At 42.1% G+C, this 244,282-nt stretch overlaps 8 protein-coding genes and 1 long non-coding RNA gene across 19 annotated transcripts in view; 5 read left to right on the forward strand and 4 right to left on the reverse strand.

Annotated features, from left to right (window-relative positions):
• Positions 1-1,654, forward strand: part of LOC138853352 (uncharacterized) — a 7,928-nt gene extending 6,274 nt beyond the window's left edge. Inside the window, exon 6 of the mRNA XM_070089552.1 lies at positions 1,435-1,654. Coding sequence (XP_069945653.1) covers positions 1,435-1,525 — 91 coding nt within the window. The 3' untranslated portion in view covers positions 1,526-1,654. The remainder of the gene's footprint in view (positions 1-1,434) is intronic.
• Positions 1,655-9,839: 8,185 nt separating this feature from the next.
• Positions 9,840-14,281, forward strand: LOC128693146 (uncharacterized). Its single transcript, XM_053782618.2, has 4 exons — positions 9,840-10,056; positions 11,978-12,433; positions 13,176-13,303; positions 14,063-14,281. Exons 1-4 carry the CDS (start codon positions 9,988-9,990, stop codon positions 14,151-14,153), a joined length of 744 nt encoding a protein of 247 aa, XP_053638593.2. The 5' UTR covers positions 9,840-9,987; the 3' UTR covers positions 14,154-14,281.
• Positions 14,282-17,919: 3,638 nt separating this feature from the next.
• Positions 17,920-33,382, forward strand: rept (RuvB-like helicase 2 rept). The gene is made up of 11 exons (XM_053782734.2): positions 17,920-18,030; positions 19,482-19,616; positions 22,321-22,496; positions 22,851-23,079; positions 23,311-23,420; positions 23,907-24,025; positions 28,332-28,444; positions 30,285-30,505; positions 31,469-31,607; positions 32,295-32,397; positions 33,223-33,382. The coding sequence occupies exons 1-11, from the start codon at positions 18,022-18,024 to the stop codon at positions 33,249-33,251; spliced, it is 1,383 nt and encodes a 460-aa protein (XP_053638709.2). The 5' UTR covers positions 17,920-18,021; the 3' UTR covers positions 33,252-33,382.
• A 269-nt stretch (positions 33,383-33,651) lies between these two features.
• Positions 33,652-35,057, reverse strand: LOC138853312 (uncharacterized). Its single transcript, XR_011392518.1, has 2 exons — positions 34,796-35,057; positions 33,652-34,759 (listed from the first exon to the last, which is right to left on the reverse strand). It is a non-coding gene; the product is annotated as an uncharacterized lncRNA (long non-coding RNA).
• A 1,835-nt stretch (positions 35,058-36,892) lies between these two features.
• Positions 36,893-50,849, reverse strand: Snup (snurportin-1). Of its 3 annotated transcripts, none has more exons than XM_053782736.2 (9): positions 50,658-50,755; positions 48,610-48,768; positions 46,396-46,489; positions 44,298-44,444; positions 43,893-44,081; positions 41,419-41,504; positions 38,898-39,079; positions 38,186-38,301; positions 36,893-37,634 (listed from the first exon to the last, which is right to left on the reverse strand). In XM_053782736.2, the coding sequence occupies exons 2-9, from the start codon at positions 48,762-48,764 to the stop codon at positions 37,542-37,544; spliced, it is 1,062 nt and encodes a 353-aa protein (XP_053638711.1). In that variant the 5' UTR covers positions 48,765-48,768; positions 50,658-50,755; the 3' UTR covers positions 36,893-37,541. The 3 variants fall into 3 exon arrangements, with proteins under 3 accessions (XP_053638711.1, XP_053638713.1, XP_053638712.1); XM_053782738.2 differs by having other exon boundaries at positions 37,394-37,634; positions 50,711-50,849; XM_053782737.2 differs by having other exon boundaries at positions 37,394-37,634; positions 50,544-50,675.
• Positions 50,850-51,443: 594 nt separating this feature from the next.
• LOC128693228 (sesquipedalian-2) lies at positions 51,444-83,887 on the forward strand. 3 transcript variants are annotated; one of them, XM_053782740.2, is made up of 9 exons: positions 51,444-51,651; positions 54,834-54,936; positions 55,674-55,822; positions 60,491-60,576; positions 64,337-64,423; positions 64,779-64,861; positions 65,610-65,673; positions 72,143-72,459; positions 72,908-83,887. In XM_053782740.2, the coding sequence occupies exons 3-9, from the start codon at positions 55,720-55,722 to the stop codon at positions 73,017-73,019; spliced, it is 852 nt and encodes a 283-aa protein (XP_053638715.2). In that variant the 5' UTR covers positions 51,444-51,651; positions 54,834-54,936; positions 55,674-55,719; the 3' UTR covers positions 73,020-83,887. The 3 variants fall into 3 exon arrangements, with proteins under 3 accessions (XP_053638715.2, XP_053638716.2, XP_053638714.2); XM_053782741.2 differs by having other exon boundaries at positions 54,834-54,931; XM_053782739.2 differs by lacking the exon at positions 54,834-54,936 and having other exon boundaries at positions 51,445-51,651.
• Positions 83,888-84,252: 365 nt separating this feature from the next.
• Positions 84,253-145,036, reverse strand: LOC128693147 (uncharacterized). 4 transcript variants are annotated; one of them, XM_070089324.1, is made up of 24 exons: positions 144,883-145,036; positions 119,750-119,884; positions 116,474-116,631; positions 116,170-116,302; positions 115,108-115,272; positions 113,227-113,346; positions 112,492-112,653; positions 111,926-112,031; positions 110,350-110,430; positions 110,034-110,097; positions 109,090-109,222; positions 107,031-107,253; positions 103,452-103,558; positions 103,115-103,228; positions 94,020-94,090; positions 92,887-93,115; positions 91,723-91,872; positions 90,286-90,454; positions 89,016-89,145; positions 88,658-88,767; positions 87,490-87,587; positions 85,840-85,984; positions 85,382-85,459; positions 84,253-84,636 (listed from the first exon to the last, which is right to left on the reverse strand). In XM_070089324.1, exons 2-24 carry the CDS (start codon positions 119,852-119,854, stop codon positions 84,542-84,544), a joined length of 2,946 nt encoding a protein of 981 aa, XP_069945425.1. In that variant the 5' UTR covers positions 119,855-119,884; positions 144,883-145,036; the 3' UTR covers positions 84,253-84,541. The 4 variants fall into 4 exon arrangements, with proteins under 4 accessions (XP_069945425.1, XP_069945423.1, XP_069945424.1 ...); XM_070089322.1 differs by lacking the exon at positions 144,883-145,036 and adding an exon at positions 121,773-121,917; XM_070089323.1 differs by lacking the exon at positions 144,883-145,036 and adding an exon at positions 121,642-121,663.
• Coa8 (Cytochrome c oxidase assembly factor 8) lies at positions 124,707-131,477 on the forward strand. Of its 4 annotated transcripts, none has more exons than XM_053782747.2 (4): positions 124,707-124,966; positions 126,598-126,739; positions 127,447-127,620; positions 129,517-131,477. In XM_053782747.2, the coding sequence occupies exons 2-4, from the start codon at positions 126,602-126,604 to the stop codon at positions 129,742-129,744; spliced, it is 540 nt and encodes a 179-aa protein (XP_053638722.1). In that variant the 5' UTR covers positions 124,707-124,966; positions 126,598-126,601; the 3' UTR covers positions 129,745-131,477. The 4 variants fall into 4 exon arrangements, with proteins under 4 accessions (XP_053638722.1, XP_053638720.1, XP_053638718.1 ...); XM_053782745.2 differs by having other exon boundaries at positions 124,709-124,887; positions 127,405-127,620; XM_053782743.2 differs by having other exon boundaries at positions 124,710-124,966; positions 127,405-127,620.
• A 6,206-nt stretch (positions 145,037-151,242) lies between the features above and the next one.
• On the reverse strand, positions 151,243-242,702 carry LOC128693148 (neural-cadherin). The gene is made up of 28 exons (XM_070089561.1): positions 242,662-242,702; positions 240,280-241,963; positions 237,906-240,245; positions 231,047-231,248; positions 226,682-226,797; positions 224,765-224,929; positions 224,057-224,194; positions 221,530-223,051; positions 205,929-206,162; positions 199,095-199,270; positions 195,215-195,361; positions 192,922-193,098; positions 183,721-184,120; positions 182,739-182,941; positions 175,885-176,048; positions 175,487-175,655; positions 174,594-174,872; positions 174,267-174,455; positions 162,170-162,309; positions 160,868-161,213; positions 158,577-158,825; positions 158,136-158,474; positions 157,723-158,038; positions 156,834-157,023; positions 154,948-155,180; positions 153,975-154,268; positions 153,060-153,296; positions 151,243-152,558 (listed from the first exon to the last, which is right to left on the reverse strand). The coding sequence occupies exons 1-28, from the start codon at positions 242,700-242,702 to the stop codon at positions 152,257-152,259; spliced, it is 10,992 nt and encodes a 3,663-aa protein (XP_069945662.1). The 3' UTR covers positions 151,243-152,256.
• Positions 242,703-244,282: the final 1,580 nt, after the last annotated feature.

Genomic DNA, 244,282 nt, shown 5'->3' on the forward strand with positions numbered 1-244,282 from the left:
TATAAAACTTGACTCAGTGTACATAAAACTTGTACTCAGTGTATATAAAACTTGCACTCAGTGTATATAAAACTTGCACTAGGTGTATATAACACTTGACTCAGTGTACATAAAACTTGTACTCAGTGTATATAAAACTTGCACTCAGTGCATATAAAACTTGCACTCAGTGTATATAAAACTTGCACCCAGTGTATATAAAACTTGCACTCAGTGTATATAAAACTTGACTCAGTGTATATAAAACTTGACTCAGTGTATATAAAACTTGCACTCAGTGTATATAAAACTTGACTCAGTGTATATAAAACTTGCACTCAGTGTATATAAAACTTGACTCAGTGTATATAAAACTTGCACTCAGTGTATATAAAACTTGACTCAGTGTATATAAAACTTGCACTAGGTGTATATAAAACTTGACTCAGTGTATATAAAACTTGCACTCAGTGTATATAAAACTTTCACTCAGTGTATATAAAACTTTCACTCAGTGTATATAAAACTTGACTCAGTGTATATAAAACTTGCACTCAGTGTATATAAAACTTGCACTCAGTGTATATAAAACTTGCACTCAGTGTATATAAAACTTGCATTCACTGTATATAAAACTTGCACTCACTGTATATAAAACTTGCACTCACTGTATATAAAACTTGCACTCAGTGTATAAAAAACTTGCACTCATTGTATATAAAACTTGCACTCACTGTATATAAAACTTGCACTCACTGTATATAGAACTTGCACTCACTGTATATAAAACTTGCACTCACTGTATATAAAACTTGCACTCACTGTATATAAAACTTGCACTCAGTGCATATAAAACTTGCACTCATTGTATATAAAACTTGCACTCAGTGTATATAAAACTTGCACTAGGTGTATATAAAACTTGCACTCACTGTATATAAAACTTGCACTCAGTGTATATAAAACTTGCACTCAGTATATATAAAACTTGCACTCAGTGTATATAAAACTTGCACTCATTGTATATAAAACTTGCACTCATTGTGTATAAAACTTGCACTCAGTGTGTATAAAACTTGCACTCAGTGTATATAAAACTTGCACTCAGTGTATATAAAACTTGCACTCAGTGCATATAAAACTTGCACTCATTGTATATAAAACTTGCACTCAGTGTATATAAAACTTGCACTCAGTATATATAAAACTTGCACTCAGTGTACATAAAACTTGCACTCAGTGTATATAAAACTTGCACTCAGTGTATATAAAACTTGCACTCAGTGTGTATAAAACTTGCACTCAGTGTATATAAAACTTGCTCTCGATGAACATAAAACTTGCACTCAGTGTATGTAAAACTTGCACTCAGTGTATATAAAACTTGCACTCAGTATATATAAAACTTTCACTCGGGAAGTATACTTTAAGCTTTCTAATTATACATTTTTTTAGGTACAAGAAAAAGTTCGAGAATGAGAAAATTCCGGAAGAGTGTCCAAAGAGATGCCGACCACCAGAGCATCCTGAGTGGCACTACTGTTGAGCACAAGAGCATCCTGAGTGGCTCTACTGTTGAGCACCAGAGCATCCTGAGTGGCTCTACTGTTGAGCACCAGAGCATCCTGAGCGGCTCTACTGTTGAGCACCAGAGCATCCTGAGTGACTCTACTACCGACCATCAGAGCCTTCTGAGTGGCTGTACTGTTGAGCAACAGAGCATCCTGAGTGGCACTACTGTTGAGCACCAGAGCATCCTGAGTGGCTCTACTGTTGAGCACCAGAGCATCCTGAGTGGCTCTACTGTTGAGCACCAGAGCATCCTGAGTGGCTCTACTGTTGAGCACCAGAGCATCCTGAGTGGCTCTACTGTTGAGCACCAGAGCATCCTGAGTGGCTCTACTGTTGAGCACCAGAGCATCCTGAGTGACTCTACTACCGACCATCAGAGCCTTCTGAGTGACTGTACTGTTGAGCAACAGAGCATCCTGAGTGGCACTACTGTTGAGCACCAGAGCATCCTGAGTGGCTCTACTGTTGAGCACCAGAGCATCCTGAGTGGCTCTACTGTTGAGCACCAGAGCATCCTGAGTGGCTCTACTGTTGAACACCAGAGCATCCTGAGTGACTCTACTACCGACCATCAGAGCCTTCTGAGTGGCTGTACTGTTGAGCACCAGAGCATTCTGAGTGGCTCTACTGTTGAGCACCACAGCATCCTGAGTGGCTCTACTGCCGACCATCAGAGCATCCTGAGTGGCTGTACTGTTGACCAACAGAGCTATCTGATTGGCTTTACCGCTGAGAAGTAGAGCTCCAAGACTGGCAGTTACAAGCAACTTACAACCAGTGTAACCTGCCTTACCAACACTTAATTGTACATGTTGCCTAATGTTCTCGTGGCTGTTGTCACCGTTTGTTTACATCACTCATTGCTGTAATATCAAGGACAGTCTGCAGACTGCTGGGACCCAGAATAAAAATATTATGCATTTAGTTGCCCTTCGTTAATTCATCAGCACTTTACAATTACAGAAAATAAATCACCACTACCAGGGGCAGACGTACATTTTTGGGGCCCTGAAGCCTGAACCGTTATGGGGGCCCCTTCGCAACCCCTTCTCGTTCAGTGAATCCAAAATTTTTAAGCAATGTGGGCTAAAGTCGCTTCTGGACCCCTCGGGTATTAGGGTCCTAAAGATTAAGCTTTATTAATTTCATAGTTTATCCGCCCCTGTCCACTAGTGTAGCCTGTTTATCTTACTGAAGGTTGGGTCCCTCTCCCTTGATTCATTATGACTTTCTGTATTTTTTTATGGATGTAGTGAACACATGAATGATGTGTGTGTGTATATCTGAGCCATGAACTTAAAATTATTGTAGGGTTTTCAGAATTAAATTTTAGATGTTTTTCGTTTTTGTGTGATGGAGTATGACAGGAAATTTAACATGTGATGATATTCCATCAAATGTGACGGAATATGACAATAGAAACCATCCTGCGTTGGTTAATTAAATTTATTAACAATATGAGGATCATTAAGGCTGCATGTCACCTGTTCACCACCAGTCAAGAATACTTTATTCTCTGAAATATGGTTTAAAGTAGGTTGTCTGTATATACAATGAGAAAGACACATCTCGGGGTGTGTATATCCTTTTGCCCTCTTAATATTAGGTAAAAAACAAAAGAATATTTGAAATTTTTCATCATTAGAAATTGAGGCAAACAGTGCTTACTGAAGGGCAAACAGTGCTTACTGGAGTGCAAACAGTGCTTACTGGAGTGCAAACAGTACTTACTGCAGGCCTAACAGTGCTTACTGGAAGGCAAACAGTGCTTACTGCAGAACAAGCAATGCTTACTGGAGGGCAAACAGTGCTTACTGGAGGGCAAACAGTGCTTACTGAAGAGCAAACAGTGCTTACTGAAGAGCAAATAGTGCTTACTGGGGACCAAACAGTGCTTACTGGAGGCCAAACAGTGCTTACTGGAGGCCAAACAGTGCTTACCGGAGGCCAAACAGTGCTTACTGGAGGGCAAACAGCTCTTACTGGAGGCCAGTGTTTACTGGATGCCAAACAATGCTTACTGGAGGCCAAATAGTGCTTACTGGAGGGCAAACAGTGCTTACTGGAGGCCAAACAGTGCTTACCGGAGGCCAAACAGTGCTTACTGGAGGGCAAACAGCTCTTACTGGAGGCCAGTGTTTGCCGGAGGCCTAACAGTGCTTACTGGATGCCAAACAGCGCTTACTAGAGGCCAAACAGCGCTTACTGGAGGCCAAACAGTGCTTACTGGAGGCTAAACAGCGCTTACTGGAGGCCAAACAGTGCTCACTGGAAGCGAAACAGTGCTTACTGGAGGGAAAACAGCGCTTACTGGAGGCCAGTGTTTACCGGAGGCCTAACAGTGCTTACTGGAGGGCAAACAGTGCTTACTGGAGGCCAAACAGTGTTTACCGGAGGCCTAACAGTGCTTACTGGAGGGCAAATTGCCTCTCAGCTTTGAAAAAACACAGCTCTACTATCTAAATCAAAACATAATTTGGAAACCCAGCCCCTACCTTACTACCTATCCCCTACGTAATGACGCAGCACCTATCTTACTACCTAGCCCCTACGTAACGACCAAGCCCCTACCTAACTACCTAGCCCCTACGTAATGACCCAGCCCTTACCTAACTACCTAGCCCCTACATAACGACCCAGTCACTACCTGGTGGTCACCCAGTCACTACCTGGTGGTCACCCAGTCACTACCTAGTGGTCACCCAGTCAATACCTGGTGGTCACCCAGTCACTACCTAGTGGTCACCCAGTCAATACCTAGTGGTCACCCAGTCAATACCTGGTAGTCACCCAGTCACTACCTGGTGGTCACCCAGTCACTACCTGGTGGTCACGCAGTCACTACCTGGTGGTCACCCAGTCACTACCTGGTGGTCACCCAGTCACTACCTGGTGGTCACCCAGTCACTACCTGGTGGTCACCCAGTCAATACTTGGTGGTCACCCAGTCACTACCTGGTGGTCAGCCAGTTACTACCTGGTGGTCACCCAGTCACTACCTAGTGGTCACCCAGTCACTACCTAGTGGACACCCAGTCACTACCTGGTGGTCACCCAGTCACTACCTAGTGGTCACCCAGTCACTACCTAGTGGACACCCAGTCACTACCTGGTTGTCAGTCAGTCACTACCTAGTGGTCAGCCAGTCACTACCTGGTTGTCAGTCAGTCACTACCTAGTGGTCAGCCAGTCACTACCTGGTGGTCAGCCAGTCACTACCTAGTGGTCAGCCAGTCACTACCTGGTGGTCAGCCAGTCACTACCTGGTTGTCAGTCAGTCACTACCTAGTGGTCAGCCAGTCACTACCTGGTGGTCAGCCAGTCACTACCTGGTGGTCAGCCAGTCACTACCTAGTGGTCAGCCAGTCACTACCTGGTGGTCAGCCAGTCACTACCTGGTTGTCAGTCAGTCACTACCTGGTGGTCACCCAGTCACTACCTGGTTGTCAGTCAGTCACTACCTAGTGGTCAGCCAGTCACTACCTAGTTGTCAGTCAGTCACTACCTAGTGGTCAGCCAGTCACTACCTGGTTGTCAGTCAGTCACTACCTAGTGGTCACCCAGTCACTACCTGGTGGTCAGCCAGTCACTACCTGGTGGTCAGCCAGTCACTACCTGGTGGTCACCCAGTCACTACCTGGTGGTCACCCAGTCACTACCTGGTGGTCAGCCAGTCACTACCTGGTGGTCACTCGTGGTCTATGGGCAGGAATCTCTACAGGTCAACAAACTGGAACAATTTCAACATTTCTTAACCATGGCAGCCAACACATCACATTACACTGCTCTTCTTGTCTTACTGGAAGTTATTATGCCTACTTCTTACTTTTTCTTTAAGACGATTGTGTCTGACTTGTTGGGTTTTGCTTTTAGGGTTATTTCTTAATTTTGTTTTATTATGTTTTTTTTTTTTTTGCTGTTTTATTGTCCGGCTGCTTTTTCTAAAGTCTTCACATTATTTTTTTTTTACTGTTTCGATGATGTTATAGTCCTTTTCTTTAATTGCATCGTTGGCTATTTTACCCCTTTTTTTCTCGTCGGTCTGTTGACTAGCACAAAAAAAAATCTGGTTGATATATTGGGTTTTCACCGTCTTTTATGGGTTTAAATTATTCACTGGTTTACATGAATGTCTCCCCCCCTTTATTTGTCTGATATAACCACAGGTTGGCAGCACGTTTTCAACATTGTCAAATGTTGCATGCGTTGCAACATTCATTTTCATTCAGCAGGGAACTCACCAGTCACTAAGCAGAACGCTCACCACTCGAGCAGGAAGCTCATTACTCAATCAGGGAGCTCACCACTCAAGCAGGGAGCTCACCACTCAAGCAGGGAGCTCATTACTCAAGCAGGGAGCTCACCACTCAAGCAGGGAGCTCATTACTCAGTCAGGGAGCTCATCACTCAAGCAGGGAGCTCACCACTCAAGCAGGGAGCTCATTACTCAATAAGGGAGCTCACCACTCAGGCAGGGAGCTCAGAATTCATGCAGGGGGCTCATTACTCAAGCAGGGAGCTCATTACTCAATCAGGGAGCTCACCACTCAAGCAGGGAGCTCACCACTCAAGCAGGGAGCTCATTACTCAGTCAGGGAGCTCACCACTCAAGCAGGGAGCTCACCACTCAAGCAGGGAGCTCATTACTCAGTCAGGGAGCTCATCACTCAAGCAGGGAGCTCACCACTCAAGCAGGGAGCTCATTACTCAATCAGGGAGCTCACCACTCAGGCAGGGAGCTCAGAATTCATGCAGGGGGCTCATTACTCAAGCAGGGAGCTCATTACTCAATCAGGGAGCTCACCACTCAAGCAGGGAGCTCACCACTCAAGCAGGGAGCTCATTACTCAGTCAGGGAGCTCACCACTCAAGCAGGGAGCTCACCACTCAAGCAGGGAGCTCAGAATTCATGCAGGGGGCTCATTACTCAAGCAGGGAGCTCATCACTCAATCACGGAGCTCACCACTCAAGCATGAAGCTCAACAGTCAATAAACAGGACTCACGGGTCACATGCAGTACGTCATCCTGCTAACTGATCTTTGGGCATCCCACTCACGAATTATATTATTTAAAATAAATAACTAATATATTCTTTTTAATCTTGTTCTTCTGAAAATGTGTGTGAAGTAAATTATTTAATGTGCTATTATTTGGTACAGTTACATCTGTATTATAAATTATTTAGACTTCAAATTTACCTCACTACTCGGCACGGTTTTTGCGTGAGTGTTCAGTACGTGTTTTTATTCCTTATTATAATGTTCAGAACTTCCTTGATAAGGGCTCAGTCACTGTATAAAAGATCCAGATATTGTTGCAGGCTATGCCTGCCCACGTGGGTCACGGTAAAGGCAGGAAAAGTGTATCGAAATTACATACCAGTGGTGTAGGTGGAGGTACCACACAGTGTTTTCTGGGTATTCAGCGGTCTTCAAGTGGAAACTGGATGGATAGGTACCTCAAGTCAGTGCCTGGTCAGCCGGGTTGTGGTTAGTACGTTGGATTGTGTGCAGCCAGCAGTAACAGCCTGAAGAATTGCAGAGGTCTGAGCAAATAAATCACGTATCTTTTAATTCAGTCTTCATATCCTTCTTGATGTAATGATACTCTGGAACCATTACATCAACTCTGGAACCATTACATCAACTCTGGAACCATTACATCAACTCTGGAACCATTACATCAACTCTGGAACCATTACAACAACTCTGGAACCATTACATCAACTCTGGAACCATTACAACAACTCTGGTACCATTACATCAACTCTTGTACCATTACATCAACTCTGGTACCGTTACATGGTACTGTGGTGGATGAAACGGGAGAGGATGAAGAAAATGGAAAGGTGAAAAACGAGGCAGGAAAGAAAAATAAGCGTGAAAATTAAGAGACGTATAGGAGGAAGCGGAGAGATGAGGAAACGAAAAAAATAATCTCCATTTTATGAAATAACTTTTCCTTGACTGGCGGACGGGGTCATTAAAGGCTCGTCTCTCATCTGCCAGGTTACCACACACTCCTCTGGGACCTGCCTGGGCGCTTCTCTGAAGGTTCAACACTAAAGCAACTATGAGGTGAATGATCTAGAGGCTATAACGTCAATATATATATATATATATATATATATATATATATATATATATATATATATATATATATATATATATATATATATATATATATATATATACTGTCTCAGTTCAGCATAAAATAAATTACCTTTTTTTTCTACCATTTTAAACTTCAAGTTGTCTGTATTTCATAGAGTATAGACAACGAGACTTAATTTTAATCCTTGCTTCAAGGATTAAATCATTCTTGAAGTTAGTGTACAGTTAAACTGCGGACTTAATGATCTACTCACTGTTAATGAGACTTAATCTTAATGAATTAACTTTCTTTTGGGACATGTTTTAAGCAAATCATGTTTCCGATAAGAAGTGGTGGTTGTCGTGATCAAGACATGGCCGTCTAGGTAAATCAAAGATCTTTGGTTTATTGCAGGAGCTTCAACTCATATTTCATCTGCTGGAGGAGTTGCAGATTGGCTACAATGCCGCTCTATTGTTGTGTTTGTGTTGCCTTATGTTATTCTCTTATGGTGCAGACAACCAATACTCTCAAAACATGGCGCATCACAAACCAAATCCTCAACACGTATCTCGCTACCTTCACCCAGAACACAAGAGGAGACACAGTGTTAGACCAAACACAGCCCAAAGCCTCCAGGACCATCGCAGCCCAGAGCGTGGATGAAGAGGTAAGACTCGCTGCTCACATCTAACCCACAACTTGGAAATGAAAGCTAAAGGACGTTTTAAGTTCGTCCGTGAAGAATAATGGTTCAAGATGGACCAAGACGTCTAGTTTTCTTTCCAAATTTGCTGGTTAGTTGTAAATGATTCCAACAACGACACTGGGATTCTTAGTCTCATAAGCGTTACTTTTTCATCTGTTTTCTTTGTGTAAATTATTCCATCCAAGGGTCTGGTAATAACACCGTCTTATAAGATAGGAGCATCAAGAACACAAACGCCTCTTTCAATTGAAATGAAGTATTCTCGAAAACATTAGCATGAATGTACCTAGTTTCAAGCATTCACACTATACATTTCTTTTCATAAATTTTGTATATTCACCCGTCCATGCCCCGCTTGAATGCTTGGTGCGACATGGGTCTATGAGACAGGAAACTAGTTAAACAAGTCGTATTTAAGTGAGGGGCGGCCCTAGGAGCCGAAATTCGACCCTCTTCCCCACCCGCATCCTCATTTAAGGGTGCACTATACAAACTCATTCAACCATTGATATCACCCTTCACTTGCTCTTTGTCGCAATCATCCTCCATTAATTTGTGCTCTGATCACATGTTTTTTGTTTTCTGCTTAACCCATGCGTAGTATTTTCTTCACTGTTTTATTCCTGTTATGTGAGTGTTGCATCTGCATTTGTCTCAATTCCCTCACATCCTGGCAATGTTATTGATAATTCCATAAGCTTTTTCCTCAATTACTGTTATCCTGTTATCCTTACATGAAAGACATTCAATCTCCGTAAGTCTCCCTCGTCCTACATTTATTTTCTTTCAGCTTTTTATAAATATTTGTCGTCTTTCTTAAAGGTCGTGACTAACAGAACTGTGTTTACACTTGTGTGCAGGAATCTCTTCCCTGGTGGGAGAGTGGTGAGTGTGACTGTGTCGACGATGACTGTGTTCCTGGACCTTTTTCCCGTAAAGCATTTCCTCCCGTCACCTCAAGTATCTCCGTGGTGGGCGGCACTTGTGGGCGGCGGTCATGGGCGGCGGGGGATGGCCAGAGGGTGGTGTCTCTCGCACTCTACGGTCACAACCCCGAGTACTGGAGAGGACTCAACGACATTATTTCCCAGGTACCACACGTCTGCATACACTTCATGGTACCAGGAACCCATGTACAATCTTGTTAATGAGACGAGAACCGGGTACTTAATACCCAACACCGGGTATTAAAGACTCAGCAGTGAATTACACTAAGCTCTCTTATAGAGCTCCTGAAAATAGTGCGGTTTTTGTAACTGAAATTGACATATTGCATCCTAAAGTAAATAAGACGTGAAAAGACCTTCGTAGTATTATGCTAAGCACTATTGCAATTCAATTTACAAAAAAAAAAAATAAAAGTTGGGTAAGACAACTTTCTGTATACCCATTGCTTCAGACATTCAGTACTAGAGATTGTTACTAATTTACAGTGAAGAATATTGTGAGGTAAGAGTTGAACTCCTCCAGGTGGGTCGTGTATATCCAGGGTGGAGAGTACGCCTGTATACTGACCCCCGTGGGCGTGGCCGTGTGCTGTGTCCCCTACTACACGCTCACGCCCACTTCGATGTGTGTGACGTCACCAGTATACCCCCGCCTCTAGGCAACCTGTCAAAGGTGTGGCCACCTATGTGGCGCCTGGCTCCCATGGGGGACGCCCAGGTGACCGTCCTCCTGCCCAGAGACACTGACTCAATGGTACGTAGGTGATGAAAGAGAAAAATAAGCCCCAAGGATACGCAGGTGATGATTAGGTAATCCCCGTGGTACATATTTAATGTCTGATGTAGATGATTCCTAAGTGGACCATCAGGATATATAATTACCACCTATTGCTTGTTCTCTATAGGATGGAATATTGCTGTACATTAATAACTTCTTTCAAGGTGGTCCACTAGGTGGACCACTTACTCTATTGTGTTGTTTGAATTTGTTTTATACTCCGATTCAGTTTTAATTTCCTCGAGTTTTCCATATCGGGGTAATTGAAATATCTCTTCATTGAACTTCATATTGTTTTCTGCGGCTCATTTGAAGATTTGGTTGATGTCTGCATGGAGTCTTGCATTGTCTTCGATGGATGATAATGTCATGCAAATTCGGGTATCATCGGCAAAGGAAGACACGGTGCTGTGGCTTACATCTCTGTCTGTGTCCAATATGAGGATGAGGAACGGGATGGGAGCGAGTACTGTGAGTTGTGGAACAAAGCTTTTCATTGTAGCTGCCTCTGTCTTTACTCTGTTTCCTATTACTCTTTGTGTTCTATTTGTTAGGAAGTTATAGATCCATATACCAACTTTTCCTGTTATTCCTTTATCATGCATTTTGTGTGCTATTACACCATGATCGCACTTGTCGAAGGCTTTCACAGAGTCTGTGTATACTATATCCGCATTGTGTTTGTCCTCCATAACATCCAAGACTGTCACAGTAGTCCAGTAGTTGGGACAGGCAGGAGCGACCTGCTCTAACCCCATGCTGCCCTGGGTTGTGTAACTGATGGGTATCTAAGTGGACTGAGATCTTGTTTCTTATAACCCTTTCAAAGATTTTTATAATGTGGGACGTTAGTGCTATCGGTCTGTAATTCTTTGCAATTGCTTTGCTGCCACCTTTGTGGAGTGGGACTGTCTTATTTTTAGTGACTGTGGGATTTTCCCTGAGTCCATGCTCCCTCTCCACAGAATGCGCTAAAGGCACGTGAAAGGGGCTTCTTGCAGTTCTTGATGAACACGGAGATCCACGAGTCTGGACCTGGCGCAGAGTGCATAGGCATGTCATTTATTGCCTTTTCAAGGTCTTGTGGTGTTATGATGATATCAGAGATTTTTTAATTAACCAAATTGTGAGTCTCGGTCTTGTTTACGGCTCACTAAACGTTGAGTCATATTGGGACTTCAGTATCTCACTCATCTCTTTGCTATCATCAGTGAAAGTCCCAAATCGTCTGAGCAAGAGCCCAATACTGGATGTTCTTTTTGCTCTATATTTTGTATAAGAAAATAAACATTTTGGGTTTCTTTCAGTTACATTTATGGCTTTAAGTTCTTCCTGAGATTCTTGTCTCCTGTATGATTCCTTGAGCTTAGGTTCGATATTTTCTGTTTCTCCGATCAGTGCCTCCTTTCCTATTTCAGATATATTGGCCCCTCTCAGCAGCTCTGTGATTCTTCGCCATCGTCTGTATTTGGAGCGTCTCTCTTTCTAGTTTGCATCTTCTCTTCCTTTTTCTTAAAGGAATGTGCCTTGAACATACCCTAAGTGTCACAGAGTTAATCTTTCTAGGCAAAGATTCAGATCCGTGTTGATTAGCATATCGCCCCAGCTTGTTTCATTTAGGACATGGTTGATTTGATCCCACTGTATGTTTTTGTTATTTAAGTTGAATTTCGTTAAGGCACCCTTATAACTGATCCCCTTATGTGGTCAGGAGCCCTGCGCATGTACGTCTGTATCTCTATTATGTTGTGATATGAGTGTATTGTCTTTGATACTGTTATATTTCGCATCAAATCATTATTATTAGTGAAGATGAGGTCCAGTGTGTTTTCCAATCTTGTTGGCTCCTCTATTTGCAGATTAAAGGTGAATTTAAAGCCTACATTCTACTTTACAGATAATTCAGCGTGAAGTGGATGCTGTGAGGGAGTGGCTGTCGTCAGGCAAACAGTTCCACATCATGCGAGATCATCCCAAACATGACTCTCTTCTCTTGGCTGGTTTGTGGGGCGTCCGCTGGGGTCCTGATCTCACCGGACCTGCTGCCCGAAACCAGGACATGGGCAACACCGGATTTCCTGCTTATCACAAGGATTCGGATACAGTCGAACTTGCTGTCCAAAGATTGAATTCCAATCCAACCAGACCCGCTGCCCGAAAAGATAATCTCAGCACCACTGCATTCGCCGCCCGAAACCAGGACTCTTGGTCAGCCGGATTCACTTCAGGAAACCATGATTTGGACTATACACAATACCACGGCTATTTCCTGACAGTCCTCAGGGACGACATGATGACGCTAGCTAAGAGGAAAAAGGCCCAGAATTATGGAGGCGATCAGCGCATACTAGACGTGAGTGGATGTCACTATCTAGAACACTTGGCTTCCTCAGGTAGCAAGTCCATGCTCAGACTCCATTCACCCTTACACAAGTCAGCGTTTCACTCACGAGCTGTTATTTGCTTTATCCATACATGAATCCCCTAGCACCAACAGCATCTCAGTGGTATCCCCATCACTCATAGTATCCCAGAGATTTTGAAATATTCCATCCAAATAATACATCGATTCTTCTTAAATCGGCCCTTTGTACAAGCTTCCTCCCAGCACTTTCACCCACCTTCTCATCTGCCATCCCCAATGTCCTTTAATCTGCCCTTTCACCTGCCTTCTGAAATATCCTTTGACCTGCCCTCTCGCTTGTAAATTATAAAATACAGTATTTAGGAAAAGTAAACTATAAAGAATTGAGCAGGAACCTGCATTATTTACAAACTCATCCAATACCATACTGACTGGGGTATATTCGCCGAGATTTGTATATCTCTCACTGTATATGCACCAAGGTCTGTATTTCTTCGTGTATATGCTCCGAGAGCCGTGTATTTTTCACTGTACATACACCGGGGTCTGAGTATTTCTCACTGCATATACTCCGAGACCTGTGCATCTCACATTACGTACACCAAGACATTATTTTATATCCAATTTCAAGTACTGAAATATTGTTGAGAATAGTGTACATTGGACATTTCGACCATAATGACACAGGTGCAGTAGATAAGAGTTAAACTTAAAGTTCTCCCTTCCACAGAAGATCATGTGGCCAGTCATAAAAGGTCACGCGTTGACCCATGACAGCTACAGGTGTGGGCAGTATGAGAAGGACTCCATACCCTGGCCTACTCAGAGGGTGGACGGTCTTTTTGTTGGCTGCCGCAGGTGAGTTGATCAGGTGATTTCTGCCTTTGTGGATGAAGTGTTTGGCTGATATTGGGGGAGAGAATGCATTTGATCAACCAGTTTTCTTCTAAGAGAATGAAGATACTAATAAAAATAACACAGAAGCTGATCTACAGACTTACCAGCTTGTAAATCATTGCAAATAATTCCAGTTTCGTATTGAAAACGGGAGCCTAACGTAGTCAGATTCTGGAAATTGTCATTAAACTCGATGGTGTGGGTAAATAGGTAGAGAGAGAGAGAGAGAGAGAAGATAAGAGAGTAAAATGTGGGCCAATAAAATGTGAGAATAATCTCAGGAGCCAAAAAGAGAAGTGTGTGTGTACTCACCTAATTGTAGTTGCAGGGGTCGAGGCTCAGCTCCTGGCCCCCTCCTCTTCACTGAACGCTACTAGGTCCTCTCTCTCCCTGCTCCACGAGCTTTATCGTACCTAGTCTTAAAGCTATGTATGGTTCTTGCCTCCACTACATCACTTCCTAGACTATTCCACTTCCTGACTACTCTATGACTGAAGAAATACTTCCTAACGTCCCTTTGACTCATCCATAAGTCTATTTAAAGGCTGCTGGAAATGCTTTCCAGAGAGCTTTCTGTAAGTGATGTCCATAATATCTATTTCTGAATCAATTGCAATCCGTTCGTTGTAGATATAAAGTTTATTTTGATATATGTTAACTTAGTCAAGAATATATTCCAGACTTTTCTTATTTACTTATATAATGTTTTTTTTCTTTCAGATTTAAGAAAAATTTTGAGAACGAGAATATTATGGAGGAATGTCCAGAGAAGTGTCGACCACCAGAGCATCCTGACTGGCTGTACTGTTGAGCACCAGAGATCCCTGATTGGCTGTACCGTTGAGCACCAGAGATCCCTGATTGGCTGTACTGTTGAGCACCAGAGATCCCTGATTGGCTGTACCGTTGAGCACCAGAGATCCCTGATTGGCTGTACTGTTGAGCACCAGAGATCCCTGATTGGCTGTACTGTTGAGCACCAGAGATCCCTGATTGGCTGTACTGTTGAGCACCAGAGATCCCTGATTGGCTGTACTGTTGAGCACCAGAGATCCCTGATTGGCTGTACTGTTGAGTACCAGAGCTTCCTGATTGGTTGTACTGTTGAGCACCAGAGACCCCTGATTGGCTGTACTGTTGAGCACCAGAGATCCCTGATTGGCTGTACTGTTGAGCACCAGAGATCCCTGATTGTCTGTACTGTTGAGCACCAGACATCCCTGATTGGCTGTACTGTTGAGCACCAGAGATCCCTGATTGGCTGTACTGGTGGGCACCAGACATCCCTGATTGTCTGTACTGTTGAGCACCAGAGATCCCTGATTGTCTGTACTGTTGAGCACCAGACATCCCTGATTGGCTGTACTGTTGAGCACCAGAGATCCCTGATTGGCTGTACTGGTGGGCACCAGACATCCCTGATTGTCTGTACTGTTGAGCACCAGACATCCCTGATTGGCTGTACTGTTGAGCACCAGAGATCCCTGATTGGCTGTACTGTTGGGCACCAGACATCCCTGATTGGCTGTACTGTTGAGCACCAGAGATCCCTGATTGACTGTACTGTTGAGCACCAGAGATCCCTGATTGGCTGTACTGTTGGGCACCAGACATCCCTGATTGGCTGTACTGTTGAGCACCAGAGATCCTTGATTGGCTGTACTGTTGAGCACCAGAGATCCCTGATTGGCTGTACTGTTGAGCACTAGAGCTCCCTGATTGGCAGTACTGTTGAGCACCAGAGCTCCCTCATTGGCAGTACTGTTGAGCACCAGAGCCCCCTCATTGGCAGTACTGTTGAGTACCAGAGATCCCTGATTGCTTGAGGTACTGAGTCCCGGACATCCTTATTGGTAATATTAACTACATTCATGGAAGCTGCAACAGTGACATATTACACCAGTTACAAATTATGTTATCGTTGTAAATTCTGCGTTTTATCGTAATACGCAACGAACTTCAATTACCAACGTAATTAGATTTTCCCTATTTATTAGCGAAAGTAATATATATATATATATATATATATATATATATATATATATATATATATATATATATATATATATATATATATATATATATATATATATGAACCTACGTGGAGTTTACCTGGAGAGGGTTTTGGGGGGTCAACGCCCCCGAGGTCCGGTCTGAAACCAGGCCTCGTGGTGGATCAGGGTCTGAACAACTAGGCTGTTACTGCTGGAAGTTTGCACCACCAGCTGATGTAGATCTAGGCAATTGTAAATATTTTTAATTTTTTCATGTTCATAGGATAGGCTGTCCTCGATGATGACGGTTTCCAGGTGACAGTAACTCCAGCTCTGAGACACTTGTGCAATAATTTTGGAATCTTTATTGAGGACACGTTTCGCCACAGCTTCATCAGTCCAATACCGAAAAGAAAGGTGGAAATAGAGGAGGAGTTTGGGGTAATCAGTCCCTCAGCCTGGAATCGATGAGTTCAGTCTATCAATTTTGTGGGTAGTGAACTGTACATACGTAGTTATAGACCCATAAGTACACCTGTTAACTCTTTTGGGGCCTTGTTCCTAGGCCTTTTGTGTATCCATATGCTCTTGCCCTACCGTCAACAGGATGGATATGACCTGCACAATAAACTAGCCACTTCGGTGGCAAAATCTAAAATCTAAAAATTTTGAAGGTTCACTAAACTATTTATCACTACTCCAGCTCTGCTGGAACGAAACCTTTGAAGCTGCCGTAGTTGATGAATGCATATTGGAAGCTTTGACGATATCCTCGTTCTTCTAATGAAGTCTCCCAGATCTGTCTGACAGATTTCAACACCCTGTATGAGTCCCATCCTGTGTGATGGATTATGACAGCTGGAACATACAGTAACAACGAGCTTTTGTTCCCACAGTGTAACTATCATATAGAATAAGGCAGTAGAACGTTGTTGACGCATACAGTGGTAAATAGAAGAATTATCAATAAAATTATTCCCATACCCAGAGTGCTTATGCTTGAATGAGAGATCCTTCAAGAATTCAGAGATACAACCTATGCTCAAGAGAGATAGGCACATAAGAATGGAGGAACAATGTAGAAGGCCTACTGGCCCATACAAGATGTAATTGTTGATGCTTCAAGAGTCTCCAGTGGAAATAAGTCATGTTGTTTGATTTCAGTGGGTTATCCTAGATTAAATTGGGCGTAATTTATTAATTTGTTTACGTAAGAACACGATGTTATAAGAAAGAATGAGCACTGTTGCAGGCCTACTGGCCCATGCTAGGCATGTTCAACTCATATCCACCCAAACCCCCTCATGTACTTGTCTAACTTATTTAGCTAAAATTACGCTACTTGAGAGTTTATTCCACTCATCCACAACTCTATTGCCAAACCAGTGCTTTCCTATATACTTTCTAAATCTAAATTTCTCCAACTAGGATGGTTTTTTAATGAGAAATCACTACCAACGTGGAGACCAAAACCAGTGAGAGATGCTCTGTAAATTTCGATAGATTATTCATTTGATAGATTGTTTATTTCAATCTCTTGCCTACAGTGTGACTCTTGTTTTCGTCCCCATGTGCGTAATGACTGGTCAGTGGTCGAAATGATGTTGTCCAGTGGTCGAAATGTTTCATACATGATCACATATGTGAAGGAGTATAAAAAAAACCATTATTATTATTATTATTATTATTATTATTATTGTTGTTGTTGTTGTTGTTGTTGTTGTTGTTGTGATATTCGTGGGTAAGCGTTAATCCCGTAGGGGTCGTACAGCTTCTGATGAACGGAGCATAGGTTTTATCCATGGAAGAAGAGGGTAGCTCCAGTTCCTTGAATCAAAAGCCCATCACCATTATCAAAGTACCCCCCCCCCCTTCTGAAGGGTACGTTATTTGCCTTGCATAATTAAGGGCTTATTCATGTAAATCATCATGGTTAAACATTGTAATCCACATTGTAATTCATGGAAAATAAAGATTTAGTCATTTATTTTCATTTTATTTAAATACACCAAAGCAATCATAGTACTAGGGGGAGAGAGCACAACTTTGTAGTACCCACAGTCATTGGCCAGGCTTCAAACACCTTTTATTGTACAGCAATAAAGGAATGGAACAGACTACCCGCACATGTCAAAGCCAGTCATAGCATGAACCAGTTCAAGAAGACTGCCAAAAAGTGTCTGATGAATGAAGCTACAGAAAGGGAGGGGAATGATTTTCTATTTTTTAGCTAAAATACGTGTAAATTTTACCTTATTCCTAGTAATGACCCTCGTATTGTAGATAGTCTTAATGACCCTCGTGTAGTAGATAGTCTTTTTAGTATGATAATAAGATGTTACCTTCATTGTAGAATAATAAGAAAATATTATATCCTTTATATTATAATAATAAGGTAAAAGGACCCAATGGAAATAAGTCACTCTGTCTGACTTTTTTGGTTATCCTAGGTTCTCTACACATATGCTGCTATGTATGATAATTCTATGTAACTGTATTTGTGTATACCTGAATAAATTTACTTACTTACTTACTTACCTGAAGTGCGTCAACTTGGGTTACCATGGCAACCCATCCAAGATGGCGTCGTGTGTGTGAACCAATCAGAGACGTCCTGGACCTGGTTCTCAGCCAATCAGGTGAGAGTTGTGTTCTGTCATCACAACAAGTTTGTCATCAAACACCATGGCGGCCGTGAGTACCTTGGTTTTTACCCTTTTACAGAATAAATACGCTGAGATGTGTGCACCTTTGTGTATGCACACTGAGTTGACTGTAATCTCTAACTATGTTATAGGTAATAATGTACCTGATAGCTATTTAATAAAGATTGGAGCCTTGGTGATCCCGACAGCCAACGGATGGTAAATTTTACGAGTTTTATTATCGGTAAAATAAAAACAGTAGCTACTGGTCTGTAAGTTGTCATTCTAATAACTACATTGCTTATGTAAATACATATAAGGGGAATTCCAGGGCTTAATAAGGTTTAAAAGGACGAAGTTTACCCCACGTGGGTTACCACCGTCCAGGTGCTGGCCAGACTCAACACTTCTTAACCTCACTGATTTAGTTTGTCTGTTACCAGATTTGTTAGGTAGGATTGATGTTATTTGTGAAGCAGTAGAAGCAGTCAGTGACTTATTTCCATTGTTGCTACTGATGTGGAATGTTCGGCTCATAACTGGAGGTTCCGGGCACAATCCTGGGGGAGGTGAGACGTGTAGGCTAGTGTAACATATGTCCCTGTCCATTTAGCAATAAATAAATACCTGGGAGTTAATTAGCCTTGTGAGTTTCTTCCTAACAGAAATAAGCACTCTGGGTTACCCTGGGTTAGTAACCCATGTAAACCCTCAAGGGTTAAATATTCAAAGAAAGTAACAACATTATTTAACAGTGTGTTTGATGCCTTATAGCACTGGACTTGCGTATTTGTCAAGAGAAACTACATAGACTTCCGTAATTGAAACGATTATTAAGGTACATTATTATTATTATAATCAAGGGGAAGCGCTAAACCCGGAGGATTATACAGCGCCTAGGGGGGGGGATTTGGAAGGCATTCAGGCTTAATTCGGGGAACTGGAGCATAGATCCAGTTCCCTAAATCAAGAGTCCCTCACCAACATCAAGGAACCTTCCTTGAGGGGTAATAAGGTACAAGTACAACAGTGGAAATAAGTCAGTTTGACTTTTGAAGGTTATTCTAAGATGAGATTTTGTTCGGATTTTTAACCCTAGAGGGTTAGCCACCCAGGATAACCCAAGAAAGGCAGTGCATCATCGAGGGACTGTCTGTCTTATTTCCATTGGAGTCCTCAATCTTGTCCCCCAGGATGCGACCCACACCAATTGAGTAACATCCAGGTACCTGCTTTCTAGGTGAGCAGGACAACAGGTGTGAGGAAACGCATTGAAATGTTTCCACCCCACCTGGAATTAAACCCAGGCCCTCAGCGTGTGAAGCGAAGCTTTTGCCAGTCAGGCCACGGGGCCCCTGGGTAATTTTTCACATATGTTACTATGTGATATGTGTACCTGTACAAAAATAAACTTACACTTGTAACCAAACTGACTATTGTCAGAATTAATTTGATAGTAAATAAGTGATATGCAGTAGCTAATAGTGTTTTATTTTCCAGGTTGGTCTAACAGCGGAAGAGCATGAGGTGACAAGGATTGAGCGCATTGGCGCTCACTCTCACATCCGTGGCTTAGGACTGACGGATGACCTAACTCCCAAACAATCGGCCCAGGGAATGGTTGGACAAGTTAAGGTATGGGCATAAAAGTAATTTATAGGAGTAGTGATAGACTTAGTGCATGGAGACCACAACTGTCAAAAGGAAGATCAGTACCAGTGTAAAAAAACATTCTGTAATGTAATTGACATTTTACAATAACTTATTGCACAGTCTTGTCAGATTGAAAAGAGAATATTCATACACTATTCTATACTATGAATATTCCCTTTTCAGTTTGACAGATTCTGAGGGTGCAATAAGTTATTGTGTTGTGACTGTTGCAATGAGGGAAAATGCTGGAGGCAGTGGAAATGTCACATCTGAGGGCAATGTTTGGTTTAAATATTATGTAGAGAATTCATATTTTGGATATTAGGAGGAGGTGTGCCGGATTACTGAAAGCATTACCCTTCTGGATGATACTTTTAGTAATCCGGCTATGGAGGGATTGTTGAAGTGGTTGGACATTTAGAGAGGGTGAAGTAAATTAGGATGACTTGGAGAATATAAATCTGTAGTGGAGGGAAGGTGGGTTAAGGGTCATCTTAGGAAGGGTTGGAGGCAAGTGGTTTTCTTAACTTGATATGCTGTTTGAGTGTGAGCAAAGTAATATTTATATACTTCCTGCCTCCAGGGACTTGAGTCCTGAAGGTGGAAAGCACAGTGCCTGCACTCTGAAAAAAGGATGGGAATATTTGCAGTTTGGAGGGGCATCTAAACTGTAGTATTGGTGTGTCCCTGGTAAGACAGTGATAAGTGAGTGATGGTGAAAATGTTTTCTTTTTTTGGGTCACTGTACCTCAGTGGGAGATGGCCAGTGTATTAAAAAACAAAAAAATAAATCCAATTTGTAGCTTAGTCTTCTGCTTCTTTGTAGCCAAATATAACAATATAAATATAATAAATATATAATAAATATAATAAAGGTTGGAGGGAGGGGGTAAAGGAGGTTTTATGGATGAGGGGCTTGGACTTCCAGTAAGCGTGCATGAGCGTGTTAGGAGTGAATGGAGACGAATGGTATTTGGGATCTGACGAGCTGTTGGAGTGTGAGCAGGGTAATGTTTAGTGAAGGGATTCAGGGAAACCGGTTATTTTTATATAGCCGGACTTGAGTCCTGGAAATGGGAAGTACAATGCCTGCACTTTAAAGGAGGGTTTTGGGATATTGGCAGTTTGGAGGGATATGTTGTGTATCTTTATATGTACATGCTTCTAAACTGTTGTATTCTGAGTGCCTCTGCAAAAACGGTGATTATGTGTGAGTGTGGTGAAAGTGTTGAATGATGATGAAAGTATTTTCTTTTTGGAGATTTTCTTTTGTTTTGGGTCACCCTGCCTCGGTGGGAGACGGCTGACTTGTAAAAAAAAAAAAATGTCTATATACTGAGGTAAAGCCTTTAGGGCAGACTGAAACTAATACTTTTTTTTTTTTAAACATGTTGGCCATTTTCCATCGAGGCAGGGTGACCCAAAAAGAAAGAAAAACCCCAAAAGAAAATCTTTCATCATCATTCAACACTTTCACCATCATTCATACATAGTCACTGTCTTTGCAGAGGCACTCAGATGTGACAGGTTAGATGTCCCTTCAAACAGCCAATATCCCAAACTCCTTTAAAATGCAGGTATTGTACTTCCCAATGCCAGGACTCAAGTCTGCCTAACCAGTTTTCCTGAATCCCTTCATAAAACATTACCCTACTTACACTCCAACAGCTCATCAGATCCCAAAAAACATTCATCTCACTATGACTACTAAATACTAGTACAGGTGTGGAGATAATGACTACTAAATGGAATAGTAATTTTAAAGAGACACTCCAGCATATACAGTTTCTGTATTTAACCCTTAAACTGTCCAAATGTAGATCTATGTTCACATGCGTAGCGCTCCGACCTTAATTTTCCCCATTTGAAAGCATGTAAAAAAAACCTAGATCTACGTTCGGAGCCCCCTGCACGTGAACGTAGATCTATGTTTGGAAGTTTAAAGGTTAAGTTAATTGCGGTTGTTGTGATTAAAGCAGTGAGGAAGCAATTTACTAAGCTACTGGTAGCTAAAAGATATGTTAGATACAATACATATTTACAATTATAACATATGTGATCTGTTGCTGCTCACCAGGTTAATGTTTATATCAAGGACAGTAATATGTGTGGATATTTTGTACATTAAATAGGTTCAAATCTTTAAGGTGTGTGTTGTCTGGAATCGCATTGATTATTCAAGCCACAGAATTTTGTTAGATTATAATATGTTTTGAATGATTTGCTGTTGTGGATTCCCATACATTAGATTTTGAATATAGTACGTATTTAGGTTTGTCGTTCCTATATTTTTTCTACAAGGGTTTTATAAATGGGGGAGTCAGTAATGTTATTGCTGCATACCTTGTAAATCTATGATTATTATATATTTCTTGATACTATAGATGTACAGTGGACCCCCGGTTAATGAACTTTTTTCATTCCAGTAGTATGTTCAGGTGCCAGTACTGACCGAATTTTTTCCCATAAGGAAGTATTGTGAAGTAGATTAGTCCATTTCAGACCCCCAAACATACACGTACAAACGCACTTACATAAATACACTTACATAATTGGTCGCATTTGGAGGTGATCGTTAAGCGGGGGTCCACTGTATATCAAAGGAAAGTTTGTCTTATCTTGTACATATTTGCAGTACAGGGACAGTATATATTTTTAATATTCATATATATTTGTTTCATGACAGGCGAGGAGGGCAGCAGGTGTAGTGCAGAACATGATAAAGGAAGGCAAGCTGGCAGGCCAAGCAGTCCTTATTGCAGGCCAACCTGGAACAGGCAAGACTGCCATTGCCCTTGGCTTGGCACAGTCCCTCGGACCAGACACACCTTTCACAGCTATATCTGCTTCAGAGATATACAGGTAATTAATATGTCTTTACATGAATAATTATATAACTTGCAATATTTGTATATATTGAAATAATAAACATTATTATCACCCATGGAGTTAAGAGTCTTGTGCTGCATTCACTCATGAGTGTTTGTATATCCAGCCCTGTAACTGGTGAAGGCCTCTTGATCTGAGGGTTTGGAGCTATCCTCATTATTTGCTCAAATCTGATTTTCTCCCATTTTTCCTGGTGCTGTTACCACAAATCATATTTTTCTCTACCTAGGCACACACTGGTTTTTACTTTTCAAGCAAACCAGGTTGATATTGATTGGTGACTTGATAAGAATCCGCTTATTGTTTACTAAAATCATTTCTTCACAGCCTGGGTATGTCCAAGACAGAAGTTCTGACTCAGGCTTTCCGCCGATCAATTGGTGTGCGTATCAAAGAGGAAACAGAGATTATTGAAGGAGAGGTTGTTGAAGTGCAAATAGACCGCCCAGCAACAGGAACAGGAGCCAAAGTGGGCAAACTGACTCTTAAAACACTAGAGATGGAAACTATATATGACCTCGGGAACAAGCTAATTGAAGCCCTTACTAAGGAAAAGGTAAATTAAAATATGTTTACAAATAATGGAAGTTTTTATTTAGGTTTTACTTATCAATAATTTTGTTCGTGTGGGTAGATGATTTAAGGCGTACACCATTCATGAAATGCTTCTCTTTGTCAGTTTAAGAACTTTTATCTGCTGTTGCTTTATTAGGACCGTGTTACTAAAAAAGCTACATTCATTTTTTTTCGTTGCAATGTTTGTCCATATAATTGTTAATTTTTCCAGGTACAAGCTGGTGATGTTATAACAATTGATAAAGCCACTGGGAAGATAACCAAGCTGGGGCGCTCCTTCACACGTGCTCGAGATTATGATGCCACTGGCCCTCAAACAAGGTAATCAGTCAGTGATTATTCATTATTTATTGGTCATCTTATTTTATTTCATGAATTGGAAAGATGGGGTTTATCCATTCCAAATTTAATAAACAATGACTTTTTGCAAATATTCCATGGAGGAAGTGGAGAAGAATCCTTCCTCTGTAAGCTACACAGGAGGAAGGATGCTGGGAGCAAGAGGCTAGTAACCCCTTCTCATGTATAAATTACTGAATGTAAAATGAAGAAAAACTTTATGAAAGTTTTTCTTCTTTTTTGGGTCACTCTGCCTCTAAGGGAGACAACTGGTGTGTTAAAAAAAAATTATTATGCAAGGTTTACACCCTTCTAGAATGGTTGGTGAAGTTTACATCCTGCCTTTTAAAATGCTCCATAACGTGCTTAGTTTTGTGTTAAATTTGTATTTTAAACAAAAGTATAATGAGACTTAAGGGATACATTCTTGGCTGTAGCTAAACTTTTGTTTTGTTGTATTTGTTTCAGGTTTGTTCAGTGCCCAGAGGGTGAGCTTCAAAAAAGGAAGGAGGTGGTTCACACTGTTACACTACATGAAATTGATGTCATTAATAATCGCACACAGGGCTTTCTGGCATTGTTTTCTGGTATGTATATACTCTGTGTGTCATAATACTGCATAGGTTTGTATACTTCATAATTTGTTACCTTGTAGTAGTGTATAAGATACTGAGAATAATTGGATATTTATATTGATTTATTGTGTAAATCTAGAAGGTATTATAATAGATCATTATTTATCCTGTGTTCTAAGAATTGGAAGAACACTATCTTCAACTATAGTAGAAAACATCTTTATATGGTACCTTCACATTATCTGTTTAGGTGCTGGATCTAGCAAGACTGCTGAGTAACTAATCTTTGACTAATTGATGAACTACTGCACTGTATTTTACAAAAAAAAAAAAAATACTGGATCACCCTGGCTTTATTAATTTCTTTGCAGTCAGCCATATTGCATGCGACTCTGCATAAACTTGTATTGATTAGCTATATGATAAACACATGATTTAAATCGTTACTTGGTGAATAATGTCTCTGTACACTGGAAAGGATGTGAAAGCCTTTAGTAGCCTTGATGCATACCAGTGATTTTGGGTTGGGTAAAAAGGCATGATCAGTGACAAGTATCTTGAGCTTGTAGGGTAAAAAATATATAAGAAATGTTGGCATTTTCCTAAATACAACATTTCATCTATATGAGACTTTGTCAAGTACTTAATCAAGCCTCTTGTAAGTGAAACATCATAGGCATATAATAAAATGCCTGTTTTTGGTATACAGTATACAGCCAACCACCATGCCCTCTCCTCAGTGTAAACAGTTACAAATTCAGGTATCCACCAATGAATGCCCTATAAATAATTATCTATCCAACTGTCAGCTGAGGTGAAGATTTAACTCTCTGTACGTATGTTTACAGCCAACTCGTGATGCTGTGAATACGCATAATCATAGAATTACTAAATAGAACATCACCTTTTTAGCATACTAAATGGAACATCACCTTTTTAGCATACTAAGTGGAACATCACCTTTTTAACAGAGTTTTTTACACAATTCGGTGTTCTTATGCCTGATTATTATTATTACCTAACCTGCTTATACAGCAGGTTAGGTTCCAGGCTACTGCAGTAAAGCAAAAATAGCTGTAATGTGAATCATAGCTTTTTTCACTTTCAAATGAATATTAAAGCTTGATAACATGTTCATGCTGTCATATATTAGGTGAGCAATATACCTAGGCCTAGAAAAAATTCATATACAGTACACACATTACTTACCTTGAAATATTTTTATCCTTAGCTTATAGTGAGTGGTCCCCTCAAGGAAGGTTCCTTGATGCTGGTGAGGGGATCTTGATCTTGGGAATTGGATCTGTGCTCCAATTCCCTGAATTAAGCCTGAATACCTTCCACATCACCCCACCCCCCCACAGGCGCTGTATAATCCTATGGGTTTAGCGCTTCCCCCTTGATTATAATAATAATAATAAAATTATAATGAGTGGTGAATATATTTATTGTAGGAAGTCTGAATAAATGAAGAATGAGTATAACTGAAAACCGCTGTATTAGCGAAATACCATAAAACAAAGTGCTGTAAAGCAGGACATGTCTGTATTAATATTATTGTTGTTAGTTTTATTATTATGTATGGTATGGGGATTTTCTTTCTTTTTTGGGTCACCCTGCCTCGGTGGGAGATGGCCGACTTGTTGAAAAAAAAAAAATGTATACATGGTTGTCAATACGAATTTAAGTCCAGTACGACTGATAAGATGAGAGTCATGACTCGTAACCCATGACTTTGCATGTATAGCCTCAATAGCTATGCTGTCTTCCAATCTGGCTGGTCAGTAAATATCAGGGAAACCTTATTCCAAGCTGAAGGTGGGAAGTAATAGGGGAATCTAAAACAATTCTGAGTGCTAATTAGTTACTACAACTGCTGGAATCCCAGATTCATTAATATATTTTATTCACAAAAAATACTTAACCTTTATGGGTCTTTCAGTGCAGTTGGCTCAAATAGGTTTAATGCATTTTATGTGAATACTGTACCTGTATAATTTGAGGAACTTTTAAATGTTGAGGATGAAAGGGAGGCGGTAATTTCATGCACTGGCCAGGGAGGTATACCATCTTTTAGGAGTGAAGAAGAGCAGAATATAAGTATGAGGGAGGTACGTGAGGCATTACGTAGAATGAAAGGGGGTAAAGCAGCTGGAACTGATGGGATCATGACAGAAATGTTAAAAGCAGGGGGGGGGATATAGTGTTGGAGTGGTTGGTACTTTTGTTTAAGAAATGTATGAAAGAGGGGAAGGTACCTAGGGATTGGCAGAGAGCATGTATAGTCCCTTTATATAAAGGGAAGGGGGACAAAAGAGATTGTAAAAAATTATAGAGGAATAAGTTTACTGAGTGTACAAGGAAAAGTGTACGGTAGGGTCATAATTGAAAGAATTAGAGGCAAGACAGAATGTAGGATTGCGGATGAGCAAGGAGGTTTCAGAGTGGGTAAGGGATGTGTAGATCAAGTGTTTACATTGAAGCATATATGTGAACAGTATTTAGATAAAGGTAGGGAAGTTTTATTGCATTTATGGATTTAGAAAGGGCATATGATAGTGGATAGGGGAGCAATGTGGCAGATGTTGCAAGTATATGGAATAGGTGGTAAGTTACTAAATGCTGTAAAGAGTTTTTATGAGGATAGTGTGGCTCAGGTTAGGGTGTGTAGAAGAGAGGGAGACTACTTCACAGTAAAAGTAGGTCTTAGACAGGGATGTGTAATGTCACCATGGTTGTTTAATATATTTATAGATGGGGTTGTAAAAGAAGTAAATGCTAGGGTGTTCGGGAGAGGGGTGGGATTAAATTATGGGGAATCAAATACAAACTGGGAATTGACAGTTACTGTTTGCTGATGATACTGTGATTATGGGAGATTCTAAGGAAAAATTGCAAAGGTTAGTGGATGAGTTTGGGAGTGTGTGTAAAGGTAGAAAGTTGAAAGTGAACATAGAAAAGAGTAAGGTGATGAGGGTATCAAATGATTTAGATAAAGAAAAATTGGATATCAAATTGGGGAGGAGGAGTATGGAAGAAGTGAATGTTTTCAGATACTTGGAAGTTGACGTGTCGGCGGATGGTTTTATGAAGGATGAGGTTAATCATAGAATTGATGAGGGAAAAAAAGCGAGTGGTGCGTTGAGGTATATGTGGAGTCAAAAAACGTTATCTATGGAGGCAAAGAAGGGAATGTATGAAAGTATAGTAGTACCAACACTCTTATATGGGTGTGAAGCTTGGGTTGTGAATGCAGCAGCAAGGAGGTGGTTGGAGGCAGTGGAGATGTCCTGTCTAAGGGCAATGTGCGGTGTAAATATTATGCAGAAAATTCGGAGTGTGGAAATTAGGAGAAGGTGTGGAGTTAATAAAAGTATTAGTCAGAGGGCTGAAGAGGGGTTGTTAAGGTGGTTTGGTCATTTAGAGAGAATGGATCAAAGTAGAATGACATGGAGAGCATTTAAATCTGTAGGAGAAGGAAGGTGGGGTAGGGGTCGTCCTCAAAAAGGTTGGAAGGAAGGAAGGGGTAAGGGAGGTTTTGTGGGCGAGGGGCTTGGACTTCCAGCAGGCGTGCATGAGCGTGTTCGATAGGAGTGAATGGAGATGAATGGTATTTGGGACCTGACGATCTGTTGGAGTGTGAGCAGGGTAATATTTAGTGAAGGGATTCAGGGAAACTGGTTATTTTTATATAGCTGGACTTGAGTCCTGGAATTGGGAAGTACATTGCCTGCACTCTAAAAGAGGGGTTTCGGGATATTAACAGTTTGGAGGGATATGTTGTGTATCTTTATACGTATATGCTTCCAAACTGTTGTGTTCTGAGCACCTTTGCAAAAACAGTGATTATGTGTGAGTGAGGTGAAAGTGTTGAATGATGATGAAAGTATTTTCTTTTTGGGGATTTTCTTTCTTTTTTGGGTCACCCTACTTCGGTGGGAGACGGCCGACTTTTTTTTAATATTTTTATTAACACACTGGCCGATTCCCACCAAGGCAGTACGGCCGACTTGTTGAAAAAAAAAAAAAATTCTCCATGGGGAAATGGAGAAGAATCCTTCCTCAGTAAGCCATACATGTCATAAGAGGCAACTAAACTGCTGGGAGCAAGGAGCTAGTAACTCCTCCTGTATAAATTACTAAACGTTTAAGGAAGAAAACATTTCTTCCTTTTTGGGTCACCCTGTCTTGGTGGGAGATGGCCTGTGTGTTAAAAAGAATAATAATAATAATAGTAGTAATTGTAAGTGGTTGGAGTGAGTTCGTTTTTGCCTTGATTATAAGTAGCATTATTATATAATGTTTTAATCTCCTGCAGGTGACACTGGTGAGATTAAAAGTGAAGTAAGACAACAGATTAATGCGAAGGTGGCTGAATGGCGGGAGGAAGGCAAAGCTGAGTTAGTTCCTGGAGTCCTCTTTGTGGATGAGGTACTGTATATATTTTAAGTTTAAAGCATAATGAATAAGCAGTTACAGAGCATTGGAACAGAAACAGTTTTGGTAGGATATCAAATCTCATGCTGCTAAGAACATTACAAGGGCCTTGGTACTGTAAAAATGAAGTAAAGTAGGACCCCCGTATCTGCGGGAATATGCTCCAAGAACCTGCCATGGATAGTAGCGAACCCTATATATAAATCTTCATTTACATGCATACCTATTATAAGTTTAATTGATAAATTACACACAATAAGTTGAGAATTATCACTTTTTCACTGATGGGAAGCACTTCATGACTTCTCTTAAGGTATGAAGAACTTCCACCATTACTACTATTGCACTTTGAGACCATTATTAACCCTTAAATGGTCCAAACGTATATATACGTTTTTTCAACATCTGAAAGTATGTTAGGTAAGACACATATGCAACAGTTAGGTATCTTTATTATGAAACGTTTCGCCTACACAGTAGGCTTCTTCAGTCAAGTACAGAAAAGTTGATAGAAGCAGAAGATACTTGAAGACGATGTAATCAGTCCATCACCCTTAAAGTTTTGAGGTGGTCAGTCCCTCAGTCTGGAGAAGAGCATTGTTGCATATGTGTCTTACCTAACAACCTGTCGGTATTTTATACCATTTTAATGTTCAATCTGAAAGTATGTAAAAAAATGTAGATCTTCTTTTTTGTTTTACATTTGAAAACATGTAAAAAAAAACTTTTATCTACATTTTTTTGTTGTTACATTTGAAAATATGTTAAAAAAAAGTAGATCTACTTTTGTAGCACTACGAATTTGAACGTCGATTTGTTTGGACCGTTTAAGGGTTGTTTTCGGGCCACAGTTAGCACCAGATAACTGAAACTGTGGATACTGGACCTGTGGATACTGGGGCCCTACTGTACAGTACAAGAAAGAGAGTAAATATGAAATACAAAGCTGATTTTGAGGTCACCTCTACCTTGATGTTAAAGAGCATGCAATGTTTTCATCAAAACTATCTGACCTTCCAAGTAAGTTATATATATGTGCAGGATTTTTAGTGTTTGTGGGAAGTAATTGATCCAACAAACAGTTCCATCTTGCCTGTTTCCCATTTTTTTTTTTGAAGAAAAAGATTTTTTGCACCCCAAAAATCACAGGACTATGGCTCAGCATTTTTAACCATTTCTGGTGGAATTTCAAAATTTCTTAAAATCACATACCATTTTTATGTAGATTAAGAATATGTATTAAATAGGTAAAAACAGGTCATTTTAGTATGATTTGAGGCCCTGGTTTTGAACTGTTTCATCGTGTGAAGCCCTGATAGAGGATGCCAAAACTACTGTACTGTATATATGTTAGATATCAGTAAATGTCAGTAGGCTGAGAATGGTTTTTCTTTCACATATTTTGGCTTACACCCATATAATAATAATGATAATGTCTAACTAAACAAAAGGTGTAAACCTAAACTAAAGCTTGGTATGTTGCACCAGTCCAGTTTTCCATGTCTTGTCTTTTTAAAACAGTGTCTTAAGTATGCATTGGCTGTCCTTACAAAATCATATTTCCTTAAATGCTGCTGCTTTGAGGACCTTTAACCCTTAAACTGTCCAAACGTAGATCTACGTTTGATTCTACTTGCTTTTTAATGTGAAAAAATGTAGATCTACATTCGGAGCACTACGCGAGTGAATGTAGATCTATGTTTGAACAGTTTAAGGGCTAATCATGAATATCTAGAAATTTTGTGACTAATCTTTCACCAGTGTCTTGGAACTAGTAAGTAAAATTTTTTTATTGAAGTTAAAGCTTTACTTTTAATGTGCATCTCCCCTACAGGTTCACATGTTGGATATTGAATGTTTCTCATTCCTTAACCGAGCCTTGGAAGACGACATGGCACCAGTAGTGATAGTCGCAACCAACCGTGGTATAACTCGGATCAGAGGCACTCAGAATCTCTCACCTCATGGAATTCCAATTGATTTGCTCGACCGAATGATCATCATAAAAACCTTGCCATATCAAGAGAAAGAAATTAAGGAAATTTTGAAAATTAGGTTCGTAAATTATTTTAAAATAGAGCTGTTAAAGTTTGTTTTTTGTGTACATTTATGTTATAGGTTTTTTATCAGTTATTCAGTAATGTCACTGAATATTTTATTACAGTTTTGAGCACAGTTTATTCTTATTAACTAGGTTACACTGAAGAACCTGCATGCAATATTCAGTATATATTATTATTACTGTATAGGGGAGTGCTAAGCCTGTAGGATTATACAGTGCATGTGGGGGGGGGGGGGAATGGAAGGTATTCAGGCTCGATTCAGGGAACTGGAGCACGATCCAATTCCCTAGATCAAGAGCCCCTCACCAGCATCAAGGAACCTCCCTTGAGGGGATTCAGTATATAATACTTACAAATTGAGGAAATGACATGTGACAAACACTTAAAACATTTATTAGGAAATGTTTCTGTCTTGGGACTTTGTTCACACCAAAGAACTTAGGAGTGAACCAGGTCCCATGACCAAAACATTTCCAGATACAGCCTCTCTCCACTTAATGACGGAGTTGCATTCCTAAGACCATGTCGGTAAACAAATTCATCACTAAGTGAGGAGCATATTATAATGGTAGTGGGTTTGTGTCAACCATCTTTGATGTTGTTTTAATGCCACCTTTGCACCATTTATAACATTTCTGGTATATTTTTAAATGTTTATACAGTAGTGTACTGTATATTGTAATTAACTGAATAGAGGAAATCAGCTCTAATATATACTATTTAGGTATGCACTCTGGTCAGAGAGCCCATTGTAAGTCCGAGTCATCGGTAAATGAGTATGTCGCTAAGTGAGGAGAGGCTGTATTGCAAGTGTTTTACACGTGTCATTTCCTCAGTAAAGGTGTTGAGATCCTGTATGTGATCATCTCCTCAAGACTAGGAACCGTAGAGAGGAAACAAGGCATGCAACTTAAATGGCCATGTGAATGCTACCAATATTTTCCTTTGCTTTCAGGTGTGAAGAAGAAGATTGTGAAATTCAAGATGATGCCTTGGTAGTACTTACAAAAATAGGGTTGGAAACTTCTCTCCGTTATGCTATTCAGTTAATTACGTTGGCCAATCTTGTTGCCATCAAGAGGAAAGAGAAACAGGTGTGTAAATTGCAGTATATTAATCCTTTTGAGGCCTGTGCTGTAGTACTACGGCTTTGTGCTCTGGGTCAATGCTGTAGAACTATGATGAGCTCAGTTCACTCAGATAAGCTGTGAGTGGTAAATTTGGGCCTAGATTTGAGAGAAAGTGTGCACTGTATAAAAAAAATTCTGCCCTTCCCCCCCCCACAGGGCATAATGGATTATTATTATTATAATCAATAGAAGCAATAAACCGCAAGGGTTATACAGCACATAATGGAGAAATGCAGCTATTTTTGGTTTAAAATGGTGAATTTGCAGAGTATTTTCAGATGGTTTTTAAGATCGTATTCTCGGTTTCTTGGTATCATTCGATAGAATTGGAAGATGTATTACAGAAATAGAGATGATTTTGATTAGTTTCAGGACCGAAAGTATCTCGAAATTGAACTCAACGGAAATGTTCAATTTTTGCCGATATTCCATAGTACACGAATTATGTCACTCATCCAATATGTGTCTAACTGGTCAGCCTAGTACATGTTCAGGAATGCACTGACATTATTCATACAATAATGCAGTAGTCTGCATAACAGTAAGTCCCCATGAACTGTATGACCCCAGTGGGTTTAGTGCTTTTCTCCTGATTATAGTAATAATTGAAAAAACTGAATTTATTAAATTATTATTCATTATTTTCTTCAGATAACAATTCCAGATGTTAAGAAGGTGTACCAGCTATTTATTGATGAGCAGCGATCCCAGAAATTTCTCAAGGAATACGAGGATGAATTTATGTTTGATGAAGGTGAGGTGTGAAATAGGTTATAGAGTTTGAGCATTGTTATTTAAGTAATTCTTTTTTATTTAGAGTGAGTGGTTTTAAACTTTTATCAAGTATGTAAACCTGGCAATATGCCAGTTTTCCCATTTATTTTAATTGCAAAAAAAAAAAAAAAAAATCAATGTTTCTTATTTAGTAGTTTCTCAGTCTTTGAAGATAAATGTAAATGTGCATGAATTATTGGTTCACTGTACAAGCATAATTTTCTCTGCACAATCACATCACAATAAAAGCTTACTTTTTACCTTTATGTATCATAAAGGTTCTATAATTAACTATGTAGAAGTCAGTACAAAAGATATAAGCATGTTCTTTTTATGTATATACATACAGTATATGTTGTGTATCTTTATACGTATATGCTTCTAAACTGTTGTATTCTGAGCACCTCTGCAAAAACAGTGATAATTTGTGAGTGTGGTGAAAGTGTTGAATGATGATGAAAGTATTTACTTTTTGGGGATTTTCTTTCTTTTTTGGGTCACCCTGCCTTGGTGGGAGACGGCCGACTTGTTGAAAAAAAAAAAACATACAGTATAGGCAGTCTTGTATTTTGTATTGATATGAATTATTATAATCAAAAAGTGCTAATATCAATATGATAAAAGCTTTATGTTGAGTAGAACATTACAATTAAACCTTGCTTTGCACCTGTCTTCTTTTCTTTTGGCAGTAAGCTGCTGTAACTTTTTTTTTAAGCAGAATAAATTTTGTTAAATATTGTACAGCAGGTAATTCAACAATGTGTCACAAATTGTCTCAGTAACATGTATTTGTAATACATTTCAGGTACTGGCACTGCGATGGAAACAAGTTAATTGATGAAATAAACTTCGGAAATGTTAAGGCTATTTACAGTGAAAACATAAATGTCCCAATTTTAGTCATTTAATTACATTTGAGGATTTCAATTTTTTGTATTCCGTTAAAATAAAACTGACAAGCTCTGTTTCCTCCTGTTACTCTCATTGTAGGGGTAGGATAAAAGTCTTTATAAAAACTTTTTATATTGTACCTATTACATAAATCTGGTAAATATCAGTCAGATAATGAAAATACAATAGGTTTAAACAGCACTTCTGTATGACCCACATGGGTTCAGTACTTGCTTTGGTTAATTTTATTATTAAACTAAACAGCGTCTTATATGACACAGCTCTAAATATTTTGGGACCAACTGTGAACTAAAATTCTGTGAATAATTTAAAGCATTTCTCAGGTTCGTTGAAAAAGTAACACTGAATTAATTTTTTTTTTTTTTTATATCTAAATGCTTTAGAGTTGAGAGCTGTATAGCCCTTGTGGCTTAGTGCTTCTTTTTGATTATAATAATAATTTAGAGTTGAGAAAGGCTGATTAAAGTTATTTTCTGTACTGACTTTAATTCACAAGATAATAAAGATCCATAAATCACTATCAAAAGTGGTGTTGCTCATTGGGTTACATAATTAAATTTATGGAGAAAAAGCTAAACCTATAGGGTCATACAGTACCTAGAGAACAAGAAGTAATCAAGTTAGGTTGAAGGAAGGAAAGGGTAGCTGCAATTCCTCGGACAACAATGCACCTTGGACCAAGGCGCCTCTGCCAGCCCCTTTCCCTCCTAGAAGGGCATGAGGAATAGTGCTAAATTATGTTGTACAGTATTCACTAGGAAAACACGCAAAACCTGCACTGGTCATTCATCACTTTATGGTGTCTAGATAATTTTTAAGACAAAGACCTAGAAGGCTTGAAAGCTACTCTCTAAAATATTAGTCAAATTAAAATGGTTAACTGCATTTTCCATCTGAAGTATATTCATTAAGGTACTGTTGGGATATTAAAACTTAACTGGTTTAACCAAGAAAAAATACAGATTCATGTAGGCTTTGTAAAAGCAACATATCTGGATACAAAACTACAAATTCTTCATCACTTTCTACGAGAGGCATAATGAATGGAGTTAATAAGAAAAGAACCAATACAGGTGCACATCCCTTTATCCAAAACCCTTGGGACCTGTACTGTTTTGAATTTCAGAACGATTCTCAAGGCCGCCACGTGGCGGCGTGACCCAGCACGGAGATGACCGATGCTCCACACTCCACAAAAACAACTTCAGTTTTTCGAATTTCAGATCAAGGGATATGGACCTGTATTTATAAAATGTACACACTGGCCATTCCGAAGAAGTGCCAAAATAAAAATTTAGTTAATGAAATACATAGCAGAACACATTTTTTTTTTACACTTGAATTTACAGGCTAAAAGCTGTTATCCTACCTCAGTTCACTGCAAAGCCAAGCCCTGTCTAAGGTACATTAACACCCCCCTTGGATGCAACCTAAAATAGTCATTAACACCCCCCTTTGGATGCAACCTAAAATAGTCATTAACACCCAGGTACCTACTTATTAACCATGGTATGGGCAGGGGATTGAACTCGTGGCTAGGGATTCGTAAAACTTCAAAACGACATGTAAGCCACTGGGCCAGCTGGCTACAATGAGACTCGTCCAACTGGGTATATTTATACACCATAGGCCCCTCAAGGAAGGTTCCTTGATGCTGGTGAGGGGATCCTGATGTAGGGAATTGAAGCTGTGTTCCAGTTCCCTGAATTAAGCCTGAATACCTTCCACATCCCCCCCACAGGTGCTGTATAATCCTACAGGTTTTGCATTTCCTCCTCGATTATAATAATAATACACACCATAGGAAGGTTAGCATAGGCACCAATGTGACCACAAATGCAAGTTTTTACAGATGGTGCCTATGCTGTATAAATATACCTAATTGGATGAATCTTACTGTAGCCAACTAGCCCAGTGGTTAACGCATTAGTCTGGAGTTTTATGACTCGCTAGTCAAGAGTTCAGTCCTCGCCCGTACCATGGTTTGTTTGCAATTGTGTCATTATGATTTCATAAGTTACCTACTTACTGTTGGGGCAACATGTATAATGTAACATGTTAACATCTAAAGACAAAAAATAAAATGAATACAAAAGTGTGAAGCCTGAAAGGAGATTACACTGAATAAAAAACTGACAAATTCCTGACAATTTGGATAAAATAAAGACACTTGGCAAGATGAGCATTTATCAAAGAAAGTTTCACTGAGGTTTAAGTTGTATAGTGTTACAGAGGAGCACAATTACAATTTTTATATTCCATTGCAGTAGGTGAGACTTGGTGTTGGAAGATGTGTTGTCAATAGACGGACAGGCTTTTATGTCATTAGGTCACATGTCTAAACGTGGTCTTAGAAAATAAGTAGCAATAAAAAGGCTGCACAATGCCAAGAACTCCCAATTCTTTTCAACAGTGTCATGTGTATAACTGCAGCTTCTGGGCAACATGCATTGCTTGTGTTACAGGTTCTGCAAGCATGTGCATATTTGATTTCCAGTGTGGATATATCAAGTGTCACATGGAATTGTGTAGATGTTGCTGTCAGCCTCATCCTTGCCATGTATCACTGAATGACCAACAGGTTTATACATTAATAGGTTTATACATTCCCTGACTGAACAGCAATAACAACAACAACCCTGACCTGTTTATTCACTAACATTTATAAGTACTAGGTATTACCCATGTGAAAAAATAATAATGTTAAGCAGGACTTGAGACCTGGTGGTGGGAAGTGCAGTGCCTACACTGAAGCAGGGAGGGAGGGTGGGTATGTTGCTGTTTGGAAAGATATCCGAGCTGTGACTGAATGAAAGACAGTGAGGGTATTTCTTTTGTAAGGTCATAAACTTCTCGGGAAATGGCCATGTTAAAAAAAGTGTACATAAAGTATTAAGGGCTTTAAGCGAGTACTTAAGTTTACAGTGAGTTTGTGATGACTTCCATGAAGGTGGGCTTTTAGTTTTGCACTGCTTATAGCTTAACTATCAAAATGGGTAAAAAACCCTAATCTAATTATTTAGTCTCATCTCACTTGTCACTACTAAACCTTTTCTCACACTCTCGGGGAATATATAAATTATAGTTACACGTGTTTCTTTAAAACTTGGTTTATAAAACTCAGTGAAATACTGGCCAGGAAAAGCTTGCCTTGCTCTCTCTATTTTATCTTAAAGCACATGAAATTGGATGTGCAAGCAGAGAAATAAACACTACTAAAATGACCTCTGACCTTTATATATCTGTGATCTTGGTTTTAAGCTCAGTGATGCCCTAGAAAAAATACACATTTTTTTTATTTATAATGCCTCAAGCTGTAAACCAATTTAACCCTTAAACTGTGCAAACATAGATCTATGTTTGCAAGCGTAGTGCTCCAACCTTGATTTTCTCCATAAGAAAGCATGTAAAAAAACGTAGATCTACATTTGGAGCGCTACGGGAACAAATGTAGATCTACGTTTGGACAGTTTAAGGGTTAATAAAAATTCCAAACAGGTTACGGACAAGATTAAGATACATAAACACAGACCAGTTTAAACTTTGGCTTCATTGTGACCGACTTTTTTTTTTTTTTTTTTTTTTTTTTTTAATTTTTTGTAACACGTCGGCTGTTCCAACCAAAGCAGGGGGACTCAAGAAGAAAGAAAAAACTTTCATCATTGTTCAACACTTTCACCATCATTCATACATAATCACTGTCAAAATAATTACAACTATCTAGACTTGCTTGAAATGTAGACCAGCCAGACAAGACGTACTCGTCTAGCCAGACTAGCTTTTATTTCCCCAAGAGCAATTTTTTTTTTAATCATGTCTCTCAAGTTTGAAGACAACTCCTTCAAAATTTAAACACAAATTATTTAAAAAATGGATTAAACTATATTTACATGGAGGGACAGGGAGATTCTCAGCCAGTTATAACAACATGTACCACTTGTTATAACTGGCCAGATGACAAAAATTCTAGGTAACCAAGAAGTTGTAAATTAATGTTTCCTCTAGCTTATTGAATGCAGACGTACAAAACATGCATGGACAAATGATACCTGTAAAAGTCCATAAGAAAAATTTTCACGGTATGATATATTTTCTCAGGTTAAGACGGGTAACTATGAAAACTTACCACACAACATTTCAATTAATCTACTATATATATTGCCAATACCATATGCTGTAGTCACAGATGCTGACCACAGCTTCCCCCACAAGCTAAGTAGCTGATGATTCCATCTGAGTCTCTATAGTGTCAGTTATTAATGACTCTTTGTTTTTCCTATTGTTCTCTGCGCACATAACTTCCATCTGTCAAAAAACAAGCGCATAAATAAGATAATAAATATAAGTTTTTATGTTAAATGCCTTATTTTGTCCTACATCCCACTTATAATCTTAAAATAATATAGTCCAAGAGTATGATAGAAAATTTATCATCATTGTATACTTCTCCAGCTGTACTAGAAGGCAAATAAACAGGGCATTAATGTCTTGCAGCTGTATTATTATTATTATTTTTACATTTATGGGGAGACAAGCAATAAACCTACCATAAAGGACCTTACTGTCTGGGAGGCAACTAGGTTCAATCCAAGGAAGAGAAAGTAAAGTCCAATTCCTGGAATCAAAAACCTTTCACTAGCATCAAGGAACATTCCCTAAAGAGGTCACAGTTGTAGAGAGACTAATGGCAGTGTGACCCAGTGAGAGACCTTTTCAGAATAGGATTAGGTGGGTGGATGGAAAAATGATAGATATACTGTGGGGGACTGACCAGAGAAAAGAAAGAGTGGCACTGCTCTGCAGAGAGAAAGCATAACAATTATATCATAAAATGACATTTGGATTAAATATCATACCTTTTCACTTCTTGGCTTTCCTTTTTCTTTTTTATCTTTTCCATACTGGATATGTGCAGGAAGGTTGATATACTTTGCAGGTCTCTCTGACAACAAATGCTCTGGTACTGCAATACCTAATGAAATAAATAATACAAAGGTAAATAACATACAGAGAAAGAATTTAGTGAATATTAATTAATTATTTACTTCTACTCATACTTCTGGCAATTTTACTGCCAATAAATTCTCCTTGAAGTTGTCATGAATGAAAAATAAGCCACTAGGTCTGCTAAATTTCAAAGACCTCTCATGGTGCTTTTCCTTAATATACCCCTTATCTTTTCATTTGTGTCCCAGTCTCTACAGGCACTGTATATTTCATTGTCACCCTATTGTCTAATATCCCCTCTGTATGCTTAAAGCACAGAACAGTGTTTCTCCTAATCCACTCTGGCCTACACCATTTCTTAATTCTTTCTCTATATCTATGATAATATAGTAACAAACCAATTGATATAACACACAAACTGACGTGGAGACAAAATGAAACACAGGTTGAAACAATAGCTACATAATTTAGCCTCTAACTCAAAACAGCCTCTGTTGAAGGCTGAAACAGCTTTATGTTGGTTTGTGTGTTATATCAATGATAATGTTAACATTTACATTACATGATTTTGTACTAATGCCTTATTAACTCCTATACCACCATATTACGGTAATCACTTACCTAAAATTTCTGGAAACATGTATGCTTTTAGCCAGCCAATTAAAGGAGTGGGACCATGAGTATAATGACTTTCTTTGTGATAAAATAGAATTCCATCAAGCGGTACCGTAAATGGCAGTGGTTCGCTAATCATTCTGGCCAACGTTTCAGGTGTGCAATCATAGAATGGTATGCATTCAAATCTGAAAATATAAACAAATATAAAAACTAAGAAATGTTTATGGAGGATAATGTGCATACTGTACACAAATAACCCGCACATAGAAGAGAGGAGCTTACGACAACGTTTCAGTCCGACTTGGATCATTTACAAAGTCACACTGACGAGAAGTAGAGCAGGATGGGTATATATAGGCAGGAAGAGGCGGCGGCAGCAGCAGCAGCAGCAGAAGAAGAAGAAAAAGAAGAAGAAAAAGAAAAAGAAGAAAAAGAAAAAGAAGAAAAAGAAAAAGAAGAAAAAGAAGAAGAAAAAGAAGAAGAAAAAGAAGAAGAAGAAAAAGAAGAAGAAGAAGAAGAAGAAGAAGAAGAAGAAGAAGAAGAAGAAGAAGAAATGCAGAAGTAAGGAGGAGGAGCCAGTCAAATACAAAGAAAGGGGAGCACTGCAAGGGAGCTAGGTGCCCACAGAGGGAGAGCAAGAACACAGAGGTGGGGGAAGGGAAATAATGAAATAAATAATGAAGGAACAAAACACAAGACAGAAGAAAGAAAGACAACCCTGAAGAGAAAAAAGGAAAGAGGAAAGGGAAAGAGGGAGAAGAAGAAAAAAGGAGGAATCAGGTTAAGTCACGGGTGTTCTGAAGTTTGGAGCATTTTACAATGTAGTGGGAGAGGAAGGCATCTACAGAGATGAAGCCAGGACTAAGATTCATACAAGGAAAGTTGTGTATTAGGGAGGATTCAACCAGACGGCAACTGTTAAAGTTGGAAGTAGGGAAGACAGTTTTAGCAGAAGATCAGTCAATAGGATGGCTGTGATCTCTGATGTGACAGAAAAGAGCCTTGTTAGTGTCGTTAAGCTTACTTTCCGCCAGACTAACACTCTTCGCACTAATCTCGTTCATACCTCTCCTCCCTCTACAGATGTTCCTGGTGTCTATTTCTTGCTCCTCCTGTCCTCTTCAATACTTTGGAGAAACTGGCCAATCTCTTTCTGAGACTTAGGGAGCACAAAAATAGTGTCAGGCTTGCCAACACTAACAATGCTCTTTTCTGTCACATCAGAGATCACGGCCATCTTATTGACTGGTCTTCTGCTAAAACTGTGTCAAGTAAAAGGACACAACTGCAACTAATGTGACATTTTATTGTGGCAACGTTTCATTCTCCAGGAGCTTTATCAAGCTCCTGGAGAGTGAAACGTTGCCACAATAAAATGTCACATTAGTTGCACTTGTGTCCTTTTACTTAACATATTGTCGGTAATTCTACCAACTTTGTTGTTAAAACTGTCTTCCCTATTTCCAACTTTAACAGTCGCCGTCTGGTTGAATCCTCCCTAATACACAACTTTCCTTGTATGAATCTTAGTCCTGACTTCGTCTCTGTAGATGCCTTCCTCTCCCACTACATTGTAAAATGCTCCAAACTTCAGTACACCCGTGACTTAGCCCGATTCCTCCTTTTTTCTTCTTCTCCCTCTTTCCCTTTCCTCTTTCCTTTTTTCTCTTCTGGGTTGTCTTTCTTTCTTCTGTCTTGTGTTTCTGTTCCTTCATTATTTATTTCATTATTTCCCCCTCCCCCACCTCTGTGTTCTTGCTCTCCCTCTGTGGGCACCTAGCTCCCTTGCAATGCTCCCCTTTCTTTGTATTTGACTGGCTCCTCCTCCTTACTTCCCCATTTCTACTTCCATTTCTGCCACTACTACTACCACTACTACTACCTCTTCCTGCCTATATAAACCCGTCCTGCTCTACTTCTCGTCAGTGTGACTTTGTAAATGGTCCAAGTCGGACCGAAACGTCATCGTAAGCTCCTCTCTTCTATGTGCGGGTTATTTGTGTATCATTCCAGTCACGGTATTGTGCCTTTTTTGTTATTTAGTTAGTTATGCATACTGTATTTTATAAACAATGCAAAAGCTGCAGAAGTAGTACAGTATTTTATTAAAGTCATCTATGGATGCAGCAAAAACATCAATGCACAAGTCAATAATTATTACCACTCATAGAAAGGTGCTAAACCCTTAAAGGTTACACAATGCCTGGAGAAGAGGAGGTAACCAGATGAGATTTGATCAACAAGGCACCCCTTTTGAAGGGTGCATATATTAAATGTGTATACTGGTACTTTTTGTAATAAGAGATGAGTAGCATGTACAAAAGGCAGTATAGTAAGATAATGAGAATCAAGGAAATATTGTCAACAATCCAAATGATTATTAAAATTAATACAGTGATATAACCGAGGCTTTTCTTTTTAATTTATACACAGTTAACCCACTCAAAAATATTTATGCATATTTTTGAAAATTATTATATAGAAAAATCATAAAGAATTAAAAACAAATCCTCGCACTACCTACCTATATGGATTAAGTCTTGATACTTCTAATACTTCAGGTGTTTCTTCCAATATTCTCGATTTCAGCCACTCAAATCTAAACAAAGTCTGAAAAACATTCAAACACATGCTTTAAATACGTGTTTGTATTTTTTTCAATGAATTGGCTGTATCCCACCAAGGCAAGGTGACCCAACAAGAAAAACGAAAGTTTCCTTTTTAAATTTAGTAATGTATACAGGAGAAGGGGTTACTAGTCCCTTGCTCCTGGCATTTAGTCACCTGTTATGATATGCATTGCTTACAGATGAAGAATTCTGTTCCACTTCCCCATGGAGATAAGAGGAAATAAACAAGTACAAGAACTAGTAAGAAAGAAAAAAAAAAACAGAGGGGAGTATATATAAATGCTTGTATTTACATGTGTAGTGTGACCTAAGTGTAAGTAGAAGTAGCCATCCTACTGTATCATGTAAAACAATTACAGGTTTAATATATTTAGTAATATTTAGTGAAGGGATTCAGGGAAACCAGTTATTTTTATATAGCCGGACTTGAGTCCTGGAAATGGGAAGTACAATGCCTGCACTCTAAAGGAGGGGTTTTGGGATATTAGCAGTTTGGAGGGATATGTTGTGTATCTTTATACGTATATGCTTCCAAACTCTTATGTTCTGAGCACCTCTACAAAAACAGTGATTATGTGTGAGTGAGGTGAAAGTGCTGAATGATGATGAAAGTATTTTCTTTTTGGGGATTTTCTTTCTTTTTTGGGTCGCCCTGCCTCGGTGGGAGACAGCCGACTTGTTGAAAAAAAAAAAATACAGGTTTCTATTTCACATCCACTTGGCAGGACGGTTACCTCCCTAGGTGGTAGCTGTCTACCAATCTCCTACCTAGGATGCACAAAATAGTCATATACAAAACAGAACCAAATTTGGTTGAAAAAACTGAGAAAAGAAAATTCAAACTTCAATCAAAATTCTATATAATACAAAACTGGGGAAAAAATTTACATTTATTTTTTAACACTGGTCATCTCCCACTGAGGTAGGGTGACCCAAAAAAGAAAAAACATTTTCATCATTCATTCCATCACTGTCTTGCCAGAGGCATATAGATACTACACCTCAAAACAGCAAATATCCCCACCCCTCCTGTAGAGTGCAGGCACAGTACTAATTCCCTCCAGGACTCAAGTTCAGCTAACTGGTGCCCCTTACAAAATGCTACCTTGTTCACACTCCAACAGAACATCAGGTCCCAAAAACCATTTGCCTCCACTCCTATCTATATGCTCACACATGCCTGCTGGATATCCAAGCCCTTTGCACATGAAACTGCCTTTACCACCTCCAACCTTCCCTAGGGGACCCCTACTCTGCCTTCCCTCCACTACAGATTTATACACCCTCCAAGTCATCTTTTTTTGCTTCATCCTCTCTTAATATCCAAACCACCAAAAAACATCACAGTAGTAATTTGTTTTTTAACACACCAGCGATCTCCAACTGAGGTAGGGTGACCCAAAAAAAGAAAAATCACTTTCACCATCATTCAGTCCATCACTGTCTTGCCAGAGGTGAGCCACTACTACAGATAAAAACAGCAAATATCCCAACTCTTTCAGAGTGCAGGCACTGTACTTTCCACCTACAGGACTCGAGTCCGGCTAACTGGTTTCCTTGCATCCCTTCATAAATGCAACTGAAAAAGGTCATTCAAAAATGAAAAGAGTACTATGAAGGCCTTTCCACATTCTATTAAATTTCGGGTGTACTAGACAGCGCTTTCTCACTAGCATATAGAGGAGTTTTAAAAGTGAACTAACTATATCAATATTTTTAATTCAGCAAATATTTAGGTTGCCTTGCATTCATGTTACTATACATACCTGAGGGCAGAAGAGGGGTTGTTGAGGTAGTTTGGTCATTTAGAGAGAATGGATCAAAGTAGAATGACATTGGAGAGCGTATAAATCTGTAGAGGAAGGAAGGCGAGGTAGGGGTCGTCCTCGAAAAGGTTGGAGGGAGGGGGTAAAGGAGGTTTTGTGGGCGAAGGGCTTGGCCTGCCAGCAAGCGTGCGCGAGCGTGTTAAATAGGAGTGAATGGAGACAAATGGTATTTGGGATCTGACGAGCTGTTGAAGTGTGAGCAGGGTAATATTATTGAAGGGATTCAAGGAAACCGGTTATTTTTATATAGCCGGACTTGAGTCCTGGAAATGGGAAGTACAATGCCTGCACTTTAAAGGAGGGGTTTGGGATATTGGCAGTTTGGAGGCATATGTTGTGTACCTTTATATGTATATGCTTCTAAACTGTTGTATTCTGAGCACCTCTGAAAAAACAGTGATTATATGTGAGTGAGGTGAAAGTGTTGAATGATGATGAAAGTATTTTCTTTTTGGGGATTTTCTTTCTTTTTGGGTCACCCTGCCTCGGTGGGAGACGGCCAACTTGTTAGGGAGATAAGAAAAAAAAAAAAAAACACATACCTCACACTCCATGATGGACTGGTTGACCCAAACTATAAGGTCTAAAACATAGTACGTCTTGTTGACTTCAGACCATATGCAGTCTAGCAAGGCATACCCTTTAGAACATGTGTGGCGGTTGCCACCAGGCAGCAACGAAGGGAACTGGCTTACCATGACGCCAGATTTTGAATATGCACGCGTTCTTCCCTGGTGGTGATAAATACATTATACTCTATCGTAAAAATTATGTTACATGTCACAGTAATGAATAATTTTGATTCAGGTACTCTAACACAACATATACAGTAATTCATAAATATGTATGCATTGTAATCACCAATATAAAAGGTAATTATGCATGTCAGTAAAGATACAAATTACAAAAATGTAATAAATCTGCATAAAAGATTCTTGACAACTCACCCTGGCAGAGACAATAAGAGATCGTTTTCCAACTGGACATGGTAAAGCAAAGTAAGTTGTAGCAAAATCATCTGGCACATCCACCAGCCATTCACTTAACATGAGAAAGTTACGATATTTTCTAGGCCGTGAGTAACACTTTCGAATCTGTTATCGAAGAAAAAATTGTGGAGTCTGGAATATCACATCTATAGCATATAAAAATAGTATTAATTTTTCATTGTACAGGACTGCAGTGCTGTTTATAGAAATAATCTTCACTTAACAAGGCACTGATAGTATGTATGTCTATTCACTCTGCCCCAAGTGCAGATTCAAATTATTACCTATTCACCAAGAGTTGCAAAAACTGACATCACATGTCTTAAGTATCCTGTGGAGATGGGCGTCTGGACAAAGGATTCACCATAAAGTCATTATAAAATACTATTGATATACCCCCCACTTCACAAAGGTGGCAGTCAGACAACTGCACAAAACTATAGACTGATGTCCCACATTATAAAAATCTTTGAAAGAGCTTTAAGAAGCAACACTGTTAAACACAGATTCACAACTGCACATACCAGGGTAACATGAGTTTAGAATAGATTGCTCCTGCCTCTCGCAATTACTGGATCATTACAACATGGTTTAGAAGCAATTTCAAGACAAGCAAACTGCAAGTGTAGTATACAAAGACTTGCAAAACCCTTCAACAAGTGTAATCATGGTGTAGTAGCACACGAAATGCATGCAAAATAAATAACTGAAAAAGTGAGCAGATGAATTTTTAACTATAACAAATCAAACTCAAGAGTAATAGCCAGTAAAATAAATTCAGAGGCTGCCAAAATGAAAAGCTCTATTCCTCAAGGCACAGCGCTTGCTCCCGTCTTTTTCTCATCCCAGTATCCGACAGATAAATCATAGCAGATAACAGTAGAATCCAGTGAGGACACAGCAACAAATCTCCAAACTGATATAAACCAGGTCTTTTAAAACAGACCACAGGAAATATGATATTCACTGAGGACAAATTTCAGCTACCCATTCAAGAAAGAATGAGAAAAAAGGGTGGAACAGAGTATAAAACAAACTCAAATCACTCAATACAGAAAAAAATTAATGCAAAGTACTCAGGAGCGATAATGTCAGAGGATCCTGCATTTGAGGTTCACAAGGTTAATAATACAACTGCAAGAAAAAATGTCAGGATAACTACAACCATCAAAACAAGAGATGCCAAGGTAATGACAATCCTCTTAGGTCACTTATTCTCTAAACTACAGTACTGCTGTACACTAACAGCCTCTTTAAGGCAGGCAAAATAGCAGATGAAGAGAATATACTGTGAGCTTTCACTGCCTGTATAAATTCAATCAATAACCTAAATTATTGGCAATGCCTAAAGACCCTAGAACTGTGCTCCCTGAACCATAGACAAGAAAGATACAGCATAATTTGCACCTGCAAAATTCTGGAGGGAATGAATTTAAATCTGCACACCAAAATCACTTTTTACAAAAGCATGAAACTTACTATGTACAGGACTTAAAATATCCCCTATGAGAAGTAGGGGTGCAATGCATTGTGAAAAGGGACCAAGTTATTTTAACACCCTTTATTCATAAGGGAAATTACTGTGCAAACAAACCTTTAGTTGTTTTAAAGTGGGAAATTGAGAAGTTCCTCAAATCAGTTCCTCGTCTGCCGCGCTGACAACAATGACTGTATGCTGCGAGTATCAACAGCCTGATGGATCAGGCTGCAACTGGGGCCTGTGCTGGGTCTACTCTACCGGGGCAGTGACTCCCAGAACGGTTTACAGTTAAATTATGGGCACAGTGCAAATTCTCCACCAACATTTTTGCAATATGTAGCTACTCAAACTGCAGTAGATATACTTCAATTTGGTTACTCCTAAGGCTAATTTATTGTTTAAATCATGTGCATTAGTGTTCCAATGCTGTAATGACTATTAAGTTTAAATGTCAATTTCTGTATAAAATTTGACTATTAATTTGAAACATGAAACATTTTTTTTTATTATTAGCACTAACCCTGCATGGTAATGCATTATATTAATTGTTACATATCATACTGTTGCAACTTTTACCTGTTCACATTCCATGTTATCAACTGAGGAGTCAGATGATTCTGCCGACTCCTCTTCTATACTTCGCAGATGCATCAGCAAATCATAACGAGCCCTGAAATTTAATATTGTAAGCCAATTAACAGTACATGAATTGCCATTAGACAACAGTTGATTATAAGCAGCTTTTTACCTGAAAAGAGAAACAGTAGTGTATTGTAATTGGAGAAACACAGTACAGAGTTACCATTAAGTTTTTGTCACCTCTTAAAAGAACTAGTGTACTGGAATGGCAGGAGTGCCTACAAGTATGGTAATAGGACATTATTTGGCCCACACAGGGGCATTATTAAATCAGTGACTGACTTTATAAAACCACCTGTGTGGTCAAAACATTGTCTTTACAATAAAGGTTTTGTCTGCAAATATTTTCCAGTTACCAGGACTACTGTAATATGTATTGCAATCTGTAGATGTATTCTGCTAAAAGCTAATGAATAATAAATTTACTGAGTCTATCCTATCATTTCTTGAACTGAACCTATTTTGCCTCTCATTTCCCCAGTTGCTGTATGATCCATATGGGTTTAGCACTCCTCCCATGAATAATAATAATAATAATAATATAATTAATGATATAAGATTTTATTAGTACAAACATCAGAACATATATATGCATGTAGTAGTGGAATATGGAACACCGATGTCTGTTGCTAAACACACATCTACATTCATACATACAAACATTTCTCCTCTAAGCCAAGACATGCAGCTTTCTACAATGCTGGAAAAAGTTTAAGATAACTACACACCACATCAAGCATTCAGTATTGCTGAAGGTTCTTTTACTTTTACATACACTATATGAAAAATATAGGAAGAAGTGTACCTATTAGTGATCATAGGCATCAGAACTCATTTTCACACTTACATTTCTTCTCGAGGCAAGGACATGCATTCTTCTAAATTACTACTGGAAATAGTTAAAGATAGGGGTTACACACTGCAACAAAATTTCAATGTAGATTAAATACGTTTTTCTTCTTCTCTTTTTTAGTATATGTTTACAGGAGAAGGGGTTACTAGCCCATTGCTCCCGGCATTTTAGTCGCCTCATACGACACGCATGGCTTACGGAGGAAAGATTCTTTTCCACTTCCCTATGGGCAATAGAAGAAATAAAGAAGAACAAGAACTATTTAGAAAAAGGGGAAAAACCTAGATGTATGTATGTATATATATATGCATGTGCATGTCTGTGAAGTGTGACCAAAGTGTAAGTAGGAGTAGCAAGATATCCCTGTTATCTAGCGTGTTTATGAGACAGAAAAAGACACCAGCAATCCTACCATCATGTAAAACAGTTACAGGTTTCTGTTTCACAGTCATCTGGCAGGATGGTAGTACTTCCCTGGGTGGCTGCTGTCTACCAGCCTCCTACTAAGGAGGGGTGTTAATGTTGCAGTTTAAAAACTGTAGTATAAAACACCCTTCTGGCAAGACAGTGATGGAGTGAATGATGGTGAAAGTTTTTCTTTTTCAGGCCACCCTGCCTTGGTGGGAATCGGCCAGTGTGTTAATAATAAAATAAAATTAAATGGGATCCTTTCTTTCAAACTGGAAGAGATAATTTACTTTTGTAGTGTAAAATAGCTCCTATTCAGATAGACACTAGTATATAAATGCCAAAATTTAAAATTAATATTAAAACTTCTTTCAAATTTTTGTTTCATACTGGAGATAATTTAAAACCTTGTGTATTCCAAATTTTGAGTTAATAACAAGCATCAACTTTCTAGAAAAATATATATATCAGCTTCTAAATAAAATTCATTTGAGCAAAAGAATAGTATGGATGTAGGCATCAATATTCACATTCAGTTTGAGCATGAAAGTAACTGTCATGAAATCAAAGTCATCTAGCCAACTCAAATTCTTAATTTTGCTTTGAAAACACAGTTCTTTGAAAAGATCTTATACAAGTATAGTCAAAGCTTATTTTTTTTTTTTTTTGACTTGGCAATGTCACTGCAGAATTTTCTGATCAAGTCTGCCAAAGAACTAAATAATAATATACACTATACTTTCAACAAGAATAAAAAGGCACAATACTGGGACTGGAACAATACACAAACACTCACACACACAGTTTCATTCTCCCATGTGTGGGTATTTGTGTAGCATATGCTATTTTTGTTATAAACCAAGTTTTAGGCCATACCCATTAATACTTACTCTTTCCTTGCCTCCAGTACTCTTTTTCTACGCTCATGTTGTGATGAGCCAGTGTTCTTAGCCTTGTACAGGGAGAAGTGAGGATGCTCAGCATGTGGGTTATTTGGGTGGTTTGTTACTTCCACCGCATTAAAGCTGAACAACAAATCTTCCATTATTCTGCAGGAAAAATATTAATTTCATTGGATGCCCTCTGATCTTTGCTGAACAAATTGCTGTACTCTAGTGATTAGGTACATTTCTTTTTGTACTTGCCTCATTTTCCCTTTTCCATATATTAAATTTACCTACCAGTAAAAATGATAAATCATGTGCAGCATTGCACAATTGGGATAAGTTTATTTAGGTACAGGTCCACATAAGTAAAATTATCATACATAGTCACACATGTGTAAATAACCTAGGATAACCCAAAAAAGTCAGACACACATGTGTATTTGTCTAATAAGATCACAGTAAACAGATGATGTCACAATATGAAAAAAAAAAAAAATAAAAAAAAAAAAAAAGTGGAAAAATAGTGAGCTTCCAAATGCTTTCATGATTTCTCACATTATCAAGAAATCACAAAAGTGCTTGGAATTTCAATATTTTGCATAGTGTATTTGTATATATAAATAAAAAACTGCCAGGAGTGAATATAATACATGTATAAGAGAGAGATAAGTTTTTTAGCTTGGAAGTTTAGCCATCCAGGACAACCCAAGAAATGCAGTGCATCATCGAGGGACTGTCTGTCTTATTTTTATTGGTAGGTAAGACACATAGGCAACAGTTAGGCAACTTTATTCTGAAACTAGTTCCATAGTCAGGAACTAGTTCCTGACTATGGAACTGAACTTCTCCAGGCTGAGAGACTGACAACCTCAAATTCTACGACTTCAAGGGTGATGGACTGATTACATCGTCTTCACATCTCTACTGTTCCTGCCTACTTTCTGTATTCGACTGAAGAAGCCTACTGTGTAGGCGAAACGTTTCGGAATAAAGTTGCCTAACTGTTGCCTATGTGTCTTACCTACCAACCTGTCGGTATTGTATACCATTTTGATGTTCATCTTATTTTTATTGCAGTCCTCAATCTTGTCCCCAAAGGAGTGATGCACGCCAGTCAACAAAGACCCAGGTACCTACTTGCTTGATAGGTGAACAAGATAACAGGTGCAAGGAAACACACCCTTGCCGGGGACTGAACCTCGGACACTCAGCGTGTGAAGTGTGTGTGCTGTCTACCAGGCCACGGGCCCGAGTCCCCAGCGACATACTGACTTTCTTGGATTATACTGGGTGTATAACCCTCCTTACCCTGGGTTAAAAAAACCAACAAATCTTATCTTTTGATTTCTATTTGATTTGACTCAAGTGGAATGAGCAAGTTAGCTAAGTGGTAGGGACCCGTGGCCTGGTAGGCAAAGCTCTCGCTTCACACACACTGAGTGTCTGTGGTTCAATTCCCAGCAAGGGTGGAAACACTGGGTGCATTTCCTTACACCTACTGTCCCGTTCACCTAGCAAGCAAGTAGGTACCTGGGTGTTAGTCAACTGGTGTGGGGTTGCATCCTGGGGGTCAAGACTGAGGACCCCAGTGCTAATAAGACAGACAGTCCCTCGATGACACACTGCCTTTCATGGGTTATCGTGGGTGGCTAACCCTCAGGGGCTAAAAATCCGAACAAAATCTCATCTTAACCTAGAGTCGAAAAGAGGAGAGGCGGGACCAGAAGCTGAGACTCAACTCTTGCAATCACAAATTGGTGAATTATTAATAATAATCAAAACTAAGCACTAAACCACCAGGGGTCGCAGGGGTCAACAACAACAACAGTCTCTCTGAAGTGAAGCAGGAACTGCTAAGTAAGTAGGTTTATTCAGATACAGGTACACATAAATAGGTACACAAAATCATCATATATAACAACACGTGTGTAAATTACCTAATATAACCCCCCAAAATAATTCAGATAGTGACTTATTTCCACACACAACTCAACCAGCAGCTGCACCGTATGAGGGCAAAACGTCCCAGGGCAAGAAAAATCAATACTGACTCTCAAAATAGAAGAAAGTGCGAAACGTTGACACCACAGCAGCAGCAACACACCTGAAGGACTCCACTGTTGTCCTTGTTGTAATTAAGGGCCACTCCACCCACCAAGCTGTATTTAGGCCTAAATAAATGCTTATATTTAGGTTTCGCAGACAAAATTAAACTTTTTGACTGACTTAATATGTAATGTAGAATTTAACCTGGGATAACTCAATAAAGTTCAGCACTGTAACTTAAGAAGAAAAAATTACATATGAATATTTGTTCCACAACCTCCCTCTCCAGTCCCGAATTAAATTACTATTAAATGTTGAGGAGAAATCTTTAGTAAATAAGTAAGTTTATTCAGGTACAGGTACACATAAATACATTCACATAAATTATCATACATAGCAACACATGGGTAGATTACACAGGATAACCCCCGCCCCCATAAAATGTCAAAAGTGACTTATTTCCATTGCTGTGCTTGTATTTCCATTTCCAGTGTATTATTGGCAATAATATAATAGAAAATAACCATTAATAATGAGTTAATGGTGGACCCCAAGAACCCAAATGGGAATAAATCACTTTGACATTTTTGGGATTATCCTAAGTAATTTACATATATGTTACTATTGATGACAATTGTAATCACCTGAATCTGCGTAACTACACTTATGTATATACTGTACCCAAATAAATTTACTTTCTTGCTTATCTTATCTCTCTTCTCCAAGAACTCTAAACCTTAAAAAAAAAAATGACGCGAGCATCTGGAGGGAAGTTAATGACCGGCTTCCAAAGCAAGCCGTACAATATTCCTGCACTTCTACAAAATAAACAAAAAAAAAAGAAACACATAATTATTAACTTAAATCACAAGAACTGGTTACACTGTCCTAGTCAGGAATAACAGCCACCAAACCCTCCCAATATGAACATTTTTACCAGTGATGGCGAGGTGTGAGGTGGTCCACCACACTACAAGGTCGTCACACCTTACTCTGCAGGTTGTAATATTTTCTTTTTCGTTAGTACTCATGAGGTACACACACAAAAAAAATAATTTAGGATTTATTAAGCTCTCTTGTGGTCTCCTCCTGTAGTCGCAACTGTTAACTCCAGTGGTGGGGTGACTTAAGATTATAATGGAAGTGGTTAAGACTGACATTTATCATCACTTAACTAACTAACTAACTAACTGCCAGGGTTATCCCTGGTGATTAACACTTGTTACCTTCTTGTGATAACTATAATCGTCTAAAATTGTGTAGTTGTGCCCACATGAACTTAACATTGTCAGTAGTTAACTTCTCCATTTATGTTCGTGTTAACAAGGACCCCAATGGAAATAATTCACCATGATTTTTTGGGGGGCTTACCCGAGGTAATTTACGTATGTTAGTATGTATAGTAATTGTATTTATGTGTACCTGTACCTGAATAAAGGTACAAGAATGTGTGCTCAACTATAGGTGGTTGTAGGAGTTGAGTCTCAGCTCCTGGCCCTGCCTCATCCTGGTCAGTACTAGGGTCACTCTCTCTTGATTTTGAGAGCCTTGCATAAATATAAATATAAATTTCTATTTCAAAAAAAACTATAAAATATACAATAATCTGAAAGCCCGGTGGCCTGGTGGCTAAAGCTCTCGCTTCACACACGGAGGGCCCGGGTTCGATTCCCGGCGGGTGGAAACATTTCAACGCATTTCCTTACACCTGTTGTCCTGTTCATCTAGCAGCAAATAGGTACCTGGGTGTTAGTCGATTGGTGTGGGTCGCGTCCTGGGGGACAAGATTGAGGACTCCAATGGAAATAAGTTAGACAGTCCTTGATGACGCACTGACTTTCTTGGGTTATCCTGGGTGGCTAACCCTCCGGGGTTAAAAATCCGAATGAAATCTTATCTTATGGTATTTCGGGTAAAACTTGACCTATACTGTATTTAAAATTTGCATAGTTTTTTTTTATATTTAAAGGTCACTGTATGACTTATGGGATTAGTGCTTAGTTATGATTATAATAATAATATATAATAATAATAATAATAATAATATTTAAAGGTCTAATACTGTACATGGTATTAATGGGAGCATAAAAACAGATACAAGTTAATTCATCATACCTCCTCATAAAGCTAAGCATGGATCCTTCTTCAACCACTCCAATCTCCAGGTCATTCCATTTCTTGACTACTCAAAGATTGAAGAAATATTTCCTAACATCCCTGTGACTCATCTGTGTTTCCAACAACTTCCAGCTGTACCCTTGTATTCCTGTTTTCTGACTCGCAACAATTTGTCCCTGTCCACCATATTAATTCCTCTCAGTATTTTGTACATTGTTATCCCATTACCCGTCTTTCCTTACACATTGAGTGTTTGTGGTTCATTCCTCAGCCGAGTAGAAACATTGGGCATGTTTCTTTACATCTGCTTTGTCTGTTCGCTTAATTGAAAGTAGGTACCAGGGTGTTAGTCACCTTACACCTACTGTCCCACTTACTGTCCCTATACACCTAGCAGTACCTGAGTGTTAGTTGACTGGTGTGGGTGGCATCCTGTAGGACAAGATTGAAGGACCACAATGGAAAGAAGACACAGTCCTTGATGACGTATTGACTTCGTTTATTTATTTATTTTTGTCTTTGCAAATAGTACATTGAGATTATTATTATTATTTTTATTATTAACACACTGGCCGATTCCCACCAAGGCAGGGTGGCACGAAAAAAGAAAAACTTTCATCATTCACTCCATCACTGTCTTGCCAGAAGGGTGCTTTACACTACAGTTTTTAAACTGCAACATTAACACCCCTCCTTCAGAGTGCAGGCACTGTACTTCCCATCTCCAGGACTCAAGTCCGGCCTGCCGGTTTCCCTGAATCCCTTCATAAATGTTACTTTGCTCACACTCCAACAGCACATCAAGTATTAAAAACCATTTGTCTCCATTCACTCCTATCAAACACGCTCCTGCATGCCCGCTGGAAGTCCAAGCCCCTCACACACAAAACCTCCTTCACCCCCTCCCTCCAACCTTTCCTAGGCCGACCCCTACCCCACCTTCCTTCCACTACAGACTGATTAGTGGAAGGAAGGCAGGGTAGGGGTCAGCCTAGGAAAGGTTGGATTTACAGTAATGTATTTACAATAATGGGTTGCAATGCAAAGAGAGCCTCTATTATGCCTAGGCATTATGGGTCGACTTAACATTTTTGGCTTACTGACTACTTAACACTAAGAATTATATCATAGTTGTACAGTAGAATATTAATTATATCATAGTTGTACAGTAGATTATTAATTATAAGTGAATCTAATTTATATAAGACGAAAGATATACACGTATTCATATATTCAAAAATGCTATTTGTGAAAACAATGATTCAATTATATTCTTGGGTTTTTTAGGTGGCAAACCTGTGTTAAAAATCCAAGCAAATCTCATCTTATCTTGTCCTTCATTCCTCTAGTGTCATCATATCCCCTAGTGCCAGGACTAGTCTTATTACAAACATCAGCACCTCTGATTTCTTGACATGCGTGACCAGGTGTAGGTTCCATACTGGTGCTACATACTCCAATGTGGGGCTAATGCACACTATATACAGTGTGTACTCACCTAATTGTGGTTGCAGGGTTCAAGACTCAGCTCCTGGCCCCACCTTTTCACTGATCGCTACTAGGTCCTCTCTCTCTGCTTCCTGAGCTTTGTCATACCTCGTCTTAAAGCTATGTATGGTTCCTGCCTCCACTACATCACTTGATAGGCTATTCCACTTCCTGACAACTCTGTGACTGAAGAAGTACATCCTAACATCCCTGTGACTCAATTGAGTCTTCAGCTTCCAATTGTGACCCCTTGTTTTTGTGTCCTCTCTCTGGAACATCCTGTCTCTGTCCACCTTGTCTATTCCATGCATTATTTTGTATGTTATCATGTCTCCCCTGACCCTCCTGTCCTCCAGTGTCGTCAGTCTGATTTCCTTCAACCTTTCTTCGTAGGACATTCCCCTGAGCTCCGGAACTAGCCTTGTTGCAAACCTTTGTACTTTCTCTAATTTCTTGATGCACTTCACCAGATGTGGGTTCCAAACTGGTGCTGCATACTCCAGTATGGGCCTGACGTACACAGTGTACAGTGTCTTAAGCGACTCCTTACTAAGGTATTGGAACACTATTCTCAGGTTTGCCAGGCGCCCATATGCTGCAGCAGTTATCTGGCTGATGTGTGCCTCCGGAGATGTGCTCGGTGTTATGGTCACCCCAAGATCTTTCTCCTTGAGTGAGGTTTGCAGCCTTTGTTAGTATGAGTGTGTGTGTGTGAGAGAAAGAATGTAACACCAGCTGCCACATGCATAATAAATTAAATGCAAGTTGAGTGAGAATATCAGGGGCACCTGTTGTGTAGAAACTGCCACCTGAGGCCCTTCAGGTGGCAGTTGGTGCTGTTGAAGGTATCTTGATGCCAGGAATTGGAGCAAAACTCCATTTTCCTTGGACTGGACCTGATTGCCTCATATTTCCCTGAGGTGCTATGTGACCCCTGTGGATTTAAGGTTTCCCCAGAGAAATAATAGGTTGTCCCCTGGTGACCTTATGTGCCACATCATGCCTTCACCTCCTTGCCTCTTCCTCCAAACCTTCACCTCCATGCCGCCTCCTCCACACCTCGCTTCCTCCTCATACTTATCAGTAAATACCCAGGTGTTAGCTGATGGTGATGGGTTGCATCCTGGGGAAGAGGATCAAAAGATCCCAATGGAAATAAGCCATGTTTATTGGCTTCCTTCAGTTTTCCTGGGTTACCACCCCTCCTAGTAAACAATCCAAATAAAGTCTGCAATTTATTTGAGAATCAGGTCATTATTCTTTTTGGTTATTTGTATGATCCATGCTGGTTGAATTTTTCATTTGTTAATCTCTTATACAGTTGCTGGACATTTATTCACATATTACTGTACTGAGTTTACTACTGTAATGAACCCTTATTTAGTTTTAAACTCTATCATTACAATATTTTACAGACTAGTCTTGTAGTGAGCCATTACTAAGAACACAGATCACAAGAGCATGAGATTCAATAGTGAGGACCTGGCAGAGTTTGCTGCCCAAGCTGGTGACCATGAAGGAAGACTCACACACAAACCTCCATCAAGGACACTCTATGATACAGGTATGCTGAGGGGAATTTCATGCTTTCCAGATACAGTGGAACCTCTCATGAACGCTTCCAAACACGAACAAATTAGTTCACGACCAAAAAATTTGCCAAATTTTTGCATCTGGTTACTAACACATAATCGGGTGCCGAACAAACACAGCCACGCCAATTTTCACATTCTGCGTCATTTGATAATGTCGTCTCTCATTTCCGTAATGTCTTAATGTGAAGGAAAAGACCAGTCACATTAGATCGATTTATGGTGAAGTGTGCTTCACCAGCTAAATGAGAGAAAACACCTGAAGAAGAAAGTCCCTCCATCGTGGAGGTGGACTCTTCCTCAAAACAGTAACCACCTCCCCACTTACCTTCCTCCTCACTTCCTTAACGCCAGAAGTCAACTCATGCAAGGTTAGTTTTCTTGGTTGTTTACGGTATGTTTTTTCTCTGTTATTTAAGGGTTTTTCTCTATTAAACTGTGCATTATTTTGTATAATTAAGGATTTTTCAAACTTTGGTTTTGTCTGTGCTTAAAACTCTCTCTAAAAAAAAAAAACAGTTTACAGCAGACAGTTCATAAGGGTCTAGAACGGACTTATGCAGTGTTAGTTTTATCTGTTGTTCAAGGTTTTTTCAGTGTTATTCAAGATTTTTACATTTAGTTTACTATTACACTGCATTCTGTGGTATAATTAACCCTTTGACTGTTTCGGTCGTATATACACGTATACGTCTTACGAGGTACTGTGTTTGACATATATACAGTGGACCCCCGCATAACGATTACCTCTGAATGCGACCAATTATGTAAGTGTATTTATGTAAGTGCGTTTGTACGTGTATGTTTGGGGGTCTGAAATGGACTAATCTACTTCACAATATTCCTTATGGGAATAAATTCGGTCAGTACTGGCACCTGAACATACTTATGGAGTGAAAAAATATCGTTAACCGGGGGTCCACTGTATACTCATAAATTCTAGCGGCTTCAAATCAAGCAGGAGAAAGCTGGTAGGCCCACATGTGAGAGAATGGGTCTGTGTGGTCAGTGTGCACCATATAAAAAAAATCCTGGAGCACGCAGTGCACAATGAGAAAAAAAAACTCTGATTTTTTTTTTAATTAAAATGCCGACTTTGTGGTTTATTTTCGTATAGTATTTATGGTTGTATTCTCGTTTTCTTGGTCTCATTTGATAGAATGGAAACATTATAGAAATAGAGGTGATTTTAATTAGTTTTACTATAAAAAGAACCTAGAAATGGAGCTCAAAGTAGGGGAAATGTTTGATTTTTGCCAATGTTCAAAAGTAAACAAATGATGTCATTTTCCAATAAATGTCCAACTAGCCATTCTAATATGCAGCCATGAATGGGTTGACATTATATGTACAATTATTTCAGTATTACAGTAGCCTGCATAACAGTAAATCTTCTATTTTTTGTTTGAATAAAAATTCAAAATAGAAAGCAAGAGTAATATCAGAGGGGCCTGGAGACATGACTGATGAACAAAGAAAATGTTATTTTAGAGCCTGGAATGTCTGCATTGTTCATTCCGGACCTTATTTTGAAATTGTCATATTTTTTAATTTTCGTGAAATTGGCCAAATTGCAAATTTCTGACCACGTTATTGGGTAGTTGAAATCGGTAAATGGGCAGTTTCTTGTACTCAATAGAAAAACCGGAGTTCTAAAGAAATAGCTATCAGTTTGGTCAACTGGATAAATGGAATTAGCCGAAAATAGGGCTCAAAGTGGGCGAAATCGCCGAGGTCGCTAACTTCGCGAGAGCGTAATTCCATCAGTTTTCCATCAGATTTCGTTTTTTTTTTGGTGTCATTACAATTGGGAAAAGATTCCCTATCATTTCATAAGATTTTTTTTTTAAATTTTGTGGCACTAGGAGACACCTCAGGATTGGGGGTTGTGACAGTTAAGGGGTCAAGTATGTATTTTTGTGCATAAAAATCTTAAAAAAAAAAAATGTTTACATACAGTTTGTAAGGGACAAGGAATGGTTTAATCATATTTACATACAATCCAATGGGGAAATTAGGTTCGGGTCGCGACCAGGAATGAATTACGGTCGTGACCAGAGGTTCCACTGTATGTCTGTGCATATTCCATACATCTTGGTGCATTAAGTATGCTAAGTTGTGTTGTTAATACACAGTTTTTTTTTTTTTTTTTTTTTCTTTTTTTCTCTCAACAAGTTGGCCGTCTCCCACCGAGGCAGGGTGACCCAAAAAAGAAAGAAAATCCCCAAAAAGAAAATGCTTTCATCATCATTCAACACTTTCACCACACTCACACATAATCACTGTTTTTGCAGAGGTGCTCAGAAAACAACAGTTTAGAAGCATATACATGTACGTATAAAGATACACAACATATCCCTCCAAACTGACGATCTGTTGGAGTGTGAGCAGGGTAATATTTAGTGAAGGGGTTCAGGGAAACCGGTTATTTTCATAAAGTCAGACTTGAGTCCTGGAAATGGGAAGTACAATGCCTGCACTTTAAAATACACAGTTATCTTACTTAATAAGCACAGTATTAAGATTTAGCTTTCATTGTTGTAATTACAGAATCTCGATGTAAACTTGCAAGGAAATAAAAGTTATATTGTATTGTTTCTTGCTATATTAAAACTCTTATTTTTGTCTTTATATAATTAAGTCTTTTCCTCCTCTTTACATTCTGAGATGGAATACAATATGTATGACTACAAAAAATTTTCCTAGAAATTAGTGGGTCATTTAATATAAAAGGCTAAGAGCTATGGGCTTGATAATCCCTGACAACTAACCTACAAATTTAAGATGAATCCTGACTGTATTTTGGTTCATCCCAGACAATTATCATGTTGAATCAAAATGTTTAATTGTGAATTGTCCCGGTCATAGTATTGTGACTTATTATTTTTCTGATAACCCTTCAAATTTGGCTTGATAGGGCTGATTTTGCCCTTTTGACCCAGAATATTCAAGCTTGCTAAAAAAAATTTTCTATAAAAACCACACCTGGCTTATTATTGACTTTCCATTGTTGATACATGTGAGAACCTGTTCCTTCATAACAGACCCACCCATGGCTGTCTCTGGGAGGGGTAGCCTACACCACCTTGAGAGATTTCATTGGTTTTACTGACAGTCAAACATCTTTTGATGGCTGCCTTGGTTGTCAGAGAGCTCTATCTCTTTCCAACATCATCATTGCCCTAACCTGATTATTTTGCCCTCTCTGAAAGTGTGAAATTTGACCTGTCCACAGCCAACTTACTGTACTAACTTTTATGATTCTTCGATTTCCCTTTGCACACACACACACACACACACACACACACACACACACACACACACACACACACACACACACACACACACACACACACACACACACACACACACACACACACACACACTCACACACACACACACTCACACACACACACACTCACACACACACACACACACACACACACACACACACACACACACTCACACACACACACACACACACACACACACACACACCACACACACACACACACACACACACACACACACACACACACACACACACACACACACACACACACACACACACACACACACACACACACACTCACACACACACACACTCACACACACACACACTCACACACACACACACACACACACACACACACACACACACACACACACACACACACACACACACACACACACACACACACACACACTCACACTCACACTCACACTCACACTCTCACTCTCACTCTCACTCTCACTCTCACTCTCACTCTCACTCGCACACACTCTCACACGCACTCACACACTGTTGATATCAACCATCTTTCCCTATAACATAAAGCACTGAATAACCCACATTAGTTTAGCATTCATAAATTTAATAATAATCCTATGCTTGTATTTGATTTTATTCATTATTTATGTCATTGTATCTTTTCCTCTTTCTACCCTAATGAATTTTCACTTGCATAGGTAACCCCTCAGTCTTTCTAAACACATACTGGTATTCCTCTTGCTCAGTGCCAATAAGATTGAGCTCTTCACTTATTAACAGACCAGTTTTATGGAAATCTTTCATTATTATGGATACAAATTATGTTTACTAAGAGAAAGTTATTAAAATCAATCACATTACTATTTTCCTTATTTTTTCACCATCATATCCTCTCCTCTGCTCCTTCACCTTGGTAGTCATTCTTTTCATTCATCCTTCAATGCTCCTTCACCTTAGTAGTCATCCTTCTTGTTCATCATTCTCTGCTCCTTCTCCTTAGTAGCCATCCTTTTTGTTCATCATTCTCTGCTCCTTCACCTGGGTAGTCATCCTTCTTGTTCATCATTCTCTGCACCTTCACCTGGGTAGTCATCCTTCTTGTTCATCATTCTCTGCTCCTTCACCTGGGTAGTCATCCTTCTTGCTCATCATTCTCTGCTCCTTCACATTGGTAGTCATCCTTCTTGTTCATCATTCTCTGCTCCTTCACCTTAGTAATCATCCTTCTTGTTCATCATTCTCTGCTCCTTCACCTTAGTAGTCATCCTTCTTGTTCATCATTCTCTGTTCCTTCTTGTCATATTTTGTACATTACTTCTGTTAAGCTTTCTTTTTCCTAGATTCTAATAATGAATTTCATTGGTTTCAGCTTACAAGGAAAGATGGTTTAAATTGAAAGCTAATTTTCTTTTCTACTACCGCTTGAATGAATTTGGTGGAGTCAATAAGAATGAGGTGAGTGTAAAGATTTTCCAATTGTTATCTAAAGTACAGTACTGACTGTTTTTTTTAAATCAACATTTATCTTACTGTAGTCTCAAGAGACTGGAGTGCTCAGGACCAAATCATTTGCAGAATTAAGAATTTTCTGAGTTTTAGAATGACCATTTAAATGTATGTTTTGCACTACACAGTGGCATGTATACTATTTACTTAACATGATATGCTTTAATAATATGGTAGAAATTATTTACTGAAGCTGGAATTGAAGTTTTATTCCACGGATGCCAGTGAAGGATTCTTGATTCAAGGAATTTCAGCTGCACTCAAATAGACCCATTGTTAGGCTGAACTTCTTGTAATTATGGGATTAACTATAGTGCAAATTGTTTCGGAAAAAAAAAAAGTAAAGTGGGCCAGAAAGCTGCCTACAGTACCTCACTCACACCTGAACATTGATGTACCAGACTCTTGCACATGACCTTTGAACTATTTAAGCTGTTTATATCTTATGCAGTGGACCCTCAGTTAATGATATTAATCCGTTCCAGAGAGCTCATCCTTAACTGATTTTATTGTTATCCGATTTAATTTTCCCCATAAGAAATAATGGAAATCCAATTAATCCGTTCCTGCTATCAGGAGGCATGACAGAATAGTACTTCAATATGACTCTGTTATCAACTCTGTGGCTTATTTATCTATCACAGTTCATCTAATATGACTTAATAAACAATATTAATAACATAGAAACATGATATATACTCTAAAATTAATAAAATATGTCATAATGTATGTAAGGATAAGTGGTGGAAGGGTTGTTGTTGGGTTTATAATGGCCACTGAGAGAAGCTGTACATATTAGTGGTAGAGGAGGCTTCTGCCACCACCACTATCCACAAACAATATATGTATGTAATTTATAAATAAGAAATATTTACATTTTAATTTATAAATAAGTAAGTTTATTCAGGTATACACAAATACAGTTATGTACATAGATTATCATACATAGCAGCATATGTGTAAAGTACCTAGGACAACCCAAAAAAGTCAGAGTGACTTATTTCCATTGGGGTCCTTTTATATTTACACTTATATTTACTTTTATACTTACACTTTTATATTTACACTTACCTTGGAGGAGATTTTAGTTTAATTAGTTTGATGGATGAGATGCTGGCAGAGGTTTAGGGTGGTGGAAGATACGTAGTAGGCCAGCGTATGTTCATTGGCCCGATATACATCCAACAACATTGGAGAGTTACTTTCGTGTTGTTTTTCTATCGCCTACTCGCTTAACTTACTTGCTACACTGTTAATTCTACACTTTATCATTGGCTGGCACTATAGCTGTTATCGATACCTGCTGCTTTAGTATCGTACATATCGTTGAATCACTGTAGGAGGCACATTATCCCCTCTTTTCCTCCTCCACTTTGGTACTTTGCTACGAGGTTTTTCTTGAATTTTATTGTGTTACTTTCCTTCTTTATCACAGGGCTGGCACTAGAAACTTTCTTTGAGCCCATGGTGGCTTATTTAGCAGTTACAAGCACTAAAAACAATGGAATAATACGAAATATATCGCATGTACAGTGGACCCTCTGCTAACGATGGCATCAGCTAACGTTAAATCCAGCTAACGATGCATTTTAACACAAAAATTTTGCCTCAGCTAACGCTAAAAAACTCACCCAATGCGATTCGTTCGAGACACGTCCACGTGTGGCCTGAGCGTGCCTCAGTTGTCCCATGGGTGCCAGTGTTTACAAGCCAGCAAGTGCGGTCGCATCCAAGCATACAATTGGAACATTTCATATTATCACAGTGTTTTTAGTGATTGTACCTCCAAATAAGTCACCATGGGCCCCAAGAAAGCTTCTAGTGCCAACCCTGCAGGATATGAAGAAAGAGATAATTGTTAAATACGAAAGTGGAGTGCGTGTCTCGGAGCTGACCAGGTTGTATACCAAACCCTGATCAACCATCGTTACTATTGTGGCCAAGAAAACGACAATCAAGGAAGCTGTTCTTGCAAAGGGTGCAACTTTGTTTTCGAATAAGAGATCGCAATTGATAGAAGATGTTGAGACTGTTATTGGTGTGGATAAATGAAAAACAGATAGGAGGAGATAGCATCTCTCAAGCGATCATATGTGAAAAGGCTAGGAAGTTGCATGAGGATTTAATTAGAAAAATGCCTGCAACTAGTGGTGATGTGAGTGAATTTAAGGCCAGCAAAGGTTGGTTTGAGAGATTTAAGAATCGTAGTGGCATACATAGTGTGATAAGGCATGGTGAGGCTGCCAGTTTGGACCAAAAAGCGGCTGAAAAATATGTGAAGGAATTCAAGGAGGTTTTTTGTACATAAAAGCAGGCAAGTTGTTTATGTCTCCTGCCTTGTTTTTAAGAGTGTTGATGATGAGCGAGACTTCTAGTGGGTTGGTTGGAGCTAGGAATAGCGTATTAGGGTAGGTACCTATGAGGTAGTCGGATGGACAGGTGTTTGAGCTTGGTATTTTGTTCGCTAGATTTTTCCCTATGGTGGAGAAGAAAACATTGAGTCTGTTTGCTGTTTCAGTTGGTGTGAGTAGGGGTTCATCTGATTTTGTTGGTTTGATTGTTTTGTTTTTGGATAACTTTTTAGTTCCAAGAATTTCAAATAGAGTTTTCCAGGTTTTTTTCATATCACCTTTGATGTTATATAATCTATTTTCATAATACAATTTTTTAGATCTTCTTATCAGGCTGGTAAGAGCTGATAAGTAATGTTTAGACTGTTCTCTAGTTATTTGATCCATTCTGTACTGTTTTTCATATTTGTGCTTTGCGTTAATGGATTTGAGGATGCTGGGTGTTAGCCAGGGACTATTTAGTCTCCTTGCTGTGATCTGTTTAGTTTTTTTGGGGCAATGTTGTTGTAGAGGCTTTGGGCTTTTTTTAGAAAATTATTTATACATTCATATCTGTATATGTTTCGAGCTCATTTTGCCAATTGATGTTATTCATAGTTGCTATAAAGTTATTAACAGCTATCTCGTTATGTAGCCTGAAGGTTACTTTAGTAATGTCTTGTGGCAATTTACCCAGATTAGTTATGAGAAAGGTTGGGTAGTGGTCTGTAGTGCTGTCTGTGATTATGCCTGATTTTAAAGGGGATATGGTGTTTGTCCAGATGTGGTCTATTAAGTAGATACTTGTCTCGGTGATTCTTGTAGGCTTAGATATTGTTGGTAGCAACAGGCAGTTGCTCGTAGTGTTTGTGAATTCGGTTACTTGTGGATCCTGGTCATGTATGTTTGTTGAAATCTCCTGTTAGTAGCAGGTGGTCTTTATTCATGTGTGCATCAGTAATCATGTTTCCTAGTTTTTCACTAAAGTGGTAAGTGTTTGATTGTGGTACTCTGTAGATGTTTATAACTGTGAGGGGTTTTTGCAGGTCTTTTGATTTAAATTTGGCTATGATTTATTCTCCACGTTCATTCCTTGTGCAAGATTTATTGATACATTCGAGTTGATTTGAGTAGTATAAAGCTGTTCCTCTCCCTTGCTGGTCTGTTCTACAGTTGTGTATAGCCATGCATTTCTGAGAAATTTTATTCCAAGATTTTGGTTTTCCACTGTAGGCAGTTACAAATAGTCAATAAATCTGGTTTTGAATCAAGTTAATGAACTTGTTGCTTGGGTTCATGCAGGTGGTAGTGAACAAACAGTAAATAATTAAGTGATGTAACACACTGTTTAATACGTACATAAATTATTTCTCTTTCAGCCAAGTGGTGTTTTTGTTCTAGAAAACATTGAAGTACTGCGGGATGAAGATGTTGATACACCATTTGGATTTATAATTAAGTGGAAGGTAAGGTATAACTTAATTGCTTTGTTACTGTGTAATAATGCATTTTTAATCCTGGAAGTGCTACACTAAAAAAGAAACCAATAAACTTTAATTTTTCTCTTCGCAGTCTAAAAATTCGTGTCCATGTTGACTTGGATCAGTTGTGAAATTTCTCATAATAGTTTTTTATGCTGAAGCAGATTCTTCTTCATTTAATTTTAATTCTTTGCTTATAGTAATCCCTCTTAAATCTTTAATTTTTTCATATTGGTCAGACACTGTTATCATCACTTTGTTATATACATGTTGGGAAATAAATAAATGCAAAAATGAATAGTCTGATTTTTTTTTTTAACTTTTAATGTTTCTTTGTCAGGATGACCCAGAGCGCAAACATTTATTTTTTGCAAAGACAGAAGCAAGTGTTCATGCTTGGATAAATAAAATATTACATGCAAGGTTAGTGCTGATTTTTATTGGGTTTAAGTGCTTGATACAGTAGTGCACCATTTTCCCGGGGTTATTTGTACTGAAGTTTTCCTATTAGTGGAACTCCAAGTGAAGTGTTACAGCACCACACCTCTAGCATCGATTAAATTATTTATACGGTTTCCTTGACTGCTACTGTCAGTAACTGAATCAGGAAATTTTGTGAACAAATGTAGTAAACCATTTTCTGGTAAGTGTGGTTTGTAATTTTAATGTATTACTGTAAATTTTTTATTTGCATTTTTATACTCTTACAAAAGAAGACTCTATTTGAATTATTAATGCTAGAGGGGTAATAACCTAGGATAACCCAAGAAAACCAGTAGCAGCTTATTTCCATTGGGGTCATTTTCAAGTCATTCCCAGATAATGGGCAGCAGGTTTTTCAGAGACTTTCCCAATCATCACACCTTGTAATGGGGCTTAACTCCATGTTCTCTCAGATGTGAGCTAAGCACACTAACCATTGTGCTATTAAGTACATATTGCACTGCAATATTATCGGATTTTCAACATACCAGAGTGCTGTGGGTCTTGTTAAGTCCTGGGAAATGGTTCACTATTTTATAAAGTAACCAGATAATCATCAATACTGAATACCCTTGAGACAGTATTAAATAATTTGAATATATTTATATTTTCTATTTTTGGTATACTTTGATTTCTATATTTTAATTTCGTTTCATAACCATAATGCTTTGAAAATTTGTCATTTCAGTTACGAGCATATGAGAGCTCAGCTGATCATGTTAAGGGTTCATATCAGAAGAAAGACTGGTAAAGTAAGTTTGATAGAAAAAAATTATGTTTACATATAAAGGAAAGTTCATTGACTTGTACAAGAGAACATCTTGTGTCCTAAAAATTCTTAACTGAAACACACTTGATCAGTGGAAAAAAAGTACAGGCATTCCTCGTTAATAAGGTAGTCGTTTTAGAGCACTTCACTAATACGGTGCTTTTCCGCTATATTCATGTTTATTATTTTCATTGCTTACCTTGGTCTTAACTCTTTAAGAATCCAGACACCTGGATCTGAAACATGTCCAATGGGTCCAAGAATTTTCCAAAAAAAAAAAAAAAAAAAAAAAATTCTTATGAAATGATAGATAATTTTTTTCCGAAGGAAATGAACCAAAAGTGTGAAATTTGATAAAAAAAAAACTTAGGGAATTTTGCTTTTGAAAAGTTAGCAGCCTTGGCGATATTTACAAATTGGTGATATTGCTGATTTTGCCAATACAGTGGCACCTTGACTTACGAGTTAATTCGTTCCATGACTGAGCTCGTAAGTTAATTTGCTTGTACAGTGGAACCTCAAATTTCGAACGTATCACTTATCAAACTTTTCAAAAATCGAACACTTTTTCAAACCAACTTTGTCCCTATTATCGAACTCGCCCCTTATTTTTGAACCGCCGGGTACCGGACCTTTCCGCCAGCCCGCTCTATCCACGTCCCCTCGCAGGCGCCGTGAGCCAGTCTGGTTTTGTTGATGCTTGAGTGAACACTAACCTGCACTCTCATTCAAACATTTTACGATTATTTCATTGTGTTTAGTGCTTGTGGGACTATGAAATAAGCTACCATGGGCCCAAAGAAACTTGCTAGTGGTACCCCTGTGGTAAAGAAAGTGAGAAACACCCCTAGATGTGAAGAAGGAAATAATACAGAAGTATGAGTGGTGTGAGACTTGTTGGGCTTGCCAGGATGTACAAAGGACTGTGGAGAGTTATTTTGTGAAACAGAAACAGATGACTGTGGACAGTTATTTTGTGAGACAGAAACAGATGACTGTGGACAGTTATTTTGTGAGACAGAAACAGAGGACTGTCAACCAGTGCTTAATTGTATTTCCATTATTTCTGGACCAACACCATATCCCCCTTAAAATCAGGCATAATCACAGATAATACCACAGACCACTACCCTACTTTCCTCATAACAACTCTTGGTAAATTACCCCAAGACACTACTAAAGTCACCTTCAGACTTCACAATGAGGCAGCCATTAATAACTTCACAACAGCAGTAACAAACATTGACTGGCACACTGAGCTAGAAATCTATACAGACATTGACGAATGTATTAATAATTTTCTAAAAAAGACCCAATACCTCTATAACAAGCACTGCCCTAAAAAACTAAACAGATGACAGCTAAGAGACTGAACAGTCCCTGGCTAACACCCAGCATTCTCAAATCCATAAATACAAAACACCGATATGAAAAACAGTACAGAATGGGTCACATAACCAGAGACCAAACAAAACGTTACTCGTCAATCCTAACCAGCCTGATAAGAAGGGCAAAAAAATTGTATTATGAGAACAGATTATCCAACTTACGAGGTGACATAAAAAAGACCTGGAAAACCCTATCAGAAATTCTAGGAACAAAAAAGATAACACGAAATAGCGAAATTAAATTAAAAGCAGATGAACCCCAACTCCCACCAACAGAAACAGCAAACAGACTCAATGATTTCTTCTCCACTATAGGAAAAAACCTTGCCAATAAAATCCCAAGCACAGATACCCCACCAAATGACTACCTCACTGGCAACTACCCGAACACACTGTTCCTAGCTCCGACTAACCCATATGAAGTCTCCCTTATTATCAACACACTAAAAAACAAGACAGGAGATCTAAATACCTTACCACCCTTTATATACAACAAAGTGTCACAAGTGCTATCACCAATCATTGCAACACTCTTTAACAAATCCATTGAATCCTCTACCTTCCCTACAGTTCTCAAAATAGCAAGGGTCACCCCGATCCATAAAGGAGGAGACCAAACCCAGTTGAATAATTATAGGCCAATATCTAACTTACACCCTCTCTCAAAAATCTTCGAAAAATTAATTCATAAACGAATCTACACCTATCTCATCTCCCAAAACATACTCAACCCCTGCCAATTTGGTTTCAGGCCTAATAAAAATACAAATGATGCTATTATACACATGCTAGAACATATATATACTGCAATAGAGAAAAAAGAAATCCCACTGGGGATCTTCATTGACTTACGAAAAGCTTTTGATACAGTTGACCATGACTTGCTCCACATAAAATTGTCTCACTATGGTATAAGAGGGCACTCCCTCAACTACCTCAAGTCATACCTCAGCAACAGAAGCCAATATGTGTACACAAATGGGGCAAACTCTTCCACACAACCAATTACAGTTGGTGTCCCACAGGGAAGCATCCTTGGCCCTCTTCTCTTTCTCCTATACATAAATGACCTACCAAATGCTTCGCAGTTACTCAAACCCACACTATTTGCAGATGACACTACATACGTCTTCTCTCACCCGAGCCCAGTCATGCTAGCCAATACTGTAAATGCCGAATTACAGAAAATATCAACCTGGATGAGGACTAACAAACTTACACTAAACATTGACAAAACCTACTTCATTCAGTTTGGAAACAGAGCTGCAGATGTCCCTCTTAACATAATGATAAACGGATCACCTATCACAAAGCTAACAGAGGGAAAATTCTTAGGAATCCACCTTGATAATAGACTCAAATTTCATACACATATACAACAAATTTCTAAGAAAATTTCCAAGACCGTAGGCATACTATCGAAGATACGTTACTATGTTCCACAGCCAGCACTCCTGGCCCTGTATCACTCTCTTATTTACCCCTATCTCACCTATGGAATTTGTGCATGCGGCTCAACAACAATTAACCACCTCAGACCACTAATTATCCAACAAAAGGCTGCAGTCAGAATGATAACAAATTCCCACTACGGGCAGCACACTCCACCAATATTCAAAACACTTAACCTACTCACCATACAAAACATCCATACTTATTACTGCACCTATTACATACGTAGAACACTTAACTCTGATATTAACCCTCCCCTCAAACATCTGCTTGCCAACCTCAACAGAGCTCATGACCATAACACAAGACACAGATCACTCTTTGATGTTCCTCGTGTCCATCTTACGCTATGCAAAAACTCAATGCACATAAAAGGCCCTAAAATCTGGAACTCATTACCTGTAAATATAAAAGAAACACTACCTGTTTATAAATTCAAGTCTCTTCTCAAAGATCACTTACTCACCCAAAACCAAATAAATACTGAATAACTGAACCTTATAAATTGTATATCCTAAATGTTTCTCACAATTATATCACATAAATGTTAAACCTAAGACCTAATCTAACTTTGTTATTTTTTAAATACACTACCTAACAGAATACTCCATTCTACTGAATGTACAGCAATGCATGCAACCATATGACCTGTCTCTGTAATACTCATTTGTGCTTTATTGTTATCTGTTTACAATAATGTTTTATCACTGATTACATCTTTGCTTAGTTAATCTAAAGTTAATTTTAAGCCAGCCCGTAATGCTATGCATATAAGTGGCTTTGGCATGCTACTCTTACCTGTATTTTTTTGTACCTCTGTATGTATGCTACAAATTATAAAAAAGAAAAAATAAAATGGGAAATATTACTTTGCTTTTCAGACTTTTTGAATTTAGAATTAGCTCCTGGAATGGATTAAGTTCGATATTTGAGGTTCCACTGTATATCAAATAAATTTTTCTCATTGAAATGCCATTAATCCAATCCAGCCCCCCCCCCCCAAAAAAAAAAAAAAAAATTGTTACAGGTTTTTAAATAAGAAAAATGTATTTATAAATAAGAAATATTGTATATTCCACCTCCACCACTCCACCCACCACCATCTCTACTACACCCACCATTATCACTACTCCATCCACCACCCTCACTACTCTATCCACCACCCTCACTACTCCCCCCCACCTTCACTACTCCACCCACCACCATCTCTACTACACCCACCACCCTCACTACTCTACCCACTGCCATATCTGCTCCACTCACCATTATCACTACTCCATCCACCACCATTATCACTACTCCATCCACCTCCGTCACTTCTCCACCCACCACTATCACTACTCCACCGACCACCATGACTACTCCATCCACCACTATCAGTACTCCACCCACCTTAATTAATGTTTCTGGAAAAACTCTTGAGTGTTGAAATGGAGGTACCTCTTCTCCGGATTTATATGAGAACCAAACAAGGGACGAGGTGCCTCACTACAGTCTGGGATTAGTGTGGGAGTTTTATCCTTCCAGTTATGTCTTGGAAGAGCATGTGGGATGGGACAAAGTACCTGACATTCCTCTGGGTACAGAGTTGGATTTGACTTCAGATATGCCGCCAATTAGTGGCAGCATATCTGAAGGTCGCTCGTAACTCAGATTTTGGCTTGCAACTCAAAGCAAAAAATCAATTGAGCGACGGCTCAAAACTCGTAAGTCAGGGCACTGGTAAGTCAAGGTATGTACCACTGTATCATTGTTCTGCCACAAATTTCAAAATTATCAATTTAAAAATAGGGTCCTGAGTAAACAATGTAGAGATTCCTGGCACTAAAACCACATTTCCTCTGTTCATTAGTTACATCCCCAGGCCTCTCCCATGCGACACATTGCTTTCCAATTTGAATTTTTATTCACACAAAAAACAGACAATTTACTGTTATGCAGATTATTGCATTATTGTAGTAATTGTATAAATAATGTCATCACATTTGTGAACACGCATTAGACCAACCATTTGCATGCATATTGGACAAGTCATAATTTATGTCCTCTGGAATATCGACAAAAATCGAACATTTCCGCTGCTTTGAGCTCAATTTCAGGCAATGTCCAATCCTGAAACTAATCAAAATCATCTCTATTTCTGTAATATAGCTTCCATTCTATCAAATAATACCAAGAAATCAAGAATACAAAAATAAAAACAATCCAAAAATACATTGTAAGCTTGCTATTTTAAACCAAATACACAGTCACAGTTTTATGTTTCCCATCATGCACTGTGTGGGGGCAGGATTTTTTTTTTTATATGGTCACACTCATCGCATAGACCCATTCTCTCATATCTAGGCTGAAACTTACCACTCACAACTTATCTGAATGAGCTGAGCTGATCAAGTAGTCCTATAGCACAGACCCTGAGCTCATAACCGTACTGCTACGGCATGGACCTCTAAAGGGTTAATATGGTTTTTGGTAATTTTCAAAAATACGAATTGTTACTTTTGCATCTTTTTTTACATCTAGTGCTATTGCTCACTTAAGAAATGAATGACAGTGTAAACATGTTTCTAGGCTTTTAAATGAACTGGTAAGTGAAAAAAAAGACTGTGATTCACTTTAAGGCAATATTTGTTTTACGGAGGTGGTCTGGAGCCCAACCTTCCTTATTAGTGAGGTATGCCTCTACAGTCTTCTGACCATAACCCATCTGTTAACCAAATGTGCCTGTTCACCCCACTTCACCTGGATCTTATTTACAAGCCACTAGTGTATTAGATATTCTTGTTTTTACTTTTATACAGCACCGGCTTGTAAGAAATATTCTGCATTTCAATGGCATCCATTATCTGTAAAATTCCCCTATGCAAAACATAAATATTCATAATTGCAAAAAGAATTTTAAGGTTCGGTGAAGTGAACTATGAATCGACTGTGAGTATACATATATTCACTTGTTTCTTAAGACATTTTAGTAGGATATCATTATTTTTTTATTTTTTAGAGCTTTATCAAAACTTGTCCAAATAAAAGTTAGTTCTGCAACATGTGTCTTTTCTTTATGCTTTCCAGAGAGTTAGAAATTTAATTAAATGATAGTATATTTGATAGAGTATTTTAAATAACCCATACTGTATCTTACAAAGGATGTAGCTAAATCTCTTGAAATGACATGATAAGCTAAGTTCTGATGGTTATGTTGGTCTGTGAACTGCCAGTGGTAGGCATAATCAGGTTACATTCTGGGTAGTTTGGCACCTAACCATGCTGTGGGCGGTACGGGTCATTAGTATGTGGTGGAGGTTGTACCTATTTTGTCAGGAAACATGTAAGCATCTCCAGATGTAGGTCTATCAGACAATGAGCTATTTAGTGAATGAGTAACTATTGACATACCAGTAATAGATATCGATGATTTTAATAGCCGCTTTTTTAATGATGCTGTATACCCATGGCTGAGCATCCACTGGATTAGAGAAAGTTAATTTTTCAACCCTAGGATATATTACTATGTTATAACCCTTGATTATCTAGCAGTTCCTAAACAGGTTCTTTTAATTGTTTCAGAAGTTGTGTATCAGATACTGTGTATAATAAAACTTAATTGCTTTGCAGGATCCCCTAGAACATTTTGGCACCCCTTTACCTCAACGCACCTCATGGGCAATGTCTCCTACAGCTCAGTTTCACATTGATCTTGAGGGACTTGGTGGGTCTCATATACCAACCAGCCATACATCTTCATTACCGCCTAGCCCTAGTACCTACCATTCTCAAAAAAAGCCACCTGGCAGCCCTTCTGGATATAGTCTTCCATCAAAAAGTCCAAGTCTGATGTTGAAAATTCCAAAGAGTCCATCCTTCAGACATGCAACATGCAGTGCACCTATACCCCCACCTAGAAAAGGAAGGAAACATGGTTATGAGAATGGGTGAGTTTTCTTTTCCTCTCTTTCCACATTGTTCATATCATGCAGTGATTTTCTAGATTGATTGACCCTTTCTCAGCCATTGTCATTTGCTTTGCTCAGACTTGCTTGCCTTGATGCTAGTGAAGGGCTCGTGATACGTGGAATTGAGATATTGTTCCCTTCCTTAGATCAAACCTGATTATCTCCCATTTTGTAGATGTTGTATGATTATTACAGATTTAGAGCTTCTCCATGAATGTTACAACAATAATATAGTTGCTTATGTGGGGTGAGGATGTTGCAGTTTAGAGGGCCATCTGAGCTGTGAAGTTAATATGCTTCTGCTCAGAGAGATTGAACGATGGCTGTGAATCCAGTTTTTCCTTTTTTAGGTTACTCTACCTTGATGGGATGGTAGATAAGTAAAAAAAAAGTTGTCATTACACTGACAGTCTTTCAACTTTTTCAGGCATGTTGTAGTAGAAGAATTGTTACCAGGAGTTGGGTGTAATAAAGCTTCATTTAAGTGTCACATAAAGGAAGGATGTTCGCCAAACCAGGAACCCAGTTTACTCGACTGATTGGGCGTCTGCCACTGAGGAGTATCCCCTAAATTTAGTAGGTGCTCCACGAATCTCTCCTGCTGTTAGTTTGTAGCAATATTTCTAATCAGTATTTGCTTAGCCACATTAGACAGACAATGAGTTTAGCATTGTGTGTTGTGGGACATTTTAATTGTACTGAATGAAGTGCATTTTTTCTTCTTTTATACTTGAAAGACATCTGTCGTGAATGGCCATACATGTTACGAGGAATGTTTCTGTGATGCTTAGTATAATTGGTTGTTAAACAGGGAAAAAATGTTTTGTTTTATCTTGTTATTTAATGACTAATCATTTGGCAGCCAAATAAAGATAATTGTTTGTTTTCATTATTTAATTATATTGTTTCTTAACAGTCCACCATGGATTTTAATGTTTTTTTTTATATTATTCTTGCACTGATTTAATTTTTTTTACATGTTACTTAGCAAATATGAGCAATTCTGTATGTTTATTCGTGGCAGCCCTTTTTTTTTTTTTTTTTTTTAATTTTGATAGTTTCCTCAGTATCTTGTAATACAGTGGACCCCCGGTTAACGATATTTTGTCATTCCAGAAGTATGTTCAGGTGCCAGTACTGACCGAATTTGTTCGCATAAGGAATATTGCAAAGTAGATTAGTCCATTTCAGACCCCCAAACATACACGTACAAACGCATTTACATAAATACACTTACATAATTGGTCGCATTGGGAGGTGATCATTAAGTGGGGGTCCACTGTACTGTACTTCACATTCACCTCTTTTTAGTGTCCACTTTGACTTAATCTTTCTATGAATATAATATGAATTGTCATATCAACCTCTTATTTTTGCTGCTGTTTTAACCGTTTCATCTTTTTCCACCTTGACTGGGCGATCCAAAGAAGAAAATGTAAATACATTTATTTCCCTCTTTGTCAGTTAATAATTGCTGGGAAAGGGACAACCAGCCCCTGGCATTTTATAACTGCCTTCTGTGACATGCATAACTTAAATGGGAAAAAATTCTAACCCGATTTCCCACATATCTATGGTAGATAAATAATAATAGTTTACTGCAGTGTATATATATATATATATTCTTTCTTTTAATGCACCGGCTGTATCCCACCGAGGCAGGGTGGCCAAAAAGAAAAACGAAAGTTTCTCTTTTTGACTTTAGTAATGTATACAGGAGAAGGGGTTACTAGCCCCTTGCTCCCATATACAGTGGACCCTCGACATTCGATACTAATCCATTCCTGAGAGCTATCGAATGTCGAAAATATCAAAAGTCGAATTAATTTTCCACATAAGAAATAATGGAAATCAAATTAATCCGTGCAAGACACCCAAAAGTATGAAAAAAAAAAAATTTACCACATGAAATATTAAGTTTAATGCAATAGAATAATTACAGTAACAACAATAACAATAGATTAATAACAATAGAATAATTGACACTTACCTTTAATGAAGATCTGGTGATGATTGATGGGATGGGAAGAGGGGAGAGTGTGGATGGTGTTAGTGTATAGAAGGGGAATCCCCTTCCATTAGGACTTGAACTGGCAGCCTCACCATGCCTTACCACACTGTGTATGCCACTACGATTCTTAAATCTTTCAAACCAACCTTTGCTGGCCTTAACTTCACTCACATCACCACTAGTTGCAGGCAATTTCTTTACCAAATCATCATGCACTCCAACACATGCACTCCACTTTCGTACTTTGCAATTATCTCTTTCTTCATTTCAATAGTCATTAGCACCTTTTTTCTCGAAGGGTTGACACTAGAAGCGTTCTTGGGGCCCATGGTTGCTTATTTTGCAGAAACAAGCACCAAAAGCAGTGATAATATGGATAATATGGAATGTACCGAATGTATCCTTAGATGCGTGCACACTGGCTGGCTTGTAAACACTGGCACACACGGGGCAGTTCAGGCCACACGTGGACACGTCTCGTACGAATCGTATCGAATGTCGGGTTTTCCATCGAATGTCGAAGCGAAATTTTTGCGTTAAAATGCATCGAATGTCGGATTTATCGAATGTCGATGCCTTCGAATGTTGGGGTCCACTGTATATACATATTTTTTTTTCTTAACTAAAATACTGGGAGCAAGAGGCTAGTAACCGCTTCTCCTATATCCTGCCTTGGTGAGATACAGCCGGTTTGTTGAAAGATGATGATGTATGTATATTCACTGATTTACTTTTTCATTGGCCTCACAGTAGTTTTATTTTTTTTTGTTTTACAAACAAGAAATAACAAAAATATTTTTTTCACATTTTTCTGTAAACAGATGTTTGTTTTCTTTTTTTCAACAAGTCAGCCATCTCACACCAAGGCAGGGTGCTCAGATATGACAATTCAGAAGTCCCTCCAATATCCCAAACCCCTCCTGTAAAGTGGAGGCATTGTACTTCTCATTTCCAGGACTCAAGTCCGGCTAACTGGTTTCCCTGAATCCCTTCACAAAATATTACCCTGCTCACACTCCAACAGCTCATCAGATCCCAAAAACCATTCGTCTCCATTCACTCCTATCTAACACGCTCACACATGCTTGCTGGAAGTCCAAGCCCCTCACCCACAAAACCTCCTTTACCCCCTCCCTCCAACCTTTTTGAGGACAATTCCTACCCCACCTTCCTTTCCCTACAGATTTATATACTCTCCAAGTCATTGTACTTTGATCCATTCTCTGTAAATAACCAAACCACCTCAACAACCCCTCTTCAGCCCTCTGACTAATACTTTTAGTAACTCACACCTCCTCCTAATTTCCACACTCCGAATTCTCTGCATAATATTTACACCACACATTGCCCTTAGACAGGAAATCTCTACTGCCTCCAGCCGCCTCCTTGCTGCAGCATTTGCAACTCAAGCTTCACACCCATATAAAAGTGTTGGTACCACTATACTTTTGTACATTCCCTTCTTTGCCTCCACGGATGACGTTTTTTTTTTTTTTTTGTCTCCACAGATACCTTAATGCACCACTCACCTTTTTTCCTTCATCAATTCTATGGGTAACCTCATCCTTCATAAACCCATCCACTGACAAGTCAACTCCCAAATCTCTGAAAACATTTACTTCTTCCATACTCTCTCTCTCTCTCCAATGTGATATCCAATTTTTCTTTATCTAAATCATTTGATACCTTCATCACCTTACTCTTGTCTATGTTTACTTTCAACCTTCTACCTTACACACCCTCCCATACCTTTTTTAGTCCTTCTAATGGTATAATTTCTAAGAAATATATAGTAATAACTGTTAATTTTATTTTTAAGATCTTATCAAATCCAGTGTTTATTCTCATATCTGTTTTATAATGGCAAGTAAATCATTATCCAGTGATCCTTTTATTCCGGTTTTATTACTTGATTTGTTTTGCAATCATTGTTATCCTAAATCTTTTATTGTTACTTTCTAATTTAGACTGGAAATGTTATCTAGTCATAGAATATTAAGGAAAGCTGGAGTAATATCAAATGTTGGTTTTATTTTCATCAGTTTTCATTTTTTATAACAAGTTTTTCTTAGTACTGTAAGCAAGCTTGCAATTATACAAGGGTACGTCCCTTAAAAGACATTTCTGTAGCTGATACAGTAGGTCCTAGGCTTATGATCATCTGACTTATAATCCTCTGACTCATGATCATCCACACTTACAGTTGGGGTAATTTGGATTTAATTAATGACTTATAATCACTGCTCTGCATATAAAATCATTGCAAATATTCAAACAAAATTTTATTGTAACCAGCTAACTCCCACCAAAGTAGAGTGACCCAGAAAATGGGAAACATATTCACCATCCACCACAGATATGATTTTTAATTAATTGATTTTTTACTGACTCTCTTTCACCAAATACATTGTAGGTTCGTGTATGTTCACTTCATGCATGTGCAAAAAGATCATATTTGTTTGGTAGAGAATAATTATTTGCATTGTCCTGTTTGTTGTCACAGCTATCTACGTATGTCTAATATCTGTCAGGGATTGACATGTGAGGGCAGCTGAGGGGATGGCTCGGATGCCAAGGTGGTGGTTGTATTGCCACAAGCACTAAGGGAGAAGGCACCAGCCCTGGGCTGGTGGCACTTTAGATGACAAGGTAGGCATAGAAGAGGGAAACTGTCCTGGAGTGGTGGGAGTAGGCCTACTGGCCTGTACTTGGCATAGCCTCCTTAAATCCAGTCTGTCTCGCTCAAATATTTGTCCAACCCATTCTTAAAGCTACCCAAGGTTAATAATAATAATAATATAAAATTCACTGCTGAATGTGAGAGGCTCATACTGTGCTGCTACCCTGTGTTAAACTTCAGTAACCCTGCTATCCCATGCCTTGCAAGTCCCATTTAGATCCGTCCCTTCTTGCTTGTGTATTTGTCTTATCTTATTTTTAAAGCTACCTAATGATTTAGCTTCAATGACTCTACGATTGCTCAATTGCCGAACCATCTTTAACAAATCTAAAATCCAACTAAGCTCTTTCTTGGTTGGATATCTAAGAATGATGAAGCAAAGCACTACTGATTCAGAAATAGTGATTGATGAATGAAATAATCTGGAGTAAGTGACCATAGGGCAAAACCCCATTGAGACAACTCCCTCTATGACAACCCCTGTACAACCCAAGGACAACTTCCTAAGGACAAAACCCCTCAGAAAAAACAAAGAATTCTTTTAGCTGTACCCTATCCAACAAGATACCCACATCTAAGACTCCAAAACATAGAAATGCTGGTATACTGCCCTAGCCTAATACCCTTACTATTTATCAGTGAGACAGTGAAGAACACATGTAAAATGTGTGGTGAGATGCAATGAGAAGAAGAGCAGGAGGAAGGGAATGTCAGAAAGTGGGAAATAAGGAAATAGAGAGTGAGAGGCTCCTCTGAGTACTAAGCAGTGTTTAAGTGTCATTGTTAGAAAATAAAAGATGAAATTAGATGCAGAATATTACGGTTTAAGAGTGTATCTCCAATTACAACATGGATATCTGTGGGAAAATTGGACCAGAGTTCTGGGCACTCGAGTAACGAACCATTTTCTGGAACACATTTGGGTCATATGTGAAGGACCTACTGTATAGGCATATACTATATATATATTTATATATATATATTTTTATAAAATTTGTAGATGTATTTCTTATGCATTTAAAATTAGAGAATTTTAAGAGGTAATGAAGATTTTTAGGAGTGGATTTATTTATAGCATGTATCTAAAGACACTTTAATATCTTCAAGAATGGTTGATAGTTTGCTAAATTTACTGGAGAAATGTTCATCCGAAGAGCAAAATACAAAGTTTCTTTTTAGTACAATTAATAGAAAAATAAACAAAATTTGGCCATTGTGATAAAGGTAACATGTGAATGAATCTACTCATTGATAATGTATGCAATAGTAACTAAAGTGCCATTAATAACTACTGTACTATGTTTATAATATTTTCTTACATGTTTATGCAAGTTTTTACCACTCAAAAATTTTCTAGTACATGTATATCTCTTTGATTACAGCCCTCTGCACCATTTTTCATACTAAATATTGGCACAGGGAAATAACATACAGCTGTTCGTGAGGATTGAATTGTAATGATTTACTGCAACATCCTCACAACCCACTTGTACCCATAGAATATTGACTCCTGCTGGAGCCGCTTCATAACACAAGAAATTTTTCTTAAGTAACTGCTGTGACTGGAATAAGTCACAACTAACCTCCAGTTGGAAGAGGAAACTTTAGATAATGTTTTGGTCTGTCGTAGACCATTAAGGAGTCACAGAATTGTGACCTGACAATGGGTCAGGATGGAAAAAAACCCTTGTCAAAAATTTCCTCTCCAAATTGTGGGTTATTTGTGACTCCTCGTAACACAAGAAGTGATAGTTTGAAATGGAATAGATTTCCGAGTCTTGATTCTCCATTTCATTGTTCCATTTCTTCTACTTTTTGTTTACATTAAAACTAATATGTACAAAAGGAAATTTTATAGATTGAAAATATTCCACTCCAGAAGAAGTTGGGGATATTAGTCTATGTTAGAGAATTTAGAAATAAGGAGTATGTTTTAATATGTAACTCTCGTATGTAATCCCCATAGGCCAGTGGCTTCATAATGCCAGTAATATACTGTAGTTTAGTTTATTGAGATTTCATATAAAATGGGATTTTATATTTAATAATAAAAATATAAACATGATATAATCTTGTCTTGTGGTAATGAAGCAGTATTTATATTTAGGTCATAAGGGCTAAATATCAAAATTCCATTGTACACATGAGCATTTGATTTTAGTGGTGGTTCATATAGAACATATATATTGATATGCATTTATAATACCATATGTTCTTAAATGTATATATTTTATTAATTTTTTGTACTGGAAGTGTAGAGACAAGAAAGAAATCTCCTGGTATGAGTTTAGTTTCTAAAAATTTTGTGAATATGATTGATTTCAGATTTTGTTTTTAAAAATACATTTATTTTCAGTATTTCATGTCTGAGAAATTAGTGCCTTGAGACAAGTGTTTTTATTAGACTAATACTGTATAAGCAGTCAAAAACAAAAAATGTGTGAACTGTCATGCATAGGTAATATGATGTAATATTGTATATCCTTTTAATTTTAATGTACTGTACAAATTGTACCTCAGATTTAAACAACGAAATTTAGTTAGTTGTATTCACAACATTCTGTAAGGTGTCTGCAAACATTCAGTAGTTTTTCTTGATCTCCATAACAAATTTACATTTTAAGGGTATAGTTGATTTTTTTTATTGAGTCCATTGTGTTTTCTGGTCCCTTTACATATTGAAGAATGTTTGCTGCTTTGTCCATAAATGGTCATGTGGTGCCAATGATAAAAGTGTATGCCTTAAAAAATTTTATAGTCTTTTGCTCTGAAGAGTGTATTTATATTTGGTGCTCATGTTGTTTGAAAACACTTTAAATGAATTCTAGTTAAATGCCATTCATTATTTCCTTAATAATCTCTATTAATATTTGGTGAAATTTTTTCATGTACATTAAAAATAAGGAATTAGCCAACTCAGGTACAATACAGTTTATCTCTTCAGAAACATCAATGACACTTCAAACTAACTCCTGTAGTCATAATTGCTCTTGATTTTATAAGTTATGCTAGATGGGATTAGCAAGTTTGAATATAATAAATTAACATCTAATCATCAAATTCTCATCTAACCTACACAAATGTAGTGACAGTAGATAATAGTGTTGATGTTGCTAACTCAGATATGAAGGGTAACCCAGTATTTCTCCAGCCTTGTAAAAATATAAAGAAATCAAAATGCCTATACATTCATGCCAGAAGCTTAGTAAATAGATGTCATGCATTATATGCATATGCAGATGCAGACATTACTGTAAGTGAAACATGAGGCAAGAAAATGCATGGAACAGTAACTTGTCCATCTAGAATAACACCCACAATATAAAAAAAAAATTAAGAGCAGTAGTGTAATACTGTACATTAAAGAAAACTTTACTTTAATCTGCACTGTGGTTTAGCACTTAATTTTATTATTATTAACCTACAGTGAAGAGTTATATAACACAGACCATTCATAAATATTTCAGTGTAATACAGTGGTAGGTTATTATTACAGTACAACCTTTTGTGTGTTCAAAATGTTTTAATGTATAAATACTTCAGTTATTGTGCATTGAAGGTGCTCCTCTTTCTGAGTAGATTTTTATCAAAGTTTTTTCATGGAGAAATGAACATTGAAGGGCCTTGTGAATAGTCCCATGATTAGCTGGATGAGAAATGCCATGATATCAGTTAAGGTGAAGCATGCTAACAAAGGGCTTTTTCCAATCATTGTAAGCCAGTGAGCACTGCTACCAAACTTTCTCATGTGTGTCCTTGGGCACTTAGTTCCAGGCCATGATGAGGCCTCAGTGTCAGTGTTATACTGTATCACCTTTGACCTGTATATTGTGTACGCATTTGTTCTGTCTGAAATAGTTGTTACATCACCTTTCATTTCCTGCTACCTAGTTCAGCCTTACAATGGCCACTGATGGCAGTAGATGTCTTACATCTACCACTCTTCTCTTCTAATGTTTTTTTCAGGACGGGTGCTTTAATGATGGACTCTTGATCCAAAGAGTAGGTTCTACCCTCCATTTCCTCAAATCAAACCTGAGAATCTCCCATTCACTAGGTGGTGTATGATCTCTACAGTGCATCATCCGTGTCATGCTGCACTGAATTACCTTCACAGATTTAAAACTTCTTGAATTTTATACTTATTGAGTAAGCTGTACACCAAGTCTCCAACAAAATAGGCTTTACTGTGTTCTTAACTAATCTCAAATGTTTATTTAGACTCATATGTAGTTTGAAAGAAAAACCCATAGAATCTCAGCTGTAAGGTAAATCTTCATAATTCACAACTAACCCACAGTTTGGAGAAGAAATTTTATTTTGAGGGCGCTTTGCGAATTGTTACAGCTACGGTATTGTGACTGACTGGTATTTTTCAGCAAAGTCATTTGTTTCCAAGTGTTAGTGAATTTCTTCCAAAACTACAACTCTGGCTGTACTTCAACAGCCCATTCTTATTGACAAATATTTCTCTCGTAAGGTAAGAATAATACTTCAAACCTTTACCAATACAGTCATACCCCACTTTACATTATTTCGGCGTACATCAAATTTGCCTTTACACCACTTTTCTAGAGTAAATTTCAGTTCAGTGAACAACATTATGTCCGACTTTGCATCAGTCAGCAGTGTCACCTACTTCGTAACTTTTTAACTGTGTTCATTATTCTTTAAAAAATATGACTAAAACGTGTTATTAGTGTTCTTTAAGGTTTAGCAATAGTTTAATTCTTTTGCGAGTTATTTATGCTAGTTTTACAGTTTATCATTTGAAGGCATTATGTCCAGTTTACGTCAAAAACCGGGTTACATCATTTAATGACGTAGGGTGGGGTATGACTGTATATATATGCTTTACAGTATGGTACATCTTTCTAAAGAAATAAATTCATCAGATAATTTATATTATGCATTAAATAATAATAAAACATGAGCACCATGGGTAATCTTTTACATATAACAATACACTATTTGTATTTGATCAGAAGTAGGTGGAATTTGCTTCTTCAGACATAGACATAGAAAACTACTGTAATGTCTGTCATTCTAACTTTTAAGTTCATTATCTGGCATCTTTTAAAAACATGTTGCAGGGGGTCATGTGGACAAAAAAAGTACAAACCTAAAGACATTTATTTAAAATGTAAAAAGTTAATGGATCTTGCTTTGTAATCTGAGAGACATGAAGGAATGGCCAAGTCCTCTTGCTTCTTGTCTACATGTTTCACTTGGCTAGAAATTACCATAAAATAATGATTGTAAAAGTCACATATTTGCACAGGCCAAAATTAAATTTCCCTTGAAACACTGTTTTAAAAGTATCCTCATGTAAAGTATCCTAAACTTAAGCAGTGTAAAGAAACTTCCCTCTGTAACTTCTTAAATGCAAGTAATATTTTGTTTGATATATTGATAGTTTCCCCACCAAGTTAAGGTGACCTAAAATCAACAGATTTATTATTCATAGAGCACGTTTCCAGACACTTAAGGTTCAGTTACTCATGAGATAAAGACAATAGTGCATTTTTCAGGTTTTATAAAGATAATTTTGTGTGTTGGGTGATAAACTGAAATGTTTCACTCAGTTTATCATTCACTTAATAAAAGTGATGCTGACTATTTGTTATTAAAAATATTGGAAGGTTTTCCTGAGAGCTAATGTTAGCCTTCTCCATGCTGAGTGTAAGGTATTTAAATACAGTGGTACCTCAGGATACCAACTAAATTCGTTCCAGAAGGCTGTTCGAGTGCCGATACCGAACGAATTTGTTTCCATAAGGAATAATGTAAATTAGATTAATCCATTTCAGATCCTCAAAAATACACTTGCAAAAGTACTTACATAAATACACTTACATAATTGTTAGAGTTTTGAGCTGTTCATATCCTGAGGTACCACTGTAATTGTAGCTTCAGAATTATTGAGTCAGTTTAAATGTGACTTTATGTTAATGTGTATGGTTGCAGTCTGCCATCATTAATGTTACAAGTGAGAATTTTAGACTAATGTACAGTGACCCTTTCCATATTTTATTAATAGTGTTACATTCTTAGTAAAATAATAACTGTAATATCTTCTTGGGAGTTAATGTCCCATTGAAGCAAGCTCTTATATTTTTTAAGGAAAAAAATGCATTCTGCTCCAAAGGCAGATGATGGTAATTACAATGGTACATTATTTGTCAGGTACCATAATTTACTGTACTAAAAATCAATAGAATACTTGTGTCTTTCTGTAATGGACATACAGCATTGCTATATTTTGTTAAAATGCTAAAAATATACTTTTTATAGTTTAACATTAGTTATTTCCCATTTTTCAGTCCAAAAAAAATTCACAGATGGATGTTAGTCAAAAGTGTTGATGGCAGAATGTATTGACATGTCAGAATACAGAATCTGCTAGCTTTTCATGGACAGTGATAGGCTTTCACTCTTTCCACAAAAGCTGAGCAAATTTTTCCATAGTGTAAGAGGCTTGAGCTGATGCATTGATCCATCTGACAATGCTGATGATTGTCCTTGAGTAGGAATGGTAGGAGACACCTCCCTTGCTGCTTTAATTTTTCATGAAAGCAAATATTTTCTTCCAAAGATTGAAATGAATTCACAAAAATGATAATACATTACCTCAGGGATAGTAAAGCTTAAATTAAAAAAAAAAAACGATTAATTATTTGTTTTAAAATGCTTATATAAGATACAACGCTCTAGTACAGGCATATTCAGAATTCTCCCCAATTCAGAAAATTTAATATTGAATCTCGAGTGATCACTAGAATTCTGAATTTTCTGAATTAAAAACTTGACTGAATTGGAGAATAATTTTGAAATTAATTTAGGGTTTTCTAAATAATAAATAGCTCTCAGAAACTGGGAATGTAATATTCTTAGACATTATGACATGTTAATAGGAAAGCAGAATTCTGAATTTTGAAGAAAATGTCTAATTCAGATTTGCTCAGAGTAGAGAGAATATTTAAAGATAAAAATATTATTTAAAAAAAAAAAAAAACTGAATTTTTCCAGTAAGAGCAAAAAATTTTAAATTTTATTTCAGGAATTTTTTTTTTCTATAAAATAAAGAAATCACTGTATACATGAATAATATGGAAATAACTGCTGATACTATAAATGATAAAATATGAAATTTTTATTTTTTCCTGCACCTTACTTTTTACTTATGGTCTCTTGTTCTTTATGATTATAGTAACAAGAGATTAATTATTTTCTTGGGTCTTTTTCCAAACTTCATAATCATATATATACAATGTGTATGTGTGCTTTCACATGAATAATGCTAACAAAGTTATGCATGTATTACAAATTTGTACAAATATACCCAAGGTGAAGTTGTGTCGAGCAGACTCCTACTGCTTGTAGTGCTTGTTGTAAGCGTAGACCCCAGCAAAAGTGAGGGCGATTGAGATGACTAGCATAGAGCATGCCAGGCCTGCCATGTCACCTGGAGATGAGAAGAATATGTGATTTTACTAATGGTACCTTGCTATCATCTTACTCATGTCATTTTCACTGCCTTTATCAGGCTACCTCACTAGTCATCTCACTCATATTACCTCATTAATGGCACCTTAGTCTTCCCATCTCATTCCTGTCACTTCACTCATGTCATCCCACCTTTAGTACCTTGCTTATGAAACATCTCATGTTAACCTGTTCATGCAATTTCACAAATTGGGATAGAAAACACCTGTTACATTGCTGTACATATACATTTCAAACATTTTATATTATACTTATATTAAAAAGGAGTGCAAATATAAATGAAGCCAAATAAATACAGAATTGCACATATAAAATCCACACAAGCATTCATACCGTGTGTGCACACAAATATGCAGAAATGCAAGTGTCTGTCTTTGTACATCCACTATAGTACACTTGCTTAGTGCTATTTTTAACTATTTTTCTTATTAGACTAGTCTAACTTATGGACAACAGTGGCTAATAGACTGGCCTGTCCTGTGGCTAAAGAATAATCAGATTAACAGATTGACTAAATCCTTAATAATGATTGATCTGACCTTTGACTAATTACATGACATGACCTGTGAATATTGGTATTGATGGACTTTACTTACCGCTAACAAAATGACCTGTCTGTGGCTATCAGACTAATCCGACCTATGGATACTGACTGATTAGATCTATAACCAACGGATTGATTTAATCTGTAACTGCTGACCAACCTGGACCATAGATGTACTTGCTGGGATCCTTTTTTCTGTTGGCGTGTGAATCTCTGTCATCACCCTCGTAATATTCCCCTGCACAAGAAACATTTGTCAACTCAAAGTAAAATTTCTCACAAAACCAAAAGTTTGTGGTTAATAATGGCAAAAGGCAGTAAATTGAAAATTGTTTTCAGAAAATATGTTTTTAGCCTGGATGTATTGCCTTCATATGAATATAATAATTTACTCCAAGTCAGTAACAATGGAAAAATGAAATGTGCACAGATAGGGTTAATACTTAATCAAAGTGGAGTTAGAGGCAACTTTCTCTTCCTTGAATCACACATGCTGTGCTTCCCATTCCCTGGGCACTGTATAAACCATAGGTTTGAAATTTCCCTTGAATGTAATAACAGTAATAAAAATATGCGAATAATAAACAGCCAGGTTTGTTGAGTAGTGCTAGTACTCACTGGAGTAGTGGTCGCAAGTGGGGGAGTTAGTGATGACAATGCCAGCATCAGAGTAGTGAGCCGAGGTGAGGAAGCAGGTAATAGACCCAGGCTCAGTGCAGTAGTCAAACCCATTGCACCCGAAGTCTGGCTCATCCTCACACACCTGCACCAACACAAGATGGTTACTACATATCCCTTTTAAGGAGAAGGGGTGTCTTTATACTACATTGATCCTTTATCCCTTCCTTGGATCAAACCTGATTACCTCCTAATCCCCAGTCATTATGGTTTAGTGTTTCCTCATGAATTCAGTATAACAACACTGACCTGATGTTGGAGTCTGGGCAAGATAAAATTTATGAAGGGATTTAGGGAAACCAGTTGGACCAACTTGAGTCCTTGAGGTCTAAAGTACAGTGCTTGCACTCTTAACCCTTTGAGGGTTTCGGACGTACTTGTACGGCTTACGACCCAGGGTTTTTGACGTACTAGTACGCCTAAATTCTAGCGCCCTCAAATCTAGTGGGAGAAAGCTGGTATGCCTTCATATGAAAGAATGGGTCTATGTGGTCAGTGTGCACAGTCTAAAAAAAATCCTGCAGCACACAGTGCATAATGAGAAAAAAAAAACTTTGACCATTTTTTTGGAATAAAACAGCGACTTTGCACTGTATTTTCGTATGGTATTTATTGTTGTATTCTAGTTTTCTTGGTCTCATTTTATAGAATGGAAGACATATTACAGAAATTGAGATGATTTTGACTGGTTTTACAATGAAAGGTACCTTGAAATTGAGCTCAAAGTAGCAGAAATGTTCGATTTTTACCAAATTTCAAAAGTAAACAAATCGTGCCAAGCGTGCAATACACGTCAACTGGTGAGTCTAATATTCTTTCACAAGTGCACCAATAATATTTATACCATTTTTTACACTAATGCAGCAGTCTGCATAACAGTAAATCTTATATTTTTTGTGAGAATAAAAATTCAAAGTGGAAAGCAAAAGAATATAAGAGGGGCCTTGAGACGTGACTAATGACCAGAGGAAATGTCATTTTAGTGCCAGGAATGTCTTTCTTGTTTATTCTGGACCCTATTCGGAAATTGGCATCTTTTGAAATTTGTGTGAAATTGGGAAAATTGCTAAATTCTGACCACTGTACTGGATAGTTGAATTTCATAAATGGGTGGTTTCTTGCACCCATTCGATAGAAAAAATGGAGTTTTGGCGAAATATTCATGTTTTTTGTCGACCAGTACAGTGGAATTGGCCGAAAATGGGGCTCAAAGTGGGCAAAATCGCCGATGCGTAAACATCACAGAGACCGCTAACTTTGCGAGAGCATAATTCCGTAAGTTTTCCATCAAATTTCAAACTTTTGGTGTCCTTATGATCGGGAAAAGATTCTCTATCTTTTCATAAGAGAAAATAATTTTTTTTTTTTTTAAATTTGGCCGACCCTGAGAACGAGTTTCGGAGAGGGCCTGTCGACCCTCAAAGGGTTAAGGAGAGGTGGGGATGATGCAGTTCGGAGGGTCATCTGAACTGTGATGCCAGCACCCTTCTAGCAAGAGTGATTGAACGACAGAGCAAAAGTGTTTTCTTCTCTGTTGGGTCACCTTACCTCATTGGGAAATGGCAGGTTAAAAAAAAAAAAAACACTGACCTGGGCACACTGGGTAACAGAGATATCCTTAACATAGCGGTCACGGTTACCAGCCAGGACCTGCTTCTCATGCTTCTTGAAGTCCACCAAGGCATTACCTTCAGTCAAAGACATTAATACACTAACATTTAATTAAATATATTGTAATATAATAATTTAGAATTTTTATTCTTGAGCTCATGTTCTTTCAAGTGCTTGCACACCAAGTCATAAATGCAACAGCAATGAAGAAGAAATAATAAGTTTATACTCAAGTGACAGTACGATCACCAGGACCAGAAGCTCTAGGAAAGATGTGCTGTCTACTGAGACTTGAAAGCATGAACAATTTTCTGATTGTAAAATAGACTGACAACCTGTGGAACACTATAAGCTACAAAAGAAAAGGCTTTGCAAATTATTTCTCCAACAGCGCAATGCTTAATCAGTCTGAGAGGGTCTACTGCAGGCAGTAGAAACATTCCCAAGTCTCGTGTAAAAGGTAAAAGCATTGTAGCAAGATGCTTGGGTTCATTAACTGTAATAGCTGTAAATGTTAATAAACATTTTAAATTTAAGTAACTAACACTTCTGGCAGAAACAGCAGCTGAATGAATGATGGTGAAAACATTTCCTCTTATCAACCCTGAATGCCAACAATTCCCAAGGAGATACAGGTTTAGCCTCTTCAAGGAGGGGCTCCTTGGTACTGTGAAGAGGCTCTTGATTTGAGGAATTAGACCTTTTGGTCTTCTTCCTCAGACCTAACCTAATTACCTCCCAATCCCCTATTCCCTATCCCATCCCCCCCTTTCCTTTTCCTCCCCCCCTCCCATCCCTCCCTTTTCCCCATTTCATTTGTAGCCTCAGGTCCTCCCCTCTGGCATTAAGGTTTCTAGGTAGGGGGAAGTGTGCCAGAGTTCATCCCGCTCTGTGGGGTTCCTCGGGAGTGGTGTAGTTTGCCATGGAATCTGGATCACCTGGAGGTGCCTTGCTCCCTTTCTGGTTTTCCAAGAGGTGGGGCATGGTGTCCTGCAGGTGACGGGTATCTCCAGAGGCTGCCTGTCGGTTTGGTGAGTAAGATGTGCAACACCTGGGTATCTTTATAGGCTGAGGGACTGATCACCTCAAAATTATTGCTTCTAATATCTCCAGTGTTATATTTGACTGAAGACAGAAGATTACTTACGTGCATAATGGACACAGTCAGCGTAAGAGTGGTTGAGCTTGTCTGGGACATCAATGGAGTGCTCCTCGAAGAGATTGCAAGTGTTGTCTTGACTACAGAAGTCAAAAGACCTGTTAGATTAGACCAATGTTACTCTTAGTACCACACCTGTACCTCACCACCACACCTGTACCCTTCAGTCCCTTCGAGGTGGGTGCCTTATGCAGGTTTAAGGCTTTTGATCCAACTATAACTCACCCTCTTAATTAAACCTGATTACCTCTCAATCCCCAGATGCTATATGACCCCCCCCCCCAAAAAAAAAAAAAATGTTAGGAGTTTCCCAATAACAATAAATATAATGATAATAATAAACAACCTGCAGGTGAAGGCAGTAGAGTTGTCACAGTAGAAAGCACACTTCTCTGGCCCTGTGGTGTGTGTGCTGGCCTTCGGGGTTCCTAGGAAGACTGTGCCATCCATCTTGTCGTAGTCATTGGTATGGCTGCCTGTGGGCACAACACACTTGTATTGGCACATCACACATAAGTTTAGTGTTTTATTATGAATTTGAGCACACATACAGAGGTACAAAAAAAATACAGATAAGAGCAGCATGCCAAAGCCACTTATACTATGCATAGCATTACGGGCTGGCTTAAAATTAACTTAAGATTAACTAAGCAATGATGAAATCAGTGATAAAACATTAATGTAAACAGATTACTATAAAGCACAAGTGAGTATTACAAAGACAGGTCATATGGTTGCATGCATTGTTGTACATTCAGTCGTATGAAGTATTCTGTTAGGTAGTGTATTTAAAAAATAATAAAGTTAGATTCGGTTTTAGGTTTAACATTTATGTGATATAATTGTGAGAAACATTTAAGATATACAATTTATAAGGTTCAGTTATTCAGTATTTATTTGGTTTTGGGTGAGTAAGTGATCTTTGAGAAGAGACTTGAATTTATAAACAGGTAGTGTTTCTTTTATATTTACAGGTAATGAATTCCAGATTTTAGGGCCTTTTATGTGCATTGAGTTTTTGCATAGTGTGAGATGGACACGAGGAACATCAAAGAGTGATAATATCTAACTCAAAGAGGATAAAGCAGAATAGGATGACCAGAAGGGTATATAAATCTGGGGTGGAAGGGAGGAGGGGGTTGTCTAAGGAGAGTTCTAGGGAATAAGGGAGGTTTTGAGTGCTAGGGGTTTTAGCATACAACAGGCTTGTGTGAGCACGTTAATTCAGAGTTCCTACAAGTTGTTTTAGCATCTGACGTGCTGTTGGCATGTGAGCAAAGTGACAATTTATGAAGGGATACAAGTAAGCCAGTTAGCTGGACTCCAGTCCTAGAGGCACAAAGTACAGTACCTGAACTCTGAAATAGGGAAGATGGATGATCCAGTTCAGAGAATTACTTAAATCGTGATTCCTGTGCACTTCTGGCAAGGGGGCAGTTGAATGAGTGATGCTGAATGTTTTTCATTTTTTGAGTAACCCTACCCTGGCAGTAGACGAGGTAAAATAATGATGATAATAATTAAAATAATAACAGTTTCAGTACTAATAACAAGTAGCAGGTAAATGTTGCAAAGCAAGTTAATTAACACAATAAGGAGGGATGTGGGGGACTTACGACTGATGATGACACAGTTAGTCTTCCTGACGACTTCGCTGTTAGGCACAGGAGAGTCAACTACAAAGGATGATAGGGAACAGGTACTGTCATCATAGCAGTAGGAGAAAGTCTCACAGTCGAAGGCTCTCTCTTGAAGGCAGCTCGCCAGGCACAAGTCATAGCTCACCTGCAGTAATTTTGTATTAAAGTTGGTAGAATTACCAACATTGTTAGGTAAAATGACAAGTGCAACTAATGTGACGTTTTACTGTGGTAACGTTTTGCTCTCCAAGAGCTTTATCAAGTTCCTGGAGAGCGAAACATTGACACAATAAAATGTCACATTTTATTGTCAATTTGTGTCCTTTTACATAACTAATTTTGTAATTACTTGGCACGCATGTAATAAGTTTTTACAGTGATCCTGGGGGCAGAGGTGTTATGTGCATGCATATATTATATATATACAGATGTTATATGCACAGGTGTTATGGTCAGACATTGACCCTTGTGGGCTTAGCACGTATGATGATGATGATAATCATACGGGCAGACTCATTCATAGTACACATGTATGTTTATACGGATTGTAACTAGGTTAACCCAGTAAAGTTAATATATTTTTTCTATTGGTTCTGTGCTTTACTGTTGGGAACTATTAATTGAAGTCCCACCATAGAGCATCTGCATGCTGATGAAGGGCTCCTTATCTGAGGAACTGGAGTTACACTCCATTTTTCTCACATCAAACACTATTACATCCCATTCTCAAAAATGCTGTATGCATGAATCCTGAATTTTATTACTTCCCTGTTGGATATAATAATACAGTAATAATATAGAATGTGAGTACAGGTGGTGTACTGAAAGAGAAAGACTGAGACAATATACAGTGGACCCCCGGTTAACGATATTTTTTCACTCCAGAAGTATGTTCAGGTGCCAGTACTGACCGAATTTGTTCCCATAAGAAATATTGTGAAGTAGATAAGTCCATTTCAGACCCCCAAACATACACGTACAAACGCACTTACATAAATACACTTACATAATTGGTCACATTCGGAGGTAATCGTTATGCGGGGGTCCACTGTAGTAAGAGTGTTGGATTACTGCTGGAAAAATACAGGTGATATTTTCTAAAAACAAATTGGAAATGAAACCCAAATGTCTTGGTCCTTCCTGGACTGTTACTTGCTACTTAACAATGGTTGAGAATGGACCGAAATATAGTTCATTTTGTGAGGTTTTGAAGAGTGACCCGTCAAGAAAGGTTTCTCAATGCAGTTGAAGTTCTCTTGATCCAATGAATTGAACCTCACCTTCCCCTTCCTTGGCTCTAACCTGACAGCTTCCTGCCTGATAGCCTCCCATTACCCAGGAGCTGTGTGACTCCTACTGGCTTGATAGTGGCACTGGATGAAACATAACGTGAACAGTGATAGAAGCAATGACCTTGTTTAGCTGCAGGTCGGTGTACTGGGCCTGCAGCTTGCCATGGATGAAGGCCATCTGAAAGTCTTCTCTAATTAGGTCCACCAGGATGGGGTCGTCAGGCATCAAGATTTCCTCCACAAAAGTGGCATTGTATATTCCAGTCTTTGTCTGTATATAAATAATTTTTTTATTTAGCAAATTGTTAGATAGTTTAATAATAATAAGTTGTACAAGTACAAGGTATAAAAGGCCTAGCTGACATCAATGACATACTATTATATGTATAGAAATCCCCTTGTTATGCAGAACACTCTAGGCAAATTAGGTCAATTTTGTCCCCAGGATGCGACTCGCATCAGTCAACTAACACTCAGGTGAACAGGGACAGCAGGTGTCTTAAGGAAACATGTCCTAACGTTTCCACCCATACCAGGGATTGAACCGTGGACTTCAATGTGTGAGCTGAGCGTGCTAGCAATCGAGCTATGGGTTCATTATGCTCTCCTTACCTATCCAGTGAGCAGTAGTTCGAAACTTTGAGGGCTGGGTAGCAATGTTGTGATGGCTAAGCAAGTTACAGTGTTCATTAATGATCTGATAATTGTAATGATTTTTTTATACAGACATAAGTTCGGTCACGAAGAGTAGCACAACGTAATTTATTTTATTTTGTTATGACGGGTATAGCATAGACTTTGCACAATGGTACACTATGTGTATTATGTCCACATTGTTCTTTTACTTATGTCTGTTGTAACATTTTGCAGATAAATACCTTGGATTTTGAATACAGTATTTCATCACACAGGATGGGTTTCATATATGGTGTTAAAATATTTCAGCCTAGGTGGGGAGTTTCAATGAAAATACTTGATTGAACACTTTTATTTCCTCCAAGAGTAGAAGGATGCTGGTAAATGGCTTTTGATCTGAGGAATCTGTGCTACATTCCCGTTCCTCGAGTCAAAACCTGATTATATACCTCCCATTCACTAAATGCTCACTACCCTCATGGTTTTCACTGCATGTCCATGAATATAATACATGTACTGTTACTACTACAGTGGGTTTAGCACTTATATTTGATTGTACTACCACCACTAATATTACTAATAAAATAAATTTTACTAATGGTAGTTCAAACTACAACAGAACAGTAGTGAAAGCAATCAGCAGACTTACTTGTCCGCCAATATCTTGATATTTGATCCTGAGAACGAAGATCCCCATGGACACCTGGCCGTCAAGCCATAGGAGAACTTCATCATTGGTCTTTTGTATCTTGGTGTTCTTGATCAGAGCCTTTTTGTAGTGGGAGCAGTTCTTGGGGATGTCCACGAAGTTCCCAGGAGAGTCCTTGTAGTTGCTCACGAAGCAGTTCTTATTCAAATCCTGACACTCGTAGAAGGACCTATCGAGGAATGCGATCAATGGTGCGAAATGCATTGCATATTAATGGCTTTTCTTCGTTCCTGTGTTTTATTACATGTAAACTACGGTATTTGTGCTGCATAAAGAACTGAAAATTGTATTGCATTGTATGTATTTTCAAGCTTGAATATATTTGAGTAGGAAATTCAAAGATGGTATAAGCAGGGAAGAAAAAGCCCACACTGGGCTTTACTGCCCACAGTGGAGATTTATCACCCACGCAAATAACCCGCACATAGAAGAGAGGAGCTTATAACAGCATTTCAGTCCGACTTGGTCCAAGTTGGACCGAAACGTCGTCGTAAGCTCCTCTCTTCTATGTGCGGGTTATTTGTGTATCGTTCCAGTCACAGTATTGTGCTTTTTTTGTTATCACCCACTATGGGGCCTTATCAAGTAGAAAACAAGGATTTTTCTGCCTAAAATGGAGTAAGTAAATTAAAGACGTGAGAAGTTTCTTGATGCATGGAACTGATACTTGGATATTTGATATACAAGCCCTTCAACAGATGGTGCCATGATGCTAGTGAATGGTTCTTGATCGAACGAATGGGTTATATACAATTATCCCTTAGAATGAGCCTGGTTACCTGTCATTTCCCAGGCAAAGAGCGAGACTTACAGGTTCAGCGCTTCCATTTATGCTCCATTCAAATCTCACCTGACCTGACCTAACATTTGCTGAGAAATCACAAGAACAAATTATGACATGAGACAAGTGTTTTATCAAGATGTTATAGGTACATACATATGTGACTTATGGCTAATGGCCACACTAGCATGCTGCACTGTGGCTTGTACAATGATGGGATCCAATTTATGTAAATAAACAGAGTAGTCAACATGCTGATGATAGGGAAAGGTTGAATATTAATATAACTTACACACACTGGAACCTGACATAACGTAGACACTGCAGGGCACACTCGTCAACGTCTTCTATGGACATTTCCAGCTGTGTGAAGACCACTCGCACATTATTATTATTATTCACTCAGGCATAATTAATATTCACACAGGCATTATTATTCACTCAATTGTATAAATTTTATTTATCATAGGCATTCATGGGGGTGTTTTAATATTGGTAAAGGGGCTCATGATCCTAGTATCTGGAACTCTCCTTCCATCCCTTGCATCAAACCTAATGATTTCCAATTTACCAGGCTTTGTGTTTTTCTGATCCACATAATTTGTTATATTGCATTTATGTTGTGCCTAACATGAGCTGAAATTTGCATACCTAATAATATTTACCTTGCACTGTTAGGTTGTGTTTGCTGGTGTGACAAAGTCTGTTGTGAAGCTAATGAAACAGAAAAATATCACACCAATGCCATCAACATGGCATTGTGAATGGAGATGAATGGTATTTGGGACCTGACGAGCTGTTGGAGTGTGAACAGGGTAATATTTAGTGAAGGCATTCAGGGAAACCGGTTATTTTTATATAGCTGGACTTGAGTCCTGGAAATGGGAAGTACAATGCCTGCGCTTTAAAGGAGGGGTTTGGGATATTAGCAGCTGGGAGGGATATGTTGTGTAATTTTATAACTATATGCTTCTAAACTGTTGTATTCTGAGCACCTCTGCAAAAACAGTGATTATGTGTGAGGTGAGTGTTGAATGATGATGTAAGTATTATCTTTTTGGGGATTTTCTTTCTTTTTTGGGTCACCCTGCCTCGGTGGGAGACAGTCGACTTGTCGAAGAAAATTATATATATATATATATATATATATATATACATACATGCAATAAGATCACAGTAAACAGGTGATTTCAAAATATGCAAAACAACCACTCTGAAAGAATAGAGAAATTCCAAGCGCTTTCGTGACCACTCAATGTGAGTAGTCACGAAAGCGCTTGGAATTTCTCTCATTTTTTCACAGTGGTTGTTTTGCATATATATATATATATATATATATATATATATATATATATATATATATATATATATATATATATATATATATATATATATATATATATATATATATATATATATTCTTTTCTTTCAACACACCGGCTGTATCCCACCGAGGCGGGGTGGCCCAAAAGGAAAAACGAAAGTTTCTCCTTTTGCATTTAGTAATATATACAGGAGAAGAGGTTACTAGCCCCTTGCTCCTGGCATTTTAGTCGCCTCTTACAACACGCATGGCTTACGGAGGAAGAATTCTGTTCCACTTCCCCATGGAGAATATATATATATATATATATATATACAATATATATATAATATATATATATATATATATATACAATATATATATATATATATAGTGTATATATATATATATATATATATATATATATATATATATATAAAATTTTCGACAAGTCGACTGTCTCCCACCAAGGCAGGGTGGCCCAAAAAGAAAAATTAAAGTTTCTCTTTTTAAATTTAGTAATTTATACAGGAGAAGAGGTTACTAGCCCCATGCTCCGGGCATTTTAGTCGCCTCTTACAACACGCATGGCTTACGGAGGAAGAATTCTGTTCCACTTCCCCATGGAGATAAAAGGAAATAAACAAGAACAAGAACTAGAAAGTAAATAGAAGAAAACCCAGAGGGGTGTGTATATATATGCTTGTACATGTATGTGTAGTGTGATCTAAGTGTAAGTAGAAGTAGCAAGATGTACCCAAAATTGTGCATGTTTATTAGACAGAAAAGAGACACCAGCAATCCTACCATCATGTAAAACAAATAAAGGTTTCCATTTTACACTCACTTGGCAGGACGGTGGTACCTCCCTGGGCGGTTGCTGTTTACCAACCTACTACCTAATTATATATATCTTTCTTCTTTTTTCAACGTACCAGCCGTATCCCACTGAGGTGGGGTGGCCCAAAAGAAAAAACTGAAGTTTCTCCTTTTAAATTTAGTAATATATTCAGGAGAAGGGGTTACTAGCCCCTTGCTCCCGGCATTTTAGTCGCCTCTTACGACACGCATGGCTTACAGAGGAAGAATTCTGTTCCACTTCCCCATGGAGATAAGAGGAAATAAACAAGAACAAGAATTAGAAAGAAAATAGAAGAGAACCCAGAGGGGTGTGTATATATATGCTTGTACATGTATGTGTAGTGTGACCTAAGTGTAAGTAGAAGTAGCAAGACTAACCTGTAATCTTGCATATTTATGAGACAGACAAAAGACACCAGCAATCCTACCATCATGTAAAACGATTACAGGCTTTCGTTTTACACTCACTTGGCAGGATGGTAGTACCTCCCTGGGCGGTTGCTGTCTACCAACCTACTACCTACAATTATATATATATATATATATATATATATATATATATATATATATATATATATATATATATATATATATATATATATATATATATATATATATATATATATATTTATTCTCATATAGTTTGACTTGAGTCCTAGAAATGGGAAGTACAATGCCTGCACTTTAAAGGAGGGGTTTTGGGATATTGGCAGTTTGGAGGGATATGTTGTATATCTTTATACGTATATGCTTCTAAACTGTTGTATTCTGAGCACCTCTGCAAAAACAGTGATAATGTGTGAGTGTGGTGAAAGTGTTGAATGATGATGAAAGTATTTTCTTTTTGGGGATTTTCTTTCTTTTTTGGGTCACCCTGCCTCGGTGGGAGACGGCCGACTTGTTGAAAAAAAAAAAAAATATATATATATAATATTTATATATATATAAATATTTATATAATATACATATATATATTATATTATATATATATATATATATATATTTTTTTTTTTTTTATTATCACACCGGCCGATTCCCACCAAGGCAGGGTGGCCCGAAAAAGAAAAACTTTCACCATCATTCACTCCATCACTGTCTTGCCAGAAGGGTGCTTTACACTACAGTTTTTAAACTGCAACATTAACACCCCTCCTTCAGAGTGCAGGCACTGTACTTCCCATCTCCAGGACTCAAGTCCGGCCTGCCGGTTTCCCTGAATCCCTTCATAAATGTTACTTTGCTCACACTCCAACAGCACGTCAAGTATTAAAAACCATTTGTCTCCATTCACTCCTATCAAACACGCTCACGCATGCCTGCTGGAAGTCCAAGCCCCTCGCACACAAAACCTCCTTTACCCCCTCCCTCCAACCCTTCCTAGGCCGACCCCTACCCCGCCTTCCTTCCACTACAGACTGATACACTCTTGAAGTCATTCTGTTTCGCTCCATTCTCTCTACATGTCCGAACCACCTCAACAACCCTTCCTCAGCCCTCTGGACAACAGTTTTGGTAATCCCGCACCTCCTCCTAACTTCCAAACTACGAATTCTCTGCATTATATTCACACCACACATTGCCCTCAGACATGACATCTCCACTGCCTCCAGCCTTCTCCTCGCTGCAACATTCATCACCCACGCTTCACACCCATATAAGAGCATTGGTAAAACTATACTCTCATACATTCCCCTCTTTGCCTCCAAGGACAAAGTTCTTTGTCTCCACAGACTCCTAAGTGCACCACTCACTCTTTTTCCCTCATCAATTCTATGATTCACCTCATCTTTCATAGACCCATCCGCTGACACGTCCACTCCCAAATATCTGAATACGTTCACCTCCTCCATACTCTCTCCCTCCAATCTGATATTCAATCTTTCATCACCTAATCTTTTTGTTATCCTCATAACCTTACTCTTTCCTGTATTCACCTTTAATTTTCTTCTTTTGCACACCCTACCAAATTCATCCACCAATCTCTGCAACTTCTCTTCAGAATCTCCCAAGAGCACAGTGTCATCAGCAAAGAGCAGCTGTGACAACTCCCACTTTGTGTGTGATTCTTTATCTTTTAACTCCACGCCTCTTGCCAAGACCCTCGCATTTACTTCTCTTACAACCCCATCTATAAATATATTAAACAACCACGGTGACATCACACATCCTTGTCTAAGGCCTACTTTTACTGGGAAAAAATTTCCCTCTTTCCTACATACTCTAACTTGAGCCTCACTATCCTCGTAAAAACTCTTCACTGCTTTCAGTAACCTACCTCCTACACCATACACTTGCAACATCTGCCACATTGCCCCCCTATCCACCCTGTCATACGCCTTTTCCAAATCCATAAATGCCACAAAGACCTCTTTAGCCTTATCTAAATACTGTTCACTTATATGTTTCACTGTAAACACCTGGTCCACACACCCCCTACCTTTCCTAAAGCCTCCTTGTTCATCTGCTATCCTATTCTCCGTCTTACTCTTAATTCTTTCAATTATAACTCTACCATACACTTTACCAGGTACACTCAACAGACTTATCCCCCTATAATTTTTGCACTCTCTTTTATCCCCTTCTTCTTTCAACAAACCGGCCGTATCCCACCGAGGCGGTGTGGCCCAAATGGAAAAACGAAAGTTTCTCCTTTTACATTTAGTAATATATACAGGAGAAGAGGTTACTAGCCCCTTGCTCCCAGCATTTTAGTTGCCTCCTACAACACGCATGGCTTACGGAGGAAGAATTCTGTTCCACTTCCCCATGGAGGTAAGAGAAAATAAACATCAAGAATAAGAACTAGTAAGAAAATATTAGAAAACCCAGAGGGGTGTGTATATATATGCTTGTACATGTATGTGTAGTGTGACCTAAGTGTAAGTAGAAGTAGCAAGACATACCTGAAATCTTGCATGTTTATGAGACAGAAAAATGGACACCAGCAATCCTACAATCATGTAAAACAATTACAGGCTTCCGGTTTACACTCACTTGGCAGGACGGTAGTACCTCCCTGGGTGGTTGCTGTTTACCAACCTACTAAGAGTGGTGGAGGTATGTGAGGCATTACGTAGAATGAAAGGGGGTAAAGCAGCTGGAACTGATGGGATCATGACAGAAATGTTAAAAGCAGGGGGGGATATAGTGTTGGAGTGGTTGGTACTTTTGTTTAATAAGTGTATGAAAGAGGGGAAGGTACCTAGGGATTGGCAGAGAGCATGTATAGTTCCTTTATATAAAGGGAAGGGGGACAAAAGAGATTGTAAAAATTATAGAGGAATAAGTTTACCGAGTATACCAGGAAAAGTATACGGTAGGGTTATAATTGAAAGAATTAGAGGTAGGACAGAATGTAGGATTGCGGATGAGCAAGGAGGCTTCAGAGTGGGTAGGGGATGTGTAGATCAGGTGTTTACATTGAAGCATATATGTGAACAGTATTTAGATAAAGGTAGGGAAGTTTTTATTGCATTTATGGATTTAGAAAAGGCATATGATAGAGTGGATAGAGGAGCAATGTGGCAGATGTTGAAAGTATATGGAATAGGTGGTAAGTTACTAAATGCTGTTAAGAGTTTTTATGAGGATAGTGAGGCTCAGGTTAGGGTGTGTAGAAGAGAGGGAGACTACTTCCCGGTAAAAGTACGTCTTAGACAGGGATGTGTAATGTCACCATGGTTGTTTAATATATTTATAGATGGGGTTGTAAAAGAAGTAAATGCTAGGGTGTTCGGGAGAGGGGTGGGATTAAATTATGGGGAATCAAATTCAAAATGGGAATTGACACAGTTACTTTTTGCTGATGATACTGTGCTTATGGGAGATTCTAAAGAAAAATTGCAAAGGTTAGTGGATGAGTTTGAGAATGTGTGTAAAGGTAGAAAGTTGAAAGTGAACATAGAAAAGAGTAAGGTGATGAGGGTATCAAATGATTTAGATAAAGAAAAATTGGATATCAAATTGGGGAGGAGGAGTATGGAAGAAGTGAATGCTTTCAGATACTTGGGAGTTGACGTGTCGGCGGATGGATTTATGAAGGATGAGGTTAATCATAGAATTGATGAGGGAAAAAAGGTGAGTGGTGCATTGAGGTATATGTGGAGTCAAAAAACGTTATCTATGGAGGCAAAGAAGGGAATGTATGAAAGTATAGTAGTACCAACACTCTTATATGGATGTGAAGCTTGGGTGGTAAATGCAGCAGCTAGGAGACGGTTGGAGGCAGTGGAGAAGTCCTGTCTAAGGGCAATGTGTGGTGTAAATATGCAGAAAATTCGGAGTGTGGAAATTAGGAGAAGGTGTGGAGTTAATAAAAGCATTAGTCAGAGGGCAGAAGAGGGGTTGTTGAGGTGGTTTGGTCATTTAGAGAGAATGGATCAAAGTAGAATGACATGGAAAGCATATAAATCTATAGGGGAAGGAAAGAGGGGTAGGGGTCATCCTCGAAAGGGTTGGAAAGAGGGGGTAAAGGAGGTTTTGTGGGCGAGGGGCTTGGACTTCCAGCAAGCGTGCATGAGCGTGTTAGATAGGAGTGAATGGAGACGAATGATACTTGAGACCTGACGATCTGTTGGAGTGTGAGCAGGGTAATTTTTAGTGAAGGGATTCAGGGAAACTGGTTATTTTCATAAAGTCGGACTTGAGTCCTGGAAATGGGAAGTACAATGCCTGCACTTTAAAGGAGGGGTTTTGGATATTGGCAGTTTGGAGGGATATGTTGTGTATCTTTATACGTATATGCTTCTAAACTGTTGTATTCTGAGCACCTCTGCAAAAACAGTGATAATATGTGAGTGAGGTGAAAGTGTTGAATGATGAAAGTATTTTCTTTTTGGGGATTTTCTTTCTTTTTTGGGTCACCCTGCCTCAGTGGGAGTCGGCCGACTTGTTGAAATATATATATATATATATATATATATATATATATATATATATATATATATATATATATATATATATATATATATATATATATATATATATATATATATATATATATATATATATAATGTGCAACAGTTAGGTATCTTTATTACGAAACGTTTCGCCTACACAGTAGGCTTCTTCAATCGAGTACAGAAAAGTTGATAGAAGCAGAAGAGACTTGAAGACGATGTAATCAGTCCATCAGACTTCGGAACAATGCTCTTCTCCGGACTGAGGGACTGACCACCTCAAAACTTTAAGGGTGATGGACTGATTACATCGTCTTCAAGTCTCTTCTGCTTCTATCAACTTTTCTGTACTCGATTGAAGAAGCCTACTGTGTAGGCGAAACGTTTCGTAATAAAGATACCTAACTGTTGCATATGTGTCTTACCTAACAACCTGTAGGTATTTTATACCAATTTAATGTTCATATATATATATATATATATATATATATATATATATATATATATATATATATATATATATATATATATATATATATATATATATATATATATATATATATATATATATATATATATATATATATATATATATATATATATATATATATATATATATATATATATATACACTGATCTCTGGCTGAAGGAGACTCGAACCTACGAACCTTAGGACAAGGTACGCAGTGCTTTACCAATCTACCCACACTGGACAATACCTTGGCGTGTAGCTTGCGCTACACGTTTTGATCCAAGGCAGCCAGCTTTCAGGGAGAAGGCTTACAGCTTTTCATCTCATCCCCTGCATGCATCAGCCTTACTAGAGATTTTTTAACAATGCAAGGAATTCGCGAGAGCATGCGAAATATACACAAAGGCTGATGCATGAAGGGGATGAGATGAAAAGCTGTAAGCCTTCTCCCTGAAAGCTGGCTGCCTTCGATCAAAACGTGTAGCGCAAGCTACACGCCAAGGTATTGTCCAGTGTGGGTAGATTGGTAAAGCACTGCGTACCTTGTCCTAAGGTTCGTAGGTTCGAGTCTGCTTCAGCCAGAGATCAGTGTTTGTGTATATTTCGCCTGCTCTCGCGAATTCCTTGCACACATATATATATATATATATATATATATATATATATATATATATATATATATATATATATGTCGTGCCGAATAGGCAGAACTTGCGATCTTGGCTTAAATAGCAACGCTCATCTTGCCATATAGGACAAGTGAAAATTTGTGTATGCAATAATTTCGCCAAAATCATTTTGAACCTAGCGAAAAAAATATATTTCACTGTGTTTGTTTAGTATTAAATTATTGTAAACAAATCTAAAATATATTTAGTTGGGTTAGGCTAAAATGAATTGCGCTTGTTATAATAAGGTTAGGTAAGTTTTCTAAGTTCCTTTTGGTGCAAAATTATAAATTTTTACATTAACATTAATGAAAAAAATATATCTTTAAACGTATAATAGAAAATTTTAGAAAGGACTTAATTTTAAATGAGTTATTGCTAATTGACCAGTTTTACATATTCGGCACGACATTATATATATATATATATATATATATATATATATATATATATATATATATATATATATATATATATATATATATATATATATATATATATATATATATATATATATAAAGAACAAGCCACATGGGAATGGAAATCTTGAGCTCAAGTTTTCAGTAGCAGACCATATGGGCTGCTACAGACATGTTCTGCCTCCCCACCAGAAAAATTCTGTCAGTAACACTGAATAAAGGAAAAAAAACACGAGATAAAAGTAGCTGCCACCACTCTGGATAAAGTTAAGAAGACAGATATATTTGACAAACAAAATATATAAAAGTACATAGGAAAATAACAAAACAACAAGAAGAAAGACTGAAACACACTCTTCGAATAACAGTGCTCATGTACAAGTGACAGGTAATGCTGACTCTGCCCTCTTCTCTGGTACTATATTCTCTACAATAGTTTATATAAAGTTTATAATCTAATCTACTATACAAACATCCAATATTTTCATTCGAATATTACTGGTTTGCAATTATCACGTTTATATAGAAAGAAATATAGTATACATATATTCATGTCTTCGCACTCAGATTTTTCCCTACATAAGAAAATATACACACTACGTATTACACAATCTAATTTACACACTTAGGAAGAGGACATAACTAAGGGGAGGCAGACACAAACTGCTACCCACAAGATGGCTGTGGGGTGCATAATAAAGATGTTAAACTAACTGACAACTGGCACTGTTCATCTGTCTTTGAAGGAAGGTACCACCAGGTCTACCTGGGTGTCGCTGTCCGTGGGTTTAGTATCTTCAAGACGCTCGAACTGGAAGTGGTAAGGAGCAGGTTCGAGGAGCAGCAGTGTGGCATACACAAAGTTTGTGTCGTGGTCCAGCTGCAGGAGGAAAGGTCATGTCAGGTCAAATTAGCCCGAGCTAGATTAGGGCGTCAACTCCTCCATCATTACGTAGATTTCGGTGGCAGACTATCCAAACAATTTGAGCAGATTATCTCCCATTCCCAAGGCATTTATAACCTTTAGGGCTACAGGACTTCCCTATAAATGAGATACATAATATAATTGCATTTAAAAATCACCAGATGGAGAGCGTTCTTACACGTATTTCAGGTAACCTGACGAAGGAAGTGCCGCTGGTTGAGATCTTGGAAAGGAGCGCTCTCTGGAAGGCATCTGGCTCCTGCGACGCCCCCTGGAACCAGTCACCTGTTGGAAAGCAACAGTGATACCTCCTTACTGCTCAGGATAGGTATGGGGTCCTATCCTTATTGCCGAGCTTTCCTCATTCCCTTCAAGGGGGGGGAGGGTGAATTGATGCTAATGAAGACATCATAAAAGGAATTGCAGTGACTGCTACCTTCCTTGGATCAAATCTAATACAAATATATGACTTAACAGTTTAATGCCTCCCAGTGAACATTATAATTAATAATAACAGTAATGGGTTAAGAAAAGCCAATTAAAGTATTTCGAGATGAAATTGAAAGCCATATATGGATTAGCAACCTTTCTGTTTAGAGACATAAGGAGGAGGGAGACACAAGAGAATAGTGGAGTGGAACAGCACATGGTGGAGTGGATAAGATAAGATAAGATTTCGTTCGGATTTTTAACCCCGGAGGGTTAGCCACCCAGGATAACCCAAGAAAGTCAGTGCGTCATCGAGGACTGTCTAACTTATTTCCATTGGGGTCCTTAATCTTGTCCCCCAGGATGCGACCCACACCAGTCGACTAACACCCAGGTACCTATTTGCTGCTAGGTGAACAGGACAGTAGGTGTAAGGAAACGTGTCGGAATTTCCACCCGCCGGGAATCGAACCCGGGCCCTCCGTGTGTGAAGCGGGAGCTTTAGCCACCAGACCACCGGGCCAGCACATGATGGAGTGAAACAAGACATGGTGGAGTGGAACAGCACATGGAGGAGTGGAACAGCACATGGTTGAGTGGAACAGCACATGGACCATAACATTGTATCAATCGCATCTGCTAGAAAAATGACAGGATGGATAATGAGAACCTTCAAAACGAGGGATGCCAAGCCCATGATGACACTCTTCAGGTCACTTGTTCTATCTAGGCTGGAATATTGCTGCACACTAACAGCACCTTTCAAGGCAGGTGAAATTGCTGACCTAGAAAATGTACAGAGAACTTTCACGGCGCGCATAACGGAGATAAAACACCTCAATTACTGGGAGCGCTTGAGGTTCCTGAACCTGTATTCCCTGGAACGCAGGCGGGAGAGATACATGATTATATACACCTGGAAAATCCTAGAGGGACTAGTACCGAACTTGCACACGAAAATCACTCACTACGAAAGCAAAAGACTTGGCAGACGATGCAACATCCCCCCAATGAAAAGCAGGGGTGTCACTAGCACGTTAAGAGACCATACAATAAGTGTCAGGGGCCCGAGACTGTTCAACTGCCTCCCAGCATACATAAGGGGGATTACCAACAGACCCCTGGCAGTCTTCAAGCTGGCACTGGACAAGCACCTAAAGTCGGTTCCTGATCAGCCAGGCTGTGGCTCGTACGTTGGTTTGCGTGCAGCCAGCAGCAACAGCCTGGTTGATCAGGCTCTGATCCACCAGGAGGCCTGGTCACAGACCGGGCCGCGGGGGCGTTGACCCCCGGAACTCTCTCCAGGTAAACTCCAGGTAATGAAGTGGAACAGGACATGGTGGAATGGAACAGGACATGGTGGAGTGGAACAGGACATGGAGTGGAACAGCACATGGTGGAGTGGAACAGCACATGGAGTGGAACAGCACATGGTTGAGTGAAACAGCACATGGTGGAGTGGAACAGCACATGGTGGAGTGGAACAGCACATGGTTGAGTGGAACAGCACATGGTTGAGTGAAACAGGACATGGTGGAGTGGAACAGCACATGGTTGAGTGGAACAGCACATGGTGGAGTGGAACAGCACATGGTGGAGTGGAACAGGACATGGTGGAGTGGAACAGCACATGGTGGAGTGGAACAGCACATGGTGGAGTGGAACAGGACATGGTGGAGTGGAACAGCACATGGTTGAGTGAAACAGGACATGGTGGAGTGGAACAGCACATGGTGGAGTGGAACAGCACATGGAGTGGAACAGCACATGGTTGAGTGGAACAGCACATGGTGGAGTGGAACAGCACATGGTGGAGTGGAACAGCACATGGTGGAGTGGAACAGCACATGGAGTGGAACAGCACATGGTTGAGTGGAACAGCACATGGTGGAGTGGAACAGCACATGGTGGAGTGGAACAGCACATGGAGTGGAACAGCACATGGTTGAGTGGAACAGCACATGGTGGAGTGGAACAGCACATGGTGGAGTGGAACAGCACATGGTGGAGTGGAACAGGACATGGAGTGGAACAGCACATGGTTGAGTGAAACAGCACATGGTGGAGTGGAACAGCACATGGTGGAGTGGAACAGCACATGGAGTGGAACAGCACATGGTTGAGTGGAACAGCACATGGTGGAGTGGAACAGCACATGGAGTGGAACAGCACATGGTTGAGTGGAACAGCACATGGAGTGGAACAGCACATGGAGTGGAACAGCACATGGTTGAGTGGAACAGCACATGGTTGAGTGGAACAGCACATGGTGGAGTGGAACAGCACATGGTGGAGTGGAACAGGACATGGTGGAGTGGAACAGCACATGGTGGAGTGGAACAGCACATGGTGGAGTGGAACAGGACATGGTGGAGTGGAACAGCACATGGTTGAGTGAAACAGGACATGGTGGAGTGGAACAGCACATGGTGGAGTGGAACAGCACATGGTGGAGTGGAACAGGACATGGTGGAGTGGAACAGCACATGGTTGAGTGAAACAGGACATGGTGGAGTGGAACAGCACATGGTGGAGTGGAACAGCACATGGAGTGGAACAGCACATGGTTGAGTGGAACAGCACATGGTGGAGTGGAACAGCACATGGTGGAGTGGAACAGCACATGGAGTGGAACAGCACATGGTTGAGTGGAACAGCACATGGTGGAGTGGAACAGCACATGGTGGAGTGGAACAGCACATGGTGGAGTGGAACAGGACATGGAGTGGAACAGCACATGGTTGAGTGAAACAGCACATGGTGGAGTGGAACAGCACATGGTGGAGTGGAACAGCACATGGAGTGGAACAGCACATGGTTGAGTGGAACAGCACATGGTGGAGTGGAACAGCACATGGAGTGGAACAGCACATGGTTGAGTGGAACAGCACATGGAGTGGAACAGCACATGGAGTGGAACAGCACATGGTTGAGTGGAACAGCACATGGTTGAGTGGAACAGCACATGGTGGAGTGGAACAGCACATGGTGGAGTGGAACAGCACATGGTTGAGTGGAACAGCACATGGTGGAGTGGAACAGCACATGGTTGAGTGGAACAGCACATGGTTGAGTGGAACAGCACATGGTGGAGTGGAACAGCACATGGTTGAGTGGAACAGTACATGGAGTGGAACAGCACATGGTGGAGTGGAACAGCACATGGTGGAGTGGAACAGCACATGGTGGAGTGGAACAGTACATGGAGTGGAACAGCACATGGTGGAGTGGAACAGCACATGGAGTGGAACAAAACATGGTGGAGTGGAACAGCACATGGTGGAGTGGAACAGCACATGGTGGAGTGGAATAGGATAAGGAAACATACCTTTAAAGGTAAACTTGATCCAGGTCCGCTGTGGGGGAGTGTCCATGCACTCCCTAACGTCGAAGGGGTTGATCTCGAACGTCTCGAAGGACGTCTTGAAGTGGAGGAGGTTGACAATGTGGCGGTAGAGGATGGAGTCGGGGTCACTGTCATTGTACACAGTCACGTCAATGCTTGCAGGCAGTGACGTACCTATTGTCTCCCCGTCGATTTCTGTCCCCTCCTGTGAAAATTATTGTACCGATGATCGATATATTATATTCAGAAATAAACCGCTAAAATTGTTAGGAGTAGTAATGGTATACGAGCCCTACCAGTCAAAAGATCACTTTATAGAAAATAGTAAAGCCAAATCATATTTTTTTCTAGTAGCATAAATGCACATTTTAACCTAAAAATTGAGGTTTGTCAGAAAATACTTGAAACTGCATTGAATCATCGAAATATTTAATAAAATAACGTCAAGGGTCAATGTACCCCGGAAGACCCTCCAGGTATAGAAAAATGTGCTAAAACGTTATTATATTTTTAAATATTTGACTTTTTTTTTTTAATTTGTACGAGTCATACAGTGCTGACCTGCATCAATAAATAGACCCATTCTTAATACAAGGAGTTAGGCAACAGCCATACTGATAGACAACTTTCTTCCACACAATATCTCATTCCCGACTTACGAGGAACTTCTTGCATCATCGCTCACTGCACCGAGAAAATGGTATGTGCAGTTCACGATATTTATTAGAGGAAGCTTTTTCTCACTCCGCCACATCAAGATGGAAGCCCACAATTCATCCCGTTTTGTAGGGACTCTCGCTACTTTCCCCAAAATACAAAGATTTCCCGGAAAACTAGGCTCCCCATCACTCCAAAACCCCGAAATTACTTTTCTCTCCTCACCATTCGCTCTTTCGAAGCCAAAATTCCCTTCTTCTTTCAATTACTCAGATATGGTAAACACGAGGAAATTAAATCTTCATCAGAGTACAAAACAAATTCTGGCCACAAAATAGAGCGAAACACCAACGTCAAAGACCTGGGAGTGATCATGTCGGAGGATCTCACCTTCAAGGACCATAACATTGTATCGATCGCATCTGCTAGAAAAATGACAGGATGGATAATGAGAACCTTCAAAACGAGGGATGCCAAGCCCATGATGACACTCTTCAGGTCACTTGTTCTATCTAGGCTGGAATATTGCTGCATGCTAACAGCACCTTTCAAGGCAGATGAAATTGCTGACCTAGAAAATGTACAGAGAACCTTCATGGCGCGCATAACGGAGATAAAACACCTCAATTACTGGGAGCGCTTGAGGTTCCTGAACCTGTATTCCCTGGAACGCAGGCGGGAGAGATACATGATTATATACACCTGGAAAATCCTAGAGGGACTAGTACCGAACTTGCACACGAAAATCACTCACTACGAAAGCAAAAGACTTGGCAGACGATGCAACATCCCCCCAATGAAAAGCAGGGGTGTCACTAGCACGTTAAGAGACCATACAATAAGTGTCAGGGGCCCGAGACTGTTCAACTGCCTCCCAGCATACATAAGGGGGATTACCAACAGACCCCTGGCAGTCTTAAAGCTGGCACTTGACAAGCACCTAAAGTCGGTTCCTGATCAGCCGGGCTGTGGCTCGTACGTTGGTTTGCGTGCAGCCAGCAGTAACAGCCTGGTTGATCAGGCTCTGATCCACCAGGAGGCCTGGTCACAGACCGGGCCGCGGGGGCGTTGACCCCCGGAACTCTCTCCAGGTAAACTCCAGGTATCAACCCTCCCCCACCATACAAGGACCCTGTCATCACTCCCCCTCTTCCCCCCCCCCCACACACATCACCCAAACTCACGGAAATATGACAGAAATATTTCTAGTTTTTGTTCCTGCTGTGAAATTTTTAAACAATAGTGCAGCCACACACTACGGGTGTTCCCATCAACTAAGACTGATGGTGTATGTAATATTCTTGAACTTAAAAATATACGAAAAATGGAAGGGGAACTATTGTCGTTTTTCACTATTACTAAATCAACAAACAGTATCACCTACATAAATAAACTGGTAATCTACGACAGCTTTCATGTAGTTTTCTCCGGTATCGGGATTCTTAATGTCATTCCTAGTGGAGGTCCAGCGGTCTGTTCTAATGCCTCTCGTCTCCCCATATCCGTTGAAGAAATACCTGTAAAGTACACGTAGTCACCATCACTAACATCTTTTTGTTTTATATCACTATTATCCGTCATTTCCCATTAAGCAGGGCACCAAACTTTAGTTTTTCTTCCTACGTCTCTTCATTTGTTATGTCCTCGCTCAGTCCTCTTTTCTCCTCTTCTCATTTTTCATCACATTTATCCAACATCATCTCCTCTTTAATTTTTAAGTTTATCTGTTCCTGTCACCTTCCCTCCATTACACAGGACAACAAAATTTAAGTAGTGATGAAGACTCCAGAAAACATTCTCAAAATTCTTGTAAACTTTGTATACCTCTCATACAAAATGTTCTTACGTTTCCTTAAGTCTTTTTTTTTATTACCACTTGTAAACTCAATTTCACAATGAAAATTTTAAGTTTTATGAATATACATGCACCATATGATGCCTATGTGACCTTCATCTGTGACTCCCAAGAATAACAAATCTGTAAAAAGGAAAACACATTGAACTACAAGCAATTTTAGGCTCACCAGTACACTGACATGGAAGCTACTGGACTAGAAATAAATGTTATTTGATGAAATTGTAGCCTGATAAATGGCCAATGTTTTCAGTGGTAATAATATACTTGCATTTTCTCCGGGTAGTAGATGAACTGAGAGTAAATAGTAATATAATAAACTGAATAACACATTTAAAGCTTCAATTATAAGCCTATTGGAATCTGAAAAAGACCCACTGTGACCTCTGTAATCTCTTTCTTTAGCTTACAGAAGGAGTAGGGACTACACAAACTTAACAGCTCTGGCGGCACAAGTACGTGTTGGTTCTTACGAGTCGTCGAGATGAAAGAGGTTGTCAGGGTCAGCCATGATGACTCCAGCGATAACACCACTTCCTGCGAGTGCCAAGAGTGAGAAACGTTAGGAAATGGAACGCATCATCTGATCCCATTCGTAAATCTGGTACTACACTTGCCACAGATTATCTTACTGTATATCACTGCACATTATCCAGAGGGAAGGGCTGTGAGAGAGAGAGAAGGGTAGGAGAGGGAGAGGAGAGTGCTGTGGAATAGGAAGAGAAGAATAAGGGAGGGGCCTTGAGGGAAGAGAAGAATAAGGGAGACGCCTTGAGGAATAAAACTCACCAATCACGTTGCCCAGCTGGTCGGGGTCAAGGGGCTGCATGTCGCATGCTCCAGTCTCCATGTAGATGCGGTACTCGATACCTGGTGGTGGTAGTAATGGTGGTAGTAGTCAAGGGTGATTGGGGTAGTGATGGGTGATGGTAGTAGTAGTAGTGAGATAAGTGATGGTGGTAGTAGTGATAAGTGATGGCGGTAGTAGTGATGGTGGTAGTAGTCAAGGGTGATTGTGGTAGTGATGGGTGATGGTGGTAGTAGTGATAAGTGATGGTGGTAGTAGTGATGGTGGTAGTAGTGAGATAATTGATGGTGGTAGTAGTGATAAGTGATGGCGGTAGTAGTGATGGGTGAGAGTAGTAGTCATGGGTGAGGGTAGTGGTCATGGGTGAGGGTAGTAGTCATGGGTGAGAGTAGTAGTCATGGGTGAGGGTAGTGGTTATGGGTGAGGGTAGTAGTCCTGGGTAAGGGTAGTAGTCTTGGGTGAGGATAGTAGTCTTGGGTGAGAGTAGTAGTCTTGGGTGAGAGTAGTAGTCTTGGGTGAGAGTAGTAGTCATGGGTGAGAGTAGTAGTCATGGGTGAGAGTAATAGTGATGGGTGACGATAGTAGTGACGGGTGTTGATGATAGTGGTGGTGGTAATGATAGTGGTTTGGTGTAGTTTGGTTGGTAGTTTGACTGTGGCCGTAAAAGTGAAAATGATTCGGGTGGTCATGAAATGACAGTGGTAATAATGGTAATAATGGTGCCATGGTTGTAATAATGATGGCATTGTTGAGGCGATAATGTAATTACTGGAGTATACATGGTAATACATGGTATACATGGTAATAAAAAGTAATAGTGCCAACACTGACAGTGGTATGGGTAATGGTACAAACTTGTGATAATGGTGGCATGGCAACGATGTTAATATATCCCAACATTGATAATAATGATAACTGCACCAAAATTAATGTCAAAAATTAAAAAAAAACATCAGATACCTATACATAAAAAGTCAAATATTTACTGAAACTAAATATTCATCTATAATTCAAAATTTCATTTTGGTCAATCTTTTCAAAATTCACAATCATACTAAACAAGATACAAATTAAAGAGGATTTACGTAGGAGAGACAGGAGTCATTTCAGGAAACAGGATTCTCTGTAGGAGGAGGTAAACTCCAGGTACAGAAATCCTTGTAGTAATCTCATGGAGTCGTAGCAGAGACTAAGAACACTGGTCCGCTACAGGAAGATAGGATAATGTAATAGGGTTCAGGAACAGCCACAGGAGCCACGGTAGGATTTATGACCAATCGCAGGAACCACGGTGGGATTTATGACCAGACATAGGAACCACGATAGTTTTTATGGCTAGACATAGGAACCACGGTATTATTTATGACCAGACATAGAAACCACTGTAATATTTATGACCAGACGCAGGAACCACGGTGGGATTTATGACCAGACATAGGAACCATGGTAGGATTTATGACCAGACACAGGAATCGAGGCAGAATTCAAGACGAGGCAGGAAGCACGCCAGGATGCCGCTGGCCACACATTCCACATCGAACCCTGAACGAGCCTCACCGGTGTTGAAGTCGTGAATGCTCTTGTAAGCCTGGGTTTGTTCAACAGCATCCATATCTGGGTTAATGTCGAGACGCAGCAGCTGTTTATAGTTGTCGTAGTACATCTGTGAGGAGAACGTACATCAAACAAACAAACAACGAAAGAATGGCATGTAAAACAGGAAGAATATTGGAATAGAGACAAAATACAGACAGTAGGCCATTTTATTGCAAAAGTTTCGGCCCTTCGTTATAGTAAACGTTCTCTGTTTGCATTTCTTTTCCAGTAACAATGAAAGAGAAACATACATAACAAAACCACAAAGAAACAATAAGAGCAAAGCTGAAGTTAGTTTAATATGTTTATTATGCACCCCATACCCATCCTGTGGGCGGTAGTCAAAAGATTACAGAGGTACATAATGGGTCCAGGGACTGGGCCCCAAAGATTTGATAGCTGAACAAGTTACAAAGGTAATGAACTCCAGGTAGATCTGGTCAAAATTATGACCAGATCTACCTGGCCTTCCCAGACTGTAATTCTGGTCATAATTGTGATAACATACTCAGGCCCTGATAACATACCCAGGCCCTGAAGATGGTGGTTTTAACTTGGTGCTGGATGGAATCATACGATGGTACGAGCGTCTCAATGAACACTTGGAAGTTATCGGAAGGAATTTTAGGTGGGTCGATCTTGCTAGGATCCATCGTCTCTCTCCCTTTGCATTCCAGACCGTCTTGTACCTGTGATCCCAGGCCAACATTAACATAGGGCAAGTAATAGTAAGGGATATTCTAGCTAAAACGAGCCAAATCTGCCCACAACCCTCTAGTCAAGGTTAGGTATTGTTAGATTAGAGAATCCTAGGATCGGTTTGATTAGGTTAGGATATTGCAGGTTATGTTAGGATATCCTTAAATTGGTTTGGTTATGTAAAACTACGTTTAATTTGATTGGGTTAACGTTGAGGTACATTATAGTATAAACTAGTGACAGAATTTAGCCTTGTATCACAGAAAAAAAAATTACACGATCACACCCATTAATCATTAATAGAAATTATGGAAAATAAGAAAGGCTAATGAACTTCATACAACCTATTAGTAATAAAAATCTAATGGTTATAATCATAATTAAAATTTTTAAAGGTGTGGAGGGGTAAGCCAGTAGAAGGCCTCTGTCATTTAACCAAAAGCTCCAGCTGCGGTTCATTTAACTAAGACCCACGTCAAGAAACACCGTCCGTCCTGATTATTTTCTCAACTAAACATCGCAAGCCAGGTACCCGACTGACCGCCTCTTGGGTAATGGCTTACCAGAAACTCGAATTTTCTGTTGTTGGCGACGTAAGGTTTGAAGTCCGTGTACTCATAGAAAACTTCTTGGTCGATTTCTCCCTCAGCGGGATTCCAGGGATTTCCTTGCTTGCCGTTCACCTGACGGGAAGAAAATACCATCAGTATTTGTTAACCTCAAGGTCTGCGCTCACTCGTACGACAATGTGATTTGAACAGTGTGACCTGATGAGATTTAGTAAATTGTTAACCTTCTTCTCTGTGAATATTGTTACTTGGTAGAGACGTTACCAATCTTCACACGAGATATGCATCACCTGGTCTCCAGGTACTGTACCTGGAACCTGGCGACAGGTCTCGAGTCCTCCTTTATATACATGACATATAGTAAACAAACCCTCATACATTGTACTCGGTGAAAAGAAGAAAACATATTTAGCATGACTCGCACCTTGGCTGTTTTAGGACCAAACAGCAATGGTCCAGTGAAGACTCGCTGTCCATAGTTTTGTAAAGTGTAGTTACTGTAATATTTAACTTCCAAAAACTCAAACCTAGATAACCGTTTTTCCTTTTCTGAATACACCTTCATCAATATTTCTAACCTCAACCTCCAACAGTACATCAGGACATATTAACCACTCGCCTCTGCTAACACCGATCTAAAACACTCTTATGTATGCTGAATGTTTAAACACCAGTTAATGAATATCTTTCTCACACCCTCGTTCCAACTTTCTCCTGTTATTCCCTTCATTTTTTTCCAGCCACCGTTATTATTATTATTATTATTACTATTATTATTATTATGATTATTATTATCAAAGAGAAGCGCTAAACCGCTTCCAGCCACTAGATTTATATACCCTAATCAACCAATATTCGTCAGTCTTTCTACATCGTAATCAATTCATCAGTCTTCTTCTTTGACTTACATCATTCATACAACTATATCATCTTGTAATTTCTTGGTTAGTCCCTAAATAGTATTCTAACCGCACAATGATTCCAGGCGAGTCCACAGCCATCAGTATTTTCAGTGTTGCAACATTTAAAGGCCATTGTGTGTTACTCGTACAAGAGCGTCAGCATCAGTACCTGACCGCTGGATTGCATGCGGCCAGCAGTAGCAGCCTGGTTGATCAGACCATGATTCACCAGGAGGCTTGATCAGGGACAGGGCTGCGTGATCCACCAGAATACCCTTCAGGTATTCTATTTTTGCCTTTGTTTACCATCTTCATGCCTTTCATCTTTCATGCCTTTCATCTAAATTGTGATTTATATCTATCATAGACTCCTCTATTTACATATTCTTTCTCAAACAGTGTAATGTTTATTGTACAAACAGCGTTCCTCGCTGCCTAGGATGACCCGTAGCTACCTGGAGGTTACCTGGAAGTTATTCCGGGGATCAACGCCCCCGCGGCCCGGTCCATGACCAGGCCTCCCTAGGTGATTGAAAATACTAGGTTCAACTCTGCGAAATTTATGGTCAAGTTTCTCAACTTCGCTGTTGTCCCTCTTCACATAGCAGTTAAAATAGGTACTGGGAGTTGACCTGAACAGCCGGGTTGTGGTTCGTACGTTGGATTGCGTGCAGTCAGCAGTAACAGGCTGGTTGATCAGGCCCTGATCCACCATGAGGCCTGGTCACAGACCGGGCCGCGGGGGCGCTGACCCCCGGAACTCTCTCCTGGTAAACTCCAGGTATTGTGGGTCGCATCCTGGGGAAAATATGCTATGGTGTGATATTTCTGTGGCATCTGTTCGAGAATTGCCAGCCCTCTTGAAAGGATTCAAATGTTGCGTAAAAGTTTATTTATACGCAATGTGGTGCGTATAATAATAATAATAATAATAATAATAATAATAATAATAATAATAATAATAATAATTCACCTTGACTAGGAGCGGCGCCGCCAGTTTCACTCCCTCCAGTTCGTGTCCATAAGGCATCAGCCAATCATCAATGGCGAAGTGAAAATCCAGGGTGTGGTTGTCATCGTGTTTGATGACCCAGTGGTCAGCCATAATTCCGCGGACTAGAGTTTGTCCTATGTAATCCTGCGCAGGAGAGGGAAACGGCATTACTCGAGGTGGTGAACGAGATCAATTTGTTAGTTTTGAGTTCCAGTTGGACGAAACAGCGTTCTGAGGACAGGTATGAAAATAAAGACAGAAACTGCAGAACAAAATATTTTGGGGGACAAAGTTCAGCTCTGTGCAGAGCATTTAGCTCGTTTTGAAAATTTTGCTCATGATTTCGTTGAGTACAAGCTCTTGGTCACACCTTTGTTGGCTGCTGCATTAAAACTTTTAAACCCACGAATGACTTTATTAATCATTGACGTAAAAAGTGTAAGAGTCTTTGGAAATACACAGTTCTGCCAACTAGAGATATAGAACCATCAACAAAGTAGTTTATTACAAAAATAAAATTATCTTAGCAAAGCTATTGTTATAAAAACATTTAAAGGAAAAGGTAATATACAGAAATTATGCAAAAAGTATTAAGCTTCGAAAGAGTCTTACGAAATACTTATATTAAAAGAATTAGCCAAGTGAAAGGGCTCTGTACGAAAATAATTTAAGATGGTCGTCTGTGGAAGGGTAGTCGTGTCTGTGAGAGAGGGTAATTGTAAGTGATGTCTGTGAAGGAGAGTAGTATTGTCTGTGTGGGAAAGTGGTGGTGGTAGTGATAGTAGTAGTAGTAGTAGTAGTAGTATAGTAGTAGTAGTAGTATAGTAGTACTAGTATAGTAGCAGTAGTAGTAGTACTAGTATAGTAGCAGTAGTACTAGTATAGTAGCAGTAGTAGTAGTACTAGTATAGTAGCAGTAGTAGTAGTACTAGTATAGTAGCAGTAGTAGTAGTATATTAGTAATAGTAGTAGTAATAGTAGTAGTAGTATAGTAGTAGTAGCAGTAGTAGTAGTAGTGATTGGTTCTGTCTGGCTACTTGCCGCCTGATCCTTGTAGTCCCTGGCGATCCTGAGGAGAGCAGAGGGGCCGAAGAGGAAGTTCTGTTTGCCCTCGGAGGAGTGAGAATCATCGTAGAGCCATCCCCAGATGCGGTAGCCCACATGCTCTATGATCCTAAGACACAAAACTCCTTTTGCACGTTCAAATACGCATTGATATCAGGGCAATATATTAAATATTTTAGCTTATACATCCGACAGAAACCGAGGAGAGAAATAAACCGTAACAATATTCACGTTTTTCCTAAAGGAAAGCAAGAATGATTAAACAAGAATTAAAACTCACGATCCCACAGAGCACTTTCGGTCCTGGACCACATAAGTCTGCTGGGTCAGGGTGTAGTAGTTGGTCTTAGAGTAGTGGCCGTGGTCTACTATCCTCAATACTCCTTTCTCCTCCCCGATGTCATACAGCTCATCCACGTTCATAGTAACTCCGGGTTCCTGAAGATCAATAAAGAATGCAAGCGAAAAATGTTTGTGTCTAATGGCGTAATGTTGACAACAAGGAAGAGAAAGACGCGCTTTTAATGTTAATGTGACGACCTTTCCCTTGTAAAGCTTTATCTACGACGTCTCACTCTAGAGTTTAAGTCACGTCTCGATAAAGTTCAACACGGAGCGAAACGATGTCCAGATACTGGCTCGTTCTACAATGTGTTTTCTTCTTGTTAAATTTGTCATGGGCAAATGCTGAGAGTAATGGCTTTCGCAGGTTAATACGAGACAGAGTTTTGCTGTATTTCATGAAACACTAAATTCATGAGAGTCATTCAGCGCAGGGAATGAATACTCGATCCTCCATAACAGCATATTGACCAGCGTCAGTATGTTCTTGATCGCAAACAAGAGAAAGACAGATGAACTGAAATATGGATGGGCAAAAAAAAAGTAGTGTGTGATTTCCAACAATTCAGCATCGTATTCATCTCTTAAAGTGTACGGGGGATCGAACCCGTGTGCTGGATTTCCCCCACTCTGATTTTGGTACAGTGTCTTTAATAATTATTTGAAACATGAAATCTTTCACATTAAAGCGAAGAATGTAGCAATCGTTTTGTTAGTGAAAATCGGTCAGGGATATGGAGACATTTAAATGGCCTTGTGCTAAGAGACATCCTGCAGCCTTTTTTTTCTGTACATTCTGTACATTCTGTACATCGCGGGAAGAACTAAAAGCCATAAATGAAATCGAAAGAAACCCAAAGTATTTCTTCTCCTATGCCAAATCAAAATCGAGAACAACGTCCAGTATTGGGCCCCTACTTAAACAAGATGGGTCCTACACAGATGACAGCAAGGAAATGAGTGAGCTACTCAAGTCCCAATATGACTCAGTTTTTAGCAAGCCGCTAACCAGACTGAGAGTCGAAGATCAAAATGAATTTTTTATGAGAGAGCCACAAAATTTGATTAACACAAGCCTATCCGATGTTATCCTGACGCCAAATGACTTCGAACAGGCGATAAATGACATGCCCATGCACTCTGCCCCAGGGCCAGACTCATGGAACTCTGTGTTCATCAAGAACTGCAAGAAGCCCCTATCACGAGCCTTTTCCATCCTATGGAGAGGGAGCATGGACACGGGGGTCGTCCCACAGTTACTAAAAACAACAGACATAGCCCCACTCCACAAAGGGGGCAGTAAAGCAACAGCAAAGAACTACAGACCAATAGCACTAACATCCCATATCATAAAAATCTTTGAAAGGGTCCTAAGAAGCAAGATCACCACGCATCTAGAAACCCATCAGTTACACAACCCAGGGCAACATGGGTTTAGAACAGGTCGCTCCTGTCTGTCTCAACTATTGGACCACTACGACAAGGTCCTAAATGCACTAGAAGACAAAAAGAATGCAGATGTAATATATACAGACTTTGCAAAAGCCTTCGACAAGTGTGACCATGGCGTAATAGCGCACAAAATGCGTGCTAAAGGAATAACAGGAAAAGTCGGTCGATGGATCTATAATTTCCTCACTAACAGAACACAGAGAGTAGTCGTCAACAGAGTAAAGTCCGAGGCAGCTACGGTGAAAAGCTCTGTTCCACAAGGCACAGTACTCGCTCCCATCTTGTTCCTCATCCTTATATCCGACATAGACAAGGATGTCAGCCACAGCACCGTGTCTTCCTTTGCAGATGACACCCGAATCTGCATGACAGTGTCTTCCATTGCAGACACTGCAAAGCTCCAGGCAGACATCAACCAAATCTTTCAGTGGGCTGCAGAAAACAATATGAAGTTCAACGATGAGAAATTTCAATTACTCAGATATGGTAAACATGAGGAAATTAAATCGTCATCAGAGTACAAAACAAATTCTGGCCACAAAATAGAGCGAAACACCAACGTCAAAGACCTGGGAGTGATCATGTCGGAGGATCTCACCTTCAAGGACCATAACATTGTATCAATCGCATCTGCTAGAAAAATGACAGGATGGATAATGAGAACCTTCAAAACTAGGGAGGCCAAGCCCATGATGACACTCTTCAGGTCACTTGTTCTATCTAGGCTGGAATATTGCTGCACACTAACAGCACCTTTCAAGGCAGGTGAAATTGCCGACCTAGAAAATGTACAGAGAACTTTCACGGCACGCATAACGGAGATAAAACACCTCAATTATTGGGAGCGCTTGAGGTTCCTAAACCTGTATTCCCTGGAACGCAGGAGGGAGAGATACATGATTATATACACCTGGAAAATCCTAGAGGGACTAGTACCGAACTTGCACACGAAAATCACTCATTACGAAAGCAAAAGACTTGGCAGACGATGCACCATCCCCCCAATGAAAAGCAGGGGTGTCACTAGCACGTTAAGAGACCATACAATAAGTGTCAGGGGCCCGAGACTGTTCAACTGCCTCCCAGCACACATAAGGGGGATTACCAACAGACCCCTGGCAGTCTTCAAGCTGGCACTGGACAAGCACCTAAAGTCAGTTCCGGATCAGCCGGGCTGTAGCTCGTATGTTGGTTTGCGTGCAGCCAGCAGCAACAGCCTGGTTGATCAGGCTGTGATCCACCAGGAGGCCTGGTCTCAGACCGGGCCGCGGGGGCGTTGACCCCCGGAACTCTCTCCAGGTAAACTCCAGGTATAAAGTGGTATGATTCAGTAAAAGAAATATAGATTGGGTTAATAAGTGTAAACGTGCATTTATAACAGAATTGAAAAGACCATTGAAAAATAACGTCGGCTCTTTACCAAGTTACTTAGTTTTCCGACGTTTGTGTCTTTTGAGAACACACTGAAAAAGGCGTTAGTTTAATATGTTCATGATGCACCCCAGACCCATCCTGTGGGTGGTAGTCAAAAGATTACAGAGGTATATAATGGGTCCAGGGACTGGGCCCCAAAGCTTTGATAGCCGAGCAAGTTACATGTCTATATCTGGTCAGAATCGTGATCAAGTTGCAAAGGTAGTGAACCATGAGAGAGTGGGGACCTCCTCTGTTGGTGAGGGGACCCACCAGGGAAGCGGGGACCTACCAGGGAAGCGGGCACCCACCAGGGAAGCGGGGACCCACTAAGGAAGTGGGAACCCACCAGGGAAGCGAAGGTGACGGTAACATCAGAATCGTAAGAATCTTCCACCACCGTCCAGATGTCTGGCAGTTCTGGTTTCTGGCCCACGGCCGCCGCCACCAGCATCGCCGCCGCCGCCGCCAACTGTACTGCTCTCTGTAGACACGAAATCTGTATCAGCACTATCTACTGATTCCCTATAAGCTCTTGAGAACATCCCTGCCAATACCGTCTCCTGGTTCACTATAGCTCTGGGGACGTCACTGCTTGTACTGTTTCTGGTTCACTATAGCTCTAGGGACGTCACTGCCTGTACTGTTTCCTGGTTCACTATAGCTCTGGGGACGTCACTGCTTGTACTGTTTCTGGTTCACTATAGCTCTAGGGACGTCACTGCCTGTACTGTTTCCTGGTTCACTATAGCTCTGGGGGACATCACTGTCTCTACTGTCTCCTGGTTCACTATAGCTCTGTGGGGACGTCACTGTCTGTACTGTTCCCTGGTTCACTATAGGTCTGTGGACATCAATTAGATCTCAGGGCACCATCACCGACTATTGATGTAGTTCTGGTCTCCATATTTCATAATTAATATAAATGCTCTGGAAAATTGATTAAGGGCTACAGGTACCTCTGGGAGTTTGTACAGCCAGTTGATGTAACCTTAACTAAATGTAAACTTTGCCAGAAAAGGTACCCTCACAGCCTGCGTCATTATGTGCTGAAATGCGAGAAAATAATGAATTTAGAGAACTTCACAAATATTCAAGAAATATTAATATTTTATCCACAGGGCTACAATACCAGCTATTACGGACAAATATCCTTACCTGGCATCTTGTAAATAACTCATTCACACTAACTTACCCAAATCCAACAATGCCTTAATATATGATAATGTAAAGGATTAACGTCACAAATGACAAATTTCCCTACTGTCTAGATTAAGCTGCCCAAGCGTTGGTGGCACCAGTTATTACCTGTAAACACATTTTTTTCATCTAATAACTTCTCCCAAAGAGTCGTTTTTTAACTTTCTGAACACGTTATGTGATCAGCTTCAAATTTTCAACTATAACTGGGGGTGAAGTTCATGGAACAATTGGCATGTGTTCAGTTTTCCAGGGGATGTTCCAGATTTTGGCTTCCAGGCGATTACCTCTAAAGCTGAACAGAAGAGAATTATTCCATTAAAAACTCAAGTATCCTACTTGGAAGAATGTTATTGTCAGTGGAGAGTGCAGGTGCCATTTTTCCCCAGTGTTAATTTCGAAATGGTACATCGGAATTTTTCACTAAACATCTAGAATGTCCTGTTTTTGAATGGTTTCAAACTTTAATGGCTGACTTTATGTTATGGAATGGATGAAACGTTTGGGGGTTTAAGCTTTGTAAAGGCATATTTCTCGTCCTTGAAAATGCATTTTTTTTACATTAGCGTCCATTTTTATTCCCCGAAAACCTTTAGTGTAGTGAGCGATGAACAAAGTTATTTGAGCAAGACACCCAGGCAATGAAAAATCTTCAAGGTTTCTGGAATGAAAGTGTACAAGAAGACTGGTAATGAATGTAGTACGACGGATATCAGGGTGAGGATAGACACATCGGACGTATTTCCTTACACCGGGTACCTGGGTGTTAGTGGACTGGTGCGGGTCGCATCCTGGGACAAAACTGACCTAATTTGCCCGAAATGCTCTGCATAACACGGCAGCTTTCTATATAGTAGTATGTCATCATTATCATATCAAGCTTGCAAAAGAAAACTGCGTTTGCAACATTTTTTAAAATTCGTACAGTTCCATTTTTTTCATATATAATGAATAAAAGTAACCAAATGTATGGTGTGTATAGCGTCAACTAGCCGCCTAGTTTGATTATTCCTGAAATTGTGCTGAAAAAATGGCACTAACCATAGAGAATTTTAACCATACGTGTTGGGAGAGAACCAAAAACGGATCTAGAATCAACGAGTAAAACTAGTCCTGGAGGGAAAAAATGGATTGTGTTGGCCAGTCAGTGTGTTGGGAAGGAGCGGACCTACCATGATGGCAGCAGCACGGAATCAGGGGTAAAACTGGGCTGTGTGGTGGGCGTTTCTCCCCACATTGAATGTGTGAACCTTCAGTAAGGTTATCTGGAGGCAGGCGAAGGGTCTAGACACACCCCCGATCCCCCACAACTCGGTTTTCATATCACAGGAGGCAGGTGAGGGGACTAGTCCCTCACCTGCTACCCTTACTAGGCAAGAAGCATGTGAGGGAACAGCTAGTCCCTCATCTCCTATTCTACTAGGCAGGAAGCAAGTAAGGAGCCCCTAAACCTTTACCTTCCGTCTACACCTGACGTCATGGACGATTATATGACATAACATTAGTAGCTCGTGAGTTCAGTGACATCCATTAGTGCCTCCTGACTCCAATTTTACACACACACACACACACACACACACACACACACACACACACACACACACACACACGGGCGGGGCCAGGAGCTGAGTATCGACCCCTACAACCACAAATAGGCGAGTACATACACTTGCACGTTTAAGCGAGAGAGAGAGAGAGAGAGAGAGAGAGAGAGAGAGAGAGACAGACAGACAGACAGAGCCCCTGCAAACACGAGCAGCATCTGTTTATCAGAAAGCAACGCCCCCATCGCTGATAAAAGTTATATCCCGCATGTGGGTTACGTCAGATAACTTGATAAAAAAACATTATGACACAATCTGTTAAACCAAGTGTCATCCTGTAATCATTAACAGGTATCTCTGATGTGGTACCTTGTTGTGGTTACCCGATTTTTTCTTCCTCCAAAGTTTTCGTTTTAAACTGCAAAATGTCTGATCCAGTCAGCTTCAAATTTTCCAATTATTATTATAATCAAGGGGGAAGCGCTAAACCCGGAGGATTATACAGCGCCTGGGGGGGGGGGATGTGGAAGGCATTCAGGCTTAATTCGGGGAACTGGAGCACAGATCCAATTCCCTAAATCAAGAGCCCCTCACCAACATCAAGGAACCTTCCTTGAGGGGCAAATTTTCCAAGCCTGGTGATATTGTAGTTTGGGAACAGTTAACGCAACTACTGGCGTGCACAGGTACAGGTTCAGTGTTGCCTGGAGTTTACCTGGAGTTTACCTGGAGAGAGTTCCGGGGGTCAACGCCCCCGCGGCCCGGTCTGTGACTAGACCTCATGGTGGATCAGAGCCTGATCAACCAGGCTGTTACTGCTGGCTGCACGCAATCCAACGTACGAGCCACAGCCCGACTGGTCAGGTACCGACTTTAGGTGCTTGTCCTGTGCCAGCTTGAATACAGCCAGGGGTCTATTGGTAATCCCCCCTTATGTATGCTGGGAGGCAGTTGAAGTCTCGGGCCCCTGACACTTATTGTATTGTCTCTTAACGTGCTAGTGACACCCCTGCTTTTCATTGGGAGGATGTTGCATCGTCTGCCGAATCTTTTGCTTTCGTTGTGAGTGATTTTCGTGAGCAAGTTCGGTAATAGTCCCTCTAGGATTTTCCAGGTGTATATAATCATGTATCTCTCCCGCCTGCGTTCCAGGGAGTACAGGTTCAGGAACTTCAAGCGCTCCCAGTAATTGAGGTGTTTTATCTCCGTTATGCGCGCCGTGAAGGTTCTCTGTACATTTTCTAGGTCAGCAATTTCACCTGCCTTGGAAGGTGCTGTTAGTGTGCAGCAATATTCCAGCCTAGATAGAACAAGCGACCTGAAGAGTGTCATCATGGGCTTGGCATCCCTAGTTTTGAAGGTTCTCCTGTCATTTTTCTAGTAGATGCGATTGATTCAATATTATGGTATTTGAAGGTGAGATCCTCCGACATGATCACTCCCAGGTCTTTGACTTTGGTTTTTCGATCTATTTTGTGGCAGGAATTTTTGTACTCTGAAGTTTTTATTTCCTCATGTTTACCATATCGGAGTAATTGAAATTTCTCATCGTTGAACTTCATATTGTTTTCTGCAGCCCATTGAAAGATTTGATTGATGTCCGCCTGAAGCCTTGCAGTGTCTGTAATGGAAGACACTGTCATGCAGATTCGGGTGTCATTTGCAAAGGAAGACACGGTGCTGTGGCTGACATCCTTGTCTATGTCAGATATGAGGATGAGAAACAAGATGGGAGCGAGTACTGTGCCTTGTGGAACAGAGCTTTTCACCGTAGCTGCCTCGGACTTTACTCTGTTGACTACTACTCTATGTGTTCTGTTAGTGAGGAAATTATAGATCCATCCACCAACTTTTCCTGTTATTCCTTTAGCACGCATTTTGTGCGCTATTATGCCATGGTCACACTTGTCTAAGGCTTTTGAAAAGTCTCTATATATTACATCTGCATTCTTTTTGTCTTCTAGCGCATCTAGGACCTTGCCGTAGTGATCCAGTAGTTGGGACAGACAGGAGCGACCTGCTCTAAACCCATGTTGCCCTGGGTTGTGTAACTGATGGGTATCTAGATGGGTGGCGATCTTGCTTCTTAGGACTAACACCCAAGTACCTATTTGCAGGCAGCAAATAGGTACTTGGGTGTTAGTCGACTGGTGTGGGTCGCATCCTGAGGGACAAGATTGAGGACCCCAGTGGAAATAAGTTACAGTAGTAACAAAAAAAGGCACAATACCGTGACTGGAACGATACACAAATAACCCGCACATAGAAGTTAGACAGTCCTCCATGACGCACTGACATTCTTTGGTAATCCTGAGTGGCTAACCCTCCGGGGTTAAAAATCCGAACGAAATCTTATCTTAATTTGCGAGAAATTCTCAGCATAACAAGGGGATTTCTGTATAGTAGTATATCATTAATGTCAGCTAGGCCTGTATACCTTGTACATGTACTTGCAGAAATAAAGATATTTTATATTATTATTATTATTATTAAGAGGTAGGTCTGCGGCCAGTGCAAGCTGTCAGTGGCCCCTAACACCAACAACAACAAAGACACTACCTTGGTGGCCCTTAACAACCCCAACACTAACGAAAACAACAACAATGACAAAGATTATTGGGACACTTGGCAGGCAGCAAGGAGGAGGAAGTAGAGCACTGATCTAGTTAACTCTAGGCATGAACCTAGCTATTTCAAGGCGCCTCACCTCGATAAATCTAGTGTAGTCACCAGGAACCTTCAAGTAAGGTGTACGTCTCTTTAAAATACTAACTCACGTTATCAGGGTTTATCAAGTACATTGCTGATCCAGGGAAAAATAGGTAAATACATGCTGATTATAGTAAAATAATAAATATAAATGTAATTTATTCTAGGAAATTTACACTATGTATAATGATTGTTGTACTTACGTGTACCTGTGCCTAAACTTGCTTGGTCATAATACGAGGTTTGTGAGAATATTATTCACAATATATTTATGTCTCACACCTACGAGTAATGTTTTTATAAATATTTTTTATTTGGGAACCTCATTCTCCCATGGGGGAACCTCATTCTCTCATGAGACATGCATGATGAATAGCAATAAATGTTACTGTATATACTGTAGTTTTGTTGGGTTATCCACGGTTGGATAATTTATCACCATTATACATCTTTTAAAGACTGTTTAGCGTAATTATAAAAATCTGTTATTATTATAATCATGGGGAGCGCTAAACCCGCAGGATTATACAGCGCATGTGAGGGGGGATGGAAGGTATTCAGACTCAATTCAGGGAACCGAAGCACAGATACAATTCCCTAGTTCAAGAGCCCCTCACCAGCATCAAGGAACCTCCCTTGAGGGGAAAAAATCTGTTATACAAAAGTAGTCATGAAATTATACTAACCCAAATAAACACAAGTCAGTTGGTTGGCATGATCTTAGCTTCAAGAGCTTTGATGGGTAAAAAGTACCATAGTTTTTTTTTCCTCACTGGAAAAAAGTATATCTTGTTACAGGTCCTACAATGTAATTTGACATTGTAAAGTTTTTGTCAATTGTTCCATGTGATGCACTGAATTATCCATCTTCAGTAAAACATGCATTTGATCCCTAATATGAAAAATTTTTAGTCACTTAAATTACTGGGAACGGCTGAAGATCCTTGATCTGTATTCCCTCGAACGCAGGCGAGATAGATACATGACTCACTAAATCGTAATGACACGATTGTTCAATCCCGGCCGGGGTATGGTTTGAGATAGATACATGATAATATACACTTGGAACGTCCTGGAGGGATTGGTACCAAGCCTGCACACGAAAATCACTCCTTATGAAAGCAAAAGACTCGGCAGGAGATGCAACATTCCCCTGATGAAAAGCAGGGGCGCCACGAGTACACTGAGAGACAACACAATAAGTGTCCGGGACCCAAGACTGTTCAACTGCCTCCCAGCATACGTAAGGGGGATTACCAATAGACCCCTGGCTGTCTTTAAGAAAGCGCTGGACAGGCACCTAAAGTCAGTACCTGACCAACCTGGCTGTGGTTCGTACGTCAGCTTGCTTGCAGCCAGCAGTAACAGCTTGGTTGATCAGACCCTGATCCACCATGAAGCCTGGTCTCAGACCGAGCCATGGGGGCGTTGACCCCTGAAACCCTCTCCAGGTAAACTCCAGGTACAATGTATGGAGGCCTAGCTGACATCAGTGACATACTATATTAAAAGCCCCTTGTTATGCAGAGCATTTTGGGCAAATTAGGTCAGTTTTGTCCCCAGGATGCAACCCACACCAGATACCTAGCTTACTGCTAGGTGAATAGGGACAGCAGGTGTCTAAAGGAAATACATCCTAATGTTCCCACCCATACCGGGATCAAACCAAGGACCTCAATGTGTGAGCTGAGTGCACTGGCAATTGAGCTACAAGACACTTTGTAATAAACTTTAACTTTTGCAGGAAAATGCTTGGACTGCATGCTCGGAATTGTTCACTGATGTTAGAAAGACACAGTGTGGAAATTTTGCCAATTTGTGGCTTTGCATCTGAATCAACAAGCAGTGCATCGGTGATCAGAGATAGAAAGAGTAAAAAATCCAAGGTAAGGAAAACACACTATTGCTTGAATATGTAATTACTGTAAATTGGCCCAGAGAGGATTGCTCTGCACAGAAGGGTTGATGGAAAAATTCAAATTTTTTGTATTCTCTCTTAAATAAACCCATCAAATAGAAAAAAAAAAAGAGATCAGTGAAGATGTTTGGCTCGTATAACATATGTATAGTACTTGCATACATAATATGTACAGTAATCTCTCTATACTCATTGGAGATGCATTCCTTGAGATCTTAGGAAATCCAGAGAGTTTAAATGCTACTAATATTTTTATAATATGCTTCACTCCTGACCTTTGCAGTTTTTATTCTGTATGCTTAGGCATCCGGAAAATGTGTCTAATATTTTTTCTTATAAAATTTTGTTCAACACATTTGTATATGAAACAGAGAGCAGGGAACTCATCTTCTAGATGAAGCTAACTTTTAATTGAATTTTATCAGCTTTCAAAAGGAATTCATCAAGAGATTTTGGCTAACTGGATTTGATATTTAAGTATATATACAATCTATTCCTTATTTTATTGGCAGGTTTATAATTAAAATTACTGTTGGCACAGTAATTGCAATTTATCTATTACTAAGTTTCAAAAGGACATTTTTTTTATTTATAGGAATGATATTTGTTATATTTTGATAATTTTTTTTGCAGGAGAAAGAGATTAATCATACTGCAGTACCGATTGATCCACAGGAAGTAAAGTGTGACTGCATTGGCCCACCTGACCCAGAATCTAACTTGAGGATTACCAAGTTTTACATCCCACCAAACGAGACTCCTCTTGAACGCCAGTATCGAGATGCACGCTTTGAAACACAAGAATGGAATCAGACGTTTTGGAAAGATCATAATACAAAATTTAAAAAGGTAGCAAATATTTAGTCTGAAGTTTCTGATCTGAAATAAATACAGCCTCTCCTCACTTAACGACAGAGTTCCATTCCTGACACCACGTCGGTAAACAAATTCATTGCTAAACAAGGAGCATACTATAATGGTAGTGGGATTATGTTAACTGTCTTTGATATTGCTTCAATGTCACCCTTGCACCATTTTAACATATTTAGTATATTTTTAAATGTTTGTACAGTAGTGCACTGTATATTGTAATAAACAGAATAGAGGAAATCAGCTCTAATATACATTATTTAGGTATGCATAATGGCTAGAGAGCCTGTCATAAGTCTGACTTGTTGGTTAACGAGTTCATTGCTAAGTGGGGAGAGGCTGTACAGTATTGTCAATATGCCATGAAGGAAGAAAGTTGAAAGTGAACATAAATAAGAGTAAGGTGACGAGAGTATCAAACAAGTTAGGTAAACAAAAATTGTTTATCTCATTAGAGGAATGAAGTATGGAAGAAGTGAAAGTGTTCAGATATTTGGGAGCAGACTTTTTCAGCGTATGGGTTTATGAAGGACGAGGTAAACCATAGAATTGATGAAGGAAGAAAGGTGGATGGTGCATTTAGGTATTTGTGGAGACAGAAAATGTTATTCATGAGGCAAAGAAGGGATTGTATGAGAGTATAGTGGTACCAACACTCTTATGTGGGTGTGAAGCATGGGTTGTGAATGTTGCAGTGAGAAAGAGGCTGAAGGCAGTTGAAATGTCATGTCTAAGGGCAATGTGTGGAATAAATATTATGCAGAGAATTCGTAATGTGGAAATTAGGTATGGAGTTACTAAAATTATTATTCAGATGGTTAAGGAGGGGTTGTTGAGGTGGTTTGGTCATTTAGAGAGGATGGAGCAGAATAGGGTGATTTGGAGGGTGTATAAATCTGTATTGGAGGGAAGGAGGGACTAGGGTTTTTTTCTAGGAAAGGATGGAGGTATGGGGTAAGAGAGATTGTGTGTGCAAGGGGCTTGAAGATACATCAGGCATGTGTGAGCATGTTAGATAGGAGTGGAGACGAATGATTTTTGGGACTTTATGAGCTGTTGGAGATTGAGCAGTGTAATATTTTGTAAAAGGATTCAGGGAAACCAGTTATCTATACTAGAGTCCTGAAGGTGGGAAGTACAATGCCTATACTTTAAAGGAGGGGTTTGGGATATTGGCAGTTTGGAGGGAGTTCTAAACTGTCATATCTGAGTGCCTCTGCAAAGATAGTGATTATGTGTGAGTGATGTGAAAGTGTTGAATGATGAAAGTTTTTTTCTTCTTTTTTGGGTTTTTCTTTCTTTTTACATCACCCTTGGTGGGATACAGTCAGTTTGTTGAAAAAAATAATTTTAACACACTTGACACCTCCCACCAAGGCAGATTTTATTTGCTTTAATTTAGAAACATTTTCTTGTAACTACTGTAGTCATCAATATTTTGTTAACCCCTCAAAAGTGGTTCCTTGATGATGGTGAGGTGTTGGACCAAATCTTTCTTTCCATGGAGCGAACTTGATTGCTTTCCATGTCCTCAGATGCTGTACTATGCCAACAGGTTTAGCGTTCATCTCCACAAACGTAATATGTTACTTTGAATTTTTAATCATTTTTTTTTCATTCATCATCAATATAAAAACATAAAAAAAGCATGCAACTGTAAAGTATACTATGTATCCTGTAGATCTTTTTGGAATACAGTACATTATATAGCACTAACTTGCCCCGAGTTATATGTATGAGTAAAACTCGCCTAGGATGGGCCAGTAGGCCCATTAATAATGGAGTAATCATAAACTGGGAAGTATTCACCATTTATTCATGCAATGTAATCTTACTAATTGTAGTTGTTATTCATGACTACATATTTATTTTCAGTTGAAGGAAGAGTTCATTAGAGTTCGTTTAAGGGAAAAGTACGGAAATGACACAAAGGATCGCAAAAGCCTATCAGCAGATGAAATGTCAGAGTTTTATAAGAAATTTCTGGATGACCATCAGGAGGTGCATAAGGAATATAACAGAGAGTGGTACAAAAAGAATGCTAATAATCTTCTCTTGGCAACTAGAGTATATTTTCAACAGAGGGGAAACAAGCAAAGATGAACATGCAGTAGTGGAAAATAATAATACTGTATGTACAAATTTATGCAGAAAATATGCAATGCTTATTTTAAATCAGAGCATAGTGGTACCTCAAGTTTCAGCCATAATTTGTTCCAAAAGGCTGAGTGCCGTTACCGAACAAATTTGTTCCCTTAAGGAATTACGTAAATTAGATTAGTCCGTTTCAGACCCCAATAATACACTTACAAAAGCACGTACAAAAATACACTTACATTATTGTTCGAGTTGGGAACTGTTCGAAACTCAGGATACCACTGTATTTTAAAATCAAGTACATGACCTATTGGTTCATTCATGACCCTTTCAACTTTCTCTTTTGTCCATATTTATGGTTTGTCTTTAGTCTGTTTTGATTTTGAGAAATAAATATTTGATAGTTGTGTGAACATATATTCAAATAATTTAAATTATTTAACTATTTAGATTACCATGTTATTTTAGAGAAAACAGATTTGGTTATTATTTGGTTTTAATATGCTTGAGTGACCAGCTCTGAGGCACATTATCTTAGTAACTGTTATTTTTTAATGTATGTTATCGTGAAGTCTTCAGTCATTTTCTCTCTTTTAACATGTCTACCATTTCCTACCAAGGTACAGCAGCTTGAGGAAGGAAAACAACATTCATCATTTGTGCTTGAGTTGCCCTCTATAATAGCAAGGGAATAATGGTGAATGTGCTTTTTTTTCTTTAGGTCATTCTGCCTTGGATATAAAACTGCTGGTAGAGAAAAGATGGTATAAAAAAAATAGACAGTAGTACTGAGGAATAAGGCTTGTGTGGGTGGCAGTTCACGACTAATCTGCATATTGGAAATAACTACACAACATCACAGAATAAATCATTCGACCTTCATTCCCTACATGTGGGTTGTAAATTATTGAACTAACAGCGAGACTTATGCAGATGTTACCAAGTTGAACGTGCATAGGTTTTATCAAGCGTGTGGGAATTTTAGAGGCTTGGACATACAACAGATGTGTGTGAGCATGTTAGATAGTGAGAAGCAACTTATGATTTGATGTGTGAGCAAAGTAACACTTAGGGATTCAGCAAAACTGATTAGTCAGACTAGAGTCCTGGAGGTGAGAAAGGCAGTGCATGCACCCTGAAGGAAGGGTGGGAATGTCGCACTTGGAGGCATAATCTGGTTATGGCTGCACATTTCTGGAAAGATGAAGATTTGAATGTTGGTGAAAGTTTTCACCAACCTTCACCCCTGTCTTGGCAGGAGATGAATGTCGAGTTAAAAAAAATGATTAATTAAATATACATATATTTATTATCTTATCTATTTTATATAGACCCTTGTGGGTTAGCACTTAGTTGTGATTATTGTAATACATATATACTTTTTATCTAGTATACTTTCCTGTTTAACTTAGTCATATTAAAATATTCCTTTATTATTGTTCAAAGTTTTACCCAACTAAACCAGTCCTAGCAACTTCTCTTGCTTTAGTAATATGAATTTTGTCTATGGATGTTCATGTCATATTCAAACTTATTTATTTGAGTACTGTTACTATTTTAAACTTACAAATGACAAGTATTATTGATAAATAATTTAACCTCACTGCTCTGGAAAGCGAGTGTGCAGCGATGTACATGTGGATTTGAGGCCCATTGCAGCGAGGTTGAATATTTTGAAGTTACTGTACAGTGTATTAAATTTGTTTTATAAATTATAATAAATTTAAATCAGAGATTAACATTGTTATTTTATTTTAGTATTTATTACATTTATTATGCATTATCTCTGCATTATTTTTGTATGACAAACACAAACCACGGTTTTTGGATTGAGTTTTCCGAGTGCCATAATGCATTTTATTTTTCTCTCGCTATATTTATCTAGCTTCGGTATATAGTATAAGTTATTAGGGTTACAGGAGCTTTGAGAATTGGTGTATTAATTTTTTTTAACAATGCATTAACAAGGTACATACAGATGGTTTAACTTTCCCCATAAATTTCTTTGAAATGTAATCAGTTGGTCTGAGGGACTCATCAGTGCTTTAGTCTAATCAGGTGGTTTTGCCAAGTCTAGCTTAGCCAAATCTGGAGGCGTCATCCTCATAAATGGAGTAGGGCAAGAGGAAGTCTCCGGGACGTGCTAACGCTGAATGCTGCACTAAGATTGATTGTGGTTCAGGGAGGGTATATGATTTCATTTAACCTTCGTCTCACAGATTATGTTCCTACTTTTCATCTGTTACCTTCACTATCCCACATCTTCCATATCCTTTGGCAGCTGCCCTGCGACTCTTGCATCTCACCCCCAAGGAATTCAAAAACCTGGCACTGCAAGACCAAACAAAAGCACTACTATTTCTTCATAAATTACTATTAACCAACCACAGATAGACAACTGTTATGTCTACCATTGAAATACATGTGTCCCCACACTCCCACTGCCTTGCTTAAGTCACAGCAAGCCTGTCCTACCTTCACAAACTCCTTCACCACTTGCTCTGACTAGCCACTTACAACCCCCTCCCCCATCCTCTTTCCACAACACCCTTCAATGTATCTATACCACTTCCTTCTCTTATCTTACACATTACACTCAGACCTCTGCCTCTTGTGACAATCTAAGCCATAACTGCATATCTCAAGGAGAGATGAATGCTTCTACAAGCGAAAGAACTTGACAGGGCTCTCTAAATTCAAGAGATGTTCCTTAATGCCAGTGAAGACTCTTAAGCCAAGGAAGTGGATCCTACCTCGTTCCTTTGATCAAAACTGATTGCCTCCCCATTTTCCCCCATCCTAGTCCAACATTACCCACCCATGTGGGTGGATTATACAGTCGAGGATGAGAACATAATTCCCATCCTCAACACTGAGCACTTCAAGTCCATGGCTACCACTACTAAGAGAGTGAAGCTCATCACAACACAGCTTAACAATAATCAATACACCGATACGGCTGGATTCACCACAAATAACCACAACAAAGACATTAAACCAACACAAAGATCAATACAACACTCGCTGTATGACCCTTGTGGGTTTAGCGCTTAGTTTTGATTATAATAATAATAATAATAGTAGTAATAATACAACAAAGATCAATATAAGAACAAAAATCAATACATCAAAGAAATATAACATCAACACAGCAACAGAGATCAGTACAACAAGATGAATGCAACAGAGGAATACAATAAGATAAACACAGCAACAGATCAATACAACAGATAATACAACAAAGAACAATACACCACCAACTTCCCATAAGCTGCCGGACTGACAAGCTAAGCAGAGAAGTGATCCTGGATTGCCTTGATGAGACAGCCTCGGGAAAAGTTGGCGGAGGCAGCAAAGGTGAAGACGTTAACCACAGCGGAAGGTAGTAACGACTCACGAACTAACTGCCAATTCGGTCAGTTGCTTGGAGCACAAAGTGGCAAAGCGCCAAGTGACAAGGGGGAACCAAGTGGCAAGGGGCTGCCATGTTGTGTGTTTGGGAATCTTCGAAACAAGAAGTGGTGGAATAGGGATAAAAGTTTTATCAGTGTATTGTAAGGAACTCTTCATTCATAAACTTCTAGTTTCCCGCCCTGAAAAACACTGTTAAAAATTACACTTTTACGTGTGAAAGTTGAGCTTGCATGGGAGGGCCTGCAAACCCAGAGCTGCTCCTGCATGAAGGAAGGAGAGAAGGAAGAAGGAAGGAGAGGGGGAAAGGAAGGAAGGAGAGGGGGAAAGGAAGGAGAGGGGTTAAGGGAAGGAAGGAGAGGGGGAAGGAAGGAAGGAGAGGGGGAAGGAAGGAAGGAAGGAGGGAAGGAAGGAAGGAAGCAGAGGAGGAAGGAAGGAGGGAAGGAAGGAAGGAAGCAGAGGAGGAAGGAAGGAGGGAAGGAAGGAAGGAAGCAGAGGAGGAAGGAAGGAGGGAAGGAAGGAAGGAAGGAGAGGAGGAAGGAAGGAAGGAAGGAGAGGAGGAAGGAAGGAAGGAAGGAGAGGAGGAAGGAAGGAAGGAAGGAGAGAAGGAAGGAAGGAAGGAGAGGAGGAAGGAAGGAAGGAAGGAAGGAGAGGAGGAAGGAAGGAGAGGAGGAAAGAAGGAAGGAGAGGAGGAAGGAAGAAGAGGCGAAAGGAAGGAGGAAGGAAGGAGAGGAGGAAGGAAGGAGAGGTGGAAGGAAGGAAGGAAGGAGAGGGGAAGGAAGGAAGGAAGGAAGGAGAGGGGAAGGAAGGAAGGAAGGAAGGAGAGGGGGAAGGAAGGAAGGAAGGTGAGGGGAAGGAATGAAGGAAGGAAGGAGAGGGGTTAAGGGAAGGAAGGAGAGGGGTTAAGGGAAGGAAGGAGAGGGGTTAAGGGAAGGAAGGAGAGGGGTTAAGGGAAGGAAGGAGAGGGGTTAAGGGAAGGAAGGAGAGGGGTTAAGGGAAGGAAGGAGAGGGGTTAAGGGAAGGAAGAAAGGAGAGGGGAAGGAAGGAAGGAAGGAGTGTGGGAAGGAAGGAAGGAAGGAGAGGGGGAAGGAAGGAAGGAAGGAGAGGGGGGAGGAAGGAAGGAGAAAGGGTAAGGAAGGAAGGAGAAGGGGTAAGGAATGAAGGAGAAGGGCTAAGGAAGGAAGGAGAGGAGGGAAAGGAAGGAAGGAGAGGGGGGAAGAAAGGAAGGAGAGGGGGGAAGGAAGGAAAGAAGGAGAGGGGGGAAGGAAGGAAAGAAGGAGAGGGGGAAGGAAGGAAGGAGAGGGGGGAAGGAAGGAAGGAGAGGGGGGACGAAGGAAGCAGAGGGGGGAAGAAGGAAGCAGAGGGGGGGAAAGAAGAAAGGCAGTCTCTAAATCGTATGGGAAAATGTGAATTCCTGTATGTTTATGAGACAAGATGCGGTGTATGGAAGGATATAGGAAAGTACTGGTTTGGTAATAGAGTTGTGGATGAGTGGAACAAACTCCCAAGTACCGTTATAGAGGCCAGAACGTTGTGTAGCTTTAAAAATAGGTTGGATAAATACATGAGTAGATGTGGGTGGGTGTGAGTTAGACCTGATAGCTTGTGCTAACAGGTCGGTTGCCGTGTTCCTCCCTTAAGTCAATGTGACCTGACCTGACTAGGTTGGGTGCATTGGCTTAAGCCGGTAGGAGACTTGGACCTGCCTCGCATGGGCCAGTAGGCCTTCTGCAGTGTTCCTTCGTTCTTATGTTCTTATGTTCTTATGTTTTGCTCACCGGGTCCTTTGTCAATTCTTATCAATTGTATAATGGCATTGATACTCCCTGTACCGAGAGTATGTATGAGAGGAGCAGCTGCTCTAAGCTACGTCAATCGCCAGCTAAGAGCTATAGCAGCTTGGGGAAACATATGGTAAGTAACATTTGCACCTGAGAAAACAAATGGTGATGATCTCTAGGCACCATGATGGTAATGCCGGTGCAGTAGTTAGTATGAATGGCAGAGTGTTGGTTCCTGGGGAAGAAGTTGATATCCTTGGGGGGAAATCTGACTCCAAACTGACCATGAAGAACCACGTTGTAAATCTTGCAAATAAGGCAGCCAGGAAGCTTACAGCACTTCGCCGTATCTCGCATCTGCTTGACAGTAGGGTTGAAAGATTCTGTGTGAGACACAAGTATGCTCACACCTTGAGTATGCTCTAATTTCTTGGTTTGCCTGCCCCCCCTCTCATCTGCGACTGCTTGACAGAGTAGAGAACAGAGCAAGATGTCTCATCTCTCGCCTGGACCCATCCTGGATAGATCTGTTATTTCAGCAGAGCCTTCAACACAGGAGGGATGTGGGTGGCCTTACTGTTATGTACAAGGCCAATATTGTCAAAGTACCACACTTGGATCCACTTCGAGGACAGCGTGAAACAAGCTTTTATGCCACAAGACGGACAGAAAGCAGCAACTTCACTCTGGCTGTACCCTTCTCCAGAACATCACTCCATCTGAGGTCATATATACCCAGGATGACTCGAGTATGGAACACATTCGTACAGCATAATGATGTCAACGAGATAAAGTCAGTTGATCAAATGAAAATGCTGGCCCACAGATGGCTCCAACTTCATCCTGTTCCCTACTTGTAAGTCTCATAACAATAAAAATGCTTTCAAATGAGCTGATGTAGGCAACAGCTCTTAGCTTGCAAATGAAGTTAGGAATCCTTAACCCGTAAATAGCTTGCCAATAAAGTTAGGAATCCTTAACCTGTAAATAGCTTGTCAATAAAGCTAGGGATCCTTAACCTAACCTTGTCAAACCCTGTGTATATAAAAAAAAAAAAACAGTCTCGTATGATCAATAAAGCTCTGAGCGTTTATTCTCGCCCCTCCAAGCTAATCCGATGGGTCATTATTTCCTCGCGGGACTCTTCTCCAGGCTGAGCGACTGACCACCTCAAAACTACGTCTACGATTATTATTATTATAATCAAAAAGAAGCGCTAAGCCACAAGGACTATACAGCGCTGCAGGGCAGGAAGGGAGCGAGGGCATCAGGTAGCAAAAGGGAGATGGACGAGTAATAGGTTACGGATAACAGCGGGGTAGTGGATGGTGAAAGGGTAAAGGGCAGCAAGAGACTGAACTAGAAAGGGCTGAGGGGAGTGCGAAAAGTATCATCAGAGTTTGTGGAGTAAATCAGTCGTTGTCAAGAAGTCAATGAGAGAGTCAGGATTAAAGGAGGGTCCATCAGCAAGAAGGGAAGGTAAAGAGAGAGTAGTAGAACGAAGACGACGTTGGAGGTAAATTCTGCGTGCTCGTTGATAGAGAGGGCAGTCTAACAGAATGTGGCTAATCGATACTGGAACTTGACACTGCTCACAGAGAGGAACAGGGTGCCTCTCCATGAGATACCCATGAGTAAGACGAGTGTGGCCAATGCGAAGGCGGGAGAGAGTGGTCTCCCAACCTCGGCACTGATGACAAGAAGACGGCCAGTAACCTATGCTCGGTTTAATAGAATGAAGTTTGTTACCGAGCAGAGTTGACCAACGTTGTTGCCAACGGGTGCGAAGGTGGGTAGCTATTGCAGCAAAATAGTCCAGAAATGGAACACCTCGATAGGAAATTGGTAGGTCATATACTGCTGACCGCGCAGCAGTGTCTGCCTGTTCATTGCCCTGTACGTCGACATGACCAGGGACCCAACAAAAAACAATATCTTTATGTTTGGTAGAGATACGGCGTAGCCAAAGTTGGATACGGAGAACTAGGGGATGAGATGTATCAAATTTTCGTATAGCCTGTAGAGCACTAAGGGAGTCTGAGACTACTACAAATGATGACACAGGCATAGATGCGATACGAATAAGTGCTGCAAGAATGGCATACAGTTCAGCAGTAAAAATGCTAGCTGAAGATAGTAAATGCCCTCGTACGACGCTGTCCGGAAACACTGCTGCGAATCCGACGCCGTCTGAAGACTTAGAGCCATCTGTGTACACAGCGGTGGCATGAGAATGGGAGTGGAAGTGATCAAGAAAAAGAGAGCGGGAAGCCACCGTAGGCAGTTGAGCTTTCGAGCAAGGGAGTGAGAAAGAACAGACCCGAACAGCTGGAACTTCCCAGGGGGGTAGGGAAAAGTGAGATGCTACATGAACATATAAAGGTGGTAACTGAAGGGAAGACAAGAGTGAATGTAGGCGAAGAGAAAAGGGACGGAGCAAACAGGGGCGGCGAACGAATAAAGAATGTCTACTAATATCGGTGACCATTCTATAAATGGAAGGATTGTGTAGATCGTGAGAGCGTACATAGTAACGAAGGCAATGGGCATCACGGCGATCAGACAAGGATGGAACATTTGCTTCTGTATAGAGGCTCTCAACAGGGGAAGAGCGAAAAGCACCAAGGCACAAACATAAGCCTTGGTGATGGATAGAGTTAAGGCTAGAGAGAGTAGCAGGAGAGGCCGCGGAATAAATCTGGTCACCATAATCGAGTTTCGATAAAACGAGGGCTGACTGTAGGCGAAGCAGAGTTCGACGATCAGCTCCCCAGGAAAGATGAGCAAGGGTTTTAAGAAGGTTTAGCCGGCTGTGACAAGTTGCCTTCAGAGAGGTAATGTGAGGTTTCCAGGTTAACCGACGGTCAAAGAGAAGGCCTAGAAACCTGACTGTATCACGTTCGGGGATACGGGAGCCATAGAGATACAAAGGATGATCGGAGATAACAGAGCGTCTAGTGAAAGTAATTTGGTGAGTTTTGGTACTTGAAAATTTAAACCCATGTGTGGTGGCCCAAGTGGAAACACGGTCGACCGCATGCTGGAGAGAAACTGCAATAAGGTGACAGTCAGCGCCTGCACAAGCAATAGCGAAGTCATTAACATAGAGTGATGACCAAATATTGGGTGGAAGAACAGAGGCCAAATCATTTATAGCAAGGAGAAAAAGTGTTGTGCTTAGAACACATCCCTGAGGGACACCTTCAGCTTGGACGAAGTCCGGGGAAAGAACATTATTGACTCGAACACGGAAATGTCTGTCAGTTAAAAAGTTCTTAAGGAAGGATGGTAGATTGCCTCGGAGGCCTAAGGAATGGGCCTGGGCCAAAATATTATACCTCCAAGTTGTGTCATATGCCTTCTCAAGGTCAAAAAATATGGCAATAACTGAGTGATTATTCGCAAAGGCATTACGAACATACGTATCCAAGCGTAGTAAGGGGTCTATGGTAGAACGACCCTTACGAAAGCCATATTGACTAGCGGAGAGACTGTTGTGAGTCTCTAAATACCACATTAAACGTCGATTTACGAGGCGTTCCATCACTTTGCAAACTGCACTTGTAAGAGCGATGGGGCGATAGTGGGAGGCATCATGTCCTGTAGTACCCGGTTTGCGGAAAGGGAGAACAATGGCAGATTTCCACAGCTGGGGAAGAACTCCTTGTGCCCAAATAAGATTGAAGAGGTGTAAGAGGACTACAAGGGCTGACCGATGTAAATGTTGTAACATACTAATATGAATGTCATCAGGCCCAGCTGCCGATGATCGGCAAGCTGAGAGCGTTGCCTCCAGTTCTTGAAGTGTAAAAGGCACATTATACTGTTCTTCTCCGAGAGAAGAAAAGTCCAAGGGTACTAACTCTCTGGCAGACTTTGAGGAACGAAACGAGGGGCATAGATGGAGCCCTCGGGAAATACGGACCAGATGTGTGCCAAGTTCAATGGCAACGTCGAGAGGGTTTGCTATATCAACACCAGTGACCCGTAGAACAGGAGCCGGGTCAGGAGAGTATTTACCACTCAATTTCCTCACTTTTTTCCAGACTGCACTCATAGAAGAAGCAGAGGTGATGGTGGAAACATAGTCTCGCCAACAAGTGCGTTTAGCTTCACGGATGACACGGCGAGTGATCGCACGCTTCTGCTTAAAATCAACAAGTCTCTCAGTGGTTCTATTGTACCGGTACCTGCCCCATGCAGCACGTTTCAAACGTACTGCACGAGCACAAGCAGGAGACCACCAAGGCACGCACTTCTGAGAATGCCTGCCTGAGGTTTGGGGTATAGAATGAGAAGCTGCGGTATAAACTGATGTCGAGAAGATGTGTAGGAGCTCATCAATGGAGGATGAAGAAGGAACCTCACTAAAAGCAGTGAGGTGTGAGTAAAGATCCCAATTTGCCCGATCAAATTGCCAGCGAGGGCTACGGAAAGGTGGTGAATAGGAAGGAGAAGTAAGAATGATCGGAAAATGATCGCTGTCATGTAAGTCTGGTAGAACAGACCAGGTGAAGTCTAGTGCAGTGGAGGAAGAGCAGACTGATAGATCGATGCAAGAGAGAGTATGAGTACGAGGATCAAAATGGGTGGGAGTACCCGTATTTAAAACATGGAGGGGGTGAGAGGCAAGAAAAGCCTCCAACTGAATGCCACGTGAGTCACAATGAGACCCCCCCCAGAGGAAATGGTGGGCATTAAAATCACCAAGTAACAGAAGTGGTGGTGGTAAGGATGAAACAAGAAAGGCAAAGTCTGGGATAGAAAATGCTCGAGAAGGAGAGAGATATAAAGAACATATTGTAAACCACTTATTCAAGTGGATACGGGCTGCAGTGTAATGCAGCGAGGTATGGACAAATAGTTGACAGTACGGAATATCATTGCGTAGAAGAAGGGCACTTTCATTAAAGGTCCCATCTGAGAAAGGATCCGAAGAATACAATAAATTATAGCCTGAGATAGGTTGGAAAACAGCCGAGTGTAATTTTGGTTCTTGTAAGCAAGCACCAACAGGGGAAAACCTGGAAAGCAACATCTGAAGCTCACCCCGATTACCCCTGAGGCCGCGGATATTCCACTGTAAATAGGCCATGATTGGCGATGAAGAAAATATCAGGAATCTGTAGGTAAAGGCACCTACGGACTAGAGGGGTTAGAAAAGTCAACGTGTGGTGGCATTGGAAGATGTTCAAGTAGCGAAGGAACGGAGCGTTGCGAAGAATGGGGTTGTGAAGATGGAGGAGAGGGAAGAGAAGGAACAGGAAGTGAATCAGTGTCCATTGAAGGTTTAGTCTCTGCAATATATTCTGAAATGGCTTCAAGTGTTTCTGAATTCAAAGATGTATGGGAAACCATATTGGAGATAGGAGGAGGAGGGTGAGTAAAGATTGGGACAGTAATGGACTGTACCAAAGTAGAGGGGGAGGGAAAAGTGTAAGGGACTGGAGATGAAGTGTGGGGGGGGACAGAAGAGGTAGAAACCTGGGAGGTGACAGAAGAGGGAGAAACTTGGGAGGGGACGGGGGTGGAAGGCATAGTACGAGGAGGAGGGTGAATCTCCACACTTGTAATAGAGCCAGAGAGAGGGGAAGAACTAGGTACAGAGACTGGAAAGGTAAAGTGTGGAGGTGGAAGAAGGGAAGGAAGGGGCAAAGAAGATTTGAGCAATGTGGATTTTTTGGACTTCTGAGTAGAGGGGCGATTGGTATTAGGTGTCGTACGAGGTCTTGTCGATACTGGGGCTTGTGAGGAAGGACGCGAAGATGTGAGAACAGACTGAGTTGTAGTCGGGACGTCAGAGCCAAGGACAGCAAAAGGATTAGATGCCGTAGTGGCTATGGGAGGGGTAACAACAGAGGAGGCTGCAGAAGATGGGACCCCAGAAGTGGGGGGACGTTTGGAAACACGAGAATAAGAAACACGGGGTAGTCTCCCTTGGAGGCGGAGATGAGTAACTGCCATAGCATAAGGGAGACCTTCTGCCTCTTTGAGGCAACGGATTTCACGTTCATTTAAGTAGACCTGGCAACGGCGGGAGTACGAAGGGTGAGCTTCATTACAATTAAGGCAAGATGGAGGTTGACTGCAAGATGTATTAGAATGGTCGTCGGCACCACAGACTGGGCATTCGGCCATAGATCTGCAATATTTCGCTGGGTGACCAAAACGCCAGCAATTTCTACATTGTTGCGGTGTAGGTATCACCTTTCGAACTTGTAACCGATGTCCCGCGACATATACAGAGGACGGGAGTTCTCGGCTGTCAAAAGTTAAACGAGCCACATTGCAAGGGTAACGTCTCCGCCCCCGGGCAGGAAGGACATAAGTGTCTACTTTGAGGATTGGGAGATCCTGGAGTTCCAGCTGTTCAAAAATGTCATTGCCACATGACTGGAAATTCTGTTGGACTATGGTATGGGGCAGAATGACAGTACCACTACAAGAATTGAGAGAAAGATGTTTTTCAATAGTGATAGGAGTAGTATCGATATTCGAAAGGAGAGAAAGATCATGAGCTTGGGTAGCATTCTGGACAGTGACGATGCGCGTACCGCTCTTGAGAGCGTGAAATGAAATATCTCTGCCAACATGACGCAGGAGCGCTTTGGCAATACTATGGTCAGAAAGGTAGGCAGAAGAAGAAGTTGGTCTTAAAGTAAAGAATTTAGTCCATTGTGTGGTCCGAAACCGAGCGTGGAGAGGGAGTGCTTGACGTGTCGGTCGTTTCCGAGTAGAATGGGAAGGTAACGACGGAGCATCATCAGGAGATTGACATTGGCGTTTAGGAGTAGGACCGGAGTTGGTCCGGCATGAAATGGGTGGGCGATTCGAAAATTGCCGTACCGTAGAGGGAGAAGCCGGAAGCATAGTCAAAGGAGAGCAGAGTTCAGACAAATCGAAGGAGTCAGTCGAAGCCCCGGTACCTGAAGCGGGTGAGGAAACAGCACCAGCAAGAGGTACAGGGGCATCAGGAGTGTCCGAAGAGTGGTCTAAACACAAGGCAGGGTCAGAATGGGGTGCGGTATCAAGAAGGGGCCCGGGGGTAGTGGTTTCATGGACTAGGGCTGCCATGGTTAGGTTACTCCTTTGCTTTTTGTTTTTAAGAAAAAAAAAGAAAGAAGAAAAGAAAATAAAAATAAAAAAAAGAATAAAAAAAGGGGGGAGCGGGGAGGAATAGTTCCCAGGAGGAATGAAAGGGCCGGAAATCCCCCTCCGCGCCCAAGAGGACTCGACACCGCTAGTAGCGCAGATGCAGCATGGAACCCGTGCCATACCCTACCCTTCATGCCAGTAAACCAGCAATCTGGGATAGCAACCTCACATCTGCCGAGCTACCTCGGTGGACAAAAGAGAGGGCGGCCGGATATCCGCCACAAAGCATACCTCCTTCAGCCACCACCCCCGGAATCCGAAAGGTGGCTTCCAGAGATACACCCGTCGCCCAAAAGACACCCAAAGCTACTCCGGGATACCGGAGAGGGATCGGGACATCCCTAGGCAATCCAGATTCCACGGCAAACTACGCCACCGCCAAGAAACCTCAACGGAATGGGATGGACCCCGGTGTCCTTTCCCCTACCTAGGAACTAGCGCGCCTGTGGGAGAAATCACGAAGGCTAAAAAGAGGAAGGGCAAAAGGGAGGGGTGAGGAGGAGGAGGAGGAATGGAAAAAGGGGAGGATGGGGAGGATGGGATAGGGGAGGGGAGAATGGGGGGTAATTAGGTTCGGTCTGAGGAAGAAGACCGACAGGGCTAATTCCTCAGACCAAGAGCCTCTTCACCACGCCAAGGAGCCCCCCTTGAAGAGGACTACGTCTACGAGAATGATGGACTGATTACATCGTCTTCACATCTCTACTGCTTCTACTGCTGTATGACCCTTGTGGGTTTAGCTCTTAGTTTTGATTGTAATAATACTGCCTCTTCTGTATTCTGGGTATACTCCGGGTATTCGACTGAAGAAGCCTACCGTGTAGGCGAAACGTTTGGGTATATAGCCAGCGTACAAAATGGGGATTACCAATAGACCTCTGCCTGTCTTCAAGAAGGTGCTGGACAGGCACCCAAAGTCAGTACCTGATCAGCCGTGCTGTGGTTCGTACATTGAACTACGTGCGACCAGCAGTAACACCCTGGTTGATCAGGCCCTGATCCACCACGAGGCCTGGTCTCAGACCAGGCCGCGGAGGCGTTGACCCCCAAAATCCTCTCAAAATATTGCCCTTGCTGGAAGCCCCTGGGAGGTATGGATGAATCTGACTCGTTCCACTTGCTAGTTCCAGATAATACAAATACATTTCAAAATTCCTGTAATACACATAACAATCTGAGAACCCTTGATCAATATTTACCACTTGATCGCTTCTCTTCATAATTAATCCGGATTTTTTTTTTTTATTCCTGACGCCAGTGTTGCTAATGGTAACAAGCATTCATCTCCCAACAATTCTCCAAAATTATTGAAGTCACAAAATCGTTTTAATGATAATAATCTATTTCGGAGTGATTGGCGGATGGAGTACACTAGATGGGAAGATGGCAGAGGTTATTTATAAAATAGAATAAGTTAGCTTATTCAGGTATACACAAATACGGTTACACTGATTATCATATGATGAATGGTTTTGAAAACCGACAAGTTGAAGAAGTCGAGACACTTATGGAACATATGGGAATCTTTGAAGAAACATTTCTTCAATAGAGATTCCCATATGTTGCGTAAGTGTCTCACTTCTTCAACTGATTATCATACATAGCAGTATGTATGTAGAGAAAGAACCTAAGATAATCCAAAAAAGTCAAACAGAAATCAGTGAAGGCAATCGAATTCCCAGCTTCTAGCTAGACCTGGAGCTGGGACTCGACCCTCTGCCAACAACCACGTAAATACGCGAATTAGTCTTATTTTTAGTTAGGTACTTCTTACTCCCTCAGAATAAAAGCTTGTATTAATACAAGAACTATTAAGATTAACTAATTCCTATAAATTACCGAAGACAAACATTTACTTCAGTATTTGGGGCATACATATGATGACGTTCTTTAAAATAGAGTTATAAAAACATATAAAGAATGATAACATCCTGTCAGCTTCGCCTGTATCCTGGGGCAATATTGTTGCTAAGGATTTATGGAAACAAATGTGGTCGTTCGGAAGACATCGGTCATGTGTTCGTTTACAACATATTTGTCTCACTCTCTTTACAACATATTTGTCTCACTCTCTTCGTTTACAACATATTTGTCTTACTCTCTTCGTTTGCAGCATATTTGTCTCACTGTTCATTTTCAACGTATAATTTTAATATCGAAAGGAATATAATAGCGACAAAGTGAGAAGGAATAAGATATGTGCAGCACCTGGGTATCTTGAATGAGACACATTGCGCCCACTAGAGAGCTTTATGAACTGATACTGAGACAAGACAATGGAAAATGGAGCAGTGAAAGTGATCACTGCAGAGCTGGGATCGTGTCTCCTCCTGAGGGTGCCATCCAAAATTTGCACTTGCGTGACTGCCTCTACTGATGACTTTGTGGACGCCCATCTGGTGTCACAAAATTTCTTTCGATTCAATATGCCGAATCATTAATTAAAATTATTTGTTAAAGGTAATAGACAACAGTAATTTCTCCAAATGGTTAATGGGGTTCAAAGCCTTTAAGTTTATTTAGGCACAAGTACACGTATGTACACGTATGTACGTAGTGTAAATTACCTAGAATAACACTCTCAAAAAGTCGGACTAAGTGACTACACTAGGGTCATTAATTAAGACTACACTGCTAACCTTTTCACCACCAGATACGTATGCTTTTATCCCTAGTTTAGGGATTAAGGTAGACTGCATATATACGCTGAGGGATACATATTCCTCAGGGTATACATCCTCTCTCCTCCAAAACAATAAAATAATTTATAATTAATAATAAAACTAGCAGATCCTACCTGTTTTAGCGACTAACATTGTAATGGCTGAAACAACGAAATGTATAAACCATATAATAAGCGTAAATCAACTAGGCGGCAGGTGTTCACACAGCGATCTCACAGTCATCTGGGTTCATACTGACTGTCAGCAAGCCATCTCACTGTCGCTTTGGTTCATACTGACTGTCAGCCACAGCTCTCACAGTCGCCTGAGTTCATATTAACTGTCATCCTCCGCTAACAGTCAAGGGAGAACCAAGTCGTACATTTCCCTTCCTTCCCTCTGTTCAGGGGTTATATTCAACATTAAATTCGATCAAAACCATCACGTGTAGACTAACTAGTACAATATATACAATACATTCGTGTATGGTTATTCACTTTAATTCATATTGGAGTTCACCGATGAAAACAATGAATATTGGAAATAAGGCAACAACCATAGACCTGATTACACTTACACACACACCCACACACACACACACACACCTACACCCACACACACACACACACACACACCTACACCCACACACACACACACACAGAGGCCAGGAGCTGTAACTCGACCCCTGCACTCACAGAGAACACACTTCACAATATTATGTACACTGAGAGGTGTATATCTCTCGGTGTATATATGCTCAAAGTATTAAAATATTCTTGACTGGTATCGTTTAAGTGTCTTTAAGAACATAAGAACATGAGAAAGAAGGAACACTGCAGCAGGCCTACTGGCCCACGCGAGGCAGGTCCAATTCTCCAATTCTCTTAACCTAGTCAGGTCAGGTCACGTTCACTTAAAGAAGGAGCACGGCATCTGACCTAGTAGCACAGGGTCAGAGGACAGACAGTAAGCACTCGTAGACTTCGACAAAAGATACTGAATCAAATTATCATTCTTTCACGGGAAGCAGTAAATCCTTAGCGATCATACAGCCATTGTAGGAATGTGATTCCATTAAATCTGGTCCATAGGAGGGTAGGAATATGTTATCCAGGAGTAGACAATTTACGTGGGTACTGTAGGAAACATGCAACTGTTTTGCATGATTGATTATAAATAATGTTGTTGCGAGCGTTGTGGAGCTTAATCAAATACTTGACAAGTCCTACAGTGGGCGAAACGTTGCTAAATAAAAGGCTTACTCTTTTGTATGTGTCTCTGACAGTTCATCGGCTGTTGATAATAACAGCCAGGTACGTAGTAGATAACAACTTGTCATCTAAGATCTATCTACCTATCCAAGAAAAAAGTAGGATCCGCAAACATTAATGGAAGCTGCAATTATCGGATTAACTAACAGGGAACGAGGTTAGACTCAAGATGCTGTGGAATTCGCCAGCAGCTTCAGCAAACCACCGGCATCTTACGAAGTTACCCAGAGAAAGTAAGGCCGTCGAAAAAAAAAGGAAAAAAAAAAAAGTCGGAATTTGCAAGTTGGGCAAAAAAGCGCGTACCTCTGAAGAAGTAACAGGGATTTGTTCTAATTTTGGGATGCTGCTGGCATCTGCTAAACTGCGTCTGGAGGAGATAACGAGAGCAGAATGCCTAGCTGAAGACTTTTGTGGAGGATATAAATTGACTTTCAGTCTGGTGGGTTGTGAAGACTGGAAACGGGAAAAGGCTGCAATAAACGGTGCGGCACCAGCCTCTGCAGGATGGTGGAAGCTAACCCTGCTGCAGCAGCAGCAGGATCAGCAGCAGCAGGAGCAGCAGCAGCAGGTCTCATTCAGCCAGAATCAGATTTCAAAAGAATTTACGTCGAGCACAACATGGGTAAAAAGTAAACGTGTGTGTGTGTGTGTGTGTGTGTGTGTGTGTGTGTGTGTGTGTGTGTGTGTGTGTGTACTCACCTATTTGTGGTTGCAGGGGTCGAGTCATAGCTCCTGTGTGTGTGTGTGTGTGTGTGTGTGTACTCACCTAGTTGTACTCACCTAATTGTAGTTGCAGGGGTCGAGACTCAGCTCCTGGCTCCGCCTCTTCACTGATTGCTACTAGGTCCTCTCTCTCCCTGCTCCATGAGCTTTATCATACCTCGTCTTAAAACTATGTATGATTCCTGCCTCCACTACTTCGCTCGCCAGACTGTTCTACTTCCTGACCACTCTGTGACTGAAGAAATACTTCCTAACATCTCTGTGGCTCATCTGAGTCTTCAACTTCCGAGAGTTACCCCTTGTTTCTGTGTCCCCTCTCTGGAACATCTTGTCTTTGTCCACCCTGTCTATTCCACGCAGTATTTTGTATGTCGTTATCATGTCTCCCCTATCCTTCCTGTCCTCCAGTGTCGTCAGGCTGATTTCCCTCAACCTTTTTTCATAGGACATTCCCCTTAGCTCTCTGTGTGTGTAACGGAGAAAAAGAGAGAGGGGAGAAAGAGATAGATAGATACAGAGAGAGAGAGAGAGAGAGAGAGAGAGAGAGAGAGAGAGAGAGAGAGAGAGAGAGAGAGAGAGAGAGAGAGAGAGAGAGAGAAGAGAGGTTAAATAAAAAGCAACCAATACTTCCCTCCAAAAACAAGCGACTGCGTTCAACCCGCTGAGATGATAGAGAGTTCTCTTATATTCTTTCCTCAATAACAATGATTCACCCAGCAGCTGATGGAAGACCAGCGTGCTCTGATAACTGAGATGGATGTAGAGGCGGCGACCGCCTACCAGCACAGCCATGCCTTACAATTAAGACAATGTTATTGCCAGCCATAGCTCACCAAACTCCCTCAAGTTCTCGATACAATGGTATGTTGCGTCCCTGAATGGATAATGGGTGTTCTAGTGGAGGTGTATTTGCCAGGCCGTGTTTCCTATGTGCACCAAACGCCTGTTGTGTGGTGCATTTAATGTTATCTAGATTAAACACGGCTTTGCTGGCTGGCTTGCCACACACGTTCCAGGTCCGGCTCCTGGAACAAGTAGAAGGCAGTTAGAAGGCGACTCATCTCTTGTTTCGACCTGGCTGGAGCAGATCTCTCATTTCAGGACGGAGGATCAAGCCACATGGAGTTTACCTGGAGAGAGTTCCGGGGGTCAACGCCCCCGCGGCCCGGTCTGTGACCAGGCCTCCTGGTGGATCAGAGCCTGATCAACCAGGCTGTTACTGCTGGCTGCACGCAAACCAACGTACGAGCCACAGCCCGGCTGATCAGGAACCGACTTTAGGTGCTTGTCCAGTGCCAGCTTGAAGACTGCCAGGGGTCTGTTGGTAATCCCCCTTATGTATGCTGGGAGGCAGTTGAACAGTCTCGGGCCCCTGACACTTATTGTATGGTCTCTTAACGTGCTAGTGACACCCCTGCTTTTCATTGGGAGGATGTTGCATCGTCTGCCAAGTCTTTTGCTTTCGTAGTGAGTGATTTTCGTGTGCAAGTTCGGTACTAGTCCCTCTAGGATTTTCCAGGTGTATATAATCATGTATCTCTCCCGCCTGCGTTCCAGGGAATATAGGTTCAGGAACCTCAAGCGCTCCCAGTAATTGAGGTGTTTTATCTCCGTTATGCGCGCCGTGAAGGTTCTCTGTACATTTTCTAGGTCAGCAATTTCACCTGCCTTGAAAGGTGCTGTTAGTGTGCAGCAATATTCCAGCCTAGATAGAACAAGTGACCTGAAGAGTGTCATCATGGGCTTGGCATCCCTCGTTTTGAAGGTTCTCATTATCCATCCTGTCATTTTTCTAGCAGATGCGATCGATACAATGTTATGGTCCTTGAAGGTGAGATCCTCCGACATGATCACTCCCAGGTCTTTGACGTTGGTGTTTCGCTCTATTTTGTGGCCAGAATTTGTTTTGTACCACCACTTAACCATAAACCACTTGACCACCAATGTCACAGGTGCATCAGGTGTCCAGTAGCACTAGATACGTCACTCCTGATGCGGACACGTACGTGGCTTTGGCAAGCTAATGGCTGATTTCATACGCTTCTCGGCCAATGCAGTTTGTTATTTGCTAAGAACCATTTGAAACGAGAGGAGAATGAAATTAGTTGTTAACTTGCCACAACCACGTACGTGTCCGCAACAGGAGTGACATGTCCAGTGCTACCGGGCACCTGATGTAATACTGATGGTTAAGTGGTTTAGGGTATCTCGAAATTTTGACGGGCTACGAGGGTGGCGTGTTACAGTACCAATGTATTGAGGCTGTGGCTGACTAGTGTTAATTTAGACAACCTCTGGCTGTCAACAACACCTCACACATGATTAACATATTACTACAGCGCACTGCGTAAAGTGGTGATATATTCCCAAAATAATGAAGACAGTAACGAATTTTTTTTTAGTTCCGGGCGACAAGATCTGCAAGATTGCCCATTGTTATGGCTCGGTCGACTTCAGGTGAGGTGACACTGAAGCTCTCACTGTCATCACTCTGATCGCCAACTCATGATAAAATAGATTATCACCCAATGGTAATATTAAGTTAATTCCTGCGTGGTATGTTCATACGGCCAATGTTAAGCGAGGTGCTTCAGTAAATTTTACAGATTTCACAAAATATTAAACTATATCCTCTACGTAATGTACAGTAATAAAAAGCAGAATCTAAGAACACAACATTAACCAAACATATTAGAGAGACATAAATATACTGTTGCCACATATTTGTAAATATATGAGTCACATCGTGAATTAGTGAACTTCCCAGATCCTCTTTCCATCTCGGTGCAGCGATACGAAAAGCAAATGTTGAATACATTATAGACAAGTCCAGTCCAGAGTGATTGGATAAACTACAGCGGTTGAGCAAGATTATCTTTGGAATCTGGCAGTGCATGCACACAAAAAATTACTACCCACAAGGGCACTACGGGACTCGAACCAAGACTTCCAGTCTGGAAGTCCGTCGTGCTAACAAATGTACCATGAATGTTTATAAGTACTGACGCCTATTAAAATCTCAGACTGCGGGAGGCACAACTATGTGTCCCCATTCAACGGTTCATACATTATTCCCCGGTACCTGGGTCTTCTGATAACATATCTCATACACCTCTTCATGTCTACACACACTGAAATTCATTAGAAACCAGGACAATACCGTGTAAGGAGCGGTAGCAAGAGAACCAGCAGATGCAATAACAGCAGCAGCATCAGTAGCAACAGAAGCTGCAGCAACGGTAGTAGCATAAATGGCAAGAACAGCAGCAGCTATGGAAACTGAAACAGCAGCAGCAGCTCCAGCAGAACGAACAGCAGCAGAAACAACTGCAGTAGCAACAGTAGTAGCAACAGACGTAGCAACAGAAGCGGCAAATGGAGCAACACTCGAAAAAGCAAGAACCCCAGCACTATTATCAGTAACAGCAACAGTAGAAAGCGGCAGAATCGGCAGAAACAACAGCAGAACAACCACCACCATCACCACCGCCAATATCAGCACCAGTAGCACTTGAACCAGCTGAAATGTCACAAACAGCAGCACCAGAAGCAGCTGTAGCGCTAGGAGTAACACTTGGAACAGTTACAACACTAGGAGTAGCACCAGAAGCAGCTGCAGCAACAGCAGCAACAACAACAACAACAACAACAGCAGCAGCACCAGCAGCAACAGCACTGATCATCACCGTCTCAGCTGCCAGGGGAAATCCAATAGAGGAAGAGGGAGTGTTGCGAGAAGCATCGTCAGCACCCTCCCTCACACACACTACGTCTTGCTAAATTGTGGACGTCGTGTGTAGCGACGACCGAGGCTGTCGTCTCTTCGACCCCAACACGACACATGGCTGCAGTTTATCCCATTGTCTCTCTCTCTCTGATCTGCCGTAATGGCTCATACGATTCACTGCGGGTTGAAGATAATGAAAAATACGGGTCCAAGGTGAAAAAAAATAAGAAAAAGAAAAGGAAGAGAAGGAGAAAAGAAAGGTTACGAAGGGGTGAAGTAGCGTTCCCGGATCTTGTGTTACCTCGAAAGTAACATAAAAATGCTACGAAAGTTTCTGATGATTGAAGTTGATGATTAGAAGTTGATGCTGGGTAAATCCAGGTGGGAACGTGCGTCTGGTGTGGCTGACACGCATGACAGGCTGCAGTGGATTAGCAAGGTTTGCACTGACGGGAATATATGTTGGCACTTTACCCAGTGGTTTGTGATATTTAGAGCCCGCGACACCTAGGTGTGCACCCACTCATGCGTGTAAACACACACACACACACACACACACACACACACACACACACACACACACACACATACAATGATATATCAAAAAAATATAAAAATTAAGAGTTTCCAAAATAAATTGTCAGACGGCTATGCTTAATGAATATGAAGAATATTTAAGCATTTTGAAAAAAAAATGCTTCATATTTACATCTTACTGATGATTCTGAAAAAAATTATCCAGAGGAAAAGTGATACTCGAGTTATGGCTAAAAGGTATAATTCAGATATTCTATAAAAATACAAAATATCCGAAATCACATTGTATTTCATGCACCAGGAAAAAAATTGTTTTTAAGAAATGAATGAAAGCGAGTTAGTGTCCAGGAAAATCACAGCCCTGAGGAAGTAACACCACGAACTGAAAGGGGTCATCTCGTCACTTTTCATTGGTAATTACTGAAAAAACGTCCCCTTTTCAAGCCCCGTTTAGTTAGTTATCTGTGGTAATGTAAAGGGCAAGACTTTATTAGACATTTCGTATCCAGAAGCCAGCTTTCTCACGTCTTGGCTTGATAAACCTTACATTCGAGCGAAGCAAATGCTCTGTTACGCGTGCCTCTCTATTTCCATAAGCAATTATTCTGTACTGTTCTGTATTATCACACATTTGGCAATTTAATCTTTTCAATACACCATCAGTACGAACAAACACTCTTGTCCATAATTTTATTTTGTAACATTAACACTGACATTGACCAGATAATGTATTCTATTCTTGAGGGTCCAGTTAAAAGGTTGGAAAACATCGATATCTTGGGTGGGTACGATGACAGAGGAAATTATCTTCTATTTTTTTTTATTTCACAGTGTTCCATCACTCAGCTGGTTAAGTGTTGCACATGTGTGGCATGTTTGCAGGGGTTGCATGTGTATGATGAGTATATATCAGACAGTAGTTCTGGGATGGGAGTTCGTCACCTATGAGGTCAGGTGTCAGACCATGCCACGGATTGTTACACTGCTGTGGTGCCAATTCGCTGAAATTCAAGGAGCACTGTGGAACAAGCTTTCGTTGAGACAACGTTTCGCTATGTGTTGGGCAAAAATTTGATCATGACTTGATAGAGCTCTACACAGAATCGTGACTAGAAAAAGCTGTAAACGGGATCATGACTTGAAGCTCTGCACAGAATCGTGACCTGATAGAGCTCTACACAAAGCAAAATGGTGTGTCAATAAATGCTCGTTGTGTAACGTGTTATTCGCAATTGCACATTCACTGTTTTTTAACACTCTGTCGTCCCGTCCCCTTCACTCGGCTTCAGTTTAAGAACTGGAGAGCATACAGCTGGTCGAGCACCTGCCGTCTTCTCGGTTTCCACTGTGGGAACCTTGTTTGTCGTGCAGCGGGGTAATGCAGCCCTTCTTGCCGAAGATTCCTTCATGACCCTCTCTCCGCCCTCGCGGAGCCTCGAACTCAGCGAGGAACTGGCGGCCTCTGGCAGGTTCTTCAGCAGATCCACTACTTCCAGAAGCTCCGGGACTAACAGGTTAATGTTGTCCTTCTCCCACTGCTCCTCCCGGAGACCTGCTAGGATATAAGAACGATCTATAAGACCTGTTAGGATACGCGAACAATCTATAACAGTTGTTAGGGTAGAGGAATAATCCATAAGATCTGTTAGGGTAAAGATTAGATGTAATTCGCTCTAGTCACGGTACTGTGATTTATTCTGCTTAGTTATTATTATTATTAATGATTTACCCTCAGGTATCTTAATAAGAAATATGATCAAAATAGTTGATTACGTTATGCATACAATGTTTGAAGCTGCTTCTGGATCTGGAGTACCGAGAGTAGTGACTCATGTTGTGAACATTATAACGACGGAGCTTACATCTGAATCTTGCATGTACGGTCCAGCCAATAAAGCTTGAAACCACGGACATGACTTGCGAACTCTGTATCTACTCACATGACTTGCGAACCCTGTATCTACTCACATGACTTATGAAGCTTGCGTCCAATGAACTGACTTGGAAATCTTTCAGACCAGAAGCTTACCTTACGATCTAAGAGGCCACAGACCTGATAATGCTGAGGAGAGTGACCCGGCAGACGACCCGTCTCCCTCGTAGGCGTAGGCTCTGAGGTCGTCCTTGGCTGGGAGTGGGTCCGGGCTCACCACCCCTGTGCCTGTCACGGTTCCCACGCTGGCTGGCAGGACTACGGACAAAGATATGCCAGAACTTATGGACACGACCGTCCCTACCGGAACAGCGGGGCCGACTGGAGCATCGACTGTCTGTGGGTTATCTTCAGTAACTGGAAAGAATGTACGATAAGCAATTACAGTTCTTCAGCATGCACTAACATTTCTGTAGTTCAGTAAGTAAAGCGTACAAAAAACTGTATCATCAGAAGGATAAAATGAAAATATACAATAATGATACAGATAAAACGATGATAATTATAACAACCAGCAATTCTGTTACTTATAAGATCGTAGTCTCCAGAAAGACAGCTAAGGAATAAACGATGGGTTACCCGGCCTTGTTAAACAGCTACCGTATATTTCGGTATATTAGGCGCATGATCATATAAGACAATGTTTCCAAGCAGTTGTAACGTAACCCTTGGACATATAAGGCGCAGGCTGATTTTCCAAGACTCATGAAATCGTAATGACACGATTGGGAGGGGATTGAACTCGTGGCACTTATAAAAACGTGCATTTGTGGTCACAGTAGGACTTAAGCTAACCTCCTTATGGTGTATAAATATACCTAATTGGATGAATCTTATTGTAGCCAGGTGGCCCAGTGGCTTACGCGCTGGCCTGGAGTTTTACAACTCACTCACCGAGAGTTCAATCCCCACCCGTACCATGGTTTATTTTCCAAGATTTTGTGGGGAAAAAGCTCGCCTTATATGCCGAGAAATACGGTAATAAGAGCTGTGTTGTAGCGATGATGATGATGATGATACCAGTAGCATGTGTACCTGTGTTGTTGAAGTGAGAGTGTGGTGGTCCCAGCTTCATGCCCTGCAGGAGTGACTGATGGCCCTCGCTTTCCTGCAGTTCCGTCATTCCTCTTTCCTCGTCAGCATCTTTTACTTTCAAGAGAGTGACGCCCTGGCCTCCTTCCCGGCCCTGTTCCCCAGCCTCAGCCTGGCCTCCTGCCCGGCCCTGTTCCCCAGCCTCAGCCTGGCCTCTTGATTCGTTCTGGCCTTCTTGTGGTGCCCGGGAGGACCACTGTTGACGCAGCCGCAGGGAGATCACTACGCCAACTACGACTGGAACATTAATAATGGTAATATCTTTATTTCTACAAGTACATGTACAAGGTATACAGTCCTAGCTGACATCAGTGACATACTGCTATATAGAAAGCCACTTTGTTATGCAGAACATTTTGGGCAAATTAGGTCAGTTTTGTCCCAGGATGCGACCCACATCAGTCGACTAACACCCAGGTACCCATTTTACTGTGGGGTGAACATAGACAACCGGCGTAAAGAAACACGCCCAATGTACTTACCCTCGCCGGGAATCAAACCCGGACACCCCGCCGTGATTTATGAATCACTAACAAGGAGACTTTTAGGATAAAGACACACGAGCAGTGTAGTATGATCCATTTATTTACATCGTTTCGCCAACACAGTGGGATTTGTAAATCATTTACATCACGTTATGCTGAATCTGTGTTTTTATCAGAGGACAGTACCACATACTGCCAGTAACTTAGATATTGCTGATACTTCTGTTATTAATATTACGATGAGAGCGAAAAATGTTACTATAGTGTCAATGGATAAATCCGTTTTAGATGAAGGGATTAAAATGACAATGAAAGGCACAAGTTACAGAATTATATTTAAATTCAGGAATGGATATGTTCCTCAAAATAAAGGAGAATCAAACAGGGGCGTTCCAGGGCTTTGTAGCTTACATGAGTGGTAGTATACTGACCCAGGAGTAGTAGAGAGAGTGTCAGCGCTGCGATGGCCACGGGAGCTGTGAGTGGGTGGCCCGGGGTGGCCGGGTGGGTCCACTGGCAGTGATCCCCAGCATGGCCAGGGCCACACACACACTGGAATCCTGGATGCAGGTTGTAGCAGGAGCCTCCGTGGAGACAGGGCTGCCACACACACTCGTCCAGGTCCTCACACACTCCCCCCACCACCTGCTGTCCTCTCCCACACCTGTAGAGGAACATAGCACTGTGCCACACCTGTGAAAGTACACAGTTTTGTGCCCTACACTTGTAGTGGAACTGCACTGTCGCACACCTGTACAGGAACACACAGATTTGGGTCTCTTTTAACCCACACTCCAAAAATATTTTACGACAGCTACTTAACATATTTTGTGTTGAGTAGCAGCTCCTGGTACCGTGAAGACTATGCAGTCCGATGGTAGTGGATTTAAACACAGGAAATATATATTATTTATGGCCCTGGACGTATTCAGATTAAATGTTGCAACCCCTGAATGGGTTGCAATGTATATTATGTATATATATTATATGTATATTACCTTTTCATATAATTTTATATTGCTTATATTTGCAATAATAGCTAAATCGTGAATATATTGCTTTATATTATTATTTGACTTCGTTAAATTTTGTTAGGTAGGATGTAACATATTGTTATGTACTCATAGTTCAAGTCTTGATTGTCTAACTACTGTAATTATCGCTTGTGGCTCGTTTCCCTGCCGGCTTCTCGTTGTTGCTGGGCAGTAACTGTCCACGGAGCTATCACGTGATAGAGGGGGGGGTGTTCTCACCTCGCCTGAAGTATTCAGTCTGGTCTAGACTCGCTGGGTGGTTGGACGTATTCCAGACAAGAAGTGCCTAAATCTTCCTTATTGGCACTTGTTGGAAGATCGTCTCTAGCTTTCTTGTAGGTTCTGTGAGACTCTGTTCACAGAACATTGTATAGACTTAGTGATTTTCGACGTTGTACTGAGGTTGTGTGTCGCATAGACACTCTGAGTAACTCAGGTCCTGAGCTGTAGCTTCTGACCTAACTTGTACTGGTATCTGTGTATTATCACAGTCGGTGATTTTCTTATGCTGAACTTAGATTCAGTAGTATGGGAGTTTTGTGACTTTTGTGGAGGATCTGCTGATGGTCCCTACTTAGTGTCGTTATATTATCTCCTTGTTCCTGATTGTGTCGCAGTTGCTTGTTATATTGCTATTGGGCTTAGCATTCTTTTTATTGTTCAAGCAGACTGTTCTGATTGCCAGTCGGTCAAGAACTTAGTTGATGAGAAGACTTTGTCAGTCACTTGTTTAAGTCTAGTCGAGTCGTGAGACATAGCGAACTACTTAGAGCACTTACACACATACACACAAACTTATTTGTATATTGTATTATTAAATGTTAATGTACCAGACGGTACTTAAGACATAAATATGTGATATGTGCTTTCAGCACAATAATACTGTACACGAGAGAAGTGATTAATATTATTTTGATTATTGTGATAAATTTAATTTAATTTGATATACGCCTAGACAACTTAATGATTAATAAATTTATTAAATTTTAATTTCTCTAGTTAGTAGCCTACCAGTTGTAATCCTGAAGCACTATTGAATCATACTGAATTCTAATGGATAATTGGACAAGGATACCGACTACTTGTTACGAAAACCCAGTAACAGGCTGGATGCTAGAAGGGCAGTCCTTTCTAGTATTACCTGGAGATCTCTAAGCTTTTAGAATCGCGTTTTTTGTAACATTGAATAATATACCTTTATGCTTCTTTGAATTTGTAAACAAGATTCTCGTGTAGATGGCGCTGCTGAAGGTACTGACGCAGGTCTGGTGGAGTATACTCACCTGCAGGTGGCACTGCCCCAGGTGGAGACGCAGGAGAGTGGGGCGTCACAGGTGGTGTTGAGGCAGGCGTCAGGGGCCGAGCAGCCCGGCTCCAGACCCTGCCAGCTGGTCGCCTGACTCCACCTGCTGCCATTCAGGCCAGGTGGCAACGGCAGCTGGTGACCTGACACTCGCACGTCGTCCAAACAACCTGACGTGAAACAGAGAACAACGAAAGGTTGATTTTAGGAGTGTAAAGTACTGATAGGAGGGGAGGGGAGGGGAGGGGAGCAGCCTTCACATTTTCATAAAAAAATAACCCGGGGAACTTTTTATATATTTAAATAAATTTATAAAGTATATTTAAAAAAAAAATCGTGCTCTAATTTTTTACAATAGATTTTTGTAATCAAGGTTCAGATCTGAATGTCTCCCATAAAGTTCAAGACTCGACATGTTAATTATTCTTACGCTGGTGACAAGTGCTGTTGGAAATCAGGTGAATCGGGAATTGTAGGCCGATCAGGGAACGGGGTGGGACCTGAACTCGTGGCAAGAGAATCCTAAACCTTACAGGCCAACGAGTTAACGCACTAGCTTGTGAGTTTCATGACTCACTTGCCATGGGTTCAAACCCCATCCGTTCCGTGGTTTGTTTACAATCGTGTTATTATGATCTCGTGAGTTACTGTAGGCTGTAATAATGCTTCCAATATGTAGATCAATTAAGTCTCAATGTCTCATAAATCTCGACAATTTTCCCACCTCTTATAATATTAATTGACAACAAAAGTCTGAGTGGTCAGAAAGAGGGACAGAGGATCGAGCCTCCACCACTCATTCGCTAAATTACATAGGGTTTTAGATCCTGATGTAGTAAGACACAGTGATGTTATATGTGGGTACTTACTGTCTGTGAGGTCATCCAAGACGTTAAACAAGCTGACTCCCATTGAGTCGGGGAAGCCTCCCACCGTCACCCCGTCATCCAGATGCACTGCAGGTTCCTGTCCACCTCCGACAGCGTCAGACTGTCTCAGTGACACTAGTGACTCGTTACGTCGCCATCCGTCACCGTCGTCAACGCTCACTACCATATTGGCACCGTGACGCTCCGCCCTGACGGTGTGCCAGGCACCGTCACCCACCGGCCGCCCCTCCACGCAGGCCGCACGTGCCGCCCACCCTGCCCCTGACACTGTGGCACACACCACACCTCCTCGCAGCTGTGTGGAGGACAACAGTAGCTCACAAACACAGGATCAAGAGCATCACGATAAAAGATTTACATAAACCTGGGAAAATGCGTGAAGAGAGACGTACGTGTATTGTGAAAGCCGCAGACTGTCTGGGAGACGCCATGTGCAGCAGAAGGCCCTGACGAAGACCTCGCGTCCTCAGGCGCAGCTGCACTGACATCACCTGCGGCGCCGGCGTGAAAGACAACGCAAACTTCACGAAAGACGAAGACCCGAAAGTGGCGGGGATGGTGGGAGTGTTGCACCCTGGACCCGCCCACCCTGGGTCACACTCACACTCCGGGTGTCCCAGGCCGCCCACGCACCGCCCACGGTGTCCACAGCCACCCACACACCCCTCATCCTGCGGGTAGCAGCCGGGGGCAGTGTTCCTGCTGTCGGGTAGCTGCCCCAGGTCCACCAGCTGGAAGCAAGCTACGGGATAGTCAGTTGCAGCATCCTCCACCCTACCACAGACTACATAACCTACCACCAAGAAGTTGCAGCTTATCGGACCTTTCCTCACCTGACTGTTGAACGTGAGGTGTGAGACGCATCCGTCTAGAGGGCGTGGTGTGGGCGCCTCTCTCCACCCATGGTGGGCGGGGCTAGGGGGCGTATGGGCCAGCCCACCCACTTGCACGGGATCTGACCCAAAATACATCCACACCTGATCAGGGTTCGTCCAAGACCCTCGAGCAAGACAGTGAGGGTCGTCCACTAAGTTGTGGTCGTTTCTCTGGCTGCCACACAGATCCAGCATCAATGTCGCTCCCTGCAGTGGGTAAACAGTTTGTAAACAATCAGAATTATCCACCTACACTGTCATCCTGGCTGACAGTGTAGACAGCTGTCAGACGTATCGTTATTGCAACATTTTTTTTTATCAGATTCTTCGACCATTGCTGAGAGAAATGACGAGTAAATTATATTAGTAAGAAATAACAAAAAGGAACAATACCGTGACTGGAACAATACGTAAATAACCCATACATAGAAGACTGAAAATTATGACATTTCGTTCAGACTTGGACCATCAGTCTATATGCTGGTTATTTGGTGTATTATATTATTAAGGCTAGAAATCGTTAAAATATATATATATCGGAGAATATTAGCTAAGCCACAGACATGGCGAAGGTGATCTGTGAGTCTGGGTGATGGTGGAGCTCACACCTTCAGAGCCACAAACATGGCGAGGGTGATCTGTGAGTCTGGGTGATGGTGGAGCTCACACCTTCAGAGCCACAAACATGGCGAGGGTGATCTGTGAGTCTGGGTGATGGTGGAGCTCACACCTTCAGAGCCACAGACATGGCGAGGGTGATCTGCGAGTCTGGGTGATGGTGGAGCTCACACCTTCAGAGCCACAGACATGGCGAGGGTGATCTGCGAGTCTGGGTGATGGTGGAGCTCACACCTTCAGAGCCACAGACATGGCGAGGGTGATCTGCGAGTCTGGATGATGGTGGAGCTCACATCTTCAGAGCCACAGACATGGCGAGGGTGATCTGCGAGTCTGGGTGATGGTGGAGCTCACACCTTCAGAGCCACAGACATGGCGAGGGTGATCTGCGAGTCTGGGTGATGGTGGAGCTCACACCTTCAGAGCCACAGACATGGCGAGGGTGATCTGTGAGTCTGGGTGATGGTGGAGCTCACACCTTCAGAGCCACAAACATGGCGAGGGTGATCTGCGAGTCTGGGTGATGGTGGAGCTCACACCTTCAGAGCCACAAACATGGCGAGGGTGATCTGCGAGTCTGGGTGATGGTGGAGCTCACACCTTCAGAGCCACAGACATGGCGAGGGTGATCTGCGAGTCTGGGTGATGGTGGAGCTCACACCTTCAGAGCCACAAACATGGCGAGGGTGATCTGCGAGTCTGGGTGATGACAAAGCTCACACCCCCCGAGGTACACGATATTGCACCTTACGGAAAACTTAAATGTTAGATTTTAGATTTTTTACACTTTTAAATACAAGAGGAAAGTAAAAGAACACAAGAGCTATCAAGAGTTTAGTGCAGAGTTCAGACGCAAAGTTTTTCTCCAATACTCAGTGAAAATTGGAATCTATTGTGGAAGTTGTCGACTGAATAATCCTCGAGAACTCTCGGTCCAACACACGAAGCTTTGGTTGTTATTATATTATTAAAGTCAAAGGAGAAGTGCTCAATGCGCAAGGGGTTTACACAGCCTCTAAGGGAATGGGAGGCAATCAAGTTTAACTCTAGAGTAGAGAAAAGAAGTCAAGATCTGAATATCTCAGCTCAATATCTGGATATCTCAGCTCAATATCTGGATATCTCAGCTCAATAACCGGATATATCAACTCAATATCTGGATATCTCAGCTCAATATCTGGATATCTCAGCTCAATAACCGGATGTATCAACTCAGTATCTGGATATCTCAGCTCAATATCTGGATATCTCAGCTCAATAACCGGATGTATCAACTCAGTATCTGGATATCTCAGCTCAATATCTGGATATCTCAGCTCAATAACCGGATGTATCAACTCAGTATCTGGATATCTCAGCTCAATATCTGGATATCTCAGCTCAATAACCGGATATATCAACTCAATATCTGGATATCTCAGCTCAGTATCCTGATATATCACCTCAATATCTGGATATCTCAGCTCAATATCTGGATATCTTTGGTCAATATCTCACCGCCTCTTCGGAGTCAAGCACAAATACTCCACACTAAAGGTTCGGCATCTGGTATAAAATCTATAACCTCTTGACTGCAGTGCTGAATTGTTAAATTGTTGAGGTGGATGGTCAGCCAGTTACCGTTTACTTACGTGAGAGTGGAGGTGGAGGTGGATGGTGTGCCAGTCGCCATCGTTGACTGTGCTGTTGACCTCCAGCTTGAGCGCCTCTGCACCTCCCTCCAGCAACAGCTGAGGTCGCCCACGCCACACCTGCAGAGCCAGCATGGGCGTGGGCGGGTCGTCCGGGCGTCGCAGGATGGGGGCCATTGGACCAGAGTAGAGGAGGAGGGCGTGTGGGCGGCGTGTGAGGAGCCTCAAGGATATGGTGGTGGGGAAGCAGGACGGCAGTGGGCGGACCCACGCCCACCCATCACCCCTGAAAGTCCTGGCCAATACCTTACACCGCGCCCCCCACGACCCTCCGGGACACACACACCTGTTGTAAATACACTTGCAAAACACCAGCTGTAAACACCAGTTTATATAATCTGCTACAACCAGTGTATGAATTACGATGTTATGTGTACCAACATTAATAAACACAATAATGCTAACATTCACTCTAGCACACTAAAATCTAGATTGCAACTTTAAGGCAGCCGTAGCAGGAAAAAAATACGTTGCAGATAGACGAAAAATGAAGGTCTTGATGAGAGTTTGGAGGCTAGCCTGATATTGTCCCACTGGGAATGAGATTATTTATAATCTAATGATTATAATTTTAACCATATAATTTTTAAAGGGTTGAACGGGTAAGCCAGTGGAAGGCCTCGGTCAGATGATCAAAAGCTCCAGATGCGGGTCATCATAAGACTTAGACCCGCGTCAGGAAACACTTGTTTTGTTTCCTGACAAACCTGAGGACGAGAGCAACGCTACACCAGTTAGGAATAAGGGGGAAGGTTTCTGTATTTGTGGCTTGCTAACTGTGAGTAACTTGCTGTTAGTTGTGCTGTCTGAGTGGTTAGTTTATTGTGCACCCTTTCCTCATCCTGGCTGGTTGGTTAATAGGGTTTAAATCCTGTCGACTACACTAGGGTCATTGAGGCTGTTCGTAATCTTTTAACCACCAGACAAGAACGTTTTAATCCCTTCAAGAGGAATTGTACTGAACTCTAAGGTATATATATACCTTGAGAGAAGTACACCTCTCAGTGTTTACATCCTTCGCTTATCTTGTGTGTGGCAGTGTAAAAAAAAACAGAATTACAGAGGCCACAGTGAAGTAATCAGACACCGCTTGGTATTTGCACCACGAAAGATGATATAACCGAGGCATCCTTGGGGTGACTTCGACTCTTCTTTGGGGTTATCCTAGGTAATTCACTTATATATTACTAGGTATACGATAACTGTACTTATGTGTACCTGTACCTAGGTAAACTTACTTACCTGTGGTCGGTGGGGAAGCCAGAGCAGCGACCACCGTTCAGGCAGGACGAGGGAGTACAGGCGTCCGGTTCCTGGTGAAGGCAGGAGGGGAGAGACGCAAGACGCGGCGTCACCAGCGACGTCGAATTGATGTCCACCACCTGTGAATCATTATACCCACCATCTGAGACTCATTATACCAACTATCGGAGAATCATTATACCCACTATCTGAGATTCATACCCACCACCTATGAATCATTAATAACGTGAGGGGGAGAGAGAGAGGATGCCTCAGACAATAGCATCCTGGGGGAGGGGGGGCAGGGTGCCAAAAAGAACGCCACGGTTAATACCCTTTACCAGGCCTGGAGAGGGGTAATTACCCTTTTCCACTCCTGGTAAAGGGGTATTTACCCTTTCTCAGGCCTGGTAAAGGGTTAATTAATGTACTTAATGAAACCTAATGATAGGCGAAACGTAGCACAAGTAATGGATTTCACTGCATTTTTGTCTGTATTTTCAACCATGGAGTGGACACGCACTCATTTCATGTATCAAGACCCTTCATCTGCATCAAGGTACATCATCTGCATCAAGGTACATCATATGCATCAAGGTACATCTACATCAAGGTACATCATCTGCATCAAGGTACATCATCTGCATCAAGGTACATCATATGCATCAAGGTACAACATTTACATCAAGGTACATCATCTGCATCAAGGTACATCATCTGCATCAAGGTACATCATCTGCATCAAGGTACATCATCTGCATCAAGGTACATCATCTACATCAAGGTACATCATCTGCATCAAGGTACATCGTCTGCATCAAGGTACATCATCAACATCAAGGTATATCATCTGCATCAAGGTACATCTACATCAAGGTACATCATCTGCATCAAGGTACATCGTCTGCATCAAGGTACATCATCTACATCAAGGTACATCATCTGCATCAAGGTACATCATCTACATCAAGGTACATCATCTGCATCAAGGTACATCGTCTGCATCAAGGTACATCATCATCAAGGTACATCATCTGCATCAAGGTACATCTACATCAAGGTACATCATCTGCATCAAGGTACATCGTCTGCATCAAGGTACATCATCTACATAAAGGTACATCATCTGCATCAAGGTACATCATCTGCATCAAGGTACATCATCTGCATCAAGGTACATCATCTGCATCAAGGTACATCATGTGCATTAAGGTACATCATGTGCATTAAGGTACATCATGTGCATTAAGGTACATCATCTGCATCAAGGTACATCATCTGCATCAAGGTATATCATCTGCATCAAGGTACATCATCTGCATCAAGGTACATCATCTGCATCAAGGTACATCATCTGCATTAAGGTACATCATCTGCATCAAGGTACATCATCTGCATCAAGGTACATCATCTACATCAAGGTACATCATCTGCATCAAGGTACATCATCTGCATTAAGGTACATCATCTACATCAAGGTACATCATCTGCATCAAGGTACATCATCTACATCAAGGTACATCATCTGCATCAAGGTACATCATCTATATCAAGGTACATCATCTACAAGGTACATCATCTGCATCAAGGTACATCATCTGCATCAAGGTACATCATCTGCATCAAGGTACATCATCTGCATCAAGGTACATCATCTACATCAAGGTACATCATCTGCATCAAGGTACATCATCTGCATCAAGGTACATCATCTGCATCAAGGTACATCATCTGCATCAAGGTACATCATCTGCATCAAGGTACATCATCTGCATTAAGGTACATCATCTACATCAAGGTACATCATCTGCATCAAGGTACATCATCTACATCAAGGTACATCATCTGCATCAAGGTACATCATCTATATCAAGGTACATCATCTACAAGGTACATCATCTGCATCAAGGTACATCATCTGCATCAAGGTACATCATCTGCATCAAGGTACATCATCTGCATCAAGGTACATCATCTACATCAAGGTACATCATCTGCATCAAGGTACATCATCTGCATCAAGGTACATCATCTGCATCAAGGTACATCATCTGCATCAAGGTACATCATCTGCATCAAGGTACATCATCTGCATCAAGGTACATCATCCTTGAAGGGAAAATTACTGATTCAGAGTCGAAATAATAATGATAATAGCAATAATAACAATAATAATTTCTGCTATTATTGTTATAGTTATCATTATTATTATATTCACTGGGAAGTTCTAAACCCGTCGAGTTGAGAAAATAGCTTGTCTGTTGTTTACTGTTATTATTACACGCAGGTACCCAGGATGCAACCCACATCAGGCTACTAACACCCAGGTACCCAGGATGCAACCCACATCAGGCTACTAACACCCAGGTACCCAGGATGCAACCCACATCAGGCTACTAACATCCAGGTACCCAGGATGCAGCCCACATCAGGCTACTAACACCCAGGTACCCAGGATGCAACCCACATCAGGCTACTAACACCCAGGTACCCAGGATGCAACCCACATCAGGCTACTAACACCCAGGTACCCAGGATGCAACCCACATCAGGCTACTAACACCCAGGTACCCAGGATGCAACCCTCATCAGGCTACTAACACCCAGGTACCCAGGATGCAACCCACATCAGGCTACTAACACCCAGGTACCCAGGATGCAACCCACATCAGGCTACTAACACCCAGGTACCCAGGATGCAACCCACATCAGGCTACTAACATCCAGGTACCCAGGATGCAGCCCACATCAGGCTACTAACACCCAGGTACCCAGGATGCAACCCACATCAGGCTACTAACACCCAGGTACCCAGGATGCAACCCACATCAGGCTACTAACACCCAGGTACCCAGGATGCAACCCACATCAGGCTACTAACACCCAGGTACCCAGGATGCAACCCTCATCAGGCTACTAACACCCAGGTACCCAGGATGCAACCCACATCAGGCTACTAACACCCAGGTACCCAGGATGCAACCCACATCAGGCTACTAACACCCAGGTACCCAGGATGCAGCCCACATCAGGCTACTAACACCCAGGTACCCAGGATACAACCCACATCAGGCTACTAACACCCAGGTACCCAGGATGCAACCCACATCAGGCTACTAACACCCAGGTACCCAGGATGCAACCCACATCAGGCTACTACCACCCAGGTACCCAGGATGCAACCCACATCAGGCTACTAACACCCAGGTACTCAGGATGCAACCCACATCAGGCTACTAACACCCAGGTACCCAGGATGCAACCCACATCAGGCTACTAACACCCAGGTACCCAGGATACAACCCACATCAGGCTACTAACACCCAGGTACCCAGGATGCAGCCCACATCAGGCTACTAACACCCAGGTACCCAGGATGCAACCCACATCAGGCTACTAACACCCAGGTACCCAGGATGCAACCCACATCAGGCTACTAACACCCAGGTACCCAGGATGCAACCCACATCAGGCTACTAACACCCAGGTACCCAGGATGCAACCCACATCAGGCTACTAACACCCAGGTACCCAGGATGCAACCCACATCAGGCTACTAACACCCAGGTACCCAGGATGCAACCCACATCAGGCTACTAACACCCAGGTACCCAGGATGCAGCCCATATCAGGCTACTAACACCCAGGTACCCAGGATGCAGCCCACATCAGGCTACTAACACCCAGGTACCCAGGATGCAACCCACATCAGGCTACTAACACCCAGGTACACAGGATGAAACCCACATCAGGCTACTAACACCCAGGTACCCAGGATGCAACCCACATCAGGCTACTAACACCCAGGTACCCAGGATGCAACCCACATCAGGCTACTACCACCCAGGTACCCAGGATGCAACCCACATCAGGCTACTAACACCCAGGTACTCAGGATGCAACCCACATCAGGCTACTAACACCCAGGTACCCAGGATGCGACCCACATCAGGCTACTAACACCCAGGTACCCAGGATGCAACCCACATCAGGCTAATAACACCCAGGTACCCAGGATGCAACCCACATCAGGCTACTACCACCCAGGTACCCAGGATGCAACCCACATCAGGCTACTAACACCCAGGTACCCAGGATGCAACCCACATCAGGCTACTAACACCCAGGTACCCAGGATGCAACCCACATCAGGCTACTAACACCCAGGTACCCAGGATGCAACCCACATCAGGCTACTACCACCCAGGTACCCAGGATGCAACCCACATCAGGCTACTAACACCCAGGTACTCAGGATGCAACCCACATCAGGCTACTAACACCCAGGTACCCAGGATGCGACCCACATCAGGCTACTAACACCCAGGTACCCAGGATGCAACCCACATCAGGCTAATAACACCCAGGTACCCAGGATGCAACCCACATCAGGCTACTACCACCCAGGTACCCAGGATGCAACCCACATCAGGCTACTAACACCCAGGTACCCAGGATGCAACCCACATCAGGCTACTACCACCCAGGTACCCAGGATGCAACCCACATCAGGCTACTAACACCCAGGTACCCAGTGTGAGGGGAAAGTTCAATAGATAGGAGTAGCGAGGGAGTATATAGTAACAATAGTTTCATTGCCGGCTACTTGTTAAGGGAGGGTCAGTCCAGCTCCCGCTATTCCCCCCCCCCTTTTTTTCCCCTCCCCGAAAGTGATAGTTTGATTGCCGGCTGCTTCTTATTAAGGTAGGGTCAGTCTAGCTCCCGCTATCCCTTCCCCTCCCTCTTCCCCCCCCCACGAAAGGTGACGTGTAGGGCTTCGGTCAAACAGTAAATCACTCGACTCACAGCTCCCAGCCCTAATGTAAGTACATGCCTGCTCATATTCTAGTGGACTTATTGGTTGAAAGCTTCACTTTTGACCAATAATAATCTTAGTCTTTTCAGTCTTGCTCTATGTTAAATGTCTTAATAATCACCATGTCTTTTAGGTATTGTACTTATCATGGAGAGTGATTTCTTAAGCAGTGGGTAACCTGTCTCTTTCCAGCTTGGAATGACAGAATGGGTCACCTGCCAACCAACGAGTAGAATTGAAGGAGACGGACTAACGTCCTGAGACGTTCCATGTTTTATCTACTTACCTGTGCACATGTATGAAGTTGCAGGACGTAACCCCTCATCATTGCAGCGGTAAAGAACCTGCTTTCCTGTCATCTGGATAGATTACTTACGGATATAGACTCTGTGAAGAACGAGCCGGTGGGTTGTCACCAACACCTGCGACCCCCCCCCCCCACATCATCAGCAACAGCTACGATTTCAACAACACGCAGTGTCACCAACACCAGACACCCAAGTTTTATATATATTAGCGTTGAATTCAGATATTTATATTTTTCATATTTCATTTTCTTTAATGTAGGATCAATAGTTTATATTTAAGTGTTTTATATTTTATATTTTTTAAATAACAAAAGTGTTTATGTTTGTCAGTTTTTGTTCTTTTTCTATGCATTAATTTTCCTGAGGAGGAGCCAGCCTTAGTAATACTGACTGAAGTTGTTACAGGGCTGAGTAAGCCTTGACACCCAGGATGCAGCCCACATCAGGCTACTAATACCCAGGTACTCAGGATGCAGCCCACATCAGGCTACTAATACCCAGGTACTCAGGATGCAGCCCACATCAGGCTACTAATACCCAGGTACCCAGGATGCAGCCCACGTCAGGCTACTAATACCCAGGTACCCAGGATGCAGCCCACATCAGGCTACTAATACCCAGGTACTCAGGATGCAGCCCACATCAGGCTACTAATACCCAGGTACTCAGGATGCAGCCCACATCAGGCTATTAATACCCAGGTACTCAGGATGCAGCCCACATCAGGCTACTAATACCCAGGTACCCAGGATGCAGCCCACATCAGGCTACTAATACCCAGGTACCCAGGATGCAGCCCACATCAGGCTACTAATACCCAGGTACTCAGGATGCAGCCCACATCAGGCTACTAACATCCAGGTACCCAGGATGCAACCCACATCAGGCTACTAACACACAGGTACCCAGGATGCAACCCACATCAGGCTACTAACACTCAGGTACACAGGATGCAGCCCACATCAGGCTACTAACACCCAGGTACCCAGGATGCAACCCACATCAGGCTACTAACATCCAGGTACCCAGGATGCAACCCATATCAGGCTACTAACACACAGGTACCCAGGATGCAACCCACATCAGGCTACTAACACCCAGGTACCCAGGATGCAGCCCACATCAGGCTACTAACACCCAGGTACCCAGGATGCAACCCACATCAGGCTACTAACATCCAGGTACCCAGGATGCAACCCACATCAGGCTACTAACACACAGGTACCCAGGATGCAACCCACATCAGGCTACTAACACCCAGGAATCCAGGATGCAACCCACATCAGGCTACTAACACCCAGGTACACAGGATGCAACCCTCATCAGGCTACTAACACTCAGGTACCCAGGATGCAACCCACATCAGGCTACTAACACCCAGGTACACAGGATGCAACCCTCATCAGGCTACTAACACTCAGGTACCCAGGATGCAACCCACATCAGGCTACTAACACCCAGGTACACAGGATGCAACCCACATCAGGCTACTAACACCCAGGTACCCAGGATGCAACCCACATCAGGCTACTAACACCCAGGTACACAGGATGCAACCCACATCAGGCTACTAACACTCAGGTACCCAGGATGCAACCCACATCAGGCTACTAACACCCAGGTACCCAGGATGCAACCCACATCAGGCTACTAACACTCAGGCACCCAGGATGCAACCCACATCAGGCTACTAACACCCAGGTACCCAGGATGCAGCCCACATCAGGCTACTAACACTCAGGTACCCAGGATGCAACCCACATCAGGCTACTAACACCCAGGTACCCAGGATGCAACCCACATCAGGCTACTAACACTCAGGCACCCAGGATGCAGCCCACATCAGGCTACTAACATCCAGGTACCCAGGATGCAGCCCACATCAGGCTACTAACACCCACGTACCCAGGATCCAACCCACATAAGGCTTCTAACACCCAGGTACCCAGGACGCAACCCACATCAGGCTACTAACACCCAGGTACCCAGGATGCAACCCACATCAGGCTACTAACACCCAGGTACCCAGGATGCAGTCCACATCAGGCTACCAACACTCAGGTACCCAGGATGCAGCCCACATCAGGCTACCAACACCCAGGTACCCAGGATGCAGCCCACATCAGGCTACTAACACCCTGATGCCTATTCGTTACTCCTGTATGAAAAGGAGGAGCGAGTGTAATGCTCTTTACCAGAAAGTTTTGCTCTGTCGGAATTTGAGGACACGATATTTTGGGTGTGAGCTGATTGCTCTGTAAATGTAATCGCTGGTGTACTCACCTATTTGTACTCACCTATTTGTGGTTGCAGGGGTCGAGTCTTAGCTCCTGGCCCCGCCTCTTCGCTGATTGCTACTAGGTCCTCTATCTCCCAGCTCCATGAGCTTTATCATACCTCGCCTTAAAACTATGTATGGTTCCCGCCTCCACTACTTCACTTTCTAGGCTATTCCACGGCCTGACTACTCTATGACTGAAGAAATATTTCCTAACATCCCTTTGATTCATCTGAATCTTCAACTTCCAATTGTGACCTCTTGTATCTGTGTCCTATCTCTGGAACATCCCGTCTTTGTCCACCTTGTCTATTCCGCGCAGTACTTTATATGTCGTTATCATGTCTCCCCTGACCCTCCTGTCCTCCAGTGTCGTCAGGCCGATTTCCCTCAACCTTTCTTCGTAGGAAAATCCCCTTAGCTCTGGGACTAGTCTTGTTGCAAACCTTTGCACTTTCTCTAGTTTCTTGACGTGCTTGACTAGTTGTGGATTCCAAACTGGTGCTGCATACTCCAGTATGGGCCTGACGTAAATGGTATACAGAGTCTTGAACGAATCCTTACTGAGGTATCGGAACGCTATCCGTAGGTTTGCCAGGCGCCCGTATGCTGCAGCAGTTATCTGATTGATGTGCGCCTCAGGAGATATGCTCGGTGTTATACTCACCCCCAGATCTTTTTCCTTGAGTGAAGTTTGCAGTCTTTGGCCATCTAGACTATATTGTGTCTGCCGTCTTCTTTGCCCTTCCCCAATCTTCATGAGTTTGCATTTGGCAGGGTTAAACTCAAGGAGCCAGTTGCTGGACCAGGCTTGTAGCCTGTCCAGGTCTCTTTGTAGTCCTGCCTGATCCTCGTCCGATTTGATTCTTCTCATTAACTTCACATCTGCAAACAAGGACACTTCTGAGTCTATCCTTTCCGTTATATCATTCATATATACCAAGAACAGCACAGGTCCTAGGACTGACCCCTGTGGAACCCCACTTGTCACAGGCGCCCACTCTGACACCTCGTCACGTACCATGACTCGTTGTTGCCTCCCTGTCAGGTATTCTCTGATCCATTGCAGTGCCTTTCCTGTTATGTGTGCCTGATCCTCTAGCTTTAGCAGTAACCTCTTGTGAGGAACTGTGTCGAAGGCCTTCTTGCAGTCCAAAAAAATGCAGTCGATCCACCCATCTCTCTCTTGTCTTACTTCTGTCACCTTGTCATAAAACTCCAGTAGGTTTGTGACACAGGATTTTCCTTCCCTGAAACCGTGCTGGTTGTCAATTACACACTTGTTTCTTTCCAGGTGCTCCACCACTCTCCTCCTGATGATCTTCTCCATGACTTTGCATACTATACACGTTAGTGATACAGGTCTGTAGTTTAGTGCCTCATGTCTGTCTCCCTTTTTAAAAATTGGGACTACATTTGCCATCTTCCATACCTCAGGGAGTTGCCAGTTTCAATTGATGTGTTGAAGATCTTTGTTAATGGCACACACAGTATCTCCGCTCCCTCTTTAAAGACCCACGGAGAGATATTGTCTGGTCCCACCACCTTTGAGGTGTCAAGTTCGCATAGCAGCTTTTTCACCTCCTCCTTGGTTATGTGTACCTCATCCAGCACTTGCTGGTGTACCCCCCTGTTCTGATTTCCTGGAGTCCTACTGGTTTCCACTGTAAATACTTCTTTAAATCTCGTGTTGAGCTCCTAACATACCTCTCGGTCGTTTCTTGTGAACTCCCCATTACCTTTCCTCAGTCTGATTACCTGGTCCTTGACTGTTGTTTTCCTCCTAATGTGGCTATACAACAGCTTCGGGTCAGACTTGACTTTCGATGCAATGTCATTTCCATATTGTCGCTGAGCCTCCCTTCGTATCTGTGCATATTCGTATCTGGCTCTTCGGTTAATCTCTGTTGCAACCCCTGAATGGGTTGCAATGATTAATATGTATATATATATATAATTATTATTGCTTATATTTGCGATAATGGCTAAATCGTAAATGTATTGCTTTATATTATTGTTTGACTTAGTTATGTTGTTAGGTAGGATGTAACATATTATGTGCTCAGTTCAAGTCTTGATTGTCTAACTACTGTAATTATCGCTCTTTGCTCGTTTCCCTGTCGGCTTCTGTTGCTGGGCAGTACTGTCCACGGAGCTATCATGTGATTGAGGGGGGGGGGTCCTCACCTCGCCTGAAGCATTCAGTCTGGTCTAGACTCTCTTGGTGGTTGGACAGATTGTCTGTCTCATTATTCTTGTTAGTTCTGTAGAACTCTGTTCACAGAACATTGTATAGACTTAGTGATTTTCGACGTTGTACTGAGGTTGTGTGTCGCATAGACACTCTGAGTAACTCAGGTCCTGAGCTGTAGCTTCTGACCTAACTTGTACTGGTATCCATGTATTATCACAGTCGGGGATTTTCTTATGCTGAACTTAGATTTAGTAGTATGGGAGTTTGGTGACTTGTGGAGGATCTGCAGATGGTCCCTACTTAGTGTCGTTATATTATCTCCTTGTTCCTGATTCTGTGTCGCAGTTGCTTGTTATATTGCTGTTGGGCTTAGCATTCTTTTTATTGTTCAAGCAGACTGTTCTGATTGCCAGTTGGTCAAGAAGTTAGTTTATTTGAGGACTTTGTCAGTCACTTGTTTAAGTCTAGTCGAGTCGTGAGACATAGCAAACTACTTAGAGCACTTACACACATACACACAAACTTACTTGTACATATTTGTAATATCTTATTAAATGTTAATGTACCAGACGGTACTTAAGAATTATAAATGTGATATGTGCCTTCAGCACAATACTATTGTATACGAGAGAAGTGATTATTATTAATTTGTTTGAATTGATTAATTTAATTTAATTTGATGATATACCTCTAGACGATACTTAATAAATTTATTAAATTTTAATTTCTCTAGTTAGTAGCCTACCAGTTGTAATCCTGAAGCACTATTGAATTATACTGAATTCTAATGGATAATTGGACAAGGATACTGACTACTTGTTACAAAAACCCAGTAACAGGCTGGATGCTAGAAGGGCAGTCCTTTCTAGTATTCACTGGAGATCTCTAAGCTTTTAGAATCCCGTTTTTTGTAACAATCTCTTTATTTTCCTGAGGTCTCTGTCTTCTGTACCTTTTCCATTCTCTAGTACACCTAGTTTTTGCCTCCCTACACCTTTGGGTGAACCAAGGACTCGTTCTGTTCTTCCCATTATTTCTGTTTCCCTTGGGAACAAATCTCTCCTCTGCCTCCTTGCATTTTGTTGCCACATAGTCCATCATTTCTTGTACTGGTTTTCCTGTCAGTTCCCTCTCCCACTGAATGTCTTACAGGAAGTTCCTCATGCCTGAGTAGTTCCCCCTTTTGTAGATTGTTTTTTCCCATCCTATTCCTGCTACTCTATCCACTTCAAGCTCAATTATGTAGTCAAAGCACAGAACCACATGATCACTAGCTCCCAGGGGCCTTTCATACACGATACCCTCGATGTCCGAACTACTCAAGGTGAATACAAGGTCCAGTCTTGCTGGTTCATCCTCACCTCTCTCTCTGGTAGTGTCTCTAACATGTTGATGCATGAGATTTTCCAGTACCACATCATCATCTTGGCTCTCCATGTTTCGGGACCCCCACGGGGATCCAGGTTTTCCCAGTCAATCTCCTTGTGATTGAAATCACCCATAACTAGTAACTTTGCTCCCCCCATGTGTGCTCTCCTGGCCACCTCGGCTAGTGTGTCGACCATTGCTCTGTTGCTCTCATCGTATTCTTCTCTTGGCCTCCTGCAGTTCTTTGGTGGGTTGTACATTACTGCAATTATCACCTTATGTCCCTCAGACTGGATTGTTCTTACTAAGTAGTCCCTTTCGCCCGTGCCATCCATTCCTTCCATTTTCTCAAAACCTCACTGGGTTTTAATGAGCAGTGCAACTCCTCCTCCCCCTCCCCTCCCTCTGTCTTTCCTGAGGATTTGATATCCGGATGGAAAGATTGAATCTGTTATTATTCTGGTGAGTTTTGTTTCTGTGAGTGCTATTATGTCTGGGGATGTCTCCTTGATTCTTTCATGCCACTCCTCATACTTATTTGTTATTCCATCTGCATTTGTATACCACACCTTCAACTTCTTTTCTAAGACTGTGGTCTGGGAGGTATATTGGGGTTGGGAAAGTGGGAGACCTGATAAGGAACTACGGGTGGTTACTGTGGGGGTGGAGTTTGTAATGCAGTGGGTGGGGGCATTGGATATGGCATGGGTATTTTGGTTTAGAGTGTTTGGTTGCACTGGGGTTGACCTGGTTGGGGGGCTTCTATAGGAAGTTGTGAGGGAGGCTGTATTTGATCTTCTTCCTGGGTCTGGGATCTCCTGTCTGTCTCCTCCATCCCCTCTCTTTCCTCGTTTCGCCTCTGTACCATCTCTCTCAGTTTCTGCCTTTCTTCTTGTGTTCTGTCGCGGTCGAGATACACCTTCCTGTATGCCGGCATGTCCCTTAATCGTGCTTTCTCCTGCAGGATCCTGTTCCGAGTCGATTCTGCCTGTGTGTGTGTGTGTGTGTGTGTGCTTGATTTTAATTTTTATTTCCATAGCTGAACTATGCTCACGGAATCATTGTTTTAAATTTCAGCTATTTTTTTAGATTGACGTGAGCTGGCTGGCTGGCTGCCCTTACCAGCACATTACCTGTAGCGGCAGAGTAGTGGAGGCACGATAGGCAGCAGAAGAAGGGTCAAGGGGGCCGTCTTGGTGCAAGGAATTGAGGGCTGGGTCATCCTGAAGACCCCTCGTCTCTCCCCTTGACCCATAAGTCGAATACCCCCTCACCACTGTCGATGACTCCCTCACCACCGTCAGATTGGTCAGCGCCTCAATCTGTTAGACAGAGAAAATAAAATACATTGTTTTCGTTATTACCCCTTAACGTATTTATATCAGCTTTAATGAGAATGCAAAAGCAATACTCGGAAGTTTAAAAGAAATTTGAGGTTAAAATCTCAGAGTGCAACTGACCTGGTGTGAGTGTAAAGCCATCAGGCCTTTCAACTTGACGGGATCCATGAAGTCTCCTCGCTCCTTCTTCACGCTCACCCACACGCACGCCGAGTGGACCGTGGGCGTCGTGGCCCGTGGGCGTGAATGGGTGAGGTCGGCGGTGGAGCTGGATGGTTGTGGGTGGTCTGGGTGGATTTGACCTCCGTAGGGGTACATGCTGACCACCTGCACCGTATGGGCGGCATCACCCACCGCCCGCAACACGCCTTCCATCACCCGTCCCAGCCCGCCCCCTCCCTGCTCAAGACAACACGGAGAAATACACAAGGTTAGTACAGATAGCTAAATTTTCAGGGGAGACATGCCATCTATGGTCGTTCCATCGTCACCTGGCTCTCAAAAAAAGAAATAAACTCACGTTATATAAGATTTTGCTTAATTTTCCTCCTCAAAATGCAATTTAGACAGCAGATTTGATTCCAAAATACGTAGTTAAAATTTCTAATATGTTAAAAAATACGCTTCAAACCGCGCTGATGTCAGTAATACTGGGGACTGAACTGGCGTGTTTACATCTGCAAGTTCCTGACTATACCGACTCAGCCACAGAATGTGTACAAGAAATCTGTGAGGGCAGTTCCAGCTTACTTTTCAATGGAGTCTCAGACACCTCAAGGCTTTCAATCACATCAACTCTCTTTCCCTGTGGCTGAGTTGGTTAAGCTAGGGACTTACAACTGATTGAGTCCCAGTTAGATACCCGGCACTCTTCATACCTCTGAATCATGTTCGAGAGAAAAAAGTGATTGATAAATTATATTAACAATTAAATTATATTAACCCTTACTAGTTTAGCCCTTCAGGGACCCAGGGTGAACCTTGATCCCTGAAGACTTTTGCTCATATCTAACCTGCGGTGTCCACCCTTGGGTGAGGTGGGCGGGGGTGGTGGGCGTGAGGATGATGGGGGCAGCGTGGGCGAGGGTGTCTGGGGTCAACACCCTCACAGCCACAGTCACGTTGGCTTCTACGTCCTTCTGACCCCACAACAGGTCGTCCACGCTGAACTGCAGGTCGTACCTGCGGTGGCAAAGGGCGGGAGTGTTAGCGTTACGGTGCTGTGTTAACGTCACGGTGCCATGCTAGCGTCACGGTGCCGTATTACCTCTACGGTGCTGCCAAAACTTCTGACACTCACAATTTCACGAGGAACGTGTACGTCATTGATTTTAAGGAGTCCTAATGGCTTTTCACCAGCTAGTCGCAAACACTGATTCAGAAATAAGGAAAATTAATTGGGTAGACTTACCTGCCGGCCTTCACCTGGCTGGAGGCGAAGAGGTCGCCAGTGTGAGTGTTGAGGGAGAAAAGAGGATGTGGAGCGCCCCGCCAGTGGAAGCTCTTGTCGGGGAGGTCCCAGTCGTCGGGGTCGTCCACGAACACTCGACCAAGCGGCGCCTCCGACCCTCCGCCCTGCACAAGACGGGAGAGCAATTTATGATTGACAAAAAATATAAAAGTGCTCTACAGGGGAGAAAAAGAACAAAAGAAAAAATATCTGAGCTCTCTCGTAGCTTTTACACACACACACACACACACACCAGTTATGGAACTTACACTACCTGAGTCTTCCAGAAAGACAATCTTAGAGCTCCAGGCTTCATGGAACCTACCTAGGTCTTCCAGAGGTAGACAGTCTTGGCTCCAGGCTTCATGGAACCTACCTAGGCTTTCCAGAGGTAGACAGTCTTGTCTTGGCTCCATGCTTTATGGAACCCACCTGAATCTTTCAGAGATAGACAGTCTTGGAGCTCCAGGCTTCAATGAACAAACCTGAGTCTTTCAATGGTAGACATTCTTGGCTCCGGGCTTAAGAACATAAGAACATAAGAATGTAGGAACACTGCAGAAGGCCTACTGGCCCATACGAGGCAGGTCCTTATCAAAACGACATCTACCTAAAGCTACTCAAGACACAACTCCCGCACCCCCCAACACCAATCAAACCCAGCCCCTCCCACTCATATATTTGTCCAGTCTCTTCTTAAAGCTACCCAAGGTCCTAGCCTCTATCACCCCACTGGGAAGACTGTTCCACGCATCTACAACTCTGTTAGAAAACCAGTACTTACCTATGTCCTTTCTAAATCTAAATTTATCCAACTTAAATCCATTATTCCTGGTTCTTACCTGGTTCGACACCCTCAGTACTTTATTAATGTCTCCCTTGTTTATGCCCGTCATCCACTTATACACTTCAATGATATCTCCCCTCATTCTACGCCTCTCCAGAGAGTGGAGATTTAAGGCTTTAAGTCTATCTTCATACGGGAGGTTCCTTACGCAGTAAATCATTTTAGTCATTCTTCTTTGTATGTTCTCTAATGAGTCTATGTCCATCCTGTAGTAAGGGGACCAAAACTGAGCAGCATAATCTAAATGAGGCCTCACTAGTGATGTATAGAGCTGTAAAATAACTTTTGGACTTCTGTTACTTATACTTCTTGAGATAAATCCAAGTAATCTGTTGGCCTTGTTGCGCACACTGAGACACTGCTGTCTTGGCTTTAGATTTCTGCTTACCATGACTCCCAAGTCTTTTTCACATTCTGTATGACCAAGCTCTACTTCACCTAGATTATAGCTTCGAGGGTTATTTTCATTACCAAGGGCAAGTACCTTACACTTATCCACATTAAACTTCATCTGCCATTTCTCAGACCAAGACATTAATTTGTTCAAATCGTCCTGGAGTTCATTGCTATCCTCCTCAGAGTGAATTATACGGCCTATCTTTGTATCATCAGCAAACTTACTCATGTCACTAGTAATCCCTTCATCAAGGTCATTAATGTAAATTATGAACAAGAGAGGGCCTAAAACTGATCCTTGTGGAACGCCACTAGTGACTAATCCCCATTCAGATTTCACTCCATTAATGGTAACTCTCTGCTTTCTATTGGTAAGCCATGCCTCAATCCATGCTAGAACTTTACCTCCTATACCATGAGCTGCCACTTTTCTTAAGAGTCTCTTGTGAGGTACTCTGTCGAAGGCTTTACTAAAATCCAAATAAACAATAACATATTCCTTATCACTGTCAACTGGCTCAAATGTTCTATTGAAGAACGTCAGTAAGTTTGTCAGGCAGGAACGACCTCTCGTGAATCCATGCTGAGATTCATTTATCAAGTTATGCTCTTCAAGGTGACTTCTGATAATGTCAGCTATAATTGATTCTAATAACTTGCCCACTATAGATGTCAGGCTTATTGGACGGTAATTTGAAGGAGTGGACTTATCCCCTGATTTGAATATAGGAACCACATTAGCCATCTTCCACATCTCTGGCACAACACTGGTAAGGATGGACGCATTGAATACACTCGTTAATGGCTGACTAAGCTCCATCTTGCATTCCTTAAGTACCCTTGAAAACAACTCATCGGGTCCCGGGGACTTATTTTGTTTCAGTTTGTCTATCTGTTTAATAACCATGTCCCTCGTGACAGTAATATTAGTTAACTTAAATTCATCAGGAACTAAATAATTGAACATTAAAATGGTATGAAATACCGACAGATTGATAGGTAAGACACATATGCAACAGTTAGGTATCTTTATTTCGAAACGTTTCGCCTACACAGTAGGCTTCTTCAGTCGAGTACAGAAAGGTTGATAGAAGCAGAAGATACTTGAAGACGATGTAATCAGTCCATCACCCTTAAAGTTTTGAGGTGGTCAGTCCCTCAGTCTGGAGAAGAGCATTGTTCCGTTGTCTGAAACAATATTGTTTCAGACAACGGAACAATGCTCTTCTCCAGACTGAGGGACTGACCACCTCAAAACTTTAAGGGTGATGGACTGATTACATCGTCTTCAAGTATCTTCTGCTTCTATCAACCTTTCTGTACTCGACTGAAGAAGCCTACTGTGTAGGCGAAACGTTTCGAAATAAAGATACCTAACTGTTGCATATGTGTCTTACCTATCAACTAAATAATTGTTAATTACTGGAATCTCATTTACATCTTCCTGTGTAAAAACTGACAAAAAATAGTCATTAAATAAGGAACACATTTCCAGTTCATTATCCGTCAGCTGTCCATTCCCAGATTTCAGAGGTCCTACTTTTTCCTTCACCTTCGTCCTATACACTTGAAAGAACCCCTTTGGATTAGTCTTTGATTCATTAGCGACTCTAATTTCATAGTCACGTTTAGCCTTTCTAATCGCCTTTTTTACTTCTCTTTTAAGCTGAACATATTGGTGAGTAAGGTTAACCTCTCCTCTTCTGATGCGCCTATAAATTCCCCTTTTCTTCCCTAATAGATGCTTTAACCTCCTGTTAACCCATTTGGGATCGTTATTATTAGACCTAATTTCTCTCTGGGGAATGTATATACTCTGGGCACTGTGTACATTATTAAGAAAACAATCATAAAAGCAGATCCCTTCATATTCATAAGTATGATTATCGTCAATAAAATCATTAGCTAGAAAACCCCAATCAAGATTAGACAGATGTTCCCTAAGTCCATTATAATCGGCAGAACGAAAATCGGGGATTTTTACTGTATTATCATTATTCTTGCATTCCCAATTAATGCTAAAGGTGATGGATTTGTGATCACTTGCGCCAAGCTCTTCAGTGATCTCCAGATTATTCACTAGTGTTTCCTTATTTGACAAGACTAGGTCTAGCAAATTATTACCCCTGGTAGGTTCAGTTACACTCTGTTTCAGAAAACAGTCCTGAACTGTTTCCATGAAGTCACTGGACTCTAGATTACCTGTCAAAGAATTCCAGTCAATTTGGCTAAAGTTAAAGTCCCCTACTATGACTACGTTACTGTGTCCAGAAGCCCTAACAATTTCGTCCCAAAGAAGTCTCCCTCTATCGTGATCCAAGCCTGGAGGTCGGTATATTACACCTAGAATTAGTTTTTCTAGACCCTCCACGAACTCTACCCAAACAGACTCTGTTACTGCTCCATCTATTTTTATACCTGTTCTTATGCAACAATTAATATTTTCTCGAACATACAATGCAACTCCTCCCCCCTTCCCATTACATCTATCCACATTGAATAACTTAAATCCCTGAATATTACACTCAGCAGTCATATCCCGACTCTTTAAATCATACCACGTTTCAGTTAATGCAATGATATCAAAGTTCCCAGCACATGCTACCAAACGTAGTTCATTAATTTTATTTCTTGCACTTCTACTGTTAGCATAAAATACCATCATATGTTTTTTCTTCTGCACATTTTTCCTATTCATCTTTGTTTTTACAAAATTTCTGAAATTATCATTACCCAGAGTTACTCCATGACAGTTACTATTAAGATTCTTAATATCAGAGCATAAGTCAATATATCCATACTCATTATTAATCATTTCTAAACCCATACCTCTAACTAATCCTAGTTTAAAGTCCTAACAACCCCCTCAACTGAGTTAGCAAGAAAACCCACACCTGCCCTGGATAAGTGAACCCCATCCCTGGCATACATGTCATTTCGGCCATAGAAGTTGTCCCAGTTGTCAATGAATGGTACTGCATTATCCTTACAGTGTTTATCCAGCCAACAATTAATACCAATTGCTCTGGACAACCATTCATTACCAACACCTCTTCTTGGCAAAATGCCACATATAACAGGGCGCCCCCCCTTCTTCCTAATCATGTCTATAGCTGTCCTGAACTTTCTAACTAAATCCTCACTTCTACGCTTGCCTACATCATTGCCTCCAGCACTGAGGCAAATAATAGGATTGATCCCATTACCGTTCATGATGTTGTCAAGCCGGCTAACAATGTCCTCCATCCCAGCCCCAGGAAAGCATACCCTTTGTCTCCTACTCCTGTCCTTCAAGCAGAATGCCCTATCCATGTATCTAACCTGGCTATCCCCAACAACAACAATATTCTTACCTTCCTTGTCGTTCGTCGTGACGATCCCAGTAGTAGACTCACATTCGTCGGGTAGCACCGAGAATGCGTTGGAGGTTTCCACGGGAGTTTCCACAGCAGTCTCTTTCTTCTTCATCGTTTCTGGCTTTCCATTCGTCTTCTTGATCGTCAACTTCGTCGTCCCCTGCTGTCCAGCCACTGACCACGATCCCTTCTTGACCTGAGGACTCGAAACAGGAGGACTACTACGAATCCTCTTGTTTTCCTCGGTCAATCGCCGTATCTCCATCTTCGCTGCCTTCAATTCTTCCTTAAGTTGCTGGTAAAGTTGCTCGATGGAGGGCATCTTGGTTCAGTCCACGGGAGCAAACAAGACACTTCTTCACAGAGTTAAGTACAGGTCAGCACTCAAAGTACAGGTCACCACTCAAGAGCACACGAACAGGTCTTCACAGAGCTAAGTACACGTCACCACTGAGCTAAGTACACGTCACCACTGAGCTAAGTACACGTCACCACTGAACCTACCTGAGTCTTCCAGACGTAGACAGTCTTGGAACTTCAAGTTTCATGGAACCCACCTGAATCTTCCAGAGGTAGACAGCCTTGGCTTCGGGGTTCATGGAACCTACCTGAGTCTTCCAGACGTGGTCAGTCTTGGAACTCCGGGCTTCACGGAAACCTACCTGAGTCTTCCAGAGGTAGACAGTCTTGGCTCCAGGCTTCATGAAACCTACCTGAGTCTTCCAGAGGTAGACAGTCTTGACTCCAGGCTTCATGGAACCTACCTGAGTCTTCCAGAGGTAGACAGTCTTGGCTCCAGGTTTCATGGAACCTATCTGAGTCTTCCAGAGGTAGACATTCTTGGTTCCAGGCTTCATGGAACCTATCTGAGTCTTCCAGAGGTAGACAGTCTTGGCTCCAGGCTTCATGGAACCTACCTAAGTCTTCCAGAGGTAGACAGTCTTGGAGCTCCAGGTTTCACGGAACCTACCTGAGTCTTCCAGAGGTAGACAGTCTTGGAGCTCCAGGTTTCATGGAACCTACCTGAGTCTTCCAGAGGTAGACAGTCTTGGAGCTCCAGGTTTCACGGAACCTACCTGAGTCTTCCAGAGGTAGACAGTCTTGGAGCTCCAGGTTTCACGGAACCTACCTGAGTCTTCCAGAGGTAGACAGTCTTGGAGCTCCAGGTTTCACGGAACCTACCTGAGTCTTCCAGAGGTAGACAGTCTTGGAGCTCCAGGTTTCACGGAACCTACCTGAGTCTTCCAGAGGTAGACAGTCATGGCTCCAGGTTTCATGGAACCTACTGAGTCTTCCATAGGTAAACAGTCTTGGCTCCAGGCTTCATGGAACCTACCTGAGTCTTCCAGAGGTAGACAGTCTTGGCTCCAGGCTTCATGGAACCTACCTGAGTCTTCCAGAGGTAGACAGTCTTGGAGCTCCAGGTTTCACGAAACCTACCTGAGTCTTCCAGAGGTAGACAGTCTTGGAGCTCCAGGTTTCACGGAACCTACCTGAGTCTTCCAGAGGTAGACAGTCTTGGAGCTTCAGGTTTCACGGAACCTACCTGAGTCTTCCAGAGGTAGACAGTCTTGGCTCCAGGCTTCATGGAACCTACCTAAGTCTTCCAGAGGTAGACAGTCTTGGCTCCAGGCTTCATGGAACCTACCTGAGTCTTCCAGAGGTAGACAGTCTTGGCTCCAGGCTTCATGGAACCTACATGAGTCTTCCAGAGGTAGATAGACTTGGTTACAGGCTACATGGAACCTACCTGCGTCTTCTAGAGATAGACAGTCATGGCTCCAGGTTTCATGGAACCTACTGAGTCTTCCATAGGTAAACAGTCTTGGCTCCAGGCTTCATGGAACCTACCTGAGTCTTCCAGAGGTAGACAGTCTTGGAGCTCCAGGTTTCACGGAACCTACCTGAGTCTTCCAGAGGTAGACAGTCTTGGCTCCAGGCTTCATGGAACCTACCTGAGTCTTCCAGAGGTAGACAGTCTTGGAGCTCCAGGTTTCATGGAACCTACCTGAGTCTTCCAGAGGTAGACAGTCTTGGAGCTCCAGGTTTCACGGAACCTACCTGAGTCTTCCAGAGGTAGACAGTCTTGGCTCCAGGCTTCATGGAACCTACCTGAGTCTTCCAGAGGTAGACAGTCTTGGCTCCAGGCTTCATGGAACCTACCTGAGTCTTCCAGAGGTAGACAGTCTTGGAGCTCCAGGTTTCATGGAACCTACCTGAGTCTTCCAGAGGTAGACAGTCTTGGTTCCAGGCTTCATGGGGTTGTCGTTGATGTCGTCGACAATGACAGTAACAGTGTGGGTGGCAGCCACTCCCCCCGCGTCAGCCACCAGGACGCCCACCAGCAGCTGACGGTGCTCTTCCCTGTCCACGGCGCCCACTGTCCACACCTCCGCCCCTCCACGACCACTGTCAAGGTCTGTCAACAGGTGGAGGAGGAGCAGCACATGAGGCATGACGATCCCCCCAGGGTATTAACATATAAACGAACGAACATCACACACACACACACACACACACACACACACACACACACACACACACACACACACACACACACATACACACACACACTCATATATCTGAAGTGAGACGAATTATTCTGAAAAACCCAAGTTTACTTATGCAAGTGAGAAAATCTTGAGATCAAACGTCCTCCAAATTACGGAATGAAGAAAGTTACTTTGCACAGATTGCAGATACCGTATTTTTTTTCCTTATTATTTTCATTACTCTATTATGTTTAAGGACTAATAACTACCAGATGGTCATTAAGTCCTTAATGCACTTGATCATTAACAGTGACCAAGTGCATTGTGTTTGTTGCATAAACAAACACAATGTGTATATACCAGTGTCTATTATACAGAGATATACATTGCATATATCTGATTCTTTTAATATATGAAAGATTTTTGATGTTAAATAATAACAAAATGAATTAGAATAATGAATAGACTTTGTCCAAAGTTTGTAACTGAGAATTTTTTTTTTAATTCACCGAACCGAGATCGGATCTAAAATTTATTAACAAATTCGTAATATGGAAGTGTCTCAAATATTTCTGAATGAATTTACATACACAACAGCAATAAAATATGTGTGTACTAAAGGCTATTTAATTCTGATTAAAAGAAATGAGTGTATTAATTTTTTTTATGTGGTATGGAAATCAGTGAGGAAATATAATGTACTCACGAGGGTCGAACTTGAGTGCTATGTGGGCGAGGACGTGGGCGGGGTTGGTGGGCGCCAGGGAGAGGTTGAAGGGCGGGCCATGGCCCAGTGCCCACACGTCGTGGTCCGTGGCAGTAAGGGCACCCAGGAGTGTGGGGGCGGCACCTTCCGTCACATGGAAGAGTGTGGGTGGCAGCAGTACTGGTGGACTGTCGTTGACGTCAGTGACAGTGATGGTGAGGGTGGCAGTGGCAGTGAGGGGCGGCCGCCCACGGTCCACGCCCACGATCCTGGCCACACCTATAGCCCCGTCAGGAGCCTCGCGGTCCAGTCCACGTCTTAAGGTTACTGCTCCTTCAGAGTCGACGCTGAGAGCTCCCCAGGCTCCCTCCAGGTGGTAGTCCACAACACCTTCTCCACCCTGGCCACACAACATGTGCTCACATGTTTAATACATGTACTACAAATAAACAAATATACTTGAATGCTACCATATATATTTATATACACACAGCTTCAGTGCTTGTGTGTGTGTGTGTGTGTGTGTGTGTGTGTGTGTGTGTATGTGTGTGTGTGTGTGTGTGTGTGTGTGTGTGTGTGTGTGTGTGTGTGTGTACTCACCTAGTTGTACTCACCTAGTTAAGGTTGCAGGGGTCGAGTCCAAGCTCCTGGCCCCGCCTCTTCACTGGTCGCTACTAGGTCACTCTCCCTGGATCCTGACTCCACTACATCGCTTCCCAAACTATTCCACTTCCTGACTACTCTGTGGCTGAAGAAATACTTCCTAACATCCCTTTGATTCATCTGTGTCTTCAACTTCCAACTGTGTCCCCTTGTTACTGTGTCCAGTCTCTGGAACATCCTGTCTTTGTCCACCTTGTCAATTCCTCTCAGTATTTTGTAAGTCGTTATCATGTCCCCCCTATCTCTCCTGTCCTCCAGTGTCGTCAGGTTGATTTCCCTTAACCTCTCCTCATAGGACATACGTCTTAGCTCTGGGACTAGTCTTGTTGCAAACCTTTGCACTTTCTCTAGTTTCTTTACATGCTTGGCTAGGTGTGGCTTCCAAACTGGTGCCGCATACTCCACTATGGGCCTAACGTATACGGTGTACAGGGTCCTGAACGATTCCTTATTAAGATGTCGGAATGCTGTTCTGAGGTTTGCTAGGCGCCCATATGCTGCAGCAGTTATTTGGTTGATGTGCGCTTCAGGAGATGTGCCTGGTGTTATACTCACCCCAAGATCTTTTTCCTTGAGTGATGTTTGCAGTCTCTGACCCCCTAGACTGTACTCCATCTGCGGTCTTCTTTGCCCTTCCCCAATCCTCATGACTTTGCACTTGGTGGGATTGAACTCCAGGAGCCAGTTGCTGGACCAGGTCTGCAGCCTGTCCAGATCCCTTTGTATTTCTGCCTGGTCTTCGATCGAATGAATTCTTCTCATCAACTTCACGTCATCTGCAAACAGTGACACCTCGGAGTTTATTCCTTCCGTCATGTCATTCACAAATACCAGAAACAGCACTGGTCCTAGGACTGACCCCTGTGGGACCCCGCTGGTCACAGGTGCCCACTCTGACACCTCGCCTCGTACCATTACTCGCTGCTGTCTTCCTGACAAGTATTCCCTGATCCATTGTAGTGCCTTCCCTGTTATCCCTGCTTGGTCCTCCAGTTTTTGCACTAATCTCTTGTGTGGCACTGTGTCAAACGCCTTCTTGCAGTCTAAGAAAATGCAATCCACCCACCCCTCTCTCTCTCTTGTGTGTGTGTGTGTGTGTGTGTGTGTGTGTGTGTGTGTGTGTGTGTGTGTGTGTGTGTGTGTGTGTGTGCGTGTGTGTTCATATACACACTCTGGGTGCTGGAATATTACATATACAAACACAATTAGCTGTCAGGAATTTCAATATGCACAGTAACAAGTATGACGGGTGATATTTGATGGCAATTGTACCTACGTCTGTCTGTCTGTCTGTCTGTCTGTCTGTCTGTCTGTCTGTCTGTCTGTCTCATTCTCTTCTCTACCTCGTCACATTATGTTTCCAATATTCATATTATTATTATATCAGAATATGTACATATCTTTATAAAATTACACACACACACATACACACACACACACACACACACATACACACACACACACACACACACACACACACACACATGCACACACACACACACGCTTACACACACACATACACATATATCTTCACATTGCCTCTCACAGATCTTGGAAGGGAATTAACAACGCGTCCATTTCCCCATGTTATAAGTATGCAAATTTGTCCACCACTATGACTGCTCCTTGAAAAAGACAGTACAAAAACTGTACTGTTTTTGCACTTGATATATATTTTTTGGGAGGGAGGGGGTACATAGCCTTAAAAAAAATTCGTACAACACATGAATTTATTATTACACTCGAGACGACTCCGAAATTTACATTAAAATGAATCTCGTGATTTGCTTACGAAATGCTTGGACTTGAGTGTAGCAGTGATCTGTATGCAGAAGTTTGTGCCTTTTACCCACGACACCACCCTTCGTCTCCTCCTACTCTTCTCCCTACTGCTACTCCTCTTCTTCCTCTTCTTCCTCTTCTTCCTCTTCTTCCTCTTCTTCCTCTTCTTCCTCTTCTTCCTCTTCTTCCTCCCCCCAGAGAACGGTTTCAGGAGACAGTCTTGTGTCCCCTTTACGTTGTACGGTCGCCAGACACTTTCACCCGAAGTCAACAGTGAATTACGGTGACTGTAAAGCTTCTGTCACCTCGCCAGTAGTCGCCTTCATCTGACTTTCTAAGAGTTCCTAAACAAAATATTCTTTATGGGTGAAAAAGAAACTACCGTTGACGCAGTTAGCGAGTCCAGGTATGCGCGTACAAGAGTGCAAATCCAGGAACGCGAGTACAAGAGTGCGAATCCAGGAACGCGAGTATAAGAGTGCAAATCCAGGAACGCGAGTACAAGAGTGCGAATCCAGGAACGCGAGTATAAGAGTGCAAATCCAGGAACGCGAGTACAAGAGTGCGAATCCAGGAACGCGAGTATAAGAGTGCAAATCCAGGAACGCGAGTACAAGAGTGCGAATCCAGGAACGCGAGTAAAAGAGTGCGAGTCCGGGAACGTTAGTACAAGAGTGCGAGTACAGGAATGCGAGTACGAGAGTGCGAATCCAGGAACGCGAGTAAAAGAGTGCGAGTCCGGGAACGTTAGTACAAGAGTGCGAGTACAGGAATGCGAGTACAAGAGTGCGAATCCAGGAACGCGAGTACGAGAGTGCGAGTCCAGGAACGTTAGTACAAGAGTGCGAGTCCAGAAACGTTAGTACAAGAGTGCGAGTACAGGAATGCGAGTACAGAAAAGGAGTACAGGAAAGCATACAGAAGCCCATTGTACACAAACAACCTATAACGACATTTTGGTCAGACTCGGACCATTTTGTAATAAGTCTGGTTGTTCTATAGAAACTTACAATAATTTGGTTAACGTGAGTTGTGTGGAGGCGGGAAGAGGTGGAGGAGGAGGGGGAGGAGGAGGAGGAGGAGGAGGAGGAGGAGGAGGAGGAGGAGGAGGAGGAGGAGGAGGAGGAGGAGGAGGAGGAGGTGGAGGAGGAGGAGGAGGTTAGTGTTTACTCCAACAGGCTGCATGTCCAGGTTAATTAGATCTACATCAATGTTAAGTGGTTTAACATGGATGTTATGAGCCCTGGCTTCAACATTGACTGCTCTACTGGCACACACACACACACACACACACACACACACACACACACATTCCAGGAGCTAAGATTCGACCCCTGCAACCACAAATAGGTGAGTACATACATGCACACGCACACCATACACAGTTTTAAGACGAGGTATGACAAGGCTCAGGAAACAGAGAGAGAGAGGACCTAGTAGTGATCAGTGAAGAGGCGGGGCCAGGAGCTGAGTCTCGACCCCTGCAAGCACAATTAAGTGAGTACACACACACACACACACACACACACACACACACACACACACACACACACACACACACACACACACACACACACATCAATTTTTACCACTCAAATATCTTTTGAAATCATGTATCTGCTATGGATGATCACCCACCTGTCTCCCCTACTTGGGAAAAATCATACACCTCTCCCCCCCTAGTATAGAAATATACAATCATCAGTTCTCATGGTGGGACGCATATTATGTTGATGTAATAGAGGGAGTCACTTGAGGGAGTCACTTGAGGGAGACACTTGAGGGAGACACTTGAGGGAGACACTTGAGGGAGACACTTGAGGGAGACACTTGAGAGAGACAACTGCGGGAGAGTTTGACGAGGACTCCAACAGAGACTGAACTGGTAAGTACACTGACAGTTTACAAAGAAACTGGGATATAGAATTTGATCACTATTAATTGTTATGAATTCTCCTTCTTCTTCTTCTTCTTCTTCTTCTTCTTCTTCTTCTTCTTCTTCTTCTTCTTCTTCTTCTTCTTCTTCTTCTTCTTCTTTTTTTTTGTTTTTTCTTCTTCTTCTTCTTCTTCTTCTTCTTCTTCTTCTTCTTCTTCTTCTTCTTCTTCTTCTTCTTCTTCTTCTTCTTCTTCTTCTTATTATTATTATTATTATTATTATTATTACTATTATCATCATTGTTAATATAATTATTATTGCTCTTATTATTATATTCACAAGGAAGTAATAAGCTCAACTTAGAGCCAAGGAAAAGGAGAATAGCTCTATTTCTTTGAGTATGAGTCCTTTACTGGCCAAAAAAGGCACTTCCCCTTACCCTTTTTATGAGTACTAAATTTTAACATATATCTTGCACAGTTAACATTTTATTCATTGTCTCAATATATCTATCTATATATATATATATATATATATATATATATATATATATATATATATATATATATATATATATATATATATATATATATATATATATATATATATATATATATATATATATATATATACGCAATAAGATCACAGTAAACAGATGATTTCAGAATATGCAAAACAACCCCTCTGAAAGAATAGAGAAATTCCAAGCGCTTTCGTGACTACTCACATTATAGTTCCTTGATAATGTGAGTAGTCACGAAAGCGCTTGGAATTTCTCTATTCTTTCAGAGTGGTTGTTTTGCATATATATATATATATATATATATATATATATATATATATATATATATATATATATATATATATATATATATATATATATATATATATATAGTAAAAATAAAAGTCAAAAGTCTTCTTCTTTCAGCTATGACATAAGTGTTATATCCTTCATCTGTATCCTACACCTCTATCCTACACTTCTATCCTACACCTCTCTCCTGCACCTATCTACCTCTAGCGCAGGAAGCTCCTCGTGTCTCGGCCTCGTGTACCAGACATCAAAAAATAAAACTGCATATTGGTTCTGGCCAGATTTTGCCGAGGCGGTCGAATGCCGTCTACACATTGTTATTGGAAAGTCGTTGTCTGTAATGACGCTGAAATCTGCCTGACAAAATAGGGCAGCAAAAACGACTCTCTGAAAATACAAGGAAAAAAGAATTTAAAGCAATTGTGTATTTGTTTTAATATAATTCTGGTGCCCTTTGACCTCATATATGGGGGAGTTACTGTTTGCTGGAAGGTGAAAATGGGTGTTGCTGCTGTCAGAACATCAGATTTTATGTGGATACTGATAGTACAATGTTCGTTTTACAGGAGGTGTGAGGGATAGAGCAGGTATCCCTGAGATATACGTGAGGGGCAAGTCCAAGGGCTCTCAGGGTAAGAGCAATGATATGACATCAGGTTTTCACTGGTTTCGTGGTATGATGACTTTGGGTACTGGTGGAACGCCCTCAGTTACCTCCTTCTCAAGCATTTATCCTTCGCTTGAAAGTTCTCACCTCAGCATTCATATCAGTCACCAGTTTTCCTTCACTCAGCTAACTTAGATTCAAAGTATGCAAGTGTTCTCCTTCGTCACTCATGAAAGTTAGGTCCTAAACCCATTCAGGGTCAGAAAATGTTTCTTGATCTCCTTTCCCAGTGAGATGTCACTTACATGACGCAACGGGGATAAAAAATCGTTTAAGAACCCTAACCTCCGCTCAACTACCTGACCTCTGCAAGGTTCAACACATCCCCAGAGTCTCCCTTTATGACAGACCAGAAACTTTGAAATTGTCGATGTTTCAGGTCATTATACTTAGTAAAATTTATGCCTGACACAATAACACTCATCACGTTTTCGAACTGCCGAATCATACTACACAAAGCCTGATGGCGAATCATGTAGTGAAAATTTCATGAGTTCAGTGTTCAGTTTTGAAATAGATTCTGTTATTTCTTGCATCAAGACAAGTTTAACTCCCAGTCATGTTCCCTCCAACATCGACTGTCACACTTCTCAGTTTGTTTGTAATTTAAATCAGCGTTAATTACCAGGGAGGAAAATGTAGTGGTGGGAACTGAGCAAGAGTGTCGCCCTTCAACGCAAATATTTCTGAATTAAATGAACATACACATACACGAAGTGTTGTTGTTACTCTCAGTGTTGTTACTCTCAGTGTTGTTACTCTCAGTGTTGTTACTCTCAGTGTTGTTACTCTCAGTGTTGTTACTCTCAGTGTTGTTACTCTCAGTGTTGTTACTCTCAGTGTTGTTACTCTCGGTGTTGTTACTCTCGGTGTTGTTACTCTCAGTGTTGTTACTCAGTGTTGTTACTCTCAGTGTTGTTACTCTCAGTGTTGTTACTCTCAGTGTTGTTACTCTCAGTGTTGTTACTCTCAGTGTTGTTACTCTCAGTGTTGTTACTCTCAGTGTTGTTACTCTCAGTGTTGTTACTCTCAGTGTTGTTACTCTCAGTGCTGTTACTCTCAGTGTTGTTACTCTCAGTGTTGTTACTCTCAGTGTTGTTACTCTCAGTGTTGTTACTCTCAGTGTTGTTACTCTCAGTGCTGTTACTCTCAGTGCTGTTACTCTCAGGTTAACTTTACTCACGGATATACTCTCCATTACTAATTAATCTTTAGCAGTAATTTCGGACTCTCGCTTGACACATCTCCGTATTTTCTAAATTAGAGTCTATGACCCATATAAATATTACAAGTTGAAAAGCTTTCCCGGTAATACCTAGAATAGGAAGGTAATATTTCCATTAACACTATTCATTACGGAAAATAACTAAAAATCATGAAAAATAACTAAAAATTACGAAAAATAACTGAAAGTTATCAAAAATGACGAGAAATGACTAAAAATTACGAGAAATAACTGATTAAGAAAAATAACCATAAATTATGAAAAATAACTAAGCATTACCCAAAAAAAAACACTGCATTATAATTATTTTTAATGCTACTTATGAATATACACTTAAAAATATAAAAAGTGACGATTTTAGCATGATAAAAGGCTGTTTTCTCTTGTCTGATTCTTCTCTGTTAGGGGCGCCCTATATTGTATAATTTATCTTATAAAAACTCTCATAACCTTCAATGAAAGCTGTATATACAGGATTTTTTCATGTTTTTGGGGAGCAATTAATCCAACAAACAATGTCATCATGACCATTTTCCATTTTGAGAGAAAAAGTTTTTTTCGCCCCCATAAAATCCCTGAATGTTCAACGTTTTTGGCTATTTTCGGCCTAATTTTCAAAATTACTTAAAATTACACCTGGGGTACTATTTGCTATATTGATTCAGAATATATACTTAAAAATGCAAAAGCAGATCATTTTAGGATCATGTGGCTTCTTCAGTCCTATACAGAGAAAGGTAGAAGACGAGGAGTTTGAAGTAATCAGTCCCTCAGCTTAGAGTTAATCAATCCTGTCAAGACTGATGGACCAAACACATCGACTACAGCATAAGGGGCTGATTACTTCAAATTCCTCCTCGTCTTCCATCTTTCTCTGCATTGGACTGAAGCCACTGTCTTCTTAAAAAATGTTTTAAAATGCATATTTTAGTTATTCAAGATATTACACATCTCTTCCTCCCATGTCATCAACATTCCTGGTGATTCTCGGTGCAGATACCCTAACATTTCTTGTTCGAGAAACCGCGTCCAGCCACATTTCTTCCACTACCTTTCCCGTGCACTTCGCAGACTCTCCGTCAGCTTCGTGATGGCTCACTCCTGAGTAACATTTTCACTACTGTGCCTCTTAAAAATATTTTGCTGTTGAGACATAGATCTATAGGAAGGTGGACGGGAGGCTCGAAATGTGGCCCCCAGCTTCCAGCCCATCTTTAGTTCATTCATCGACGGTCGTTCATTACAATTATAATTGAGTTCGTAGATCAATAAACTGAAGTGATCTTGTTAGTTCTTACTTTTCCCTGGAACAATGAGTGGTTCTTGTGACTGATTCGTAGTGGCTTTTGACACTGTACTTAAAAATAGACACACGTTCGTTGCATATCAGGACACTGACTTTGTCGTTGCAAAGAGCAAAAACTAAAACAAAAAAAAAAAAATAATTAGCGTACTGCTCATTGAACCTACGACATTCTTATACTTTTTCTCCTCTTTGAAGCCAAAGTTTTTGTTGCAACCATTTTTTCAGCAGCCACATTGCAATTCTGTTTGTATATTCACTGTGCCAACCATACTACACTGTGCTTCTCTTTCGTTATTATTTGTGATTCTTTGTTCACGCTGTGTCTCACTTCTACGGTATCATTGTGTATCCATCCTTTCACTGTACCTCCATGTATAACATTTACATGCGTGAAACAAGCTGGTTAGGAAGCTAGAGGAATGTGGTCGTTTTGGCATCGTGACATATCTCAGTGTATATATACTGAGAAATACACACCTCACGGTGTATATACACTGATAGATACACACCTCTCGATGTATATACACTGATAGATACACGCCTCTCGGTGTTCATAAAAAGTTCAGATGTTACGTGAGAGGAGACGTGTTTAAAACACCTGCTGCCTTGGTCAAATGTGCGAGGCTGGAAACGTTAGGCGGTAATTGAACTTTCTGGATCACAGCACTTGTTGTTAGGACGCTGACTCGCTGCTGGAATTACACTTCTTGTATCTTGTTTCCCTCCCTCCAGTAACTGTCTAGGCAATAACAGATATCAGTTCGGTGGGTCAAGGATGTGCGTGTGAAGTTAAAGCAGTCGTGGGCGTGTTGCTGTGGGTGTACTCACCATATCAGGGTCGTGGGCGTGTTGCTGTGGGTGTACTCACCATATCAGGGTCGTGGGCGGGGAGGGCAGCCAGGAGGGTGCCAGGGTGGGCGTCCTCCCTCACAGTAACGTGGGCGTGAGGACGGTGGAACTGGGGCGGGTTGTCGTTGACGTCCTTCAGACGGACGGTGACCCAGGCTGCGTCCATGTGACGTGCGTCCCTCCACCCCCCGCGTCCCTGGGGGATAGACAGTGACCAGTGGTGGAGCACCAGTAGTGAGGCTCCAGTGGTGGAGCACCAATAGTGAGGCTTCAGTGGTGGAGCACCAGTAGTGAGGCTCCAGTGGTGGTGCACCAATAAGGCACCATAAGAGATGGAGCCTCAGCGGGGAAACCTCACAGGTTGAGTACCAATAGAAGAAAACCACTTGTGGAGCACCAGAGGTAAAGCACCACTGGTGGAGCACTAGTCCAGTCAGATTAACTAACAAGTTTGACCTTGTTAGTTTATAGTAGTATCTGGATGGTAGTTACATTATTGTAGTACTATTGTGGTAGTTACGTTATTGTAGTACTATCATGGTAGTTTATGGTACAGTCACTTGCACCATGAACTTGAAGACTGGACTCACCTTGTCAGTCACCTGCACCATGAACTTGAAGCCTGGACTCACCTTGTCAGTCACCTGCACCATGAACTTGAAGCCTGGACTCACCTTGTCAGTCACCTGCACCATGAACTTGAAGCCTGGACTCACCTTGTCAGTCACCTGCACCATGAACTTGAAGCCTGGACTCACCTTGTCAGTCACCTGCACCATGAACTTGAAGCCTGGACTCACCTTGTCAGTCACTTGCACCATGAACTTGAAGCCTGGACTCACCTTGTCAGTCACTTGCACCATGAACTTGAAGCCTGGACTCACCTTGTCAGTCACCTGCACCATGAACTTGAAGCCTGGACTCACCTTGTCAGTCACCTGCACCATGAACTTGAAGCCTGGACTCACCTTGTCAGTCACTTGCACCATGAACCTGAAGCCTGGACTCACCTTGTCAGTCACCTGCACCATGAACTTGAAGCCTGGACTCACCTTGTCAGTCACTTGCACCATGAACTTGAAGCCTGGACTCACCTTGTCAGTCACTTGCACCATGAACTTGAAGCCTGGACTCACCTTGTCAGTCACCTGCACCATGAACTTGAAGCCTGGACTCACCTTGTCAGTCACTTGCACCATGAACTTGAAGCCTGGACTCACCTTGTCAGTCACCTGCACCATGAACTTGAAGCCTGGACTCACCTTGTCAGTCACTTGCACCATGAACTTGAAGCCTGGACTCACCTTGTCAGTCACTTGCACCATGAACTTGAAGCCTGGACTCACCTTGTCAGTCACTTGCACCATGAACTTGAAGCCTGGACTCACCTTGTCAGTCACTTGCACCATGAACTTGAAGCCTGGACTCACCTTGTCAGTCACTTGCACCATGAACTTGAAGCCTGGACTCACCTTGTCAGTCACCTGCACCATGAACTTGAAGCCTGGACTCACCTTGTCAGTCACCTGCACCATGAACTTAAAGCCTGGACTCACCTTGTCAGTCACCTGCACCATGAACTTGAAGCCTGGACTCACCTTGTCAGTCACTTGCACCATGAACTTGAAGCCTGGACTCACCTTGTCAGTCACTTGCACCATGAACTTGAAGCCTGGACTCACCTTGTCAGTCACCTGCACCATGAACTTGAAGCCTGGACTCACCTTGTCAGTCACCTGCACCATGAACTTAAAGCCTGGACTCACCTTGTCAGTCACTTGCACCATGAACTTGAAGCCTGGACTCACCTTGTCAGTCACCTGCACCATGAACTTGAAGCCTGGACTCACCTTGTCAGTCACCTGCACCATGAACTTGAAGCCTGGACTCACCTTGTCAGTCACTTGCACCATGAACTTGAAGCCTGGACTCACCTTGTCAGTCACTTGCACCATGAACTTGAAGCCTGGACTCACCTTGTCAGTCACTTGCACCATGAACTTGAAGCCTGGACTCACCTTGTCAGTCACCTGCACCATGAACTTGAAGCCTGGACTCACCTTGTCAGTCACCTGCACCATGAACTTGAAGCCTGGACTCACCTTGTCAGTCACCTGCACCATGAACTTGAAGCCTGGACTCACCTTGTCAGTCACCTGCACCATGAACTTGAAGCCTGGACTCACCTTGTCAGTCACCTGCACCATGAACTTGAAGCCTGGACTCACCTTGTCAGTCACCTGCACCATGAACTTGAAGCCTGGACTCACCTTGTCAGTCACCTGCACCATGAACTTGAAGCCTGGACTCACCTTGTCAGTCACTTGCACCATGAACTTGAAGCCTCGACGGTGAGTTTCATCTTCATAGTCCAGAGTCTGAGTGGCGAAGATGTGTCCCTCTGATCCCACCGTCCTGATGCTGAAGTGCTCCCAGCCCCATCCACTGGCCTCCACCACCTGCAGACACACCATGTTAGCACCGTCAGGTGAACACAACATCACCTGCAGGAGAGACCCAGCCCCACCCACTGGCCTCCACCACCTGCAGACACACCATGTTAGCACCTTCACGTGACCACAACATCACCTGCAGGAGAGATCCAGCCCCACCCACTGGCCTCCACCACCTGCAGACACACCATGTTAGCACCTTCACGTGACCACAACATCACCTGCAGGAGAGATCCAGCCCCACCCACTGGCCTCCACCACCTGCAGAGACACCATGTTAGCACCGTCAGGTGACCACAACATCACCTGCAGGAGAGACCCAGCCCCATCCACTGGCCTCCACCACCTGCAGACACACCATGTTAGCACCTTCACGTGACCACAACATCACCTGCAGGAGAGATCCAGCCCCACCCACTGGCCTCCACCACCTGCAGAGACACCATGTTAGCACCGTCAGGTGACCACAACATCACCTGCAGGAGAGATCCAGCCCCATCCACTGGCCTCCACCACCTGCAGACACACCATGTTAGCACCTTCACGTGACCACAACATCACCTGCAGGAGAGATCCAGCCCCACCCACTGGCCTCCACCACCTGCAGAGACACCATGTTAGCACCGTCAGGTGACCACAACATCACCTGCAGGAGAGATCCAGCCCCACCCACTGGCCTCCACCACCTGCAGACACACCATGTTAGCACCGTCAGGTGACCACAACATCACCTGCAGGAGAGATCCAGCCCCATCCACTGGCCTCCACCACCTGCAGACACACCATGTTAGCACCTTCACGTGACCACAACATCACCTGCAGGAGAGATCCAGCCCCATCCACTGGCCTCCACCACTTGCAGACACACCATGTTAGCACCTTCACGTGACCACAACATCACCTGCAGGAGAGACCCAGCCCCATCCACTGGCCTCCACCACCTGCAGACACACCATGTTAGCACCTTCACGTGACCACAACATCACCTGCAGGAGAGATCCAGCCCCATCCACTGGCCTCCACCACCTGCAGACACACCATGTTAGCACCTTCACGTGACCACAACATCACCTGCAGGAGAGACCCAGCCCCATCCACTGGCCTCCACCACCTGCAGACACACCATGTTAGCACCTTCACGTGACCACAACATCACCTGCAGGAGAGATCCAGCCCCACCCACTGGCCTCCACCACCTGCAGACACACCATGTTAGCACCTTCACGTGACCACAACATCACCTGCAGGAGAGACCCAGCCCCACCCACTGGCCTCCACCACCTGCAGACACACCATGTTAGCACCTTCACGTGACCACAACATCACCTGCAGGAGAGACCCAGCCCCATCCACTGGCCTCCACCACCTGCAGACACACCATGTTAGCACCGTCAGGTGAACACAACATCACCTGCAGGAGAGATCCAGCCCCATCCACTGGCCTCCACCACCTGCAGAGACACCATGTTAGCACCGTCAGGTGAACACAACATCACCTGCAGGAGAGATCCAGCCCCACCCACTGGCCTCCACCACCTGCAGAGACACCATGTTAGCACCGTCAGGTGAACACAACATCACCTGCAGGAGAGATCCAGCCCCATCCACTGGCCTCCACCACCTGCAGAGACACCATGTTAGCACCGTCAGGTGACCACAACATCACCTGCAGGAGAGACCCAGCCCCATCCACTGGCCTCCACCACCTGCAGACACACCATGTTAGCACCGTCAGGTGACCACAACATCACCTGCAGGAGAGACCCAGCCCCACCCACTGGCCTCCACCACCTGCAGACACACCATGTTAGCACCTTCACGTGACCACAACATCACCTGCAGGAGAGACCCAGCCCCCATCCACTGGCCTCCACCACCTGCAGACACACCATGTTAGCACTTTCACGTGACCACAACATCACCTGCAGGAGAGACCCAGCCCCACCCACTGGCCTCCACCACCTGCAGACACACCATGTTAGCACCGTCACGTGACCACAACATCACCTGCAGGAGAGACCCAGCCCCACCCACTGGCCTCCACCACCTGCAGACACACCATGTTAGCACCTTCACGTGACCACAACATCACCTGCAGGAGAGACCCAGCCCCACCCACTGGCCTCCACCACCTGCAGACACACCATGTTAGCACCTTCACGTGACCACAACATCACCTGCAGGAGAGATCCAGCCCCATCCACTGGCCTCCACCACCTGCAGACACACCATGTTAGCACCGTCAGGTGACCACAACATCACCTGCAGGAGAGATCCATCCCCACCCACTGGCCTCCACCACCTGCAGAGATACCATGTTAGCACCGTCAGTTGACCACAACATCACCTGCAGGAGAGATCCAGCCCCACCCACTGGCCTCCACCACCTGCAGAGACACCATGTTAGCACCGTCAGGTGACCACAACATCACCTGCAGGAGAGATCCAGCCCCATCCACTGGCCTCCACCACCTGCAGACACACCATGTTAGCACCGTCAGGTGACCACAACATCACCTGCAGGAGAGATCCAGCCCCATCCACTGGCCTCCACCACCTGCAGACACACCATGTTAGCACCGTCAGGTGACCACAACATCACCTGCAGGAGAGATCCATCCCCACCCACTGGCCTCCACCACCTGCAGAGACACCATGTTAGCACCGTCAGGTGAACACAACATCACCTGCAGGAGAGATCCAGCCCCATCCACTGGCCTCCACCACCTGCAGAGATACCATGTTAGCACCGTCAGTTGACCACAACATCACCTGCAGGAGAGATCCAGCCCCACCCACTGGCCTCCACCACCTGCAGAGACACCGTGTTAGCACCGTCAGGTGACCACAACATCACCTGCAGGAGAGATCCAGCCCCATCCACTGGCCTCCACCACCTGCAGAGATACCATGTTAGCACCGTCAGGTGACCACAACATCACCTGCAGGAGAGATCCAGCCCCATCCACTGGCCTCCACCACCTGCAGAGACACCATGTTAGCACCGTCAGGTGACCACAACATCACCTGCAGGAGAGACCCAGCCCCACCCACTGGCCTCCACCTCCTGCAGAGACACCATGTTAGCACCGTCAGGTGACCACAACATCACCTGCAGGAGAGATCCATCCCCACCCACTGTCCTCCACCACCTGCAGAGACACCATGTTAGCACCGTCAGGTGACCACAACATCACCTGCAGGAGAGATCCAGCCCCACCCACTGGCCTCCACCACCTGCAGAGACACCATATTAGCACCGTCAGGTGACCACAACATCACCTGCAGGAGAGATCCAGCCCCATCCACTGGCCTCCACCACCTGCAGAGACACCATGTTAGCACCTTCAGGTGACCACAACATCACCTGCAGGAGAGACGCAGCCCCCACCCACTGGCCTCCACCACCTGCAGAGATACCATGTTAACACCGTCAGGTGACCACAACATCACCTGCAGGAGAGATCCAGCCCCACCCACTGGCCTCAACTTCAGCTTCTGCAGAAATTTATATAAATATATAAAAAAAATCATTACAATTCTGGTCAGTTTCTGCTCTGTGAACTCAACTGACCAGCCATAAACCTGTAATTTCTTCACCTACCTAGATCCACATTATCTGTTACCCCTGCCAGCAGAAGTGATTCACTCAACAGTGCCTCATCCAGCAGTGCCTCACCCAAGAGGGCCTCACCCAAGAGTGCCTCACTCAAGAGTGCCTCACCCAAGAGTGCCTCACCCTGTAGAAGAAGTAGTTTGACGTGTCGGTGTCGGTGACAGAGATGTGGAGGATGGTGGAGTTGTGTGGAGGTTCAGAGCCCCAGGTCTCCTCCGTCTCCACCTCCCACAGTGAACGTTCCAGTCTGGGAGAATTGTCATTCACGTCCACCAGACGGATCACCACCACACCAGTACCTGTAGGTCACCACACACAGTAGAACACAGGTGAGTGTACACACACACACACACACACACACACACACGCGCGAGTCACGCCTTCCGTGCTCCGGGAATATAAGTGTTTTTGAGGGCTGCCCAAGTGTTCTGCAAGGGTTGCAAAGCGTGTCAGGGTAGTGAACAGTCCTAGAAGTGTTTTTTAATCTGCCTGAGCCACATAAGCGTGGGGAGAGCCACAATTTTGTAAGTGATCTAGAAAATAAAAACTTGGTGGTGCAGACTGGGCAGGTTAGTGTGGGTGGTAAGGCGACGTTGTCAAGTGTCACCCAAGAAAGATAATAAAGTGATACAATCGTGTGACCAGTGAGAGAAATACAGTGAATAGGGTACATTATTAAAGAGAAGAAATTGAGGTGGATCTACGCCAGGACGTCACATCGAGCTGGACAATCTATAGGCTGCTACAGCTGCACTGCAAGTACTGTATCCACCTATGAGTGGTTGTTTGGGTGTGGGGTTCCAGGTTCCAATTAACCGCCAAGCTGAATGTGAATGGTCTAACTCTCATAGCACGATAAAGAATAGGCACTCAAGTATTCAATAAGGAATAGCAACTGGTAATCCGCTGAACAAGGCGAGTAACTTACTGTAAGCTAGGTGGAAGGTCAAGCATTGGCAACATTGTAAGTAGGTGAGCGTCAAGTCCCAGGAGGGTGGGGGTCAGGTCACAAGAGGTTGTGGACACAAGCGACCACTGAGAATCCACATTACACTCCAAGCACAAGCCACCTACTTTTCAGACACATAATAAACCCACACATAATTCGACACATAATTACACACACACACACCACCTACCCCCCCTAACCATCCCTCCCTCACACACACACACACACACACACACACACACAAGGGCAGACACTCATAGAAGCTTTAGACCCTAGTAGCAATTTCCGCTTTTTATAACCCAGAATTACTGGTATGTATTAACAGTATCTCCCCCTCATACCTCCCCCATACACACGAACGCACATGTATACACACATACACACACACACACACCTGTACTAGGACAAAATGGTAACTAACTAGGCGAATACAAACACACACACACACACACACACACACACACACATATATACACACACACATGGTATAAACCTTGGTAATAAATACCGACAAGTTGGTTTAGAAAGACACGTAAGCAAACACTATAACATATTTATTAGAAAACGTTTCGGTCCTGGGACCTTGATCAACGTCCCAGGACCGAAACATTTTCTAATAAATATGTTATAGTGTTTGCTTACGTGTCTTTCTAAACCACACACACACATACACAAACACACACACACACACACACACACACACACACACACACACACACACACACACACACACACACACACATACATACACACACACACACACATACACACACACACACACACAAAGGTTTGCAACAAGACTAGTCCCAGAGCTAAGAGGTATGTCCTACGAGGAGAGGTTAAGGGAAATCAACCTGACGACACTGGAGGACAGGAGAGATAGGGGGGACATGATAACGACATACAAAATACTGAGAGGAATTGACAAGGTGGACAAAGACAGGATGTTCCAGAGATTGGACACAGTAACAAGAGGACACAGTTGGAAGCTGAAGACACAGATGAATCACAGGGATGTTAGGAAGTATTTCTTCAGCCACAGAGTAGTCAGTAAGTGGAATAGTTTGGGAAGCGATGTAGTGGAGGCAGGATCCATACATAGCTTTAAGCAGAGGTATGATAAAGCTCACGGCTCAGGGAGAGTGACCTAGTAGCGATCAGTGAAGAAGCGGGGCCAGGAGCTCGGACTCGACCCCCGCAACCTCAACTAGGTGAGTACAACTAGGTGAGTACACACACACACACACACACACACACACACACACACACACACACACACACACTGTAAGTACGTGCCGGTCAAGTCCCAGGAGGTTGGGGGTCAGGTCACAAGAAGTTGTGGGCAGCCAAGGACCACTGAGACTCTACATTACAACGCACAAGCCACCTACCTTTCAGTACATAATAAACTCACACATAATTCCACACAAAATTACACACACACACACATACACTCCCCCCCTCACCACCGACATCTCACTACTTCCCCTGATCCCTCCCCTCCCTCGTTCACCCTCCCCTCCCCCGTTCACCCTCCCCCTCCCCACCCCTCCCCATTCCTCTCCCACAAAGCCACAGTTCCTCCACTACCTCCCCCCCCACACTCTGACATACACACTGCTAACCTAACATGCAGAACTACATAGGTTTCCCACTCTGAGGCAATCAGGATAAAACAAAAATGGGTTGCCAGAGAGCAACAAGAAAAACCAAGGGACAGGAGGAGGAAGCTGCAAAGGAAGATTGGGCAGCAGAGCTCATAAAAAGGGATCATGAATGGGAAAAGAAACTAGAAGAACTTAGCATGAGAATGGAAGAGAGGATAGATATGGAAAGCAGGAAGTGGGAGGTGCATGTCAAAGCAGCAGAGGCTAGGATACAGAGTTTAGAAGAGGAACTGAAAAATCTGAAACAGCCTAAAGAACTAAAGAACATTTTGGGATTGACAACAGAGACTGCTACCTCAGCCACAAATAAGGGGACAGTAGGGAAAGAAGGAGCACAACTGCATGGAGAAGCTCTGTCAGAGGAGAATGTAGTAAATGAAAGAGCTAAGCTTTATATGGAGGCCCCAACAGACAACAACAGAACCCAAGGAAAGCCGAGAAGGGAAAATGACAGGCCACTGAGCCCAAGTGCATTAGCTAGTGAAACTGAAGAAAGGAAAGCTGCAGTGGAGGAAATCAAATTAAATGAGGGGATACACGGATATGCAGTGGGAGAATGAAAGGGTGAGGTCAGTCTTTGTGTATGGGCTCCAGGAAGTTGAAGGGGAAACATATGAAGCAAGAAAACAAGGGAAAAAAAAGCAATTGAAAGCATCATGAAAGCAATAGGAGAAGACGACATGACCCAGCTGGAAAATTTTCGAAGAATAGAGGGGTTTGTAAAAAAAGAACCCGGCCAGTGAAAGTGACCTTCAAGGCAGAAGCGACTCGGAACAGGATCCTGCAGGAGAAAGCACGATTAAGGGACATGCCGGCATACAGGAAGGTGTATCTCGATCGCGACAGAACACAAGAAGAAAGGCAGAAACTGAGAGAGATGGTACAAAGGCGAAAGGAGGAAAGAGAGGGGATGGAGAAGACAGACAGGAGATCCCAGACCCATGAAGAAAATCAAATACAGCCTCCCTCACAACTTCCTATAGAAGCCTCCCAACCAGGTCAACTCCAGTGCAACCAAACACTCTAAATCAAAACACCCATGCCACATCCAATGCCATCACCCACTACATTACAAACTCCACCCCCACAGCAACAACCCATAGCTCCTTACCATGTCTCCCACTTCCCCAACCCCAATATACCTCCCAGACCACAGTCTTAGAAAAGAAGTTGAAGGTGTGGTATACAAATGCAGATGGAATAACAAACTAGTATGAGGAGTGGCACGAAAGAATCAAGGAGACATCCCCAGACATAATAGCACTCACAGAAACAAAACTCACCAGAATAATAACAGATTCAATCTTTCCATCCGGATATCAAATCCTCAGGAAAGACAGAGGGAGGAGAGGGGGAGAAGGAGTTGCACTGCTCATTAAAAACCAGTGGGGTTTTGAGAAAATGGAAGGAATGGATGGCACGGGCGAAAGGGACTACTTAGTAGGAACAATCTAGTCTGAGGGACATAAGGTGATAATTGCAGTAATGTACAACCCACCACAGAACTGCAGGAGGCCAAGAGAAGAATACGATGAGAGCAACAGAGCAATGATCGACACACTAGCCGAGGTGGCCAGGAGAGCACACATGGGGGGAGCAAAGTTACTAGTTATCGGTGATTTCAATCACAAGGAGATTGACTGGGAAAACCTGGAGCCCCATGGGGGTCCCGAAACATGGAGAGCCAAGATGATGGATGTGGTACTGGAAAACCTCATGCATCAACATGTTAGAGACACTACCAGAGAGAGAGGTGAGGATGAACCAGCAAGACTGGACCTTGTATTCACCTTGAGTAGTTCGGACATCGAGGGTATCATGTATGAAAGGCCCCTGGGAGCTAGTGATCATGTGGTTCTGTGCTTCGACTACATAGTTGAGCTCCAAGTGGAGAGAGTAGCAGGAATAGGCTGGGAAAAACCAAACTACAAAAGGGGGAACTACTCAGGCATGAGGAACTTCCTTCAAGACATTCAGTGGGAGAGGGAACTGACAGGAAAACCAGTACAAGAAATGATGGACTATGTGGCAACAAAATGCAAGGAGGCAGAGGAGAGATTTGTTCCCAAGGGAAACAGAAATAATGGGAAGAACAGAACGAGTCCTTGGTTCACCCAAAGGTGTAGGGAGGCAAAAACTAGGTGTACTAGAGAATGGAAAAGGTACAGAAGACAGAGAACTCAGGAAAATAAAGAAATTAGCCGAAGAGCCAGAAACGAATATGCACAGATAAGAAGGGAGGCTCAGAGACAATATGAAAATGACATAGCATCAAAAGTAAAGACTGACCCGAAGCTGTTGTACAGCCACATCAGGAGGAAAACAACAGTCAAGGACCAGGTAATCAGACTGAGGAAGGGTGATGGGGAATTCACATGAAACGACCGGGAGGTATGTCAGGAGCTCGACACAAGATTTAAAGAGGTATTTACAGTGGAAACCAGTAGGACTCCAGGAAATCAGAACAGGGGGGCACACCAGCAAGTGCTGGATGAGGTACATATAACCAAGGAGGAGGTGAAAAAGCTGCTATGCGAACTTGACACCTCAAAGGCGGTGGGACCAGACAACATCTCTCCATGGGTCCTTAAAGAGGGAGCGGAGATATTGTGTGAGCCATTAACAAAGATCTTCAACACATCATTTGAAACTGGGCAACTCCCTGAGGTATGGAAAATGGCAAATGTAGTCCCAATTTTTAAAAAGGGAGACAGACATGAGGCACTAAACTACAGACCTGTATCACTAACGTGTATAGCATGCAAGGTAATGGAGAAGATCATCAGGAGGAGAGTGGTGGAGCACCTGGAAAGAAACAAGTGTATAATTGACAACCAGCACGGTTTCAGGGAAGGAAAATCCTGTGTCACAAACCTACTAGAGTTTTATGACAAGGTGACAGAAGTAAGACAAGAGAGAGAGGGGTGGATCGACTGCATATTTTTGGACTGCAAGAAGGCCTTCGACACAGTTCCTCACAAGAGGTTATTGCAAAAGCTAGAGGATCAGGCACACATAACAGGAAAGGCATTGCAATGGATCAGAGAATACCTGACAGGGAGGCAACAACGAGTCATGGTACGCGACGAGCTGTCAGAGTGGGCGCCTGTGACAAGTGGGGTTCCACACGGGTCAGTCCTAGGACCTGTGCTGTTCTTGGTATATGTGAACGACATAACGGAAGGGATAGACTCAGAAGTGTCCTTGTTTGCAGATGATGCGAAGTTAATGAGAAGAATCAAATCGGATGAGGATCAGGCAGGACTACAAAGAGACCTGGACAGGCTACAAGCCTGGTCCAGCAACTGGCTCCTTGAATTTAACCCTGCCAAATGCAAAGTCATGAAGATTGGGGAAGGGCAAAGAAGACCGCAGGCACAATATAGTTTAGATGGCCAAAGACTGCAAACCTCACTCAAGGAAAAAGATCTGGGGGTGAGTTTAACACCGAGCATATCTCCTGTGGCGCACATCAATCAGATAACTGCTGCAGCATACGGGCGCCTGGCAAACCTACGGATAGCGTTCCGATACCTCAGTAAGGATTCGTTTAAGACTCTGTATACCATTTACGTCAGGCCCATACTGGAGTATGCAGCACCAGTTTGGAATCCACAACTAGTCAAGCACGTCAAGAAACTAGAGAAAGTGCAAAGGTTTGCAGCAAGACTAGTCCCAGAGCTACGGGGATTGTCCTACGAAGAAAGGTTGAGGGAAATCGGCCTGACGACACTGGAGGACAGGAGGGTCAGGGGAGACATGATAACGACATATAAAATACTGCGCTGAATAGACAAGGTGGACAAAGACGGGATGTTCCAGAGATGGGACACAGACACAAGAGGTCACAATTGGAAGTTGAAGACTCAGATGAATCAAAGGGATGTTAGGAAGTATTTCTTCAGTCATAGAGTAGTCAGGCCGTGGAATAGCCTAGAAAGTGAAGTAGTGGAGGCGGGAACCATACATAGTTTTAAGGCGAGGTATGATAAAGCTCATGGAGCAGGGAGAGAGAGGACCTAGTAGCAATCAGCGAAGAGGGGGGGCCAGGAACTGTGACTCGACCCCTGCAACCACAAACAGGTGAGTACACACACACATATATACACACACACAGCAGATACAAACTTTATGATAACTGCAACTATGTAGCTACAACTATGTGATTGCACAACACAACACAGTAGAATACACTCTTAATGCCACAACACTCCCTCTTGAGGCCACAACACTCCCTCCTGAGGCCACAACACTCCCTCCTGAGGCCACAACACTCCCTCTTGAGGCCACAACACTCACACTAGAGGCCATAACACTAACCCTGGAGGCCACAACACTCACCCTTGAGGCCACCACCATCCACCGCCACAACCTGGATCTCGTACTCTGGTGTGGTCTCTCGGTCTAGACAACAGATGGCAGTGCGGATGAGACCAGTGTCTGGGTCCACGGAGAAGATGGCCTCTCCCGTGGGCTCGTACACCACGTTTTTGGCGATGGAGTAAGTTATCCTGGCGTTGGTTCCTTCAGTGATGTCGTCAGCGTCCCAGGCAGCCACCACGGCCACTGACAAGTCTGGAGGTGGAGGTAATGAGTTGTTAGTGGTCCTGACGTTGGTACTAACGCTGTTAGCGGCCACGACGGCCGCTGACAAGTCTCGAGGTGGAGGTAATGAGACGTTAGTGATCCTTGACGTTGGTACTAACGCTGTTAGCGTCCCATAGCGGCCACGACAGCCGCTGACAGGTCTCGAGGTGGGGGTAATGAGACGTTAGAAAGCCTTTCGTATTTTCTGGGGTCGTCAGCATCTCAGGACACTGACGGGTCTGGAGGCGGGGTAAAAATCTTATATACCAAAGCAAGAGTCTTCCTTCAGGTGTGTGACTCTCATACACCAAAGCAAGAGTCTTCCTTCAGGTGTGTGACTCATACACCAAAGCAAGAGTCTTCCTTCAGGTGTGTGACTCATACACCAAAGCAAGAGTCTTCCTTCAGGTGTGTGACTCTCATACACCAAAGCAAGAGTCTTCCTTCAGGTGTGTGACTCTCATACACCAAAGCAAGAGTCTTCCTTCAGGTGTGTGACTCTCATACACCAAAGCAAGAGTCTTCCTTCAGGTGTGTGACTCTCATACACCAAAGCAAGAGTCTTCCTTCAGGTGTGTGACTCTCATACACCAAAGCAAGAGTCTTCCTTCAGGTGTGTGACTCATACACCAAAGCAAGAGTCTTCCTTCAGGTGTGTGACTCTCATACACCAAAGCAAGAGTCTTCCTTCAGGTGTGTGACTCTCATACACCAAAGCAAGAGTCTTCCTTCAGGTGTGTGACTCTCATACACCAAAGCAAGAGTCTTCCTTCAGGTGTGTGACTCTCATACACCAAAGCAAGAGTCTTCCTTCAGGTGTGTGACTCTCATACACCAAAGCAAGAGCCTTCCTTCAGGTGTGTGACTCTCATACACCAAAGCAAGAGTCTTCCTTCAGATGTGTGACTCTCATACACCAAAGCAAGAGTCTTCCTTCAGGTGTGTGACTCTCATACACCAAAGCAAGAGTCTTCCTTCAGGTGTGTGACTCTCATACACCAAAGCAAGAGTCTTCCTTCAGATGTGTGACTCTCATACACCAAAGCAAGAGTCTTCCTTCAGGTGAGTCACTCTCATACACCAAAGCAAGAGTCTTCCTTCAGGTGTGTGACTCTCATACACCAAAGCAAGAGTCTTCCTTCAGGTGTGTGACTCTCATACACCAAAGCAAGAGTCTTCCTTCAGGTGTGTGACTCTCATACACCAAAGCAAGAGTCTTCCTTCAGGTGTGTGACTCTCATACACCAAAACAAGAGTCTTTCTTCAGGTGTATGACTAGCCACAGGACCTGTATCTTGAGTTTACTCCGTGTATTATACATATACATCGTTGTATCATCCAAAATACTTTAAGGTATTATTTAAGGGCACCAATTTGAAGAGGCTGACAGCCCAGATAAAAATATATCACTGATTTTATTAAGTCAATCTAGGTTAAATATACACAATATACCATTAATGTGTGTTTTTTTTTTTGTACCATCTATAAGTATCTTTAGACATTGTTCACGTAATTATAAACTTCCTGGATAAAACTTGTATTAAATCATGTTTTGGTGCCATTACTCTTTCTGTTACTATCAGTACGGAGACAATTCACGTAGTCACCTACGCTACACGATGCAAGACCAATTTTCTGAAGATCTTTCGCATGGCTCGACTTCGTGGACTGCTAGAATTACTTCGCCGCAAGACATGCAACCACCAGCAATTTCGCCTGGGCTTTATCGTTCTTAAGAATATCATTCCATCAGTGATCGTTCATTTCTGGAACGACTCGTCGGTGAAATTAATGAAACTGACCAAATGAAAGCTCTTTCTCACAGCTGCCTAGAGCTTTACCCTGTTCCATATGAAACATGAATGAAGGAGTCACGACTATCGTTGCTATTAACTCCTTCCTTAGCCTTGTTGACAGGGCAGCCATGAGAACAGTGAGCCGTGATGCAGCTATCATGACATCAAGTCTCAATTCTGGGGTCTGACCTCTCTCCTAGTCACTATCGGATTCACTTTTTCCTGGCTTTCAGAGCTCCATAATACCTATTCCTAAAGCTGTGTATGTATATTATTGGGGTTCGTGATCCCACAAGTTTGTGAAGCAGCAGTAGCCATATAATATGTCGCTATGTATTACTAACTTCACATGCCCGAAATATCCGATCAGAGTGGACTTTGCTAATGCCTTTAACTTAGTTGAAAGGAATGTTGTTTTTTTCAGAGCTGTTTATGATAGTTTTCTTTATTCATCTATCTACTCATGCGACAACAGTGGACCGAAACGTCTCTTTAGTGAACACGACATCGACTCACGTCAAGGTGTCCAACAGAGCAGACCTCTTGCCCCTCCTTTTCTGTTTAGCTGTCAAAAAAATGTCACCGAGTACCTGATCGGAGAACTCAGTTACTTTTTCGGGTCGCTCCACCGAGATAGGGTGACCCGAAAAGAAAAGAAACACTCTCATAATCACTCATTTGCCGACAGCACCGTTCAGATGACCCTCCAGACTGAAATATGCTCACCCTTCCTTCAAGGAGGAGAGAGAGAGAGAGAGAGAGAGAGAGGGGGCAGAATCCTCCTGAATTCTATAGTTTGAGAGACACCTCTTCCCTCCTGCGGCAGTTTCTCCTTTGCGTCAGGAAGTTTGGGCGAACTTCTTGTCCCGAGTTGTATCGGGAACGCCACCAGGTGACCTGTCTCCTTTTCCTCCTCCTCCTCCTCCTCCTCCTCCTCACACCTGCTGCTGCGTCTCCTTCAGGTAGCTGGAGGCTGGAGTGAGGTTATCTCACACGGGATAACTGCAGCATCCCGCCGGGAATATCCGACTCATATCTCATACCTCATTGCCGTTTTTTGCAGGAAGTTGAGAGAGAAAGATATCTGTGATGAAAGCCATTAAGGCTTTAATTAGAGTCATTAGGGAGCCTCTTAATGCACTCGGGGCCAGATAATGTCACGAAAAACAACCGAGATGCATCAAATAATATTTAGGACAGAAAGTTATCTGTTTCCTCTGAGAGGAAGTTAGGTACGCTTATCATTAAAGTCTCGATATAACGTGATGTTGTTATGAGCAGAGTTGCTAATCTTGACCCGAAATGTGACCTCTTGACTAGTGATCTGGGTCACTAGTCTGAAGATGTGACCTCCCGAGTCACTACTGTTGTGACCTGGGTCACTACTGTTGATGTGACCCAGGTCACTACCTCTGGTTATTTAGCTTCCCGGGCCACAACTGCTTAACGAATTACTAAGGAAAACATTCTGAATCATTACTGACCTTGTTGCTGAGCCGACGAAGAAGAACCAGATATTACATTCTCCATAATATGCTAATATTGGAAGATATCCACAAGAAACAACTGATATCTTAACATGCAAGTTAACCATTATGAAAGATAACAGGAGTTGTATATTATCCGAAAAATGTATATCTCTCGATGTATATATATGCTAAGAACAACAGTGTATATACGCTGCCGAGGATACCTCATTATACATACACTGAGAGCAGCTGTGTATATATCTAGGTATATATATAATGTAAGAGTATATTTTAATCTATAGTTTTAGGATTAAAGGAATTCTTGACCGGTGGTGTACAGGTGACAGTCTTAATGACCCTCGTGTATTCTATAAACTTTAACCAACCTGTGGAAGTTAAATATTTTTCACGGCATCTAGTGATCCATCATTCACATTCTCAGTGAAATCTCAAATCCAATACACACATTGTCTTCTGGTAAGTTTACCTACCTCATCTGTCGTTAAATAAGAATGCCGACCATTACGTACATCAAATAAACCCAAACTTGAAGCGTATTTCATTACGGTAATTGCCTCATTTATTCTACCGTCGCAAAGGGGGAATTGGAAGCCTTATCGCCGGACCAAGAAATGTGCTGCTAAATCCTGGAGAAAGTCTGAAATTCCGGGGGGATTTTCCTGGACGCTGAGCGGCGCCTCGCGAGTGGCTGGAACGCTGCCACTGGAGGCTTGCTTACATTGGCACCAAGTACTCATCTACATGTCCATGGAAGGAATATATTTATTAATGTTGTGATATATAGCAACACGCACACACAGACACTCTCTCATGTGTTGACTCGACCGAGAAAGCAAACATTAATTTAACTATTCTGAAGGTTATTGAATAATCTCAGGGTCGAGCCTTAATGTATAGAGAAGGAGAAAGAGTCAAGCTTTTACACTGTTTGAAAGGAGGAAGATGGGGATTGAACCACGGTCACGAGATTGACAGGCCCAGCGCTTTACCGCTGAGCTACGGGGCTTTTGAAAGGATGGTTTCACAGAAGGCACTACTGTGTCATCCCTATGTTAGGGGCTATTGCCTGTGACCCAGCTATCCTTTCCCACAGCCACAGGAACCTTCACAGTAAATCTAACCTCACCTCCTTCAAAGTCACAGCCTTCGAGATCGATTCCTGTCGTAATGAACGACTGTAATTGAATAAATATATATGTACTGTAGATATCCTCTTCCAGGTAGTGTGAGAGAAAGTCTCTGTCTGTCTGTCTGTGTCTGTGTCTGTCTGTATCTGTCTGTCTGCCTGTCTATCTGTCTGTCTGTCTGTCTCTGTCTCTGTCTCTGTCTCTGTCTCTCTCTCTCTCTCTCTCTCTCTCTCTCTCTCTCTCTCTCTCTCTCTCTCTCTCTCTCTCTCTCTCTCTCTCTCTTTCTTTCTCTACGTTAAAGTATCGACCCTGAAATTATCCCTAAGATTCTTCAATATCCTCCAGAGAGAACAGTTGAGTCAATATTTAGATTCTCGCTGAGGTCGTCCACATCATGCAAATTTGCTCTCAAGATTCCTCTATGATGTTATTCCTATATATATACTTACGTCCTACGGTGTTTTATTTCTATTAAATCTGATTACAGAGGAATTCGATCTCATTCAGAATTTAAGAATAGGTTTCAGAAGATATCTGTGAGAATCTATCGTTTCCGCTCACTCTCTCTCTCTCTCTCTCAGAGTTTATGGTCTGAAATGAAAATGCTTTTATGGTTATGGAAGATAACAATGCGTGGCGCCTCTGTCGCCTCTGTGTTCCACGGGGATGACTCTGCCGCCGGAGGACAACTGTGTGATAACTCGCCTTCCAGGTTATATACCTTCAGGGGATGACTTTTCTTCCAGGCTATAGCTGATGACTCTACCTCAAGGGAATAGAAAACTTTGTCTTCTGTTGATAAAATTTTTCCACTAGGCAATAACTGATTGCTTTACCACATGGGATAAGTTACTTCCGGGTGATAACTTTCACCCAGATGGTGTGGCTTCTGCTAATTGTTTCTCCTGGGTAGTTTGCAGCAGTAATGGTTAGAAACTGGACTAACCTTTCACTATGGTTTTGCGTGTACTCACCTATTTGTGGTTGGAAGGGTTGAATTATAGTTCCTGGCACCGCCTCTTCTCTGGTCGCTATTAGGTCCGCTCTCTCCCTGCTCCATGAGCATTATCGTACCTTTTCTTGTACTCGTGTGTGTGTCCGTGTCTGTGTGCGTGTATTTTTTTTTTTTTTGCCGCAGCTGATTCAACTAGCGTAATGTAAGCATCTAGAAGTTAATTTGCCTTGAGTGGACGATACATGTGTAAAAAGAAGTACTCGAGAATGCATCCAACTTGGGGTAAAGCGCTCTAGAGAGCTATTAAGAGCGTCACTTGCAGTTTAGAGGAGCTTAGAGAGAGAGAGGGTGTAAATGTCGCCCCCTCCCTCCTTGCCTTCCTTTCTTCTATTTCTTGCTTCCTCCTTCCTCTTCCACTATCTCTCCCCTCCTTTTCTTCCTCTTTCCTCTGTATCATCTCCCTACCTCGCAGTCTCTTCCTCTTTCTCCTTCAGCTCCCTCTCAATCATGGAGCATCTCCAAAAAGAGAAGACTTTTGTTATTACAAAGTGTATCCTGCAAAAAGGCTTTAAAGCCTTTTGCAGGTGAACATCATTAACATAAAAGGCTTCCGTTCTGCTATACATGTTTCTTTCTTCCAATTGTGGGCTCTTACTACTTTATCGACTTCCATACGTCCAACATTAAGGCACAAAAGAATAGATACAGTACCATTATATCGGTTTCGAAAACCTAGCAAATGTTTATATGTAATCCTGCTCTTAAGAGGGTTATTTCATTGTAATTATTATTATTATTATTATTATTATTATTATTATTATTATTATTATTATTATTATTATTATTATTATTATTATTATTAATTCGCAAAATATACGCTGTCAGTATTTTGGTTCATTCCAACACTGTTAACCATGGCAGTCCATGAAGCTAAAAATCAATCCTGTATGAACATCAATTTATCAGAGACATTAATGGCAGGAGTCAGCTGGCTGTCATTTGTCCAGAATATCTGCTATACGTCATTGATTGATTTATCTGCTAAAAGTTGCAGCAGATTTATGGTTATTAGCAGAGTCATGCCGAAAGTTAGAAAGTTCCCAAATGTCCTTCGCTGACCCGTTCATCATTGATGTGTTCTTCAAAGATAATCTCTTGCTCGTGTAACCTCACATATACACATATAAATATAAGTATAATATTTGTGTGTATTTTTTTACCATATTGGAAGCACGGTTAGATAACATTCTTTCCTTTTCAAAAAAGGCTTATAACTCTTTTTTATATACATATGTGCTTACGCTTTCTGTGGATTTTATATAGTTTTTATATATTTTATTTTGCTGACCCTCAGCGGGTACCGCCCCTGTTTACAAATTGGGAAACTTACGTTTGTTTTGCTAAATCATATAGCACTTGAGATTTTGCAGCTCAAGTTGGGATTTTTATATAAATTGAAAGAGGTTTGCTCGGGGTCATATTTCAAGTCAACAGAGGTAGAGGGAAGAGCTCATTTTTTGGAGGAATATTGTGTTCGCTTCTCCGGCCCAGAAGTCCTGTTGACTCAAAACCAATTTCGTTGCTTCTTGGGTCAAGCGTCATTCTTCCTGCCACTGACTGTCTCTCTTCCTCTAGGATCCCCTCCCCTCTTTCTAGTCTTGCTGCATTGTCAGATTACTTCTCTCTTACGTAATCCCCATATCTCCCTTGTCTTCCAAACATTTTTTCTCATCTCATGCATAAAATACATTATCGTTCTTATGTCCCTTATTTGCTGCATTAAAATCCACTACCTAAACCACCAATCTTTCTTATCTAAGTCATCCCTCTTTCGCAACTAAACCATGCGCCTCTCTTACCTAAATCATCCATCTCTCTTACGTAAACCATCCTTCTTTCCTACCTAAAGCATCCATCACATTTACATAAACCGAATTTCCTTCTCACAAAAATTTATCTCTCTTTCCTCCCCAACAATAATCGTTCAAAATTGCAATATATATTTTGTCTACTGTAACTATAGCGCAATAACCGACATCGTTTACATTCCCACGAACTTCAAAGACCAACTTCTGAGGCCCTTTTTCCCAAAACAATAATAATCAGCGTCTGTTGTTCCAGAAAGATCAGCTCTTGAATTCTCCCGACAGGTTCACCTTCTGACATCACCAACAGACCAATTCCTGACGCCACCGTAAGACCAGTTTCTGGCGTCGCTAGAAAGGAATCAGATTCGCTACGGTGGTTCCGTGAGAAAAATCTTATTATCTGGAGGACAAAATATATAGCGTTTCGCTAGCCATCTTATGTTCTTTTAAATCTTTTGTCATTTCCTAAAGATAGCCAGCCAGACAGACGGGAAAACAAGGAAGGACGGAGAAAGAGGCAGACATGGAAACATGGATACAGGCAGAGGTGGATGACAGAGAGGAATTAAGTGAGACTGATAGGAAAGAAAGACGGGCAGACAGACAGGCAGAGAGATGGACTGACAAATAACTAGAAACTCAGACACGGAAAAACGAGAAACAGGAAGACAGATAAGTGAAACAAAGTGGAAGTCAGACACAGCCAGAGAGACTGGTGGCATAAAGACAGCGAGAGAAACAGAGCAGATAGACACAGTCAGGCAGAAAGGCAGATAAAGAAACCGGCAGATAGGCAGACGGAACACTCAAGAAGATGACCTCATGCATACAATTATAAGAGAGAGAGAGAGAGAGAGAGAGAGAGAGAGAGAGAGAGAGAGAGAGAGAGAGAGAGAGAGAGAGAGAGAGAGAGAGAGAGAGATAGAGCAGGACCAGAGGTTCACACTGTGCGTCTTAACTACTGTGTTGCTATGGGATAAACAGTGCCTGGGGGATGACTGCTGGATGAACAGGGGCAGAAGGTGTAATGAGACTTGTCCATGCGTCTAGACTCACCCAAGACTGAGCCCGGGTTTTTCTGTTGCACTACGACTGAGATATCAGTTACAACTGCCGCAGCTAGGTCGTGGCTCTGAGAGGCCCCCGTGTGACTGTCATGCAACTGGTCCCTAGTTCCCTTTTAACAAGTTTCAAGGACTGTGAATCAGAGACTTTAAAGTGGTGATTACAATACTGATTTAGGGCACCTGATAAGATCCTAACTCATGTGGTTATTGCTGTTTGAAGACTTTTTAACATGACTGATAACATTCGCGGTTGGTTACCTACCTGGAGTCTATCTGTAGGCTACTCCGGGGGTTAATGCCCCCGCGGCCCAGTCCTTGACCAGGCCTTGATCAGGGTGTGATCAACCAGGCTATTATTGCTGGCCGCACGTAGTCCAACGTACGAACCACAGCCCGGCTGATCAGGTACTGACTTTAGGTATCTGTCCAGCTTCCTCTTGAAGACCTCCAAGGGCTAGTTATCCGGGGTCGAAGTCTATTGTCAACACGAAGGTCATTAAGAGGGATTAAAACACACTCATATACAAGGATATACGCATATACAGGAGTATATACACTTCTCAGTGTGTATATCCATGTGTATACGAGTGCCTGGGATACTTCAGGTCAAGGTTCGACCTCTCTCGTAACTCCTTAATTAGGGAATAAGGCGAGATTCATGTCGTTGTGGCTATGAAGACAACTAGTGTGACTTGTGGACAGTGACGGTGAATACCGTGTGGTCGTTAATGTTGCTTAAGGTGATGAATGGACTCCATCTGTCACCAGCTGTGCCCACACCAGCTGCCACACGGAAACTGTTTTCTTTTGTGTTCGTGAGAGTGTTAAAACAAGACTGAAAATGACGTGCGATTGAATTATTATTATTATTATTATTATTATTATTATTATTATTATTATTATTATTATTATTATTATTATTATTATTATTATCATTATTATTATTATTATTATTATTATTATTATTATTATTATTATTATTATTATTCGTTGTTGTTGTTATAATCATTTTGGTCCAAAGAAAGGGAGGTTAGTTCCAGTTACCTGGATCAAGAGCCCAGCATCAAGGCACCACCTTTCTTTGAAGAGCTGCAAAACGTGAATAAAAACACAGTAAGTTCACGATGCGTCACGCCCGGTGCGTCACTGTGCGTCACGCCCGCTGCGTCACTGTGCGTCACGCCCGCTGCGTCACTGTGCGTTACGACCTCCGATGCTTGAACGACATTTTGAAGGTCGTCAATTATGGACATTTTATGCAACACACTTAGCATAAAATAATGGAGGAATCTGTTGCAACTTGAACCCAAGGTAAGTTTCTCAAGTGGATTGTGACCTTTCTTAATCTGGTAAACTTTCTTGAAGGCAACTGTCACGTCTCGTCGGGGCCACCAGAGACACACACAATATTGGCCACCTGAAGAACCTTTTAGACTTATATATATATATACATATATATATATATATATATATATATATATATATATATATATATATATATATATATATATATATATATATATATATATATATAGAGAGAGAGAGAGAGAGAGAGAGAGAGAGAGAGAGAGAGAGAGTTACATATCTTCCCCGAGACATCTCAAGGCAGAACAGAGTATGGCAAAATAGAGTATGGTCAGCATAATTTATAGGTATTATACAGAGAAAGTTAAAAGGAATAATTAGAGATACAATATACCCAGTAGCGTAGCAAGTAATGAGGAGTTGAAACACTGTTGGCAAGGAGGATGTGTAGCTTTGAGGAGCCAGCGAGACTAGCAGCTCTACACTAGGTAAAGTAATGACAGGGAAGCTCAGTGTACTAGTAGGTGTAGCATATAAAATATCACCATACGGTAGACATGAATAAAGGCATGATAAAAGACATGATAAACGACATCAAGGCTTTAGGGGCCAAGGCAAAAATACTGATCATGTGAGACCTTAACTTCGAAGAAATAAACTGGAAGAACTGGGATGAATATAGATTACAAGAGACACATGAACTACTAAGCTGATGGAGGTAGCAACGGAGAAGCGTCAATGGGCCAGCAAGTTAAGGACACGACGCGAGAGAGAGAGAGCGAGGAAAGTAACCAGCAAGATTGGACCTGATCATTATCTCAACTGTATCATACCTCGAGCAAATGGACTGTCAATAACGTGTGGGTTCCAGGTTCTTTGTCTGTATCTTTGCGCACCTGATGGAAGAGAATCTGAAGACGGTAAAGGAAGAAGGAAGGAGAAAGAGGCTATAATAAAGGGAACTACACAAATATGGGAGCCTTGTTTGACACTCTGCAGTGAGGAGAGATCTAAGGCTTTGCTTGGATGCTCTCTGTCCCTACCCTGCCATACATTGCTCGTCCCCTGCCATACATTACTCATCTCCTGCACTTTCTTGCCCGTTCCCAGACTGCTTTTCTCATCCCCTGCCCTGTTCTACCAGTCCCCTGACTTGCCCGTCCCCTGCCCACCCGGAGGTTCTTGCTATAACAATACATAGCCAACAATGGACTGCTTATTGAGACGCTGCTGGCTTATATAGCCACTGAGTCCGGTAACTTTTCCCGGTTTTAAGGAAAACTGAGAGTTCAGTGAGTGTTAGCACAACTTGGATGAAGTGCTACATGCTTCAAATAAGTGTTAGCGAGACCCAGAAGGAAAAAAAATGCAATTTACACCCAGACGAAACTGTATTTAACATAATTAAGTAGTTTGCTTGTAAGTTCTGCTCTTGATGAGTCTTCGTTGTTTTGTATGGCGTTATCCGATCCTGACCTAGTAACCGAACTAACAGACCTGTTGATAGGGCTGAAAGTCATAACGAAGGGGGTTACAGGGGTTAACAAGCTCGTTTACTAACCTAACTAGCTTACTGACAGCGATATACAGCCAGAAAGAAAGCTAGAAAGCTTTTGTTATAATCATTTCTTTTGTCTCCCAGAGCATCAGTGATCAGTCAGTGAAATGTGATTCTTTAGTTGTAATTCTTACAGAAGTAAATAAAACTTGAAATTGCCAATTTCTTCCGGCTTGCCTGCTAGCGTTAAAACTTCTAAACTTTATACTTTGAGATCATAAGTTTTGGGAAGGAAAGAGAGTAAAGCAATTCACATGACATAAACGGTGATAGGTAGATTGTAGTCTAGGCTTCAGTAGATAAATAATCTTTCATTTATGACGCGATGGGTTAATGTTTTCTCTCTCTCTGACCCTCTCTCTCTCTCTCTCTCTCTCTCTCTCTCTCTCTCTCTCTCTCTCTCTCTCTCTCTCTCTCTCTCTCTCTCTTTACAGGTTAAGGATTCCTAACTTTATTGACAAGCTAAGAGCTGTTACCTACATCAGCTCATTTGAAAGCATTTTTATTCTTATGAAACATACAAGTAGGGAACAGGATGAAGTTGGTGCCATCTGTGAGCCAGCATTTTCATTTGATCAACTGACTCTCTCTCTTTCTCTCTCTCTCTCTCTCTCTCTCTCTCTCTCTCTCTCTCTCTCTCTCTCTCTCTCTCTCTCTCTCTCTCTCTCTCTCTCTCTCTCTCTCTCACACACATCCTTCGGCCCACCACTGCCTGACACCCAATAGCCAACAAAACACAATGACATACCAATCTTGTGTTAATGTCTGGGTGGCAAGCCATTAGCCTCGTGTTATGGCTAGTTTACGAGCGTCTCTTTTCATCGGGAGTCTTACAGATCGAGGAGTGTCCCTGATCAAAAACGATTGTCGCAGAGGAGAACAATCACTCTGAATGGCGGCGTCTTTAGGTGGAGATTGGCGCCAGGGATGGCAGCAATAATGGATCCTTATGGCAGGTGATGAATAACAGCTGACCTGGCAACATATGACAACATTGCCATCACTACTGCCACCAGTTAACATGCACAACAACACTACAGTCACCTACGACTCTACGAGGAAGATGAAATCGCCAAGGTGGGTAAAATCATGTTCCAAAGGAAAAGTCTCAATGAGCAACTAAAACTTCTTAAATAATCTATGGAAATGATAAATGGCCAAAGAAAAAGTCAAAGGCTAGACAACAGAAATCACAAAGTACAAAAACTTGAAACAAATGAATGTTCAAATATATATATATATATATATATATATATATATATATATATATATATATATATATATATATATATATATATATATATATATATATATATATATATATATCTTTCAACAAACCGGCCATATCCCACCAAGGCAGGGTGGCCCAAAAAGAAAAACAAAAGTTTCTCTTTTTAAATTTAGTAACATATACAGGAGAAGGGGTTACTAGCCCCTTGCTCCCGGCATTTTAGTCGCCTCTTACAACACGCATGGCTTACGGAGGAAGAATTCTGTTCCACTTCCCCATGGAGGTAAGAGGAAATAAACAAGAACAAGAACTAGAAAGAAAATAGAAGAAAACCCAGAGGGGTGTGTATATATATGCTTGTACATGTATGTGTAGTGTGGCCTAAGTGTAAGTAGAAGTAGCAAGACGTACCTGAAACCTTGCATGTTTATGAGACAGAAAAATGGACACCAGCAATCCTACCATCATGTAAAACAATTACAGGCTTCCGTTTTACACTCACTTGGCAGGACGGTAGTACCTCCCTGGGCGTGGAGGCAGCAGTGACTCGACAGTGCTGTTGCTGCTGCTGTTGCTGACCGTGATATATGAGGAGACGAAATAGAAAATATACTGTACACAGAAGGTTCATGCAATCCTTCAATGTCCCAGGTATGTATACAGTGTGTGTGTGTGTGTGTGTGTGTGTGTGTGTGTGTGTGTGTGTGTGTGTGTGTGTGTGTGTGTATGTGTGGTGCCCGTGCGCACGCAAGTGAACGCGCGTCTTTAACAGTAACTGGCATAAATCTCTTCGGATCAGCTCAGAAGAGTAAAGTTTAGCACATAAATTGGACATCAGTGAGGCGTGATTATCGCAGTTATTGTATTGAAGGCGCAGAAGGGAGCGAACTCTTTTACATGGAGATTGACGCTTCCACTCCTATACTCTTCTTTGTGTCTCCCGTGAGAGCTCTCTCTGCCCTGTTGCAATAAAACTGTCATATCTGAGGGTTAAAGTTCTCACTGTTGCTCCTACGTTAACTGCACTAATGAGGCAACTTGGCCAAGTTTGTAACGGCCGCTGGTGTTTTACGCTCTGATTACCAACCGACCTTATTTTCTTTCCCAAGTCCCAGGTCAAGTTCCGATAGGTGTTGATGTCACGGGAGAAAGTTTTAATAGTTGTACGTGAAGTTTCTCACGTACAGACACACACACACACACACACACACACACACACACACACACACACACACACACACACACACACACACACACACAGGATCCATACATAGCTTTAAGCAGAGGTACGATAAAGCTCATGGTTCAGGGAGAGTGACCTAGTAGCGACCAGTGAAGAGGCGGGGCCAGGAGCTTGGACTCGACCCCTGCAACCTCAACTAGGTGAGTACAACTAGGTGAGTACACACACACACACACACACACACACACACAGGATTTTCTTAGGACCCATAACGGAGCTTTGTTAAGACCCATGACGGTTATTCCTAAGACCCGTGACAGGAGCTGTCTCATCATCCGAGAAAAGAGCGTAACAGCACCGCATCAAGTAGCGTAACGTAGGATCGTGCACATATAAATATTTGATTCTAAAATTGCTTTCCATCGAGGATTTTCTACATGCATGAGCTGCCTGAGGGCGAGCTGGTAGCTGCTCGTGAAACCGCATTCAGTGGCATCTCACTCGTACTGCTCTGAGCATCATGAATAACACAGTATCATGAATAAGACGGCCTCATGAATAAGGTGAAAGATTTTTGGTTTGTTTACCCATTTACTTACGTCGTCTATTGCTAAAAACGTAGACAGCCAAGTTAAATACTGCTACTGGTCCACTTTTAATGTTAGAAGCAGGATGACTTCTGCACATGTGACGAAAATTTGGGGTTTTCCTATTAATAGAAGCTGTGTATCATGCCAAGACAATATCGTTCTCATTACTAATTTTACATATTGTTTTATTCTTAAATATTCTGAACTACCTCACTATTGTAAATCCATTTAATCATTTATAACTTGTAATATAGGGAAAGAATTATTGTTAGGCTGCCCGAAATGCCTAGGCTTGCTAGTGGCCGTCTTTGTAATTATTATTTTATAATATGTAAACCACCTATTGTAATCTTTACAGAGAAATAAACATCTGAGTTTGAGTGTTTTGATTTGAAGTGGTTGAGTATACATGTCTGGTTGCGGTCTTAAAGGCAATGGGGGAACTCTGTTATCATATCAAGTCGTGGGTATCACAGCGCCTGGAAGAGTGGGAGAGGATAGCTCCTGTTCTCTTGATCAAGAGCCCTTCACCAGCATCAAGGCAGCCGCCTCCTCCAATCGTTGATGGGAGATCAGGCGATTTATATAAAAAAAAAGAGGAATTAAGCCCAGAGAAAAGAGGAGGAAAAATGATTTGACTTAGTTTGCTGTTTCCAAGAATGATATTTGGATAATAGCAACTCTTCATGTATACTCTAGTTCAGTCAGATATCATGTATTATTATGCTGTCGCGTCAAACATCTTGTGAGAGTACACAAACGTGGCTGATTATTTGTGTTAAACGTGATTACATATGAGTACCAAATTAAGCCACACATGACTATCATTAAATTTTTTTGCACTCCTGACCTCTTTTTCGGCTTTACGTAAACAGTTCGTCTTTTACGTTAAGCTCTGAAGTCAAGTCTTCGTTCTACGTTACTTATGGAGGCGGAAAATCTTATATTAAAAAAAAAATGTGCTTATTGAAATATACGTACATTGCGTAGAATTATTAATGACTGAAAATTCTTATTAACATTGCATAAAAAGCGCTAAACCCTTTAGGCTACACAGTACGTGATTGAAAAGAAATTTCGACTAAATTCTTCAACACAAACAAGTGCATGGACAGTATACTCGCTAAGTATATGGAGAGTGTACTCGCCAAGTGTATGGACTAAATGTATGGAGGGTGTACTCACCAATAGGACCGTTCTCCTGGACCTCACCAAACATGGTTGCGTTAGGGAAGACTGGAGGGTTGTCATTGATGTCCTTCACCAGCACCGTCACCACAGTCTCCGCTACGTGTACCCGCGACCCAGCCACACCTTGTAAACTGCTGCCGTCCAGACGACGACCTGTCGCCTCTGTCTTGTTGCTATTAGCCGCGTCGTCGCAGCCGCTGTCTGAGCTGAAGTTACCCAGTTCGTAGTTCTCTTCTGCTGACCTCGATGTTCTCCTGCCTCTGGAGGAATCCTTTCCTGCTGATTCCAGCGTTCTTCTTCCCAAGGAGGGAACTTCGGTTTGCTGAGGAACTAGCTCAGTAAACACAGACTTAGAACGCTTATGTAACATTATATCACTCTCACTCGGGATATTTTCTATGCTTCTGTAATTCCAATAAGGTTCGACTCTTCTATTTGATTCACTAATCTGGGGTAATTTTGGTATTTGTTGAGTTAATATCTCTTCTGGTCTTGCTGCTGTGAAGCCTAGCTTATCGCTTTCCTGCGACGTTGTGCGAATTGCATTTTTTGATCTTTGAACAGTGGAAGAGATAGGGAATGTGGAATGTTCCATACGACTGTAGTCTCTGTGACTTTGAAGAGTAATGTGTGTATGTTGATCAACCGATTCTTGGATGTTAGATAGTAATATGCGATCAGAAGGTTCTGCATGTGCTTGTGTTTTGCTAAATGCTTTTCTTAGTCTCCTTTTTATTCCTGGATTTGGTGAATTCTTTCCTTTCTTATAATCACTGAGCATAACTTCGTCTTTTTCCTGTCCAAATGCATGAACACCCTTTATCACTAAGTTATTATTTCTTTTGTTTCTAGACAATGAATGTTTGATAACCTGGTTGTGACGAGATACATGCATAGTTCTCTGTGTAACACTGACATCACTGTCTTCCTGGGTAGCAGCAACACTCCTTGTTACTAATGTTCTTGATGGGGATCTGTTCACGTCGCTCATGTGTGCAGGAACTTTATTTACAATTGTGAGTTCATTTGATAGACTGGCGTTACTCGTGACCTCTAAGGTTCCATAGGGGTGGATGTGAGGAGTGTTCGTCTGCGTACCTTGTCGATGCACATGGCCTGGTTTCATCATCTCTGCTGTCTGCGTGTCACCAGCAGCGTTTCTGCTGTTTTTACCTTCTGACACAATTCTTAACCCGATGTTTTGCCTCATATCTCCCTTGTGTTGTGCGTTATCACTATTTCTTTGTCTTCTCCTTCCTCTCTCCGTGTGGCTCTCAGTTTCTCGAAGCGTAGGTTCTTGTGAGATGTTTTCATTGCCTTTTCTTCTTGTATCGACGTCGTCTCTTCTAGTTTTATCGTGTTTGCTTTCTTCGTTAGTGTGGCTATCTTTTTGCTTGCTTGAGCTGGATGCGAGAAGACGATCTATGGCTTGTTTGCTCCAGAGTGCCTGGCCGTCCCTCACTTGTACTCTCACCTTCCATACATCCTTCCCTCTGGGAGGATCCCGGTCCAGCGCCTGTACGAAGACATGTTAGATGAGAGGTGTTAGTGTTGCGTGGACCAACAACTGTTATAGGACTATGTGGTGGAGTGTGTAGTGATGTGGTGAAGCCTTTCCACACCACCACAACATAATTATTTCACTACATCACCACACCATCACCACAGCACCACCACGCCATCACCACAGCACCACCACGCCATCACCACAGCACCACCACGCCATCAATCATACACACCAGCAGCCTCACACGTCAGGCAAATTGTACCATAACATCAAATGCAAGTACGAACCTAAAAATTTTAACGAAGCATTTTTACACAACGTTCTTGAAAATTCTGAAACTCAAAAGGACATGAAAACATGTTTAAATTATCCAACAATTTTGTTTTTAAGCTATTCGGGACAACTGATAATAAAAACAATTCATAATGAACTATAAACAGGAGTCAAATTGAAAATATAAACGATTTGCCAAATCCTTCCAATAGAATTTAGGAGAATAATTGAACAATTGATTATTCAATATTGTTCTTTTATGTGAAGGGACAAACTGGTCATACTGCGCAAGGGGTAGTGGAGGCTCGATCCTCCCTAAGGAAATTCGATTCTCTTTAAGGGAATTTGATTCCCCGTAATTGAATTCGATCCTCCGTAAGAGAATTCGATCCTCAGTAAAGGGAATTCAATCCTCCGTAAGGGAATTCGATCCCCTTTAAGGGAATTCGATCCTCTGCAAGGGAATTCGATCCTTCGTAAAGGAATTTGATCCTCCGTAAGAGAATTCGATTCTCCGTAGGGTAATCCATTCGTTGAGTGCAGACTTACCTCTCTAAATCGTCAAAAGTTTTTCACAGTTGGACTACTAGTTGTACTCGCTCCGTCAAGTTCAGAGGCGAGCTTATTATTCAGGTTTGGTGAGCATGTTGCACACGACAAACTTCAAGTTGGCGAGGATCTTCTGTGAGGGGGAGATACCTTCAGTTGGATGAGGTGAGTGTGTGTGTGTGTAACACTTACCCTCAGTTGGATGAGGTCTCCTGTGAGAGAGTTGACAGTGAAGAATGCATCGTCTGGCAGGTAACCATCAACACCGTCACCACGTACAGTGTAGAGTAATCCGTGGTGGTCCAGCCAGTCCTTGTCCGTAGCCTCCACCTGTACCCACGAACACCAACACTGTTATTGACCAACACGGTAACTTCTCACTACTGTTCCGGCACTCTTCAAAAAAAAATATTTCATTAATATATTCTCGGAATGAGAGAGAGAGAGAGAGAGAGAGAGAGAGAGAGAGAGAGAGAGAGAGAGAGAGAGAGAGAGAGAGAGAGAGAGAGAGAGAGAGAGAGAGAGAGAGAGAGAGAAAGATGCACCTCTCAGTGTACATTACCAAAAGCAAAATACAATCAGAAGCAGTGTTGCTTGAGCTTATTATAGTTTTAGCTATGATTACTATCGTAGTTTAAGAAAAACAGTCATCACGTACACTGACCTTAGCTATGGTTACTACCGTACTTTATTATGAACAACACAGTCATCACGGACACTGACCTTAGCTATGGTTACTACCGTACTTTATTATGAACAACACAGTCATCACGGACACTGACCTTAGCTATGGTTACTACCGTACTTTATTATGAACAACACAGTCATCACGGACACTGACCTTAGCTATGGTTACTACCGTACTTTATTATGAACAACACAGTCATCACGGACACTGACCTTAGCTATGGTTGCTGGGAGGTGCCGGTCATCTTCCTCGACGACAGTGACCTGTGGCTGAGGGTTGAGGAAGTAGGGAGGGTTGTCATTGACGTCAGCAACTCTGACCTGTACCAGGGTGTGTACTGTCTCTCCCCTGCCCTCCGCTGCCACCACCAGCTCGTGCTGCAACACAACACAGCAAGAGGCATCAATGAACGGTGGCAAGTGTATATGAAGTTAGACACCTGGTACTTACACGGGGTTAGTGACAGACTCGGGTTCAACCTAGGGAGGGACAAGTTTTCCCAACTACTGCTGCTGCTGCTGCTGCTGCTGCTGCTGCTGCTGCTCATCTAGCAGTAAAAATATATCTAGTAATTAGACAACTATTGTGAGGTCTCTTCCTTAAGGAAAGAGCTAACATCCTCAGTAGAAATAGCACAATGTTTGGCTTTCCTGGAGTTTCCTAAGTTATTCTTATTAGGGCTGGTCACAGACCGGGTAGCAGGGGCGATGACCCTCTCCATGTATACTCCAGGTATCCGAAGGCTAAAATAATGAAATATTCTTCTTCTTCTTCTTCTTCTTCTTCTTCTTCTTCTTCTTCTTCTTCTTCTTCTTCTTCTTCTTCTTCTTCTTCTTCTTCTTCTTTTTCTTCTTCTTCTTTTTTTTCTTCTTTTTCTTCTTTTCCTAATTTCTTCTTCTTTTTCTTATTTCTTCTTCTTCTTCTTCTTCTTCTTCTTCTTCTTCTTCTTCTTCTTCTTCTTCTTCTTCTTCTTCTTCTTCTTCTTCTTCTTCTTCTTCTTCTTCTTCTTTTTCTTCTTTTTTTTTCTTCTTTTTCTTCTTTTTCTTCTTCTTCTTCTTCTTTTTTTTTTTTTTTCTTCTTCTTCTTCTTCTTCTTCTTCTTCTTCTTCTTCTTCTTCTTCTTCTTCTTCTTCTTCTTCTTCTTCTTCTTCTTCTTCTTCTTCTTCTTCTTCTTCGTCTTCTTCTTCTTCTTTTTCTTCTTCTTTTTTCTTCTTTTTTTTCTTCTTTTTCTTCTTTTTCTTCTTCTTCTTCTTCTTCTTCTTCTTCTTCTTCTTCTTCTTCTTCTTCTTCTTCTTCTTCTTCTTCTTCTTCTTCTTCTTCTTCTTCTTCTTCTTCTGCTAATTCTTCTAATTCTTCTTCTTCTTTTTCTTCTTCTTTCTTCTTCTTTCTTCTTCTTCTTCTTCTTCTTCTTCTTCTTCTTCTTCTTCTTCTTCTTCTTCTTCTTCTTCTTCTTATTATTATTATTATTATTATTATTATTATTATTATTATTATTATTATTATTATTATTATTATTATAAGTGTTCCAGTGACAGGCTGAGCTGGTCTTCTTAACGTACTGTTTTTAAAAGAGATTCACAGAGCGACAGAGTCTGGTATAGATTTTAAGAGATTTCTGGGGAAAAAAAATTAGAACATTGTTTTAGAGAAAGATAGAGAGAGAGACGGACACATGAAAAAAAAGTGAGTCGGAAGTCTGTGTCTTGCGTCAGCTAAGGGTTCGAACGTAATCTCTTGCGTTATTTACGTTTGGCGATGATATCAACTTGACTGTCATTTTAGCATCACATTGAGGCCCTTGGTAATCGGCTGAAGAAGGTCTCAATGAAAAGCCGAGACACACAATAGTCATCTTAATTACTGTCTTAGTGTTCCCATGTGGGTTCGTTTGTGTCACGATGTGGAAATGTTATTGGATTCAATGAGCATTTGAAAGCTGGAAAAAGCTTTGGTTTTTGTGTCATTTCCCTCAACACTTCCTGTCAACCTCCACTACGTCGTGGTAGTGGGCGAGATAAAAGGGGGTGATAGTGGGGGTGATAGTGGGGGTGATAGTGGGGTGATAGTGGGGGTGATAGTGGGGGTAATAGTGGGGGTGATAGTGGGAACAGAGTGGGCGTGAGTACTCACCTTATCGTGGATTTCGTAGTCCAGGGCAGCCGCCAGAGTGATGAGTCCGGAGTGTTGATCAATGGTGAAGAGTCCATCTTTGTTTCCTCCTGTGATGCTGTACCGCACTGCCGAACCTGCGGGAGAAGTGAAGGAGGCAAGTTACCGCAGAACCAATTTGGAACCCACGCCTGGTCAAGCACGTCAAGAAATTAGAGAAAGTGCATGGTTTGCACCAAGACTAGTCCCGGAGTTAGGGACATGACCTACGAGGAGAGGTTAAGGGAAATCGACCTGACGACACTGGAGGACAGGAGGGTTAGGGGAGACATGATAACGACATATAAAATAATGAGTGGAATTGACAAGTTGGATAGAGACAGAATGTTTCAGTGATGCCACAGCAACAAGGGGTCACAATTGGAAGTTGAAGATTCAAATGAGTCACAGGGATGTTAGGAAGTATATCTTTAGTCACAGAGTTGTCAAGAAGTGGAACAGTCTGAAGAGTGATGTAGTGGAGGCAGGATCCATACATAGCTTTAAGAAAAGTTATGATAATGGTCATGGAGCAGGGAGAGAGTGGACTAAGTAGGGACCAGTGAAGAGGCGGGGCCAGGAGTCATGAATCGACCCCCTGCAACCAAAATTAGGTGAGTACACACACACACACACACACAAACACACACACGCACACACACACACACACACACACACACACACACACACACACACACACACACACACACACACATATATATTCAGCTCAAAATTGTCACATGAAGTTCGTTCTCCTTCGGCCGTGAGGAAGGAGCGGAGCTCAAGTTGTGGCCAGTGAAAAATCCTGGAGATGAATAGTCGTAATGAGGAAGACCAGAACTTGGTTGTGGCCAACACTGTGAGGGGTGGTTGTTGTTGTGGTTGTAGTGGTTGTAGTGGTTGTAGTTTGTTGTTGTGGTTATTGTTCTTCCTATTCCTCCCACCACCTCCTCGTTTTACGTTCCTCCTCCTCCTCCTCCTCCTGCACCTCCTCCTCCTGCTTCCCATCCCCCCTCCTATTTTCTCCTCCTCCCCTTCCTCCTCGTCCACCTTTAACATAATCTAAACATTTATTCTGCAACATGCAGATGTGTTACCTCCTGCAGCGTCACTCACACCTTCCCACCCACCCCCACGTTGGATACATTTCCCTAGCGAATTTTTCTTTCTAAGAGTCGAGAGTGCAGAGAGTGGAAAGCCTAGCAGGACGGTGGAATTAAGAGCGTTTACATGAGAGCCAGTAGACTTGCTCGTGTAGTAGATGGTGTGATAGGTAGAGTTAAACCTTGAACCACTGGTACACACAGACCGGGAGCGAAGGTGAACGATACACACGCATATACAGAATGATTTGTGCAAATTGCCGTGTATGTTTACTGATCCAAAGGTATGTTCAGGAGCTTGTCAGCCTGATGGTTAAGACATTCACATGCTGGCGGCAAGACTGTGTTGTGGTGTTTGATGCAAGACTGTTGTGGTGCTGGGGGACAAGACTGTATTGTGGTGCTGGAGACAAGCCTGTGTCGTGGTGCTGGGGGAACAAGACTGTATTGTGGTGCTGGAGACAAGCCTGTGTCGTGGTGCTGGGGGAACAAGACTGTATAGTGGTGCTGGAGACAAGCCTGTGTCGTGGTGCTGGGGGAACAAGACTGTATCGTGGTGCTGGAGACAAGCCTGTGTCGTGGTGCTGGGGGAACAAAACTGTATCGTGGTGCTGGAGACAAGCCTGTGTCGTGGTGCTGGGGGAACAAAACTGTATCGTGGTGCTGGAGACAAGCCTGTGTCGTGGTGCTGGGGGAACAAGACTATCTCATGGTGCCTGAGAAAGAATCATTTCTCTTACACCTAAACTGTACCTCTTAGAGTGTAGACTGCTGCTTGCGTCATTTTCCCAGACATGACTGTTGGCGACCCAACGAAAACCGAGAAACTGTGAATCAAAATCACTTCGAGGGTATTTACGTTACGACGTTTCGCCTGCTGTGGAGTATTATCAATTATGAATATTAAAATAGTATAAAATACCGACAGGTTGTTAGGTAAGATACATATGCAACAGTTAGGTATCTTTATTTCGAAACGTTTCGCCTACACAGCAGGCTTCTTCAGTCGAGTACAGACAAGTTGATAGAAGCAGAAGAGACGTGAAGACGATGTAATCAGTCCTTCACCCTTGAAGTTTGAGGTGGTCAGTCCCTCAGTCTGGAATAACACCTATTGATTTATAAAGCACTCAGGTGATGTGGAGGCCAGGCAACACATAAGTCAGGTCACATCAGGTGAAGGGCTATGTGTGACCTGGGTGTTGAGAAAGTTCTCTTTTTCTCTTGTTGTTCTTGAATAATAAATGTGATAGATTATGTCATTATGTAAACAAATCATACCACGGGTGGGGTTTGAACCCGCGGTCAGAGAGTCTCGAGTTTCGAGACTCACTGTTCGCGGGTTCAAACCCCACCCGTGGTATGATTTGTTTGCAATAGTGTCATTACGATTTCGTGAGTCATTGTGGTAACGTTTCGCTCTCACAGAGCTCCTGAAGAGCGAAATGTTGCCACTCTAAAATGTCGCATTAGTTGCACTTGTGACCTTTTAGCTAACATATTGTCCGTAATTCTACCAACATTAGTACTATGTATATTCTTTGGTTCTGTTCTGTGGTGTCTGTAAGGTGAATAGAGGCTCTTCAAGACACCCTCGTGTGGTCTTTGGTGTTCTCTAAATATATTATCTGTGTTTTCTGCCAAACCACGAGGTGAGACCGATGGATCCAATGGGCCATAACAGATGTCATTAGTCTGGTGGCGTCTTCGTGACGGTGTGACTGAAGATAGGAGGCTCTTTCACCGAAATCGTATATTTTTTTTCATCTGATACATGGGATGTTGTAAATCTCTGCTGTTTTTGTGTTAATGTTGTGTTAATGTTGGGGATTTCGTGGTATGGACTTCTACATTCTGTGTGTATGTGTGTGTGTTTGTTTGTTCTTGTCGAGTCTTAGCTCTTGGCACCGCCTATTACCTGCTATCGATCGGTCTTTACAGATTTTAGTGTTTGTAGATGAATGGTTCAGAGAACCGACATGTTGATAAATTAGACACATGTGCAACTCTTGGGTATCTTTATTGAGGAAACGTTTCGCCACACAGTGGCTTCATCAGTCCTCCTGTTCTTCAAGATTCTTCTTTGTATGGACTGATGAAGCCACTGTGTGGCGAAACGTTTCCTCAATAAAGATACCCAAGAGTTACACATGTGTCTAATTTATCAACAGATTTTAGTGTCTGTGAGATCCTCTGCTAGTGAGCATCATTGTGTTCTGTCTCCCAGAGTGACTACAGAGTGATCGCAAAGTGACCAAAGAGTGATCACATAATTTTCTGTCTCCCAGAGTGACCACAGAGTGCAGCTCTCATCCTCGTGAAGTTACTCAAGGAGATGAAGTCAGCTCGACTTTCCTGGTGTCAGGACAATGGTAGTCTTCATCCACTCAAGAGCTCCCTTGTCTCCACACAATTTTCATTGTTTGCCAAGTCTCCGGAAACCCGAACTGACAATATTAAAAAGAATGAAGGAATGTAGGGAAAAACAATGTTTGAGCCATGGGAGAGGAGAAACGTGGCAACAGCTGCTGTTCCTCTAAAAACAAAAGCGAAGCTTGAAAAGGTGGTAATAAAAAGAGAAAATTGGGAGGAAATTGTATGTTAGTTTTGGGTAAATGAGAACTCAACAAATTAATAAAATCTAAAGAAATTAGAGTTGTTATTATGTTAATTTTGTTTTGGTTTAATGTATGGTGTCGATGTTTGTGTGTGTGCGTACTCACGTAATTGTAATTGGGTCGAGTCATAGCTCCTGGCCCCGCCTCTTCACTGATCGCTACTAGGTTCATTCTCTCCCTGCTACATGAGCTTCATCATACCTATTCTTAAAGCCATGTATGGATCCTGCATCCACTACATCACTCTCCAGACTGTTCCACTTTTGTGTTTACTCACCTAGTTGTGGTTGCGGGGGTCGATTCACTGCTCCTAGCCCCGCCTCTTCAACTGGCCGCTACCCTGTCACAATTCCCGCTCCGTGAGCTTTATCATACCTCTTCTTAAAGCTATGTATGGATCCTGCCTCCACTACATCACTACCCAGGCTATTCTACTTTCTGACTTTTCTGTGACTGAAGAAATACTTCCTAACATCCCTGTGGTTCATCTGAGTCTTCAGCTTCCAACTGTGACCCCTTGTTGCTCTGTGTGTGTGTGTGTGTGTGTGTGTGTGTGTGTGGCACTTACAGCAGGGAAGGTGGCAGCCAGGCTGGCAGTGCCGTAGGGAAGGGGTTGTGGCACTTACCTTTCGTGTGGGTAGCAGTGACAGTCAGAAGGGTAGCAGCCACGGGGGTGGACTCAGAGAGAGTCACACAGTAGCGAGGCTCAGAGAACTCCAGCGGCGCAGCTCCTGGCCCAGACAACAACCTCGTTGCTGTCAACACAACAACACTGTCATTACACTCCAGAATAACGTCAGCATTTTCAGAAAAGTTAAGAAAATTTACCTATTTTGTATAAAATTATCTTAAGTTGCTCTGTTAATTTAGTACCAGTTAAAAAATAAAATAATTAAGGGATCCTTATTATTATTATTCATTTTTTTGCATATATGTTTTTTGTAATTAACTGAATAAAATTCGAGGTAAAAACAATTTGAGATTTGGAATTTTAAAATGCATTGTAAAGTTAACTAATTATGTTAACCAGTGGAACATATCAATTATTTTCCTTATTGTTAGGCCTAATATAGAGATTCCCTCGTCAAAAATAATTAATGCATATTCTGGTGAGTTATCAAATGTGATATCTTAGATTTGTAAACATATCGGTGTGTGTGTTTGGTTAGTATAATATGGTAACTGTGGTTTGCGATTAATATGTTTTAAATTACTTGGCGTTCATCACACAATCACTTTTTGCATTCCCTCAGTACCAGCCAAACTGGAAGTTAGGTTGGAGTAGCTGTAAAGGGGCCCCGGCTGCTCTGATCAACTGTCACGTTTATACATTAACTGGATGAGAGCTTCCCCCCAGCTGGATTGATGTTATGACTGGAGTCATAGCATCAATCTTCGTCTACCTGAATTCGTAATAGTACCCATATTAGATTTTATTTTAATAGTGATCATCATGTAGTTTTAGAGCATGACATGACTACAAGATCTATTTGTGTCCACCTGAGGCAGAGGACTGGCTGATGATCAATGGGGCTGTTTATCGACACGGGAACCATAATGGAGTGATAGGAACAACCGTCACCAGGGTTATGTTTGTATTTAGTATCAAGATGGTCGTGGCTGTGAGTATGGCTGTTATTTTCAGTGGTTGGACGGTTTTCTCTATGTGCGTTTTTATCATCTTCAGTGTTAGATGATCGTGGTTGTGATCATCTTCGTCGCGTTGAACGTGTAATCAATTAAGCTGCTGCGGAAATGCAAGACGGTGGATTTAATCGTCCAGGATAACCAATGTCAACATCCATGCCTTTTGTAGATCGTATCTGGTGTGTGTGAGACGCCATTACTGGTGGTGGAGGCTAGGGGGTGTGGATGGAAGCTGGTGCTGGTGATGGAGGCTGGAGGAGTGGGTGGAGACTGATGCTGGCGGTGGAGGCTGGTGTTAAAGGTGAATCCTGGCGGAGGAGATGAAGGCAAAGGCTGATGTTGGAGGTTGGAGCAGAGTGATGGCATAATAAAAGTTACTCATGGTGTTCTTCCCTCTATTAAGACGCCAGGGAGGGACCCATGAAGACGTCTGAGAAGAATCCAGGGACACGTCAAAGAAGGGCCCATGAACATGCCAGGGAAGAATCCAGGAACACAAAGAGAGTGAGGATAATCAATAAATTAATCGAGGAACGAATGTAGACTTTTGGTGAATGAAGGAAATGAGAAATGAATTTGTGAATGTCTGAGAATTCCTGAGAACTGAGTAACTCAAGTCACCACAGAACTGTAGCCGCACCTAAAATAGAATTCTTTGGCTGAGACGACTAAAGATATGTAACTCTACTACAGAGCTGAGTGGCTGAAAGTTCCAGTGAACTTGAAGTGAAAAACAGTTATTCCGTCATGTCGATTAGCGAACAAGCAACGTAGACAACTATCACTCGACATCAACACGGGGTATAAAAAAAAACAAGTTTTAAGTGAAAAATATTAGAAAGAAAACACTTACTCAGTGATATTCATGAGTACAAAGACTTTAGGCGTGATCGATACTCAATGGATGGAAATTTGTGCTAAGTACCACAGACTATGTCCTGTACGTTAAACCTGCGTTAACAAAAACCCTTCCTTTTTTTTTTAACATAGTCGAATTGGCAGGTAAAGAATTCCTATCGTACCTCAGCTCATTTCAAAGGCCAGTCCTACGTAAAGCATACTAACACTCTCCCTGGAATGCAAACCAGAACAGCTAGTTAACATCCAGGTACCTACACACTTGTGCAACGCTTGGGTATGTTTACTGTGGGAACATTTCGCCAACCAGTAGCTTCCTCAGTCCAATACAGAGGAGAATAGAGTTTAAGGTAATCAGTTTGATTACCTCAAACTTCATCTGATTTTCAACCAATCTTCTCCGTATTGGACTGATGAAGTCACTGGTTGGCGAAGGGTTGCTAAAGTAGAGATACACAGGTGTTGCACATGTATCTAATTTACCAGCTTGTTGGTTCTCTGAACCATTTATCTACACTCAGGTACCTACTTACTGCTAGGTGAACAAAGAAAACAGGTGTAAGGAGTCTAATAACCAGGTACCTACTTATTGCTAGGTGAACAAGGACAACGGGTGTAAGGAGACTAACACCCAGGTACCTACTTACTGCTAGATAAACAAGGACAACAGCTTCAATGAAACAGAAACCAAAATTTCCACTATCGACAAGGTTCGAACCCTGGTAACCTCAGTCGTGAGTCAGAGGCACTACCACTGAAGAGATATACCAAAGAAAGGATGTATTACCTCAGTCAACACATGGTCTCAGCTGCAGATTTTGGCTTTTCTAATCAATAGAAACCATGAAAAAATACTATATGATTCATTACACTATAATGGAAGATATTTTTTTGACAATCAGATACGCTTAACATATTGTAAAACGCAACTAATCTTCTGGAACCATTACTCTGTTACTCGTGACTGGAACGTCATTTCGTTTTGTCCTTAAGACTTGTGGGTGAGAGGGGAAGCTGTTAAATCAATGGTATCATGACTTTCATTCTATGCGGGGTACCAACATGTCCTAATTCTCATTTAAATTCTATTTATATGGCGAGATGAGTCAAGTTACCTAATTAAATATCGTAAACACGTCCAACAATGGTTGACACTTGATCAGCCAATATCGTAATTAGCCTCGTTAGTCGAGGCATCCCAGAGGAGCACCGAGGCTGCAGCAGGGAGGCTGGGAAGACACACAAATGCTGTGTAATGCGATCATTTATTAGCAACGTTTCGCCCACACAGTGGGCTTTATTAGGTCAATAAAGGCTGGCATTGTATTGCATTTGTGTCTTTTTAATTACCACCGTGACAGTATTTTGTGTCGTCTGTGTTTAACACGAGAGGAAGCTGGAGGAGCGACCCTTGTTATGCTAGCTACGTTATTACCGCGATGAGCTGGGGGTGAGAGAGTACCACTGAGATGAGAGTGCCAGAGAGCTGACGATCTGAGAGTACCACTGAACTGAGAGTGCCAGAGAACTGACGATCTGAGAGTACCACTGAACTGAGAGTGCCAGAGAGCTGACAGGTGGAGTCAGAGAGCAGCAGAGACAGTGGCTGGATACCAATACCAACAAAAATATTCCTACTTGTTGATCAACACCAAACTATTTAGCTGAGGGACTGATTATATCACCTTCACTTTGCTGCCTCTGTATTTAACCGAAGAAGCCTGCCGTGTAGGCGAAACGTTTCGACAATAACGATACCCATCTGTTACACATGTTTTATCGACACGAAATATTATACCAAGCTGGCAAAGTTATTTAGAAAAGTGAAAATCTTCAGTAGATTAGAACTAAGCTTCAAAATTTGTGTTGATATCACATCAAGTCAAATAATCTTCAGATTTTCTTAATAATGATATTACAATTATTTAGAGTCTTATGCTCTAAGAATCATGGAATTTAAATGTGAAGATGTAAGTATCATGGTAATGTAAGATGATTAATAAATATGGGAAAATCAGTTCCTTAGGGAGAGAGAGAGAGTGAAGACAGAAACACCCTCACTCACCCACCCACCCACACACACACACACACACACACACACACACACACACACACACACATAAAAAAAACACAAAGCTAATACCAGTTTCCTCTGTCTCTCTTCTCCAGACAGGAGAACTCCCAAATGTAAACACACTGCCCCATCCCCACTCCTGATATGCACACTCATTCAACTGTACCAGTCATCCAGCTGCACCAGCCACCCAGCTGCACCAGCCACCCAGCTGCACCAGTCATCCAGCTGCACCAGTCATCCAGCTGCACCAGTCATCCAGCTGCACCAGTCATCCAGCTGAGCCATTCAACACACCTGTACCCCAGTTCGAAAATGCGATCCTCTGCCTGGAAGCACCCCATAAACCCAACATAAGTGGCAATACATTGATACGTGGTCGTTCATCGAGGCCAACTGCCGCTTCCCTACCTGATACACATTATTAAAATAGCTGAGAGGTGAGCCCACTTGGGTGAAGTAATTGACGCTAAATCGCTCTTCTTCTTCTCTTCTTGTGAACATTTATGGTCGTAGTTTTCAATGGTGTTTTACGGCAGTGCAGCGATATGTTGCCTGGTGTGTGTGTGTGTGTGTGTGTGTGTGTGTGTGTGTGTGTGTGTGTGTGTGTGTGTATCGCTGGCTGGCGATATGATGCTTAGGTGCATTTCGTGTGTGTATATTTGCGTGTACATCTCGCGTGTGTATCTCGTGTGTATATCTTGCGTGTATATCTTGCGTGCATATCGTTGTACAGCTATATTTGATATCATGGTCCAATCAGCACATGTTTACACGGATATTACGTACACATGACCGTATGTATAATGTGTATTTATGAACACATGAATACACACATGTACCAACCCTCTCCAGAATGTTATTCACGAACCAGCACAAAAACCTTAGTAAAAAACATGAATTACGAGAGTTCGTGGAGTATTCACATGTGTTCTTAGATAATGTAACAAATTCCTCACGAAAGTGGTCGTATTTCGTGTTATTTTGGGCCTTCGTTATTTTGTTTGCACATACGTGTACACACGTGTGCACAAACACAATGCATATACGTACTCACGAACGTGTGTGCATAAATTCGTGAGACGGTGTTTGGATGACAAATGCAGGCACTTCAGAGCAAACTTCGTAAACAGAACTACGAACAGAACGTCCATCACGCAGACGGGGAGAGAAAGAAAATGGTAACGAAATGGAAAAAAAGAAAGAACAATAGGAAAAATATTTAGCTAGGACGGGAGAAAATCTGTCTCGTTTTGCGCGTATTTACAGTTTACACATAAACATTCAACGGACGCAACGGGAATGTTCGTTTTCTGTTACGAACGCTGGATTACTACAGACAAACCAGTGTTCATATATGGAGAGGCTCAGTTATAACCCAGTGTAAACGGATAATGAATCTGTCTGTATATTTCGACCCCCTTACTAAGGTCCTCTTCAGCAGATGCGAAAATGAAAGGAGGTCATGGATGTATCATGTATATTTATGTTCATGTATAATCATGTTTTCTTTTTCTTATTGTATCCGCTGAAGAGGACCCCAGTAAGGGGTCGGAATATACACATAAATTCATCTTCCGAGTTTGTGTCGCCATGTGGGTAATTATTGAGCACTGACAAGTGTTCATTATAATTTTATTGGTTATTTACACACGCATTATATATATATATATATATATATATATATATATATATATATATATATATATATATATATATATATATATATATATATTATTATTTATTATCACACTGGCCGATTCCCACCAAGGCAGGGTGGCCCGAAAAAGAAAAACTTTCACCATCATTCACTCCATCACTGTCTTGCCAGAAGGGTGCTTTACACTACAGTTTTTAAACTGCAACATTAACACCCCTCCTTCAGAGTGCAGGCACTGTACTTCCCATCTCCAGGACTCAAGTCCGGCCTGCCGGTTTCCCTGAATCCCTTCATAAATGTTACTTTGCTCACACTCCAACAGCACGTCAAGTATTAAAAACCATTTGTCCCAAATTAGTCAATTAGAGAGAAATAAACGATATAAATTACAATGAAAAGCTAACTACAACTTTAGTGGTAGAGACAAACCCACATGGAGAAACAAAAACAGCATCTGAAGTGTAAATACTGCATATTTCGGTCTCACACTAAGACCCTCTTCAATGGACTTCTCAGTTAAAGAGGGCCTCGGTGTAAGGCCGAAATGAAGGTAGTCATTTCAAATGTTATTTCATTGTCCTCGTTTTATGTTCGTTTGTGGCAACGATCCATTGAGGAGGAGACTGGGGAGGGGAACTATTGATACCGACCCGGAGTTGGGACAGATACTCCGGTCTGCTCTCAGGTCTGTGTTGAAGATTCCATAGCAGGCGGTGTGAGTGGTGGTGTTGGGCTGTTAGATAAAGAATATGACACATGTGCAACTTCTGGGTATCTTTATGGAAGACGTTTCGCTAACCATAGTGCAGAACTATATACAAAAGATGAGGTAATCAGTCCCTCAGCTGTGGGACTGATTACCTCATCAGACTCCAGTTGCTCCTGCCCTAAGACTAACACTGAGACACAACCATCTAACCAGCGAGCTTCCCACACCAATATACTCCTAACCTCTTCCACCGCCTGTTCTCTCTACCTGTTGCTTCTATCCCTCTCCTGGTACTCTATTATTCCCCTATCCACCTCCGTTATGTGCTTCCGCAGCGCCACATTCACACACACCACATCCCCCCGTCACCATTTCCAAAACTGAATTGCAGTATTGTCTTCCCTCGTTCGGGTCTTTCAGTGTCCTCCCTCGTCCAGCTTCAACAGAAAACTCCATGTACATAGAAAGAGAAATATTCTTTTTCGCGAGTGTAATATTTTGAACTGGCAGAAACAAATGCGAGGTCGCGGCCCATGCCTCTTCTGTGTCTGCCAGTCCTTGTCTGGCGTCATGTGTTGGCAGCCCTTGTCTGGCGTCGTGTGTTGGCAGCCCTTGTCTGGCGTCGTGTGTTGGCAGCCCTTGTCTGGCGTCGTGTGTTGGCAGCCCTTGTCTGGCGTCGTGTGTTGGCAGCCCTTGTCTGGCGTCGTGTGTTGGCAGCCCTTGTCTGGCGTCGTGTGTTGGCAGCCCTTGTCTGGCGTCGTGTGTTGGCAGCCCTTGTCTGGCGTCATGTGTTGGCAGCCCTTGTCTGGCGTCGTGTGTTGGCAGCCCTTGTCTGGCGTCTTGTGTTGGCAGCCCTTGTCTGGCGTCGTGTGTTGGCAGCCCTTGTCTGGCGTCATGTGTTGGCAGCCCTTGTCTGGCGTCGTGTGTTGGCAGCCCTTGTCTGGCGTCGTGTGTTGCCAGCCCTTGTCTGGCGTCGTGTGTTGGCAGCCCTTGTCTGGCGTCGTGTGTTGGCAGCCCTTGTCTGGCGTCGTGTGTTGGCAGCCCTTGTCTGGCGTCGTGTGTTGGCAGCCCTTGTCTGGCGTCGTGTGTTGGCAGCCCTTGTCTGGCGTCATGTGTTGGCAGCCCTTGTCTGGCGTCGTGTGTTGGCAGCCCTTGTCTGGCGTCTTGTGTTGGCAGCCCTTGTCTGGCGTCGTGTGTTGGCAGCCCTTGTCTGGCGTCATGTGTTGGCAGCCCTTGTCTGGCGTCGTGTGTTGGCAGCCCTTGTCTGGCGTCGTGTGTTGGCAGCCCTTGTCTGGCGTCGTGTGTTGGCAGCCCTTGTCTGGCGTCGTGTGTTGGCAGCCCTTGTCTGGCGTCGTGTGTTGGCAGCCCTTGTCTGGCGTCGTGTGTTGGCAGCCCTTGTCTGGCGTCGTGTGTTGGCAGCCCTTGTCTGGCGTCGTGTGTTGGCAGCCCTTGTCTGGCGTCGTGTGTTGGCAGCCCTTGTCTGGCGTCGTGTGTTGGCAGCCCTTGTCTGGCGTCGTGTGTTGGCAGCCCTTGTCTGGCGTCGTGTGTTGGCAGCCCTTGTCTGGCGTCGTGTGTTGGCAGCCCTTGTCTGGCGTCGTGTGTTGGCAGCCCTTGTCTGGCGTCGTGTGTTGGCAGCCCTTGTCTGGCGTCGTGTGTTGGCAGCCCTTGTCTGGCGTCGTGTGTTGGCAGCCCTTGTCTGGCGTCGTGTGTTGGCAGCCCTTGTCTGGCGTCGTGTGTTGGCAGCCCTTGTCTGGCGTCGTGTGTTGGCAGCCCTTGTCTGGCGTCGTGTGTTGGCAGCCCTTGTCTGGCGTCGTGTGTTGGCAGCCCTTGTCTGGCGTCGTGTGTTGGCAGCCCTTGTCTGGCGTCGTGTGTTGGCAGCCCTTGTCTGGCGTCGTGTGTTGGCAGCCCTTGTCTGGCGTCGTGTGTTGGCAGCCCTTGTCTGGCGTCGTGTGTTGGCAGCCCTTGTCTGTCGTCGTGTGTTGGCAGCCCTTGTCTGGCGTCGTGTGTTGGCAGCCCTTGTCTGGCGTCGTGTGTTGGCAGCCCTTGTCTGGCGTCGTGTGTTGGCAGCCCTTGTCTGGCGTCGTGTGTTGGCAGCCCTTGTCTGGCGTCGTGTGTTGGCAGCCCTTGTCTGGCGTCGTGTGTTGGCAGCCCTTGTCTGGCGTCGTGTGTTGGCAGCCCTTGTCTGGCGTCGTGTGTTGGCAGCCCTTGTCTGGCGTCGTGTGTTGGCAGCCCTTGTCTGGCGTCGTGTGTTGGCAGCCCTTGTCTGGCGTCGTGTGTTGGCAGCCCTTGTCTGGCGTCGTGTGTTGGCAGCCCTTGTCTGGCGTCGTGTGTTGGCAGCCCTTGTCTGGCGTCGTGTGTTGGCAGCCCTTGTCTGGCGTCGTGTGTTGGCAGCCCTTGTCTGGCGTCGTGTGTTGGCAGCCCTTGTCTGGCGTCGTGTGTTGGCAGCCCTTGTCTGGCGTCGTGTGTTGGCAGCCCTTGTCTGGCGTCGTGTGTTGGCAGCCCGTGTCTGGCGTCGTGTGTTGGCAGCCCTTGTCTGGCGTCGTGTGTTGGCAGCCCTTGTCTGGCGTCGTGTGTTGGCAGCCCTTGTCTGGCGTCGTGTGTTGGCAGCCCTTGTCTGGCGTCGTGTGTTGGCAGCCCTTGTCTGGCGTCGTGTGTTGGCAGCCCTTGTCTGGCGTCGTGTGTTGGCAGCCCTTGTCTGGCGTCGTGTGTTGGCAGCCCTTGTCTGGCGTCGTGTGTTGGCAGCCCTTGTCTGGCGTCGTGTGTTGGCAGCCCTTGTCTGGCGTCGTGTGTTGGCAGCCCTTGTCTGGCGTCGTGTGTTGGCAGCCCTTGTCTGGCGACGTGTGTTGGCAGCCCTTGTCTGGCGTCGTGGCAGCCCGTCTGGCGTGTGTGTTGGCAGCCCGTGGCTGGCGACGTGTGTTGGCAGCCCTTGTCTGGCGTCGTGTGTTGGCAGCCCTTGTCTGGCGTCGTGTGTTGGCAGCCCTTGTCTGGCGTCGTGTGTTGGCAGCCCTTGTCTGGCGTCGTGTGTTGGCAGCCCTTGTCTGGCGTCGTGTGTTGGCAGCCCTTGTCTGGCGTCGTGTGTTGGCAGCCCTTGTCTGGCGTCGTGTGTTGGCAGCCCTTGTCTGGCGTCGTGTGTTGGCAGCCCTTGTCTGGCGTCGTGTGTTGGCAGCCCTTGTCTGGCGTCGTGTGTTGGCAGCCCTTGTCTGGCGTCGTGTGTTGGCAGCCCTTGTCTGGCGTCGTGTGTTGGCAGCCCTTGTCTGGCGTCGTGTGTTGGCAGCCCTTGTCTGGCGTCGTGTGTTGGCAGCCCTTGTCTGGCGTCGTGTGTTGGCAGCCCTTGTCTGGCGTCGTGTGTTGGCAGCCCTTGTCTGGCGTCGTGTGTTGGCAGCCCTTGTCTGGCGTCGTGTGTTGGCAGCCCTTGTCTGGCGTCGTGTGTTGGCAGCCCTTGTCTGGCGTCGTGTGTTGGCAGCCCTTGTCTGGCGTCGTGTGTTGGCAGCCCTTGTCTGGCGTCGTGTGTTGGCAGCCCTTGTCTGGCGTCGTGTGTTGGCAGCCCTTGTCTGGCGTCGTGTGTTGGCAGCCCTTGTCTGGCGTCGTGTGTTGGCAGCCCTTGTCTGGCGTCGTGTGTTGGCAGCCCTTGTCTGGCGTCGTGTGTTGGCAGCCCTTGTCTGGCGTCGTGTGTTGGCAGCCCTTGTCTGGCGTCGTGTGTTGGCAGCCCTTGTCTGGCGTCTTGTGTTGGCAGCCCTTGTCTGGCGTCGTGTGTTGGCAGCCCTTGTCTGGCGTCGTGTGTTGGCAGCCCTTGTCTGGCGTCGTGTGTTGGCAGCCCTTGTCTGGCGTCGTGTGTTGGCAGCCCTTGTCTGGCGTCGTGTGTTGGCAGCCCTTGTCTGGCGTCTTGTGTTGGCAGCCCTTGTCTGGCGTCGTGTGTTGGCAGCCCTTGTCTGGCGTCGTGTGTTGGCAGCCCTTGTCTGGAGTCGTGTGTTGGCAGCCCTTGTCTGGCGTCGTGTGTTGGCAGCCCTTGTCTGGCGTCGTGTGTTGGCAGCCCTTGTCTGGCGTCGTGTGTTGGCAGCCCTTGTCTGGCGTCGTGTGTTGGCAGCCCTTGTCTGGCGTCGTGTGTTGGCAGCCCTTGTCTGGCGTCGTGTGTTGGCAGCCCTTGTCTGGCGTCGTGTGTTGGCAGCCCTTGTCTGGCGTCTTGTGTTGGCAGCCCTTGTCTGGCGTCTTGTGTTGGCAGGGGAAAGTCGAAAGCATTAACTTTCTTGACATCTTTGATGTAAACAGCAGCTACACTCCATTTTCTTTTAATCTTATAAGTTTTAAATCTCCTGTGGAGGCTTCTGGGCCGCCTCACTGGAGGAGTCGAACGTGGAGGTGTGGGATGACGTGAAGGTGTGGGATGACTTGCAGGTGTGGGATGACGTGAAGGTGTGGGATGAACGTGGTAGATGTGACATAAACGCGGTGTGGGATGAATGTGGCAGATGTGGGATGAACGTGAAAGGTGTGGAATGAACGTGGCAGGTGTGAGTTGAACACAACAGGTGTAGGTTGAACGTGACAGGTGTGGCTTTAAAGCATCACATCTGGACTGACTGATCAGGCTGAACTTACTGGCCAATAATATATTAATTTATCGAAGACTCCAAAGAAATGTATCCGAACCTCAATACCTCCCCAACCCTCCCATATCCCCCCCTGACGTTGTATGACCCCTACGCATTCAGAGCTTCTTCGCGAGTGTGCTGTAACACCAGAAGACTTTTAGTAGTTATACTCCAGGTATACTTCAGGGATACTACAGGGATACTCCAGTACTGGAGAAGGAAGCGGAGGTGTTATCCGAAGGCTGGGAAGGAGGATAAAGTCGGCAGTCAGGCTGGTGGCTTAGTTTCTAAGGCTTAAAAGCCCATCGAGGTACACAAATGGCACTTCAAAGTGGTAGAGTATTAGGCGTCGTCTATATAACATAACGTTTCGGATATAGTGTCTCTGTTTCTTGACAAGGGTCATTAAGGCTGTATCTCTCGCGTACCACACCTGTCCAGGTGTTGTGTGGGTGAGATATAGGAGTGATATCTAGCTATATATACATTCTATAACGGGATATTACTTCTCGATGTGTATATGTATATATATATATATATATATATATATATATATATATATATATATATATATATATATATATATATATATATATATATATATATATATATATATATATATATATATATATATATATATATATATATATATGAGTTCCAGAGCCTCAGCGTGGCCGTCCAGAGGGGAAATGCTTGCTGCATACTTGGCTCGCGTCCGGCTTCGGAGGAGCTGGAGGAAATTCATGATTTTTAATACATTGTACCATTATATTCATGTTTGTGTTTTCTGTAAATGTATTCTGTTTATTAATAAATGTTCATATAGAATATCATATATAGGGGGTGGTAGGAGAAGAAAATATTCAACAGCTCCAGGGAGAACCTTGAGTTTTCCCTGAGGTACGTTTATTGTCTTCTCTGAGGATGAGGGTCCCCAGTCCAGCTATAGAAGTTGTACTTCCCTATATATAAAAAATATATATACTGTACGTATATATATATATATATATATATATATATATATATATATATATATATATATATATATATATATATATATATATATATATATATATATATACAATATATATACTGCTGTTCTCAGGGCTTACACTGCATACACATTGAGATATATATCCCTTAGAATTTATATAAAGTGCCATGGGAAGGGAGCAACCCCATTATGTACCTCAGTGCCAGGGATAATAATGTTGGGAAGTGCAGTAGAGCTTGCCATCTAAGTACAGAACAGCTACAAGTACAGGACAGCTACAAGTACAGGACAGCTACATATACAGGAGAGTTACAAGAACAGGAGAGCTACAAATACAAGATGGCTACAAGTATAGGATGGCTACAGAGTTAATTAGATCAGTGCTGGGGAGATAACATACCGATCTCGTGTGACATTTTGTCAGGTTCCGTGGACAGTGAGCAGATGCTCATGACAGTTGCCATAAATTTCTTGCTAGACAACTGCAATAACAAACCAGCATTATCATTCATTGATAACAAGGACAAATTCTGTTGTAAACATGATAACGGAGGCCTGAGGCTGAGTACATATTCCGGGGCTGGAGGAAGAGGCGGAGTTAGCCAGGCGAGTAGAAGACGAGTAGTGGTTGATTGTATCAGGATTTATACAAACAGGAGGAACAAGTATGGGAGTGCATGGGACGTGAAAATGATACAAAATTGAAAACAGCAGATGTGAGAATTATTACAATGTTGTATAGATTGTAAGAATGTTTCAGATTCAAAGTTTTTTTATTTTAGTAGTGTACCAAGGTACTGTAGCTGACATGTAAACAGACTATTGTTAGTGCAAAGAGAAACTCAGTGGTATGTTAAGAAGTTTTAAGCAAAAATGTCGGACCAGGTAGAAAGGCAAAGCAAAAAAAAAAAAAAAAACTCTGAAGAGTCGTAAAAAAATACATTATACGAAGCAAGATTAATTACAAATCCAGGAAACGTTTATTACTGAAACAGCCAATAATTTGGTTAAGGTGAAGAGTGTGAACGAGGTTGTTGAGCCGCGTATGTCTCTTCTTAGTCGGTGTGACTGATTTTTAATGATATTTTTGTATTTAGAATATGAAATAAGCTTTCATTTACAGATAATTATAAACCAATGTTTAATATTTTATGAAAACCAGATGTTGGTCGTCCACCAGCTCTGCACCGCGTCTGCCGTCTCATCTATGTCAAGCCTCTGGCTGGCCTTCCACTATCTGCATCATGTCTGCCGTCTCATCTATGTCAAGCCTCTGGCTGGCCTTCCACTATCTGCATCATGTCTGCCGTCCCATCTATGTCAAGCTGGCT

The sequence above is a fragment of the Cherax quadricarinatus genome, chromosome 28 (genome assembly GCF_038502225.1).
Source record: "Cherax quadricarinatus isolate ZL_2023a chromosome 28, ASM3850222v1, whole genome shotgun sequence".
Taxonomy (NCBI): Eukaryota; Metazoa; Arthropoda; class Malacostraca; order Decapoda; family Parastacidae; genus Cherax; species Cherax quadricarinatus.

Coding starts and splice junctions, on each gene's coding strand:
- LOC128693146 (XM_053782618.2), top strand. CDS start 9,988: ATGTGGCGCCTGGCTCCCATGGGGGACGCCCAGGTGACCGTCCTCCTG. Junction 10,057..11,977: donor CCAGAGACACTGACTCAATG/GTACGTAGGTGA, acceptor TCTACTTTACAG/ATAATTCAGCGTGAAGTGGA. Junction 13,304..14,062: donor CTTTTTGTTGGCTGCCGCAG/GTGAGTTGATCA, acceptor TTTTTCTTTCAG/ATTTAAGAAAAATTTTGAGA.
- rept (XM_053782734.2), top strand. Junction 22,497..22,850: donor TCTGCTTCAGAGATATACAG/GTAATTAATATG, acceptor ATTTCTTCACAG/CCTGGGTATGTCCAAGACAG. Junction 23,080..23,310: donor AAGCCCTTACTAAGGAAAAG/GTAAATTAAAAT, acceptor TAATTTTTCCAG/GTACAAGCTGGTGATGTTAT.
- Snup (XM_053782736.2), bottom strand. CDS start 48,764: ATGGAAGATTTGTTGTTCAGCTTTAATGCGGTGGAAGTAACAAACCAC. Junction 41,505..43,892: donor AGTCCATCATGGAGTGTGAG/GTATGTGTTTTT, acceptor AATGTTTTTCAG/ACTTTGTTTAGATTTGAGTG. Junction 37,635..38,185: donor GAAAGCCAAGAAGTGAAAAG/GTATGATATTTA, acceptor GTTTTTTGACAG/ATGGAAGTTATGTGCGCAGA.
- LOC128693228 (XM_053782740.2), top strand. CDS start 55,720: ATGAGATTCAATAGTGAGGACCTGGCAGAGTTTGCTGCCCAAGCTGGT. Junction 55,823..60,490: donor AAGGACACTCTATGATACAG/GTATGCTGAGGG, acceptor CATTGGTTTCAG/CTTACAAGGAAAGATGGTTT. Junction 60,577..64,336: donor GTGGAGTCAATAAGAATGAG/GTGAGTGTAAAG, acceptor TTTCTCTTTCAG/CCAAGTGGTGTTTTTGTTCT.
- LOC128693147 (XM_070089322.1), bottom strand. Junction 112,654..113,226: donor ACAGAAAATTCGAGTTTCTG/GTAAGCCATTAC, acceptor CTGGGATCACAG/GTACAAGACGGTCTGGAATG. Junction 109,223..110,033: donor CTCTTTCATCTCGACGACTC/GTAAGAACCAAC, acceptor TGTACTTTACAG/GTATTTCTTCAACGGATATG.
- Coa8 (XM_053782745.2), top strand. CDS start 126,602: ATGCTTGGACTGCATGCTCGGAATTGTTCACTGATGTTAGAAAGACAC. Junction 126,740..127,404: donor GAAAGAGTAAAAAATCCAAG/GTAAGGAAAACA, acceptor TTTTTTTTGCAG/GAGAAAGAGATTAATCATAC. Junction 127,621..129,516: donor ATAATACAAAATTTAAAAAG/GTAGCAAATATT, acceptor ATTTATTTTCAG/TTGAAGGAAGAGTTCATTAG.
- LOC128693148 (XM_070089561.1), bottom strand. CDS start 242,702: ATGAATTTCCTCCAGCTCCTCCGAAGCCGGACGCGAGCCAA. Junction 175,656..175,884: donor AGCCAGGTGAAGGCCGGCAG/GTAAGTCTACCC, acceptor TTGCCACCGCAG/GTACGACCTGCAGTTCAGCG. Junction 158,039..158,135: donor CTGCGGCTTTCACAATACAC/GTACGTCTCTCT, acceptor TCCTCCACACAG/CTGCGAGGAGGTGTGGTGTG.